This window comes from Syngnathus typhle, linkage group LG2 (genome assembly GCF_033458585.1).
Source record: "Syngnathus typhle isolate RoL2023-S1 ecotype Sweden linkage group LG2, RoL_Styp_1.0, whole genome shotgun sequence".
In the NCBI taxonomy this organism is placed as follows: domain Eukaryota; kingdom Metazoa; phylum Chordata; class Actinopteri; order Syngnathiformes; family Syngnathidae; genus Syngnathus; species Syngnathus typhle.
The window spans coordinates 25,592,298-25,880,655 of NC_083739.1; the positions used below are offsets into that span (position 1 = coordinate 25,592,298).

General features: G+C 44.3%; 3 protein-coding genes across 19 annotated transcripts in view; 2 read left to right on the forward strand and 1 right to left on the reverse strand.

Moving 5' to 3' along the window:
- Positions 1 to 8,388: 8,388 nt before the first annotated feature.
- Positions 8,389 to 42,960, reverse strand: mrgbp (MRG/MORF4L binding protein). Of its 2 annotated transcripts, none has more exons than XM_061304055.1 (6): positions 42,432 to 42,960; positions 31,561 to 31,682; positions 23,986 to 24,067; positions 23,820 to 23,894; positions 23,537 to 23,755; positions 8,389 to 8,405 (listed from the first exon to the last, which is right to left on the reverse strand). In XM_061304055.1, exons 1-5 carry the CDS (start codon positions 42,571 to 42,573, stop codon positions 23,556 to 23,558), a joined length of 621 nt encoding a protein of 206 aa, XP_061160039.1. In that variant the 5' UTR covers positions 42,574 to 42,960; the 3' UTR covers positions 8,389 to 8,405; positions 23,537 to 23,555. The 2 variants fall into 2 exon arrangements, with proteins under 2 accessions (XP_061160039.1, XP_061160030.1); XM_061304046.1 differs by lacking the exon at positions 8,389 to 8,405 and adding an exon at positions 13,953 to 19,097.
- A 63,011-nt stretch (positions 42,961 to 105,971) lies between these two features.
- LOC133168013 (SRSF protein kinase 3-like) lies at positions 105,972 to 207,297 on the forward strand. Of its 15 annotated transcripts, XM_061299249.1 has the most exons (18): positions 105,994 to 106,318; positions 107,799 to 107,895; positions 134,130 to 134,767; positions 135,083 to 135,199; positions 135,306 to 135,414; positions 135,502 to 135,589; positions 146,542 to 146,629; positions 146,722 to 146,828; positions 147,092 to 147,257; positions 147,478 to 147,503; positions 166,048 to 166,140; positions 183,637 to 183,670; positions 186,361 to 186,579; positions 201,670 to 201,767; positions 201,872 to 201,979; positions 202,056 to 202,125; positions 206,091 to 206,183; positions 206,251 to 207,297. In XM_061299249.1, the coding sequence occupies exons 1-18, from the start codon at positions 106,309 to 106,311 to the stop codon at positions 206,433 to 206,435; spliced, it is 2,346 nt and encodes a 781-aa protein (XP_061155233.1). In that variant the 5' UTR covers positions 105,994 to 106,308; the 3' UTR covers positions 206,436 to 207,297. The 15 variants fall into 15 exon arrangements, 12 of the variants coding, with proteins under 12 accessions (XP_061155233.1, XP_061155264.1, XP_061155256.1 ...); XM_061299292.1 differs by lacking the exon at positions 134,130 to 134,767 and having other exon boundaries at positions 106,005 to 106,318; XM_061299215.1 differs by having other exon boundaries at positions 106,006 to 106,318; positions 134,130 to 135,199.
- Positions 207,298 to 267,981: 60,684 nt separating this feature from the next.
- The window catches only part of itpr3 (inositol 1,4,5-trisphosphate receptor, type 3), a 534,890-nt gene continuing 514,513 nt past the window's right edge, over positions 267,982 to 288,358 (forward strand). For both annotated transcript variants that reach the window (XM_061272597.1, XM_061272598.1), the window contains exon 1: positions 267,982 to 268,222. In XM_061272597.1, the coding sequence (XP_061128581.1) occupies positions 268,131 to 268,222 (92 nt within the window). In that variant the 5' untranslated portion in view covers positions 267,982 to 268,130. The remainder of the gene's footprint in view (positions 268,223 to 288,358) is intronic.

Genomic DNA, 288,358 nt, shown 5'->3' on the forward strand with positions numbered 1-288,358 from the left:
CTGAGGACGGTGGAGTGGACATAAAGATTTTGGATGGACGGCGGGCCCTGAGCAGTGATCCCGGGGCAAATTCACTACTGAGCATTCAGTGGACTGGACTTTGCATCGACAGGCACTTACATATGCAAGGGGGGCAACACTGAGGGCGCTTCAACGTTTCAGTATGCTGTGATATTGCGTCAATATTTTATCAATCAGTACTTTATCTGATGACTACATGCGGCAATTACTTTATCTTATTCATTTAGCTTTTCACATGTTAACATTGACAATGCAGTTTGACTGTTTAGCGGTCGGTGAACTTGTCATTTATTTTCCTTCTGTTTTGTGAGCTCATACTGTTTTGTGGATTGTGATATGTGCCAAGACTCCTTGTACCTGGCTGACGCCAGGTGGAAGGAATCACTGAGGATGTTAGAAAGGGCCTCCCTCTTTTTCCGTGTCATTAGACTGGCATGGTTTTTTCTCGAGGGAGGGCCGGCAACTTTTTGAGGTTTCTAACGGACCACACCAAATTCATTGCTTCATTAATTATCGACGGTATTGAGATATTACCTAAGGGGGGTGGTTATCGTCATTTGAATAATGTGGACTTCAATTTTCTTTATTTGTGGTTCCTGAGAGGCCTCAGATTGCTGTCAGGGAGCAATTGGATACCAAAGTAGTTTGAGCTTTCCTAGTTAAAATAACCTTAAGTAGCATGCCTCGAGCGTGATATAGGCTGTGCAGGTATAGGCCAAATTGTAGACGTGATCAGAAAATTTGGTTGGGTGAAGATTTTTGGATGTTTACCGGTGTCATCTCTTTTTGGACCGTTTTCGGGACATTTATAAAGTCCCGGAGGGGGGAATGAGGTAAATTTTGGATTCTATGTGTCACTGTATGTCACCTTAAATGGCGACCTTGCAGCAGTGAGAAGACCCTAAGCTATTTTTGCGGTACAGAGAAGATCTAGTTTCAGCAATGTGTAGGTGCTTAGAATATGGAAGGGCCATTCGTCCGTGACCAGGAATACCTTTGTCCATGCACTTTTAAGGGCATCGGAAGTAACCAATAGAGTGAGACTCGGACCGCAGCTGTTGTCTTACGAGGTACAAATGATGGGGGAGAACAGATAGAGGGGGGTCAAGAACGCGAAGACGAGAGCGCGAAGAGCAAGGGGCGCGCAAGGCGCAGGGGCGCAAGGGGCAAGAGCAAGAAGCGCGCGGGCCTTTTTGGGGCGAACATCTGTGCTGTCAAGAGCTGAAACATCTTTGCTCTTGGGGCCACCCTAACTTTTGGAGAGACATCACTTTGACATCGGTTGAATAAATCTTTTCCCAATCAGCCGTGTGTCACCGAAGTGCTTCCTTACCCGGACCAGCCATCGTCCACTGAGTGTTTTTTTGGAGACCAGCGAAACAACAAAGACCATTCACCACATTTTTGACATCACTTTGACATCGGTTGAATAAATCTTTTCCCAATCAGCCGTGTGTCACCGAAGTGCTTCCTTACCCGGACCAGCCATCGTCCACTGAGTGTTTTTTTGGAGACCAGCGAAACAACAAAGACCATTCACCACAATACAAATCCTGCGACCAGAGCGAGACACAACAGGATGGGCAACTTGAGGGGCTGGAGGTGACGCAGAGGGTTTAGAAACGGAGGAGAGTAGAAGAAAAACAGACGGAGCACCCGCACGAGGAGGAGATCGAGCACTCTCAGGAACAGTCTCCACGGCAGGAGCAACAGTCAACTGTACACGGCTGTCGCGTAGGCAAACATGGCGGAGCCCCTGACAATCAAGTAAGGGGAGGAAGAGATGAAACACCAGTGTTCAGCCCAAGTGACACTTCTATTTTCTGTACCGCTTTGTCCCCATGGGGGTTACAGGGGTGCTGGAGCCTATCCCAGCCATCATTGGGCAGTAGGCGGGGGACAACCTGAACCGGTTGCCAGCCAATCGCAGGGCACACAGAGAGGAACAACCATTCACACTCACACCTAGGGACAATTTGAAGTGCTCAATCGGCCTATCATGTGTAGTGTTCTGTACTAACCCTAAGTACAAACTGTATAAGGACGACGACGTGCAAAACAAATCTTTAATGAAGATTGCAGGAGCAGGAAAATATGCTGCATTTACGAAGGCGTATGCTTCCAACATCCGGCTACGTCACTACGTGCTTTTTAATCCTAATGCTACGGACCAATCAGGACAAGACATTTGGTAGATACCCAATACGATAGGCTAACGTAACTGGACTAGCAGTCTGGACATATTCGAAGAGAATCTTACACCATGCATGTTTTTGGGATGTGGGAGGAAACTGGAGTGCTTGGAGAAAACCCACGCAGGCACGGGGAGAACATGCAAACTCCACATAGGGAGGGCCGGAGGTGGAATTGAACCTTGTTGGAATAACTAGATGGTCGGCCTGACCAAGGGCCTCATAATTTAAGAGTTGGGAGTCCCTTGCTTCAACAAAGCTCTCTGTCTAGCTCCAGAGAGTTCCTTTAACTCCCTTCCTTTCTTATCTCACCAGCTATGAGCAGAGCTCCCTCGCACCTGAAAAAGTACCGTTTTTTTCCGTGTATAGTGCGCCCCCATGTATAGTACGCACCCCTAAAAATGGCATGCTGATGCTGGAAAAAAGCTTGTACCCATGTATAATACGCACCCAATTTTTATGAATTTTTTTAAAAAAAAAATTTAATTTTTTTTTTTTTTTTTTAAGTCCCAATGATCGTCACACACGCAGGGAGGCAATGGGTCCCATTTTTATAGTCTTTGGTATGGTCTTAACTAGGCTGGATGTATTTTTTTTTTTTGGCGTTGATTTCTCCGACTGCCCGTAAACGCACCACCGCGCTCCGTGCGCACACGGGAAAGAGGCGGCTCTGTATGGGAGAGACGTTGAAGAGGAATAAAAACACCCTTGGAAACCAAAACTTGCCCCTCGTCGTGACTCGGAGCCGCAACAAATGTTTCGGATTTCTGTAGGGTACATTGTGACAGACAGCAAACGAGCAGGTGATCGAGCAAGCGTCTGATACGAGAGCATTGCGGTCGCATGGAGCGTGTTTGAAGTGAACAGCAGAGAAGAAAGGAACAAGGCAAAGTGTTATGAAATAAAATATTACCTGTAATACGGATTTAGGCAGAGAACTGAACTCTCACTCTTTATATAGCTGACGTGTCTTGCGCATCCGTTCTGCGCATCTGTAATGGCGGCCTCCGTATGATATCCGGTTTGCGTGTGTGCGCGTGTGCGTGTGTGCGCGTGTGTGCGAGAGAGAGCGAGAGAGAGAGCGCTAGAGAGAACGCTCAACCGTAGCACGCCGCCGACCGCCCAACTGCACCGCGCTGGTAGCATTATTGTGACAGAGCCGTCGCTGAAATTTAGAAGATATTTTTAAAGTCCTGATGTACTTTCTAAAATTTAAGTGGACCTCAGTGCGCACTGCGCAGGGAGCTTAATTTGGTGCGGTCGCGCAACCGCAGCGCGCCGGGCGCTCACTGTCGCATTGGTTAAAGAGCGCCTTTGTGTTTTAGGATGAACAGCAGAGACCAAAGGAACAAGGCAAAGTGTTGTGAAATAAAATTTTACCTGTAATACGCATTTTGTTATTTGCTGATTGAAACTGCTAATTAAACTGTGAATTGAAACTAATAGGAAGAAAACAACTCTCGCTCTTAATATAGCTGACGTGTCTTGCGCATCCGTTCTGCGCATCTGTAATGGCGGCCTCTGTATGACGTCCGGTCCGCGATGGAGATTAAAAACAAACAATATTTGACAATAACACACCATCAAGGATTGCACCATCGCATCAAACGATGTGTCGTCAATTATGTATTTTACTGACTAAGTGTGTTGGCCAGGATGGCTGAATGCGATGCGCGATTGACAACAAACAAGAAGAAAGGTGAGTTTTATTTCGGGGGAGATTTGTCATGTCTCGTCCCCAGTTTTGCTATGTGTCTAGGTTGCCATAGTTTCTGTTCGCGTCGCCCCTCTCTTCCTGTGTCACCTCAATCGATGTAACGTGTTTTGTATTTAAGTCCTGTCTGCCCCTCGCTCACCGTTGGATCATTGCATGTGTTACTGTCATTCTGTTCCTGTCTTTGGTAATGTCACCCTATCTTTTTGTTCCACGACTTTGTCGGTCAGTCCTGTTGTTGGTTTTGTTGTACCATGACTTTCTTTAAAAAAATAAAAAAAAAAAATTAAAAAAAAGAAAATTTTTTTTTTTTTCTTTTCTTTGTACCCATGTATAATACGCACCCCAGATTTTAGGACAATAAATTAGGTAAATTTTGCGCACTATACACGGGAAAAAAACGGTACTCTGTTTATTTCAAAGGAACGTCTTTCACTTTTAATCAATTTTGTAGCTTTTATCTATGGATTGTTGTTGATTTAGACTGTTTGTCTTTAAGTGTTACAGGAAAGACATACCTGTTTAAGTAGTTGCATAAAAATTATCCCATATTTACTCAATATTAGTATTGTGTGAAAACTAGCAAGAAAGTTGCATTGTTCCACAGGAAAACGACACTCAACACGCTTCGAGATATGTCATCAAGGACGAGTCAGCCAACCAGCAGCCAACCGGCTGAGGAGGAGCAGGATAGACTGCAACCTAACTGCTGGAGCCACGAACCGGCCAAGCCCTCGCACCACATAACATTCCTTAGCTAATCAGCGTTGCTACAGCCACAATCTCCCCTCCCTTTAGTGTAGCAACGCCTTTTGTAACCAGGGCAACACAAAATAAAAAGAGGAGATAGCGGAAGAGGAGCTCAGAATTGGTGGAGGACTGTAACTGGGCCTTCTACGTACTTCGCGAGCAAAAGAAATTCTGGTTGTCTTCTCCTCTTCTTTCAGCGTGTAAAATAATGTCTTATGGTACTTAGACCTGACATTTTATTTGGTCCTTCGATCCGGATGCAAATACACCTGAGGATTCCAGCGGGCGGCAGCGGGGATCCAGAAAGACCGCGCGCGGCAGGGCCTCCCTAGGAGGGGTCCTAAAATCCTTTTCAAGGGCTTGCTGTCTCCTCGTTAGCTGGGATCTGAAGGTTGAAGGCAGTCCGAGGTACAGAGGTGAAGAGAACCAGAGGGTGAGTTTGTTTTTGTTTAAAAGAGTGATGCGGCCGAGGCAGAGGCGTAGCCAGGAATTTTTCCAGTAGGGGCGTGCGCCCACAGGAAAAAAAAAATCGAACATCACCCATGCCGTTCGCTGATCGCTAAAACAACATCCGGGTCCGGGAGGCAAGCGGTGAATGGATAACATCGCGCACATAGAATAGCGCAAGCACATTTGCGCAAGACCGAAAGAAAAAAACGGCATGAAAATTAAGAATCGAAAAAGCTCAATTTTTTTCAACCGGGGCGTAGGGAGTCCTAACCGGGGCGCCGCCCCGGCTCGACCCGGCTTGGCTACGCCTCTGGGCCGAGGGCTCGTGCCCTATAAAAATCCTAGATAAAAGTTACAGAACGGAGAGGTCCATCTAAAAGTAACAAAACGGAGAGGTCCGTTTAAGTAAAAGGACAGAAATGTCCAAGAAAAGCTACAGAACAGAGAGGTCCGTCTAAAAGTAACAAAACGGAGAGGTCCGTTCAAATAAAAGGACAGAAGTGTCCGACGGAGAGGTCCGTCTAAAAAGGTCAGCGGAGTCCGCGTGAAGCCAAAAATTTCGTAAAACTGTGTGAATGAGAGTGTGAATGGGAATACATATCACTAGATATAGTATTCCATATTAAAGCAGTGGGGAACACATAACGTGGTTCTGTAGACGCAATAGGCAAGGATTCTCCACCAGAACGCTGGTAGAAGGGAAAATCACCACAGGATTTTTTCGTTGTCCCACTGGAAACACCTGACTTTAGAAACCCCTATGTTTTTTTTTTTACAGTTTACAAATTGATTAAAATGGCGAACTGGCAGAGCAAAAATAATATCCGGGATACACTAAAATGTAAAGATTGGAAAATAATTGAAAGAAAGGATCTTGATTGAATAAAAAATCTAGATAAACGGATCAAAAAATTAAAATTTGAGGGAGAACTCGAAGAAATACAAGAGCGGGAGGAGAAAACACAGGCTACAAATTCAAAACAAAAGATCATAGAGAAGTTGTATCCACAAATACATGAGACACACAAAAATGAGGAATCACCTCCTCCTTATGGGTCAACAGACAGAGCCACCAGACAGAAAAGACCGCTAGAAATAAATTGGTCAAAGAAAATGGGAGCAGACGAGCAATTGTCACCTAAAAACAAAATTTTGCTTTCAGCCCCATTCGCTGAAGACAAGAATATTGAAGATTCAGAATTAATTCCAAACGTGCCACTATATTCAATGATACAAGTGGCCAACCCAAATTATAATCTAGGTAATGAGCAAATTCACCCCAGGGTGATAATGGTCTACAAAACATGGAAATTGGATGAGATAAGGCAAGTGGAAGGGCTGATTAACCAGGTACGCAACAGATATAGAATGAGACCAAACTATACAGAGATAGGGAGAACAAAGCAAAATGATAATGAAACTTTTGATGAATATCGAGTGCGCATGACAGAAGTGTTTAAAATACACAGTGGACTGGTAGAAGATAATGCACCCCAAGGTGGTTATCAGCAACAATTAAAAAATGCCATCCATGTAGGGTCCAAGCCAGCAATACAAATTAGGGTGATCAAAAATTATATAAGAATGAACACAGGAACTTTGAAGGAATACATAAATCACGTCCTCCATGCAGAAAAAGTAGTAAAGGATAAACAAAAACAAATGAAAGCATCAAAAGACACTTTTCTGGTTGACCAGGATAGTGACACTTTTTACCAAAATGCAGGCAGAGGACAGAAAGGCCAGAGAGGGCGAGCAATGTCTAACAGAGAAGACTTCAGAGGCCGAGGAAGAGGAGTTGTGCAACCTAGTCAAATAGAATGCTGGAGTTGCAGAGGAAAAGGTCACATGGCACGTGACTGCACAACTGAACAAAGACAGTTATGACTAGGCCAAGATCAAATCTGATTTCCTTGTAACAAAGTGGGAACATGGCTGCCAAAATCAAACAGAAATTAGCTTAAATATAAAGGAGATATTTGCATGAGACAAAAAAGAGCCAGAGATGGAATTATGTGTGCACACTGAAGTTAAAATTTGCAAAATAGATGGAAAAGAATTACAAATAGCTTCTAAAAGTAAAATAGAGAATAATATCATAAATAAATCAGACTAGTGAGATGAGCAAAAAGGTGTGTTCTTAGTGCACTCTATGTGGTCTTATAAATTGTGCGTCATCCTTTTGTGCTGGTGTGTGTGTGTGCGCGCCGAGGATCCTCATGAGTGGGTGTGTATATGTGTGTGTGAGTGAGACGTGTGTCCTATAGAAGAAATCAGTCATGGAGAATGTTCAGGAGGCTGTTGAGCGATAATAGGGAAATTGAGAAGTAGACGGTGTGTTTAAGTTGGTTACAGAAACTAAGATGAGCAAGGTGTGTGGCAGTAAAGAAAATAAGGCGTGTGTGGCAGGAAATGGCTAGAACGGTGGCTTGATAGGATGAGAATAATAACATTTGTTGTCTAGAAGACAGTGAAAGATGTCAGGTTTATTTCGCTGACTGAATAACTATTAAGAAGAGCAACAGCAAACAAACCACAAGTGAGACAGAAATATTAAGTCTTTTCTCGCGAGGAGTGCAGTACAGATAGCTTAATACAATCTCTACACACTAGGGGTGTAAATCGCGGGTTTTGTCGCGATACGATATAATATCGATACAAAGAACTACGATACGATATTTGCCGATATCCTAAAGCCTGCTGCGATTCATTCACGATATATCGCGATATAGTGCTCTACGATCGATTTTTTTTTTTTAATAAAAAATATAGAACAATAACCTGATTTATAACAATTCATACGCAAAATCAACAAGGTACTGCAAACTCTTTATTTAGGAAATTACAAGAGTATTGTAGTATACAAAGTGCTTATTTTAACACTGAACTTTGATGTTGTGATTTTTCTTTAAATGTGCGGCGAGATTTGTGCTCCCTGAATATTTGATCACTGCATGGCAGGATTTACAAACTGCACGTGTCTTGTCCGTTGAGCCATCTTTACTTTGGAATCCAAATTGCTTCCAAACGAATGACTTGAAGCCTAAAGGGGAGCACATTTCCTCGTCTTTTTGGACACTTTGACTCACGGAATAAATGTGCAGCATTGCTCACCAAACATGGCGCAGACACCACCCTCTTTTGAGAGTAGCATGTCAAGGGCCATTCGGTTCTGGAAAGCCATGAGGGAAGTCGCGGCCAGTTGGGAGTGGACCGCCCTGAAACCCGCCTCGGTCCAATTTCCAAGCCTCTGCACGTTGTAATGGATGTAGTTGATCCTGTCAACATTTTTGTTAAGAGTACACCACCAACACAGGGTGGATTCAAAACCAGCTATCTGATTCACCAGCTTACACTTATCCGGCACTCCTCCGGGAACACCGATTGCATCAATTTCGGTCAGATCATCGTCGGCTGTCAAATTCAAAGATATTTTGGTTTTTACCAGCTTTTTTTTCTTTTCTTTTTTCAGATCTTGGGATGTTGATACATATACAATTTAGCTTGACTACATTCTCTGAAAGCAATGGCTTCTTTTTTCTTTCTTCAATGGATATTACTATATAGAATGCTCTGTCACACATTTCACAATCTAATAGACGTGATAGACTTCACACGATCTTTGATCAATGGTGACGGTACAACATAAAGCAATGGTCGCAAACCCATACATATGACATATTCAATTGTCTTTACAGCTTGTTTTGCCATTAGCAATCAATTGTTTCGTTTAGCAGTTTACTCTTATACTAGTTACCTGAAACAAATTATCCACATTCACTTTAGATATATTCATCCCATTCTTTAACATCTACAGCGGTTATTGACAAAGTACACATATAAACATCATACTCTCATGGCAGTCCACATCTGACACAGCAGATCATCCTGCAAAGGTCAAATTGATCTTTTAAATTGCTACAATGCAGCATAAAAAATTTTTTTTGGGAGTGATCAATATAAGTTGTTCACTCATCTCTCCCCTACTCATTATGACTTAGTTCCCACAAATACCATATTGCTGAAGTTAACAAAGTGGCAACAAAGATAGCCACCTTACATGCAATAACGTCATTGTTCCATTTTCTTGTTCCCGGCATTTCTCTAAGAGGTAAGGCTCCCTTTGGGTCACTTTTTCCGATTGAACGTTACCTCAAAAGAAATTACCCTTTTTTAATTTGCTAGGACCACCTCAACTGACCTTTCTGCTATTTTAATGGCAGTTGACGTAATTATCAATATTCAATGTGGCCCTTCCCCCTTGGAAGAACACCAGCGTTTTGTTTTCAATGCTCTTAATGAGAACGTGCTTTGTTCTTTTTGCCTTTAAAATATTAATTATAAATATAAAATGTAAATGCCAAATTTGAATCATCCTTAGTTTCCCACTTGGTTTTAAAACATGGTAATCTATATTGTCGCCCAAACAATTTTTCATACGGGGTTAAACCCACAGTACTTGTAATATTTATGTACAGTTTAGTTTATTGTTTAGCACATATTATTATATCAATAACTGTGCAAGGAGCGAGACGAAGCTCCGGGCTTGTAAAGAGCTCCACTCCTTCTAATCCCCAATTCCAACCCTTAATGCTGAGTGCCAAGCAGGGAGGCAATGGGTCCCATTTTTACAGTCTTTGGTATGACCCGGCCGGGGTTTGAACCCACAACCTTCCATTCCAGTCTCAGGGCGGACACTCTAACCTCTAGGCCACTGAGCTGGTCAGTTTGACCAGGTCTAAACATTTTGTCCATGATCTTCCATTTTTTCCCATGCACATTTTCACACTTTATACCAGTCCTGTTACGAGAATTAATTTTCAAAATCCCATATCTCCGTATTATTATTATTATTTTATTTTTTTTACATAACGTTTTTGCCACTGTTAAGGCATTCAGTGTTTTTGTTTAAACCAAATCAAACCGTTTTGAGAATGCATCTATTATGACCAGGCATTATAACCCTGTGGATTGTGTTTAGCACATGTTAAACACGCTCTACAATTTTTTAATTTTTTTATTTTATTTATTTATTTATTTGTTTATTTATTTATTTATTTATTTTTGAAAATGTTTTGAATATGAATCAAATCCGTATGTTGTATAAAGCTGACTGAACTGCCCCATTATCCCTCCTCTTGAGCCATGCGACACACAACCATGGCTCAATATTGCCGCCCATTCGTATAGGTTTTTTGCAGGACAGGTCAGTCTTCTGGTCATTTATAGATACCATTCTCCACTCATGCCCCACTTTTCGTCCATAATTGAGTTTCAGTCTATGGACTTTGTCGCTGCACATCTTCAAAAAAAAAAAAAAAAAGAATTCCAGTAATTCAATCCGCTTCTTGTGTGTATAAAATTCGAAGCGTCTTTTGCACTGCAGCTATGCGGTTCCGTATGCAAGCTTGTTACCTCTTGACACCTTATCAGTCTCGTGCGTGCCCTGCACACGTGCATATAGCTATTTGTCGTGGCAATTGGACTGCTTCCACAACTAGCTTAGTTGTAGTTTCTTGTAGTTTTTTTTCAATTAGTTTCTCATCGTTTATCACAAGAATCTTAGTAATTTGAACAAAAATCTAAAAGTATGTTTTGTTTTACTCAATTGTACGATTTAGAGAATCCATAAGTAGTAAAGTGTTGTATTACTACATATGATTTCATCTTCATTTAATTTGACACACCTTTCAAAATGCTTCTCAGTGTCCCAGTGCACACATGTTTTGCGTGTGTAACTGGTTGTCTCAACCCGTGTTCCACATCCTAATTTTTTCCTTCGTCAAGGTGTCAAACCAATCCACTAATTGGAAAAGATAAAAATCAACAAAATAACCCTCAGTAAATTAATATAATAGTTTATTGTTGTTGTTTCTTAACTTCAACTCGATCACTCTCTTACTCTCAAATGTAAAAACTTAAAAGTCTTGACACAACCAATTGAGTATTCCCTTTAAATTTAGCTTCGAAATGTCATTATTTTATCATTTTTCTTCATCCAATTCCAGAAAGCAAGATCTTTCCATCTCTCAAATTTTGTTTCATCAAGGCTGGGCATTAATGCAGTGTGGACCAGTTTCTGCCCACAAAAAAATTGCTTGCCTTTCTTCTCTTCTTATTCTTTCAAAATTGCTTTTGTTTTGCGGTGCAAATCAATTCTTTTGTGCACCTACATTAGCCAATTTCATCCTTTTAACACATAACACTGACAGCACACAGACAACATAAAAACTTACAGCAGAGACACAGCTCACAATACCAACACACAACGCTGCGCAAACGTCATCCTCTATTTTGACGTTTTGATTGTACCCTTTTATTTATTATTATTATTTTTTTATCTCATCAGTGCCTTTTATCCTTCATCCAAATGTCACATCTTCCTTAAGCATCACTCTCTGGGAAAATCACACTGTCCCTGCTTCGCCCGCAGCCACAGCACCCCTCGTGCGAGGGGGGCGCAGCATCAATGTTGATTGGTCATAGGCTGGCCATTTCCTGCAACAACCATGATGCCGGCCCACCGCCCACACGAGCATAGCAGTGGCCCCCGCGGACAGCCCCGCCCTGCAACAACGCGCAGCGCAGGCACGCTTATCAGTCTCACCTTCTCAAAGGGCAGGCCAACTTTGCTGTTGCCCTCCCCCATCATGTTCACCTTCAACATCTTTCAGTCTTCTACACAACATTTGCTGTCTTATTCTCGTCCTATCAAGCCACCATTCTAGTCACTGTCTGCCACACACGTCTTATTTTCTCTACTGCCACACACTGCTCATCTTAGTTTCTCCAACCAACTTAAACACACCATCATCCACTTCTCAATTTTCCCATTATTGCTCAACAGCCCCCTGAACATTCTCCATTACTGATTTCTTCCATAGGACACACATCTCACTCGCACTCATACACACACCCATTCATGAGGATCCTCTGCGCGCACATGCACACACACACCAGCACAAAAGGATGACGCACAACATATAGAACACACATCGATCCCACTAACACACCTTTTTGTTCGTCTTACTTTTCTGATTGATTCTCTATTTCACTTTTAGAAGCTATTTGTAATTCTTTTCCATTTATTTAGCAAATTTTAACTTAAGTGTTTCTTTATCTTACTTTATCCATTTAACACAAATATCTCCTGTATATTTAAGCTAATTTCTCCTTAATTTTGGCAGCCAGGTTCCCACTTCATTACATGGAAACCTGATTTGATTTGATTTTGGCCTAGTCATAGTGTTTCTGTTAACTAGCCATGTGACCGTTTTCTCCGCAATTCCAGCATTTTATTGGAGGTTGCACAACTCCTCTTCCTCGGCCTCTAAAGCCTCCTCTGTTAGACATTGCTCGCCCTCTCTGGCCTTTCTGTTCTCTGCCTGCATTTTGGTAAAAAGTGTCACTATCCTGGTCTACCAGAAAAGTGTCTTTTGAAGCTTTCATTTGTTTTCATTTTTGTTTGTCTATTACTACTTTTTCCGCATGGAGGGCATGATTTATGTATTCCTCCAAAGTTCCGGTGTTCATTCCTATATGATTATTGATCACCCTAATTTGTATTGCAGGCTTAGACCCTACATGGATGGCATTTTTTAATTGTTGCTGATAAGCACCTTGAGGCGCATTATCTTCTGTGTGTTTTAAATACTTTTGTCATGCGCACTCGATACTCAAAGGTTTCATTATCATTTTGCTTTGTTCTGCCTATTTCTGTATAATTTGCTCTGATTTCCTTTGACCAATCCATTTCTAGCGGGCTTTTCTGCCTAGTGGCTCTGTCCGTCATCCCATAAGGAGGAGGTGATTCCTCAATTTTGTGTATGTCATGCATTTGCGGATACAACTTCGCAATGATCTTTAGTTTTGAATTTGTAGCATGTGTTTTCTCTTCTTGCCCTTGTACTGCTTCTAGTTCTCCCTCATTTATATTTTTTAACCCATTTATCGAAATCTTTTTTAAGTCGGTTGGGATCCTGCCTAGAAATTATTTTCCAATCTTTGCATTTTAGTTCATGTCGGGGTAGGGACTTTCGCTTATTAAGTTTCCCATGGTTTATTTTTCTAAATTTTGGAGTTGGTAGTTTGAATGGCACCTACAGTGTCCTAAAACCAACTTTATTCACAGGACAGTGGTTAAAAATTCGATGTGTGGTAAGTCTCCTTTCACCTCCCCGAAGGGAGCGGAGAGTTCTTTGCCTCTGCATCCACACAAAGCCACTGTTTACAATCCTGTGTGTTTATATAGAGGAGCGCTCAAATGAGATCACTCTCAGTCAAACCGTACACAAGCATACCACACGCATTTTTTTTTTTAATAACAGGAGTCCGCCCCTCCTGCTGCGGAATTTAACTAGCTTGAAAGCTAGGGGGCTCCACATCCGCCCCTGCAGAATTTAACTGTTTCTAATTGTACTTGATAGGGTCTAGAATTCTCAAGGTTTTAAATGTTTAAGTGAGTAACAGAGGAGTCCGCCCCTCCTGCTGCGGAATTTAACTAGCTTGAAAGCTAGGGGGCTCCACATCCGCCCCTGCAGAATTTAACTGTTTCTATTTAGTAGAATTAATATTCCTACTCACGGTCTTCCTCGGAAGATCTCGTCAACCCTCCCGGTGTCCAGCCGGACTGATCGAGACAGTCCCGTCAAAGGGCTTTTGTTTTACCTCGGCCGAGGATTGTCACCTGCGTCGAAGAGCCCGCTGGAACCGTTCAAAGCGTGTCGAGATCCCGGAACGAGCCCCCAATTTCTGTCAGGTTTATTTCGCTGACTGAATAACTATTAAGAAGAGCAACAGCAAACGAACCACAAGTGAGACAGAAATATTAAGTCTTTTCTCGCGAGGAGTGCAGTACAGATAGCTTAATACAATCTCTACACACACTAAATATCTGTAGGCACTCCCGCTCTTTTTATTTGGATTTGCCCTACCCACAGTGTGAGACATAAGCCACTAAAGGGGAGGAGGAAAGCATGTGGGCTTTGTCTCGTAAGGAAAAATCACTAGGTGTTTACATACTGATAAGAACATCTGGGAAGAGGAGTTTGAGTGGACTGGATACAGAAGAAAAAACCTTTGACCTCTAGTTAAAACATAGCAAGGGAAGTTTTACGACATTGTGTAGGATGCAACAAGCTAAGTTATTTATTACTGGTTATATACATTCCAACCTAATCCTACGATCAAGATAGTTGGGAAACCCTGACTTTAATGGTCACTTGGAGGTTCATCTGGGGTGCAGGACAGCAATGAGGCGTTGTCTAACAAAATGGTCTTTGTTAGAAAGGAACTGTCCTTCTGTGGTACATCATAAAAACAGCAAGGCCAAACAGCAAGCATATATTGCAGTAATATTGCGGTAAGGCATTGATTGGAGAACACATGACAACATATATATACATTTTTCTAACAGATGTCGAATGTGAATATGATGAAGGGTGCAACCGCAAAGTTGGTCTGCCCTTTGAGAGGGTGAAACTGATGAGCATGCCTGCGCTCGCGCCTAGTCGCGGGTCTGGGCTGTGCGCCTGTGCTATGCTCGTGCGGGCGGTGGACCGGCATCATGATTGTTGCAGGAAATGGCCAGCCTGTGAACAGTCAACATTGACGCCACGCCCCCCCTCGTACAGGGGGTGCTATGGCTGCGGGCGGAGCAGGGACAGTGTGAGTTTCTCAGAGACTGTTTGAAGCAGAGTGAGGCTTAACAAAAGATGTGACAACATTTGCATGAAGGATAAAAGGCACTGATGAGGAAAAAAAGTATAACCAAAACGTCAAAATAGAGGATGACGTTTGCGCAGCGTTGTTTGTTGGTATTGTTTGTGAGCTGTGTCTCTGCTGTTTTCGTGTTGTCTGTGTGCTGTCAGTATTATGTGTTAAAAGGATGAAATTGGCTAATATAGGTGCGCAAAATAATTTATTAGACTGTAGTCTATCTCTTTTGCACCGCAAAAGAAAAACAGGAAGTGCAAAATAGGAAGTGAAAAAAGGCAAGCAATTTGTTTATGGGCAGAAACTGGTCCACACTGCATTAATGCCTAGCCCTGATGAAACAAAAATTGAGAGATAGAAAGAACTTTCTTTCTAGAATTGGATGAAGCACAATTATGAAATAACGACATTTCAAAGCTAAATTTAAGATTTGAGAAGAGAGCGATTGAGTTAGTTAAAGTTAAGAAACAACAACAATTACCTATTATATTAATTTACTGGCAGTTATTTTTTTTTTTTTCGATTAGTGGATTGGTTTGTCACCTCGAGAAAGGAAAAATTTCGAGACAAATGGGCGGCAATATTGAGGCATGGTGTTGTCACATGGTGTTGACAGAAGGCTCAACATGAGGGATGAAAGGGCAGTTCAGTCGGCTTTATACAACATATCTATTTGATTCATATTCAAAACATTTATAAAAAAAAATTTGTAGAGCTTGTTTAACATGTGCTAAACACAATCCACAGGGTTATAATGTCTGGCCATAATAGATGCATTCTCAAAATGGACTGAATTGGCTTCAAAATAAACACTGAATGCCTTAACAGTGCCAAAAACGTTATGTAAAGAAATGATACCGAGATATGGGATTTCAGAGATAAATTCTCATGGTAATGGGGTAAACTTTGTAAATCAAGTACCGTAAATTCAGGACTATAAGCCGCGACTTTTTTCCAAAATTTTGAACCCTGCGGCTTATAGTCAGGTGCGCCTTATATAAGGATTTTTTTCATGATTTTTGTGATGACTTAATCACTTTTATACACTGAACAAAAAAACAAACAAACAAAAAAAAAATACTATTTTGAAACACGACTATGGCTGCTGCTTATTCTGGCTGTGTTGCTTGTGACTATTCTGAGCTTTAGTAGGAATGCACGCTAGGTGACCTGCGTCAAAGGGCTCTAAACCCTTTCTCTTACTCTGCCATGTGACTCAGAGATTACACAAAGTAGTGGCGCTGTTTGGACCATCTGCATTGTATTAAAACCCAATCAATCAGCATTTAAATTCAATTCTTCTGACATTTTGATCACCAAAAACAAGTTGTAATGAACGTGAACTTTTAATGCATTTTATTCAGAAGGTTACCGTTTTTTTCGTGTATAATGCGCCCCCATGTATAATACGCACCCTAAAAATGGCATGTTGATGCTGGAAAAAAGCCTGTACCCATGTATAATACGCATATATATATATATATATATATATACACGCTCCATACGACCGCAATGCTCTCAAAATGTTTCGGATTTGTGTAGGGTACAATGTGACAGCAAACGAGCAGGTGATCGAGCAAGCGTCTGATACGAGAGCATTGCGGTCGTATGGAGCGTGTTTGAAGTGAACAGCAGAGACGAAAGGAACAAGGCAAAGTGTTGTGAAATAAAATATTACCTGTAATATGCATTTTGTTATTTGCTGATTGTATTAAACTATCACATTCATTGTCAGTCAAGAAGAGAAGAGGACTATTCGCATCGGATCCATAGTGCGCATGCGCAGTGATACTGCCTCGGTATGACGTCCGGTCTGCGATGGAGATTAAAAAACAATATTTGACAATAACACACCATCAAGGATTGCACCATCGCATCAAACGATGTTTCGTCAATTATGAATTTTACTGACTAAGTGTGTTGGGCAGGATGGCTGAATGCGATGCGCGATTGACAACAAACAAGAAGAAAGGTGATTTCAAGTTTTATTTCGAGGGAGATTTGTCATGTCTCGTCCCCAGTTTTGCTATGTGTCTAGGTTGCTATAGTTTCTGTTCGCGTCACCCTCCCTTCCTGTGTCACCTCAATCAATGTAACGTGATTTGTATTTAAGTCCTGTCTGCCCCTCGCTCACCGTCGGATCATTGCATGTGTTACTGTGTTATGTCTGTTTGGTTTCTGTTCCTGTCTTTGGTAATGTCACCCTGTCTTTTTGTTCTACGTCTTTGTCGGTCAGTCCTGTTGTTGGTTTTGTTGTACCATTATTTTCTTAAAAAAAAAAAATTAAAAAGATTTTTTTTTTTGTTTAAATTGTACCCATGTATAATGCGCACCCCATATTTTAGGACAATAAATTAGTTAAATTTCGCGCATTATACACGGAAAAAAACGGTACTTTGAACCCAGAGGCATAAATGGCGGCGCGGCGTATTTATGGATTTTTACGGCCTCCAGGGGGCGCTCTAGCAGGAAGCAAGAGCGAGACAGACGAAGAAGAGGTAATGCGCCGAAGAAGACGTGCTAGTTTGTGTTTTGAACATTTCGCGGATCATGCACACACCCTCATCATGGAAAACACACGAAGAAATGCATTTGATGCAGGTTTTAAGTTAAAAGCAATCGATTTGGCTGTCAGAGGGAAATAGAGCTTAAATGGCGGCGCGGCGCGTCGTATTTATGGATTCTTACGGCCTCCAGGGGGCGCTCCAGCAAGAGCGAGACAGACGAAGAAGAGATAATGCGCTGAAGAAGACGTCCTAGTTTGTGTTTTGTGGTTTCAGTGCACAGGAGGAAGATGAAGCTCTTTTTTTACTTTTACTGGTATGTTTTTTAACGAGCCCTGTTGGTGCTGTACTACTGTGTTGCTGCTGTGTTACCGCCGCGTCTCAGTGACTTTTACCGGGTATGTTTTTTTTACTCCAGTCCCATTAGTCTTGTGTTACTTCCGTGTTGCTGCGGTATTACTGCCGCGTCACGGGCAGTGTTTGGAAAGAAATGTTAAGGTATGTTATTAAAACTTTAAAAAAGCTTTCTGTGTCCAGTCTTTCTTTGTTAATAACTCGCGTGCACACTTCCGTGTTGCTGCGGTACTACTGCTGCGTCACAGGCAATGTTTAGAAAGACGGCTTATAGTCCGGAATTTACGGTAATAGGGAGAATAAGTACAATGTTCCATAATGACTTAAAAATCACTGTGCTCATCATCGTCAAAGTGCAGGACTAGTATAAAGTGTGTAAAAGTGCATGGAAGAAACTGGACAATCTTGGACAAGATGTTTAGACTTGGTCAAACTGTACATAAATATTACACGTATCGATTTAAAAGATCAATTTGACCTTTGCAGTGTGATCCGTTGTGTCGGATCTGGACGGCCATGGAGAAAGTATGATGTTTATTGGTGTACTTTATCAACAACCGCTGTAGATGTTAAAGAATTGAATTAATATCTCTAAAATGAATGTGGATAATTTGTTTCAGGTGACTAAGAGTAACTGGTAAAAGAAATAATTGATGATTGCTAATGGTAAAACAAGCTGCAAAGACAGAAAAAAAAAATGAATGTCATATGTATGGGTTTGCGACCGATTCTTTATGTTGTTCCGTTGCCATTGACCAAAGATTGTGTGAAATCTGTCACGTCTACTGATAGTGAAATGTGCAGAAATTGGGCAAACAGACACAAGCGGGACTTGAGGCAGTGCACGAATAGCTAGCCACGCCTTCCCTAATGTCAATCCAGAACCGCAATGCTCCTGTTATGTTGTTGTCTGAGAAAGGAAGGGTCTGCGTAATGTTCAGAGAACAATGCTGCACCTTCATCCAGAACGACAATGCCCCTGATGGGAGCCTGACGGCGATTGCAAGCCTGCAATCCCTCAACACGAGGATGAAAAAGCACTACAAGTGGATGACTGCTTTTGGGAAGTATAAAGCCCTTGTGTCCTCAATTTTACCATCAGTTGCAGTGTTTGCTGCTATGCTCTATCAGACTTGGATCAAGGAGAGGACTCGGATGCAGAGTGCCAACAAAAAAGGAATTTATTCTGACAGGTTGGAGTCAGCCAAAAACCAAAAGCGACTCAAAAGAGGGAAAACACGGTGGCAAAAAACAAAAACTGAAAAACACAGAGCTTAGGCTTGACAACAAAGGTCTCTTCACAAACTAGGTTCTCTAAAGGGTCTCTTTAACTCATGCGATCGCTGGTGCTCTGGACGGGACAAGACGCACTGGCACGAGACAAGCGGAAGTCTCTGACTAAATACACACAGAAGGGTAAGGGCACAGGTGCAGACAATTAGGGTCAAGGACACAGGTGCACACAATTGGGATCAGGGAATACAAGTACCGTTTTTTTCCGTGTATAGTGCGCAAAATTTAACTAATTTATTGTCCTAAAATCTGGGGTGCGCATTATACATGGGTACAAAAAATTTTTAATTTTTAATTTTTTTATTTTTTATTTTATTTTTTTAAGTCCCAATGATCGTCACACACGCAGGGAGGCAATGCGTCCCATTTATATAGTCTTTGGGTAGGTCTTAACTAGGCTGGATGTAATTTTTTTTGTTGGCGTTGATTTCTCCGACTGCCCGTAAACGCACCACCGCGCTCCGTGCGCGCACGGGACAGCAAACGAGCAGGTGATCGAGCAAGCGTCTGATACGAGAGCATTGCGGTCGCATGGAGCGTGTTTGAAGTGAACAGCAGAGAAGAAAGGAACAAGGCAAAGTGTTGTGAAATAAAATGCACAGAACGGATGCGCAAGACACGTCAGCTATATAAAGAGCTAGAGTTGTTTTCTTCCTATTAGTTTCAATTCACACTTTAATTAGCAGTTTCAATCAGCAAATAACAAAATGCCTATTACAGGTAATATTTTATTTCACAACACTTTGCCTTGTTCCTTTGGTCTCTGCTGTTCATCCTAAAACACAAAGGCGCTCTTTAAGCAATGCGACAGTGAGCGCCCGGCGCGCTGCGGTTGCGCGACCGCACCAAATTAAGCTCCCTGCGCAGTGCGCACTGAGGTCCACTTAAATTTTAGAAAGTACATCAGGACTTTAAAAATATCTTCTAAATTTCAGCGACGGCTCTGTCACAATAATCGACCAGCGCGGTGCAGTTGGGCGGTCGGCGGCGCGCTACGGTTGAGCGTTCTCTCTCGCGCTCTCTCGCTCTCGCACACACGCAAACCGGATATCATACGGAGGCCGCCATTACAGATGCGCAGATCGGATGCGCAAGACACGTCAGCTATATAAAGAGCGAGAGTTCAGTTCTCTACCTAAATCCGTATTACAGGTAATATTTTATTTCACAACACTTTGCCTTGTTCCTTTCTTCTCTGCTGTTCACTTCAAACACGCTCCATGCGATCGCAATGCTCTCGTATCAGACGCTTGCTCGATCACCTGCTCGTTTGCTGTCCCGTGCGCGCACGGAGCGCGGTGGTGTGTTTACGGGCAGTCGGAGAAATCAACGCCAACAAAAAAAATTACATCCAGCCTAGTTAAGACCATACCAAAGACTATAAAAATGGGACCCATTGCCTCCCTGCGTGTGTGACGATCATTGGGACTTAAAAAAAAAAAAATTCATAAAAAAAAATTCATAAAAATTGGGTGCGTATTATACATGGGTACAGGCTTTTTTCCAGCATCAGCATGCCATTTTTAGGGTGCGTATTATACATGGGGGCGCACTATACACGGAAAAAAACGGTATTTAGGATTGTTTTTATTGAGATTATCAATAGAGCCGATATATGCGGGAAATATGGCAGTTGCCGGCGGCAGTAACTCAGCGCAGTCACAGTTACGGAGTTAATATTACGGTTGCTGTAATCTTGATCTGTCTTTGACAGAGAACTAAAATTTCAAATTTCATTAAGTAGTGATCAGACATTACAGTAGTGTTTGGCAGTACTGTTATATTTGAGGTTGCCAGTCCACGGGATAATACCAGATCTAAGGTATTTCCATTCTTATGCGTTGCTGCCTGTATGGCTTGCGTAAAACCAAACGTATCAATGAAGGTGTGAAACTCCAAAGTGGCTCTGACGGTAGGTTTATGTGGACATTGAAATCCTCCATAATTATTATATTATCCGCCTTTGTCACTAGATCAGCCACGAATTCTGAAAATTCATACAGGAAACCAGAGTAAGCCCCGGGTGGATGGGAAATAACAGCAAAATAAAACAACGGTAGCACTGTTGATTGGACAATGAGAACTTCAAATGTTTTAAATACGTTAATCGAACAAGGCCTAAATCTAATATCAGAATTAGAGATAAGGGCGACACGCCCGCCCTTTTTACAAGGACGCGCCAGTTGCGAGCTCACAGAATTCGGAGGCGAGGCCTCATTAAGCGGCAGCAGTTCATTAGTTTTTAACCAGGTCTCGCAAAGACCAAAAATGTTTAGATTATGTTCTGTGATGAGGTCATTAACAAATACTGCTTTCGTGTGAAGTGATCTAATATTCATAAAACCGAGTTTGAGTCTAATCGGTAGATCAGGGTTTGTATCTATCGGAGGATTTTTAAACGAAACACGAGTAAGATTGTGTTGTCTAGCCCGACATTGCGTCTATAATGTTCATTAGCGCGGCAGGAAGATACAACCATAGGGATTTGAAAGTTAATATTCGGCAAACGTAATATTATCCGGAACTATAAACTATCCGGAACTATATATAAAATAGTCCCTGCTTCTTACAGAAACCAGCCATCCATTGATTAAAGAAGACTAATCTACTAAACCTCTCATCAGTGCCTCTCCCAGGTAGGGGGCCAGAGACAAATACTCGATGCCGACTCATCTTTCTGACGAGATCACAAGTTCTCGCTACGTTATTCTTTGTGATCTCTGATTGCCTCATCCTAACATCATTGGAGCCAACGTGTATCACTATATCCAAGTAGCTAGTGTTGTTCGACCTACGCTACGGACCTATTGCGAGCCTATTGCGAGCCAGCTCCCTAAGATTAGCTTCTATGTCGGGTGCTCTGCCGCCAGGGATACACATTACCGTGGCTGGATTTTTAAGCGTGATGTTTCGGGTAATGGAGTCACCTATGACCAAAGTGGGAGAGCCAGTAGACAGAGATGGCTTGGGACGGCTATGAGTCTTAGCTGGCTCATCGCAGTTAGCAAGCCGCTTGGGGCTAGTATTAACTGAGCTAGCGGGGTGACTACAGCCCGCATCTGTGTCCGCCACATTGACGGTTATCGCGCTATTTTGCTCTAGCTGGCGGCCACGTCCTTCTAGCAGGGACAACCTCTCTAAGAGAAGGGTGCAGTTGGTGCATGAAGCCGTACAAACCTCTTGATCCGCAGCCCTACTTGCGTGTCCAATGATTGATGGTAGACAGTAGACAAACAGCCACGAAGCCTCCGCAAACAAAAACATACATACATTGAAGTTGTAAGTGAAACATTTACCTTCCTGGCCCTATGGTTGGCTGGATTTCTTTACACCGGATGCCCTTCCTGACATAATCCTCCTCATTCATTCAGGTTTGGGACTGCCACAAAGTGTGCAGGCTGCACACGCAATTTGGCCAAGCGTTTTTATTTATCTTTTTATTCTTATGCACCACAATAGACCGAGAATGTATCCCGCGCTGCCAGCGCACAAGCCAGGCAGGTCGCGATTTGATGAGTTAAAAGTAAACAAAAGTGTCAGGTCATGGCCCGACGAGGAGGCTCGACCCGCACAGCATCACAACGTCCAGAGGTCAGCTTACTGCAAAGACAAGCAGCGCTGGACTTCCTTCAGCTGAGTGTGGCCATTTAAAGCACCTCCTTTTTGGATAAGCAGCAGGTGATACCCCATACATGGACTCCAGTGGAAGTCTAAGTCAAATGAACCCTTACCAATTTCGATTGAATGCTATATAATGACATATGAATAATTTGCTTAGATAAAGCCTCTCAGAACGCAATGTGTTTGCGTACGATGGTGACTGGTGAAAGAAAATAGACGTAACAGGGCACTTAAGCTAGAGAGGCTGCTCATTTCTCTTAAATCAGCCACAGAGAGCCTACTCCGTGTGATATGTTAAGTAGTCATAAGTGGAGATGTCCATGTAAATTTTGGTGCCAATTGATAGCTGTTTTTGTACATTGTAATGATTTTCAATGGGGAAATTCTGATCTCTTCCTTCTGAGACGTAGTCAGGCTGATGTGTCATATCAAGCGGACTCCGCCCAAAAATTGGGTATGTAACCCTAACCCTTCGGTTTCAAAATAGTTAAATCTAAAGTGGGTTTTTTTCAAAGGGGAATTGACTGACATCTTTTTTTAATACAGTTCTATCACATAAGTGCCAATGTTGGCTCGCTTTACCCTCCCTTTCAGCAGACGTTTGGGGGAAATACTGGTCGCTATACAAGTGAATATACTAATTACTGAGAAGATTATGAATGTGTTTGACATCTATTTAATAACAAGCATCATCAGCTTGTTGACAAAAAACAGCAATGTAAATAGTGAATAGTCACTCAATCCAGCTACAGAAAAGCAGGACGCCGTCAATTTAGAGACATAAATTATATACGACCGCCAAGTGTCCTTTTCCTGTGCACTCAGCGTTATGGTCTTCAACATTCTGTCAGCTAGTAAGAATTCATAGGGCAACAGAGTTCTGACCTCCAGTTGCCAAAATAAGGTCATGAAGAGAAACACACCGGTTCTTCATGTGACCAGTCATGTCCGTCTCCTCTTGGCTCCGCCGGGGCTGGCAGGATTGGACGATGACAAGAGCTTCTCTGTGGCACGACTCCTCTTCCTCTTCTCTACTTCCTTCCCACCTGATCCTCCTCCTGTACCTGCAACATCAACGCTACCCTTCTCCTTGTCACGGCTGCTGCTTGTTCGCTCTGACATTTTGAGCGAGGAGTTACTTTCTGAAAGAAGAAATCAAACGATTACCTGAATATCAATGTTTGTGTTGTTTCCGCCATATTGTACCTTCTTCGTGCATTGTAGGCTGCTCCCGCTCCAGCTCTAGCTCCTCCTTAAGCTCCTCCTCCAAGCACAGCTTGCCTGAACAGAAGCAGGTATTTAGGTTGATAGTCATGTGAAATGATAATATAACACAATCAACAAATGACCAGTCAAGCCAATCAGCTCGCACCTTCCTTCACTTCCTGGATGATGTCATCAGGCAGAAAGAAACTTTTCTCGGAGTTTGGAAAGGGCAAGATCTCTGACTCATGCTGCACAAACAAACAATACAGAGTATCACACAAGTTCACGTTTCACCGTCTAACCCGTGTACATGCATGCAATGCTGTTCATGGTAACTGCCACTACAACAGAAAAAAACAGGATCACTAGAATTAATCCACAGAAAATGAACATCCTTCTGAAAAAGGCGTTCAGTTGGCATCAGAATACAAAGTGTCAAGATCGACCATACTTTCTTTTTTCAAGGAACAGAGAGGCGATAAAAACTGCCAGTGTTGCTAAGGGGGTTACCGGCCAGGTCCCAGTGGAAAAAACAAGGAAAGGAAAACACTGACAAAATGCAGACCACATTTTTCTCATGATAGGGGATTCCCCCCCGAAAAAACAGCGCCTCAATGTCAATGTCAAGGTATGTAGATCTTAAATTTACATAACGAACTCAGCACATTTTCGCTCCGCAAATGTGGTATAAAAAAGGTAACGTTAGGGTAAAAGCATGCAGGCTGAGAACGGATTACTGTAATCCCTCGACTATCCCAGATAATTGGGTCCAAGACCACCTGCGATAGGTGAAAAGCCACGAAGTAGATCTACTATAGATGACAAAATTAAATCAATCAAATATGAAATATTAAACTCTTAAACCAGCTGTATAAACAATGTAGAAATGTTGAATTTCTTTGTTTTAAATAGTAAATAAAACACATGGACGGAAATCAATTTGAGAGTACAAACAACTCAGTAACTTCCCACTAGGAGGCAGCAACATGCATAAACCGCAAAACTGAACAAGAAGCAGTGTGTGGAGCAAGTAAAAGTTTTCCTGTATGTTTGTTGGAGTTTAAGTCAATGACTGTTGCTTCTTATAGACAAAATCCCTCCTGAAAGACACTAAGGAAGGCTGCTTGGAGGAGAGTCCTTGAGGTTTTTCCAGTAAGAGTTGTTTTGTCCTGCAAATTTTGTCCATTTCATTATCAATCGATTGGAAGCTTGGAGTTAAGTTGTAGCTTGCCTGCTAGCTTGTACTTCGTTTTCCCATAATTGGCTACATGACTAGTTGTTTTAGTTATAATAATTTGGAAGAGTAGAGCTCCTGACACAAACATTAATGGTAGCTAAAGTGAATTTGCTTCAAATTCCAAAAGGTTTCATTCATGTCGATGCATAGTGTATGTAGTGGTTTTCTTAAGTAAATAAAATCTCAAATGAATAAAATATGTTGCAAAGTTTATAACTGTATAACCCCTCCGTGAGTCGTCACCTTATCGTGGTGGAGGGGTTTGCGTGTCCCAATGGTCTTGGGAGCCATGTTGTCTGGGGCTTCATGCCCCTGGGAGGGTCACCCATGGCAATAGGGTCGTAGGTGAGGGGCCAGACAAAGCACAGCTCACAAAAAACCTTATGCCGAGAAAGAAAAATGGATTCGGTTTTCCCTCGCCTGGACGCGGGTCACCGGGGCCCCCCTCTGGAACCAGGACTGGAGTGGGGACTTGAAGGCGAGCATCCGGTGGCCGGGCATTTGCCCATGGGTCCCGGCCGGGCACGGACCAAAAAGGGAAGGTGGGTACCCCTTCCCATGGGCTCACCCCCTGTGGGAGGGGCCAAAGAGGTTGGGTACATAGTGAGATGGGGGGGGCGGCTAAGGGCGGAGACCTTGGCGGTCCAATCCCCGGCTGCAGAAGCTGGCTCTAGGGACTTTGAATGTCACCTCTCTGGCTGGAATGGAGGCCGAGCTGGTGTGCGAGGCAGAAAAGTTCCGACTAGATATAGTCGGACTTGCCTCCACACACAGTTTGGGTTCTGGTACAAGCCCTCTCGAAAGGGGATGGAATCTGGAGTGGCCTACGGTGAGAGGCGTCGAGCAAGTGTGGGTATACCCTTTGCCGCCTGGCTGGGCGCCTGCACATTGTGGTTCACCCTGGTGTAAGAGGGTAGCCTCCCTCCGCCTTGGAGTGGGGTGACAGGTCCTGACAGTTGTTTGTGCCTATGCACCAAGTGGCAGCTCAGAGTACCCACCCTTTTTGGAGTCCCTGGAAGAAGTGCTGGACAGCGCTCCTTTTGGAGACTCCATCGTTCTACTGGGTGACTTCAATGCTCACGTGGGCAATGACAGTGAGACCTGGAAGGCCGTGATTGGGAGGAATGCCGGCCCATCTGAACCCGAGCGGTGTTGGACTGTGCTCGACATGGATTGTCAATAATGAACACCGTGTTCAAACATAAGGGTGTCCATGTGTGTACTTGGCACCAGGACACCCAAGGCCGCAGATCGATGATCGACTGTAGTCGTGTCATCGGATTTGCGGCCACATGTTTTGGACACTCGGGTGAAGAGAGGGGCGGAGCTGTCAACTGACCACCACCTGGTGGTGGGTTGGCTCCGATGGTGGGGGAAGATGCCGATCCGACTTCACAGACCCAAACGTACTGTGAGGGTCTGCTGGGAACGACTGGCAGAATCTCTTGTCAGGAAGAGTTTCAACTCCCACCTCCGGCAGAGCTTTTCCCACGTCCCAGAGGAGGCAGGGGAAATTGAGTCCGAGTGGACCATGTTTCGTTCCTCCATTGTTGAGGCAGCCGACCGGAGCTGTGGCCATAAGGTGGTCGGTGCCTGTCGTGGCGGCAACCCCTAAACCCGCTGGTGGACACCGGCGGTAAGGGATGCCGTCAAGCTGAAGAAAGAGTCCTATCGGGCCGTTTTGGCCTGTAGGACTCCGGAAGCAGCCGACAGGTACCAGATGGCCAAGCGGAACGCGGCTTCAGCGGTTGCTGAAGCAAATACCCGGGTGTGAGAGGAGTTTGGCGAGGCCATGGAGAATGGCTTCTAGACGGCTTCGAGGAAATTCTGGTCCACCATCCGACATCTTAGGAGGGGCAAGCGGTGCACCGTCAACACTTTTACAGTGGAGATGGCGTGATGCTGACCTTGACTCGAGATCGTGAGTCGGTGGGCAGAATACTTTGAAGACCTCAATTCCACCGACATTCCTTCCATTGTGGAATCAGGGCCTGGAGACTCTGAGGTGGACTCTCCAACCTCTGGGGTGGAAGTCACTGAGGTAGTTAAAAAAAACCTCAGGGACAAGGCCCCAGGAGTGGATGAGATCCACCCGGAGTTTTTAAAGGCTCTGGATGTTGTGGGGCTGTCATGGCTGACAGGCCTACAGTATTGCGTGGACATCGGGTACGGTGCCTTTGGATTGGCAGACTAGGGTGGTGGTTCCCCTCTTTAAGAAGGGGGACCGGAGGGTGTGTTCCAACTACAGATGAATCACACTCCTCAGCCTACCTGGTAAGGTGTATTCAGGGGTGCTGGAGAGGAGGGTCCATCGGGAGGTCGAACCTCAGATTCGGGAGGAGCAGTGTAGTTTTCATCCTGGCTGTGGAACAGTGGACCAGCTCTATACACTCGGCAGGATCCTTGAGGGGGCATGGGAGTTCGCTCAACCAGTCCACATGTGCTTTGTGGACTTGGAGAAGGCGTTCAACCCTGTCCCTCTTCTGTCGAGGGTGCTTCGGGAGTACAGGGTGTCGAACCAACTGATAAGAGCGGTTCGGTTCCTGTATCATCGATGCCAGAGCTTGGTCCGCATTTCCGGCAGTAAGTCGGATTCGTTCCCAGTGAGGGTTAGACTCCGCCAAGGCTGCCCTCTGTCATTGATTTTGTTCATCATTTTTATGGGCAGAATTTCTAGGTGCAGCCGAGGTGTTGAGGGTGTCCGGTTTGGGGACCTCCGCCCTTGTCAGTTGGCTCGGTACCCCATACTCCCGAAGCACCCCCCACAGAACCCCCCGAGGGACACGGTCGAACGCCTTCTCCAAGTCCACAAAACACATGTGGACTGGTTGGCCGAACTCCCATGCACCCTCGAGGATCCTGCTGAGGGTGAAGAGCTGGTCCACTGTTCTACGGCCAGGACGAAAGCCACACTGTTCTTCCTGAATCCGAGGTTCGACCTCCCGACGGACCCTCCTCTCCAGCACCCCTGAATAGACCTTACCAGGGAGGCTGAGGAGTGTAATTCCCCTGTAATTGGAACACACCCTCCGGTCCCCCCTCTTAAAGAGGGGAACCACCACCCCAGTCTGCCAATCCAGAGGCACTGTCCCCGATGTCCACGCGATATTGTAGAGACGTGTCAGCCATGACAGCCACACAACATCCAGAGCCCTTAAGAAATCTGGGCGGATCTCATCCACCCCCGGGACCTTGCCACCGAGGAGTTTTTTAACTACCTCAGTGACTTCGACCCCAGAGATTGGAGAGTCCGCCTCAGAGTCCCCAGGCCCTGCTTCCTCAATGGAAGGCGTGTCGGTGGAATTGAGGAGGTCTTCGAAGTATTCTCCCTACCGACACACGACGTCCCGAGTCAAGGTCAGCAGCACGCCGTCTCCACTGTAAACAGTGTTGATGTTGCACTGCTTCCCCCTCCTGAGACGCCGGATGGTGGACCAGAATTTCCTCAAAGCTGTCCACATGTCATTCTCCATGGCCTTGCCAAACTCCTCCCATGTCCGGGTTTTTGCTTCAGCAACCGCCGAAGCCGCGTTCCGCTTGGCCACCCGGTACCTGTCAGCTGCCTCCGGAGTCCCGCAGGCCAAAACGGCCCGATAGGACTCCTTTTTCAGCTTGACAGAATCCCTTACCGCCGGTGTCCACCAGCGAGTTCAGGGATTGCCGCCACGACAGGCACCAATGACATTACGGCCACAGCTCCGGTCGTCCGCCTCAACAAAGGAGGCGCGGAACAAGGTCCACTCGGACTCAATGTCCCCCGCCTCCTCCGGGACGTTGGAAAAGCTCTGCCGGAGGTGGGAGTTGAAGCTCTTCCTGACAGGGGATTCCGCCAGACGTTCCCAGCAGACCCTCACAGAGCGTTTGGGTCTGCCAGGTCGGACCGGCATCTTCCCCCACCATCTGAGCCAACCCACCACCAGGTGGTGATCAGTTGACGGCTCCGCCCCTCTCTTCGCCCGAGTGTCCAAAACATGCGGTCGCAAATCCGATGACACGACTACAAAGTCAATCATCGAACTGCGGCCTAGGGTGTCCTGGTGCCAAGTGCACACATGGACACCCTTATGCTTGAACATGGTGTTCATTATAGAAAATCCGTGTCGAGCACAGAAGTCCAACAATAGAACACCGCTCGGGTTCAGATCGGGGGGGCCATTCCTCCCAATCACGCCCTTCCAGGTCTCACTGTCATTGCCCACGTGAGCATTGAAGTCACCCAGTAGAACGATGGAGTCCCCAGAAGGAGCGCTCTCCAGCACTTCCTCAAGGGACCCCAAGAAGGGTGGGTACTCCGAGCTGCCGTTTAGTGCATAGATACAAACAACAGTCAGGAACCGTCCCCGCCACCCGAAGGCGGAGGGAGGCTACCCTCTCGTTCACTGGGGTGAACCCCAATGTGCAGGCGCCCAGCCAGGGGGCAATAAGTATACCCACACCTGCTCGACGCCTCTCACCGTGGGCAACTCCAGAGTGGAAGAGAGTCCAGCCCCTCTCGAGAGGGCTTGTACCAGAACCCAAACTGTGCATGGAGGCAAGTCCGACTATATCTAGTCGGAACTTTTCTGCCTCGCACACCAGCTCGGGCTCTTTTCCAGCCAGAGAGGTGACATTCCTTGTCCCAAGAGCCAGCTTCTGCAGCCAGGGATCAGACCGCCAAGGTCCCTGCCTTTGGCCGCCGCCCAGCTCGCACTGCACCCGACCACTTTGGCCCCTCCCACAGGTGGTGAGCCCATGGGAAGGGGGACCCACGTTTATTTTTCGGACTGTGCCCGGCCGGGCCCCATGGGCGAAGGCCCGGCCACCAGACGCTCGCCTTCGAGCCCCGCCTCCAGGCCTGGCTCCAGAGGGGGGCCCCGGTGACCCGCGTCCGGGCGAGGGAAAACTAGATCTTCTTAATCGTCATAAGGGGTTTTGTGAGCCGTGCTTTGTCTGGCCCCTCACCTAGGACCCGTTTGTCATGGGTGACCCTACCAGGGGCATGAAGCCCCAGACAACATGCCTTCTAGGATCATAGGTGCACGCAAACCCCTCCATCACGATAAGGTGACGACTCACGGAGGGGCTCAGCATTGCATCTCTGCTTTTTGCAGACGACGTGGTGCTGTTGGCTTCTTCAAGCCGTGATCTCCAGCTCTCACTGGACCGGTTCAAAGCAGAGTGTGAAGCGGTCGGGATGAGGATCAGCACCTCCAAATCTGAATCCATGGTCCTCAGTCGGAAAAGGGTGGAATGCCCTCTCCAGATCGGGGATGAGTGGAGGACTTCAAGTATCTTGGGGTCTTGTTCACGAGCGAGGGCAGGATAGAGCGTGAGATCAACAGGCGGATCGGCACAGCTATAATGCGGACTCTGCACCAGTCTGTCGTGGTGAAGAGAGAGCTGAGCCAAAAGGCAACGCTCTCAATTTACCGGTCGATCTACGCTTCTTGCCCTCACCTATGGTCACGAGCTATGGGTCATGACTGAAAGAACAAGATCCCGGATACAAGCGGACGAAATGAGTTTTCTCCGCAGGGTGTCCGGGCTCTCCCGTTGAGATAGGGTGAGAAGCTCGGTCATCCGGGAGAGACTCGGAGTAGAGCCGCTGCTCCTCCACCTTGAGAGGAGCCAGATGAGGTGACTCGGGCATCTCACCTGGATGATTCCTGGATACCTCCCTGGGGAGGTGTTCTGGGCATGTCGCACCGGCAGGAGACCCCGTAGACGACCCAGGACGCGCTGAAGAGACTATGTCTCTCAGCTGGCCTGGGAACGCTTTGGGATTCCTTGGGATGAGCTGGACCAAGTGGCTGGGGAGAGGGAAGTCTGGGAGTCCCTACTAAAGCTTCTGCCCCGCGACCCGACCCCGGATAAGCCGAGGATGGATGGATGGATGGATAAAAGAAAGAAAGAAAACATGATCTGTTTTTGGGCACTTTGAAATAAATGTTTTGTGATATATTGCATGAATATCTTAATGACATTATAAACTGTTCAATGCATGCCTGATGTTTTTACTAAACTATTGACACTGCCAAGGGCGTCTAAAATTGCTTAATGCTTGAGAACATATCCTATGTTAACCAAAAGTCACGTTTTCATTGCTGCTACAACTTTACGGAGTGGGGACAAGGTTTTCCTTCAATCTTATGGCAGAAGTAATCATTTACTTGCATTTGTTTGAGTGGGAATTTACGTTTGTAATGGTTTGTTTGTTCCGTAGCTCTTACGGTGTTTCCATGACACGAACAAGGCATCTAGGAAATAAAATCTGCGTGGAACATCAGTACGCTTCACAATGGTTTGGGTGGATAAGTTGCTGAGAGCTCCTCAGGGGAGGCAATAAATCTTTATAAAGAGTTATTAATAAAGTAAACACATCTGGTAAAAGACGTAATGGACAGCATTCTTAGCGTAATTTGTAATTAGATCTGTACTGTAGTCCCGAACATGTAAAGCGTAACCAGACTCAGTAACTATATTAATACGGTATAACAGAAATATATTACCCCCAACACTGCTCACCAGTGCTTGCATGTCATACATGCTTCCAAGATGATCCCAGATGACAGAAGAGGAGATCTGGCGGCCAATGTTCTGACTAAACTTGTCTCGGATGCAGATCATGTGGAAGTGACGGTTTACTCCTGCGCATGCACACAAACGCAGACAAAGGCAATCAACTGAATGGAGCAACAGCCAAACAAGAAGCTTATGTTTACTGTCTTGCAGATCCAAAGTCAACAATGATGGAGACAAAAAGATTAAATTAATACCATTGTATGAATTTCAGGCTATCGCTAAGCCCTCACTCTCCGTTGAGTCTTGTCATAAATTAATAATAATAAAGGTTCATGACTGGAGAGGCACTGACGTCACCCCCCGGTAAAATATGTCCGGCACCTAACCGTGTCACAAAAAAGGTTGCAGAACGCTGCTCTAGTGTGGCTTATTCATAATTTAATTGGAACTATTTTAATTAAAATCTCATATCAGCAGTCTTCACACGTAGAAACACTCAAGGCACATTGAATCGAAAACTTGTTTTTGATCGTGCGTACCACTCTGTTCCGAAGTCCCGTTGTCCGAATCAAACCTTTTACCTCCGGAGTTGCTCTTCCTTTACTGATGACCTTCTGCTTCGACCGAAAATCCATCGTTGAAAATCATTTGGATATGGAATCCTCCATTGTAAAATGAAATGTAACAACAAAAACAAAAAAACTAATGTAAAACGAAATAAATGGACGACTGCTCTCAGTTGTTCACTGTAAATTTGAACTGGAGATCACTTATTCCACGGGTGGGCGCATGAAGCATCCCGGGATCACAAGCACCCCCTGCCATAAGGCTGGAGATCCTTTTTTTGTAGTCTACATAAGATCTCTTTTCAAAGCCGTTTTGTTCATCCAAAGAAACTCGGCGTTACAGACAAATGACAAAAAACACAAGATATTATATACACCAGCTTAACTACGGAAATTAGTTAATATAGCCACAGTGTTTGAACACTTCAACAGCGACATAAAGAGAGTGGGCAGTTCAGTCTAACTGCATAGCCTGTCAACATAGGCAGCCGTGTGATCACGCAATTCTCAGAGAAGGCTAGACAGGACGTTGGCTCCTCCGAGCGAATCGTCTTCCGTTTTAAAATAACCATAAAAATTCAGTGATTTTGGTTCAAAATGATACAAAATTATTGAAATTAAAAGGAAAATGACTTTATAATAAAAACAATTGAATTTGTTTTTTCCCTTTTCATGATGGCAGGGGAGGCGTGCCTCCTCTGACCCGCACGTCCCTGGTATCAGCCATAGGAGGACTTTAACAGGGAAGACAGGCCTGTTCAAAGCCAGCATCATACACAGCCAACAAGAACAGATGCTTTTCAGAAGTGCACAAAATACAACCCTGACTAACATGAACCGAGCAAATTAGATAGGGCATTTACTGAATCCACATGCATGGGTTTGTTTGCATGGTATGGTTTAATACTCGAAGAAAGCTACATGCTTCAACTGGTTGGTTAATAAGCACTGTATTACTTTGTTATACAGTGGAGCCTCGGTTTTCAAACGTCCCGGTTCTCGAACAAATCGGTATTCGAACAAAAAATTAAAGATTTCTTTTGCTTCGGATGTCGGACGAAATTTGGTTGTCGAACCTCACGAGATGAGCCGAGAGGACCCGCATGCCAACTGACTCCGTTCGTTAATACATTCTCGTTACTCTGAGGATTGCATCAACTCTAATCATGCCTCCAAAGAAAGCAAGTGGGAGCAGTAAAGCCATCCTAAAACACAAAGACGCTCCTAAAGCAATGCGACAGTGAGCGCCCGGCGCGCTGCGGTTGCACGATCAGACCAAATTAAACTCCCTGCGCACTGAAGTACATTTAAATTTTGGAAAGTCCATTAGGACTTTAAAAATATTTTCTAAATTTTAGTGACCGCTCTGTCACAATAATCAAAGTCAGCTTTATTGTCAATCCCTTCATATGTCAAGACACACAAAGAAACCAAAATTCCGTTTCCTCCATCCCACGGTGACGAGACACAGTACACGATAAACATACAAGTAGACGAAACAAAATAAAAAAAAGGCACAAACAATAAATACCGTTTATTTCCGTGTATAATGTGCCCCCATGTATAATACGCTAGGGTTGCAAAATTCCGGGAATTTTCAAACTTGGAAACTTTCCATGGGAATTAACGGGAATTAACGGGAATTAACGGGAATTAACGGGAATAAACGGGAATAAACGGGAATAAACCGGGAATTTACTAAACTGAAGGTATGTTCTTATTAGGGAACTTAAATATAGTTGTGTAAAATAATATTTTAGCATAATCCTGACTAAAACAACCAGATATCATGCAGCACAGTTGAATATCTTTGCTATCACATGCTCACATAGCTGCAGGGCCACTGAGACCACGCCCCCTACATGTGCTGTTCATTCCTCTATCACATGCACAGATGATTTATACAATTCTGGACCACACTTTTGAGTCCAGAGCACACAAATTGAAGCCAGACTTTTGAGCCTGTGGACTGCATGAAGTGAAGTAAGTTTTGATGACATTATATGGTAATATATTTAGAGATATTTTTATATGTAAGTGCTATATTTAGCCTTATGGTGGAAAAAATAAAACTGGTCAAAACCAAATAAACCACAATTTATACAGTAAATATCACTTTAACAGACAGGAGTGGAACTTTGATGTTGCTAGATATCATTTGCACCTAAGTAAATAACAATAACTAATAGTTTTAAAAACATCTTGTATATTTTGGATTTTATGAGTTGTATCTCCACCAGGATACATCCCCAGGGATGTGTAGCTTCACAGACACATTGTTGTATTTTTTCAGAGTTGTGGGTTAAGAATTAAGAACAATAACATTTAGTTGTTTTTTTATATTAAATTATAAACAATTTAATAATTTTAATATAACTTCAACAGCTCAGGGACATCAAAGAGAGAAAAATGCCACGTGCGCCATCCGATGTGTGGAGACATTTCACACAAGCTAATTTGCAAGGAAAGTCTTTGTATATCTGCAAATATTGTGAAAAGGCATACACAAAAAATGCCACAAAAATGCAGCAGCATATTGCAAAGTGCAACAAATTTCCTCAAGGCTCAACACGTGCAACAGATGGGAGTTCCACTACAGATGAAAATAAAGCTGCATCAGCCGCATCAGAGTCAGATACCCTCTCATCAGCTCCTGGTCCCTCTGGCATCAGAGGATTCTTTTATCATATGGATGAACAAAGCAAGAGACGTGCAGATGAGTGTATCGCTCGTGCAGTCTATGCAACTGGCTCACCCCTGATGCTAACGGCCAATGTGTACTGGAAGAGATTTTTGAATGTTCTCCGGCCAGCATACACCCCCCCAACCAGACATGCGCTATCCACTCATTTGCTGGATGAAGAGTTTGGCAGGGTGCAGACAAAAGTCAAGGAAACTATTGACAAAGCAAACTGTATTTCAGTCATCTCAGATGGATGGTCAAATATCCGTGGACAGGGTATCATCAACTACATTGTCACCACTCCTAAACCTGTATTCTTCAAGAGTGTAGACACAAAGGACAACAGACACACAGGCATCTACATTGCTGATCAGCTGAAAGTGGTCATCAATGATCTTGGACCAGAGAAGGTTTTTGCACTTGTGACTGATAATGCGGCAAATATGAAGGTTGCCTGGGAACACGTGGAGGAGACCTTCCCTCATATAACAACCATTGGCTGTGCTGCCCATGCTCTCAATCTTCTCCTTAAAGACATAATGGCACTAAAGACAATGGACACTCTATACAAGCGAGTGAAGCAAGTTGTCAAGTATGTGAAGGGCAAACAAGTAGCTTCAGCAACTTATCTGTCAAAGCAAAAGGAAAAAAACAAAAATACCACGCTGAAGCTCCCCAGCATCACACGATGGGGTGGCGTTGTCATCATGTATGACAGTCTTTTGGATGGAAAGGAGTCCCTGCAAGAGATGGCCATATCCCAGACTGCAGGCATCGAAAGTGACATAAAGAAAGTCATGTTAGATGATGTGTTTTGGGAAAGATTGTCCAGCAGTCTGGGAATCCTCAAACCAATTGCAGCAGCAATAGCCAAGATAGAGGGTGATGGTGCCATCTTATCAGATGTCCAGTGTCTTTTTGCAGACCTCAAAGAAGACATCCAGACAGTCCTGCCCACTTCCCTACTGCTTAAAGCAGAGGAAACTGCTGTTGTGAAGTTGCTAGAAAAGCGCAGGGAGTTCTGCATGAAGCCGTTGCATGCAGCAGCATACATGCTGGACCCAAAATATGACAGGGATTTACTCTCTGGGGAAGAGATGAGCAGTGCTTACACCGTTATTACAGCCTTGTCAGACCACCTGGGCCTTGATAAAGGCAAAGTACTTGGCAGTTTGGCAAAGTACAGAACAAAGCAAGGCCTTTGGGAAGGGGATGCAATCTGGCAGTCATGCCAGCATATATCTGCAGCCACCTGGTGGAAGGGACTTTGTGGATCGGAGGCTCTTGCACCTATAGCCTCCATCATACTCCAGATCCCACCATCATCAGCTGCCTCAGAGCGAAACTGGTCCATGTTTGGGAACACACACACAAAGGTGCGCAACAGGCTCACAAATCTGAGAGTGGAAAAATTGGTTGCTATTCGGGCTAACCTGAGGCTCTTTGAGCCTGACAAAGAGCCATCCTCCACAAGGCTGGACAGTGACTCTGAAGAGGAAGAGTTAGAGTCCGATGTTGAGGAAGTGGACATGCAGGATGTTGAGACCCACGAATGCCTACTGCCTGAAAGGGTTTAGCAAGAAAATGAGAAGCTTGAGAAGCTCTAGGGAAGCTGACTTTTTTTTATGTGCATGTGGATTGGGACTTTTTTGGAGAGATTTATTTAACATTTTGAATGGGACTTTGTTTGGATTTTTGGATTAGGGGGATGCATTTGTGTTCATTTTTGAGTAAAATTTAACTCCACGTTCATGTGTTTGTTCTGTTTGATTGTTCAACTTATAAATAAATCTGTTTTAATTGTATCTGCTTTAATTGTATTATTTTGCTTATAACTAAACAATTATTTTTGCTTAGATATGATACCTTTCCACTAAATTACCCTCAATTCCCATAAATTCCCATTAAATTCCCATGAATTCCCATAAATTCCCATAAATTCCCATAAATTCCCATAATTCCCATGGAAAGTTTCCAATTTGGAATATTTCCAAAATTCCCGAGCTTAACTTCCCATGGAAATTTACCGGACACTTTCCGGAAATTTACCGGAAATTTTCCACCCCTTTGCAACCCTATAATACGCACCCTAAAAATGGCATGTTGATGCTGGAAAAAAGCCTGTACCCATGTATAATACGCACCCAATTTTTAATTTTTTTTTTATTTATTTTTAAGTCCCAATGATCGTCACACACGCAGGGAGGCAAGCAATGGGTCCCATTTTTATAGTCTTTGGTATGGTCTTAACTAGGCTGGATGTAATTTTTTTTTGTTGGCATTGATTTCTCCGACTGCCCGTAAAGGCACCACCGCGATCAGTGCGGACATGTGAAAAAGCCGTGCGGACGTGACGGCTCTGTATGGGAGAGACGTTGAAGAGGAATAAAAACACCCTTGGAAACCAAAACTTGCCCCTCGTCGTGACTTGGAGCCGCAACAAATGTTTCGGATTTGTGTAGGGTACATTGTGACAGCAAACGAGCAGGTGATCGAGCAAGCGTCTGATACGAGAGCATTGCGGTCGTATGGAGCGTGTTTGAAGTGAACAGCAGAGACGAAAGGAACAAGGCAAAGTGTTGTGAAATAAAATATTCCCTGTAATACGCATTTTGTTATTTGCTGATTGTATTAGACTATCACATTCATTGTCAGTCAAGAAGGGAAGAGGACTATTTGCATCGGATCCATAGTGCGCATGCGCAGTGATACTGCCTCGGTATGACGTCCGGTCCGCGATGGAGATTAAAAAACAAACAATATTTGACAATAACACACCATCAAGGATTGCACCATCGCATCAAACGATTTTTCGTCAATTATGAATTTTACTGACTAACTGTGTTGGGCAGGATGGCTGAATGCGATGCGCGATTGACAACAAACAAGAAGAAAGGTGATTTCAAGTTTTATTTCGAGGGAGATTTGTCATGTCTCGTCCCCAGTTTTGCTATGTGTCTAGGTTGCTATAGTTTCTGTTCGCGTCACCCTCCCTTCCTGTGTCACCTCAATCAATGTAACGTGTTTTGTATTTAAGTCGTGTCTGCCCTTCGCTGACCGTCGGATCATTGCATGTGTTACTGTGTTATGTCTGTTTGGTTTCTGTTCCTGTCTTTGGTAATGTCACCCTGTCTTTTTGTTCCACGTCTTTGTCGGTCAGTCCTGTTGTTGGTTTTGTTGTACCATTATTTTCTTAAAAAAAAAAAAAATTAAAGAATTTTTTTTTTTTTTTTTTAAATTGTACCCATGTATAATGCGCACCCCAGATTTTAGGACAATAAATTAGTTAAATTTCGCGCATTATACACGGAAAAAAACGGTAATAAATAAATAAAATGAGTGATGAATAAATAATAAACAAATAACCCAATAAATAAGAGGAGCAAAACTGAGCCAGTGTGCGTACAACAGACAGTAAGCATAGCGCAAAGTACAGGACGCTACGCAGAAAAGGGGGGCGAGTTCAGGATCCTAACAGCCTGGAGTATGAAGCTGTTGGAGAGTTTGGTGGTGCGGGAGCGCAGGCTCCTGTAGGGCAGAAGCTCAAACAAAGAGTGAGCGGGGTGACTCACATCACTCACAATCGTAGTCGCCTTGCGGGTGAGATGGGAGGTGTAAATGTCCTTCAAGGAGGGGAGCGAATCACCAATAATCTTACCAGCCGTGTTCACTATGCGCTGCAGGGCCTTCAAGTTGTAGTCAGTGCAGCCGCCACCCCAAACAGCAATACAGCTGGAGAGGACGTTCTCAATGGTGCCGCGGTAAAATGTAGGCGCTGGGCTTTCTTTGCCAGTGATGCAGTGTTGGTGAGATCCTCACTGATGTGCACCCCCAGGAACTTGGCGCTGCTCACTTTCTCCACCACAGCACCGTCGATGGTCAGCGGCAGGTGTTGGGTGTGACCCTTCCGGAAGTCCACAACAATCTCCTTGGTCTTGTCGACGTTCAGCAGGAGGTTGTTGTCCCTGCACCACGTGGTCAGAAGGTCGACCTCCAGCCTGTATTGAGTCTCGTCTCCCTTGGTGATGAGACCCACCAGAGTCGTGTCGTCAGCAAACTTCACTATGCGGTTGTCACTGTAGGTTGCAGTCCAGTCATGCATCAGGAGGGTGAAGAGCAGCGGACTGAGCACGCAGCCTTGGGGGGCCCCCGTGCTCAGCGTGATGCTGGCGGAGATTTTGTCGCCAACACGTACCACTTGTGGCCTCTGACAGAGGAAGTCCAGATTCCAGTTGCAGAGGTAGGTACTGAGGCCCAGCTTGTCGAGTTTGCTGATGAGACGTTGTGGCACAATGGTGTTGAAGGCAGAACTGAAGTCCACAAACAGCAATCTCACATACGAGTCCCTTCTCTCCAGGTGGGTGAGGGCCGAGTGGAGGGCAGAGCAGATGGCATCCTCAGAGGACCGTTTGGCTCGGTACGCAAACTGGAAGGGGTCAATGGTGGGGGGGAGAACGGATCGGATGTGCTCCATGACAAGCCGCTCAAAGCACTTCATGATGATGGGCGTAAGTGCCACAGGGCGGTAGTCATTGAAGCAGGACGGAGCAGGTTTCTTCGGCACAGGTACGATGGTGGCAGCTTTGAAACACGAAGGGACGATGGCCTGCTGCAGGGAAGTGTTAAAGATGTTGGTGAAGACACCCGTCAGCTCACCAGCGCAGTCCTTCAGCGCTCGACTGGGATGTTGTCAGGGCCCACCGCCTTACGGATGTTGATGGCGGCAAGCGCCCTACTCACGCTGTCGGCGGAGAGGCACAGGGGCAGCTCGTGCGAAGGGGGAATGGCCTTCAGCGGGCAAGTGCTGTTCTGAGCGTCGAAGCGAGCAAAGAAGCGGTTAAGGTCATTGAGCAGACGGACGTCGCCTTCACAGCTCTGCGGCGCGGGCTTGTAATCCGTGATGGTCTGAATGCCCTGCCAAAGGCTCCGTGCGTCCCTGCTGTCCTTGAAGTGGGCGGTAATTTTGCACGAGAACGCCCTCTTTGCTTCTTTGATGCCCCGGGACAGGTCGGCCCTCGCAGTCCTCAAGCCAGCCTCATCCCCCGCTCTAAAGGCTTTGTCCCTGGCCCTCAGCAGCCTGAAGACAGGCAATAATGCGACCAGCGCGGTGCAGTTGCGCGGTCGGCGGCGCGCCACGGTTGCGCGTTCGGCGGTGCGCTGCAGGTGCGCGATCGGACAAAATTAAGCTCCCTGCGCACTGAAGTCCACTTAAAATTTGGAAAGTACATCAGGACTTTAAAAATATTTTCTAAATTTCAGTGAGGGCTCTGTCACAATAATGCGACCAGCACGGTGCAGTTGCGCGGTCGGCAACGCGCTACGGTTGCGCGTTCGGTGGTGCGCTGCAGTTGCGCGATCGGACAAAAACGCCCAAATGAAAAATGCTTTAAAAAGGCGTTTTTTTGCTTGGAACGGATTAATTTTTTTCCCATTATTTGTAATGGGAAAACACGATTCACTTCTCGAACAGCCTTCTGGAACGGATTGTGGTCGAAAACCGAGGCTTCACTGTACTTTAGGGGTGCAACTATTCATCAATACACATCGATTAATCCAGTGGTCCCCAACCTTTTTTGCGCCACGGACCGGTTACATGTCAGAAATATTTACGCGGACCGGCATTTATAGAAATAAATAATACATTTATTTAAATAAATAAATACATTTATAATAAATATATAGATACGAGGGCGGCTCTGTGACGCGCTGGGTAGCACGTCCGCCTCACAGTCAGGAGGGTGCGGGTTCGATTCCACCTCCGGCCCTCCCTGTGTGGAGTTTGCATGTTCTCCCCGGGCCCGCGTGGGTTTTCTCCGGGCAGTCCGGTTTCCTCCCTCATTCCAAAAACATGCTTGGTAGGCCGATTGAAGACTCCAAATTGTCCCTAGGTGTGAGTGCGAGTGCGAATGGTTGTTTGTCTCCGTGTGCCCTGCGATCGGCTGGCAACCGGTTCAGGGTGTCCCCCGCCTACTGCCCGATGATGGCTGGGATAGGCTCCAGCACTCCCGCGACCCCCGTGGGGACTAAGCGGTTCAGAAAATGGATGGATGGATATAAATACGATGAAAAAAAATGATACGACTGACATAAAAACAAGTACAAATGACAGAAATAAAACTCACCATTACGTTGAATTAGTGGGAGCACTGAGTTTGTTTCTCAGAAACGAGCCAGTCCCATCTAGACGTAATCGGAGACAATGACACCCGAAGTGATTAAGGTTTGTCTGGGGAAACATGTCACGTGACCGGGACGAGTGCCTTGACCTGAATTAATTGATCGTCGATAAAAATTTTTTTTAAAAAATCTGTGCGGCTTGGCGGCCCGGTACCAAGTGACCCACGGACCGGTACCGGTCGGCGGCCCGGTGGTTGGGGACCACTGGATTAATCGATATAATGCGCTACAATTTGTTGGCATCGATGCTAAACGTAAACATCGATCCATATCGCCCGTTTTTGACCTCTGACATTAGACGCAACTTTATTTTGAAATCCAGTTCATTGTTGCTTGCTTCCTCTTTCCGGGAGCAGTGCGCAGCGTGTTGTGTTATGAGCAGAGCAGGCACGTGAAAGGGGAGCCGACAACTACGCGGCTCCTGGGCTGGTGCTATGGCTAGTGTCCAAGAAGACGAGGAAATTCGCTCCCTTTTGGGCTTCAAGTCATTCGTTTGGAAGCACTTTTTAATTTCCTAAATCAAGAGTTTGCAGTACCTTGTTGATTTTGCGTATGAATTGTTATAAATCAGGATATTGTTCTATATCGATCGTAGAGCACTATAGCGTGATGTATCGTGAATGAATCACAGCAGGCTTTAAGATATCGGTAAATATTGTATTGCGGTTCTTTGTATCGATATGATACCGTATCGTGACAAAACCCGCGATTTACACCCCTACTGTACTTGACTGCTACATTTTACGAAGTATTCCCAGTTCTACTTTTCACATAAATAAGATCTGTGAAAATTGGGACAGATATGAAACAGCCCAAGACCTTCAAAAAAGTCTTCAGTAGACATGTGCTAAACCTAACAGTCTGCCATTTTGACTTTAAACGAAATTAAAGTCAAAATGGCAGCATTTTCTGGACTTTTATAGAGGTCATATTTCAACAAACTGCTCCTAGAGATTCTATCTGATTGTTTTCGAACTTTGGGTGTTTCTTCTAAAGATGATTAGAATGGAAAGGTATCGAAAGCTTTAAATTTTGTCGCATGCAGTTGCCAAGGCTGTTTACAAAGAAAACTGCTATTTTAGAGGGTGTGAACCTGGGCGAAATTTACGACAAGTATTGGTCTTGTAAGTACCTTAAACATGCAAGTACCCCAACGTGCAAGTACCCAAACATGGCAAAGGCTGCCAGGGCCCTTTTATGGCAGCTGAAACAAAGTTATAAGGTGAGGAGAACATAACAAATTAGACCCAATTAAACACGTTTTGGCAAATTACAAGGCGTGATACAATATAAAATATACAAAAGTAAACAACAAATGGAAAGAAAATAGAGAAGCGCTTTGGCTATTTGATCTTTTAACTTGTTAAACGGTTCTATTTGATAAAAGGAAAGTGAATAGATACGGGAGCGACCTTAATAACCCTACGCTTACTAGCATTTTCTCTCACCGACAGGCTTGTGTCCGATCATGGCGTGGAAGAGGCAGACCTCCACTTCATGACTCCACACCACCGACTCCTCGCCGGGTACAGAAGACGCGTCCGAGGGCTTCTCGTCGGCTTGGTTCTGTATCACGTCGGCCTCCCCCATCGTCAAGACAACGAAGATAAGACCGGCGAGTACGGTCGTATATTTGGTTTGAGCCCGGTCGGAAGTACAAGCTTCTTCTTGTGCTGCTGTATTCAAGTAAAGTGGCAAATCACAATTTTCCGACCATAGATATATACATAGTTTACGAGCGCTGTGAGGGAATCTGGAAAGTCATCACACGGCGGCCATCTTGGGACAGAGCTGGTTGTTCACTCGTAACAATACGGTCTTCTTCTTCGTCTTGTTCTTCTTTTGCTGCTTCTTCTTTCTTGTTTTTTGGCAGTTTACCGCGTGACAAACGGGGCATTACCGCCATCCACTCTCTACCTTCAGAATACTTTGCATTCCAAATGCCACCTGTGCTTGTTCCACTCCCGCCTTCGAAACGTTCCTCTCCACCCCATATTTAACTCACTCCATCATTACATGCTGGACCGTCTAACAATTCTGTCAATGGAGAACTGACTAAAAAATAACTGTAGATTTCTCAACACAACCAATTTTCAAACCCCTTGTTCTGTCAGGAAAAGTCAGAGATGTCCTTATTTTACTGATTACTGAGGAATAATTAAAACAATTACCAGTGGCGCACTGGTTACCATATCCGCCTCACAGTTAAGAGGGTGCAGGTTTGTCAGGTCTAAGTACCATAAGACATTATTTTACACACTGAAAGAAGTGAAGACAACCAGAATTTATTTTGCTCGTGAGGAGAATTACGTAGAAGGCCCAGTTGCAGTCCTCCACCAATTCTGAGCTCCTCTTCTGCTATCTCCTCTTTTTATTTTGGGTTGCCCAGGTTACAAAAGGCGTTGCTACACTAAAGGGAGGAGACTAAGTCTAAGTCTAAGATTGTGGCTGTAGCAACGCTGATTAGCTCACGAATGTTATGTGGTGCGAGGCCTTGGCCGGTTCGTGACTCCAGCAGTTAGGTTGCAGTCTATCCTGCTCCTCCTCAGCCGGTTGGCTGCTGGTTGGCTCACTTGTCCTTGATGAGATATCTCAAAGCATGTTGAGTGTCGTTTTCCTGTGGAACAATGCAACTTTCTTGCTAATTTTCACACCATACTAATATTGAGTAAATATGGGATAATTTACTGTACTTTACTGTAACACTTAAAGACAAACAGTCTCAACAACAATCCATAGATAAAAGCTACAGAATTGATTAAAAGAGAAAGAAGTTCCTTTGAACTAAACAGAGTACTTTTTCAAGTGCGAGGGAGCTCTGCTCAAAGCTGGTGAGATAAGAAAGGAAGGGAGTTAAAGAAACTCTCTGGAGCTAGACAGAGAGCTTTGTTGAAGCAAGGGACTCCCAACCCTTAAATTATGAGGCCCTTGGTCAGGCCGACCATCTAATTATTCCAACATTTCCCTCCTGTTTATCACATACCGTTTTTTTCCGTGTATAGTGCGCCCCCATGTATAGTACGCACCCCTAAAATGGCATGCTGATGCTGGAAAAAAGCTTGTACCCATGTATAATACGCACCCAATTTTTATGAATTTTTTAAAAAAAAAAAAAAATTTTTTTTTTTTTTTTTTTTAAGTCCCAATGATCGTCACACACGCAGGGAGGCAATGGGTCCCATTTTTATAGTCTTTGGTATGGTCTTAACTAGGCTGGATGTAATTTTTTTTGTTGGCGTTGATTTCTCCGACTGCCCGTAAACGCACCACCGCGCTCCGTGCGCATGGAGCGTGTTTGAAGTGAACAGCAGAGAAGAAAGGAACAAGGCAAAGTGTTGTGAAATAAAATATTACCTGTAATACGGATTTAGGTAGAGAACTGAACTCTCGCTCTTTATATAGCTGACGTGTCTTGCTCATCCGTTCTGCGCATCTGTAATGGCGGCCTCCGTATGATATCCGGTTTGCGTGTGTGCGAGAGCGAGAGAGAGCGAGAGAGAGAGCGCGCGAGAGAACGCTCAACCGTAGCGCGCCGCCGACCGCCCAACTGCACCGGGCTGGTTGATTATTGTGACAGAGCCGTCGCTGAAATTTAGAAGATATTTTTAAAGTCCTGATGTACTTTCTAAAATTTAAGTGGACCTCAGTGCGCACTGCGCAGGGAGCTTAATTTGGTGCGGTCGCGCAACCGCAGCGCGCCGGGCGCTCACTGTCGCATTGCTTAAAGAGCGCCTTTGTGTTTTAGGATGAACAGCAGAGACCAAAGGAACAAGGCAAAGTGTTGTGAAATAAAATATTACCTGTAATACGCATTTTGTTATTTGCTGATTGAAACTGCTAATTAAACTGTGAATTGAAACTAATAGGAAGAAAACAACTCTCGCTCTTTATATAGCTGACGTGTCTTGCGCATCCGGTCTGTGCATTTTATTTCACAACACTTTGCCCTTTCTTCTCTGCTGTTCACTTCAAACACGCTCCATGCGACCGCAATGCTCTCGTATCAGACGCTTGCTCGATCACCTGCTCGTTTGCTGTCCCGTGCGCGCGCACGAAGCGCGGTGGTGCGTTTATGGGCAGTCGGAGAAATCAACGCCAACAAAAAAAATTACATCCAGCCTAGTTAAGACCATACCAAAGACTATAAAAATGGGACCCATTGCCTCCCTGCGTGTGTGACGATCATTGGGACTTAAAAAAAAAAAAAAAAAAAAAAAATTAAAAAAAAATATATATATTTTTTTTTTTTGTACCCATGTATAATGCGCACCCCAGATTTTAGGACAATAAATTAGTTAAATTTTGCGCACTATACACGGAAAAAAACGGTACTTATTTGATACAGTGGCAAAGCTAACACTACGCCAGCCGACCTCTGATAGCTCCTTCCACTCAGCCGAAGTGTTCATGACATTTTTCGCTCGAAAGATTGAATCCATTAGGGATGAAATCAAGATGACCATCCCAATCACTCAGTCGAGACTGCTGACGATCATGCAATAACAATCTCAAATTTTAAAAGCGTGTCCCTTGAAAGGCTTACACAATTGGTTAGTGCGACTAAACAAACAACATGTTTACTCGACCCGCTTCCAGCAAAACTATTTAAAGGATTATTTCAAATTTTAGAACCGTCCGTCTTAAATATAATTAATCTGTCTGTGTCCTCTGGTATAGTGCCAACAGCCTTTAAAACCGCTATCATTAAACCGCTACTTAAGCGACCAAATCTCGACCCGGACTGTCTCTGTAATTATAGGCCTGTTTCAAATCTCCCATTCAGAGCAAAACTTCTTGAAAAAGTAGTTGCGCAGCAGCTTATTGATTACATGGTCGATCGATCTTTTCAGTCTGGTTTTAGAGCTAATCATTCCACCGAGACAGCACTTGCTAAAGTGACTAATGATCTCCTCATAGCTATGGATTCAAACACTTCATCGGCCTTATTATTACTCGATCTTAGTGCTGCCTTCGACACTGTAGACTTCGATATTTAAATAGAGCGCCTCATAAGCTCTGTTGGTATTTCAGGGTCAGCACTATGCTGGTTCTATTCCTATATATCAGACAGGAGTCCATGGCAATGTGACCTCTGAGCTCTATAATGCTACGTGTGGTGTCCCGCAGGGATCGGTACTCCGACCAATTCTATTTAATATTTAGATGATTCCGCTTTGGGACATCATACGTAAATATAACATTGGTTTTCAATGTTACGCGGGTGATACTCAATTATATATGCCGTTATCGATGACAAATCCGTGGGACTGTTGTAATCTTGACGCGTGCCTTGCGGAGATCAAACAAAAGATGTCTCTCAATTTCCTTCGTCTTAACCCAGATAAAACTGAGATGTTGATAATTGGTCCAGCTCGTTATCACCACTTATTTCAGGAAACCACTATAACTATGTATAACTGTACAGTCAAACCTCGGTTTTCGACCACAATCCGTTCCAGAAGGCGGTTCGAGAAGTGAATCAGTCAAATTCCGAATCTAATTTCCCATTACATCATCGGCATCACAGTCTCGAAAGACCATAGATTTCTTGTGTCTGGAGGTTAGGTGTTTCCCGTGTTGTGTCTCCACTGGTTAGTAGAGCTGAAGTTTCCTCTCCAGTGCGCAAGAAGCCTGGGCAAGTTTTATGGAAGCCTTGAGTTTCCCAGGCATCAGGGCTTCCCTCTCGGCCTTGCTGTTGTCATCCAAAGGAACGGTGAATCGATACATTTGGCATCAGGTTGGCTGCAGGAGTTGCCAGAACAATGCTTTTTTAAAAGCATGAGTCTGCCTAACGGAGTCCAAGCCGGGTTTCCTGTCGGGGTTTGCTCCCTTAGCCTTTTCGTTCCAGACGATACCCACAAGGCTATTTCCCCCATAGCTGGGACAGTGGTTAGCGGGCGCCAGGACATCCACGCGCCAGTGGGCCTGTACGTCACGCCTAGGGGCCCACTGTTGCTCCCCCGATCGATCCCCTGCAATTTGGCCTGGAGCCGTGAGGCACCCAGTTACCATGTGTGGCCACGAGGAGGCATGCAGAAGTCTTGACGCTGGAGAGGCTATGTACCGGCTGAGGAGACTTACGCACTCGGCTCCTCTTTTCGCCCTCGGAAACAGGGGGCTAGCCGGCGGTAGTAGCTGAAAGCAGAAGGTAGCAAGCAGGAAGAAGCATACAACATCCACTAACTACGAGCACTACTACTCCAACACCGCTGCACTTCGCACCCCCAGTACAAATACTGGAAAAAAATGTAATCTGTTACAAGACAAAAAAAACCCTGCCTTTTTTAAGCAATTTTTCATTCGCGCATTTTTGTCAGATCGCGCAACTGCAGTCAGCATTCGGGCCGCATGGTCGGGTTTTCTCGGGTCCTCCTGGCTCATCTCACGAGGTTCGACCTTCGAATTTTGTTCTACAACCGAAACAAAAAAATCTCTAATTTTTTGTTCAAATTCCGATTTGTTTGAGGACCAGGACGTTTGAAAACCGAGGTTTTAGCAATATTGCTAAGATTCGTCCAATTTTTTTCGACCGGTGATGCAGAAACTATTATAAATGCGTTCATTACGTCGCACCTAGACTACTGTAACGCATTATTCTCTGGTCTTCCTAAGTCCAGTATCAAAAGTCGACAGATAGACTACTGTAACGCATTACCGTTTTTTTCCGTGTATAGTGCGCCCCCATGTATAATACGCACCCTAAAAATGGCATGCTGATGCTGGAAAAAAGCCTGTACCCATGTATAATACGCACCCAATTTTTATGAATTCTTTTTTATGAATTTTTTTTTTTTTTAAGTCCCAATGATCGTCACACACGCAGGGAGGCAATGGGTCCCATTTTTATAGTCTTTGGTATGGTCTTAACTAGGCTGGATGTAATTTTTTTTGTTGGCGTTGATTTCTCCGACTGCCCATAAACACACCACCGAGGCGTGCGGACGTGAAAAAGGCGGCTCTGTATGGGAGAGACGTTGAAGAGGAATAAAAACACCCTTGGAAACCAAAACTTGGTGATTTCAAGTTTCATTTCGAGGGACATTTGTCACGTCTCGTCCCCAGTTTTGCTGTGTCTAGGTTGCCATAGTTTCTGTTCGCGTCGCCCCTCTCTTCCTGTGTCACCTCAATCGATGTAACGTGTTTTGTATTTAAGTCCTGTCTGCCCCTCGCTCACCGTCGGATAATTGCATGTGTTACTGTCATGATGTCTGTTTGTTTTCTGTTCCTGTCTTTGGTAATGTCACCCTGTCTTCTTGTTCCACGACTTTGTCGGTCAGTCCTGTTGTTGGTTTTGTTTTCTAAAAAAAAAAAAAAAAAAATTTTTTTTAAATTACATGTACCCATGTATAATGCGCACCCCAGATTTTAGGACAATAAATTCGTTAAATTTTGCGCACTATACACGGAAAAAAACGGTATTCTCTGGTCTTCCTAAGTCCAATATCAAAAGTCTACAGATAGTACAAAATGCCACTGCAAGGTTGCTCTCACGGGCAAGAAAATTTGATCACATTACCCCAATATTAACCAACTTACATTGGCTCCCGGTCCATTTAAGATGCGACTTCAAGGTTCTTCTATTAACCTATAAATCATTGCATGGCTTAGCGTCTTTGTATCTTGTCGACCTAGTTGTTCCTTACGTTCCGTCCCGTAACCTCCGCTCGCAAAACGGCAGTCTTTTAGTGACCCCGAGGGCCAAAAAGATGTGTGCAGGGTCAAAAGCATTTTCTATTCGGGCTCCAGAGCTTTGGAATGTTCCATTGTATTACAACTGATGGATTTGTAAATGCATTGTATGTTCGGGCTTCTCTCATTGATCACTAGACCAAGCAGATATTCATCCAAACGCATTTGACATCTGTTAGGGTTGATAGATTAGTTTGATCCTATGATTATGTTGGAATGTAACTTGTAATAATTAACCAAACGTGTCCTGTCTTAATGTTGGAATAATTTAAGTAAAGCCTTGTCATTTACAAGTTTGTCTTTCCTGGTATTTAATTTCTTCCTCTTTAGCGACAGAGATGTCTTTTGTTCCCTGTCAGCCATATGTCTCCTTACTGTCTTTTTGTTATGTGTGTCTGTTTTTGTTCCTGTAAGAGGTCTTCACCAACAGTGAGCAGAGCATATTTGCATAGGCGAAGTGTTCTGATTTGGTTCATAGATTGTTGTTGGTCAGAACTGTTTTTCCTTGTCAAGCGTTATATACAGTTTGAAGTGGTTGCGTACAAATAATCCCATATTTACTCAATGTTTGTTCAAGTGTTTAGGACAAGTCACTCATTGTTATTGCGTGTTAATTTACTAAGTAGATAAAGTCTAGCAAAGGTCTAGTTGCATTGTTCCACAGAAAAGCGGCAATTGAAGTTATCTGATCTCACTCGCGGACGACTCTGCCAACAACTGGAGAAGAACAGCTGGACAAACTCTGCGGGGGTCATGGGCCGACAATGAAGTGCTAATTCACACCACACTACATTCTTTTGCTAATCAGCGTTGCTACAGACACAATCTCCCCTCCCTTTAGTGTAGCAACGCCTCTGTAACCAGGGCAACCAAAACATTAAATAGAGGAGCACGTGGAGGGAGAACTCAGAATTGATGGAGATTGTAACTGAGTTTCCTCTCTCTATCGTTCTCCTCGCGAGTAAACCTGTTCTGGTTCTTTTCTCCTCTTCCTTCCAGCGTGTGGTTAAATGTCTGATGGTATTTAGACCTGACATTTATTTGGTCCTTCGAGCCGGATGCCAATACACCTGAGGATTCCAGCGGGCGGCAGCGGTGATCCAGAAAGACTGCGCGTGGCAGGACCTCCCTAGGTGGGGTCCTAGAATCCTTTTCAAGGGCTGGCTGTCTGCTCCGCCAGCTGGGATACAAAGGTTGAAGGCAATCCGAGGTGCAGAGGTGAAGAGAACCAGAGGGTGAGTTTGTTTTTTTTCTTTTAAGAGAATGAGCGGCCCAGGGCTCGTCGTGCCCTATAAAAGTCCTAGGACAGAACGGAAAGGTCCGTTCTAAAAGTACCAAAACGGAAAGGTTCGTTTAAATAAAAGTTACTCAACGGAGAAGTAACTAAACGGAAAGGTCCGTTTAAATAAAAGGACAGAGTTGTCCGATGGAGAAATCCGTTCAAAAGGGTTAGCGTAGTCCGCGGGAAACAGGAAGTTAAACAGAAAGTTACGCAATACTGTGTGATTGAGAGTGTGAATGGGAATACGTATCACTAGATATAGTGTTCCATATTAAAGCAGTGGGGAACACATAACGTGGTTCTGTGGACGCAATAGGCAAGGATTCTCCACCAGAACGCTGGTAGAAGTGAGAATCACCACAGGATCTTTTCGTTATCCCACTGGAAACACCAGACTTTAGAAACCCCTATGGTTTTACAGTTGGGACCAAATTGATTAAAATGGGGAACGGGAAGAGTAAAACTAATATCCGGGATACTCTAAAATGTAACGATTGGAATATAATTGAAAGGCAGGAACCCGACCAACTTAGAAATTTCGATAAATGGGTTAAAAAATATAAACTTGAGGGAGAACTAGAAGAAGTACAAGAGCGGGAAGAGAAAACACATGCTACAAATTCAAAACTAAAGATCATAGCAAAGTTGTATCCGCAAATACATGACACACACAAAATTGAGGAATCACCCCCTCCTTATTGGTTGATGGACAAAGCCACTACGCAGAAAAGCCCGCTAGGAATGGTTTGGTCAAAGGAAATCAGAGCAAATTATACAGAAATAGGGAGAACAAAGCAAAATGATAATGAAACCTTTGATGAGTATCGAGGGCGCATGACAGAAGTGTTTAAATTACAAAGTGGACTGGTAGAAGATAATGCACCCCAAGGAGCTTATCAGCAACAATTAAAAAATGCCATCCATGTAGGGTCCATGCCTGCAATACAAATTAGGGTGATCAATAATCATATAGGAATGAACACCGGAACTTTGGAGGACTACATAAAACACGCCCTCCATGCGGAAAGAGTAGTACTAGACAAACAAAAACGAAAACAAATGAAAGCTTCAAAACACACTTTTCCGGTAGACCAGGAAAGTGACACTTTTTACCGTATTTTCCGCCCTATAAGGCGCACCTAAAAACCTAAATTTTTATCAAAAGTCAACAGTGCGCCTTATAGTCCGGTGCGCCTTATATATGGATCAAGTGATGAATTTGTTGATCCATACTGGTTGTACCCAGTGCTCTGCCAAAATGTTTTAGTACGTTTTAGTACGACTAGTAAATTACAAGGTCGCATCGCTTCCCAGCACTACGGTAACTGTAGTCAGGGGGCGTCACCGAATAGCTGTTGTACCCGCGAGGCTATTTCATTTCAAAATAGGCTGCTCCGTTAATGTTTCGAGTAAATGTACGGATCGATATGGAAGGGAAACATAGGTAAGTAGTACCAATGCGTTAGATCGAACTTTAGTCAGTTCTGATCATTTTATAGGAGCTCGTTTGAGAGACGCGATTGTTTACACTTTGCTGAGGCTCATGGGAGATTGCGAGCTGAGGGTCATGGGTTTTTGCGGATGGCTAATGCTATAACGATAGCTGCTATACGCGCGAGGCTATTTAATGTAAAAATAGGCCGCTCTGTTCATGTTTCGAGTAAATCTACGGATCGATATGGAAGGGAAACATAGGTAAGTAGTACCAATGCGTTAGATCGAACTTTAGTCAGTTCTGATCATTTTATAGGAGCTCGTTTGAGAGACGCAATTGTTTACACTTTGCTGAGGCTCATGGGAGATTGCGAGCTGAGGGTCATGGGTTTTTGCGGATGGCTAATGCTATAACGATAGCTGCTATACGCGCGAGGCTATTTCATGTCAAAATAGGCTGCTCTGTTAATGTTTCGAGTAAATCTACGGATCGATATGGAAGGGAAACATAGGTAAGTAGTACCAATGCGTTAGATCGAACTTTAGTGAGTTCTGATCATTTTATAGGAGCTCGTTTGAGAGACGCGATTGTTTACACTTTGCTGAGGCTCATGGGAGATTGCGAGCTGAGGTCATGGGTTTTTGCGGATGGCTAATGCTATAACGATAGCTGCTATACGCGCTAGGCTATTTTATGTCAAAATAGGCTGCTCTGTTAATGTTTCGAGTAAATCTACGGATCGATATGGAAGGGAAACATAGGTAAGTAGTACCAATGCGTTAGATCGAACTTTAGTCAGTCCTGATCATTTTATAGGAGCTCGTTTGAGAGACGCGATTGTTTACACTTTGCTGAGGCTCATGGGAGATTGCGAGCTGAGGGTCATGGGTTTTTGCGGATGGCTAATGCTATAACGATAGCTGCTATACGCGCGAGGCTATTTCATGTCAAAATAGGCTGCTCTGTTCATGTTTCGAGTAAATCTACGGATCGATATGGAAGGGAAACATAGGTAAATAGTACCAATGCATTAGATTGAACTTTAGTCTGTTCCAATCATTTTATAGGAGATCGTTTTAGAAATGCAATTGTTTACAGAGGGCTCGTTGGTTATTGGCTAGTGGGTGCATACCGCAACCCTAGTCAACCTCAGTTTGTTGCAGTAAAGCTTCTATTTTATGCGCCTTATAGGCCGGTGCGCCTTATCAAAAGTCAAAGTCAGCTTTATTGTCAATCTCTCCACATGTCACAACACACAAAGAGACCGAAAATACGTTTTTCTCTATCCCACGGTGACGAGACACATAACACGATAGACATACAAGTACGCGACACAATATAAAAACAAGAAGGCAAAAATTCAAACAATCAATAGTAAGAGTGAATAAATAATAAATAAACAGATAACACAATAAATAAGAGGAGCAAAACGGAGCCAGCAAGCATAGCGCAAAAGTAAAAAACATAAACAAAAAGGCACAAACAATAAATAATAAGAGTAATAATAAATAATAAATAAACAGATAACACAACAAACAAGAGCCAGTGTGCATACCGACAGTACAGACAGTAAAAGTACAGGATGCTACGCAGAACGGGGGAGCGAGTTCAGGATCCTAACAGCCTGGAGTATGAAGCTGTTTGAGAGTCTGGTGGTGCGGGAGCGCAGGCTTCTGTACCTCTTCCCAGAGGGCAGAAGCTCGAACAAAGAGTGAGCGGGGTGACTCGCATCACTCACAATCGTGGTCGCCTTGCGGGTGAGATGGGAGGTGTAAATGTCCTTCAAGGAGGGGAGCGAAGCACCAGCAATCTTACCAGCAGTGTTCACTATGCGCTGCAGGGCCTTCAAGTTGTAGTCAGTGCAGCCGCCACCCCAAACAGCAATACAGCTGGAGAGGACGCTCTCAATGGTAATATTTTATTTCACAACACTTTGCCTTGTTCCTTTCTTCTCTGCTGTTCACTTCAAACACGCTCCATGCGACTGCAATGCTCTCGTATCAGACAAGGCTTGCTCGATCACCTGCTCGTTTGCTGTCTGTCACAATGTACCCTACACAAATCCGAAACATTTGTTGCGGCTCCGAGTCACGACGAGGGGCAAGTTTTGGTTTCCGAGGGTGTTTTTATTCCTCTTCAACGTCTCTCCCATACAGAGCCGCCTTTTTCCCGTGCGCGCACGGAGCGCGGTGGTGCGTTTACGGGCAGTCGGAGAAATCAACGCCAACAAAAAAAATTACATCCAGCCCAGTTAAGACCATACCAAAGACTATAAAAATGGGACCCATTGCCTCCCTGCGTGTGTGACGATCATTGGGACTTAAAAAAATAATAATAATTAAAAAAAAAATATATATATATTTTTTTGTACCCATGTATAATGCGCACCCCAGATTTTAGGACAATAAATTAGATAAATTTTGCGCACTATACACGGAAAAAAACGGTAGTTCCAGGGTAATAAATCAACTCGGTAATCAGTAATAACTTGAAATTTCTTAGAAGTACAACCTCGTTTATTGAACATAGATCAGCATAGATCAGTTTCTGAATTCAGCCAAGTCATGCTAATAAAAATCAAGCTATACCAATAACTTTTTGTAAAGGAACAGAAAACATGAAAACACCTGAACAGAATAGAACTTGCTATAAGAAAAAGTTACAAGAATACCACGAAATAAAAAACAGAATGGAACTGTAGACGAAAGCAACTGTATCATATTTAACTGTAAAGCTTAATACAACAGGAGTCGCCTGTTTCCATCATTGGCTGCAAATTTCAAAACAATTGCATTAGCATCAATAGGCAGCTGATTCTCAATGTTGATGACAGATAGAGCACGCAGCCTCTCTTCAGTCATCGAAGACCTCAAGTAGCTCTTTACTCGCTTCATAGTAGAGAAAGACCTCTCGCAAGAGGCACTGCTGCACCCAATTGTCAAAGCAAGTTAATAAAGTGAAAGAATGCAAGGAAAAATCTCGCCGAGAACAGTGCTAATAGACATCACACTGTCAATTGAAAATTCAGTCTCTGAAGCTTCATGCCATCTTTTCATGATGACTCTGCGTGCAACTCTTGCCTCAGCCAGGAAATCACTCTGGGAACAAAGCCCATAGAATTCAGTTATGGCCAAGAGATCATCTGAATTCCGAAACTGATCATTCTCAATGAGCATTCCTTTCCTCATGATCATGGGCTCTAGAGCTCCAAATCCCCTCAGGAATTGCAAGGTTTTGTTGCTGAAGTGGGACTTCATTTCTCCCACCATCAGGCTCACAACATCTGAGGAAACACGCTTAGCAAGAACTTTAGCATCAGGAGCAGACATGGCCAGTTCTCCTATCAGGCACCTTGTGGGTGACAACAGAGTCAGAGAACTTCTCAGGTAACTTGGCCTTCCTTCTCTCTCTTGACCTCAGTGACAGGGAACTCATATTTTCCAGCTAGAGTCAGACACTGCTCAAAAATTTAATCAAACCAGTCATCTTGAAATAACAACTCCAATTCTTCGATAGTTGATTCAATTAGATCAATGCTTGCCTTTGCATGCAGAGACTTGGCTTGCAAACACAATGTCAAAGATTCAGTAATGGAAAAGAGTTTGAGCATTACATGAAGCATAAAATTTTTTTCAAAATGAGCAACCTGGTGCTTGAGGGCAGTTGCCTTCAAACGACGCTCAGCATTCACCTCTTCATCAGCAAACCAATTCAATGTCTCCAGAATGAATGCATAAGTGCCATGCACAGCACGAATTGCAGAAATTCTGCAAAACCACCTTGTGTCAGGCCATGACTTAAGGTGCTTCACCTGTTCTTTTGGAGATTTCATCTGCTCCTGCACAGAAACAAACTTGGGATGGACAGCAGATGAAGTAACAAATGCATTTAAGGTTTTCAAAACACAAAAGAAACCTTCTGCTTCTTGAACAGAAGACACCGTGCCCACCAAGCACAAATTCAGCACATGGCTCTGGCAGTGCAAGTACAATGCCTTCGGATAGTCCTGGCTGATGACTGCATTTACTCCATTATTTTGTCCCTTCATCACTGCAGCACCATCATAGACCTGGGCAACGCATTTGTCCATAGGAACGACTTTGCTGACCACTTTGGTTATCTTCTCAGCCATGAATCTTGCTTTCAGCTGCTCAAAAGGATGAAATCCCACAAAGCGTTCAACCACATTGCCATCCTTTAGGTAGCGTAGTGTGACACAAAGTTGCTCCTGGTGCGATGTGTCTTTAGTCTCATCTGCTGACAGACAGAAGTATTTAACTTTGCTTAGTTCATCAGAGATTTCATCCAGGAGATGATTGCCTATCAGTGTGATGAGCTCATTCTGGATCTCAGGTGAGAGGTAGGTGGCATTGCGTCTCATTTTCTTCTTGAGCGAAGCAAACTCTGGATTGAGCTTGGAAGTGTAATCGACCAAATTCCCCCTATGAAAAGAACCTGAGCTTTCGTCAGACCCTCTCAGAGCGAGTCCTTGGCGTCCAAGAAACACAATTGTGTTTACAATGTAAGTCAATGTTTTCCTCAATCTCCTGGCGATTGTGCTTGTCCAGTACTTGGAGGATGGTGTTGTCAAATCTCCTCTTTTCCCACTCTTTGAAGGCTACTTCAGAAGAGGAGTGAGAGGCAGATTTGGTGTGTGATGGAATGATGCCACGATCCTTCTCTCCAAAGGCATGCTTCCAGTCATTGAATCCTTCTATGGCAAATGCAGTTTCTCGTAAGTTCCGACCGAAGTGCCGGCAGTGAAAGCAGTACATTTTGTTGGCTTCCACGGAGTATTCTATCCAGGGATAACACTTGTACCACGCAGGATTGAAGGCTCTGTAGTCCTTTCTCTTTGCTCCTTCTTTGGAGAAGAGTGTCCTTGGGAACTTCTGCAGTTTTGGCTGTGCTGGGCCATTCTCTGGAGCAGATGAAATATCTGATGGCGCAGCTACTGGCAAGAGAAAACAAATAACCAGATTAGTTTCTGATGTAGTTATTTCTAATCATATCTATGAAATAAAATATGAATGTGGAGTTACTTATAAAAAAATTAAAGCTGGATATGAAAATGAATATGCAAAAAAAAATGATAAAAACAAAATCTCATCTATAACCAGTCAAAAAGCACATACATTGGCAGTCAGAATGATAGTACTGGTACAGGTAGAAGTACCGTTTTTTTCCGTGTATAGTGCGCCCCCATGTATAGTACGCACCCCTAAAAATGGCATGCTGATGCTGGAAAAAAGCTTGTACCCATGTATAATACGCACCCAATTTTTATGAATTTTTTTTTTTTTTTTTTTTCTTTTTAAGTCCCAATGATCGTCACACACGCAGGGAGGCAATGGGTCCCATTTTTATAGTCTTTGGTATGGTCTTAACTAGGCTGGATGTAATTTTTTTTGTTGGCGTTGATTTCTCCGACTGCCCGTAAACGCACCACCGCGCACGGGAAAGAGGCGGCTCTGTATGGGAGAGACGTTGAAGAGGAATAAAAACACCCTTGGAAACCAAAACTTGCCCCTCGTCGTGACTCGGAGACGCAACAAATGTTTCGGATTTGTGTAGGGTACATTGTGAGACAGCAAACGAGCAGGTGATCGAGCAAGCCTTGTCTGATACGAGAGCATTGCGGTCGCATGGAGCGTGTTTGAAGTGAACAGCAGAGAAGAAAGGAACAAGGCAAAGTGTGTAATTTGATATAGGCTAATAATTGAATAATGAGGCTACTAATTATTAAATTAGTTTTATTCAACAACTAAATTAGGCCATGCTCACAGGCTATAGTATATAACCTACCCATTTTTTGCTGAGTAAGAGTTGCATGCCGATCAGGAGCAGCATCACCATCAAGAGCAGCAGGAGAACCAGCGGTCTCATCAGCAGCAGTAGCACTAGCTGTACCAGTTGGCGTTGCACTGCCACTCGTGCATGCAGAACAATTCTCGATAGTGATTGTGACACTGGCATCATCCTCTTCCTGACAATTTTTTGCTTTAGGTACACCAAAGAAATCGGTAATTCGCTTTTTATTCATTTTAATGTAGGAGAAAAAAAAACGAACATTACCCACGCCCTTCGCTGATCGCTAAAATAACATCCGGGTCCGGGAGGCAAACGGTGATTGGATAACATCGCGATTCGCGCACATAGAATAGCGCAAGCACATTCGCTTCGCGCAAGACCGAAAGAAAAAAACGGCATGAAAATAAAGAATAAAATTTTTTTTTTTTTTTTTTTTTTTTTTTTTCTTCAACCGGGGCGCAGGGAGTCCGAACCGGGGCGCCGCCCCGGCTCGCCCCGGCTTGGCTACGCCTCTGGTGGGCAGCAATATTGAGCCATGGTTGTGTGTCGCATGACTCAAGAGGAGGGATAATGGGGCAGTTCAGTCAGCTTTGTACAACATATGAATTTGATTCATATTCAAAACAGTCATAAAAATATTTTTGGTAGAGCTTGTTTAACATGTGCTTAACACAATCCACAGGGTTATAATGCCTGGTCATAATAGATGCATTCTCAAAATGGATTGAATTGGCTTCAAAATAAACACCGAATGCCTTAACAGTGGCAAAAACGTTTTGTAAAGAAAGAATACTTTGTCAACAACTGCTGTAGATGTTAAAGAATGGAATTAATATCTCTAAAATGAATGTGGATAGCTTATTTCAGGTGACTATAAGAGTAACTGGTAAAAGAAACAATTGATTGCTAATGGCAAAACAAGCTGCAAAGACAGGAAAAATATTGAATGTCATGTGTATGGGTTTACGACCGATTCTTTATGTTGTACCGTTGCCATTGACAAAAGATTGTGTGAAATATGTCACGTCTACTGATTGTAAAATGTGCGACAGTGTTCTAAATAATATCCGTTGAAAAGAAAGAAAAAAAAACAAACATTTTTTTAGAGACTGTAGTCAACCAAAATTGTATATGTACCGACATGCCAAGATCTGGGAAAAAGCTGGAAAAAACAAAAACATAATGTCTTTAAATTTGAGAGGCGACGATGATCTGACTGAAATTGATGCAATTAGAGTCCCCAGAGGAGTTCCTGATTAATAAGAATTAATTGACCAAATTGCAGCGGGATGGGAGTCCTCCATTTGCTGCTGGTGTACGATGAACAAGAACGTTGACGGGATAAATTACATCCATTGCAACATGCGGAAATTGGGCAAACGGACACAAGCGGGACTTGAGGCAGTGCTCGAACAGCTAGCCACGCCTTCCCTAATGTCAATCCAGAACCGCAATGCTCTTGTTATGTTGTCTGAGAAAGGAAAGGTCTGCACCTTCATCCAGAATGACACCATCAAGTCACTGATGGGAGCCTGACGAAGGTGATTGCAAGCTTGCAATCCCTCAACACGAGGATGAAAGCACAACAAGTGGATGACTGCTTTAGGGAAGTATAAAGCCCTTGTGTCCTCAATTACTGCTATACTCACCTTGTGTGGATGTTGTTGTGTGCTCTGTTTAACCGTCTCATCACTACAGCAATATCGCCCATGGAAGACTAATGTCTGAACGCCAGCATGTTGATGATAACAATGATGATGATGCAATTTTTGCACTTGAGTTTACAGACTTTTTCCCAGATCTGTGTGTTTCCGAATGATAATATCGCAACATTTATCCTTTTTTGGTGTAAACTTATTTGTGCCATACTTGTGATCCAACAACTAAAAATCAAGAGAAGTGGTTGTTTTTTGGTAATGTAGAAATTGAGCAAATATGGGATAAACAGGGGGGAAATGTTGGAATAATTTAAGTAAAGCCTTGTCATTTACAAGTTTATGACTTTCCTGGTATTTAAATTCTTCCTCTTTAGCGACAGAGATGTCTTTTGTTCCCTGTCAGCCATATGTCTCCTTACTGTCTTTTTGTTATGTGTGTCTGGTTTTGTTCCTGTAAGAGGTCTTCACCAACAGTGAGCAGAGCATATTTTCATAGGCGAAGTGTTCTGATTTGGTTCATAGATTGTTGTTTGTCAGAACTGTTTTTCCTTGTCAAGCGTTATGTACGGTTTGAAGTGGTTGCGTACAAGTTATCCCATATTTACTCAATGTTTGTTCAAGTGTTTAGGACAAGTCACTCATTGTTATTGCGTGTTAATTTACTAAGTAGATAAAGTCTAGCAAAGGTCTAGTTGCATTGTTCCACAGGAAAGCGGCAATTGAAGTTATCTGATCTCACTCGCAGACGACTCGGCCAACAACTGGAGAAGAACAGATGGACAAACTCTGCGGGGGTCACGGGCCGACAATGAAGTGCTAATTCACACCACACTACATTCTTTTGCTAATCAGCGTTGCTACAGACACCATCTCTCTCCCTTTAGTGTAGCAATGCCTCTGTAACCAGGGCAACCAAAACATTAAATAGAGGAGCACGTGGAGGGAGAACTCAGAATTGATGGAGATTGTAACTGAATTCCCTCTCTCTATCGTTCTCCTCGCGAGTAAACCTGTTCTGGTTCTTTTCTCCTCTTCCTTCCAGCGTGTGGTTAAATGTCTGATGGTATTTAGACCTGACACTTAACAACGTAGTATAACAAAGTTCTAAGATCCCTTGAACTGATTGACCAGCTGCAGAGGAAGCAATCAAAGTTTTTCTGTTTACACATCGTAAAACAGCCCCTGCTCTGTTTTGACCAGAGGCAAGCGGTTTACCCCCACCCTGTCCACTCTCAACCCCACCCTGCTTCTCTCAATAAATATGCTCTTGCAAGAGGCCTAAGTCAGACTTTGTTCAAACATCGCTGTATGAACAGTGACGAATGACTTCTCCACTTGCAAGTGCTTAAATTCCAGCATACCCACTGCTGACCGACTGAGAATGACCTGTTGCACACCGTCAACGGGCCAGCGTCCATTAGCCGGACCTGGTAAAGAAAGACCTGGGAAGGAAATTCTTCGCTGGGCCAACGTCTTAGGTCTGCCTTCGTCTGACAGCGGCGGATTGACGAGATCCGTCAGTGCAACGAACCAGGGGACAAGTAAGTTAAAGCCCTAAAGTCGTGTGATTGTGCTGATGTGAAACGCGTAAGAGTGAAAAGTGCATGAAATATAACTTGGGTTCAAGTTCCAGTGGAAGGAACAGGCTGAGAAAAGCAGAGCTTCTTTTTTGTTCATCGAAGAAGTGCGTAGATTCTTCTTTGTCTGTTTTTCCAAGCTATGGGATCTAGCTTGGGTCAGAAGAGCGTAGATTTTTCCGAGTCAAAGAACAGCTTGGGTTTGAGTCCCAGTGGAAGGAACGGACTCGAAAAAAACAGAGCTTCTTTTTCTTAATTGAAGAAGGGCATAGATTCTTTTTTTTGTCCGTTTTTCTAAGCTGTTTGCCTGAAAGTTGTGTGGTAGAGTGTGACTGGTAAGATAAATTGACTAAAAAACTGTTCTAGCATTAATCCATGGTAATAACACAGGCTAGTAGTTTGTTGAGAGGTCAATTTAAACCTGCATTGAGGATCATCATCATCGGTTTAAAGTCCGCTTTCCAGGCACCGCTGGGTTGGACTGGATTCTCGATATGGCTTTCTTCCACCGGGGACGGTCCATGGCCATTTCGTTGTTGAGGGTGCCTATACTGAGAACATTTTTGGAGCCAAACTTTTTACAGTCGGATGCCCTTCTTGACTTGAGACCAACCCAAGGGGAAATTGATTTTCTGTAGGGGTTGACTCCCTTAGCCCATTCCTCTCCCGAGGAGCCCACTGGGTAGTGGTACTATTTAACCCATAGTTGGGGGCTGGTTCGTGGTCACCAGGGCGTGTCCACACACCGGTGGGCCTGCGTGCCGCACGTCTAGGGGCCAAACTTCCTCCGAGTCCCTTGTAGTTTAGCCTGGGTCCGTGTTGTACCCAGTTACTGTGTGTCGCCGCGTGGAGGCACTACTTAGGGCTTGCTGTTAGAGAGGCTATGTACTGGCAGGGAGAGACTTAAGCACTCGGCTCTCCCGTCCGCATACTGCTAGCCAGCGGTGAGGGTTGACAGTGAGAAGTGACATGGACTGGGCACTCCACCAACACTCCACCAACACACGAGACGCATCATCACAACCCGACTTGGTCTTATGAAGTCAGACACACTTATGAAGTCAGGCACACAGATAGATCCTCAAAGAAAAAATATAGAACAATTTCTTTACAAACGTAAAATACTAAAATTAAGATGGGAAATGAAAGCGGAAGATGCCTGAATAAAGGGGCTCTTGAAGGAGATGAGAAGTACATGGCGAGTAGATTTCTTAATTGTATGCGATACATGCCGAAGTGGAAGAAAAATTATGGAGTAGAAGGAAAGTTGAAATGTGAAAGATAGTGGTTGAAGTTTTGGAGAGTGTGGCTAGGAAGATAAAGAGATTGAAAAAGGAAAGAATAGAGAGAGAATTGAAATGTGCTAGAATGTGGTTGAAAGCTTCACAAGAGAGAAGAGAACAAATTAAAAAGACAAAAGATAGAAAGGTGAAAAGTGATGAGGCCGCGAGTATGTTTGTCAGGCCGGAAGACAATGAGGCCACAGTGGACAGGCGCGCTGTCCCGGTCGTCGCTTAAGCCGCAGCTCAAGACGCAGTTCAAGGCGCAGCTCAGGCAGAGGAGCAAGAGGAGCCTTCCGCTCCTATACAAAACTTGTATCCAAACAGACTTGTACCCTCCCCCATATAAGAGCAAAAAAGGTCAGGGTAACAATATTAGAATTCCTGTACAAACAAGAAGTGTGACCAATGCTGCTAGATTTCCCAAAATTTAGACAATGTTGATGTGTGCCCAATGATACAGGTGCCAAACCCTATTGCAGGGGAAGGGTACCCTCCACCAACATTTCTCTGTTAATTGTTTTAGAGACAGTTTTTAGTTATCCCATATTTACTCAATGTTTGTTTAAGTAGACTTCATGCAAGTTATCTCACATCTACTTAACGTTTGTTGGAGTGTATGCACGAGAGGTATCTGATTATTTACTCATTATTATTATTGTATGAAATGTAGCAAGAAAGTCTAGAGCATTGTTTTACAGAGACACGGCATCCAGTTTTGGAGATTGCAGCCGGGAACGAGGATGCCAACCATCTAAGAACAGACTCTGCATTCCTGGGGTCACAGATCGGCCAAGGCCATGCGGCCTCGCACCACACAACATTATTAGCTAGCTGAAACAGCGTTGCTACAGACACACTCTCCCCTCCCTTTAGTGTAGCAACGCCTCTTGTAACCAGGGCAACCCAATATAAAAAGAGGAGATGACGGTAGGGCAGGTCAGAATTGGTGGAGGACTGTGAACTGGGCCTTCTACCTAATTCTCCTCGCGAGCAAAAGAATACTGGTTGTCTTCTCTTTGTTTCTAGCGTGTAAATAAATGTCTGATGGTATTTAGACCTGACATTTTATTGGTCCTTCGAGCCGGATGCCAATACACCCGAGAATTCCAGCGGGCGGCAGCGGAGATCCAGAAAGACTGCGCGCGGCAGGACCTCCCTAGGTGAGGTCCTAGAATCCTTTTCAAGGGCTGGCTGTCTGCTCCGCCGGCTGGGTTCCAGAGGTTGAAGGCAATCCGAAGTGCAGAGGTGAAGAGAACCAGAGGGTGAGTTTGTTTTTGTTTAAAAGTGTAGTACGGCCGAGGGCTTGTCGTGCCCTATAAAAGTCCTAGGACAGAACGGAAAGGTCCGTTCTAAAGGTACCAAAACGGAAAGGTCCGTTTAAATAAAAGTTACTCAACGGAGAAGTAACTAAAAACGGAAAGGTCCGTTTAAATAAAAGGACAAAGGTGTCCGACGGAGATGTCCGTTCAAAAGGGTTAGCGTAGTCCGCGGGAAACAGGAAGTTAAACCCGAAAGTCACGCAATACTGTGTGAATGAGAGTGTGAATGGGAATACATATCACTAGATATAGTATTCCATATTAAAGCAGTGGGGAACACATAACGTGGTTCTGTGGACGCAATAGGCAAGGATTCTCCACCAGAACGCTGGTAGAAGTGAGAATCACCACAGGATCTTTTCGTTATCCCACTGGAAATACCCGACTTTAGAAACCCCTATGGTTTTACAGTTGGGACCAAATTGATTAAAATGGGGAACGGGAAGAGTAAAACTCATATCCGAGATACTCTAAAATTTAACGATTGGAAAATAATTGAAAGGCAGGATCCCGACCAACTTAGAAATTTCGATAAATGGGTTAAAAAATATAAATTTGAGGGACAACCAAATTATTAGGACTTAGAGGTGCCATAAACGAAACAACATAAATAAATCTTAAAGAAATTAAAGAAGGCATCTGATGATGTAATGTTTGGGTGAGAGAGAGAGAGAAGGAGAGAAAGAGAGAGAAAAAGAGAAAAAGAGAGACAGAGAGACAGAGAGACAGAGAGCCAGAGAGACAGAGACAGAGAGAGAGAGCTCAGAAAGCACTGTATTGCAGGTAGGAAGATGATGAGACTGGGCCTAACAGTAGGCAGGCAAGAGAAAACCAAAATTTACAGAGTTAGAGAAGAAGGGAGAAGTCTAGAGAAAGTAGAGAAGCACGTAGAGAAAACACATGCTACAAATTCAAAACTAAAGATCATAGCGGGAGGAATACATAAATCACGCCCTCCATGCAGAAAGAGTAGTAATAGACAAACAAAAACGAAAACAAATGAAAGCTTCAAAAGACACTTTTTGGGTAGACCAGGATAGTGACACTTTTCACCAAAATGCAGGCAGAGGACAGAAAGGCCAGAGAGGGCGAGCAATACCCAACAGAGAAGGCTTTAGAGGCCGAGGAAGAGGAGTTGTGCAACCTCCAATAAAATGCTGGAATTGCGGAGAAAACGGTCACATGACACGTGACTGCACAAATTAACAAAGACAGTTATGACTAGGCCATAGTCAAATCAAATCAGGTTTCCATGTAATGAAGTGGGAACCTAGCTGGCAAAATTAAAGATAGAAATTAGCTTAAATATACAGGAGATATTTGTGTTAAAAGGATAAAGTAATATAAAGTAACACTGAAGTTAAAATTTGCAAAATAAATGGAAATGAATTACAAATAGTTTCTAAAAGTAAAATAGAGAATAAATCTGACAAGTAATACGAGCAAAAAGGTGTTCTTAGTGCTTTCTATGTGTTCTTATATGTTGTGCGTCATCCTTTTGTGCTGGTGTGTGTGTGTGTGTGCGTGTGCGCGCAGAGGATCCTCATGAATGGGTGTGCGTATGAGTGCGAGTGAGATGTGTGTTCTATGGAAGAAATCAGTAATGGAGAATGTTCTGGAGGCTGTTGAGCAATACTAGGGAAATTGAGAAGTGGATGATGGTGTGTTTAAGTTGGTTGGAGAAACTGAGATGAGCAAGGTGTGTGCAATAGAGAAAATAAGGCGTGTGTGGCAGAGAGTTACGAGAACGGTGGCTTGATAGGATGGGAATAAGAGACAGCAAATGTTGTGTAGAAGACTGAAAGATGTTGAAGGTGAACATGATGGGGGAGGGCAACAGCAAAGTTGGCCTGCCCTTTGAGAAGGTGAAACTGATAAGCGTGCCTGCGCTCACGCGTTGTCGCGGGGCGGGGCTGTTCGCGTGGGCCTTTGCTATGCTCGTGTGGGCGGTGGGCCGGCATCATGGTTGTTGCAGGAAATGGCCAGCCTGTGACCAATCAACATTGATGCTACGCCCCCCCTCGCACGAGGGGTGCTATGGCTGCGGGCGGGGCTGGGACAGTGTGATTTTCTCAGAGAGTGATGCTTAAGGAAGATGTGACAATATTTGCATGAAGGATAAAAGGCACTGATGAGAAAACAAAAGTATAACCAAAACGTCAAAATAGAGGATGACGTTTGCGCAGCGTTGTTTGTTTGTTTGTATTGTTTGTGAGCTGTGTCTCTGCTGTAAGTTTTTGTGTTGTCTGTGTGCTGTCAGTGTTATGTGTCAAAAGGATGAAATTGGCTAATGTAGGTGCACAAAAGAATTGATTTGCACCGCAAAACAAAAGCAATTTTGAAAAGAATAAGAAGAGAAGAAAGGCGAGCAATTTTTTGTGGGCAGAAACTGGTCCACACTGCATTAATGCCTATCCATGATGAAACAAAATTTGAGAGATGGAAAGAACTTGCTTTCTGGAATTGGATGAAGCAAAATTATTAAATAACAACATTTCAAAGCTAAATTTAAAAGAAATAGTCGATTGGGTTGTGTAAAGACTACACAAGTTTTTACATTTGAGGATAAGAGAGTGATCGAGTTAGTTAAAGTTAAGAAACAACAATTGACTATTATATTAATTTACTGGCGGTTATTTTGTTGTTTTTTTATCTTTATCTTGATTGGTTTGACACCTTGAGGGAGGAAAGATTAGGATGTGGAACACGGGTTGAGACAGCCAGTTACACACGCAAAACATGTGTGCACTGGGACACTGAGAAGCATTTTGAAAGGTGTGTCAAAATTAAATGAAGATGAAATCATATGTAGTAATACAACGCTTTACTACATATGGATTCTCTAAATCATACAATTGAGTAAAATAAAACATACTTTTTGATTTTTGTTCAAATTACTAAGATTCTTGTGATAAACGATGAGAAACTGATTGAAAAGAAACTACAAGAAACTACAACTAAGCTAGTTGTGGAAGCAGTCCAATTGCCACAAAAAATAGCTATATGCACGTGTGCAGGGCACACACACAAGAAGCTGATTAAATTCAAGAGGTAACGAGCTTGCAGACGGAACCGCATAGCTGTGGTGCAAGAGATGCTTCAAATTTTATACACACAAGAAGCAGATTAAACTCCTGAGACGTTTTTAAAGATGTGCAGCGACAAAGTCCATAGACTGAAATTCAATCATGGACAAAAAGAGGGGCAAGAGTAGAGAATGGCATCTATAAATGACCAGAAGACAGACCTATCCTACCAAAGAACCTATACCAATTGGCAGCAATATTGAGCCATAGTGCGTGTCACATGGCTCAAGAGGAGGGATAGTGGGGCAGGTCAGTCAGCTTTATACAACATACGGATTTGATTCATATTCAAAACATTTTCAAAACAAAATTGTTTTGTAGAGCTTGTTTAACATGCAATCCACAGGTCTGCCTGGTCATAAAAGATGCATTCTCAAAATGGTTTGAATTGGCTTCAACAAAAACACTGAATGCCTTAACAGTGGCAAAAATGTTATGTAAAGAAATAATACCGAGATATGGGATTTCGGAAATTAATTCTCGTGACAGAACTGGTATAAAGTGTGAAAATGTGCATGGGAAAAATGGAAGATCATGGACAAAATGTTTAGACCTGGTCAAACTGTACTAAATATTACAAGTACTGTGGGTTTAACCCCGTACGAAAAATTGTTTGGGCGACAATATAGATTACCATGTTTTAAAACCAAGTGGGAAACTAAGGATGATTCAAATTTGGCATTTACATTTTATATTTATAATTAATATTTTAAAGGCAAAAAGAACAAAGCACGTTCTCATTAGGAGCATTGAAAATGAAACACTGGTGTTCTTCCAAAGGGGAAGGGCCACATTGAATATTGATAATTACGTCAACTGCCATTAAAATAGCAGAAAGGTCAGTTGAGGTGGTCCTTGCAAATTACAAAAGGGTAATTTCTTTTGAGGTAACGTTCAATCGGAAAAAGTGACCCAAAGGGAGCCTTACCTCTTAGAGAAATGCCGGGAACAAGAAAATGGAACAATGACGTTATTGCATGTAAGGTTGCCATCTTTGTTGCCACTTTGTTAACTTCAGCAATATGGTATTTGTGGGAACTAAGTCATAATGAGTAGGGGAGAGATGAGTGAACAACTTATATTGATCACTCCTAAAAAAATATGCTGCATTGTAGCGATTTAAAAGATCAATTTGACCTTTGCAGGATGATCTGCTGTGTCAGATCTGGACTACCATGAAAGTATGATGTTTATATGTGTACTTTGTCAACAATCGCTGTAGATGTTAATGAATATATCTAAAGTGAATGTGGATAATTTGTTTCAGGTAACTAGTATAAGAGTAAACTGCTAAACGAAACAATCGATTGCTAATGGCAAAACAAGCTGTAAAGACAAACAAAAATTGAATATGTCATATGTATGGGTTTGTGACCATTGCTTTATGTTGTACCGTCACCATTGATCAAAGATTGTGTGAAATCTATCTATTGGATTGTGAAATGTGTGACAGAACATTCTATAGAGCATCCATTAAGAAAAAAAAAAAAGAAGCCATTGCTTTCAGAGAATGTAGTCAAGTGAAATTGTATATGCATCAACATGCCAAGATCAGGAAAGAAAGCTAGTAAAAACCAAAATATTTTTAAATTTGAGAGGCGACGATGATCTGACCGAAATTGATGCAATTGGAGTCCCTAGAGGAGTCCCTGATTAATAAGAATTAATTGACAAAATTGCAGCGCGACGGGAGTCCTCCATTTGCTGTTGGTGAGCGGTGAACAAGAACGTAGGCTGAATAAATTACATCCACTACAATGTGAAAAAATTGGGCAATTGGACACAAGCGGGGCTTGAGGCAGTGCATGAACAGCTAGCCACGACCTCCCTAATGACATTCCAGAACCGTATTGCTCTTGATATGTTGTTGTCTGAGAAAGGAGGGGTCTGCGCAATGTTTGGAGAACAATGCTGCACCTTCATCCCCAACAACACCGCCCCTGATGGGGGCCTGACGAGGGCGATTGCAGGCCTGCAATCCCTCAATGCGAAGAAGAAAGAGCACTCTGGTGTGGACACATCAGTGTGGGGCAAATGGATGGATGTTTTTGGGAAGTATGAAGCCTTGTGTCCTCAATTTTGATATCAGTTGCAGTATTTGCTGCTATACTCACCTTGTGTGGATGTTGTTGTGTTGCCTGCGTGCTCTGTTTAACCGTCTCATCACTACAGCAATATCGCCCATGGAGGACAAGATGGCTCGGATCTGTCTAATGTCTGAGCGACAAGATGATGATGATGATAATAATGATGTTGATGACGGGATTCGTGCACTGACGTTAGAAGACCTTTTCCCCGATCCATGCGATTCTGAGTGATGACGACGCAACATTTGTCTTTTGAGTGTAAACATATTTGTTTTCATAAATGTGATCCGACAACTGAAAATCGAGAGAAGTGGTTGTTTACAGTGATGTGAGGATTTGAGCAAATATGTGATAAACAGGAGGGAAATGTTAGAATAATTAGTTTTGCTGATGCGCTGGTCGGCCTGAAACCGAAGGTCACATATCTTCGCTCAAGTCAACATATGTGCCGGCTAGCCTTGGGGAGTCCTTGTACTCCCTACCTTGTCTTATCTGTGAGAGGCCCTCACTAGTTAAGAACAGAACATCTCTGTTCTTTGTTCTTTGTTAGTTCAAGAGAAGTCCTTTCTCTGTTAATTGTTTTAGAGACAGTTTTTAGTTATCCCATATTTACTCAATGTTTGTTTAAGTAGACTTCATCAAAGTCAAAGTCAGCTTTATTGTCAATCTCTCCACATGTCACAACACACAAAGAGACCGAAATTACGTTTTTCTCTATCCCACGGTGACGAGACACATAACACGATAGACATACATGTACGCGACACAATATAAAAACAAGAAGGCAAAAATTCTAACAATCAATAGGAAGAGTGATGAATAAATAATAAATAAACAGATAACACAATAAATAACGGAGCCAGCAAGCATAGCGCAAAAGTAAAAAACATCATAAACAAAAAGGCACAAACAATAAATAAGAGTAATAACAAATAATAAATAATAAGAGCCAGTGTGCAGTCAGACAGTCCAGACAGTAAAAGTACAGGACGCTACGCAGAACGGGGGAGCGAGTTCAGGATCCTAACAGCCTGGAGTATGAAGCTGTTTGAGAGTCTGGAGGTGCGGGAGCGCAGGCTTCTGTACCTCTTCCCAGAGGGCAGAAGCTCGAACAAAGAGTGAGCGGGGTGACTCGCATCACTCACAATCGTGGTCGCCTTGCGGGTGAGATGGGAGGTGTAAATGTCCTTCAAGGAGGGGAGCGAAGCAGCAGCAATCTTACCAGCAGTGTTCACTATGCGCTGCAGGGCCTTCAAGTTGTAGTCAGTGCAGCCGCCACCCCAAACAGCAATACAGCTGGAGAGGACGCTCTCAATGGTGCCGCGGTAAAATGCAGTCATGACGGCCGGAGGAGCGCTCGCTCGCCTAAGTTTCCGCAGGAAGTACAGGCGGCGCTGGGCTTTCTTTGCCAGTGATGCGGTGTTGGTGGACCAGGAGAGATCCTCACTGATGTGCACCCCCAGGAACTTGGCGCTGCTCACTCGCTCCACCACAGCACCGTCGATGGTCAGCGGCAGGTGTTGGGTGTGACCCTTCCGGAAGTCCACAACAATCTCCTTGGTCTTGTCGACGTTCAGCAGAAGGTTGTTGTCCCTGCACCACGTGGTCAGAAGGTCAACCTCCAGCCTGTATTGAGTCTCGTCTCCCTTGGTGATGAGACCCACCAGAGTCGTGTCGTCAGCAAACTTCACGATACGGTTGTCGCTGTAGGTTGCAGTGCAGTCATGCGTCAGGAGGGTGAAGAGCAGCGGACTGAGCACGCAGCCTTGGGGGGCCCCCGTGCTCAGCGTAATGCTGGCGGAGATTTTGTCGCCAACACGTACTACCTGTGGCCTCTGACAGAGGAAGTCCAGTAGCCAGTTGCAAGTTATCTCACATCTACTTAACGTTTGTTGGAGTGTATGCACGAGAGGTATCTGATTATTCACTCATTATTATTATTGTATGAAATGTAGCAAGAAAGTCTAGAGCATTGTTTTACAGAGACACGGCATCCAGTTTTGGAGATTGCAGCCGGGAACGAGGATGCCAACCATCTAAGAACAGACTCTGCATTCCTGGGGTCACAGATCGGCCAAGGCCATGCGGCCTCGCACCACACAACATTATTAGCTAGCTGAAACAGCGTTGCTACAGACACACTCTCCCCTCCCTTTAGTGCAGTGCTTCTCAAATAGTGGGGCGCGCCCCCCTTGGGGGGCGCGGTGCTATTCCTGGGGGGGCGCGTGTGACCCTGGGGAACAGGCCTTTTTTTTGGCAGTACTAGAATAAAGTGTAATTGCGCGTTTACTACAGCAGGGGGCAGTGGCGCTCTCATTGTTACTTCTGTCACGTTTGCGACAGTGCAACATTTTACGACTTACAAGACAAGTTAGGATAGTCACGGTGGGGAGGGGGGGCGCGAATAGGTTTCTTCTTGCTAGGGGGGGGCGTAACAGAAAATAACTGAGAAGCACTGCTTTAGTGTAGCAACGCCTCTTGTAACCAGGGCAACCCACTATAAAAAGAGGAGATGACGGTAGGGCAGGTCAGAATTGGTGGAGGACTGTGAACTTGGCCTTCTACCTAATTCTCCTCGCGAGCAAAAGAATACTGGTTGTCTTCTCCTCTTTGTTTCCAGCGTGTAAATAAATGTCTGATGGTATTTAGACCTGACAATTAAGAAAGGCAAAAGTTCTGATGTATTTCATCTAGATGATGATGATGACCTAGATTAAGATACCACAGTCTTCTTCCAAGGTTCCCAACGTGGCAGAGGTAGAGGCCAACAAGGTCGCAGGCCACCATTCAATTCAAAATCCCCATCAAATTTGGACTGTTGGAACTGTGGGAAACAAGGACACTTTGCAAGACAGTGTTGTCATGTAAAACAAAACCACTCAAGGGGTGGAGGAAGAGGCAGAGGAAAAGGCAGATTATCAGCATGACTAGATTCCTCCCCTTTGACCTCTCGTGCTCCTACAGAGGAAGAAATAGTAGATGTCCATATAGCATGGGACATTCTGAGTGCATTAAAAGAAAAACCATATGTTACCTTAAACATTGGAGTAAGTGAAGTAGAGTTTTTGTGTGATACCCGGACTTGTAAAACTGTAATGAAAACTAAAAACCCAAATCTAAAGGCCTCCCAAATAACGATTTGGGTGAAATCTGCTGAAGGGCAGGTATACAAGGAGAGTATCTCCAATCCAGTTGAAGTAAGAGATGATGAACCGGGAATCATAGCTTCAGTCTCGATTGTCCTATCCCCAAAATGCCCCATAAACCTTCTGGGACGAGATCTGATGACCAGATTGGGAATTGCAATAATTCCAGTAAAGGACGTTATGCGAGCATGTAGAGCAGGGGTGTCCAAACTACTCCAGTTTTTATTGGCCAGCAGCAAAGAAGAAGTACTGGGCAGGCAAACGGACCTCTCAAGGAAATTAAACGAACATTTGGAGCAATACTACATTGTCCTAAAGGTTAGACACACGTGATCATTCATTTCTCTTGTTAGGAGACACACTTACATCGCCAATGACTCCTGTACCACTGTAACCGACATATGTACAAGAACGTAAAAAAGGAAGTGGTATCGCCTGAAAACGGCCGTCAAAATAAATCACCCTACCTCAAATCAAAGCATGGCTGAATAACATAAATAACATGTGTTAGAGTGGTGCTCACTCTAACTTATTTTGCAAGAACCACACGGAGACAAGTTAGTCGTTTTGGGCACCTGCAGGCGGAGAGTTCACTCGTCGCTGTGCTTACAGCGATGGTCGAATGAAGTCTCGACTCTCGCTTCCCACAAGAGCATCTTTATTAAGAGAAAAAGGGTGGGGGTGACAGTGGACTGAATAAACAAGTTAAAACTCTTGACCTCTAGATTAGCAGAGCAGGGGATGTTTTACGACATTGTTTAGGATGGGACAGAGCTAGGTGGTTTATTACCGGTTACATACCAACGTAAGCATAAAACTAATCTACCTAGGTTATTTATTACCGGTTACATACATTCCAACATAATCATAGATCAAGATAGTTTGGAAAACCCTGACAACATGGAAGATTCTTAACATAAACTGTAAATATGTTTTTAGAACAACTTTTATTATTATAGATTTTTTTACAACAAGGTAGAAGTGTACATACTGTAAATATGTTCTTAGAATTATTTTATTATTATAAAAAAAATCTATAACAAGGTACAACACTGTAAATATGTTTTTAGAACTCTTGTTATAACCTTTGTTTAAAAAAAAAGGTACAAGTGTACGCACTGCAATTGTGTGGGCAAGTTTTGTGCCATAATTCCTCAATTTAGAAGTTTTATTTTGACTTTTAATTCTTTTTTTCAATTTGGGAAAAAAATCTGCGAAGTAGTGAAACCGCGATAAACCGTGATGTAGCGAGGGATTACTGTACGTCACTTAAAATCAAGGCAATTGTGTTTGTCTAATTTGTAAAGAGACAGTTGCCTTGTTTAAGGATTTCAACTTAAAGAGACACTATCAGACTAAACATGCGAAGACAAACGACCAGCTATCAGGGAGTGACCGCGCTGATAAAGTGAAGCAGCTCCAAGCTGAACTGGCATCACAACAGCAATTTCTCACACGGGACTGTGAGTCAAAAATAAATATTACTAAAGCAAGCTACGAAGTGGCCACGTTAAGACTGTTGATGTTATAGACCTGTAGACCTGACACAAACTATTATTTTCTGAAAGATAATGTAAATGACAAGAGCAAAACTCACTAGTTTTAAGTTTTAATAATAACAGACAACTTTGCATTACTTATAACTCCTGTTTAAAATATTCACGAGGCAAAAGTTTTAAACTCGTGTAAATTTAAGGTATTTCATACAGTTTGTTCAATGTTACCTGACTCTTCAGATATGAATGAAAGGCAGAATTTGTGCTTTTAGAGAAATTTGAAAAATAAAAAATGAAGACAATTGTGACAAGGAAATTTGTTTTATAACAGTGTGTATTTATTTGCATGACATTTTTGTAGTTAAAAAATGTCCGAAAAAACTATTGGCCCCGGGCCCCTTCACTTTATCAAATCTGGCCCTCCTTGCAAAAAGTTTGGACACCCCTGATGTAGAGTAAGAGATGTTGACTCATATGCTGCACAAGCAGGGGAACAGGTTTGGTGTTCCTATGACATCTCTGCTGAACAGAATCCCAAGCTACCAAGCAGTTTACAGAGTGAAGCCCGAAAACAATTGTCACGACCTGAATCAGAAATGACTTGTAATCAATTACATGTCAGCATGAATATTATCACTGATCCACAAGATGAATATATTGAAAATTTTCTCAGTGACACAGAAGTAACCTTGACAATCACTGCTCTGTACACTGATCGCAGGTCATTTGCAGCTGCTGCTGTGCTCCTGCCCGCTCCTCAGAAAGACAAATACAAGTTGTCGGCTGTCCCCCACATTTAATTGTTTAAACCTCACAGTATAACATAAGCAGATGTGGGTTGCCGAATTAAACTTGCCGGATCTGTCACTGATTATGAGGACAAAGGTGATGGGTGGAGCTACAGTACCAGTTGTGACATGTGGAAGCAAACAGTGTGTGAAGTAGCTGTTGGAAGGGCATGCATTTATGTGCTTCCCTGACTAGTGTCAAACCTGCACTTTTTATTAAAGTGACCGGCTTCCCATTAAAGGGTTCGATAAGCCAGGGTGAAGGGACTCGTCCGTCTCTGACCACCTGAGTTAAATTAATTCTAAAAGAATCAATATAATCTCTTTATGACTACAATCCCTCTCAAGTCAAACAAACCTCGTGGTGAGTAACTCAAATTTGAGGCACGTCGTCAGAAAACAGCGCCATAATGATGGCTCCCTTCAGTTGTCCCTTTTGTTATGTTACGGATATTTTTAAATGTCTTTGTCAAGACCTCAGGGATTCGTTGATCTAGCGCAGTGGTCCCCAACCACCGGGCCGCGGACCGGTACCGGTCCGTGGGTCACTTGGTACCGGGCCGCCAAGCCGCACAGAATTTTTTTTTTTTTATCGACGATCAATTAATTCAGGTCAAGACACTCGTCCCGGTCACGTGACATGTTTCCCCAGACAAACCTTAATCACTTCGGGTGTCATTGTCTCCGATTACATCTAGATGGGACCGGCTCGTTTCTGAGAAACAAACTCAGTGCTCCCACTAATTCAACGTAATGGTGAGTTATTTTTGTCATTTGTACTTGTTTTTATTCAAACTTCAAGTTCAAAGTCACTTTATTGTCAATCCCTTCATATGTCAAGACAAAAGAAACCGAAATTCCGTTTCCTCCATCCGACAGTGACGAGACACAGTACATGATAAACATACAAGTAGACGACACAAAATAAAAACAAGAAGGCACAAACAATAACTAATAAATAATAAATAAATAAAATGAGTGATGAATAAATAATACCGTTTTTTTCCGTGTATAGTGCGCAAAATTTAAAACCCCCCTTGCGTGTGCGAGCGCGTGCATTAGCAATGTCCAGTCCACCGGGGCCTCCTCGTCGAGGAGCACCGGTCGGCGCTGCCCAGGGCCCGCTGTCCATGAAATGTCCCCAAGTCCATTCCACCGTCCTTAGCATCCCCTGCGAGGCCCCGGTCAGCGTCCAAGCGTCCTGCAACGAACGAGAACTACTGCCAGCATCGAGTGATGATAATGACATAAAATGCAAGGCACACGTGCAACATTGGTAAGAGGAACACGGCAATGTCGATCACGGACCGGACGGCCTCTCCATCCCCCCACCCGGACATCGGCCGGGCAACACTGTAGGGCAAACCACATAACAATGAAGAAAAGCAAAACAAAAACACAATCATGCAATCCCATATGAAAAAATAAGCAAAGTCTAAGCTAAAACACCTGGCAAACCGGGCGACCCCATTGTATAATGGTTCATTTCTTCTTCTTTTTTTTTGTTTGTGTGTTTTCATTTCTCTAAAACCGGTACCTATCATTTACCAGCACCTCCTCCACAAAACCCCGACCCACCCCGCGTCCAACCGGGATCAACGGCATCTGGGTTTGGTCCCTCGGCATCACCACGCCGAACCACGCAACATCATGGCCTTCGCGCACGTCAATATCACTGTGCAAAAGCAAAACATTACACACAATGATATCCCCAGCGCCCCCAACAACTGAACCAGTACCGCCCCCATAGGCCCCAGCCTGTCCTGCAGCCAGCCCATAGCCGACCAGCCGGCGCCCTCAGAAGGCCCAAAAGAGTCCCGGATGGTTCTGAGCGCGTCAATGACACTGGTAATATTGTCCGTGTTATCAGGGATTAAAGTGTAACAGGCGTCATCCGACAAATTCAGGGACACGCACAACCCCCCTTGCCGGGCCAGGATATAATCCAAGGCCATGTCGTGTTTAAGCAGGGTCAAGCAATGGCTCTTCTGGGTAAGCGACAACTGCCTGAAGCCCTTGATTGTCTCGTTAGCGAAACCCTGGAGAGTATATGTAATGTTATCGATATGATCCGCCAAAAACGTAACCCCGTACCAGGGGAAAATCCCGAGGCCCCACTTCTCCCCCAGGCTAATCCTCCAGTGGTACGCCTCTGTAGTGTGAAACGCCGCCATCTCCCTTTTAGCCCGACTCGGGACATGACCGAAAACGCTACCTTGGGGCCTGTGGCCCTTCCTAATCGGCATCACCTCGAAAGGGAGTCTCAAGGTCGCCAGATAGCAGCAACCCCCCCATCCGTAAGGCAAAAACAAATAGGCCCTAGTCCCGCATACCCACCAGACGTCTCTAAGATTACCTATGGTGGCATTACCAGGTACTGTACGATTCTCCACCCTCACAGTAACGACGCGTGGCGTGTCCGGCAATGCGAAGGTCACGGGATGGACGGCCCCTCTCTCTCCCCCCTTCTGCACCGGGAATTGCATGAAGTAGGCCTCGCAGTCTGCCACCCCCATAGCCACCCCGAGTCCCCCGTGCGACACATTAGAACAAAAACAAGTGGGCACCCCTACCGATGGCACCTCTATTGACTCTGGCACCGCCACCCGGATATCATCATGCACGGCGAGCAAATCTAGATAGGGGCGTTCACTTATCCACGCACACTCTCCCGTGGACTCGAAAACCTTCCTAACCTGAGCATCGGTCTCGGGCGCTTTCCACGATTGCTCATACACCAACCAAAGCAGCAACCGGAGCTGACAGTTGTCGGACACTGGCACAGGGACGGTCTGAAAAACCGCCTGTAGTGTACTAGGCGTCTTGACCCGGACTAGACATGGCCCACTCACCGTCTTGGAGGACTTAATTGAATGCACCGTCAGTTGGTACCACATATTTTTCCTCGCCCATTCGTCGACCCCCGATAATGCCGAGGCCTCAAACCCATAAGCCCTCCATGCAGCCGCTCGTCGCGCCACACTACGCAAGTTATCTCGCCCCTCCGTCGGGGACCAATCCAACTCTGCGAACGCTGGGTCAGTTGGCCTCGCCACGTCAGGCATCGGCCCCTCGGCCTCCACTGTCGTCACAATGCCGTCCGAGACGCCCGACTGGGTTACAACGGTAGCGTCATTTGTTAACAGGGGCGCGGCGACGTTCTTGGTCGCGACCACTAACCCCTTCTCGGCAAGCCCAGCGATCGAGCTTCCTGGGTGCCATTTAGCACCCGGCTTTTTTTCTTCCAACTTCACGAAATTAATGCGTATCGCCTTGCCGCCAAGATCGATGCAGTCGAAATGTTGGCCTTCCCGGGCATTGGTTGTGTTGACCCTGGTCCCGCTAGGCACAGGAGCTGCAGACTCAACAGCATCCACATCTTGGTCATGCCTGTCGACCTCCCGATGCTGGTCCTCTGGTGATCCTTGTTCTGGTAGTCGTTCTGGGTTGTCGCAGGAGCGACTCACTCCTCGGGGTTCTTCGTCCTTGGGTACCTTGACGCAGTGTGTCAGGTGGTACCACGTTGGCGACCCTTTGACTTGCACCGCCGTCCCTGTACAGCGCACAACTTCAAATGGCCCCTGCCGTCTTTTGTTGAACCACTTTCGGCGAAACACTTTCACGTACACCTTGTCCCCTGGCTGAACTGCGTCTTTAGTGTCTTCGAGTCTCTCTTGCACTTCTTCTTGTTTTTGCCTGTCGACAACATAGGTGGAAATGTTCCTATGTACCGTGGTTAGGTGTTTGACATAGGCCTTCATTTCGTTCTCCAAAATTGACAGGCTTGGGCCTTTGCCACTGGTGCGCAGACACGGTGACGGCATGCGTCTCCCGGTCACCAACTCGTGAGGAGTCAAGTGCAAGTCGCGAAGTGCACTTGACCTGCATACCATTAGTGCCAGTGGCAGGGCAGCTATCCAATTCAAGCCCGTATGTTGGCAAGTTTTGGAAATTCTGTTTTTTAGAACGCCGTTCATTTTCTCGCAAATGCCTTGGCCTTGTGGGTGATATACGGCCCCTAGCCGCTGTTTGACTCCCAATTTTTGAAGAATTAGCCTGACCGTTTTATCCACAAACTCTTTCCCGTTGTCCGACGAAATCCTATCCGGAAGCACCCATCGGCAGATGACTTTGCGGCACAGAAACTTGGCAACAGACTGAGCATCTTTTCGTTTAGTCGGACACGCCTCCGGCCATCTGGAAAACCGGTCTACGACCACTAACATGTATCTTTTCCTTTCGACCGATTGGATCATGTCGACAAAATCCACCACCAGTTCCCTCATGGGGCCGTTTGGAGTCGGGATGTAACCCGTGGGGGTAGCTACCCCTCGCCTCACGTTGTTTTTTAAGTAGATTACACATTTCCCGATGACATGATCCATTTGTTCGAGCAAATATGGCGCCCAAAAGCCATATTCTGCTGTTATTTTTCACTTCACCTCCCCCCTTGACACGTGGGCTAGCCCATGTGCCTCTTGTATTAGCAGGCCTAACAAATCTGGCGGGGCCACCACCGAGCCCTCGTGGTTTCTCCACACCCCGTCTGAGTCCCGGCACGCCCCCCTTGACACCCACAAATGTTTGTCGACCGGACTAACTGCCTCTTGCATCAGGGTCACATCACGGAGCGTGACCTTGTCCTCAAGGTCAACCTCGCGCGTGACCAGCAAGGTTTTGACGGTCCGGTCACCCTTTGTTATAGCCCTGGCCGCTTCATCTGCCAGTCTATTACCTTGTGTGACTCTAGACGCATCTGACTTGTGGGCAGCACACTTTGCGATGGCTATCTCGCTAGGCCTCATCATCGCATCTAGCAGCTTCAATATCTGAGCATGATGTTGTATGGGAGAACCGTCTGTCTTTTTAAACCGCCGATTTCTCCACACCGCACCGAACAAGTGGCACACACTATGCGCGTATGCTGAGTCTGTGTAGATTGTGACTCTTTTTCCCTCCGCGAGCAAGCACGCCTCCGTTAACCCCACCAATTCAGCAAGTTGCGCTGATGCCGGCTGTGGTATGACTTCGGCCTTAATTGTCACAAATTCTGCTCCGTGCGCTTGGATAACCGCGTAGCCCGCACACAAAGCCTCCCCGACTCGATAACAAGAGACGTCCGTCCAGAGTTCTAAATCCGCCTCCCCCAGGGGGATGTCTTGTAAATCTGACCGCAATCTGGAAAACCTTTCCGCCTCATGTACGCAATCATGGGGCTCACCGTCCTCTGAAGTTGGCAAAAAGTCAGCTGGGTTTACTGTAGTACACCTTGCCAGAGTGACATCCTCTTGCTCCAAGAGCCTGTAATAGTCTCTGAGTCGGGACTCTGTCAAGGTGTACTTCCCATGATTCAGAAGAGTCCGAAGGCTATGATGAGTGAGAATGGTCACAGGATAGCCCATCGTGACGGAGGAGGCTTTATCATACATTAAATAGACTCCCACCATCGTTCGATAACAAGATGGCAGTCCCATCTCCACCTCGGAATAAGATGTTGAGTAGTAGGCTACAGGTTGGGGTCCGGACCCGGTCCCTGTAGGCTGGCAGAGGACTGCACACGCAAACCTACCCCCCGCCGAGGTGGACGTGAATAAGACAAAATTCTTTGAGTAATCCGGTAAAGCCAAAGCCTCCTGCAATCTCGCTTTGATGGTTTCAAATGCTATGTGGCCATCCTGTGTCCAATCTAGCACAGCGTGGAGTTCATTATTGCCTGTGTCTTTGATCATGGCCCTCAGAGGCCCCACTTATTTAGCGTATTCCTCCACCCAGGAGCCTGAATAACCCGCGATGCCCAGAAACGTTAACATCTGCCCGACAGTTCTGGGCTTCGGGGCCGTTCTTATAGCCTCCAAATGGCCATCCGAAATACGTCTCAATCCGCGCGATATTTTCTGGCCCAAATAGTCCACCTGCAATTGGCAGTATTGGAGTTTTTTCTGTGACACCTTGTGGCCCTACTCCGCGAGAATTTGCAACAATTTGATTGAATCTTTGTGACACGTCTCGACGTCTGATGCACAGACAATAATGTCATCCACATATTGAATGACGGTGCTCTGCACCTGTCGTTCCAAGCCTTCAAGATCATCTCTTAGCACTTTGTTGAACACATGGGAGCTATGTTTATAGCCCATCGGAAGTCTCTGGTACTGATAGAACTGACCCTTGAATGTAAAACCAAAAAGTCCTTGCGATTTGCGGCTGAGTGGGACGCTGAAAAATGCGCCACACAAGTCCACCACCGTGAAGCATTCCGCGTCAGGTGGAATTTGTGTCAACAAGGTGTGTGGGTCTGGTACATCGGCCACCCTATCAACCACCACCTCGTAAACCACCCGGAGATCATGTACCAGCCAGTGGGAATTGTCTGGCTTTTTCAGCGGCAATATTGGCGTGTTGCTAAGAGGCGTTTGTGTAATTGTCAACACGTTTGCCACAAGCAGTCCTTCAATCTGTGTCTCAATCCCCCGCACTGCTTCCTCCTTCAGTGGGTACTGTGTTTTCCACGGAGGCTTGCAGCCAGGTCGAAAATCCACTCTCACTGGTTGCGCTGACTTTACAAGTCCAATGTCCGTACTATGGCGTGACCACACATGCTCGGGCATGTGTTGTAGCATCTCCTCTTGTAAACGGTCCGCTGCCACACTGAGGACGGATTCGTGCGACAGCTGCACCGTTTGAGATTGCCCGTATCCTTGTGCTGAAATCATGATCTTCATAAATTGTCTATCATCACTCGCCCACAGAGCATTGTTCTCCTTTAGTGGGACAAATTTGAGTGTCTCCGCCTCCAACATCATCTCTCCCACATTTTGCTGCTCACAGTCCTCCGACACCATCAAGGTCACGTGGGGGACGCTGTCCTCGACTTTGAATTCCTTGTTGAGGTATCCGTCATTGTGCATCTTCATGGCCACTCCCTGTGGTCCCAGGATGATGCAAGCTCCGTTTAGTTGCACTTCGCGGGGTTGTAGCTGCAACCACTCTTCCGCTTGGGCCTGTGTTGAGTCTTTGGAGTACTGGAGCGTGCAGTGATACGGATATTCGGGGACCCTTGCTCCGTAGGTGTTGGCATAAATGAACCTTTCCCATTTCCTGAAAGGTTTCAACAGGTCATTGCTGATGTCACCGATCCAGAACACTGTAGGCGTACTTTCTCTGAGTTTTGACTGCATCAGCACCTTATGCCATGTCTCGTGTGAGGCCTCGACCACACAACCATCAGGAGAACACTTTATGGTGCAGTTCAATCTGCACAGGGCGTCTCTGCCCAGGAGGGCAATGGGGGTACGGTCCGATACCAAAACTGGTATGTTTATTGTTTGATCTTTCCAGCAGAGCTTTACTGGTCTCGTGGAAGGGATCAGCTGTTTTATACCCTCGAACACTATTGTCCTTACGAAATGACCGGACATGGGGAGATGAATAGCGTCTTCGGGCCGGACGCAAGTGAAAGCCGCTCCGCTGTCAACCATTGCTGTCAACGGTTGATTGTTTACTTTCACTGTTATTGCTGGCTCTCGTTCCGGACTTCACACTACCAGCTGACATCCCCCCCTCTGGGCCCACCGGGCACCTCTAGAATCCAGGTCCTGGGGTTTCGGGGGATGGCGGCTGAACTCTCCTCCAAAGCCTCCTCTTGTGGGCATGCTGCAGTCGCGAGTGTCCTACTTAGCCACAATTATAGCAAGCGTCAGACCTCTGTCCCGGGCCCCCTGTGGGTTTTGACTTTCCTGCCTTTCCCCTGGCTACACGCCCCCTGGTGCCCCAGGACTACATTTGGTTGTGTCCCCATTGGGGTGCTAGACTGACGGGCACTGCCATGGCCACCTGCGGTGCTTGGCCAGCGGGCTGCGGGGGCTGCAATGAGATCTGTTGGGGTGGGGCTTGTCCCATGACCATCTGCTTTTTCTCCTTTTTACTGTCCGCGAGTTGCACCTGGTTCAATCTTCTCACCACCTCCTGATCCTGTTCTTTTTGAGCCAGCTCTTTCCTCCTGAACCATTCAACTTGATGCGCAATGTGATCGGTGAACACATTAATGGCCATGCTCCCCAGCCCCACAACTTCGGACAATTTGCTCCTCACCGGCAGGGGCAGACCCATGTGGATCTTCCCTCGCAAGATAGATTTCTCCATTTGGGTCGTGTCGGGGTCAGTCTGATAAGCTCTTGCCACGTACGAGCGGGGGTTCTCTGTAGGTCCCAGGGGCTCGAGTACAATATTGTCCGGATTCACATTGGTCGGGTACGCTGCCTTCAGTGCTCCCCACATCTGGCCCCGGACTGCCGCAAACAGTTCAGAGTCATCCGCTGCCGTTGTGGCAAAGCGTTTAAGTCCTGCCTTCCCCAAGACGTCCCTCATGGCATGAACTCCTACGACATTGGCCAATAGCCTCTTAATGTCTCCTACTGCAAACTGAATTCCCACCATACATTCCTCCAACTTGGAGATCCCCGGGTGCGCTCCGTCTTGGATGGTAGGCAACTTCTCGAGGACAGCTGACATATCCGAGCTTTGCCATGGCTTGTATTCCAGTTGTTGTCCCCTCACCGTCACTGGCAGAATTGTGGTTGCTCGGGGCGATCCTTGTTCCCGGCCAAACGGTGTCCCTGGCATTTTGGACGGCACTTTTTTCAACTCAAGCTTGGCCACCTCTAACTTTTGCAACTGTTTCTCTAGATCCTCCTGCTCTCTTGGTTCTATGCTCCATTCTAACTCCTCCAAGCATTGTTCTTTTCTGGCTTCAATGCTCCTTAAAGCGGTCCTTCTCCAGTCCTCCATGGCAACTGGGGTGGAGCGTAAAGTAGGCACAGGGCATTCATCTCCCCAGCTGTCCTCGCAGCTTCCGCTCTCCGTGCCGCTTACATCTGTCATTGCTCTTGTCTTTTTCCCTGGGGTGCGTCCTTTTTTCTCCGCTCTTTTCAACATGCTTTTGATTACGGGGTCGTAGCCCCCCTCTGCTCCTTCTGTGTCACTCTGGCTATCATCCTGTAGCTCCCTCTTGGTGGGCCCTTGTCTCCCCTCTGTCGCATGTCGAGTTTTATTCCTCTTATGGGTCAAACTAGGACGCATAACAATGGTGGTCCTAGCTCTTCCGGTTTCGACGATGCCCTTGTCTTCGGTCTCCAACTGATAGCTACCTTCTTGGTTAACTATCGGGAGTTGCGGATAGACATTACATTTATCACTCACATCGTACGGCGGGGGACTCTTAACCGGGGCCACATGTGAGAAAGGTGTATTAACTTTTTCCATTAGCTTCCTAGCTTCTTCCACATTCTTCAGTACATCAGCTGTGATTCCCTCTTTTTTCTGTTTAAGCTCCTGATCCAATTTTTGTCCCTGTTCGTCAAATATTTTCAACAATCGCAATCCCAATTCCCTTTTTCCCTTTCTCTTTTCCCCTTTTTTCCCTTTTTTGACTCCTGCTTTGTATGTCAATACGAGTACACGTATAATCTCAATTACTTCCCGGTTAAAAGTCCCTTCCACCGGCCAAGGCCTCTCAATGTCAGGCCATCTCTTGCTCCATTTGTTCGAAATTTCTTTAACCCCTTTGATAAGCGGGTTATTTTTCAACACAACCTCTATGGGGGTCACTGTTGGACTGGTAAGGCTCCTGTCCCCCATGTTTTTTTTTTCTTTTTTCCAGAAAACAATCAAGCACCAGAGGTCACAAAACACACAAGACAATGCAATCAGATTTTGCCAACTTCAGATGTTTCTCACGACCGTTATACAAGAATGTTGGTCCGATATGTGTTTGGTTCCGTATAGTTATGACCCCCCCAATCCCCTGTGCTAAGATTAAGATTCGAGATGTCACCTGTTTGAAAACAACCATACATCAGTTTATGTCGATCAGTCTGTTGTCAAGCCCGCTATGTAATACTTTGTTCCCGAGTGAGAGTAACACACAAGAGTTTGTGGACAAAATCACACTGGCCTTAAGAATTTGGGGGCGGGGCTCCACGAAGCTTTTCCTCAGACGACCTGGGAGTTCCGTCCGTGTCTCTTTGTCCTCTGGGAGGAGACGTGTGCGTCCACCGTCTCGTATTCGTTATGCAAACAGGAGAAATAGAAATCTTATTCAAGTTAACGTTATCACTCACTTTCTCATCAGTTGCCAGATGGACTAGGGGCGCTAGCCGCCCTCAACAGGCTCCCTCTTAATTTACGAGCGAACCCCCCTTTCCTCACTTTCTCCCCCCACGCACGGACGCCCGCTCAATACACACAGCGCGCACGCAGAGCTCACACACTCACACGCATCCGCACGCACGCGCGCGCGCGCCATACACCAAGCGCGCACACAGCTCAGACGAACGACGACAACTGACAGAAACTTTACAGACATTACGCACGAACATAGAACACAGACAAAGGGATTCGAATCCATCTCTCATGTAGCTTCTCACTAACCGCTTCCATGCGGTTTGGCCATTCTGTCTTCTTACCGTGCGCAGGTGCACTTACAAACATGCCCTTTGCACTTCTTGTCTTTGTTTCCTCTAAGGGCGCTTTGCATTTCCCCTTATACTGCAGATTTTTAACTTCAGTGTGCACACCAATTACTTTGCTTACATGGTATACCAAAATTAAACCTCCTGGGGCCTCTTTTTCCACGTTTTCCAATTTCTATCGGCTGCGCACTCCTCCGCTCTGCCAATTGCGGTCTGCTGCAAGCAGTAAATTTTATCGGACTTTGACAGGAGTGTGTGCTATTACAGTGCGCCTCGCCAATCGGAATCGAACCGTGACGACTTGGGTACGACCGCAGCGCACCAGTTCGCCCCGGTAAGTTGCCCGAAGAGTATCTCTCTAAGAGGCTAACGCACCAGCTGTCAGCCGGGGGAACCTCGCAACCCGCACAAACTCCTAATCTGATCAGTGCTCAAATAACGTGGTCTGCGCGCATCATTGTTTTCGGCACCCTGGTCCCAGACCCAGCCGGTAATTTTCCCACATTCGTTCACACAGTTACGGATGCCAAGGCTGCGCACTCCTCCGCTCTGCCAATCGCGGTCTGCAGCAAGCCTCCCTTTTTCGTGCGACCCTTATAGAGACAAATGCCCCCATCGGACATCTCAACGACCACATTGGGTGTGATGTCAACGTCCCAGCACGACCCCGGGAATTGTGCCTCCGGTGGCTTGGTGGTGCCCGTCTCTTGTCGCACACAGTGTTCAATCGTACCTGTGTTTTCGCCTCAATCACACAGCTACAATTTCCATCCTCCATCGGATCTGTCGCCAAAATAAAGTCCACGTTTTATGGGACTTTCTATTATTCTTCTCTCGTGACAGCCGATCAGTGATGTCCCAGATATCCTGTCCTGTTACACGTGCCCTCTCTCGGGGCATTTTCTTTCTCATTCATCATTCACACCAGACATGTCACTCACACTGTTGTGCACATTCCCCATTAAGTTTTATGCTATTTTTTCCATTTTTATTTGCCTTTTTCCTTTTTCTATTTTTATTGAACATTTTAATTTTTCTATTGGGGCTACTCCCCCCTTTCAAAATCCACATCTCGTCGACATCCAGCTAGGGGAGACAAATCCCCCCCCCCTTTTTGCCAGCCACTGGCACACCAGGCCCGTTAACTGTCCCGCTTAGGAGCCACTCCATCCCCCCCCACACCAGGCACGAGCACATTGCGATACTGTGAGTGAAAGCTTCTCACCTCAAACTCAGCCTGCCGGCCTGACGCTCGAGGCTCGCACCCAGGCGGGCGAGGGCTCCCCGAAGGACAAGAGAACTGTTCGTGACGCCAAAATTGTGGTGAATTCTCTTCGATGGTGTTAGGATACGGATTTTAGCTATTGATCTGACTCCAAATTGTGATCAACACTTAACACAAGAATTGCTATGTTCTAATCCACACACTGGCGCACCTAACAATTTTGCGAGTTCGTTCTGTCAAAGAGAAGACCAGTAGATCAATCAGACCGAATTTACCAATTGTTTAATCCTGACAAAGCAAGCTAATACAGGCGCCTGGGTCTTGGGTCCTTAACACAAAAACTCGTGTGCCTTCGTGACCAGGAAAGACGACACATTCTTCCGGGTTGCCCAGTTTTAAAGAAACACAATATGAATATTCAAACATGCAAAAGATTGTGTGGTGATTGGTCGATGGTCAATGGTCATCTCCTCCTCGTTTGGGTTTTCCCCTGCTCAGCACAGGTGCCTGGACCACAAAGACGAGTTGTTTTCCGCGTTCCCCATCGGCCTTGAGATATCCTCCCTTTCTGGACATCCTGTTCTACAATACTTTGAAGAAAACAAATTCATGTCGCCTGCACATTCCTTTCCACTTATTAAGCGACCACACTACTACTAGAAATTATATTGATATGATTATATGTGTCTAACGGAGCCTTAATCAAATGTGTTTGCAAACTGCCGAAAGTACATTTCCCTTTATTCCCTCTCCTGACCTCATTTATGAGGTCATCACCAGTTACTTTAGCAAGCAGCAACCAGCACACTGTCGGTCCTTTCTTCCCCCCGCGGCTCATGCTGAGTCAGCAGGGTATATTGGCCATTCGGTGACAGCGGGCCAACGGTTTTCTCGATCAACCGAACAGTGACTGATCTAATACATGGAATACAGCAACAACCGCATAAAATCATTATTGTAGTAAAATTAGCCACAGCAACAAGCACAGACATGATGAGGCCTTTCCAGTTTCCGAACGTTTTCATCCAATCGTACCAAATATCGGTGCGTACACCTGAATGATCTTTCATCTTTTTATTCAGTGTCCTTAGTCCTTCCAACGCCTGGGTCAGTCGGCCCCCTGGTGCTGTGTTGTTGGGGATGAAAGTACAACATGCATCACCAAACATTCCGCACACACCATGTTCCTTAGCCAATAGCATGTCCAACGCAATTCTATTTTGGAACGACATCAATGCCAATTGTTCATGGACCGCTGCAAATGATACATTTTTATTGGGGGTGATCCATAGGAAAATGCTTTTGAATCCCGAGGACACTTGATTAACGAGTTCATACTTATCTGGCACACCTATGGCGTCAATATATGTTGGATCGTTGTCGCTCAACCATGGGGGCAAAACGTCTCTTTTGGCTCACTTCAGGAGCCCTGCCAGTGGGGACTCCATGTTCCAATTGAGATTCTGTGTTTCAATGGGGACAACCACTACAGGCATTATCAAAAACACGAGGGCACAGATACCCTATGCATCCTTTGGCAAGCGATGCTATAATTTGTTGTCACCACACCACAACCAGATGTCACTGGTCTTCCTCTGCTCCTTCCATCACTGCTAGTTGAATTCTGGCATGTCCTGTTAAAGCTTAAAAACAAGTGGATTTGGAAAAGAACTTTGGATATCAAAATTACAAATTGAAACCTACTCACCCATTTCTATTTTACAACCTACTCACCCAATTCTATTTTACCACATACTCACCCATTTCTATTTTACCACTCCCCCTTTTGACACATTCACCCAATGTGTCATTATGTATCAAAAGGAACCTGCTAAGCATCCCCTCTCATCACCACACTCATTGTAGCCAGGCCTGCGGAACCTCTAGCTCGTCCACCACACGCTCGGCAACACAAACAAAAATCATCGCACTCCTGTCAGTGAGCTTATAGCCCTGCTGATAGCGGACATTTGTACACACAAAACCAGACATCAAGTATCAAAATAAAAACAGTCATAAAATGAATCCTGGCGCCCGCGGATCATGTCCTGAAAACCATGTCATCAACAAGTTCATCATAAAAACCAAAAGGGCAAAGGTTAACATATTCTTGTAAATTCAATACAAATTTTCCACGAACGCAATTGACAACCTGCAAGAACGAAAACAAGTTACGCAAGCAGCGCGCAATCCGCTCCTTGGCTGGTGGCTGTTGCTGCTGCAAAAAAAAATAAGTCACACAGAAAAACAAAGCAGAGCGTGCACTTGTCGCAAGCAAGCTCAAGCGTCAAACATTTGGTCACTGTCCACCTAGTCCGTCACCCCGTCGGGTGAGCTCAAAGTCGTCACACGTCAAATCGTCCAAATTCTTAATGTTCGATACCAGTTCTGTCTTGTCTAACCATATTACTGAAATGGGCCTTCTCCATCGCACTGTTTTGTTGTCGACGGTGCCCCTGAGTAATCCTAAACCCATATTTAGTCCAAAATTAGTCCTGATCAATCGTGCTTTTTCAAATCTGTAGTATCTTTATATTTTTCAGGTGAGAGGAATGTTATCCTCTGCTGTGATCACATCACCCCAACTTTGAATCATGTCAACCATTCACAATACACAAACACCACACCACAAGCACAGACTTGACATTCATACACCATTACAAACAAACTGTCATCCCACAACACACACATAAAACATACAATATTAAATTGTAAAAAGGAACCGTCCGTACGCAAAATTTTCTCCCCAATTAAAATTTCCCTTTTTTTTTATTTTAAATCCAAAATTAATATCTAATTGTCTGGTCTCCTGTCATCTCATCGTTTGCCAATATGCATAATGCTGGAACATGATTTAACTCCCCATTTAGTTTGCTCACATCTCACACTTAGACTATTTGACACTTTGTGATGAGCTGTAACTTCAATATTTCCACATTCCCATATTTCTTCCACTAAACAGTTCCATTTGGCTTTCAGTTTAAATTCATCCCTCCAAATAACTACCTCTGGCAAAGAACCAACAATTTATAGAGCACTCCCTTTTACTGTTACCTTGTTCCCTCAGTCATCTTCTCACAAGCATAACTGACCCTCCTAAAAAATAATGATACCAAAAATAATGTTTAAAAACAATATACACAGCTTCCTCCTGCCACTTACGCTATCACCTTGAAGATTATCGTTCTCTCTTTGCTGATGCCATTTCTTAAAATTAAATGCTTACTTTTGATAATGGAGTCACGCTATATCACAAAGTGTGAAAACCTTCCACGCTCCCCCTTTCTACCTATCAAAACCAATTAGGAATATTTTTTGCTGTCATGATCATCATTGTGCCCCTCTTATTTATTGTTCCTGTACTTTAAATGGTCAATTTTTGTACATTTGAAGCCCTTTGAGACTTGCTTGTGGGCTATATAAATAAACTTGCCTTGCCTTGACTTTATCATTATTCAACTTCTTCTGCATTCTTCTGCCTCTTTTTTATTTATTAATGTTTTAACTTAACTACTTCTACGAATTCATCTGATTCACTTCATTCCACTCTTAACACATTCCAAATATTCATGCCAAATATTCTAAATATTTACGATTTTTGAGAAATCTACAAATTTTAAGCCAATATTTCACCATTCATTCTTCATGGCACATTCAATATTTCTCATTTTCTTCCACATATTTCCTCCAATTAACCTTCTTTCACTTTCCAATTCACCTTCTCTCACTTTCTAATTCACTTTCTCTCACTTTCTAGCTTAAAATTTCACATTTTCACTATCAACATTGCGGTAACATTTTGCATTATTTTTTCACTGACTCAACCCGTTTCAATTTTTTTTTTAACTATTCATCTTATGCCTACCTATTCCAAAACTTCCCACTTGTGAAAAATTTCAAATTTTCAACTTTAAAATTCACACCCAATTTTACAAAATTCTTTCGATATTTTCATCGATTTTCTGACCAATTCAACACGTTCTAAATTTAAACATAATCTTGTAGCATTTCCCGAATAATGTAATGGATGGATGGATGGATGGATGGATTGTTAACCCTAACCATAAATGCCTATCATAAAGTGTCATTTAAATCAATTGTCGCAAGGGTCATGTTACTGTATTTATTTAAAACCCAACTGTATCCTTTTTAGTTAAGCAGTGCCCTGTATTACTATTTTGCTGACTATCCAAAATTCCAACTTTCTTATGGCCCCTCACCCCTTCAAGCAAAAATATGCATCCCATAAATCAGTCGCAATTGATGTATAATTCAATTCTGTAGTTTTGATAAATTTAATTTCTATCGATCATTATCCACTTTGCAAAGTTTCTGATCACGCTGTCGTATGATTTGTTATTATTAGTGCATCTTCGCTGTCCATTTCTATGTACCGTTTTTTTCCGTGTATAGTGCGCCCCCATGTATAATACGCACCCTAAAAATGGCATGCTGATGCTGGAAAAAAGCCTGTACCCATGTATAATACGCACCCAATTTTTATGAATTTTGTTTATGAAATATTTTTTTTTTTTTTTTTTTTAAGTCCCAATGATCATAGGGAGGCAATGGGTCCCATTTTTATAGTCTTTGGTATGGTCTTAACTAGGCTGGACGTAATTTTTTTGTTGGCGTTGATTTCTCCGACTGCCCATAAACGCACCACCGCGTTTATGCGCGCACGGGAAAGAGGCGTGCGGACGTGAAAAAGGCGGCTCTGTATGGGAGAGACGTTGAAGAGGAATAAAAACACCCTTGGAAACCAAAACTTGGTGATTTCAAGTTTCATTTCGAGGGACATTTGTCACGTCTCGTCCCCAGTTTTGCTATGTGTCTAGGTTGCCATAGTTTCTGTTCGCGTCGCCCCTCTCTTCCTGTGTCACCTCAATCGATGTAACGTGTTTTGTATTTAAGTCCTCTTCCGCGATGGAGATTAAAAAACAAACAATATTTGACAATAACACACCATCAAGGATTGCACCATCGCATCAAACCATGTGTTGTCAATTATGAATTTTACTGACTAAATGTGTTGGGCAGGATGGCTGAATGCGATGCGCGATTGACAACAAACAAGAAGGTGATTTCAAGTTTTATTTCGAGGGAGATTTGTCATGTCTCGTCCCCAGTTTTGCTATGTGTCTAGGTTGCCATAGTTTCCGTTCGCGTCGCCCCTCCCTTCCTGTGTCACCTCAATCGATGTAACGTGTTTTGTATTTAAGTCCTGTCTGCTCCTCGCTCACCGTCGGATCATTGCATGTGTTACTGTCATGATGTCTGTTTGCTTTCTGTTCCTGTCTTTGGTAATGTCACCCTGTCTTTTTGTTCCACGACTTTGTCTGTCAGTCCTGTTGTTGGTTTTGTTTTCTAAAAAAAAAAAAAAAAAATTAAAAAAAAATTAAAATAATTTTTGTACCCATGTATAATGCGCACCCCAGATTTTAGGACAATAAATTCGTTAAATTTTGCGCACTATACACGGAAAAAAACGGTATTTTGTTGTTATCCTCGTTTCAGTGTCAATAAGCAGCCTTATTATTCCCTCTTTTATTAAAACTCCTCAGATATGTCCGCCCCAGCACCCAAACACACTTCCATCCCTTTTGTCCCACACTCCACCAACTTTGTAATGCTTCAGCAGTCTTTAGCAATGTGTCCAGTTTGACTTCATGTGACTCATGCAAGTCTTTAGCAGCCTCTCCTTTTAGATTCTCATGATGATGATTCAGGGCTGGATCGTCCGCCACTCTCAAATGCGTCCATCTTGTCTTTGTTCTTTCAGTCCATTTTCTTTTTGATCTGCAACTGTGTGTATTCCACCAACTGTATGGTTCTTGTCCTGTGAAAAGCTGTGCTTGCCCCCTTCAAGCATGATAGCAGTTTCTGTTGTTCTCCCAAAGGTCAAAGGTGTCTCATGACCAGGGACAGTCCTCTGTTGATTTTGAGACAGCCAGTGGAGTAAGAGGACTCAGTTCAGGAATCGTGCCACGCGCTAGGGAAGAGCACACTGGGACACAAATTTAACAAGACTATCTTTGTGTTATCAGTCTTCCTGTGTAGTATTTGTTCCTTACACCCCAAATCTTCCTATTAACATTTTGTATCCTATCAGTTGCGCACACTCATCATCCTACTATCAAGCCGCCCTTATCAAATGCTTTTTTTCTTCTGAGCAAGCCATCCACCCTACCCATTAACACGGCTAAAATCCTCGTTCCAGTGTTTATCATCAAATAAAGTTCCGAAATCTTTTGTAATAAACTGTAATATAATTTAACAATCTACCAACATATGCAATGAATGTTATTGTTCAATCTATAGGTCATACAGCGCCTGTGACGCTCCTCCTTGATTTACCATCTCATAAATTATTGTTGTCAGCAGCGCTAAATGATAGTGCTTGAAAGTGAATGTCTTATCGCCCAATTTAAAACACATGCCACATTTGAGCTAGTATTTATTCATTTATTTACCGTTTTTTTCCGTGTATAGTGCGCAAAATTTTATTAATTTATTGTCCTAAAATCCGGGGTGCGCATTATACATGGGTACAAAGAAAAAAAAAAAAAAAAAAATTTTTTTTAATTTTTTTTTTTTTTTTTTTAAGTCCCAATGATCGTCACACACGCAGGGAGGCAATGGGTCCCATTTTTATAGTCTTTGGTATGGTCTTAACTAGGCTGGATGTAATTTTTTTTGTTGGCGTTGATTTCTCCGACTGCCCTTAAACGCACCACCGTGCTTCGTGCGCGCACGGGACAGCAAACGAGCAGGTGATCGAGCAAGCGTCTGATACGAGAGCATTGCGGTCGCATGGAGCGTGTTTGAAGTGAACAGCAGAGAAGAAAGGCAAAGTGTTGTGAAATAAAATGCACAGAACGGATGCGCAAGACACGTCAGCTATATAAAGAGCGAGAGTTGTTTTCTTCCTATTAGTTTCAATTCACAGTTTAATTAGCAGTTTCAATCAGCAAATAACAAAATGCGTATTACAGGTAATATTTTATTTCACAACACTTTGCCTTGTTCCTTTGGTCTCTGCTGTTCATCCTAAAACACAAAGGCGCTCTTTAAGCAATGCGACAGTGAGCGCCCGGCGCGCTGCACCAAATTAAGCTCCCTGCGCAGTGCGCACTGAGGTCCACTTAAATTTTAGAAAGTACATCAGGACTTTAAAAATATCTTCTAAATTTCAGCGACGGCTCTGTCACAATAATCGACCAGCCCGGTGCAGTTGGGCGGTCGGCGGCGCGCTACGGTTGAGCGTTCTCTCGCGCGCTCTCTCTCTCTCGCTCTCGCACACACGCAAACCGGATATCATACGGAGGCCGCCATTACAGATGCGCAGAACGGATGAGCAAGACACGTCAGCTATATAAAGAGCGAGAGTTCAGTTCTCTACCTAAATCCGTATTACAGGTAATATTTTATTTCACAACACTTTGCCTTGTTCCTTTCTTCTCTGCTGTTCACTTCAAACACGCTCCATGCGCACGGAGCGCGGTGGTGCGTTTACGGGCAGTCGGAGAAATCAACGCCAACAAAAAAAATGACATCCAGCCTAGTTAAGACCATACCAAAGACTATAAAAATGGGACCCATTGCCTCCCTGCGTGTGTGACTGTCATTGGGACTTAAAAAAAAAAAAAAAAAAAAAATTTTTTTTTAAAAAAAATTCATAAAAATTGGGTGCGTATTATACATGGGTACAAGCTTTTTTCCAGCATCAGCATGCCATTTTTAGGGGTGCGTACTATACATGGGGGCGCACTATACACGGAAAAAAACGGTATTTGCCATCCTCATGTTAGCTGGCATATGTCAGAATTAAAATGTAATTTTGCTTTTAATTTTGCCTTACTGCACCGAAATAAACTGTTAAATATATCTTTAAAAACAACCAAAAACAATCTATGCTCCTACACAGACTCTTAAAAACGCCACCCAAATGCCAGATTACAAATCACTCTTCCTCCTTCACTCTCACATTTTTTTTCACATTTGTCTACTTATCTAAACACTGTCATCACCTACTAAATTAATGGCCTGCAAATACAATGTTGTTGCTGTGGTCCCTCAAAACATGTGACTAAAATTTGGATAATTATTAACCCCCAATTTGGTTGCACATTTTGGATATTTTAGCGGTCTGGTCTCTCACAGGAGGAACTGTTACCACCGGATACTTTTTGAGGAGGCCTCACTTCTCCTCGGGGATCTCACAAGCACCCCAGCTATTTGAATACGATCGTCACCGCACCCTTGTCCGCCACGACGAAGCAAAACAGAGGAGTCCGCCCTCCCACCACGGAATTTAACTGTTTTTTTTTAAAAAACAGAGGAGCCCGCCCTCCCTGCGGAATTTAACTGTTTAAAAAAACAGAGGAGCCCGCCCTCCCTGCGGAATTTACCTGTTTCTAATTGCCTTAACTTCTTTCACACCTTATTTGATCTGAACGACAGTCTCCTCTTAAATTTCCTCTTTCAATTTGCAGAATTTCGACATATAGTAACAGGTATTCTGCTTACCTTATCATTGATGAGCTCAGGGTTTAGGAGACGTCGTACCAGCTCAACGTTGTGCGCTTATTCCTTATTCCCAAACGGTACGCCGACCGGGAGACAGCTGTCCCAGACTAACTGTCCGATGACTTGGACACAGACCACGAGTTAGTCAATTACCCTTCTCTTGACATCACGTCAGGGTCACCAAGAAACTGTTAGGATACGAATTTTAGCTATTGATCTGACTCCAAATTGTGATCAACACTTAACACAAGAATTGCTATGTTCTAATCCACACACTGGCGCACCTAACAATTTTGCGAGTTCGTTCTGTCAAAGAGAAGACCAGTAGATCAATCAGACCGAATTTACCAATTGTTTAATCCTGACAAAGCAAGCTAATACAGGCGCCTGGGTCTTGGGTCCTTAACACAAAAACTCGTGTGCCTTCGTGACCAGGAAAGACGACACATTCTTCCGGGTTGCCCAGTTTTAAAGAAACACAATATGAATATTCAAACATGCAAAAGATTGTGTGGTGATTGGTCGATGGTCGATGGTCATCTCCTCCTCGTTTGGGTTTTCCCCTGCTCAGCACAGGTGCCTGGACCACAAAGACGAGTTGTTTTCCGCGTTCCCCATCGGCCTTGAGATATCCTCCCTTTCTGGACATCCTGTTCCACAATACTTTGAAGAAAACAAATTCATGTCGCCTGCACATTCCTTTCCACTTATTAAGCGACCACACTACTACTAGAAATTATATTGATATGATTATATGTGTCTTAATCAAATGTGTTTGCAAACTGCCGAAAGTACCGTTTTTTTTCCGTGTATAGTGCGCCCCCATGTATAGTACGCACCCTAAGAATGGCATGCTGATGCTGGAAAAAAGCTTGTACCCATGTATAATACGCACCCAATTTTTATGAATTTTTTTAAAAAATTTTTAAATTTATTTATTTATTTATTTTTTTTAACTCCCAATGATCGTCACACACGCAGGGAGGCAATGGGTCCCATTTTTATAGTCTTTGGTATGGTCTTAACTAGGCTGGATGTAATTTTTTTTGTTGCCGTTGATTTCTCCGACTGCCCATAAACGCACCACCGCGCTCCGTGCGCGCACGGGAAAGAGGCGGCTCTGTATGGGAGAGACGTTGAAGAGGAATAAAAACACCCTTGGAAACCAAAACTTGCCCCTCGTCGTGACTCGGAGCCGCAACAAATGTTTCGGATTTGTGTAGGGTACATTGTGACAGACAGCAAAGTAGCAGGTGATCGAGCGAGCGTCTGATACAAGAGCATTGCGGTCGTATGGAGCGTGTTTGAAATGAACAGCAGAGACGAAAGGAACAAGGCAAAGTGTTGTGAAATAAAATATTACCTGTAATATGCATTTTGTTATTTGCTGATTGAAACTGCTAATTAAACTGTGAATTGAAACTAATAGGAAGAAAACATATCTCGCTCTTAATATAGCTGACGTGTCTTGCGCATACGTTCTGCGCATCTGTAATGGCGGCCTCCGTATGACGTCCGGTCCGCGATGGAGATTAAAAACAAACAATATTTGACAATAACACACCATCAAGGATTGCACCATCGCATCAAACGATGTGTCGTCAATTATGGATTTTTTTGACTAAGTGTGTTGGGCACGATGGCTGAATGCGATGCGCGATTGACAACAAACAAGAAGAAAGGTGAGTTTTATTTCGAGGGATATTTGTCATGTCTCGTCCCCAGTTTTGCTATGTGTCTAGGTTGCCATAGTTTCTGTTCGCGTCGCCCCTCTCTTCCTGTGTCACCTCAATCGATGTAACGTGTTTTGTATTTAAGTCCTGTCTACCCCTCGCTCACCGTTGGATCATTGCATGTGTTACTGTCATTCTGTTCCTGTCTTTGGTACTGTCACCCTGTCTTTTTGTTCCACGACTTTGTCGGTCAGTCCTGTTGTTGGTTTTGTTGTACCATGACTTTCTTTTACAAAAAAAAAAATTAAAAATATTTTTTTTGTACCCATGTATAATACGCACCCCAGATTTTAGGACAATAAATTAGTTACATTTTGCGCACTATACAGGGAAAAAAACGGTACATTTCCCTTTAATGGTCAGCTGGTCTTCCAAACAAAATGGTGAAAAAGTGGCTGGCTTGGGGAAGGAAAACTTCAGTCACACATGGCTGATTGGGGCAAGATTTTATTCAACCGATGTCAGAGAGAAGTGTCTCGCGCCCTAGCCAAGATGTCGAGTCCCTTTGTCTACTCTCGCCCTAAACCTTATACTCTTGCGCTTCCCTCCACGCGGGAGCGCGCACATGGGGCTGTTGGCTGACCTATGACCCCGCAGCCTGTCTCCCTATCTCTACATCGTGTGTATCTTAGCAGTTGTTAATGGAAGCCAGATGTGTCTGGCGCCAATGAGTCTACCTTCCTGGACCAAGCCCCAAACAATCCCACACGAACCTGACCCGAACATGACCCGGTCACACTTAGGCGTACTAGTACCAGAATAAAAATACACCACATTCTCAAATGGGGGTACGTGGAGGTACTCCAGGGGGTACGTGAGATTTTACAAAAATATATACCGGCAGGGCTGTAGACTCGGTCGGATTTTTGCACCGAGTCCGAGTCCGGCCTCTTGACCATGAGTCCGAGTCAGAGTCCGGCTGTCAATTTTTTCTGTTAATTCATGTGACTGCTGAGTCTTTATTCAAGGCTAATTTAGATCAAAATCGAAATAATTACAACAGTTTTGTGATGGGTTTGTCTTTATTAAACATATAAACGAATACAATAAACAGATACTTTCAAGTTTTAATCATTAATTACACCATTATAGCTCAGACATTTATCTAAACACAAATAATTAGTGACGACCCCACAACTATCGAAACACATCAATGATATAAGCTGGGTTACATAATCGTCCTTGACATTGGTACATAATGTAAACATTAGCCCAAGTGCAACTCAACGTGGCCGCATTGATCGTAACTTACGCTCTGTTTCCCCCCCAAATCTAGAGGCAAGACATTGTTCTCTTGCTGCTCCAGGGTTCTTCCATCTTGGTTGCGCGCGGGGTATTGTGGGTCTTGTACGTGCACGCACGCAGGCAGGCAGGCAGGCGCGGGCGCGCACGCAACAACAAAATTTGTCTTCATAACAAGCAAGCAGGGCTGTGGACAGTATTCCTACGCGCATTCTCAGCAGCATGATGAAAATAAAATTCAATAACGTCACTGAGGCATATTTTAACGAACTCCACTTCATTGTATGGCATTTTAGCCCGTGCAATGTTCCAAGCCAGTTAAAACAATGCAAGTGTGACAGTCTCTGAGTGCTTCGTAATTTTTTTGAAAAACTGTACTTATATAGTCTCCAAACTTGTGCTTGCGAAATTCAGTCCCTTTTGCAAAGTCCTTATCGATGTTTGACATGAAGTGAGCTGAAGTGGCGCTGACCATTTGAAGCTTTTAAATGCGCCAATGACGTCCGACATATCAGGCAGAATGGCTTGCCATAGCGTTCAACAAAAAACAACTTTAACTCTGTTAAAAACGTCCTGTGTTCATCGTCATATATTCGTTTAGCTGTGCATTTTTTCCTTGCCATTTCGGCAAGCGTCTTGTCAGCTTTTCTGGACCTAATGGGCCCCCGTAGTCACAGTCGCCATTCATTAAAAAGCCAGCAAAACCAATCGCTCTGTTTGTCCCTCCTCCTTTGCGGGATTTCCCCTCACGCGCATGCGCGTTTGACCAAAAAACATATTGAACTCAAGCGAAGCAAATACGCACGAAAAATAAACACAAATGTTTTTTTTTTTTATTGTCAGACTCGGTGGACTCTGTCAAAATCAGCACCGGGTCCGAGTCCCGCAAAAATGACCGAGTTCGACCGAGTCCCCGAGTCCGAGTCCACAGCCCTGTAACCGGTATTAAAAAACAAACAAACAGATTGTCTTGAGAATGAATTATAAAAGGTTTGATGAAATACAAACGTATGTTTTATATTCAGTATTCAATTTTAATGCTTAATAAACGGACTCTCCGGAAACCAATAGCAGTCACCTGTGGTTGCCTTGATGTCGCACTGTAACATGGAGATGTGGCTGAAGCGTCGCAGTGATGCTGCTGTTGAAAACACGTAGAAACAAGTAAAAATGGAGGCAAAACCAGAGCCGACGAAGTACCGACAGTACATGGAAGACTATTGTTTGATGGGATTTAAGTCCACAAGTTGTAACCCAACCTGTCATGTCTCGTCCCCAGTTTTGCTGTAGACCTCCCTCCATCATCAGCTTCCACTGCGACGCCCGATCCACGTCCATCGTCCGAGGAGGTTCCAGCGCGACCGGCTCCGCTGTCGCCATCGGACTTCGCTGCCGCGACGCCGTCGGAGCGCTTCTGGCGACAGCAGCTTCGCGTCCGCGATCGGACTCTGCTGCCGCGACGCCGGACCCGCGGCCGCCATCGGAGTGCCTCCCGGCGTCATCAGACTCGCGGTCGTCATCGGAGTGCTTCTGGCGACAGCAGCTTCGCGGCCGCGATCGGACTCCACTGCTGCAACGCCGGACCCGCGGCCGGCATCGGAGTGCCTCCCGGCATCATCAGACTCGCGGTCGCCATCGGGCTCCACCCCAGCGTCGCAGGGCCCTTTCACGTCGCCCGACTTCAAGCCAGCTGCGCCGGACCCGCTATCGTCCCTGGCCCCACTCCCACTGCTGCGGCGCGTGGTGGCTCTTGCTGCCGCCACAGCTCCGCCTTGCGGGTGCCGCTGAGCGCGGTCCGGACTTTCGAGTGCCGCTGATTGCAGCGAGGACTTTTTTTTTTTGCCGCCCGAGTGCGGGTTTGTGTGAGTGGCCCCCCGAGTGCGGTTTGGTTCCCCAAGTGGCCGCCCGAATGCGGTTCAGTTCCCCTTGTCGCCGCCCGAGTGCGGTTCAGTTCCCCTCGCCGCCGCCCGAGTGCGGTTCGGTTCCCCTCGTCGCCGCCCGAGTGCGGTTCGGTTCCCCTCGTCGCCGCCCGAGTGCGGTTCGGTTCCCCTCGTCGCCGCCAGAGTGCGGTGCGGTTTGGTTCCCCAAGTCGCCACCCGAGTGCGGTGCGGTTTGGTTCCCCAAGTCGCCGCCCGAGTGCGGTGCGGTTCGGTTCCCCAAGTCACCGCCCGAGTGCGGTGCAGTTCGGTTCCCCAAGTCGCCGCCCGAGTGCGGTTCGGTTCCCCTAGTCGCCGCCCGAGTGCGGTTCTGTGTCCCAAGTCGCCGCCTGAGTGCGGTTCTCTGACCCAAGTCGCCGCCCGAGTGCGGTTCTGTGCCCCAAGTCGCCGACCGAGTGCAGTTCTGTGCCCCAAGTCGTCGCCCGAGTGCGGTTCTGTGCCCCAAGTCGCCGGCGAGTGCGGTTCTGTGCCTCAAGTCGCCGTCGTGCGCGGTTCAGGCTATTTCAGAGACCAGTAGGGTCGTCTGGACTGGTGCGCTTTCTGACTTCAAGTCATCCCAAGACACAATGCGAAAAGCCTCCACTACATCAGCCAAAGCCCCGAAGGCTCCTTATGCGGTTTCTTTACTCGTAGCTAAAGCCAAAAAACGTTCACCATAGCTGAAGAGCTGCTGCTCCCCGCCGCCATTGTATTGGCCGAAACTATGCTAGACAAAAAATCTGGGGATACATTAAAAACTGTGCCTTTGTCTAATAACACCGTTTGCCGCAGAATAGACAGAATGGGTGCAGACATAGTCGAACAATTTGTGGGAAAACTTGGCGACTCTTTCACTCCAGCTGGATGAATCCACAGATGTCAGTGGAAATGCACAGCTTGTTGCTTTAGTGAGATACATTGAGACTGACGTCATTTGTGAACACATACTTTTCTGCAAAAGTCTGGAGGTGAGAACAACCGGAGAGGGCATTTTTAATGTCGTTAACGCATTTCTCTCTGAAAATGGTATCAGCTGGAAATCCTGCAGCAGCGCGTGTACAGATGCGGCCGCATCAATGACGGGCAGTACGAAAGGTCTCATTGCGCGGATTAACAGGATTCACAGGGAAGCGTTAGCGTCCAAGAAAATGAGCCCCGTGTTGCATGATGTTTTGAACGACAGCATCAAAATGATCAACTTCATCAAGTCAAAGCCACTTCATGCACGTTTGTTCCGCCACCTCTGTGAAAACTTGGGAGCTGAACACACGCAACTCCTCCTGCATGCAGAAGTCCGCTGGCTCTCTCGAGGGAAGATACTCAACAGGCTGTTGGAGTTACAAGCTGAAGTGCACACCTTTCTGACAGCACAGATCTCCCCATGCCACCTTGTTCGAGAACACTGACTGGCTTGCAAAGCGTTGCCATCTGGCAGATATATTCAGCAAACTGAACGAATTGATTACCGTTTTTTCCGTGTATAATGCGCCCCCATGTATAATACGCACCCTAAAAATGGCATGTTGATGCTAGAAAAAAGCCTGTACCCATGTATAATACGCACCCAATTTAAAAAAAAAAATTAAAATTAATTTTTTATTTATTTTTTTAAGTCCCAATGATCGTCACACGCAGGGAGGCAATTGGTCCCATTTTTATAGTCTTTGGTATGGTCTTAACTAGGCTGGATGTAATTTTTTTTGTTGGCGTTGATTTCTCCGACTGCCCATAAAGGCACCACCGCGATCAGTGCGGACGTGAAAAAGGCGGCTCTGGATGGGAGAGACGTTGAAGAGGAATAAAAACACCCTTGGAAACCAAAACTTGCTCCTCGTCGTGACTCGGAGCCGCAACAAATGTTTCGGATTTGTGTAGGGTACATTGTGACAGCAAACGAGCAGGTGATCGAGCAAGCGTCTGATACGAGAGCATTGCGGTCGTATGGAGCGTGTTTGAAGTGAACAGCAGAGACGAAAGGAACAAGGCAAAGTGTTGTGAAATAAAACATTACCTGTAATACGCATTTTGTTATTTGCTGATTGAAACTGCTAATTAAACTGTGAATTGAAACTAATAGGAAGAAAACAACTCTCGCTCTTTATATAGCTGACGTGTCTTGCGCATCCGTTCTGCGCATCTGTAATGGCGGCCTCCGTATGACATCCGGTCCGCGATGGAGACTAAAAAACAAACAATATTTGACAATAACGCACCATCAAGGATTGCACCATCGCATCAAACGATGTGTCGTCAATTATGAATTTTACTGACTGTGTTGGGCAGGATGGCTGAATGCGATGCGCGATTGACAACAAACAAGAAGAAAGGTGATTTCAAGTTTTATTTCGAGGGAGATTTGTCATGTCTCATCCCCAGTTTTGCTACGTGTCTAGGTTGCCATAGTTTCTGTTCGCGTCGCCCCTCCCTTCCTGTGTCACCTCAATCAATGTAACGTGTTTTGTATTTAAGTCCTGTCTGCGCCTCGCTCACCGTCGGATCATTGCATGTGTTACTGTCATGATGTCTGTTTGGTTTCTGTTCCTGTCTTTGCTAATGTCACCCTGTCTTTTTGTTCCACGTCTTTGTCGGTCAGTCCTGTTGTTGGTTTTGTTGTACCATGATTTTCTTTAAAAAAAAATAAATAAAATTGTACCCATGTATAATGCGCAACCCAGATTTTAGGACAATAAATTAGTTAAATTTCGCGCATTATACACAGAAAAAAACGGTATGTCTCTGGAGGGCAAGGACACCAGCATCCTGAACCTGTATGACAAGGTGGGTGGTTTCCTGAAGTCAACAGAGCTGTGGAACAGGGCATGTGGTCACGAGGATTTCACCTGCTTTCTTCAGGTGGATGTTTTTCTCTCCAATGAAGATGTGGAGACAGCTCCAGTGAAGTTAGTCATAGTGGGACATTTGGCTAACTTGATAAAGGGCTTTCATTGCTACTTTGCTGACATGGAGGAGAAATCTGCACAGCTGGATTGGGTGAGAAACCCATTTCTCTTGTCTGAAGCAAAAAGAAGCAAGCTTCCTGTCACTCACCAGGAAAAACTGATGGAAGTGGCATCTGACCGTGGCCTGCAGATGAAGTTTGGCGCATCCACTCTCACACAGTTTTGGGTGTGTGTGAGGCAGGAGCACCCTGAGCTGGGACAGAAAGCTTTGCAGCAGCTGCTGCCCTTTGCCTCCACATATTTATGTGAGACATCCTTCTCTTCAATGACTGTGATCAAAACAAAGCAAAGAAACAGACTTAGCCTGGAGAAAACTTGATCACAGCATTTGCCTCCCTGCCACCAAGGATGACAAAGCGAGGTACATGTTAGGGTTTACAGAATATCTTTATTGTATGATTATGTTGGAATGTAACCTGTAATCATTTACCTAGCTTGTCCCGTCTTAACAAAAGTAGTAGACCAAAGTGCTAAGATCTTTTCAGCTGATTGAATAGCTGCAGAGGAAGCAATCAAAGTTGCTTTGTTTACACAACGTCGTAAAAGGCCCCCTGCTATGCTTTGATCAGCAGAGAAGCGGCTTCACCCCATCCTGTGTTCCCACACCCCCACTTTCAACCCCACTCTGTTTCTCTCAATAAATATGCACCTGATGAGGCCTGAGTCAGACCTCCATTCGACCATCGCTGTAAGCACAGCTATGAATGGACTCTCCACTTGCAGGTGTTTAAAATGACTTGCTTGTCTCCGGTGTGGTTCTTGCAAAATAAGTTAGAGTCAGCACCACCCTAACAGTACAAGCCAATGTTTCTCACTAAAATGTAGTATGAGTGCAAAAGACTCATTCAAGCTTCAAGACTGTTCAATGCTTGTTCAATGCTTGTCAAATCAAAATCAAAGGTTCAATGCAACAATTCAATTTTAAGAGAAAAAAAGTTTCTTTTTTTATCCCAAAAAAAGGGTTAAAGGTTAAGAGGTAAAGTTGATCATTTTTTAATGAGCAAATCTTTATTTATTATTAAGATATTATTTATTTATAAGTAACTTAATTTATTTTTGTGAACACATTTTTAGTTATGTATATTTTTATTTCCTTGCAAGAAATTATTACAAGAAAGATTAATATAAATTAGCAGTGTTCTGCATACAGTATTTGAGTTCTGAAAGGTTTATGCCTTCTTGGTGGTCACTGTTTACTGTTTATCTTTTTTGTTTCATATGCATTGTTTGAAACATAAATGTGTCTGTCAGGTCCATTGCTACAAGTTGTTTAACTTTAATAAATCGAACACTGATGGCACAATCCTGTACCGCTTTCTTTTTGACCAGAAATGTGTTGCGCTGGTCCATAGCTGAAAAAATATTTCAAAGGGGGTACATCACTGAAAAAGGTTTGAGAACCACTGGCATACTACATAAAGAAACTATACATATTATCGCCCATTTCGGTGCCCCTTGGCAATCGGACAAAAAGGGTTCTCTATTAATCGCCCGCCCCCCCTGTTGGACATAAACCTTCTCTAATTATCGCTCTGGGCGATAATAAGAATAAATACGGTATTTTTGATATAGCAGGCAAAGCAGAAATAGGCCTATAATGATTGAAAAGGGCTGGGTCATCATCTTTATGAATTGGGATACTTTTGGCTATTTTTAGTTCAGAAGGAACTGTTCCTTGGTCTAATGAAAGGTTGAAGTTATGAGTTAAAGGCTGTACAATATGGTCCTGGATGGTTTTCAATAATTTACTGTCAATATTGTCACAACCTGGAGAAGAATCTTTCAGACTCTCTAGTGTCTTCCGAACCTCATCTCCAGAAACAGCTGAGAAGTTCATATGATCTAAGATGGAGAATTTGTAAATTCGAGGGGATTATGGTTACTATGTGGGATCTTTGAGGCCAGAGTAGGACCAACTTCTGAGAAATATTCATTGAAATTGTTTGCAATTTCCTGAGGGTCAGAAATGAGCCCTCCTTTCGCGTTGAATTCTGTCACGGATACGGAGTGGAAATGGAGCAGGGCGACCAAGTGCAGCTTGGGCCAGGGTTTATCGAGGCAAACTCAAAAGACTCGGCAAACTGACATGACTTACTAACAAAACCAACAACAGGACTGACCGAATAAGACGTGGAACAAAAAGACAGGGGGACATTACCAAAGACAGGAACCAAAAAGACATGACAGTACACATCAATGCTCCGACAGGGAGTGACACACAGACAGGACTTAAAATACAAGACGGGTAACAAGAGGCAGGTGAGAATGATCGCACTGATCATGGGCACACAGGAGGGGAGGGGCGAGCACACAGACACACTGACAGAAAATATGGACATGATCAGGGACGAGTCATGACAGAACCCTTTAGATAGTTTCTTGCATGTTTTGTTTTTGTTGAGGATACAGTAAATTGTTTTCCACAACATAGTCATGTCATTTTTATGTTTAGAAAGCTCTTCGTTGTAATAATGTTTTTTAGCTCCTCTAATAATATGATGCAATTTTTTTATATAGTTTACCAGGGACAACAACCTCCTGCTGAACGTCGACAAGACCAAGGAGATTGTTGTGGACTTCCGGAAGGGTCACACCCAACACCTGCCGCTGACCATCGACGGTGCTGTGGTGGAGCGACTGAGCAGCGCCAAGTTCCTGGGGGTGCACATCAGTGAGGATCTCTCCTGGTCCACCAACACCGCATCACTGGCAAAGAAAGCCCAGCGCCGCCTGTACTTCCAGCGGAAACTCAGGCGAGCGAGCGCTCCTCCGGCCGTCATGACTGCATTTTACCGCGGCACCATTGAGAGCGTCCTCTCCAGCTGTATTGCTGTTTGGGGTGGCGGCTGCACTGACTACAACTTGAAGGCCCTGCAGCGCATAGTGAACACTGCTGGTAAGATTGCTGGTGCTTCGCTCCCCTCCTTGAAGGACATTTACACCTCCCATCTCACCCGCAAGGCGACCACGATTGTGAGTGATGCGAGTCACCCCGCTCACTCTTTGTTCGAGCTTCTGCCCTCTGGGAAGAGGTACAGAAGCCTGCGCTCCCGCACCTCCAGACTCTCAAACAGCTTCATACTCCAGGCTGTTAGGATCCTGAACTCGCTCCCCCGTTCTGCGTAGCGTCCTGTACTTTCACTGTCTGAATTGTCTGAATGCACACTGGCTCTTATTATTTATTATTTGTTATTACTCTTATTTATTGTTTGTGCCTTTTTTGTTTATGATGTTTTTTACTTTTGCCCTATGCTTGCTGGCTCCGTTATTTATTGTGTTATCTGTTTATTTATTATTTATTCATCACTCTTACTATTGATTGTTTGAATTTTTGCCTTCTTGTTTTTATATTGTGTCGCGTACATGTATGTCTATCGTGTTATGTGTCTCGTGTCACCGTGGGATAGAGAATAACGTAATTTCGGTCTCTTTGTGTGTTGTGACATGTGGAGAGATTGACAATAAAGCTGACTTTGACTTTGAATTGAGCAAGATTAAATGGTGTTGGACTAAGAAAATATTTCTTGGACAATGTTTGTTATTTACAGATTTGATGATGGCTGACGTTATCCATGGTTTGAATGGGTTATGATGAGGTTTGGAAGACACCAATCTAAGGGGAAAACACAGGTCATAAGCTTGAGAGATACAGTGTGAAAACAGAGTGTAAGATTCGTGTGGGTCTACAGAATGGTTGCTGATCACTGACTTAAATTTAGCTGTGTTTTTTAAATTAACTGTTCTCTCATATTTAGAAGATTTTGACGTTAGCTTAATGTGTTTCTTGAATATTATTAACATTGGACAGTGATCAGCAACCTCCATGCACAGAACCCCTAATTTACATACTTGAATGTTCTGAAAATATTGGCTACATTATTTGGATGCTTTTAAAACTAAGAATTGCTCTTTAGCATGCTCATTCCTGTGTGTTGGGCTTTTTGAGGGCTGTCTGTTGTCTCAAACTTGTGGTTTTTATTTTGTCTTGTTTTACTTGGTCCATCAATAAAGATGAAGTATAAAGGCTAAACTGTTTTGAGGTCAAATTACACTAACGTGCATGTATTACCTGTCTACTTATTCTTCTCTCTCTCTCTATCTCTCTCTGTCTCTCACTCTCTCTCTTTCTCTCTGTCTCTCTCTCTGTCTCTCTCTCTGTCTCTCTCTCTCTCTCTGTCTCTCTCTCTCTGTCTCTCTCTGTCTCTCTCTCGCTCTCTCTCTCACTCCGTGGCCAGTGCTCATGCCAGTGTTGTGCCAAAGTGTTTGGTGTCAGCAGCTGTTCTCAGCTGTGATCAATCTCTTCAAGAGCAGCCCACCAAGAATAACCCAAGAAGTTATGGAACAAACCAACCACTGAGCCGGTGTGGAAAGATGCTCTGTTCACCACGGCATGCCGTGAGTTAAAGAGGGGAAGGTCTGACAGGCTAAGAATAGAGCGTCAGCTGCTCCGACAGCGCACCCCACTCACCAGCTCAGACCGTGACCCAGTTCTTACCCGGTGCCACTCGGAACCACCAGAGAAGTTGGACTGTCTCTCAAGTCTGTTGAGCTTACAAAGGTAGAGGATAACTGTCAGCCCCGCTTGGGATCCACAATGCTCATAGGTAAAGTATAATGGATTGGGTGCTGGTTACAGAAGTCAATGTTCATTCACTCGTGCATTTAATGTGGTCATGAGCAGGTCAACATGCTAAGTGCTTAAGAGCTGCACAACCACAAAAATACACGTTCATTTGACACTCATTGATGTCACTTCCACTTGTACAGCGTTCCCTTGGTATATCGTGGTTCACCTTTCACGGCGTTGCTGTTTAGCTGATTTTTTTGGGGGGCTATCAGTGTAGTAAAGAGTGAACATTTTCGATCCAGGGGAGGGGAGTGTTTAGTCGTCGACTGCAGGATAAGGATGGTGAAACATCAGCAAATAACTATGCTATTGTTTTTATTTTACCTGAACTGTAACCTGACATCTTTAGCCAAAGGTACAATCCTAGTGGTTTAGGGTGTTCCTCATTGATGTTATTCTTCAAAGTAGGTTGCCATGGGTACTTCCGTCTGATTCATCTTCGTGCTCTTATAAACAGAGTAGTAGATGATGACACAACAAAGTAGATGACAACAAAGACGATGACGAAGAAGATAACAAAGAAACAACAAAGTCGAGGCCACCAACCTTTGTTTTTCAGAACAAAAACAAAGAGTTTAAACTCACACAAATCCACCATGGGATTCTAATTAAAGGAAGCCATTTTAAGATAAAGAATGTAGTACTTGTCCACTGCTGTGGGGCAGAGCACACCCCTTTGTACAGCCTACAGCTCGCAATCTTTTCTTAATTTTGCGTTTTAGAATTTTCATTTATTGTCTTTATTTGTGTGTGTGTGTGTGTGTGGGGGGGGGGGGGGTCGTAACTGTGTAATAGAGGCGTACATAATAATAATGGAAATAATAATAAATCCAGGGCGACATGGTGGATGCGACTGTGATTGGTTGTTCATCTATGTGCGCCCTACGATTGGCAACTACAATGTCATTTTCAGTCAACAGCAAGTGGCAAAATGGCTGCCCCCTGAGTTGGATAAAAAATTGGCGAATTTTGCTGTTCAACCCATACTCCACAAACACAATATTTATAGGTATATAGTACATGATATTTTCCGGACTATGAGTCCCATTTTTTTTTCATAGTTTGACTGGGGCTGCAACTTATACTCAGGAGCGATTTATATGTGAAATTATCAACACATTAGCATATCACTACAAATGTTCTTTTCACACTTAACCGCATGAGAGCGCTCTGGGCCAGTGGAATAATTTGAACTGCAACTGAGGATGAGTCTGATAAGCCACGTAGAAGACAAAGCAGTGGATCTTGTACTTCCGTGGTTAGCAGAGTCATTTATAAGTGATACAGAGGATGAAATTTAGTTGGATTTAAGGATTTGGAGTTACGCGGATGGTTCAATAAACTTGTTAGCATGTTTTTTTTTGCTATAGTTATTTGAATAACTCATAATATGGAATGTTGAAGCCGTGTGTTCATGGCTTTTTGATGACAACTAATGTTGTTTTTCTGTCTGTCAGCATCAACCGGGATTGCACGTGAAACCCCTGTCTGCATAAACAAGAAGCACAGGCGGCGGGGCAAAAAGCACCGCAGGGTCCACACTGAGGAGACCTGGTGAGACAGATGCATGTGGACTCTTAATTTATAGATGGATGCATGCTCCCTGCACTCATTGCACATGTGACATGCACAGCTCACCACTCCATGGACATGAACTGCGCTAAGCTTAGCCAGGTTGTCCAGACTCCAGCCTCCGTTTTTCTAGCCTATGCTAGCTGGTGTCCAGTTTATTCAGAGAGGATTATTTGACAGGCCAGCCATTAATAGAAGCACACACACACACACACACGCACGCACACACACACACACACACACACTACCCCTTCCGCTCTCTCACACTCCCTCCTCCGTTGTTTTGTTTGCAGTGACATTTCACTGGCTAAACGAATGGCTAGTCAGCTGATGGTTCTCAACTACTACAACTTTCGAAACAACAGTAAAACATTGACAACAAAACACCCTTTCTTCTCTCACACTTTCTCCCCTGTTGATTCAATTGCACAGACTTAGGTTGCACAGGCTAAACAAAACACTTGTCAGCTGGTGGTTCTCAAAACAAGAGTAAAACATTAACAATGAACCCCAGTTTACAACGCATTTGCGTACTGACTGTATCGAAGACCTGGGCATGTTTTAACTCGGCATTTTGCAAGATTTTCCCTCATGTTCCATACAATATTAACCACAGAACAAAGACAATGGGCAGCCTATCCATCTAAAGAAAGGGGTAATGTTTCCTTCCTTACCTGACTGCTGTTGTCTTTGTTCATTGTCATAAACACCTTTCTTTTTTCATTCCCCGATTTAAAATGCTGCAACATCTTTGCGGCTACGAGTCTACGACACACTGCTGCAAGCCATGCAGCAGACTAGTCTACAACACACGACAGAATCAATAATGACGTCACACGCGTCGCACGAGGCCTAACACTTATACGCTGATACAAGACGGTTCTCCATGCCTTTCTCTCCTTTGAACTGGTGGTAAGTTGAAGTACAAATAAAAATTGTTTTATGTGCGAGTCAGCAAAATAGACAGAAAACATAAATCGCCATCTGGGCTAAGCCCCTGATCTCCTCGAATCTTAGATCCGCCCATGCTCGGCACGTTAGCAGTGTCAAAACAGTATGTCTCTTAAGACTATAAAATATAAAACTGGAAATCATAAAGGCAAAGGTATGCAGATCGTAGAGCTCGCGACGGTGTATAGCCAGTGGTGTTCCAAAGTATACCCCTGTGAACATCCCCTGCTGCAGGATCGCACACGCATTGACTGAAAGGAGGGAGCCGTTGCCGTGTGGCAGACAGTACCAGCTTGTTCCTTGTTCCTGCCTGTTCCTTCCGTGACAAAATTTAAATACGTTTTACGGAACTGAGATTAATTTTAGATGGTGTCGAAGTTTTGGTCCACAATTTAGGGAGCGCGCTATCAGCGCCTGACAGCAAAAGCCATTGCCAATCACCTGTTATCCAATTTACTCACTGCGTGCTCATTTTATTTCTTCAGATTTAGAAAAATGCTAAGACACTGAAGCAGAAATTAGGTTGGTTGAGTTCAATCACAATTCTTGTTAAGAAAGCTCCTCTATTCTTGCACATACACTGTCGCACCTCATCCATTCATCATTCTTTCAATTTTGCACAAAAATCGGAGTATTCTGACGATTTACAAGTGTAACGTGATGTAATTTTTTTGAATGTTCAGAGATAGTTGTGTTTTACACGTAACAGCTGTCTGCAACATGAAAGGGACCATTTCCACAATTTTCAATGGGCATGCATGTGCAACGGCAGCCGTCATCCCTAGGGTATGGGGACCAGCTGTAAGAAAATGCAGAAGTCTCTATGAACACAAGTGGCTTTCATAGCCGTATTTATTTGCAACAAACTTTCAACAACAAACTTTCAAACTTGCGGTACCATAAACGCAGATATAAACTGTAACTCAGCAGTGATGATGTTCAGCCTTGCGCCGCCACTTCCGGTCAGAAAACGGATCACGCGACCAGTGCTTCTCACACATTTTGTTTTGGCTGGTGGTAAGCAGGGAAACACTTCATGCACAGTGCCACGCGGCACTTGGAGCACGCACTGGACGGACGCGAAGTCGGCAGTGCGCACTTTCGGCCTTGCTCCGCCACTTCCGGCCAGTGCTCCATGGTGTCGAAGCAGGAGTCATCGGCAACTGCGCACACGCGCGGTCTGTCCGATCTCCGAGCTCGAGTGGCGCCTGGTGCTGCAAGCAGAGTTCGGGCCACCTCGCGTCGGAACTCCAGCAGACATTCCGCCGTGCTCATCCAGCCGGTGAAGCACCCATGCATTGAAGACGGCCGCGTCCAGCATCCAGTTGAATATCGGCCACCACCACTTTTTCCAGCGCATGTTGATGCGGTAGAGCCCGATGCTCGGGTCGGCGCGGTTCGTGCCGCCCATGCTGCGGTTGTACAGCTGGACAACAAATGGCTGGTCCACTGCCACCTTCTTCTTTTCCTTCCTTGACCAGCGTGACACCTTCTGCAGAGGATGCTCGGCGGCGAGGGTGGAGGCGATGGTGACCACGGCGTTATCCTTCCACCGAGTGAGCGCAATCTTGTTTGCCGTGTCGTACACGACAGACACGGCACCACGCGGCTTCCTCTTCATAGCCTTCTGATCTGTGATCGGGCAAGAGCGCGGGATGTGGTTTTCTCGGATTGTCCCTGTGCAAGCGTAGCCCCGCCTCCGCAGCTCTGCAACTAGCGGGAGGCCGGTGAAGTAGTTGTCTATGTAGATGCGTAGCGGAAGTGCACGCACAGCATCGGGGAGGTTGTCCAGAAGTCGAAGGAGCGTGCCACTGCCCTTGCCGAACTTGCGTTCCACTTCAGAGGCATCTACACTCGCCCCCTGGTAGATGTTGAAGTGGAGCAGGAAGCCGTTGGTCCCACTGTTCAGGCACCAGGCCTTGAAGCCGAACCGCACCGGCTTGTTTCGGATTGCTTGCTTGCATCCGTGTCTTCCAAAGTATTCAATCATTGCCTTGTCCAGATCAAGATTGCAGTCCATTGGATACGCCTCCCCGAATCGAGCGTTGAGGATGTCCATCATGGGACGCAGCTTTGTCATCCGGTCGCTGAGGTTTAGGTGCGCGTTGTCGGCGCAGTGAATGTAGCGGATGATCTCCTCGAACCTGTTGCGTGACATGGCCCCAGCAACGAGGGCGCAATGGAGATCTTCATCTGTGTTCCAGTAGTGTCGGCGACTGGGGAACTGGTGGTAACCCGAGAGCAGCAAGATCCCCAACACGCGCAATTCTCCGATGGTGAGCTGGAAGTTGGAGTCAGTCACCGCCGCATACTTGATGGTCTCTCGAACAAGGTGAGGATATACATCAGAAAGGAAGAAGTCCAGCTTCTGAACTGCGCTCTTTCCAACCAAAATTGTGGGGACGGCGAGAGGCCTGGCATCCGGGAATTCTGTCAGACGCGTTTTACTGTTGGTCCAATTGTAGTCCAACGCATCTTTCTGCGAGCGTTTCTTTGAGGTGGAGGCCTGTTGGGGCTCCTCTTCTTCCTCAGTGTCGCCATCATCATCTCCGATCACACGTCCGTTGGCGAGGACCACCACGGCGGGAGCGCTAAACTGCCGTCCCGAGAGATTATCGAGCGTTCCTCCGCCGTCTACCATTTGTCAAACATCAGATATAATCAAATACTGAACATTTGGCAGTGTCCGTGATTTAGAAAATCATCAGGCATGCATTAAACAGTTCCTTAAGGGTCATTTAAGCCAGTGGTCCCCAACCACCCGGCCGCGGACCGGTACCGGTCCGTGGGTCACTTGGTACCGGGCCGCCAAGCCACACAGAATTTCTTTTTTTTTATCGACGATCAATTAATTCAGGTCAAGACACTCGTCCCGGTCACGTTTCCCCAGTTGAGCCCGCAAAGCTAATATGTGGCGACAGGCTAACTAACCAGGCAATGAAACATTCAAAACTGCTTCAACACATGGAGACCAAGCATCCTGCAATAAAAGACAAACCTTAATCACTTCGGGTGTCATTGTCTCCGATTACGTCTAGATGGGACCGGCTCGTTTCTGAGAAACAAACTCAGTGCTCCCACTAATTCAACGTAATGGTGAGTTTTATTTTTGTCATTTGTACTTGTTTTTACGTCAGTCGTATCGTTTTATTTCATCGTATTGATATATGTATTATAAATGTATTCTTTATTTAATTTATTTATTTAAATGTATTATTTATTTATATAAATGCCGGTCCGCGAAAATATTTCTGACATGTAACCGGTCCGTGGCGCAAAAAAGGTTGGGGACCACTGATTTAAGCTATTCAGGCAATATATAAAAAAACATTTGTTATTTCAAAGTGCTCAGAAATACATATTAGATCATAAAGTTATAAAAACCTTTGTCATTACCCGCTATCAAAAATGTCTAGTTATTAGGGGTGTAAATCGCGGGTTTTGTCACGATACGATATAATATCGATACAAAGAACTACGATACGATATTTGCCGATATCTTAAAGCCTGCTGCGATTCATTCACGATATATCGCGATATAGTGCTCTACGATCGATTTTTTTTTTTTTAATAAAAAATATAGAACAATATCCTGATTTATAACAATTCATACGCAAAATCAACAAGGTACTGCAAACTCTTTATTTAGGAAATTACAAGAGTATTGCAGTATACAAAGTGCTTATTTTAACACTGAACTTTGATGTCGTATTTTTTCTTTAAATATGCGGCAAGATTTGTGCTCCCTGAATATTTGATCACCGCATGGCAGGATTTACAAACTGCACGTGTCTTGTCCGTTGAGCCATATTTTCTTTGGAATCCAAAGTGCTTCCAAACGAATGACTTGAAGCCTATAGGGGAGCAAATTTCTTCGTCTTTTTGGACACTAGCCATAGCACCAGCCCAGGAGCCGCGTACTAGCTGTCGACTCCCCTTTCACGTGCCTGCTCTGCTCACAACACAACGCTGCGCACTGCTCCCTGCTCCTGGAAAGAGGAAGCAAGCAACAATGAACTGGATTTCAAAATAAAGTCGCGTCTAATGTCCGAGGTCAAACACGGCGATATAAATCGATGTTTACGTTTAGCATCGATGCCAATAAATCGTAGAGCATTATATCGATTAATCGATGTGTATCGATGTATCGTTACATCCCTACTAGTTATGTCTTCTTTATTGATTTGGTGTGTATTAGGGGTGTAAATCGCGGGTTTTGTCACGATACGATATCATATCGATACACAGAACTACGATACGATATTTGCCGATATCTTAAAGCCTGCTGCGATTCATTCACGATATATCACGATATAGCTCTACGATCGCTATATATATTTTTTTAAATAAAAAATATAGAACAATATCCTGATTTATAACAATTCATACGCAAAATCAACAAGGTACTGCAAACTCTTTATTTAGGAAATTACAAGAGTATTGTAGTATACAAAGTGCTTATTTTAACACTGAACTTTGATGTCGTGTTTTTTCTTTAAATGTGCGGCGAGATTTGTGGTCCCTGAATATTTGATCATCGCATGGCAGGATTTACAAACTGTTCGTGTCTTGTCCGTTGAGCCATCTTTTCTTTGGAATCCAAAGTGCTTCCAAACGAATGACTTGAAGCCTAAAGGGGAGCAGATTTCCTCGTCTTTTTGGACACTAGCCATAGCACCAGCCCAGGAGCCGCGTACTAGTTGTCGACTCCCCTTTCACGTGCCTGCTCTGCTCACAACACAACAACGCCGCGCACTGCTCCCTGCTCCCGGAAAGAGGAAGCAAGCAACAATGAACTGGATTTCAAAATAAAGTCGCGTCTAATGTCCGAGGTCAAACACGGCGATATAAATCGATGTTTACGTTTAGCATCGATGACAATAAATCGTAGAGCATTACCGTTTTTTTCCGTGTATAGTGCGCAAAATTTACCTAATTTATTGTCCTAAAATCTGGGGTGCGTATTATACATGGGTACAAAGAAAATTTTTTTTATTTATTTTTTTTTTTTAATTTTTTTTTTTTTTTTTTTTTTAAAGAAAGTCATGGTACAACAAAACCAACAACAGGACTGACCGACAAAGTCGTGGAACAAAAAGACAGGGTGACATTACCAAAGACAGGAACAGAATGACAGTAACACATGCAATGATCCAACGGTGAGCGAGGGGCAGACAGGACTTAAATACAAAACACGTTACATCGATTGAGGTGACACAGGAAGAGAGGGGCGACGCGAACAGAAACTATGGCAACCTAGACACATAGCAAAACTGGGGACGAGACATGTCAAATCTCCCCCGAAATAAAACTCACCTTTCTTCTTGTTTGTTGTCAATCGCGCATCTCATTCAGCCATCCTGGCCAACACACTTAGTCAGTAAAATACATAATTGACGACACATCGTTTGATGCAATGGTGCAATCCTTGATGGTGTGTTATTGTCAAATATTGTTTGTTTTTAATCTCCATCGCGGACCGGACGTCATACAGAGGCCGCCATTACAGATGCGCAGAACGGATGCGCAAGACACGTCAGCTATATTAAGAGCGAGAGTTGTTTTCTTCCTATTAGTTTCAATTCACAGTTTAATTAGCAGTTTCAATCAGCAAATAACAAAATGCGTATTACAGGTAAAATTTTATTTCACAACACTTTGCCTTGTTCCTTTGGTCTCTGCTGTTCATCCTAAAACACAAAGGCGCTCTTTAAGCAATGCGACAGTGAGCGCCCGGCGCGCTGCGGTTGCGCGACCGCACCAAATTAAGCTCCCTGCGCAGTGCGCACTGAGGTCCACTTAAATTTTAGAAAGTACATCAGGACTTTAAAAATATCTTCTAAATTTCAGCGACGGCTCTGTCACAATAATGCTACCAGTGCGGTGCAGTTGGGCGGTCGGCGGCGTGCTACGGTTGAGCGTTCTCTCTCGCACTCTCTCTCTCTCGCACTCTCTCTCTCGCTCTCTCTCTCTCGCTCTCTCTCGCTCTCGCACACACGCGCACACACGCACACGCGCACACACGCAAACCGGATATCATACGGAGGCCGCCATTACAGATGCGCAGAACGGATGCGCGACACGTCAGCTATATAAAGAGTGAGAGTTCAGTTCTCTACCTAAATCCGTATTACAGGTAATATTTTATTTCACAACACTTTGCCTTGTTCCTTTCTTCTCTGCTGTTCACTTCAAACACGCTCCATGCGACCGCAATGCTCTCGTATCAGACGCTTGCTCGATCACCTGCTCGTTTGCTGTCTGTCACAATGTACCCTACACAAATCCGAAACATTTGTTGCGGCTCCGAGTCACGACGAGGGGCAAGTTTTGGTTTCCAAGGGTGTTTCCTCTTCAACGTCTCTCCCATACAGAGCCGCCTCTTTCCCGTGTGCGCACGGAGCGCGGTGGTGCGTTTACGGGCAGTCGGAGAAATCAACGCCAACAAAAAAAATTACATCCAGCCTAGTTAAGACCATACCAGAGACTATAAAAATGGGACCCATTGCCTCCCTGCGTGTGTGACGATCATTGGGACTTAAAAAAAAAAAAGAAAAAAAAAAAGAAATTTTTTTTTTTAAAAAATTCATAAAAATTGGGTGCGTAGTATACATGGGTACAAGCTTTTTTCCAGCATAAGCATGCCATTTTTAGGGGTGCGTACTATACATGGGGGCGCACTATACACGGAAAAAAACGGTATATCGATTAATCGATGTGTATCGATGAATCGTTACACCCCTAGTGTGTATGTATAGTTTATATGCTTAAAATGTTACTTTTATTGATTTCATATGTGAATATACTTGTATGCTTATGTACTTTATTCAATGAGGTTTGAGCATATCTGTTTTTGTAGCTAGGCAGGACTTTTTGTATCTCGACCCCATTCCTTCAATGGTTCAACAGAGCTCTGCTTAATTTTAAAACAGTATTAACTAATTTTAAACATGGTTTTGCTCATCTCTGATTAGCATATATGTAAATGTATCATTGTTGGTATAACCTAGCCTTTTTGTGTGGCGTTTGCACGTTCTCCCTGTGCCAGCGTGGGTTTCCTCCCACATCCCAAAAACATGCTTGGCAGGCCGATTGAGCGCTCCAAATTGCCCCTAGGTGTGAGTGCCTTTCGTCTCTGCTTTTCACCTCAAACACGCTCCATACGAACGCAATGCTCTCGTATCAGACGCTTGCTCGATCACCTGCTCGTTTGCTGTCACAATGTACCCTACACGAATCCGAAACATTTGTTGCGGCTCCGAGTCACGACGAGGGGCAAGTTTTGGTTTCCAAGGGTGTTTTTATTCCTCTTTAACTTCTCTCCCATACAGAGCCGCCTTTTTCACATGTTCGCATGCCTTTTTCACATGTCCGCACTTTTCATTTTAACCTAACTGATCGCGGTGGTGCCTTTATGGGCAGTCGGAGAAATCAACGCCAACAAAAAAAATACATCCAGCCTAGTTAAGACCATACCAAACTCCGTGTTTAAAATGTTCATGAGGCAAATATAATTTTAAACTCGTGTAAATTTAAGGTATTTCATACAGTTTGTCTAATGTTATCTGACTCTTCAGATATAAATGAAAGGCAGAATTTGTGTTTTTAGAGTTGTTCACATCTGCCTGAGTGGCTTATATTTGGTTATTTTGTCATTAAAAAAATAAAGACAATTGGGACAATGAAATTTGTTTTATAACAGTGTGTATTTGCATGAAATTATTGCAGTTAAAAAATGTCCTGAAAAAACTATTGGCCCCCGGGCCCCTTCACTTGATCAAATCTGGCCCTCCTTGCAAAAGGTTTGGACACCCCTGTCGTGTTTGGACACTTGCGTAGATGCTGCTACTGAGTACGAGGTGGAGCAACAGATTATTTAAAACTGAGTAATTGTCAATTCTTTTCACATTAAATTTAATTTGAGTCAGTCAAATTTTGTTTCTCTGGTCTTCAGGGAGATGACTTTAGTTAAGGGGGCCCCTTGACATATTTTTGCCTAGGGCCCTAAGGAGGTGTACCATGAACATGTGCCTCACCGTCCACTGAAAGAAAGGGGTAGCTGGTTCGTCAATTCGGAAGTCGAAAATTGGTTCATAAGTAGACGCAAGAAAATTGAGAGGCCCTGGTTCCTACGTATCGGCGTACCCTCCATGAATTATAATTTTAAATGTATGACTTTACATGCTATGTCATTATTGTAAATATAATAATGTATAAAATAATTGAATGCATAATAATAATAAATAATAATGTAATAAATCAGATTTTAGTTAGGTTGTCCTCAGACGAGCTTCCATAGTAGATGCTTTTTATTTGGATTTGCCCTACCCACAGTGTGAGACATAAGCCACTAAAGGGGAGGAGGAAAGCATGTGGGCTTTGTCTCGTAAGGAAAAATCACTAGGTGTTTACATACTAATAAAAACATCTGGGAAGAAGGAGTTTGAGTGGACTGGATACAGAAGAGAAAACCTTTGACCTCAAGTAAAAACATAGCAAGGGAAGTTTTACGACATTGTGTAGGATGCAACAAACTAAGTTATTTATTACTGGGTATATACATTCCAACTAGGGGTGTAACGATACAGCGATACACATCGATTAATCGATATAATGCTCTACGATTTATTGGCATCGATGCTAAACGTAAACATCGATTTATATCGCCGTGTTTGACTTCGGACATTAGACGCGACTTTATTTTGAAATCCAGTTCATTGTTGCTTGCTTCCTCTTTCCGGAAGCAGGGAGCAGTGCGCGGCGTTGTGTTGTGAGCAGAGCAGGCACGTGAAAGGGGAGTCGACAACTAGTACGCGGCTCCTGGGCTGGTGCTATGGCTAGTGTCTAAAAGGACGAGGAAATTTGCTCCCCTTTAGGCTTCAAGTCATTCGTTTGGAAGCACTTTGGATTCCAAAGAAAAGATGGCTCAACCGACAAGACACGTGCAGTTTGTAAATCCTGCCATGCGGTGATCAAATATTCAGAGAGCACAAATCTCGCCGCACATTTAAAGAAAAAACGTTCAGTGTTAAATTAAGCACTTTGTATACTGCAATACTCTTGTAATTTCCTAAATAAAGAGTTTGCAGTACCTTGTTGATTTTGCGTATGAATTGTTATAAATCAGGATATTGTTCTATATTTTTTATTAAAAAAGTATATATATCGATCGTAGAGCACTATATCGCGATATATCGTGAATGAATCGCAGCAGGCTTTAAGATATCGGCAAATATCGTATCGTAGTTCTTTGTATCGATATTATATCGTATCGTGACAAAACCCGCGATTTACACCCTTAATTCCAACCTAATCCTACGATCAAGATAGTTAGGAAAAACCCTGACTTTAATGGTCACTTGGAGGTTCATCTGGGGTGCAAGACAGCAATGAAGCAATGAGGCACGTTGTCTAACAAAGTGATCTTTGTTAGAAAGAAACTGTCCTTCTGTGGTACATCATAAAAACAGCAAGGCCAAACAGCAAGCATATATTGCAGTAATATTGCGGTAAAGCATTGATTAGAGAACGCATGATAACATATATACATTTTTCTAACAATTCCCTCCTGTTTATCATAAGTTCTCAGAGACCGTCTCATCACCTAAAAGCGGCCATTTCAAAAAGATTTTCAGCCGTAGGATCACAATTCACAAGAACAAATTTACTCCCGGGAGGAGATCGAGCCTTAATTAATCAATGTCAGAGTCGGGAAACAAATCGGACAGGTTTACCACAGGAGCTTCAAAGATGGAGCCATCGCTAGAGCGACAACCCTCGTCAGTCGCAAAGTCGTCCCCTTGAAGCAACGGAAAAGTCTCAGCTGCTGGGGAGATAGCAGTTGTAATTAAACTGTTAAATAGAGACCGGAGACACGGAATACAACATCCACACAAGGTCAAAACAGCAGAAAAAACGGCAAGGGAGACTAGGACCGACGAAACCAGGGTACGGTACTTTCCGAACACGTTTAGCCAGTCGTTCCAAACCTCCGTGTTCACTCCACTGTGTTCCTTCATTTTCCCATTCAAGGTCCTCAGGCCCTCAAGGGCCTGGTACAGGCTTCCATCAGCGGCAGTATTATTTGGAATAAATGTGCAGCATTGCTCACCAAACATGGCGCAGACACCACCCTCTTTTGAGAGTAGCATGTCAAGGGCCATTCGGTTCTGGAAAGCCATGAGGGAAGTCGCGGCCAGTTGGGAGTGGACCGCCCTGAAACCCGCCTCGGTCCAATTTCCAAGCCTCTGCATGTTGCAATGGATGTAGTTGATCCTGTCGACATTTTTGTTAAGAGTACACCACCAACACAGCGCGGATTCAAACCCAGCTGCTATCTGATTCACCAGCCTACACTTACTCCTCTGGGAACACCAATTGCATCAATTTCGGTCAGATCATCGTCGGCTCTCAAATTCAAAGATATTTTGTTTTTTACCAGCTTTTTTTTTTTTCAGGTCTTGGGATGTTGATACATATACAAATTTAGCTTGACTACATTCTCTGAAAGCAATGGCTTCTTTTTTCTTTCTTCAATGGATATTACTATATAGAATGCTCTGTCACACATTTCACAATCCAATAGACGTGACAGATTTCACACAATCTTTGATCAATGGTGACGGTACAACATAAAGCAATGGTCCCAAATCCATATATACGACATCTTCAATTTTTGTTTGTCTTTACAGCTTGTTTTGCCATTAGCAATCAATTGTTTCGTTTAGCAGTTTACTCTTATACTAGTTACCTGAAACAAATTATCCACATTCACTTTAGATATATTCATCCCATTCTTTAACATCTACAGCGGTTGTTGACAAAGTAAACATATAAACATCATACTTTCTTGGCAGTCCAGATCTGACACAGCAGATCATCCTGCAAAGGTCAAATTGATCTTTTAAATCGCTACAATGCAGCATTTTATTTTTTTGGGAGTGATCAATATAAGTTGTTCACTCATCTCTCCCCTACTCATTATGACTTAGTTCCCACAAATACCATATTGCTGAAGTTAACAAAGTGGCAACAAAGATGGCCACCTTACATGCAATAACGTCATTGTTCCATTTTCTTGTTCCCGGCATTTCTCTAAGAGGTAAGGCTCCCTTTGGGTCACTTTTTCCCGATTGAACGTTACCTCAAAAGAAATTACCCTTTTGTAATTTGCTAGTACCTCCTCAACTGACCTTTCTGCTATTTTAATGGCAGTTGATGTAATTATCAATATTCAATGTGGCCCTTCCCCCTTGGAAGAACACCAGTGTTTTGTTTTCAATGCTCTTAATGAGAACGTGCTTTGTTCTTTTTGCCTTTAAAATATTAATTATAAATATAAAATGTAAATGCCAAATTTAAATCATCCTTAGTTTCCCACTTGGTTTTAAAACATGGTAATCTATATTGTCGCCCAAACAATTTTTCATACGGGGTTAAACCCACAGTACTTGTCATATTTATGTACAGTTTGACCAGGTCTAAACATTTTGTCCATGATCTTCCATTTTTTCCATGCACATTTTCACACTGTATACCAGTTCTGTCACTAGAATTAATTTCCGAAATCCCATATCTCTGTATTATTTCTTTACATAACGTTTTTGCCACTGTTAAGGCATTCAGTGTTTTTGTTGAAGCCAATTCAAACCATTTTGAGAATGCATCTATTATGACCAGGCATTATAACCCTGTGGATTGTGTTTAGCACATGTTAAACAACCTCTACATTTTTTTTTTTCTTTTTTGTTTTGAAAATGTTTTGAATATGAATCCGTATGTTGTATAAAGCTGACTGACCTGCCCCACTATCCCTCCTCTTGAGCCATGTGACACACAACCATGGCTCAATATTGCCGCCCATTTGTATAGGTTTTTTGTAGGATAGGTCAGTCTTCTGGTCATTTATAGATACCATTCTTCACTCTTGTCCCTCTTTTTGTCCATAATTGAATTTCAGTCTACGGACTGTGTCGCTGCACATCTTTAAAAAAAGTTTCAGTAATTTAATCTGCTTCTTGTGTATAAAATGTGAAGCGTCTTTTGCACTACAGCTATGCGGTTCCGTCTGCAAGCTTGTTACCTCTTGAATTTAATCAGCTTCTTGTGTGTGTGCCCTGCACACATGCATATAACTATTTTTCGTGGCAATTGGACTGCTTCCACAACTACCTTAGTTGTAGTTTCTTGTAGTTTCTTTAGTTACTTTTCAATCATTTTCTCATCGTTTATCACAAGAATCTTAGCAATTTGAATAAAAATCAAAATGTATGTTTTATTTTACTCAATTGTATGATTTAGAGAATCCATATGTAGTAAAGTGTTGTATTACTACATATGATTTCATCTTCATTTAATTTGACACAGTGTCCCAGTGCACACATGCTTTGCGTGTGTAACTGGTTGTCTCAACCCGTGTTCCACATCCTAGTCTTTCCTCCCTCTTGGTGTCAAACCAATCAAGATAAAAGATAAAAAACAACAAAATAACCACCAGTAAATTAATATAATAGTCAATTGTTGTTGTTTCTTAACTTTAACTAACTCAATCACTCTCTTATTCCCAAATGCAAAAACTTGTGTAGTCTTGACACAACCAATCGACTATTTCTTTTCAATTTAGCTTTGAAATGTTTTTTAATAATTTTGCTTCATCCAATTCCAGAAAGCAAGTTCTTTCCATCTTTCAAATTTTGTTTCATCAGGGCTAGGCATTAATGCAGTGTGGACCAGTTTCTGCCCACAAAGAAAATTGCTTGCCTTTCTTTTCTTCTTATTTTCACAAAATTGCTTTTGTTTTGCGGTGCAAATCACATAGACTACAATCTAGCAAATTTATTTGTGCACCTACATTAGCCAATTTTAACATTTTCGGTTTTTGTCCGAAAGACCTAAATCACCGAAACAACACGGCCAAAACCTGTGATGACGTGAGCAAACAGCGCAGCCAGCACGTGGGAAAACGGGATAAGGGCCAGCATGTCTGCGGTGTGGACTGATTTCACTATCTCAGAGAAAGACCCACGGATAGCAATTTGCAAAACATGCAATGCTGAAAATAAATGCTATATAAATAAAATATAAATATATAAATAATATAATATAAGATAATAATATTAATATTATAAAGATAATATTAATATAATATAATATAATATAAATCCATAAATGCTGTGGTTCTAATAACTGACAATCATTTCTTTCGGTGTTTCGGTTTTCGGTTTTCGGCCTTGGTTTCCTCATTTTTGGTTTTCGGTTTCGGCCAAGAATTTTTATTTCGGTGCATCCCTAATTTTGACGTTTTGGTTATACTTTTGTTTTCTCATCAGTGCCTTTTATCCTTCATGCAAATATTGTCACATCTTCCTCAAGCATCACCCTGCTTCAAATATTCAAACATTCTCTGAGAAACTCACACTTTCCCTGCTTCGCTCGCAGCCATAGCACCCCTCGTGCGAGGGGGGAGCGCAGCATCAATGTTGATTGGTCACAGGCTGGCCATTTCCTGCAACAACCATGATGCCGGCCCACCGCCCACACGAGCATAGCAATGGCCCCGCGACAACGTGCGAGCGCAGGCACGCTTATCAGTTTCACCTTCTCAAAGGGCAGGCCAACTTTGTCGTTGCCCCCTTCATCATGTTCACCTTCAACATCTTTCAGTCTTCTACACAACATTTGCTGTCTCTTATTCTCATCCTATCAAGCCACCATTCTAGTCACTTCCTGCCACGCACGTCTCATTTTCTCTACTTCCACACACTGCTCATCTTAGTTTCTCCAACCAACTTAAACACACCATCATCCACTTCTCAATTTCCCTATTATTGCTCAACAGCCTCCAGAACATTCTCCATTACTGATTTCTTCCATAGGACACACATCTCACTCGCACTCATACACACACCCATTCATGAGGATCCTCTGCGCGCACACGCACACACACACCAGCACAAAAGAATGACGCACAACAAATAGAACACACATCGATCCCACTAACACACCTTTTTGTTTGTCTTACTTTTCTGATTCATTCTCTATTTCACTTTTAGAAGCTATTTGTAATTATTTTCTATTTATCTAGCAAATTTTAACTCCAGTGTTTCTTTATCTTACTTTATCTTTTTAACATAAATATCTCCTGTATATTCTCCCCGGGCCCGCGTGGGTTTTCTCCGGGCACTCCGGTTTCCTCCCACGTCCCAAAAACATGCTTGGTAGGCCGATTGACCACTCCAAATTGACCCTAGGTGTGAGTGCGAGTGCAAATGGTTGTTTGTCTCTGTGTGCCCTGCGATTGGCTGGCAACCGGTTCAGGGTGTCCCCCGCCTACTGCCCGATGACGGCTGGGATAGGCTCCAGCACGCCTGCGACCCCCGTGGGGACTAAACGGTACAGAAAATGGGTGGATGGATATTTAAGCTAATTTCTCCTTAATTTTGGCAGCCAGGTTCCCACTTCATTACATGGAAACCTGATTTGATTTGATTTTGGCCTAGTCATTTCCAATCTTTGCATTTTAGTTCATGTCGGGGTAGGGACTTTTGCTTACTATTTAAGAGGAGCGCTCAAATGAGATCACTCTCAGTCAAACCGTACACAACCATACCACGCGCGTTTTTTAATAACACAAGAGTCCGCCCCTCCTGCTGCGGAATTTAACTAACATAAAACGTTAGGGGGCTCCACATCCGCCCCTGCGGAATTTAACTGTTTCTAATTGCACTTGATAGGGTCTAGAATTCTCAAGGTTTTAAGTGTATTAAGTGACCTCTTGTCACAGCTCATTCATTCCTTTTTAGTAGAATTAATATTCCTACTCACGGTCTGCTGATTCTCTTCCTCGGAAGATCTCGTCAACCCTCCCGGTGTCCAGCCGGACTGATCGTTAACCTCGGCCGAGGATTTTCGCCTGCGTCGAAGAGTCCGCTGGACCCGCCAGGTGTGTCGAGACCCCGGAACGAGCCCCCAATTTCTGTCAGGTTTATTTCGATGACTGAATAACTATTAAGAGAAGAGCAACAGCAAACAAACCACAAGTGAGACAGAATATTAAGTCTTTTCTCGCGAGGAGTGCAGTACAGATAGTTTACAACAATCTCTACACACACTAAATCTCTGTACGCACTCCCGCTCTTTTTATTTGGATTTGCCCTACCCACAGTGTGAGACATAAGCCACTAAAGGGGAGGAGGAAAGCATGTGGGCTTTGTCTCGTAAGGAAAAATCACTAGGTGTTTACATACTAATAAAAACATCTGGGAAGAAGGAGTTTGAGTGGACTGGATACAGAAGAGAAAACCTTTGACCTCAAGTCAAAACATAGCAAGGGAAGTTTTACGACATTGTGTAGGATGCAACAAACTAAGTTATTTATTACTGGTTATATACATTCCAACCTAATCCTACGATCAAGATAGTTAGGAAAAACCCTGACTTTAATGGTCACTTGGAGGTTCATCTGGGGTGCAAGACAGCAATGAGGCACGTTGTCTAACAAAGTGGTCTTTGTTAGAAAGGAACTGTCCTTCTGTGGTACATCATAAAAACAGCAAGGCCAAACAGCAAGCATATATTGCAGTAATATTGCGGTGAAGCATTGATTAGAGAACGCATGATAACATATATATACATTTTTCTAACAATGATTGTGGGGCGCAGCTCCTCACAGCATTCTCAATCCAACCCTTAATGCTGAGTGTCAAACAGGGAGGCATCGGGTTCCATTTTATAGTCTTTTGGTATGACTGGCCGGGGATCGGACCCACGACCTCCCAGTCTCCGGGCAGACACTCATACCACAAGGCATCTGAGCTGGTCATAAAGGACATTAAGTTGGCTTTCAAGAAAGGAACGGATAGCTCCTAATATACCCCAAATTCTATGCTTGGCACACTTTCAGTTATGACACAAAATACAGTTGTCATGAAATACAGTTGCACTATCAAATGGCAAATGATCGTCTATGAAACTAGCTTGAGATATGGACATTCTATTAGCTAATTACGGCCCAACGTTAACCCAAGAGAAATAAGTAGACCTAATAACTTAACTTGTAAGAGTCTTTTTGCACTGCACAATCTTATAATCTTAAAATAATATCTCATGTTTGTCGAGTTCAGACAGAATTATACATTGCAGCCTATAAGCAAAGCAAGCACAAGGGAAGGCAGAAAGGTAAACTATACCACAAATTATTAATAGCCCTTAGATTACAGTGTTGGGAACTCACTAATTGAAAAAAATAAGATTTATTAACTCAATTACTGAATAAAAGTAACTTACCAGGGAAAGGGTGACAGTTCCCGTGCCACATGCTACCCAGCTGGCAACTTTCCCTCAGCCGCGCCTCCGTAATCACTGTAATGAATGTCACCTGCTTGCTCTTGTTAATGTTTGTATTTAAACCCTGCCCGCGGCTTTCTCCCTGTTGATGTCTACTGTTAATTCCAGTCTGTGTTTGCCCCTACTGCGCTCTTGCACTCCCACTGGTCTCGTGTGTAGGCTCATGATTAGTGCCCACTACCTGTCTCTGTTCTTGGTTCGAGTGGACTTCTGTTTCTTGCCCGCTGATCGTGAGCCTCTGTCCCGCTTGTGTCTCTGTTATCCACTATCCCCTTCCCTTCAATAAACTCTGATCCAAGCTGCACAAGTTCGCCCTGCTCCATTCATGGCATGAATCTTTGACAGGCAGACATCACCCAGAATACAATGCTGGTCTCTGTTTTTTTCACCCTGTACACCTCAAACAATTCTGAGCTGTGTCACTTACAGAAGTATGCGGATGAAACAGCCATTGTGGGGTGTATGAAGGATGACAATGAGGAGTACAGGAGTCTGGTGGGGCCTTTGTCGCCTGGTGCTGCACCAACCATCTGGAGCTCAACTTCTACAAGACAAAGGAGCTGGCCATAGACTTTGGAAAGTCTGAATCAAAGGCTAGGCCAGTACTACTGGAGGGTAGTGCGTTAGAGGCGGTGGACTTGTATACGTGTCTTGGGGTGTGGCTGGAAGGTAAACTGGGCACACACTAGCCACCTGCACAGGAAGATGCAGACTAGGATGTAGTTCTTTAGTCCAAGTTAGATGTAGTTCAACATCTGAAACAAGCTTTTGATCAGTATCAGAATCAGCTTTATTTTATTGACCACATTTGTGCATACCAAACATGGAATATAACTGCGGTTGTTGAACTCAGCCTCTGTACAACATTTAAGTGACTGACAACATTCAGGTAACTAACAACATTTAAGTGTGATGTTATTGCACAGTGATGTCTCTGAATCTATGTGAGTTCATCAGAGCAACAGCCTAGGGGAAGACGTCTGTGTCTGCTGGTTATGGCATACAGTGCTCTGTGACGCCATCCGGACCGGAGTAGTTTGAACAGACTGTGACCTGGGCGAGAAGGGTGTGCAGAGATGTTACTTGCACGTTTCCTGGTCCTGGACAGGTACAAGTCTTGGATAGATGGGAGGTTGGTCCAGATTATTATTTCCGCAGACCTGATTGTCCGTTGCAGTCTGTGCTTGTCTTGTTTGGTGGCCGATCCAAACCAGACAGTGATAGAGGTGCAGAGGATAGACTTGATGATGCCAGTGTAGAAGGTCTTCAGCAGCTCCTATGGCAGGTTGAACTTCCTGAGCTGTCTCAGAAAGTACAACCTCTGCCGGGCCTTCTTCTGGACAGAGTCTATGTGGCCGGTCCATTTCAGATCTCGGGAGATTGTGGATCCCAGGAACTTGAAGGTGTCTGTGGTGGGAATAGCATTACTGAGGATGGTGAGGGGTGGAAGTGGCGAAGGATTTCTCCTGATGTCCACTGTCATCTCCATGGTCTTGAGTGGGTTCAGATCCAGGTGGTTTTGGCTGGACCAGTGCACCAGCCACTCCAATTGCTGTCTGTACGCATTCTCGTCACCGTCCCGGATCAGTCCGATGAGAGTAGTGTCGTCCGCATACTTCGGGAGCTTCACAGAAGAGTCGCCTAGGAGCATTCGTTGGTGTAGTGAGAGAAGAGGAATGGGGACAGTAAGCACCCGTGGGGGGCGCCAGTGCTGGTGGTCCGGGTGTCGGATGTGATGCTCCCCAGCCTCACATGCTGTCTCCTATTGATCAGGAAGTTGGTGATCCACTGACAGGTGGAGGCAGGCACCGTGAGCTCGATGAGCTTCTGGTGGAGGATATCGGGAGCGATGGAGTTCAATAGTGAGCTGAAGTCCACAAACAGGATCCTGCCGTACATCCCTGGGGTGTCTAGGTGGCGCACGATGTAGTGCAGTGACATGTTGACCGCATCGTCCACTGACCTGTTTGCCCGGGAGGCAAACTGCAGGGGGTTGAGCAGGGGGCCTCTGTCCTTCAGGTGGCTCAACACTAGCCTCTAAAAGGATGTCATGACCACAGATGTTAGGGCGACGGGTCTGTAATCATTCAGTCCTGTGATGGCGGGCTTCTTGGTACGGTGGTGGAGCTTTTGAAGCACGAGTGCACATCACACAGGTCCAGGGAACGGTTGAAGATAGTACGTGCAAAGGTGGGTGTCAGCTGTTCAGTACAGACTTTCAGTCAGGAGGGGGACACACCATCTGGGCCTGGTGCCTTCCTGACCTTCTGTCTCCGGAACATCTGACACACCTTCTCCTCACGGATCTGAAGTGCGGGCGCGGCTGATGTTTGAGTCTGTGGTTGCTAGTGGCCTCTTCTACACCGTGGTGTGGTGGGGAAGTAGCACATCTAAGAAGGACGCTTCCAGATTAGACAAACGGGTCAGGCTCTGTGATCGTCAAGGAGCTGGGCTTTCTGGTGGCGATGGCTGAGTTGAGGAACTGAACAAACTGCGGGACATTATAGACAATGTCAGCCACCTTTTCCACACCGTCATCATTGCTCAGAGGAGCTCGTTCAGTCAAAGACTGCTTCTTTCCAAGTGTCGGACCAACAGACTGCAGAACTCCTTTGTTCCTCATGCCATCAAACTGTATAACTCTTCGATTGGGGGAAGGAGCTGATAGGAACGGTGACAAAAAAGGGACGTCACTTGATTGGCATACCTAAGTTACCTTAAATACTTTATTTATTACCGGAAAATTATTTATAATCATTGTTATTTATTTCTTACTCAGGCGGTACGGTGCCGCACTGGTCTGCCTCGCAGTTAGGAGGGTGCGGTTGCGATTCTACCTCCGGGCCCTCCCTATTTGGAGTTTGCATGTTCTCCCCGTGTCAGCGTGGGTTTTTTAATGGCACTCGTGATTCCTCCCACATCCCCAAAACATGCTTGGTAGGCCGATTGAGAACTCCGAATTGCCCCTAGGTGTGAGTCCGGATGGTTGTTTGTCTCTGTGAGCCCTGCGATTGGCTGGTAACTGGTTCAGGGTGTCCCTCGCCTACTGCCCGATGATGGCTGGGATTGGCTCCAGCACGCCCCGACCCCCGTGGGGACAAGCGGTATATAAAATGGATGGATGGATTTCTTACTCAATGCTTTATTTGTTGCTATGTGTCTTATTATCCTCCTCTTTTTTTACGCTTTAACCTGGATAAAACCAAGATGTTGGTCCTGCTCGTTATCACCACCTATTTAAGGTAACCACTGTAACTATGGATAAATGTACTATCACCCAAAGTGATACTGTAACCAATCTCTGTGTTATATTTGACCAAACCCTCTCCTTTCGAAAACACATTAAGAACATAACTAGAACTGCGTATTTCACCTTATTTCTAAGATTTGTCCGATTCTTTCAACTCGTGATGCGGAAATTATTATACAAGTGTTTGTTACGTTGCGCCTTGATTACTGTAACATATTGTTCTCTGGTCTTCCTAAGTCTAGCATTAAAAGCCTACAGTTGGTATAAAATGCTGCGGCAAGACTGCTCACAAGTACGAGAAAGTTTGATCACATTACCCCGTTACTAGCCAACTTGCATTGGCTCCCAGTCCATTTAATATGGAACTTCAACGTTCTTTTATCAACCTATAAAACATCGCATGGCTTAGCGCCTTTGATAGAGTTTTGCCCTCTTTACCTTCCATGCAAGAACCACACGTGAGACAGCTGCCCCTTCCACGCTTGCAAGCGGAGAAAGCCATCATCACCCCTGTGTGGTACAGAGGTGCTTGAAAGCAGTGTCACTTATGCCTCTAGCAAGAGAATATTTATTGAGAGTAAGCAGGGTGGGGGTGAGAGTGAACAGGTTTTGTGGGTCACCTCTACAACCTGGTTAATCAGTGCAGAGGGTCTTAGCGCTTTGTTTTACAAGGTTGTGGAAACAGATACTAGTGGAGCATTTTAGATAACTAACGAAGCAAGAATGTTTCCACATCATTTGGAAAGTTTTGAGGTGGATCGTGTCAACGAGCCACGGAGCGGTGGAAGGTTTTAACAAAGTTAATGATTTTAGTCGACATTCCAACATAATCATACAATCAAAATAATTTGTCAACCCTAACAGCCTTCGTATCTCGTCGACCTCGTACCTAACATTCCGTCCCAAAACCTTCGTTTGCAAAATGCTGGTCTTTTAGTGACCCCCGAGGGCCAAAAAGAAGACCGCGGCATCTAGAGCAGAAGTCAAATACACGAGGGCTAAAAAAACCCCAAATTTGCTACAAGCTGAGGGCTGGACTTGTTAAATGTTTATTAGAAAATATTGAAATGAACAAGAACCTATTGAACCAAGACCTAACACAGTGTATATTATGTAATAATTAAATGAATAAAACAATATTTTTTATGGATCTGACAGTAAGTAAAACCATTTTTCAACAGGGAAACAGATAAAAAAAGACTTCCTTCAAAGAAAAATCACATGTTCTGTACATTAAAAGAATCAAGCAATATTTCGTTATGGCTCTGATCGTAACCTTGTTAGTAACAAAATTCACAAATGTTTGGCAAATTATTCCCCATTCAATCTTATTGACACATTCAACATTTCACATTTGCGTCATTCCAGTGTGGTGAATTCTCTTCGATGGTCAGCTGGTCTTCCAAACAAAATGGTGAAAAAGTGGCTGGCTTGGGGAAGGAAAACTTCAGTCACACATGGCTGATTGGGGAAAGATTTTATTCAACCGATGTCAGAGAGAAGTGTCTCGCGCCCTAGCCAAGATGTCGACTTCCTTTGTCCACTCTCGCCCTAAACCTTATACTCTTGCGCTTCCCTCCACGCGGGAGCGCGCACATGGGGCTGTTGGCTGACCTATGACCCCGCAGCCTGTCTCCCTATCTCTACATCGTGTGTATCTTAGCAGTTGTTAATGGAAGCCAGATGTGTCTGGCGCCAATGAGTCTACCTTCCTGGACCAAGCCCCAAACAATCCCACACGAACCTGACCCGAACATGACCCGGTCACACTTAGGCTTACTAGTGAGATAAACATTGCATGATACCAGAATAAAAATACACCACACCAGTTTGAAATCCACATCATTCAGCACATTCAAATCACATTGGAGACATTCCCGAAATTGACAAATTAAAAAAAATCACGTTTTCACATTTAAAGTTTGTGCAAAATTTCACAAAATTTCCCTTTTCACTTCTCATTTCTTCATTTTTCAAACGATTCAACCCATTCCAACTCCTTTACATCCTTCCTGTTTGAAATTCACATCATTCAGCACAATCAAATCACATTAGGGACATTCCCAAAATTGCCAAATTCAAAATTTTCACGTTTTCACTTTGAAAATTTGCGCAAAATTTCACAACATTTCCTTTTTCACTTTTCATTTCTACATTTTTCAACCGATTCAACCCATTCCAACTCATTTACATCCTTCCTGTTTGAAATTCACATCATTCAGCCCATTCAAATCACATTGGGGACATTCCCAAATATGCCAAATTAAAAGAAATTCACGTTTTCACGTTCGAAATTTGCGTAAAATTTCGCAAAGTTTTCTATTTCACTTCTCATTTCTACATTTTTCAACCGATTCAACCCATTCCAACTCATTTACATCCTTCCTATTTGAAATTCATATCATTCAGCACATTCAAATCACATTGGGGACAACTCCCATACAGAGCCGCCTCTTTCCCGTGCGCGCACGGAGCGCGGTGGTGCGTTTACGGGCAGTCGGAGAAATCAACGCCAACAGAAAAAATTACATCCAGCCTAGTTAAGACCATACCAAAGACTATAAAAATGGGACCCATTGCCTCCTTGCGTGTGTGACGATCATTGGGACTTAAAAAATTTTTTAAATAAAAATAAAAAATTTAAAAAAAAATTAAAAAGTTTTTGTACCCATGTATAATGCGCACCCCAGATTTTAGGACAATAAATTAGTTAAATTTTGCGCACTATACACGGAAAAAAACGGTATTCCAAATATTAATGACACCGTTGCTTACATTCTTTTCGTTCCAAAAAATTTCAGTTTTTACGAAATTCACAAATTTTCAACATTTCACATGTATGTCGTTCCAGTTTGAAATTCCCATCATTCAACACATTAAAATCACATTGGGGACATTCCAAATCTTGCCAAATTCAAGAATTTCACATTTTCACATTTAAAACTTGTGCAAAATTTGATAAGATTTCCTATTACAATTATTTTATCTACATTTTTCAACCGATTCAACCTATTCCAAAGCATATACATCCTTCCAGTTCGAAATTCACATCATTCAGCACATTCAAATCACATTGGGGACATTCCCAAAATTGCTAAATTAAAAAAAATCACGTTTTTACATTTAAAGTTTGCAAAAGATTTTGCAAAATTTCACAAAATTTCATTTTACACTTCTAATTTCTACATTTTTCAACCGATTCAACTTGTTCGAATTTCAACTGTTCATCGTTAGCACAACTTTCAACTTACCAAAAATTAAAAATTTCCAATTTTGAAATTTACGCCAAATTCTCAAAAATTTCGTTTTTCACTCAGAATTTCTAAATTTGTTAACCGATTAAACCCGTTCCAACTTTTAACTGTTCATCTTCTGCCTACCTAGTCAACAAATTCACACTTACCAAAAAATCCACATTTTCATTTTTGAAATTCACACCAAATTTTCCAAAATTTCATCTTTCCCTACTAATTTCTACAATTTTCAACCAATTCAACCCGTTCCAACTTTAAACATCATTCTGCAGCATTCCCCAGGTATTTATTCAACTTCTTCACCTTCACACGCAATTTCTACAGGAATTGCATTTTCTAGTTGTGCTTTATTATTGTGTGAAGGTGAACGCCTTCACACATATGTTATTGTGCTTTATTATTATTGTGTGAAGGCAAATTATTATTGTGTGAAGGCAAAAGCCTTCACACTATTGTTATTGTACAGCTTTATTATTGTGTGAAGGCGAATATTAATGACACCGTTGCTTACATTTTTTTCGTTCCAAAATTTTCCGTTTTCACAAAATTCACAAATTTCCGGCAAATCTTTCCCCATTCATTCTTAATGGCAGTTTCAAGATTTCACATTTATGTCGTTCCAGTTTGAAATTCACATCATTCAGCACATTCAAATCACATTGGGGACATTCCCAAATTCAAGTACTTCATATTTTCATGTTTAAAATTTGCGCAAAATTTCACAAAATTTACTTTTACAATTCTTATTTTTACATATTTCAACCGATTCAACCCATTCCAAAGCATTTAAATCGTTCCAGTTTGAAATTCACATCATTCAGAACATTCAAATCACATTGGAGCCATTCTCAAAATTGCCAAATTCAAAAAATTCATTTTAAAATTTGCAAGAAATTCGCAAAACTTTACATAATTTTGTTTTTCACTTCTAATTTCTACATTTTTCAACCGATTCAACTCATTCCAACTGTCAACCCGTTCATCTTTTGCCTACCTATTCCACACCTTCTCAATTAACAAAAAATCCAAATTTTCAATTTTGAAATTGTTTCCAAAGTCTCCAAAAGTTTGTTTTTCAACTCTAATTTCTACATTTTTCGACCGATTCAACTCGTTCCAACTTTCAACTGTTCATCTTTTGCTTACCTATTCCACAACTTCCCACTTAGCGAAAATTCCAAATTTTCAGTTTTGAAATTTACGCCAAATTCTCCAAAATTTCATTTTTTCCGTCTATTTTCTACATTTTTCAACCAATTCAACCCGTTCCAACTGGAAACATAATTTTGCAGCATTCCCCAAGTATTTATTCAACCTCTTCGCCTTCACACGCAATTTCTCCAGCAATTGCATTTTCTAGTTCTTCTATTTTATCCTCCTCACTTTTTTGTCTTGCTTCCACATATCATCTGATTCATCCATCCATCCATTTTCTGAACCGCTTAGTCCCCACAGGGGTCGCGGGAGTGCTGGAGCCTATCCCAGCCGTCATCAGGCAGTAGGCGAGGGACACCTTGAACCGGTTGCCAGCCAATCGCAGGGCACACAGAGACAAACAACCATTTGCACTCGCACCTAGGGACAATTTGGAGTCTTCAATTGGCCTACTAAGCTTTTTTTTGGGATGTGGGAGGAAACCGTAGTGCCTGGAGAAAACGCGGGCCCGGGGAGAACATGTAAACTCCACACGGCCGGAGGTGGAATTGAACCCGCACCCTTCTAACTGTGAGGCGGACGTGCTACCCAGTGCTCCACCGAGCCGCCTTATCCGATTCACTCAACTCCAATTTCGACATATTCCAAAAATTCACGCGAGGGGTGCTTGCATTTTTTGCAAGTTTTTCCCCATTCATTTTTAATGGCACATTCAACATTTCACATTTATGTTGTTCCAGTTTGAAATTCACATCATTCAGCACATTCAATTTACATTGCGGAAGATTTCCGACAATCACAAAATTGCCAATTTCAAAAATTTCACATTTTCTCGTTTAAATTTTGTGTAAATTTAAAAAAAATATTCATTTTTCACTTCTAATTTCTACATTTTTTAACCAACTCAATCCATTCCATTTTAAAACTGTTCATCTTTTGTCTACCTATTCCACAACTTCCCACTTACCAAAAATTCCAAAGTTTCCATTTTGAAATTCACGCCAAATTTTCCAAAATTTCGTTTTTCCTACATTTTCTACATTTAACAACTAATTCAACCCGTTCCAACTTTAAACATCATTCTGCAGCATTCCCCAAGTATTTATTCAGCTTCTTCGCCATCATTTTCTAGTTTGGGATGATATTTTACTTGCACTGCTGCTCAAGATGGTAATCATTAATCAAAAGTCATTAATATGTTAGTGAAACCTTGCCTCTTTTCATTACTGAGAGTATTTAGTCATTGTCTCTGTCTCTTCTAGTGGTGATGACCATTGTGACAGACCACAGCACTGGATGCAGAAAGATCTCTCAATCCCACCCTTAACTACCAAAACAGTCCCACCTCTCGAAAGTACTCATAGTGACACCACAGTTGAAGTCCAAGAAGTTACCCCCCACTCTATGGATACAAGATCCCCCCACCTGGGCCCACCCACCACAGATTTAACACATACCCCTTTAGATTGCCTGCACTGTCCTAAAGATGTTCCTGACAGTGTCATACTCCTACCTCTTGACACTATAGCATTGCTGCCTACTGAGACACACCTCAGCCAACTGTTTTCTGTCGCACATCACAGGCCCATCCAGTCACCTCCTATTTCACACGAGTACCCTGCCAACAGCCAGCTACTTCTTGTTCCATCCCAGAGTCCCACCCACTGCACATCATTTCCTGTTTCACCTCAGACCAGGCATTTACTTTCTGTCGCATGTCAGAGCCCCTTCCACTCTCAGGCTCTTTCTGATCCAGGTCAAAGCCCCACCTACAGCCATTCACTTCCTTCCCATAGCCAGTTACCCCCTGTCACGAGTCTCCCGGAACTCTCTCAGAACGCCACTGACAGCCAGTCACATGCTGTCCCAGCCATGAGCCCCAGCCAAAAGCATTTATTTGGTATGCCATCTCAAAACCCTGCACACAACCATGCACATCCTGTCACATTTCAGATTCCTGCCCACAGCCAGTCATTTCCTGTCCCTTCTCAGAGTCCCACTCATAGCACTAGCCAATCACCATCAAGTGTCAAGAAGGAAATACCATATGATTTCAGCACATGGACCTATTTAACATTTGAAAACTCTTGTCTGACAGCAGCCAAAACCAACACCCTGTGCCCAGCTGAAGCCTTTAGTCCTCCATTAAGCCCGTCCCACACAAATCCATCACTGCTCACAAATGCTAACCATTTATGTTCTGTGATATCATCAGTGCCAATGTGCAAAGCCATGGCATCACCGGCCCCACCTGCGACGTTTAGACTGCCCCATGATCAGCTTCTGGGCTCTGATGATGAAGAGCAAGAAGACCCATCAGATTATTACAAAGGTAACATTTTCAAAATAAAACCTTATCTGGACATCCTAGGAATCTTTTTACATGACCATTAGCTGGATTAAGTATATTTGAGACTCTTATGATCTTTGTACTCCAGGTGGTTACTACCCAGTCACTATTGGGGACCTATTTAACGGGAGGTACCATGTGGTCCGCAAACTTGGTTGGGGACATTTCTCGACTGTCTGGCTCTGCTGGGACCTGCAGTGTGTTTCTGTGCAGTTTGTATGGTTTCTCTACCTTTGCCTGCAGTCATGTCCCTTACCATGTGCCTTCTCTTTGTTTGTTGTCAGGAAGAAGCGCTTTGTGGCATTGAAGGTGGTGAAAAGTGCACCCCATTACACAGAGACTGCACTGGATGAGATCAAACTGCTTAGATGTGTGAGTGTCAAGCCTCTGACATTTACATCCTTTACCCTTCTACGTGTCCTGCATGAAGACCTAAAGCTTGTCTTACACCTCGCCCTGTTCATAGTGTTGCACCTACTCTTGTACAAAGTCCTGCACATGGTAGTCATGCACTTTGGCCTGGACCTATCCCTAAACGTAGTCTGACACTTTTTTCTGGACATACATTACTGGACGATTAGAGTAGAAAAACGAAATTTTGGAGAATTTGGTTGAATTTCAAATGTGAAAGTTTGGAATTTTTGGTAAGTGGGAAGTTGTGGATTAGGTAAGCAAAAGATGAACAGTTGAAAGTTGGAATGGGTTGAATCGGTTGAACAATGTAGACATTAGAGTAGAAAAACGGAATTTTAAAGAAGTTTGGTTGAATTTCAAATTTGAAAATGTGGAATTTTTGGTAAGTGGGAATTTGTGTAATAGGTAGGCAAAAGATGAACGGTTGAAAGTTGGAATGAGTTGAATCGGTTGAAAAATGTAGAAATTAGAGTAGAAAAACAGAATTTTAGAGAATTTTGGTTGAATTTCAAATTTGAAATTTTTGGTAAGTGGGAAAATTGGAATAGGTAGGCAAAAGATGAACAGTTGAAAGTTGGAATGGGTTGAATCGGTTGAATGAAAAATGTAGAAATTATAAGGGAAAAACTAAATTTTTGGGAAAATTGGTGGGAATTTCAAAATAGAAAATTTTGGTAAGTGGGAATGTGTGGAATAGGCAAAAGATGAACAGTGCAAAGTTGGAACGATGTGGAAAAATGTAGAAATTAGAAGTGAAAAACGAAATTTTGAGAAATTTTGAAAATTATGTGCAAAGTTGTATGAAAATTTTAAAAGTGAAAACGTGAAATTTTTTAATTTGGCAAGTTTGGGAATGTCCCCAATGTAATTTGAATGTGTTGAATAATGTGAAATTCAAACTGGAACAACGTAAATGTGAAATGTTGAATCTGCCATTAAGAATGAATGGGGAAAAATTGCCGGAAATTTGTGAATTATGCGAAAACGGAAAGTTCTTAGAACGAAAAAAATGTAAGCACCCATGTCATGAATATTTGGAATAAGTGAAAAGTGGAACAGAGTGAATCGGTTGAAGTATGTGGAACTAGTTAAGCGTCAAAAAAGTGAGCAGAAGATGTGGAATAATAACTAGAATTTGCAATTCCTGAAGGAATTGCGTGTGAAGGTGAAGAAGTTGAATAAATATTTAAGGAATGCTGCAGAATGATGTTGAAATGAGTTGAATCGGTTGAAAAATGTAGAAATGAGAAGGGAAAAAGCAATTGGGTGTGAATTTCAAAATAAAAGATGTGAATTTTTTGGTAAGTTGTAGAATAGGTAGAAAAATGATGAACAGTTGAAAGTTGAAATGGGTTGAATCGGTTAAAAAATGTAGAAATGAGAAGGGGAAAAGGAATTGGGTGTGAATTTCAAAATAAAAGATGTGAAGTTTTTGGTAAGTGGGAAGTTGTGGAATAGGTAGAAAAATGATGAACAGTTGAAAGTTGGAATGGGTTGAATCGGTTGGAAAATGTAGAAATGAGAAGGGAAAAAGGAATTGGGTGTGAATTTCAAAATAAAAGATGTGAAGTTTTTGGTAAGTGGGAAGTTGTGGAATAGGTAGAAAAATGATGAACAGTTGAAAGTTGGAATGGGTTGAATCGGTTGAAAAATGTAGAAATGAGAAAGGGAAAAAGGAAATATTGGAGAATTGGGTGTGAATTTCAAAATAAAAGATGTGAAGTATTTGGTAAGTTGTGGAATAGGTAGAAAAATGATGAACAGTTGAAAGTTGGAATGGGTTGAATCGGTTGAAAAATGTAGGAATTAGAATAGAAAAACGAGATTTTAGAGAATTTTGGTTGAATTTCAAAATAAAAGATGTGAAGTTTTTGGTAAGTGGGAAGTTGTGGAATAGGTAGGCAAAAGATGAATAGTTGAAAGTTGGAACGAGTTGAATCGGTGGAAAAATGTAGAAGTTAGAAGTGGAAAACGAAATTTTATGAAATTTTGCAAAATTGTATGCAAATTTTAAAAGTGAAAACTTGAAAATTTTGAATTTGGCAAGTTTGGGAATGTCCTCCATGTGATTTGAATGTGTTGAATTACGTGAATTTCAAACTGGAACAACTTAAATGTCAAGTGTTGAATCTGCCATTAAGAATGAATGGGGAAAAATTCGCCATAAATCTGTGAATTTTGCGAAAACAGAAAATTTTTGGAACGTAAAAATGTAAGCAGTTGTGCCATGAATATTTGGAATAAGTGAAAAGTGGAACGGAGTGAATCGGTTAAAGTATGTGGAACTAGTTAAGCGTTAAAAAAGTGAGCGGTGTTTCCCACGAGCTAATCGGGTCCCTTACTTCATAGTGGTTGGATTTGGTTAATGTAATGAATGTGATTGTTGAATGCGAATACGTAATCAAAGTGGTGGAAATCCATCCATCCATCTTCTTCCGCTTATCCGGGGTCGGGTCGCAGGGGCAGCAGCTTCAGGAGGGACTCCCAGACTTCCCTCTCCCCAGCCACTTCATCTAGCTCATCCCGGGGGATCCCAAGGCGTTCCCAGGCCAGCTGAGAGACATAGTCTCTCCAGCGCGTCCTGGGTCGTCCCCGGGTTCTCCTACCGGTGGGACATGCCCGGAACACCTCCCCAGGGAGGCGTCCAGGAGGCATCCTGATGAGATGCCCGAGCCACCTCATCTGGCTCCTCTCAACGTGGAGGAACAGCGACTCTACTCCGAGTCTCTCCCGGATGACCGAACTTCTGACCCTATCTCTAAGGGAGAGCCCGGACATCCTGCGGAGAAAACTCATTTCGGCCGCTTGTATCCGGGATCTCGTTCTTTCAGTCACGACCCATAGCTCGTGACCATAGGTGAGGGTAGAGGCGTAGATCGACCGGTAAATTGAGAGCTTTGCCCTTTGGCTCAGCTCTGTCTTTACCACGACGGACCGGTACAAAGTCCGCATTACTGCCGACGCTGCACCGATCCACCTGTCGATCTCGCGCTCCATCCTCCCCTCACTCGTGAACAAGACCCCAAGATACTTAAACTCCTCCACTTAGGGCAGGATCTCATCCCCGATCCGGAGAGGGCATTCCACGCTTTTCCGATTGAGGACCATGGACTCGGATTTGGAGGTGCTGACCCTCATCCCAACCGCTTCACACTCGGCTGCGAACCGCTCCAGTGAGAGCTGGAGATCACGGCCCGAAGAAGCCAACAGCACCACGTCGTCTGCAAAAAGCAGAGACGCAATGCTGAGGTCCCCAAACCGGACACCCTCAACGCCTTGGCTGCGTCTAGAAATTCTGTCCATAAAAACTATGAACAGAATCGGTGACAAAGGGCAGCCTTGGCGGAGTCCAACCCTCACTGAGAACGAATCCGACTTACTGCAGAAAATGCGGACCAAACTCTGGCATCGGTGATACAGGGACCGAACCGCCCTTATCAGTTGGCTCGGTACCCCGTACTCCCAAAGCACCCCCCACAGAACCTCCCGAGGGACACGGTCGAACGCCTTCTCCAAGTCCACAAAACACATGTGGACTGGTTGGGCGAATTCCCATGCACCCTCGAGGATCCTGCCGAGGGTGAAGAGCTGGTCCACTGTTCCACGGCCACAACGAAAGCCACACTGTTCCTCCTGAATCCGAGGTTCGACCTCCCAACGGACCCTCCTCTCCAGCACCCCTGAATAGACCTTACCAGGGAGGAGTGTAATTCCCCTGTAATTGGAACACACCCTCCGGTCTCCCTTCTTAAAGAGGGGAACCACCACTCCAATCTGCCAATCCAGAGGCACTGTCCCCGATGTCCACGCGATGTTGCAGAGACGTGTCAGCCATGACAGCCCCACAACATCCAGAGCCCTTAAGAAATCTGGGTGGATCTCATCCACCCCCGGGGCCTTGCCACCGAGTTTTTTAACTACCTCAGTGAATTAGACCCCAAATATTGGAGAGTCCGCCTCAGAGTCCCCAGGCCCTGCTTCCGCAATGGAAGGCGTGTAGGTGGAATTGAGGAGGTCTTCGAAGTATTCTCCCCACCGACACACGACGTTCCGAATCGAGGTCAGCAACACGCCATCTCCACTGTAAACAGTGTTGACGTTGCACTGCTTCCCCCTCCTGAGGCGCCGGATGGGAGACCAGAATTTCCTCGAAGCCGTCCGGAAGTCATTCTCCATGGCCTCGCCAAACTCCTCCCACGTCCGGGTTTTTGCCTCAGCAACCGCCGAAGTCGCGTTCCGCTTGGCCACCCGGTACCTGTCAGCTGCCTCCGGAGTCCCGCAGGCCAAAACGGCCCGATAGGACTCCTTCTTCAGCTTGACGGCATCCCTTACCGCCGGTGTCCACCAGCGGGTTCGGGGATTTCCGCCACGACAGGCACCAATGACCTTACGGCCACAGCTCCGGTCGGCCGCCTCAACAATGGAGGCGCGGAACAAGGTCCACTCGGACTCAATGTCCCCCGCCTCCTCCGGGACGTGGGTAAAGCTCTGCCGGAGGTGGGAGTTGAAGCTCTCCCTGACAGGGGATTCCGCCAGACGTTCCCAGCAGACCCTCACAAAGCGTTTGGGTCTGCCAGGTCGGACCGGCATCTTCCCCCACCATCGGAGCCAACTCCCCACCAGGTGGTGATCAGTTGACAGCTCCGCCCCTCTCTTTGCCCGAGTATCCAAAACATGCGGCCGCAAATCCGATGACACGACTACAAAGTTGATCATCGAACTGCGGCCTAGGGTGTCCTGGTGCCAAGTGCACACATGGACACCCTTATGTTTTAACATGGTGTTCATTATGGAAAATCCATGTCGAGCACACAAGTCCAATAATAGAACACCGCTCGGATCGGGGGGGCCGTTCCTCCCAATCACACCCTTCCAGGTCTCACTGTCATTGCAGACGTGAGCATTGAAGTCACCTAGTAGAACGATGGAGTCCTCAAAAGGAGCGCTCTCCAGCACTTCCTCCAGGGACTCCAAGAAGGGTGGGTACTCTGAGGTGCCGTTTAGTGCAGAGACACAAACAACAGTCAGGACCCGTCCCCCCACCCGAAGGTGGAGGGAGGCTACCCTCTCGTTCACCAGGGTGAACCCCAATGTGCAGGCGCCCAGCCGGGGGGCAATAAGTATACCCACACCTGCTCGACGCCTCTCACCGTGGGCAACTCCAGAGTGGAAGAGAGTCCCTCTCGAGAGGGCTCGTACCGGAACTCAAACTGTGCGTGGAGGCAAGTCCGACTATATCTAGTCGGAACATTTCTGCCTCGCACACCAGCTCGGGCTCCTTTCCAGCCACAGAGGTGATATTCCATGTCCCAAGAGGCAGCTTTTGCAGCCGGGGATCAGACCGCCAAGGTCCCTGCCTTTGGCCGCCGCCCACCTCACACTGCACCCGACCCTTTTGGCCCCTCCCACAGGTGGTGAGCCCATGGGAAGGGGGACCCACGTTTCCTTTTCGGGCTGTGCCCGGCCGGGCCCCATGGGCGAAGGCCCGGCCACCAGACGCTCGCCTTCGAGCCCCGCCTCCAGGCCTGGCTCCAGAGGGGGGCCCCGGTGAACCGCGTCCGGGCGAGGGAAATCTCAGTCCATATATACTTTTCATCATAAGTTTTTTTTTTTAGCCCTGCTTTGTCTGGCCCCTCACCTAGGACCCGTTTGCCATGGGTGACCCTACCAGGGGCATGAAGCCCCAGACAACATGGCTCCGAGGATCATAAGGGCACGCAAACCCCTCCACCACGATAAGGTGACGACTCACGGAGGGGAAAAAGGAAAATAATTTGTTAAAATAAATGGGAAAATGACGAGAGTTACAAATGATAAGCGTTAAAAATGATAAGCGGGAAGAACAAAAAGTTTAATAATTTATGTTAAAATGACAAAAGTTACAAATGATAAGCGTGGGTTTCAAATTTCCATTTCCACGTTTCGATACCACACACGAAAACGGCTCGTATTTGTAAACACTTGTGCTCCCGACTGAGCTAATCAGGTTCCTTCTGTCACAGTGGTGGGATCTCCTTAATATAATGAATGTTTATGTTGAATGCGAATGTGCGTAATAAAAGTGGTGGAATCTGCTTAATGTAATGAATGTTTATGTTGAATCCGAATGAATGCGTAATGAAAGAGTCTGGTGGTGCGGGAGCGCAGGCTTCTGTACCTCTTCCCAGAGGGCAGTAGATCAAACAAAGTGTGAGTGGGGTGACTCACATCACTCACAATCGTGGTTGCCTTCCGGGTGAGGTGGGAGGTGTAAATGTCCTTCAGGGAGGCGAGTGAAGCACCAATAATCCTACCAGCTGTGTTCACTATGCGCTGCAGGGCCTTCCTGTTGTACTCAGTGCAGCTTCCACCCCACACAACGATATAGCTCGAGAAGATGCTCTCAATGGTGCCTCGGTAGAATGTGGTCATGATGGCTGGTGGAGCTTGCTCGCCTGAGTTTCCCCAGGAAGTACAGGCGGCGCTGAGCTTTCTTCGCCAGTGATGCATTGTTGGTGGTCCGGGAGAGGCCTTCACTGATGTGCACCCCCAGGAATCTGGTGCTGCTCTCTCTCCACCACAGCACCGTCGATGGTCAGTGGCAGGTGTTGGGTGTGACCCTTCCGGGAGTCAACAACAATCTCCTTAGTCTTGCTGACGTTCAGCAGGTTGTTGTCCCTGCACCACGTGGTCAGAAGGTCGACCTCCAACCTGTATTGAGTCTCGTCGCCCTTGATGATGAGTCCTACCAGAGTCGTGTCGTCAGCAAATTTCACTGTGCGGTTGTTGCTGTAGGTTGCAGTGCAGTGATGCGTCAGCAGGGTTAAGAGCAGCGGACAGCGCACGCAGTCTTGGGGGGCCCCCGAGCTCAGCGTGATGCTGCTTGAGATATTGTCGACAACTATTTGACGCTGAGGCTACGTACTTTTTGAGGCCTCTGACAGAGGAAGTCCAGTAGCCAGTTGCAGAAGTAGGTACTGAGTCCCAGTTTTTTGAGTATGCAGATGAGTCGTTGTGTCACAATGGTATTCAATGCAGAACTGAGGTCCACAAACCACAATCTCACATACGAGTCTCTTTTTTTCCAGGTGGGTGAGGGCTGAGTGGAGGGCAGAGCAGATTGCATCCTCAGAGGACCGTTTGGCTCGGTATGCAAAGGGGTCAAGGGTGTGCGGGAGAATGGATCTGATGTGTGTCATGACAAGCCGCTCAAAGCACTTCATTATGATGGGTGTCAGTGCCGCGGGGCGGTAGTCATTGAAGCAGGATGGAGCAGTTTTCTTCGGTGGCAGCCTTGAAACATGATGGGACGATGGCTTGCTGCAGGGAAGTGTTAAAGATGTCTTTGAAGACACCCTTAAACTCCGCAGCACAGTCCTTCAGCGCTCGACCTGGGATGTTGTCTGAGCCTGCTGCCTTATGGGTGTTGATAGCAGCAAGTATCCTCCTTAGCTATCGGCAGAGAGGCACAGGGGCTGCTCGTGTGGAGGGGGAGGGGTCTTCAGCGGGCAAGTGCTGTTCTGAGCCTCAAAGCGAGCAAAGAAGCGGTTCAGATCGTTGAGCAGAGGGATGTTGTTCTCACAGCTCTGCAGCGCGGGCCCTGCCATAAGCTTCGTGCGTTCCTGCTAACTTTGAAGTGGGCAGTAATCTTGCAAGTGAACGCCTTTTTCGCTTCCTTGATGCTACGGGACAGGTTGGCCCTCGCTGTTCTCATGCCAGCTTCATCCCCAGCTCTGTAGGCTTTGTCTCTGGCCCTCAGCAGCCTGAGGGCATCCTCTATCAGCCATGGCTTCCGGTTAGCCCGAGTGATGATGTATTTTGTGTGGGTCACATCATCAATGCACTTTGTGATGTAAGAGGTTACAGAGTCCGTATACTCCTCTATGTCTGTCTGATTGTTGTAAGTGGCTACCTGCTTAAACATTTCCCAGTCTGTTGTGTCAATGTCACGACTCGTCCCCGGTCACATTGTCATAGTTTTGTCCGTCTGTCTGTGTGCTCGCCCCACCCCTCCTGTGTGCCCATGATCAGTGTGATCATATTCACCTGCCTCTTGTTACCTGTCTTGTATTTAAGTCCTGTTTGTGTGTCACTCCCTGTCGGAGCATTGATGATGCTGAAGTTCACTGTCATGAGGTTTGTTTGGTTCCTGTCTGGTTTCACGTCTTTGTCGGTCAGTCCTGTTGGTTTTGTTGTTAAGTCACATCAGTTTGCCGAGTCTGTCTTTTTGAGTTCCTTCAATAAACCCTTGTCCAAGCTGTATTTGGTCACCCTGCTCCATTTCCACACTCCGTACCGTGACAGTCATAGCAGTCTCGAAGAGCATCAGAGCCTCCCTCAGGCCACACTTTTACCTGCTTGTGAACCGGCCTGTATGCTTTCACTCTTTGTCTGTATGCGAGCATTAGCATAACAGTGATATGGTCAGAAAGTCCAATGTGGGGGAGGGGGGTGGCTTTGAAAGCTCCTTTATGTGTAGTGTAGACCAGGTCCAGGATGCTGTCTCCTCGTGTTGGAAAATCAACATGCTGGTTGAGCTTTGGAAAAACAGTCTTCAGGTCTGCATGATTAAAATCCTCAGCGAAGATGGTGAAACCATCAGGGTGCACCGTCTGTTGTTCCCTGACAGCCTGGTACAGTTCATTAAGAGCCGTGATCTTGACGCTTTCAATGTTGGAAGGCGGGATGTATACCGCGACTAGCAGAATCGCAGTAATTTCCATTGGCAGGTAAAAAGGATGGCACTTTAAGATCACTCCGCCAGTGGCGAGCAGTGTTTGCATATAACCACCGTGTCCCAGCACCATTCGTCACGGATGTAAACACAGATTCCTCTTCCTCGTAATTTTCCACCCTTTACAATGGCCCGGTCTACTTGATAGCATGCTAGCTGCCCCAGTTGTACAGCATAGTCCAGAATGTTGACATTTAACCAAGTCTCAGTGAACACGAACACACAGCATTTTGTTGTCCAGTGATCGAACATTCGCCAGAAGAATGGAAGGTATGGCCGGGCGAGTTGGGTTGGCCGCTAGCCTGGCATGGAGACCTCCGCGCTCGCCTCTCTTCTGCCTCCTCGCACACCACTTCCAACACTTCCTATCCGGGGGAGGAGTAGCAGGCGAGTCCGGTGTTGTTTCAGGCCGGAGTAGTCCGAGTTCCTTTAATGTCTCTGTTTCAGAGTTCAGAACGCTGCAAAACACATAAAACTGTCGGACAAACACTTCTTAAATGAACAACACATCGCTCGGTTGGGACAGAGAGAGGTCGCTACGTGTGCACGCGCCGCCATCTTGAATAAATAAACCAGAAGTTACCTAAATTAAAGCGAAATAGGCCCAAATCAAACCAGAAGTGACCTAAATTAAACCAAAAGTGCCCCAAATAATCTGGAAGTGACCTCAAATAAACCAGAAGTGACCTTAAATAAACCGGAAGTGACCCCATTTTAACCAGAAGTGACTCCAAACAAACTGGAAGTGCCCCAAATAAACTGGAAGTGACTTAAATTAAACCAGAAGTGCCCCAAATAAACAGGAAGTAACCTCAACTAAACCGGAAGTGATTCAAAACAAACTGAAAGTGCCCCAAATAAACCGGAAGTGGCCTCATTTAAACCGGAAGTGCCCCCAAACAAACCTGCAGTGACCCAATAAAACCAGAAGTGCCCTCATTTGATCAGGAAGTGCCTGCAAACAAACTGGAAGTGCCATAAATTTCGTTTTTCCCTTCTAATTTCTCCATTTTGCCGCTGACTCAACCCGTTTATACGTTTAAACCTGCTGCGAGAGCTGTGTAAACCTGCCGCTGGAGCTGCTGAAGACACTGCCATCATCCAGTCTGCCCTCTGCACGTCCATCACTGTCTGGTTTGGATCGGCCTCCAAACAAGACAAGCACAGACTGCAATGGACAATCAGGACTGCAGAAAAGATAATTGGACTGAACCTCCCATCTATCCAAGACTTGCACCTGTTCAGGACCAGGAAACGTGCAAGTAACATCTCTACAGACCCTTCTCACCCAGGTTGCAGTCTGTTTGAACTACTCTCCTCCGGACGGCATTATAGAGCTCTGTACGCCAAAACCAGCAGACACAGAGACAGCTTCGTCCCCCAGGCTGTCGCTCTGATGGACTCACACCACTCTTAGAGTCTCAGAGTCATTGCCGTGCAATAACATCCTGCTCTCCACACTTTTTTTGAATTTTACTATGTGTCCTCTCTGCATCCATTGCAACCTGGTCATCCTAGAAGAGGGATCCTCCCATCTGTGGTCTCTTCCCAAGGTTTCTCATTTCCCCTAGTTGGAGTTTTGAGTTTTTCCTTGCACTCCTGGGAGTTTAAGATCAGGGGATGTTTGAGAATATTTGTCATTTTTCACGCATCCTGATTGTTGTTAGTCACATAAATGTTGAACTGAGCTGTGATGTATTTCTAAAATTTCTAAATTTTCAACTTTAAAATTCACGTCAAATTATATAAAATGCTGTTTTTCCCTTCTAATTCCTACATTACTTGACCGATTCAACCCGTTCCAACTTTCAACATCATTCTGTAGCATTCCCCAAAAATTTATATTTATTTATAATTTTTTTGCGCTTAACGCGAAAAGCATTCCCCAACAAATTTTCAGCTTCTTTTTTCTCCAGGAATTGCATTTTCTAGTTATTAGTTGTCATTTCTAGTTCACATGTAAGTGTGATTTAAACAACAATAGCAAAAATAAAATAAATAGATGCAGCTCAATGATAAGTGCCGCTATTTAAGCTAATTTTAGAACAGCCCTTCGGGCGACTCACGCGGTCCTCACGGGTGACCTGGTGCCCGCGGGCACCGTGTTGGTGATCCCTGGTTTAGTCAATACATATTCCTTCATTTTGCGTGGTCATGTGCCCATGGAATAGGCAACACAGTTCCTCTCTGTGTCCAGGTGAGGGACAGTGACCCCTCTGACCCCCACAGGCAGAAGATTGTCCAATTAATCGATGATTTCAAGATTTCTGGAGTCAATGGAGTTCGTATCCTTCATCCAGTCCCACCTGACTGACTCGATCTGCCTGTCTGTCTGACCATGTCCACTTGGGTCTTTGTTCTCCTCAGCCATTGTTAGATGTGTGTATGGTTCTCGAGGTTCTTGGTCATCAGCTGTTAAAGTGGATCATCAAGTCAAACTACATGGGCCTACCTCTTGTATGCGTCAAGAGCATCATCAGACAGGTAACAAACACGCCAATGCTCTCTCTCACGCTCTCGCGCTCTCGCGCTCTCTCGCGCTCTCTCGCGCTCTCTCGCACTCTCTCGCGCTCTCTCGCTCTCGCGCTCTCTCGCTCTCTCGCTCTCTCGCTCTCTCGCTCTCTCGCTCTCTCTCTCTCTCTCTCTCTCTCTCACACACACACACACATACGCACACTCGCACGCACACACACACAAACTCTGATTTTGTGTCACGTGTTGTTCTATATGTTTGTGTTGACATGCAGGTGCTACAGGGTCTGGATTACCTGCACACAAAGTGTAAGATCATCCACACAGACATCAAACCAGAGAATATCTTACTGGATGTGGATGAGGTCTACATCAGGAGGCTGGCTGCCGAAGCCACCATCTGGCAGAAAGCGGGAGCCCCGCCTCCATCTGGCTCAATAGGTGAAAGTCACTGATTTTTCAGACTCTTCTTTAAGGCTGACGAATCTGTCACACTCGATGCTAGTATGCATACTCGCACACTCTTTGCCTGACTGGTCTGCTGATGTCTTTTAAAAGCCAGTTCCAGATGTTTTATGCACTTCCTGCTCCCTGTTCTCATTTTCTCCTCTCTTTATCTCTTCATCTTTCATTCCATCTTTCTCTGAATATGTCTCGCCAGTCAGCACAGCTCCCATTGACGTTCAGGTAACAGATTCACTGTACCAGATGCTGTGTTGTGATTGGTTGTTTTGCTTATCTTGACTTCTAACTGATTGAACAAAACTCAATACAACAGCCAAATAGATATGTCATCATCAACTCCATACCACTCACCCAGTCACACACAAATAGGCAAAGACTTTTGGACTTGCTCCTCCCCTTGCGATCACTTGTTGTAATGCTCCTTTGATCTCAGCGTTCGTTTAGTATGGGAATACTGCTTCTTTATTTGGCCTCACTTTCATGTCAATCTTTGTGACACAGCAGTTAGGCTCAACAGCACACATACAAGCTATCACACACACTTCCACCCAACTTTGCAGCTCCACCACATCCATCCATCCATCCATCCATCCATCCATCCATCCATCCATCTTCTTCCGCTTATCCAGGGTCAGGTCACGGGGTCAGCAGCTTTAGGAGGGACTCCCAGACTTCTCTCTCCCCAGCCACTTCATCCAGCTCATCCCGGGGGATCCCAAGGCGTTCCCAGGCCAGCTGAGATACATAGTCTCTCCAGCGGATCCTGGGTCGTCCACGGGGTCTCCTACCGGTGGGACATGCCCGGAACACCTCCCCAGGGAGTCGTCCAGGAGGCATGCTGATGAGATGCCCGAGACACCTCATCTGGCTCCTCTCAACGTGGAGGAGCAGCGGCTCTACTCCGAGTCTCTCCCGGATGACCGAGCTTCTCACCTTATCTCTAAGGGAGAGCCCGGACACCGTGCGGAGGAAACTCATTTCGGCCGCTTGTATCCGGGCTCTTGTTCTTTCGGTCACAACTCATAGCTCGTGACCATAAGTGAGGGTAGGAGCGTAAATTGACCGGTAAATTGAGAGCTTTGCCTTTTGGCTCAGCTCTCACTTCACCACGACGGACCGGTACAGAGTCCGCATTACTGCCGACGCTGCACTGATCCGCCTGTCGATCTCACGCTCCATCCTGCCCTCACTCGTTAACAAGACACCAAGATACTTGAAGTCCTCCACTTGGGGCAGGATCTCATCCCCGATCCAGAGAGGGCATTCCACCCTTTTCCGACCGATGACCATGAACTCGGATTTGGAGGTGCTGACCCTCATCCCGACCGCTTCACACTCGGCTGCGAACCGCTGCCGTGAGAGCTGAAGATCACGGCTTTAAGAAGCCAACAGCACCACGTCGTCTGCAAAAAGCAGAGACGCAATGCTGAGGTCCCCAACCCGGAGACCCTCAACGCCTCAGCTGCGCCTAAAAATTCTGTCCATAAAAGTTATGAACAGAATCGGTATAAAGGGCAGCCTTGGCGGAGTCCAACCCTCACTGGGAACAAATCCGACTTACTGCCGGAAATGCAGACCAAACTCTGACATCGGTGATGCAGGGACCGAACCGTTGGCTCGGCACCCCGTACTCCCGAAGCACCCTCCACAGAACTTCCCGAGGGACACGGTCGAACGCCTTCTCCAAGTCCACAAAACACATGTGGACTGGTTGAGCGAACTCGCATGCCCCCTCGAGGATCCTGCCGAGGGTGTAGAGCTGGTCCACTGTTCCACAGCCAGGACGAAAGCCAGACTGCTCCACCTGAATCTGAGGTTAGACCTCCCGATGGACCCTCCTCTCCAGCACCCCTGAATAGACCTTACCAAGAAGTGTGATTCCCTTGTAATTGGAACACACCCTCCGGTCCCCCTCCTCAAAGAGGGGAACCACCACCCCAGTCTGCCAATCCAGAGGCACCGTCCTCGATGTCCACGCAGTGTTTCAGAGGCATGTCAGCCATGACAGCCCCTCAACATCCAGAGCCTTTAAAAACTGGGTGGATCTCATCCACCCCTGGGGCCTTGCCCCTGAGGAGTTTTTTAACTACCTCAGTGATTTCGACCCCAGAGATGGGAGAGTCCGCCTCAGAGTCTCCAGGTCCTGCTTTCACAATTGAAGGTGTGTCGGTGGAATTGTGGAGGTCTTCGAAGTATTCTCCCCACCAACTCACGACGTCCCAAGTTGAGGTCAGCAGCACGTCATCTCCACTGTAAACAGTGCACTGCTTCCCCTTCCTGAGATGTCGGATGGTGGACCAGAATTTCCTCGAAGCCGTCCGGAAGTCGTTCTCCATGGCCTCACCAAACTCTTCACATGCCCGGGCTTTTGCCTCAGCAACCGCCGAAGCCGCGTTCCGCTTGGCCATCCGGTACCTGTCAGCTGACCTCCAGAGTCCCGCAGGCCAAAACGGCCCAGTAGGACTCCTTCTTCAGCTTCCCGAACCCGCCACGACAGGCACCAACCACCTTACGGCCAGAGCGCCGGTTGCCTCAACAATGGAGGCATGGAACATGGTCCACTCAGACTCAATGTCCCCCGCCTCCTCCGAGTCGTGGGAAAAGCTCTGCCAAAGGTGGGAGTTGAAGCTCTTCCTGACAGGGGATACTGCCAGACGTTCCCAGCAGACCCTCACAGTATGTTTGGGCCTGCCAGGTCGGACCGGCATCTTACCCCACCATCGTAGTCATGCTAACCTGAAGTATGTTTTTCCGAGGCTTCACCAGCATGTTAATTTTCCAACACGTGGCAACAACTTCTTGGACCTGGTCTACTCTTCACATAAAGGAGCTTTCAAAGCCGCCCCCCTCCCCCATCTTGGACTTTCTGACCATATCACTGTTATGCTTTTGCCCGCATACAGACAAGTGGTGAAAGCCTCCAGGACGGTTCGCAAGCAGGTTATAGTGTGGCCTGAGGGTGTCCTGTGGCCTCTGATGCGCTTCGTGACTGCTTTGGCACTACTGACTGGGAGATGTTTAGGCGGGCAGCCACTTGCGACGATCGGCCAGACATGGAGGAGTATACTGACTCTGTTTCCTCTTACATCACGAAGTGCATTGATGATGTGACTCACTCGAAATCCATCGTCACTCGGGCTAACCGGAAGCCATGGCTGCCAGGGGCTGTCCTCAGGCTGCTGAGGGCCAGGGACAAAGCCTTTAGAGCGGGGGATGAGGCTGGCTTGAGGACAGCGAGGGCTGACCTGTCCCGGGGCATCAAGGAAGCGAAGAGGGCGTTCTCGTGCAAAATTACCGCCCACTTCAAGGACATCAGGGACGCATGGAGCCTTTGGCAGGGCATTCAGACCATCACGGATTACAAGCCCGCGCCGCAGAGCTGTGATGGCGACGTCCGTCTGCTCAATGACCTCAACCGCTTCTTTGCTCGCTTCGACGCTCAGAACAGCACTTGCCCGCTGAAGGCCACCCCCTTCACACGAGCTGCCCCTGTGCCTCTCCGCCGACAGCGTGAGGAGGGCGCTTGCCGCTATCAACATCCGTAAGGCGGCGGGCCCTGACAACATCCCGGATCGAGCGCTGAAGGACTGCGCTGGGGAGCTGACAGGTGTCTTCACGGACATCTTTAACATTTCCCTGCAGCAGGCCATCGTCCCGTCGTTTTTCAAGGCTGCCACCATCGTACCTGTGCCGAAGAAACCTGCTCCGTCCAGCTTCAATGACTACCGCCCCGTGGCACTTAAGCCCATCATCATGAAGTGCTTTGAGCGGCTTGTCATGGAGCACATCCGATCCATTCTCCCCCCCCCCCCACCATAGACCCCTTCCAGTTTGCGTACCGAGCCAAACGGTCCTCTGAGGATGTCATCTGCTCTGCCCTCCACTCGGCCCTCACCCACCTGGAGAGGTTGCTGTTTGTGGACTTCAGTTCTGCCTTCAACACCATTGTGCCGCAACGACTCACAACTTCCTCTGTCAGAGGCCACAGGTGGTACGTGTTGGCGACAAAATCTCCGCCAGCATCACGCTGAGCACAGGCCCCCCCCAAGGCTGTGTGCTCAGTCCGCTGCTCTTCACCCTGCTGACGCATGACTGCACTGCAACCTACAGCGACAACCGCATAGTGAAGTTTGCTGACGACACGATACTGGTGAGTCTCATCACCAAGGGTGACGAGACTCAATACAGGTGGGAGGTTGACCTTCTGACCACGTGGCGCAGGGACAACAACCTCCTGCTGAACATCAACAAGACCAAGGAGATTGTTGTTGACTTCCGGAAGGGTCACACCCAACACCTGCCGCTGACCATCGACGGTGCTGTGGTGGAGAGAGTGAGCAGCGCCAGGTTCCTGGGGGTGCACATCAGTGAGGATCTCTCCTGGTCCACCAACACCGCATCACTGGCAAAGAAAGCCCAGCGCCGCCTGTACTTCCTGCGGAAACTCAGGCGAGCGAGCGCTCCTCCGGCCGTCATGACTACATTTTACCGTGGCACCATTGAGAGCGTCCTCTCTAGTTGTATTGCTGTTTGGGGTGGTAGCTGCACTGACTACAACATGAGGGCCTTGCAGCGCATAGTGAACACGGCTGGTAAGATTATTGGCGCTTCACTCCCCTCCTTGAAGGACATTTAGTTTAGTTTAGTTTATTGTTTAGCACATATTATTATATCAATAACTGTGCAAGGAGGGAGACGAAGCCTAGGGCTTGTAAAAAGCTCCACTCCTTGCCTTCACACACAGTTTGGGTTCCGGTACAAAGGGTGGGTATCCTTATTGTCCCCCAGCTGGGCACCTACACATTGGGGTTCACCCCGGTGAACAAGAGGGTAGCTTCCCTCCGCCTTCGGGTGGGGGGACGGGTCCTGACTGTTGTTTGTGCCTATGCACCAAACAGCAGCTCAGAGTACCCACCCTTTTTGGAGTCCGTGGAAGAAAAAAAAAGTCAAAGTCTGCTTTATTGTCAATTTCTTCACATGCCAAGACACACAAAGAAATGGAAATTACGTTTCCACTATCCCACGGTGACAAGACATAGTACACGATATACATACAAGTAAACACAAAATAAAAACAAGAAGGCACAAACAATGAATAATAAGAGTGATGAATAAATGATAAATAAACAAATAACACAATAAATAAGAGGAGAAAAACGGAGCAAGTGCGCATACAGCAGACAGTCAGAACATAGCGCAAAAGTACAGGACGCTACGTAGAAGGGGGGGAGAGAGTTAGGATCCTAACAGCCTGGAGTATGAAGCTGTTGGTGAGTCTGGTGGTGCGGGAGCGCAGGCTCCCGTACCTCTTCCCAGAGGGCAGAAGATCAAACAAAGAGTGAGCGGGGTGACTTACATCACTCATAATCGTGTTCGCCTTGCGGGTGAGATGGGAGGTGTAAATGTGGGGGTGCCCAGCTGGGGGACAATAAGGATACCCACCGCTGCCTTTCACCGTGAGCAACTCCAGAGTGGAATAAAATCCAGCCCCTCTCGAGGGCTTGTACCGGAACCCAAACTGTGTGTGGAGGCAAGTCTGACTATGTCTTGTCAGAACGTTTCTGCCTCGCACACCAGCTCGGGAGGTGACATTCCATGTCCCAAGAGCCAGCTTCTACAGTTGGGGATCAGACCGCCAAGGTCCCTGCCTTTGGCCGCCGCCCAGCTTACATTGCACCCGACCCCTTTGGCCCCTCCCACAGGTGGTGAGCCCATGGGAAGGGGTACCCACGTTTCCTTTTCGGGCTGTGGCCCGTCGGGCCCCATGGGCGAAGGCCCGGCCACCAGATGCTCGCCTTCGAGCCCCACCTCCAGGCCTGGCTCCAGAGGGGAGCCCCGGTGAACCGCAACCGGGCGAGGGAAATCTGAGTCCATATATACTTTTCATCATAAGGTTTTTTTTTTAGCCCTGCTTTGTCTGGCCCCTCATCTAGGACCCTTTTGCCATGGGTGACCCTACTAGGGGCATGAAGCCCCAGACAACATGGCTCCTAGGATCATTGGGACACCTCCATCCGTAAGGTGACGACCCACGGATGGGCGCTCCACCACAATTTAACCAAGTTAAATTTAAGATTAGGACAGCACAGTAGAACACTGGTTTGCACATCCGCCTCACAGTTCAGAGATGCAGGATTCCATTAACCAAGCCTTTTTGTCTGGAGTTTACATGTTCTCCTCATGCTTGTGTGGGTTTTCTCTGGGGACTCCGGTTTCCCCCTAGATTAAAAAAAAACACATGTGGTAAGCCAATTGACCCCTCCAAATTGTCCATAGGCTTGAGTGTGAATGGTTGGTTTTTCATATGTTCTCTGCAAATGGCTGACAACCAGTATCTAACCATTCATCCGTCCATTCAAAAACAAAACACACACCCTTCCGTCCATTTGTCTGTCTATCAATTCCGCCAACTCACTGGGTGTTCCCAAACTGACTCCTGTTGCCGACCTTGCCTGCCTGCCTGTTTGAACGTCCGTCCTCAAACTCTGCCTGGCCTGAACTATTGCGTGTACCTGACCATGTCTTGCCTGCCTGTTTGACTGTCGGTTCCTGAACTCTGCCCATCTTGACCTATTGCCTGTCCTTGACCATGTATTCGCCTTGCCCCTGCCTGGTTTGACAACGCATGCTGCTATGACATCTGCTTGTTTGCCACCCATCTGCCGACCTGCCTGTTCCTTCTCTGCAAGTAACCAGCCACATCCAAGCACATGTCATCTCTCTCCATCGGCACTGCTTCCCTGCTGCAGCTGCTCTCCTGGCATTCCAGTCTTCCACTTCCCCTTTAGTCAATAAACAAAGTTCGTGCTACAAATGGTTGCCCTGTCTGGTTCGTCACACAATGTGCTAAAAACGTGACTTCTCCCATAATGCTTCTCTTATAATTTATTCTTTTTTCGAAAACTAAAAGTTGTTAGGTGTGATTTACCTTTATTTTATTTTTGTTTGTTTTTCTTAGAAACAAAACATTTTATTAAGCTTGCACCACAGCTGAAATTGATTGATGAGTTGATTGATAATGAGTTGGCTAAAGTTCGTTCTATGCTGCACTCTGGTGGGTGATGCCTAACCTAAACTGTGTTGAGGAATACGTTTATCAATACATCAACGTACGAGGCAGTGAGTCTACCTGTTTATGGTGTAAATATAAACGTGAGAGAATTGTGGAGATGCCGAGTGATTTAATTGCTCGTGATTAACAGTGTAGAAAAAAGTATCACCACCGCAGCTTACTGGATGGGCCAAATCTTAAATGCTTGTGCACTTGACACTCACAATAATTGCATTTATTTTTACAGCACGTTAATTTTCTGCGTAATTAATTAATCTTATTAACGCATTAAATTCTTCTGGCGAATGTTTGATCGCTGGACAACAAAATGGATTACATTCGCTTGCTGCGATCTACAAACCGGACAGTGCGGGACTGCTGTGTGCTCGTGTTCACTGAGACTTGGTTGACTGTCAACATTCCGGACTCTGCCGTACATCTGGAGCGGCTAGCGTGCTATCGAGCGGACCGGGCCATTGTACAAGGGGGGAAATCTCGTGGAGGTGGAATATGCGTCTACATCCATGACGAATGGTGCCGGGACTCTGTAGTGGTATGCAAGCACTGCTCGCCACTGGCGGAGTTCGTGATCATTAAGTGCCGTCCTTTTTACCTGCCAAGGGAATTTACCGCGATTCTGCTAGTCGCGGTTTACATCCCGCCTTCCAACATCGAAGGCGACAGGATCGCGGCTCTTAGTGAACTGTACCAGGCTGTCAGTGAACAACAGACAGCGCACCCTGACGGTTTCACCATCTTCGCTGGGGATTTTAATCATGCTAACCTGAAGTCTGTTTTTCCGAGGCTTCACCAGCATGTTAATTTTCCTACGCGTGGCGACAGCTTCCTGGACCTGGTCTACTCTTCGCATAAAGGAACTTTCAAAGCCGCCACCCTCCCCCATCTTGGACTTTCTGACCATATCACTGTTATGCTTTTGCCCGCATACAGACAAATGGTGAGCAGGTACGGGTGTGGCCTGAGGGTGCCTCTGATGCACTGCGTGACTGCTTTGGCTCTACTGACTGGGACATGTTTAGGAGGGCTGCCACTTGCGACGATCGGACAGACATTGAGGAGTATACTGACTCTGTTTCCTCCTACATCAGGAAGTGCATTGATGATGTGACTCACTCAAAATCCATCGTCACTCGGGCTAACCGGAAGCCATGGCTGACAGGTGCTGTCTTCAGGCTGCTGAGGGCCAAGGACAAAGCCTTTAGAGCGGGGGATGAGGCTGGCTTGAGGACTGCGAGGGCTGACCTGTCGCGGGGCATCAAAGATGCAAGGAAGGCGTTCTCGTGCAAAATTACCGCCCACTTCAAGGACATCAGGGACGCACGGAGCCTTTGGCAGGGCATTCAGACCATCACGGATTACAAGCCCGCGCCGCAGAGCTGTGATGGCGACGTCCGTCTGCTCAATGACCTCAACCGCTTCTTTGCTCGCTTCGACGCTCAGAACAGCACTTGCCCGCTGAAGGCCACCCCCTTCACACGAGCTGCCCCTGTGCCTCTCCGCCGACAGCGTGAGGAGGGCGCTTGCCGCTATCGACATCCGTAAGGCGGCGGGCCCTGACAACATCCTGGGTCGAGCGCTGAAGGACTGCGCTGGTGAGCTGACGGATGTCTTCACAGACATCTTTAACACTTCCCTGCAGCAGGCCATCGTCCCGTCCTGTTTCAAAGCTGCCACCATCGTACCTGTGCCGAAGAAACCTGCTCCGTCCTGCTTCAATGACTACCGCCCCGTGGCACTTACGCCCATCATCATAAAATGCTTTGAGCGGCTTGTCATGGAGCACATCCGATCCGTTCTCCCCCCCACCATTGACCCCTTCCAGTTTGCATACCGAGCCAAACGGTCCTCTGAGGATGCCATCTGCTCTGCCCTCCACTCGGCCCTCACCCACATGGAGAGAAGGGACTCGTATGTGAGATTGCTGTTTGTGGACTTCAGTTCTGCCTTCAACACCATTGTGCCACAACGCCTCATCAGCAAACTTGACACGCTGGGCCTCAGTACCTACCTCTGCAACTGGCTACTGGACTTCCTCTGTCAGAGGCCACAGGTAGTACGTGTTGGCGACAAAATCTCCGCCAGCATCACGCTGAGCACGGGGGCCCCCCAAGGCTGCGTGCTCAGTCCGCTGCTCTTCCACCTCCTGACGCATGACTGCACTGCAACCTACAGCGACAACCGTATAGTGAAGTTTGCTGACGACACGACTCTGGTGGGTCTCATCACCAAGGGAGAGGAGACTCAATACAGGCTGGAGGTTGACCTTCTGACCACAAGGTGCAGGGACAACAACCTCCTGCTGAACGTCGACAAGACCAAGGAGATTGTTGTGGACCTCCGGAAGAGTCACACCCAACACCTGCCGCTGACCATCGACGGTGCTGTGGTGGAGAGAGTGAGCAGCGCCAAGTTCCTGGGGGTGCACATCAGTGAGGATCTCTCCTGGTCTACCAACACCGCTTCACTGGCAAAGAAAGCCCAGCGCCGCCTGTACTTCCTGCGGAAACTCAGCCGAGCGAGCGCTCCTCCGGCCGTCATGACTACATTTTACCGCGGCACCTTTGAGAGCGTCCTCTCCAGCTGTATTGCTGTTTGGGGTGGCGGCTGCACTGACTACAACTTGAAGGCCCTGCAGCGCATAGTGAACACGGCTGGTAAGATTATTGGTGCTTCGCTCCCCTCCTTGAAGGACATTTACACCTCCCATCTCACCCCCAAGGCGACCACGATTGTGAGTGATGTGAGTCACCCCGCTCACTCTTTGTTCGAGCTTCTGCCCTCTGGGAAGAGGTACAGAAGCCTGCGCTTCCGCACCACCAGACTCTCAAACAGCTTCATACTCCAGGCTGTTAGGATCCTGAACTCGCTTCCCCGTTCTGCGTAGCGTCCTGTACTTTTACTGTCTGTATGCACACTGGCTCTTATTTGTTGTGTTATCTGTTTATTTATTATTTATTATTACTCTTATTATTTATTGTTTGTGCCTTCTTGTTTTTTATATTGCGTCGTTTACTTGTATGTCTATCGTGTAATATGTCTTGTCACCGTGGGATAGAGAAAACGTAATTTCGATCTCTTTGTGTGTCTCGGCATGTGAAGACGTTGACAATAAAGCAGACTTTGACTTTGACCACATGTGTTTTGTGGACTTGGAGAAGGCATTCAACCGTGTCCCTCGGGAGGTTCTGTGGGGGGTGCTTCGGGAGTACATGGTACTGAGCTTACTGATAAGGGCGGTTCGGTCGCTGTATCACCGATGCCAGAGTTTGGTCCGCATTTCCGGCAGCAAGTCGGATTTGTTCCCAGTGAGGGTTGGACTCCGCCAAGACTGCCCTTTGTCACCGATTCTGTTCATAATTTTTATGGACAGAATTTCTAGGCGCAGCCGAGGCGTTGAGGGTGTCCGGTTTGGGGACCTCAGCATCGCGTCTCTGCTTTTTGCAGACGACGTGGTGCTGTTGGCTTCTTCAGGCCGTGATCTCCAGCTCTCACTGGATCGGTTCGCAGCCGAGTGTGAAGCGGTCGGGATGAGGGTCAGCACCTCGAAATCCGAGTCCATGGTCCTCGATCGGAAAAGGGTGGAATGCCCTCTCCGGATCGGGGATGAGATCCTGCCCCAAGTGGAGGAGTTTAAGTATCTTGGGGTCTTGTTCACGAGTGAGGGGAGGATGGAGCGCGAGATCGACAGGTGGATCGGTGCAGCATCGGCAGTAATGCGGACTCTGTACCGGTCCGTCGTGGTAAAGACAGAGCTGAGCCAAAAGGCAAAGCTCTCAATTTACCGGTCGATCTACGCTCCTACCCTCACCTATGGTCACGAGCTATGGGTCGTGACCGAAAGAACGAGATCCCGGATACAAGCGGCCAAAATGAGTTTTCTCCGCTGGATGTCCGGGCTCTCCCTTAGAGATAGAGTGAGAAGTTCGGTCATCCGGGAGGGACTCGGAGTAGAGTCGCTATTCCTCCACGTTGAGAGGAGCCAGATGAGGTGGCTCGGGCATCTCATCAGGATGCCTCCTGGACGCCTCCCTGGGGAGGTGTTCCGGGCATGTCCCACCGGTAGGAGACCCCGGGGACGACCCAGGACGCGCTGGAGAGACTATGATGAGTTAGATGAATTGGCTGGGGAGAGGGAAGTCTGGGAGTCCCTCCTGAAGCTGCTGCCCCTGCGACCCGACCCCGGATAAGCGGAAGAAAATGGATGGATAGATGGATGGAAGATTAGTTTTATGCTTACCGTTTTTTTCCATGTATAATGCGCAAAATTTAACTAATTTATTGTCCTAAAATCTGGGGTGCGCATTATACATGGGTACAATTTTTTTTTTTTTTAATCCGGATATGATACGGAGGCCGCCATTACAGATGCGCTTTCTTCTCTGCTGTTCACTTCAAACACGCTCCATACGAATACATTGCTCTCGTATCAGACGCTCGCTCGATCAACTGATCGTTTGCTGTCACAATGTACCCTACACAAATCCGAAACATTTCTTCGCTATCGAGTTTGCTAGCGCATGCGCAGTGGTACTGACTGGCAGAATAACATCCGGTTGTTCCCAAAGATGATCTTTTTTCTGAAATCATTTCACATTTACAGACTTAAGTAGGAGTCAAAATTTGGGTGCGTATTATACATGGGTAGAGGCTTTTTTCCAGCATCGACATGCCATTTTAGGGTGCGTATTATACATGGGGGCGCATTATACATGGTAAAAACGGTATGTTGGAATGTAACCTGTAATAAATAACCTAGCTTGTCCCATCCTACACAACGTCGTAAAACACCCCCTGCTATGCTTTGACTAGAGGTCAAGGGCTTTCTCTCCATCTAGTCCACTTTCCCCCCACCCTGTTTCTCTTAATAAAAATGCTCTTGCAAGAGGTCAGAGTCAGACCTCATTCGATCATCGCTGTATGCACAGCGACAAATGACTCTCCACCTGTAGGTGTTTAAACGGGCATACTGTCTCCCGTGTGGTTCTTGCAAAATAAGTTAGAGTGAGCACCACTCTAACAGCTGTGTCTGTATCTGCTGGTTTTGGCGTACAGCGCTCTGTAATGAGGGGAGTAGTTAGAACAGACTGTGACCTGGGTGAGAAGGGTCTGTAGAGATGTTACTTGCACATTTCCTGGTCCTGGACAGATACAGGTCTTGGGTAGATAGGAGGTTGGTCCCAATTATCTTTTCCGCAGTCCTGATTGTCCGTTGCAGTCTGTGCTTGTCTTGTTTGATGGCCGATCCAAACCAGACAGTGATGGTGGTGCAGAGGATGGACTGGATGCCAGTGTAGAAGGTCTTCAGCAGCTCCTGTGGCAGGTAATAGCATTACTGAGGATGGTGAGGGGTGGAAGTGGCGAAGGGTCTCTCTTGATGTCCACTGTCATCTCCATGGTCTTGAGCGAGTTCAGATCCAGGTGGTTTTGGCTGGACCAGTGGACCAGCCGCTCCACTTCCTGTCTGTACGCATTCTCGTCACCGTCCCGGATCAGTCCGATGAGAGTAGTGTCGTCCGCATACTTCGGGAGCTTCACAGAAGAGTCGCCTAGGAGCATTCGTTGGTGTAGTGAGAGAAGAGGAATGGGGACAGTAAGCACCCGTGGGGGGCGCCAGTGCTGGTGGTCCGGGTGTCGGATGTGATGCTCCCCAGCCTCACATGCTGTCTCCTATTGATCAGGAAGTTGGTGATCCACTGACAGGTGGAGGCAGGCACCGTGAGCTCGATGAGCTTCTGGTGGAGGATATCGGGAGTGATGGAGTTCAATAGTGAGCTGAAGTCCACAAACAGGATCCTGGCGTGATTGTGAATCCCAGGAACTTGACGATGTCTCTGGTGGGAATAGCATTACTGAGGATGGTGAGGGGTGGAAGTGGCGAAGGGTCTCTCCTGATGTCCACTGTCATCTCCATGGTCTTGAGCGGGTTCAGATCTAGGTGGTTTTGGCTGGACCAGTGGACCAGCCGCTCCACTTCCTGTCTGTACGCATTCTCGTCACCGTCCCGGATCAGTCCGATGAGAGTAGTGTCGTCCGCATACTTCGGGAGCTTCACAGAAGAGTCGCCTAGGAGCATTTGTTGGTGTAGTGAGAGAAGAGCAATGGGGACAGTAAGCACCCGTGGGGGGCGCCAGTGCTGGTGGTCCGGGTGTCGGATGTGATGGTCCCCAGCCTCACATGCTGTCTCCTATTGATCAGGAAGCTGGTGATCCACTGACAGGTGGAGGCAGGCACCGTGAGCTCGATGAGCTTCTGGTGGAGGATATCGGGAGCGATGGAGTTGAATAGTGAGCAGAAGTCCACAAACAGGATCCTGGCGTGATTGTGGATCCCAGGAACTTGACGGTGTCTGTGGTGGGAATAGCATTACTGAGGATGGTGAGGGGTGGAAGTGGCAAAGGGTCTCTACTGATGTCCACTGTCATCTCCATGGTCTTGAGCAGGTGCAAATCCAGGTGGTTTTGGCTGGACCAGTGAACCAGCCTCTCCCCCTCCTGTCTGTACGCAGTCTCGTCACCGTCCCGGATCAGTCCGATGAAAGTGGTGTGGTCCGCATACTTCAGGAGCTTCACAGAAGAGTCCCCTGAGGAGCAATCGTTGGTGTAGAGAGAAGAGCAGTGGGGAGAGGACGCACCCCTGGGGGGCGCCAGTGCTGGTGGTCCGGGTCTCGGATGTGATGGTCCCCAGCCTCACATGCTGTCTCCTGTTGGTCAGGAAGCTGGTGAGCCACTGACAGGTGGAGGCAGGCACTGCGAGCTGGATGTGCTTCTGGTGAAGGATGTCGGGTGTGATGGTGTTGAATGCCGAACTGAAGTCCACAAACAGGATCCTGCCGTACATCCCTGGGGTGTCTAGGTGGCGCAGGATGTAGTCCCATGTTGAAATCATAAGTAACCATTAGCAATGAAAATGTAGTAGTCATGTTGGAGTCTACTTTGGGCGTCCTTATATAACTGCATTTTTATACATGATACAGCTTTTTATTATATTTTTTATTTTTTTTAAAACGTTTATTTCGAACATTAAAAATACAGGAAAAAATAAAAATACAGAAAAATGATAACTCCATAGTACAATAGAACATATAAGAAAGAGAAAAGATATTGCATTATAATTTTCCTTTATCGTAAAATCATATTTGTTCAAAAAGGGAGTAGAAGGAAGCCTAAGCTTATCTGACTCTACCCCATGTAACTACATGTTTGTTTGATTCTGTCAAGAATTTGTCCATAGTCAATATATTAAAGAAAAAAAAATATATATATATATATATACTATATATTTTCTTTAGATAAATACAAAAGCAACTTAAACAACTTCACAACATGTTACGGTATCCCGTCGATATTTTGTCCTTCTACATTTTTTTAAACTTAGGTAAGGTACTACAGTTCTTTAATTCTTCACTGCTGGTGTTCCATAATTCCACACCTCTAACTGTTATACAATGTAACTTCAAGTTTGTTCTCACCAAATCTCTTTTAAACATACGTGTTCCTCTTAAATAATACCGTTTTTTTCCATGTATAGTGCGCAAAATTTAACTCATTTATTGTCCTAAAATCTGGGGTGCGCATTATACATGGGTACAATTTTTTTTTATTTTTTTAAAAAAAGTTTTTTATTTATTTTTTTTTTTTTTTTTAAGTCCCAATGATCGTCACACACGCAGGGAGGCAATGGGTCCCATTTTTATAGTCTTTGGTATGGTCTTAACTAGGCTGGATGTCATTTTTTTTGTTGCCGTTGATTTCTCCGACTGCCCATAAACGCACCACCGCGCTCCGTGTGCGCACGGGAAAGAGGCGGCTCTGTATGGGAGAGACGTTGAAGAGGAATAAAAACACCCTTGGAAACCAAAACTTGCCCCTCGTCGTGACTCGGAGCCGCAACAAATGTTTCGGATTTGTGTAGGGTACATTGTGACAGACAGCAAACGAGCAGGTGATCGAGCAAGCCTTGTCTGATACGAGAGCATTGCGGTCGCATGGAGCGTGTTTGAAGTGAACAGCAGAGAAGAAAGGAACAAGGCAAAGTGTTGTGAAATAAAATATTACCTGTAATACGGATTTAGGTAGAGAACTGAACTCTCGCTCTTTATATAGCTGACGTGTCTTGCGCATCTGTAATGGCGGCCTCCGTATAATATCCGGTTTGCGTGTGTGCGCGTGTGCGTGTGTGCGCGTGTGTGCGAGAGCGAGAGAGAGCGAGAGAGAGAGTGCGAGAGAGAACGCTCAACCGTAGCGCGCCGCCGACCGCCCAACTGCACCGCGCTGGTCGATTATTGTGACAGAGCCGTCGCTGAAATTTAGAAGATATTTTTAAAGTCCTGATGAACTTTCTAAAATTTAAGTGGACCTCAGTGCGCACTGCGCAGGGAGCTTAATTTGGTGCAGCGCGCCGGGCGCTCACTGTCGCATTGCTTAAAGAGCGCCTTTGTGTTTTAGGATGAACAGCAGAGACCAAAGGAACAAGGCAAAGTGTTGTGAAATAAAATATTACCTGTAATACGCATTTTGTTATTTGCTGATTGAAACTGCTAATTAAACTGTGAATTGAAACTAATAGGAAGAAAACAACTCTCGCTCTTTATATAGCTGACGTGTCTTGCGCATCCGTTCTGTGCATTTTATTTCACAACACTTTGCCTTGTTCCTTTCTTCTCTGCTGTTCACTTCAAACACGCTCCATGCGACCGCAATGCTCTCGTATCAGACAAGGCTTGCTCGATCACCTGCTCGTTTGCTGTCTGTCACAATGTACCCTACACAAATCCGAAACATTTGTTGCAGCTCCGAGTCATGACGAGGGGCAAGTTTTGGTTTCCAAGGGTGTTTTTATTCCTCTTCAACGTCTCTCCCATACAGAGCCGCCTCTTTTCCGTGCGCGCACGGAGCGCGGTGGTGCGTTTACGGGCAGTCGGAGAAATCAACGCCAACAAAAAAAATTACATCCAGCCTAGTTAAGACCATACCAAAGACTATAAAAATGGGACCCATTGCCTCCCTGTGTGTGTGACGATCATTGGGACTTAAAAAAAAAAAAAAAAATTAAAAAAAATTCATAAAAATTGGGTGCGTATTATACATGGGTACAAGCTTTTTTCCAGCATCAGCATGCCATTTTTAGGGTGCGTATTATACATGGGGGCGCACTATACACGGAAAAAAACGGTAGGTACTTTCCCTCCACTCAAACAACCTCTGGATACTGTGTGGTAATTGATTATTTTTTATTTTGTACATGAGTTGGATGGTTTTAAAGTCGACTAGGTCATTATATTTCAGTGAGTTCAATTTAATTATTAGACGGTTAGTTGGTTCTCTATAATCAGCATTATTTACAAGTCTTATTGCTTTTTTTTGAAGAATGAAGATTGGATCTCTGTTTGTTTTGTATGTATTGCCCCACACCTCCACACAGTACATAATGTATGGGAGTATGAAGGAGCAGTACAAGGAATATAATGATGACTGATTTATAAGGTCTTTTATTTTATATAATACTGCTAGTGATTTTGAAATTTTTGATTTGATATACATTATATGTGGTTTCCAACTTAATTTATTATCTATAAGCACTCCAAGAAATTTTACTTCATTTACTCTTTCTATTGCCTAATATTGAGCCCTGAGGAACACCACACTTTACCTGTTTTAGTTTTGATTTACAGTCCATAAGTTGCACATATTGAGTCCTGCTTGATAAATAACTGTTTAACCAAGTGAGTGACATACCTTGTATCCCATATCTTTCAAGTTTTGTTAACAGTATTTCATAATTTACAGTATCAAAAGCTTTCTTAAGATCCAAGAAAACACCTACAACATATCGTCTATTTTCAATAGCTGTTATTTCAGCTACGAAATCTAACAAAGCTAGTGTGGTGGTCCTATTTTTCCGAAATCCATACTGTTGGTCACACAGAATATTTTGTTTTGTAATAAAATCATCAAGCCTTTTATAAAATATTTTTTCTAATATTTTAGAGAATTGTGGGAGTAGAGATATTGACCTATAATTTGAGAATGTGTGTTTGTCCCCAGCTTTATATATCGGGATAATTTTAGCAGTTTTCATTTCACTTGGAAAAACACCATTTGTCAGAGATTGGTTGCAGATATGTGTAAGGGGTTTCACCACACATTCAATGATATTTTTAACAAGTGACATATCTATCCCGTTACAGTCGGTTGACTTTTTACCTTTAAATTCTCTAACAATTTCTATTATTTCCTTCTCATTCGTTCCCATTAGAACCATACTTTCGGCTATGGGTACATCCTTAAGTAGGTCACTTGTACTCCCTTTTTTTGCTACTTCCTCTGCCAAAGTAGGCCCAATACCAACATAGTAATCATTGAACTCCTCTGCAATCATAGTAAGATCATTCATAGTTATGTTATTACTGTTTACAAAGTAAGAAGGATATCCTGGCTTTCCAGTACTGTTTTTAATAACCTCATTTAACACTTTTCATGTTATTATTGTATTACTCTTGTTTTCCTCCAGTATCTTGCTATAGTAGTCCCTTTTACTGATTCTCATTATTTTAATTAATTTGTTTTTATAGATCTTATATTTTAATTCAGCTTCCTATGTTCTTATCTTTAAGAAATCTTTGTATAATAGTTTTTTCTTCTTGCAAGTTAAGATTCCCTTTGTCAGCCATGGTTTTTCCATTGAATTTAGTTTAACTGCTTTCTTTACAAGAGGACAGTTTTTATCATAAAGTTCGGATATAATGGCCATGAATGTGTTGTAGGCTTCATTTACATCACCCATATATACCTTTTTCCAGTCTTGTTTTAAAAGGTCATTTTTGAATGAGTTAAATGAATTACCAGAGTTCATTCTACACATTTTAAAAGTTATAGCATCCTTTTTTTTCTTTGTACAGTCCTGGATCACTGCAAACACTGGCAGGTGGTCGCTTGAATCATTTATTATCAGTCCAGTTTTTACTTTCTTTTCAATTACATTTGTAAATATATTATCAATTATTGTGGCACTGTGAGATGTAATTCTAGTCGGACGGGTTATTGCAGGGTAGAGACTCATACTGTACATTAAGTTAATAAATTCTGTTACTGGAGTCAGCTGAAGTGGGTTCAATAGATCTATATTATAATCGCCACAGACATACACCATTTTCGTATTGATTTTCCTTTCATACATTCCTGATAATAGTTCACTAAATGTCTCGATACATGAACCTGGACATCTGTATACACAGCTTACCAGAATGTTTTAGACGATTCCATTTCTATTTCGACTGTAATACATTCCATAATATTATCTATTGCTTGAGACATACTTCTTACTATCTTACCCTTATAGTTTTTATCTACGAATAGAGCAACTCCTCCACATCTTTTTACCTTTTTACCTATTTAATGTATAACTCTCATACCCCTCTATGTCAATATTTTCAGACTGATCTTCCTTTAACCAGGTTTCAGATATTGCAATTACAGTAAACGGATTATTCATGTGAGCCCAAACAAAAACAATTCCTGAACCATAGTAAAACAACTTAAAGATACATTAGACTATAGTTTGTGTGAGTATAGCGCTGGCCTTCTGGAGGGCCATAATTGGGTGTGATGCCTATGCTCACAGTTATAGTATGTGATTGAACTGAATTTACAATTTTGTTGTGTCTTAATTTATTCTTTTATGTACGTGTGTTTGTAGGTTGGTAAAATTTCAAAAAACAAGAAGAAAAAATTGAAGCGAAAAGCTAAGCGGCAAGAAAAACTGTTACAGGAGAGACTGATGGATATTCAGGTACTGCAATCACACTTATTTGTACGCATACTTGTACCACGGTACTATTACCAATTCTAGTAGTGTCTCTATTGACTAATCCTGAATTACATAATTCCATTTGTCTTTCATATTATAAAATCAACCTAGAGTATAAATAACACAAGTCAAAAAATGCGTCAAGAAAAAAAACAGCATTTTTTGGATCAAGAAAAAAAACGGCATTTTTTGGACTATAGTCTCACTTTGTTTCATAGTTTGGCTGGTCCTACAATTGGTGCAACTTATATTTATTAAAATTAGAGCTCAGAAGTCTCCATTCTCTAATCAGGTTTGCTTTCTTTTTGCAGTTGAGAAATAGTTTTAATGTGTTACTGCAGGTGGGCAGAACGTGCTGGTAATGGACCAAAAATATTTGCTAGCCGCCAAAAGAAATAAGAAGCACGTGTCAAGTCAAGTGTATTTTACAGCCATGTATCAAAGAAACATCTTTAAGAGCTTCACATTCCCACAATTAACAAGTATTAATGACATCCCCAGATCTTAACACCCAGGAGGGCAAGGAAAAACTCAAAACTCATTCAGGGCAAAATTAGAACGCTTGTGAAGAGGCCACCAATGGGAGAATACCCAATTTTAGGACGACCAGGCTGCATTGGATAGTGTGCAAAATTTAACACATAATGTGATACAAAACAATACAAGATAAAATAGAGTGAAAGTCTATTCAATCAGGAGAAGCACCACAGGAAGATGTTCAGTGAAGTGTTGCTCAATACAGAAATCTCAACGAAAGTGACTGCAATGTGGTGGTTCACCTCAGATCATTTCCCGGTCAGTCGGAGCGGAATCAAGACAGCAACTTTCAGTTTGGAGAGTAGAATCAGTTGTCAAATAGGCCAATATTTATCTTAACAAAAGTTCAGACGATACAAATACGTTGTTAATCAGGTTTTGAATATTTCTACAAATAACTAAGTAGTGCTTTCCAGAGCTCTGGTACTCAAATAGAGAATGTGCCAGAACCTGGGGACATCTTTTTGGCTCTCGGGGTCATTACAAGAACCATGTTTTGTGAAAGAAGGTTTCATGATGAAAGATGTAGTACCAATAAGTCAATGACATAGGAAGATGTTAATCTGTGTAATATTTTATAGGTAAGTAACAAAGCCTTGAAATCCCATCGCAAGTGGATCGGGAACCAATGCAAGATGACTATCACAGTAATAAAATCCAATGTTTTAGCTGCAGCATTTTGTACTAACTGCAGACTTTGTCTAGGTATGGCAAGACCAGAGACCAGAATACATTGCAATAATTGAGACCAGACGTAACAAACGCATGAATTATGTGTGATAATGTGTGTTTGAAACAAGAGAGTGAGTCACGTATAATTTCATATGATTTTCTGTTGAATCATTTTGGGTTGTATTACTTGTATCAAGACTTAAATAGGTGATGATGACAAGCAGGGCAAATGATCAACATCTCGATTTTATCACGGTTAAGAAGCAAAGAATCAAAATACGTGTCAAGATTACAGCAATTACACGGATTTGTTATTTCCAACAGTAAATATAATTGGGTATTAACCACATAACAGTGAAAACTAATTTACATACTAGAGCTGCCCTGGGAATGTTAGGGTACTGGCACATTGGGATACTAGCACATTAAAATTAGATTTTTTTTTAAAAAAAAAGAACATCAGACTAAAAGCTCCTTTGATAAAATATGACCTCAATCAAAAGCAGAAAATCAGGCAAATTATGAAAGGAAGTAGAAAATGGCTGTTCTCCTGTTCGGTTTAGAATAGAGCTTGGAGCTCCAGAGACTTTTTGATGTTCCTCTGTGCGACATTGCGGGATGGAAGGAGACTTTTTCCAGCCTATCAGCACCATCTTCCTCATTTGCATGAAAAGTTGGGCGATCCAAGTGCAAATTCGAGTCCGCCGTGCCTGGCATTGCGTAAAAAAATATTCACCCAACTTGGGAATCGCACTCACGGCACCGGTGACCCCGTGTTGGAAGCGCAAAGCCCTAGCCGCGGAGTTAAATCTTGGGGCTACCGATCCACATAATTGACTTATGACCACGATGGAAAGTACATCTGAGGATCGCATGACGTGCATCTGTTAAACATTTTCATATTTGGGGCCTTTTGCCCCCTCTGACCCAGCAAGATGCCCTTCAACGTGCACATTAATTGTTGATGAGCCAATGAACGTACTAATAATTAATTGACAATGGGGGACTTGGGCGCGGCGCTCATGAGAAAGACGATTTAATAGTTAATAATCAATTACATTGATTAACAATACGGAATTGTCCCACGATGGTGTTATATTTTTGAATGAAATAGCCTACATGACGTCGTCCATCATTCACACCCGTGAGGCGGTCTGTGCTTTGGTCAAATAAACCAAAATTGTGTTCTACAGCTTGCGCATCAAAGTGGAGAGGCTTTTTTTCAGTCTTGCATTTATTCTACTTTTTACACCAAAACAGCATGTGTGCATGTGAGACGTAGCGTGTCCACCAAATTTAAAACCATGCCAAATTAAACCTTTGTCCCTGAGTTTCAACATGCTCTAAGGAAATTTTGTGCTATATGTAACAGCCCAAGAAAAAGTCTTTTGGAGCCATATGTTAAAATGAAAAAGAAGGCAGCCATTTTGAGTTCACTTTAAATTCGGGATAGCTTTGACTTAAAAAGCTGCTGTAACATTACCCATGATCTTAATTCTCAAAAGTTTGCAAATTTGATGACAGTCTGGGCCTAAGGTCATCTACAAGCTTAATTTTCATTGTAGTGGCAGCGCCACCTACTGGCAACAGAAAAAAAAGGGTTTTGTTATTATGTTTTTCTTCTAGCGGGTCAACCAAATCTCCTTAATATTTGCTTGTCAAGTCTAGTTTATTTATATAGCCCTAAATCACAGGCAAGTCTCAAAGGGCTTCACATATACAAAAAATTTACAATTATTCTCAAACATCCCCTGATCTTAAACTCCCAGGAGGGCAAGGAAAAACTCAAAAACCCCTACTGGGGGAAACATGAGAAACGTTGAGAAGGGACCACAGATGGGAGGATCCACCTTCCAGGATGACCAGGAAGCAATGGATGCAGAGAGGGCACATGGAATACATACTATAAAATAATCCAAAGAAAAATGTAGAAATGTAGATCGTCTCTCTAGTGACGCTGAGGCGCTCTACGTTACTTCCGGGAGTAAATGCGCAGGCGGGTGCTTCCCCATCTATTGGGGAAACATAGTAATTGCAGGGAAAATGAGCAAAAAAAAAAAAAAGTCTGATAATACAATTTATTCAGGTTTGGCGGGCCGGATTAAACGGACCCGTGGGCCGGTTGTGGCCCGCGGGCCATAGTTTGGCCATCTCTGGGGTAGATGGTAGTATGTCATCAGTCGGTGAATGAGGAACCTGTGTGAAGCAGGTAGAAAGGTGCCATACAAGTACAGCCCATTTCGAGATGCTGATTTTCATCCCAACCACTTCAAACTCGGTTGAGAGCTGCCCCAATGAGGGTTTGAGTTCATGGCTAAAGAAGCTAACAAATAAGAAAAATAAAAGAAATAAAACAAAAAAAAGTACATTTGTATCAAAGACAGTAACAGGTTATCTTACTTGGAGGCTTAGTCTTGGCTTCCAGAAAAGGGCAAAAAAAAAGACATTAAGTGATGGTAAAAAAAAGCACCACCATATACAAATAGCAGAGATGTGAAACTGATGTCACCAAACCAGACCCCCAATGCCTCGGCTGCATCTAGAAATTTTGTCCATTGAATTTATAAACAAAGGGCAACCTTGGCGGAGTCCAACCTTACACCGAAAAAGAATCTGACTTACTCAGTGATCTGTAGGTTTGGTAGAATAGGATGATTTTATTGTCATTGTACAACCGATACACAATGAATTTAAGATATTTTACCAGCGGGTGGCTGCTGCCATGCAGGGCGCTTCCAGGTGCCAAATTCAGGGTTAAGTGTCTTGCTCAAGGACACTTGGGCATGGTCACCATGGAAATGGAATGAGGATTGAACCCATAACCTGCAAGTTGGGAGACAAACACTGTACCACTGAGCTACAGCGGCCAGATCCTGCACCCTCCACACGATGAATCTGAAATTCGACGGCCTAATGAACCCTCTTCAGCACTCCTGAGTAAACCTTTTCAGGGAGGCAGAGGAGTGTGATTACTCTGGAGTTGGACCATCATCCCAGTTTGTCAACCCAGATGAGTTAACTCCTACATCTGATTAAGATGCTGCCTTGATGCCTCCCCAGTGGAAGTCCCAGGAGGAAGGGTTAGGGTTAACCCTAACCCAGGACACATAGGAGAGACTATGTCTCTCGGCTGGCCTGAGAGCGTTTTGGCATCCCTCAGGACGAACTGGACAGAATGGCTGGGGAGAGGAAAGTCTGGGTTTCTCTACTCGAAACTGTGGATGCTAAAGCATCTAAAGATGTTCATGATTGAACAAATCCAACCAAAGCTTTTTATTTTGTCCACTACTGTTGTCGTGGGAACACATTGTTAGCTAAAAAACACAAAACAAAAAACACACATTTTTATGGTCTTAGCAATGGTGAAAATATATTTAAAATATAGGGCTCAACAGTAGGACATGTCCGGAAAAAAGAGGACGGCTGGTCACCCTACATTGTATTAGTTCTACTATATCAGGGGTGCACGCACACACACATACACACACCCCTCTGCTCAGCCAAATTGATTGTGTGACATTATTATGTCACGCACCAACATGATAATGACAAATTGACTCCTACAGTACTAAAACCACAGACCACATTTTCAACAATGAACATTGTGTGCATTGTCTCACACAGACAAACTCTCAGTTCAACAAATTCCACAAACAAAAACATAATAAGTTTTTGTTTGTTTGTTTGTTTGTTTATTTAAAGGAAAGGTCGACATGTAACATCAAAGTTTCATGGACTGGCCTGACTCAGTTCAAGAACTGTTTTACAGCAGGTTCCTATAACATTACATACATTTCAATACTATATATATATATATATATATAAAAAAAATTCCCCTCTCACCCTCCGCGGGTGGTCTCCCACTCCAAGCTCGGGTCCTCTACCAGAGGCCTGGGAGCTTGAGGGTTCTGCGCAGTATTTTGGCTGTTCCTAGCACTGCACTCTTCTGGACTGAGATGTCTGATGTTGTTCCTGGAATCTGCTGTAGCCACTCCTCCAGTTTGGGGGTCACTGCCCCAAGTGCCCCAATGACCACGGGCACCACCGAGGCCTTCACTTTCCAGGCCTTCTCAAGCTCTTCTTTGAGGCCCTGGTATTTCTCTAGCTTCTCAAGTTCTTTTTTCCTGATGTTGCCATCGCTTGGTATTGCTACATCCACTACAACGGCCTTCTTCTGTTGTTTATCCACCACCACAATGTCCGGTTGGTTCGCCATCACCTTCTTGTCAGTCTGGATCTGGAAGTCCCACAGGATCTTGGCTCGCCCATTCTCTGTCACCTTAGGGGGTGCTTCCCACTTTGAACTTGGGGCTTCCAGTCCATACTCTGCACAGATGTTCCTGTATACTATGCCAGCCACTTGGTTATGACGTTCCATGTATGCTTTCCCTGCTAGCATCTTACACCCTGCTGTTATGTGCTGGACTGTCTCAGGGGCCTCTTTGCACAGCCTGCACCTTGGGTCTTGTCTGGTGTGGTAGATCTTGACCTCTATTGCTCTGGTGTTCAGAGCCTGTTCCTGTGCAGCCATGATGAGTGCCTCTGTGCTGTCCTTCAGTCCAGCTTTTTCCAGCCATTGGTAGGATTTCTTGATGTCAGCCACTTCACTTATCTGTCGATGGTACATCCCATGTAGGGGTTTGTCCTCCCATGATGGTGTCTCTAGCCACTCCTCCTCTGTTTGCCATTGTCTGAGACATTCACTGAGCACGACATCCGTTCGGGCCTTTTCCTTGATGTACTCATGGATCTTGGCTGTTTCATCCCGAACAGTGGCTCTCACACTCAGTAGTCCTCGGCCTCCTTCTTTGCGGCTAGTGTACAGTCTCAGGGTGCTGGACTTAGGGTGGAACCCTCCGTGCATGGTTAGGAGCTTCCGTGTCTTGACATCTGTGGTCTGAGTCTCTTCCTTTGGCCATCTTATTATTCCTGCAGGGTATCTGATGACTGGCAGGGCGTAGCTGTTTATTGCCCGGATCTTGTTCTTGCCATTTAGCTGACTTCTGAGGACTTGCCTTACTCGTTGTAGGTATTTGGCTGTGGCTCCTCTCCTTGTGGCTTCATCGAGGTTGCCATTTGCTTGTTGGATACCAAGGTACTTGTAGCTGTCCTCAATGTCTGTTATTGTTCCTTCTGGGAGTGAGACCCCATCTGTATGGACTACCTTCCCTCTCTTTGTCACCATGCGACCGCACTTCTCTAGTCCGAATGACATTCCAATGTCTGTGCTGTAGATCCTGGTTGTGTGGATCAGTGAATCACTATATATATATATATATATATATATAGTATTGAAATGTATGTAATGTTATAGGAACCTATATATATTGGCGAACCAATCGGACATTGTGGTGGTGGACAAACAGCAGAAGAAGGCCGTTATAGTGGATGTAGCAATACCAAGCGATGGCAACATCAGGAAAAAAGAACTTGAGAAGCTAGAGAAATACCAGGGCCTCAAAGAAGAGCTTGAGAAGGCCTGGAAAGTGAAGGCCTCGGTGGTGCCCGTGGTCATTGGGGCACTTGGGGCAGTGACCCCCAAACTGGAGGAGTGGCTACAGCAGATTCCAGGAACAACATCAGACATCTCAGTCCAGAAGAGTGCAGTGCTAGGAACAGCCAAAATACTGCGCAGAACCCTCAAGCTCCCAGGCCTCTGGTAGAGGACCCGAGCTTGGAGTGGAAAAAAAAAAACACCCGCGGAGGGTGAGAGGGGGATTTTTATATATATATATATATATATATATATATATATATATATATATATATATATATATATATATATATATATATATGAAGGATCCCACAAAGGGTACAGTCCCATCCAACTATCGGCCAATAACCTGTCTCCCTACAACATGGAAGATCATGTCAGGCATCATAGCGGCTAAGATAAGTGTACACATGGCTCAATACATGAGCACAACACAGAAAGGCATAGGCAGCAATACCAGAGGAGCCAAACACCAGCTGCTGGTTGACGGAACAGTCGCCCGAGACTGCAAGACTCGACACACCAACCTGTGCACTGCCTGGATTGATTACAAGAAAGCCTACGACTCCATGCCACAGTCATGGATCACTGAATGCTTGGAACTGTACAACATCAACAGGAACCTGAGAGCCTTCATTGCAAACTCGATGGGACTGTGGAAAACAACCCTTGAGGCCAATTACAAGCCAATTGCACAAGTCTCCATCAAATGTGGCATATACCAAAGATATGCTCTGTCCCCACTGCTGTTCTGCATAGGTCTGAACCCCCTCAGCCAAATAATCAACAAGACTGGCTACGGATACCGACTCAAAAATGGGGCCACCATCAGTCACCTCCTATAGATGGATGACATAAAGTTGTATCCCAAGAGCGAGCGAGACATCGATTCACTGATCCACACAACCAGGATCTACAGCATAGACATTGGAATGTCATTCGGACTAGAGAAGTGCGGTCGCATGGTGACAAAGAGAGGGAAGGTTGTCCATACAGAAGGGGTCTCACTCCCAGAAGGAACAATAACAGACATTGAGGACAGCTACAAGTACCTTGGTATCCAACAAGCAAATGGCAACCTCGATGAAGCCACAAGGAGAGGAGCCACAGCCAAATACCTACAACGAGTAAGGCAAGTCCTCAGAAGTCAGCTAAATGGCAAGAACAAGATCCGGGCAATAAACAGCTACGCCCTGCCAGTCATCAGATACCCTGCAGGAATAATAAGCTGGCCAAAGGAAGAGACGCAGACCACAGATGTCAAGACACGGAAGCTCCTAACCATGCACGGAGGGTTCCACCCTAAGTCCAGCACCCTGAGACTGTACACTAGCCGTAAAGAAGGAGGCCGAGGACTACTGAGTGTGAGAGCCACTGTTCGGGATGAAACAGCCAAGATCCATGAGTACATCAAGGAAAAGGCCCGAACGGATGACGTGCTCAGTGAATGTCTCAGACAATGGCAAACAGAGGAAGAGTGGCTAGAGACACCATCATGGGAGGACAAACCCCTACATGGGATGTACCATCGGCAGATAAGTGAAGTGGCTGACATCAAGAAATCCTACCAATGGCTGGAAAAAGCTGGACTGAAGGACAGCACAGAGGCACTCATCATGGCTGCACAGGAACAGGCTCTGAACACCAGAGCAATAGAGGCCAAGATCTACCACACCAGACAAGACCCAAGGTGTAGGCTGTGCAAAGAGGCCCCTGAGACAGTCCAGCACATAACAGCAGGGTGTAAGATGCTAGCAGGGAAAGCATACATGGAACGTCATAACCAAGTGGCTGGCATAGTGTACAGGAACATCTGTGCAGAGTATGGACTGGAAGCCCCAAGTTCAAAGTGGGAAGCACCCCCTAAGGTGGCAGAGAACGGGCGAGCCAAGATCCTGTGGGACTTCCAGATCCAGACTGACAAGATGGTGATGGCGAACCAACCGGACATTGTGGTGGTGGACAAACAGCAGAAGAAGGCCGTTGTAGTGGATGTAGCAATACCAAGCGATGGCAACATCAGGAAAAAAGAACTTGAGAAGCTAGAGAAATACCAGGGCCTCAAAGAAGAGCTTGAGAAGGCCTGGAAAGTGAAGGCCTGGAAAGTGAAGGCCTCGGTGGTGCCCGTGGTCATTGGGGCACTTGGGGCAGTGACCCCCAAACTGGAAGAGTGGCTACAGCAGATTCCAGGAACAACATCAGACATCTCAGTCCAGAAGAGTGCAGTGCTAGGAACAGCCAAAATACTGCGCAGAACCCTCAAGCTCCCAGGCCTCTGGTAGAGGACCCAAGCTTGGAGTGGGAGACCACCCGCGGAGGGTGAGAGGGGAATTTTTAATTTTTATATATGTATATATATATCTTATTGTTAATGGGTGCAAGTTTGGTTTGTTATTAAAAAATATGTGTATAGCCGTTTAAATTGCATACTAGAGGTGGCGGATCTGATTTGAAGGGGTATCTCATTCCAGATTAAAATAGATGTGCGGATAAATGAGTTATGACCAAAATTGTTTTGGTATGCTGGGATTCGGATGAGGTCCTGTGTAACTGAGCGGGTGATGCGGGCCTGTCTTTCATTACGGCCTGGGATGAGTGAATTAACTATAGGTGGGAAAGAATTTCTATGTAGTTGATGGAAGAGTTTTATTGCCATGAGAATTGTGTAATTCTGAAAGGTTAGTGCATTGGAGCGTGCAAGTGACTTGCAGTGATGGGTCCAGATTGATAGTCTGCCATGTATTTTGTATGTTCTATTGTATAGTCTGGCTAAAGGATCCAGTTTCTTTTGTGGTGAGAGACCAAATGGGAAGACAGTATGATAGGTTAGACAGTATGATAGAATGTACATAAATATTTGAGACATTATGGGTGAGATATGGCCTGATCTTGTTATAGACATACATTTTCTGTTTGAACTTATTAGTGAGAGTGTTAACATGTTTTTTGTAGGTGAGGTGGGAGTCTAAGTGCACTCCAAGATATTTATATGTGTTTGTGACTAGGGTTGCAAAGGGGTGGAAAATTTCCGGTAAATTTCCGGAAAGTTTCCGGTAAATTTCCATGGGAAGTTAAGCTCGGGAATTTTGGAAATATTCCAAATTGGAAACTTTCCATGGGAATTATGGGAATTTATGGGAATTTATGGGAATTTATGGGAATTTATGGGAATTCATGGGAATTTAATGGGAATTTATGGGAATTGAGGGTAATTTAGTGGAAAGGTATCATATCTAAGCAAAAATAATTGTTTAGTTATAAGCAAAATAATACAATTAAAGCAGATACAATTAAAACAGATTTATTTATAAGTTGAACAATCAAACAGAACAAACACATGAACGTGGAGTTAAATTTTACTCAAAAATGAACACAAATGCATCCCCCTAATCCAAAAATCCAAACAAAGTCCCATTCAAAATGTTAAATAAATCTCTCCAAAAAAGTCCCAATCCACATGCACATAAAAAAAAGTCAGCTTCCCTAGAGCTTCTCAAGCTTCTCATTTTCTTGCTAAACCCTTTCAGGCAGTAGGCATTCGTGGGTCTCAACATCCTGCATGTCCACTTCCTCAACATCGGACTCTAACTCTTCCTCTTCAGAGTCACTGTCCAGCCTTGTGGAGGATGGCTCTTTGTCAGGCTCAAAGAGCCTCAGGTTAGCCCGAATAGCAACCAATTTTTCCACTCTCAGATTTGTGAGCCTGTTGCGCACCTTTGTGTGTGTGTTCCCAAACATGGACCAGTTTCGCTCTGAGGCAGCTGATGATGGTGGGATCTGGAGTATGATGGAGGCTATAGGTGCAAGAGCCTCCGATCCACAAAGTCCCTTCCACCAGGTGGCTGCAGATATATGCTGGCATGACTGCCAGATTGCATCCCCTTCCCAAAGGCCTTGCTTTGTTCTGTACTTTGCCAAACTGCCAAGTACTTTGCCTTTATCAAGGCCCAGGTGGTCTGACAAGGCTGTAATAACGGTGTAAGCACTGCTCATCTCTTCCCCAGAGAGTAAATCCCTGTCATATTTTGGGTCCAGCATGTATGCTGCTGCATGCAACGGCTTCATGCAGAACTCCCTGCGCTTTTCTAGCAACTTCACAACAGCAGTTTCCTCTGCTTTAAGCAGTAGGGAAGTGGGCAGGACTGTCTGGATGTCTTCTTTGAGGTCTGCAAAAAGACACTGGACATCTGATAAGATGGCACCATCACCCTCTATCTTGGCTATTGCTGCTGCAATTGGTTTGAGGATTCCCAGACTGCTGGACAATCTTTCCCAAAACACATCATCTAACATGACTTTCTTTATGTCACTTTCGATGCCTGCAGTCTGGGATATGGCCATCTCTTGCAGGGACTCCTTTCCATCCAAAAGACTGTCATACATGATGACAACGCCACCCCATCGTGTGATGCTGGGGAGCTTCAGCGTGGTATTTTTGTTTTTTTCCTTTTGCTTTGACAGATAAGTTGCTGAAGCTACTTGTTTGCCCTTCACATACTTGACAACTTGCTTCACTCGCTTGTATAGAGTGTCCATTGTCTTTAGTGCCATTATGTCTTTAAGGAGAAGATTGAGAGCATGGGCAGCACAGCCAATGGTTGTTATATGAGGGAAGGTCTCCTCCACGTGTTCCCAGGCAACCTTCATATTTGCCGCATTATCAGTCACAAGTGCAAAAACCTTCTCTGGTCCAAGATCATTGATGACCACTTTCAGCTGATCAGCAATGTAGATGCCTGTGTGTCTGTTGTCCTTTGTGTCTACACTCTTGAAGAATACAGGTTTAGGAGTGGTGACAATGTAGTTGATGATACCCTGTCCACGGATATTTGACCATCCATCTGAGATGACTGAAATACAGTTTGCTTTGTCAATAGTTTCCTTGACTTTTGTCTGCACCCTGCCAAACTCTTCATCCAGCAAATGAGTGGATAGCGCATGTCTGGTTGGGGGGGTGTATGCTGGCCGGAGAACATTCAAAAATCTCTTCCAGTACACATTGGCCGTTAGCATCAGGGGTGAGCCAGTTGCATAGACTGCACGAGCGATACACTCATCTGCACGTCTCTTGCTTTGTTCATCCATATGATAAAAGAATCCTCTGATGCCAGAGGGACCAGGAGCTGATGAGAGGGTATCTGACTCTGATGCGGCTGATGCAGCTTTATTTTCATCTGTAGTGGAACTCCCATCTGTTGCACGTGTTGAGCCTTGAGGAAATTTGTTGCACTTTGCAATATGCTGCTGCATTTTTGTGGCATTTTTTGTGTATGCCTTTTCACAATATTTGCAGATATACAAAGACTTTCCTTGCAAATTAGCTTGTGTGAAATGTCTCCACACATCGGATGGCGCACGTGGCATTTTTCTCTCTTTGATGTCCCTGAGCTGTTGAAGTTATATTAAAATTATTAAATTGTTTATAATTTAATATAAAAAAACAACTAAATGTTATTGTTCTTAATTCTTAACCCACAACTCTGAAAAAATACAACAATGTGTCTGTGAAGCTACACATCCCTGGGGATGTATCCTGGTGGAGATACAACTCATAAAATCCAAAATATACAAGATGTTTTTAAAACTATTAGTTATTGTTATTTACTTAGGTGCAAATGATATCTAGCAACATCAAAGTTCCACTCCTGTCTGTTAAAGTGATATTTACTGTATAAATTGTGGTTTATTTGGTTTTGACCAGTTTTATTTTTTCCACCATAAGGCTAAATATAGCACTTACATATAAAAATATCTCTAAATATATTACCATATAATGTCATCAAAACTTACTTCACTTCATGCAGTCCACAGGCTCAAAAGTCTGGCTTCAATTTGTGTGCTCTGGACTCAAAAGTGTGGTCCAGAATTGTATAAATCATCTGTGCATGTGATAGAGGAATGAACAGCACATGTAGGGGGCGTGGTCTCAGTGGCCCTGCAGCTATGTGAGCATGTGATAGCAAAGATATTCAACTGTGCTGCATGATATCTGGTTGTTTTAGTCAGGATTATGCTAAAATATTATTTTACACAACTATATTTAAGTTCCCTAATAAGAACATACCTTCAGTTTAGTAAATTCCCGGTTTATTCCCGTTTATTCCCGTTTATTCCCGTTTATTCCCGTTAATTCCCGTTAATTCCCGTTAATTCCCATGGAAAGTTTCCAAGTTTGAAAATTCCCGGAATTTTGCAACCCTATTTGTGACTACTAGAGTTTGATCGGATAGAGTAATGGGGACAGTTATGGAGATGTTTTTCCTAGGGGAGTGGAAATACATTATTTCAGTTTTTTTTATATTGATCGTCAGATGGTTTACTTTTAGCCAGTCATGTAGGAGCTGGAGATCAGAAGTAAGTTTGGAGTTTATGGTTTCGATGTTCGAATCTGAGGTGAAAATAACTGTGTCGTCAGCATATAATATGATTTGAGTTTGTTTGCATATGTTAGGCATGTCATTGATGTACATAATGAATAATAATGGGCCCAGTATGCTGCCCTGGGGGACACCCGTGGGAGATGGTAACGGAGTAGATGTGGCCTGACCAATATTAACAACCTCGATTCTATCCGAGAGGTATGATGAGAGTATAGTTAGCGCTGAGGGGGAAAGATGAAAGGAAGCTAGTTTGTTATGGAGTATTTGGTGATTAACTGTGTCAAAGGCTTAATGGAAATCGACAAAGACTGCTCCTGTGATGTGGCCTTTATTAAGAGAAGTGCGTATATATTCTGTGAGTAGTAGCTGTGCAGATAGTGTAGAACGAGCTGATCGGAAGCCAAATTGTGAGTTGTTGAGAAGGTTGTTTGTTTCAAGATGTTCTATAAGTTGTTTTGACAGGGTTTTTTCTAAAAGTTTTGATATAGGTGGGAGGATTGATATGGGACGGTAGTTGGATAAGGTTGTCCGGTCGTCTGATTTAAATATGGGGGTAATTTTTGCAGGAAAAATAGTGTACAGGAACATCTGTGCAGAGTATGGACTGGAAGCCCCAAATTCAAAGTGGGAAGCACCCCCTAAGGTGGCAGAGAACGGGCGAGCCAAGATCCTGTGGGACTTCCAGATCCAGACTGACAAGATGGTGATGGCGAACCAACCGGACATTGTGGTGGTGGACAAACAGCAGAAGAAGGCCGTTGTAGTGGATGTAGCAATACCAAGCGATGGCAACATCAGGAAAAAAGAACTTGAGAAGCTAGAGAAGTAATTTTTACTTTTTTCCACGCAGTCGGAAATATGGAATGTCTTATGCAGAGATTGATTAAATGGAGGATTAGGGGTAGGAAGCTACTGGCATGGGTTTTGTAGAAGTCTGTGTTTAGTTCATATATGTCTTTGGCCTTTGAGTTATTGAGTGAGCTGAGAATACTGGATAACTCTGAGAGCGTAATCTCAGAAAAGGTTAGCTTGTCTGATGAGGGAGTTATAGGTGTGGGTGGAAACGGAGGATCAAAGTGTTCTGTTAGTTCTTTAATAGAGGTGATGAAGGTGTGGGTGGAAACGGAGGATCAAAGTGTTCTGTTAGTTCTTTAATAGAGGTGATGAAGTAATTATTAAATGCATTTGCAATCTGTTCCTGATCAGTAGTGAGTGTATTTTGTAAAGATATTTGTATGTTGTTGTTTGTATTTTCATAAATTTGCCCAGTGATGGATTTTAGTGTCTGCCAGAGGATTTTGGGGTTCGTGGCGGCCTGAGTGATTTGCTTCTGGAAGTAAGTGGTTTTAGCCTTACATATCTCTAAGGTGCATTTATTTCTAAGATGTGTGAGAGCTGTTTTATTTTCAATAGTTTTTATTGACCTATACAATTTCTGTGCAGTGGTTTTCTGTGCGATTAGATTGAGAATATCTGAGTCTATCCATGGTAATTTATTCTGTCGTAGACTGAGTTTTCTGGTAGTAGTGTATTTTTTCCGTATGGCTTCTATAAGATTCTGGAAATCTGCTAAGATTTGTTCTGGGTCGGTGAGTGCTAGTTGATTGCTCCAATCAATATTCTTTATTTCGGTTTCATACTGTGGTATCTTAGATCTTGGTATATTTGAAATAGTGCACTGTTGATGATTTTTCCGAGGTTTCCTATATGAGACAATGGTCTGATACAGCTACGTAGATGACTCCTGATATGCTATATTTTGCGGGTTGATTAGTGAAGATGAGATCAAGAATAGAGCTGCGAGTGTGACATATTTTAGTTGATTTTTTCATCAGTTGGTGGAGTCCTAATTTTTCTGCCATGCTTTTTAGAGGTTTGGATGATTTGTCTTTGTAGTCTAAGTTCAAGTCGACGATTATGATATATTCCTTTGTTTTTATATTTTTTATAATATTGGATAGATTTTTAATATAATCTGTGGGGTTTGTGTTTGGCGGCCTGTAACTGGCAATAACTGTGATTCCATGTTGGTTGGTAAAGCTGACCAGTTGCATTGTTTCAGTTTCTGTTGTGATTGGGGTTACTGTGTGTGCGTATAATTTGTATACTAGTAATAGAATACCACCACCAGGTTTATTTGGCCGGTCTTTTCTGTGTAGTTGATAATTGTCTATGGAGATAAACGAGTCTGGTGTGATAGGAGAAAGCCACGATTCTGTAATGAGGAGAAGATGTGGTTTGCCTTGTTCAGTGAGTATTTTTATTTCATCAAGCTTTGATGTGATGCTTCTTGCATTGAGATGGCATATTTTAAAACCTTTAATATTGCTTAATTGGGATATGGTTTGAATTTGTTTTATGTGATACTTATTTTTCCGTTTTGTCATTTGTACGTTATTATGGGTGCTAGATTGTAAGTTTTTTCACTTACTATGTGTGGCGGGACAGACCATTCGTTTTAGTTTGTCGTTTTCAGGAGATAAGATTTCAATAACGTCACTGAGGCATTTTGTAACGAACTCCACTTCATTGTATGGCTTTTTAGCCCGTGCAATGTTCCAAGCCAGTTGAAACAATGTCAGTGTGACAGTCTCTGAGTGCTTCGTAATTTTTTTGAAAAACTGTACCTACTTTTCTGCCTGACTTTTCAAAATGTCCAAATGTGCTTGCAAATTTCAGTCCCTTTTGCAAAGTCCTTATCGATATTGGCATGAAGTGACCTGAAATGGTGCTGACCATTTGAAGCTTTTAAATGCGCTAATGACGTCCGACATATCAGGCAGAATGGCTTTAACTCTGTTAAAAACGTCCTGTGTTCATCGTCATATATTCGTTTAGCTGTGCATTTTTTCCTTGGCATTTTGGCCTGGTTGACCACCCCTGGTCTTGTCAGCTTTTCTGGGCCTAATGGGCCCCCGTAGTCACAGTCGTTATTTATTAAAAAGCCAGCAAAAACAATTGCTCTGCCCTGTGTTCATCATCATATATTCCTTTAGCTGTGCATTTTTTCCTTGCCATTTTGAGAGCGAAATTGACACTCTTCAAATGGGTTTGTCCCTCCTACTTTGCGGGATTTCACTTCACGCGCAAAATACCACATTGAACTCAAGCGAAGCAAATACGCACGAAAAATAAACACAAATGTTGATATGAACGTAAAAGAGCCGCATGCAACCCGGCCGGCAAAGAGCCGCGGGTTGGCCACCCCTGTACTATATCTTTATTCATCTTCTCTCAGCTAGAAAAGAAGTACATTGTTATTTAGTCCTTATTATTTAGTATGTGCAAATGGAGGGGTGGCAAAGAGGAAATCTGCCCACACTTTCCCACACAAACACAACGTAGACACTCATCCATGTTACAGTTGGCTCAACACTCACTGTCATGTACTTTATTTACAATAAAATGCATATTTTTTCTTCTTTAGAACAGGCCTAAGTTAAAACACAAACATTTTGCAAAGCGCTGTTGCCGTGGTTCCCAAGTAAATAGCACTTACTTTGATTGTCTAAACGTGCACCAAAACTTTTAAAACTTTGCGCACACACAAGGGGTTGGCTTAATCATCAATGTTCTATTAGTTATTGTGTGATATCTTTTTTATGGTTCAATGAAGCACCCTACAAAAGTTTAAAAAAGCAGCCCCGGATGTAAATTCCTCCTAGCTCTTTGAAAAATATCAATACATTTACTAGCTCATTGACAAATGTATGTCCGTTTCTTTAAATGACAACAAGTAATGTTGCACCTCTGTCACTCAATTCGTGTCCGCTTCCGCAGGGGAACTATATATTGGCACAACAACTGTTGAGATGCCTCAACAAATGTTGTGTTCCCATTAGATTTCATTGGGCATTTGCAAAGGCTGTGCACGGAAAGTGTCTTGTCAAGTTGATATCCTTTCTTGCAAAATCCCAATTGTTCCCACAGAAGACACTGCATTCCGCTGTCTCGTCTACTCTTTCGCATCGCTGTTATTATCTCGATTGCGTGCTTGATCTATATTTGCGGCGCCAGCGATGTATACAAGCGGAAAATGAATTAAAATTGATTGAAAATAACATTCAAACTTGAATATAAAAAGCATTTGAGAGATTTTGAATCTAAGATGACGTCATTAACTCTATCAATTGAATTGCTCAATAATTTAGTACAATTATGTTTTGTAGATGTGTGGCCAGCTCCAATGTAAACAACTCCAGCTCCCATGGTTGTAACTCTAATGCAAGGCAGACACATTGATTCATTGGGGAATGGGAATCTTGGTTGCAAATCTGAACTCTAATTTGACTACATACAAGTCACACCTGCAACTATTACAAAAAGTGCTACTAAAAATACTGCACTATTAATTAACAATCAATTACATGAAATATGTCTTCTGTTTGTATTCAGAAAATGGATGAGGAAGACGACACACACTCGAACTGTGAGTACACACATACAGTAATTCTATGATATTGTAAACTAGGGCTGGGCAATATTTTGTCAGAGGTGGTCATCGTCCTCCATTGTGTCCTTGACCCATGTGGGCCCAGCCTGCCCCTCGTTGGTGAGAGCCAATTGGCATTTAGACCATAACTTCTACGTCACAAGCAGGCACAACGCAAGCAGACACAGCCAAATAACAACAACAAAAGAAACGCACGCGTAGCGTGGTGATCGGTGGTACAAAAACAATACGAGATGCATCACTGCAGTCTGTGAGACCAAAAGGTATACACTTCTGTTTTATTTTACTTGTTGTTTATTTGGCTGCATGTTAAGTGTGCAGCATCTGGCTGTGATGAAGTACTGGTAAGTCCGTTCTCTATGGCATTCGGCTGACTCGAACCGACTGGGCGAGGCTGTAATGGGGACTGAAAAGACAGGGACAATGCCCACCTCTAGTTCCATCCATCATTTTCTATACCGCTTGTCCCCACTGGGGTCGTAGATGTGCTGGAGCCTATCCCAGCAGTCATCGGGCAGTATGCGGGGGACACCCTGAACCGGTTGCCATCCAATTCCAGGGCACAAAGAGACGAACAACGATCCGCACTCACACTCACACCTGGGGGCAATTTGGAGTGCTCAATCGGCATACCAAGCATGTTTTTGGGATGTGGAAAGAAACCGGGAATGCCCGGAGAAAACCCACGCGGGCACGGGGAGAACATGCAAACGCCACAGAGGAGGTGGAATCGAACCCACACCCTCGTAACTGCGAGGCGGACGTGCTGACCAAGCCACCCCCACCTCTAGAAATCGTATCAAATTTCAAGATATGAACATTAAAGATATTAACATAGAAATTAGGCCAATATCAGTCATGTGACATTGCCACACTTGAGTTGCATGTTTAGCTCAGTTCAGCTAACCACATTGCTCCATTCAAATTTGACATGGAAAAAAAATTAAAAAATAAGCCAGCCAATGATGGTCATCTTGTGGAGGATGCAGGGTTGGAGAGCAGAGCCATGTAGAGCCGCAGCATACAGTAGAACCCTGGATCTTGACGCTAATTTCTACTAAAAGAAACATTGACAAGCAAAGCCGTAGCGTTCCGTGACATGTCGGACATTTAAAAGAAAATTATGAGCTGAAAATAAATTAATCATGACAAAATAACACTACTTAAACACAAATCATACTTACCATGGTAAAAGAGCCAAAGTCTTGGAAATAATGTCCCAATACGAATCAATGTGAACAAAAGAATAGCTATTGTTTCCAAATAGTGTGATGCAGAAAAATGATTCTTTCACCAAGGCCCCTACTATTCGCTTCTATTACAATACCTACCGTGTCATTGTCCAGTATGGAGGTTGAGCTGAGTTGCATCTCACGAATATGTTCATTACTTAAAAGGCCCCGCATGAAAGATTGCGCTGAAAAAGATCCGCTGTCCAGCTTCCTTAAAATAACATACTTTAGCTCTCTTTTTGAATGGTTGTTATCGCGTGAACTTAACTCTTCAACTTGAACCCCTGTGATCTTGTGGGCTCGCCGGTGCAGCTTTCCAGCTATGTACAATAGCTGTTTTTACCTGGTTGTTATTACGTGAGCTCAACTCTCAGCGTGAACCCCCGTGATCTTGCATTCTTGCGGGGGCAGCTTTCTGGAAGTGTGCCACGCACGACTGCACCCGTGTGAGTCAACGGTTTAAAACCCGCTAAACAACAATGCCAAATAATCTTAGTTTCTGAAGCTTTATCCGACAATCGAGACAAAGATTTCCGGAAATTCTGCGGCAAAAAACGAACATGTCAACTACCGAGGCGGTCAACTTCAGGGGTTCAACTGTACTTAATATTTGCGGAAAATTGTAAAATATACACGGTATACATGTATTGAGCTTCAGAACATTATGCTGTGGCAAAAAGAAGAAGCACACCCGGTTGACTGAGAAAACACGTCTTTCTTCCAAAACTGCCAACAAGTGAATAATGGCGAGGACAATATTGTGCCAAAAAAATTAAACACTGCCCCTAAAGTCCACCACAACATGAACATATTTTTGATTTCCCCATTGCCCATGGATGAAACAGCAGCGCTTGTTGGGAAAATATACAAGCTACTCGTCCTCGCCTGTCTATTCACATGAATGGCCAAGACCATCAACTTTCTGTGGCTTTTATCAAGTTGCGTCTTTCTTGACTCTCGGTATGTTTTTGTTGATAATAAAAAGTCATACAATGCAACATGTTGTATGGGAACCTAGGGGTAAACTTTTTATTTTCAAATTGGATAAATCATTACATATAATGCAGTTAAGCGTGCACAAACATGCACAACACACACGCACGCAGACACACACTTCTTCCTATTATTATCAAGATATCTAGCAAAAATATAGAGATAGGACGTTTTGGCCATATCGCACAGCCCAAATGAACCCGCACATACACACACACACACGCGCACACACACACACACACACACACACACACACACACACACACACACACACACACCTCTTCCTATTATTATCAAGATATCTAGCAAAAATATAGAGATAGGAAGTTTTGGGCATAGCGCAAAGCCCTAATGAACACACACACACATGCACACACACACACACACACACACAAACGCACTTTCTTGTGGATTTAATTAAAACATATATTGCTTCCGCAGGCCCACCATTCATCAACGGCAACACCTCCTGCAATGCAACCTATGACGAAGTGAGCCCATTGTCATCCTATTGTTTGTTGGCGGACTGTTGTAATGGCCACGATCATGGGCGGTTCTCCAGCCCTGCCTCCGGTGTGTCAGGGCTCTCCAGTTCCGTGATCTCAGCCACATCTGAATCAACGCTTTCCACAAAATCAGGATATTCTGGTAGACAAGATAGTGAGAATACCCTCCCAATTGGAGAAATGATTGACCTTTCGCCGAGGCCCCTACCGTTCACTTCTCTCAAATATACTGTAGTCATTGCGGTTATATGACCGGCAGGGTGATTGAAGCGTTCAAAGCGGAACTTTTGCTCCTTTGTACATTCCTCCCGCATGGACTGAAGTGAAATTTGGGCATTGCATCGACAGCCAATTGGCATCCAAAACGTATCTCACGCATGCACATGAACAAGCACATACTGCAACCAAATATAGTTAAAAAACACAAACACCTGAACACAACGTGTGTTGTGAAATAGCAATGAGCGAATACAATATTGTTGTGTGCTGTGGAAGAGACTTTCAAGAAAAATCGTGGATTGAGGATTTTCTGGCAGATTTCGTGATTTTGATTCGATTTGTGATTTTATTTAAATGAAGCTTTTCACATGTGCAGTAACACAAACATGACGGGAAATGACATCATAACATGAAAAACATTCAAATCTAGAACCAGACTGCTTCAAACAGAAACCGTTGCTGAATGAAAGTTTAGCGACATGGCCTAAACTTCAGACCATAGTATTAATTGAATCTTTTGTCCCTATTAGCAATGGTTAATGTATAAGTGTAGAAGTCATAATGAAAGTTGCTGATTGTGTTATTTAAATGGGAATAGGTTAATATGGAGTCAGAAAGTTCATTCTTCAATCCGCTTCTTTTTACATTTTTCATTTTCATGTGTGGGTTTTGAAATCTAATGTTATGTAATGCAATCTATTTAACAAATAGCAAGAACAGCATAGTCCTTGGGCAAAGCTGATGTCACAGTTGATGCAGTATTTGGACCCAGAAGCAGACAGGATACGAGAGGCAAGGTATAACTCTAGTATATACAAAATTTCAAAGTAACAGTAGCGAGCAAGGCTGGATGCAGAAGACATGGAAGGATAAACATTCTGAGTAACTCAAGCTTATTTAGTAAAAAAAGGGTGCGCCCAACCTTGTGTGACCAAATAAAGGACCCACGCTATGTAACCAAATAAAATAAGTATAGCAACGTGAAGGACCAACTGTCACAACAGCTAAATTTAATGCAAATAATGTTGAGACTTATTAATGTGTAGCTCTCAAAACCCAGTACTCTGCGGTGCAAAATTGTGTAAATAAAAGCAGAACAAATAGATGATATTATTAAAAAATTTTTACATCAACCTCTTAGTCGTGGCCGCTACCTTAGGGCCTAGCATTAGAAGAATGCTTTTATTGTCATTGTACAACTGGTACGTCAACATTCTGGACTCTGCTGTACATCTGGAGCGGCTAGCGTGCTATCGGGCGGACCGGGCCATTGTACAAGGGGGAAAATCGCGATGAGGTGGAATATGCGTCTACATCCGTGACGAATGGTGCCGGGACTCTGTAGTGGTATGCAAGCACTGCTTGCCACTGGCGGAGTTTGTGATAATTAAGTGCCGTCCTTTTTACCTGCCAAGGGAATTTACCGCGATTCTGCTAGTCGCGGTTTACATCCCGCCTTCCAACATCGAAGGCGACAGGATCGCGGCTCTTAGTGAACTGTGCCAGGCTCTCAGTGAACAACAGACAGCGCACCCTGACGGTTTCACCATCTTCGCTGGGGATTTTAATCATGCTAACCTGAAGTCTGTTTTTCCGAGGCTTCACCAGCATGTTAATTTTCCTACGCGTGGCGACAGCTTCCTGGACCTGGTCTACTCTTCACATAAAGGAGCTTTCAAAGCCGCCCCCCTCCCCCATCATGGACTTTCTGACCATATCTCTGTTATGCTTTTGCCCGCATACAGACAAGTGGTAAAAGTGTGGCCTGAAGGTGCCTCTGATGCGCTTCGAGACTGCTTTGGCTCTTCTGACTGGGAAATGTTTAAGCAGGCGGCCACTTGCAACGATCGGACGGACATAGGAGTATGCTGACTCTGTTTCCTCTTACATCGCGGAATGCATTGATGATGTGACCCACTCGAAATTCATCGTCACTCGGGCTTACTGGAAGCCATGGCTGACAGGGGCTGTCCTCAGGCTGCTAAGGGCCAGGGACAAAGCCTTCAGAGTTTGAGGACAGCGAGGGCCGACCTGTCCCGGAACATCAAGGAGGCGAAAAGGGCGTTCTCTTGCAAGATCACGGCCCACTTCAAGGATAGCAAGGACGCACGGAGCCTTTGGCAGGGCATTCAGACCATCACGGACTACAAGCCCGCGCCGCAGTGCTGTGAGGGCGACATCCGTCTGCTCAACGATCTCAACCGCTTCTTTGCTCGCTTCGACGCTCAAAACAGCACTTGCCCGCTGAAGACCCCTCCCCCTCCACAAGAGCAGCCCCTGTGCCTCTCTGCCGATAGCGTGAGGAGGGCGCTTGTCGCTATCAACACCCGTAAGGCGGCGGGCCCTGACAACATCCCGGGTCAAACGCTGAAGGACTGCGCTGGGGAGCTGACGGGTGTCTTCACGGACATCTTTAACATTTCCCTGCAGCAGGCCATCGTCCCTTCGTGTTTCAAGGCTGCCACCATCGTACCTGTGCCGAAGAAACCTGCTCCGTCTTGCTTCAATGACTACCGTCCCGTGGCACTGACGCCCATCTTCATGAAGTGCTTTGAGTGGCTTGTCATGGAGCACATCAGATCCATTCTACCCCCTACCATAGACCCCTTCCAGTTTGCGTACCAAGCCAAACGGTCCTCTGAGGATGCCATCTGCTCTGCCCTCCACTCGACCCTCACCCACCTGGAGAGAAGGGACTCGTATGTGAGATTGCTGTTTGTGGACTTCAGTTCTGCCTTCAACACCATTGTGCCACAACGACTCACAACTTCCCCTGCTCTTCACCCTACTGATGCATGACTGCACTGCAACCTACAGCGACAACCGCATGGTGAAGTTTGCTGACGACACGACTCTGGTGGGTCTCATCACCAAGGGCGACGAGACTCAGTACAGGTTGGAGGTTGACCTTCTGACCGCGTGGTGCAGGGACAACAACCTCCTGCTGAACGTCAACAAGACCAAGGAGATTGTTGTTTACTTCCGGAAGGGTCACACCCAACACCTGCCGCTGACCATCGACGGTGCTGTGGTGGAGAGAGTGAGCAGCACCAGATTCCTAGGGGTGCACATCAGTGAGGATCTCTCCTGGTCCATCAACATCGCATCACTGGCGAAGAAGGCCCAGCGCCGCCTGTACTTCCTGCGGAAACTCAGGCGAGCAAGTGCTCCTCCGGCCATCATGACTACATTTCATCGTGGCACTATTGAGAGCGTCCTCTCCAGTTGTATTGCTGTTTGGGGTGGTAGCTGGACTGACTACAACATGAAGGCCCTGCAGCGCATAGTGAACACGGCTGGTAAGATTATTGGTGCTTCGCTCCCCTCCTTGAAGGACATTTACACCTCCCATCTCACCCGCAAGGCGACCACGATTGTGAGTGATGTGAGTCACCCCGCTCACTCTTTGTTCGTTTTTCTGCCCTCTGGGAAGAGGTACAGGAGCCTGCGCTCCCGCATCACCAGACTCACCAACAGCTTCATACTCCAGGCTGTTAGGATCCTGAACTCTCTCCCCCCTTCTGCGTAGCGTCCTGTACTTTTGCACTATGTTCTGACTGTCTGCACACTTGCTCCCTTTTGCTATTCTTATTTATTGTGTTATTTGTTTATTTATTATTTATTCATCACTCTTATCATTCATTGTTTGTGCCTTCTTGTTTTTATTTTGTGTTGTTTACTTGTATATATATCGTGTACTATGTCTTGTCACCGTGGGATAGTGGAAACATAATTTCGATTTCTTTGTGTTTCTTGGCATGTGAAGAGTTTGACAACAAAGCAGACTTTGACTTTTGACACAACAAAATTAAGATATTCCACCATTGTGAGAATGCTGCCATGCAAGGCCCTGCATTTTCTGATTAGATTTTGTGTTTAGTAAACAAGCAGTTTTTAAAAAGATTGTAAACATAATAATAATAATAATAACAATTAATTATTATTAATTACATTGTTGTTGTTATTTAACTTTATTACAAACAGCAACACTATGTAGAACACACATATAATAAGACAAGATAATCGTGCTGCTGGATGCTTCTTTTGTGTCAGAGCAGGGAAATATACATAATATTGTTATCTGACATTGAAAAGACAACTTGTGTTTTGAACTTTGGTACCCAGTACTTTTTCACGAAGCAGAATTAAAAGTAATACATAGTTAAAAGTAATTACAATTAAAGCAGGCCTGTGGACTCGGGGACTCGGACTCGGTCGGACCCGGTCATTTCGGTGCTGATTTTGACCGAGTCCACCGAGTCCGAGAATAAAAAAAATACGTTCAATTTTATTTTCATCATGCTGCTGAGAATGCGCGTAGGAATACTATCCACAGCCCTGCTTGCTTGTTATGAAGACAAATTTAGTTGTTGCGTGCGCGCCCGCGCCTGCCTGCCTGCCTGCCTGCGTGCACGTACAAGACCCACAATGCCCCGCGCGCAGCCAAGATGGAAGAACCCGGGAGCAGCGAGAGAACAATGTTTTGCCTCTAGATTTGGGGGGGAAAGTTACTATCAATGCGGCCACGTTGAGTTGCACTTAGGCTAATGTTTACATTATGTACCAATGTCAAGGACGATTATGTCACCCAGCTTATATCATTGATGTGTTTCGATAGTTGTGGGGTCGTCACTAATTATTTGTGTTTAGATAAATGTCTGAGCTGTAATGGTGTAATTAATGATTAAAACTTGAACGTATCTGTTTATTGTATTCGTTTATATGTTTAATAAAGACAAAGCCATCACAAAACTGTTGTAATTATTTAGATTTTGATCTAAATTAGCCTTGAATAAAGACTCAGCAGTCACACGAATTAACAGAAAAAAATGGACAGCCGGACTCGGACTCTTGGTCAAGAGGCCGGACTCGGTGCAAAAATCCGACCGAGTCCACAGCCCTGAATTAAAGTATTTATTAACTAAAATACAGAAACAGCGAACCTTGTGACCTAAATACTGTTTCAAATAGAAAAATCCTCACAGGAACCTGAAAAAATTATTATTATTATTAGCCCCCCGACCGGCCGGCCGTCCGTCCGTCCACCATCCATCCATCCATCCAGGAAACATCCTAATGAGATGCCCGAGCTACCTTATCTGGCTCCTCTCAACATGGATGAGCAGCTGCCCGACCCCGAGTCCTTTCCGGATGCCCAAGCTTCTTACCCTATCTCTAAGGGATAGCCTGAACACTGGGGAGGAAACTCATCTGGGCCGCTTGTATCCAGGATCATGTATCTTTCGCTAATGACCCATAGCTCGTGACCATAGATGAGGCAGGAACTTAGATTGATCGGTAAATCCCTTTTTACCACAATGGACCAGTACGGAGTCCGCATCACAGCAGCAGACGCTGCGCTGATCCGACTGTCGATCTCACGGTCCATCCTGCCGTTGCTCGTGAACAAGTCCCCAAGATTCTTGAACACCTCTAATTGGGGCAGGATCTCATCCCCATGCCACCCTTTTCCAACAGAGGTTCATGGTCTCAATTTGGAAGTGCTGATTTTTATCCCGACCGTTTCACACTCTGCTGCGATCCGCTCCAGAGAGAGTTGGAGATCACGGCTTGAAGAAGCCAACAGTACCAGATCATCTGCAAACCGCAGAGATGCAATCCTGAGGTCGCCAATCCAGACCCTCGATGTTTTTGCTACGCCTACAATTTCTGTCTGCAAAAGTTATGAACGGAATCGTGACAAAGGGCAGCCTTGGCAGCATCCAACCCTCACTGGAAACGAATTACTTACTGCTGGAAATGCGGCCCAAACTCATTACATTATCTTGTCGTACTTACTGGTTTCCTTTTATGATGCCATTGTCAGTGGCAGCCTTTTCTTGGAGCTCTTTTTTTTAAAGATAAGACTCCCAACCACCTCTCCACTTAAAATCAAGTCTATAGAACATTGTAGTGGTTAACTCCGACCACTTGATGGCAGAGTTGCTCTTGCTGGCTCATAGAGAGGTGACGTAAACTGTTTAAGCCCAGCCCACATAGAAAAACAATGGAGAATGTTGTTTAGTTTATAAAGGAGCCTATCCCAGCAGTCAGAGAGTGAGAGAAAATGGCGAAACGTAAGCGATCGGCTTTCAAGTGGCTTACAACTGAGCAAACCATTGCTCTTCGTAATCTAGAAAATGGTTGTGAGGAAGGGCAAGACACGGAAGTCCGCTTCAAAAGCCATCACCGGCGAGTGAGTGGCAATTGGAGTTTTGGAATATGAAGAAACGGAAGCTTTCAAGCGGCTGACAATCGAGCAAATTATTGCTTGTCATGAGTGCAGTACAGCAAAACTAAGTGAATTTAGAGGAGGTGGCTGTGAGTAAGCGACAGACACCAAAGTCCTCATCAAAAGCCATCGCTGACTCGGGCATACACCTTGTCCAATGTCCAAGCGATGGTGTAGAGGCGCGTCAGCCAGGACAGCGCCGCAACATTTAGAGCCTTGAAGAACTCCAGGCATACGCCCTACTTCCATACAGAGGCGGTTACGGCCACAGGACTGCGCCCGCTCTGTACGACCTCTATCCGCCACTGAGGATATTTGTGTGTGTTTGTGTGTGTGTGTGTGTGTGCGCGTGCGTGCGTGCGTGTCCTACCGTACTCATGTTTGCCAAAGAAGAGTTGATATTTTACGCACTGTGGAGCGCGGGGTACTCCACTAGTACCGTATTGGCCCGAATATAAGACGACCCCGATTATAAGATGACCCCTCTCTTTAAAGACTGAAGTTTGAAAAAATACTTTTTGAACACCAAATTAAATTTTTGTACAGAAAATAATTACATCTGAAACAAATTATAACAATATATTCGAAAGAGAAAACATGTTATTTTGCCTCATTCAAATCATGCAAAAACTGTCCATCACATCTTAAGATCTGAACATTTAAATATGGTAACTAAAGTGCAATCACATTTGTAAATGAATGGCTGCTGGTTTTTGAAATGTAAATACCGTTTTTTTCCATGTATAATGCGCAAAATTTAACTAATTTGTCCTAAAATCTGGGGTGCGCATTATACATGGGTACAATTTGTTTTTCTTTTTTTTTTATAGAAGAAAATCTCCCTCGAAATTATAATTGACCACACATCGTTTGATGCGATGGTGCAATCCTTGATGGATATTGTTTGTTTTTTAATCTCCATTGCAAACCGGATATCATACGGAGGCCGCCATTACAGATGCGCAGAACGGATACACAAGACACATCAGCTGTATAAAGAGCGAGAGTTCAGTTCTCTACCTAAATGCGTATTACAGGTAATATTTTATTTCACAACACTTGTTCCTTTCTTCTCTGCTGTTCACTTCAAACACGCTCCGTACGAACACAATGTCAGACGCTTGCTCGATCACCTGCTCGTTTGCTGTCACAATGTACCCTACACAAATCCAAAACATTTCTTCGCTATCGAGTTTGCTAGCGCACGCGCAGTGATACTGACCGGCAGAATAACATCCGGTTGTTCCCAAAGATGCTCTTTTTTCTGAAATAATTTTACGTTTACGTACATACTTAAGTAGGAGTCAAAATTTGGGTGCGTATTATACATGGGTGCAGGCTTTTTTCCAGCATCGACATGCCATTTTTAGGGTGCGGATTATACATGGGGGCGCATTATACATGGAAAAAAACGGTAAACCTATCTACTGTGATAAAACAATAAAACTGCAATAACTGCATTAACCATCAAAGCGAAGTCTAACTAGTCTTGAAACAAATCTGAATAAGGAAAAACATTGCAATAAAATAATGCAAACTGCTACCGCTATTGTTGGGGAGCCTGAGGACTGTAGCGGGGGTTGGCTCAGATGGATATGCTCTTTTCACCCCCAGGTGTCGGTCAGAACGCAGGAAGGAAGACGTGGTTCAGTTTTGATTGCTTTACTGAATTATTGGTAAATAATAATAATAAATAACCATAAATGAGATACTCTCGGCAACACACCAAACATAAGTCATCGATTGAGACAACAAAATACATTTGCTGGGGACCGTTAGTCGCCGTGCAGCTGCGTAACGGCTACTCGTACGATGCGAGGCAAACTTAAAGGAGCGCGCCGGAGCTGTCAATCAAACGGCGCACACACGAAGCAAAGCGCGATCGGACAAACGGCACAACAGTGGACAGTATTAACAATGAAATGTATATACCGAGTTTTTCCATGCATAGTGCGCCCCCGTGCATAATACGCACCCTAAAAATGGCATGTCGATGCTGGAAAAAAGCCTGTACCCATGTATAATGCGCACCCAAATTTTGACAAGTCCGTAAACGTAAAATTATTTCAGAAAAAAGATCATCTTTGGGAACATCCAGATGTTATTCTGCCGGTCAGTATCACTGCGCATGCACTAGCAAACTCGATAGCGAAGAAATGTTTCGGATTTGTGTAGGGTACATTGTGACAGCAAACGAGCAGGTGATCGAGCAAGCGTCTGATACGAGAGCATTGTGTTCGTATGGAGCGTAATTGAAGTGAACAGCAGAGAATAAAGGAACAAGCCAAAGTGTTGTGAAATAAAATATTACCTGTAATACGCATTTAGGTAGAGAACTGAACTCTCGCTCTTTATACAGCTGACGTGTCTTGCGCATCCGTTCTGCGCATCTGCAATGGCGGCCTCCGTATGATATCCGGTTTGCGATGGAGATTAAAAAACAAACAATATTTGACAATAACACACAATCAAGGATTGCACCATTGCATCAAACGATGTGTCGTCAATTATGAATTTTACTGACTAAGTGTGTTGGGCAGGATGGCTGAATGCAATGCGCGATTGACAACAAACAAGAAGAAAGGTGTGATTTCAAGTTTTATTTCGAGGGAGATTTTCTTCAAAAATTGTTGTATCCATGCATAATGCGCACCCCAGATTTTAGGACAATAAATTAGTTACATTTTGCGCTTTATGCTTGGAAAACACAGTACTCACTTTGTGTCAAAGACGCACGCGATAACAGCAACATACTCAGTCGATACCAGCAACCTTTAACTTACCGCTGCACACAAGTGAAAATGTGTATAATGTCTAGACCCCGAATATAAGACGACCCCCACTTTTTCAGTCTTATTTCAATGCAAAAACCATCGTCTTATATTCGGGCCAATACGGCACATTAGTAGTTCATGCAAAATCAGGGTGGTGCAAACATATAAAAGCATTCGTGGCAGTCCTCTATCTAAATCATTCCTCATTGAGTATACTGCTATCTGCCTGTCTCTGAAAATGTCGTCTAGAAAAATGTTTACTGTCAAAGAGGTTATGAACAGGCTCTTTGACGGTGAAAGTGACAAAGAGCAAGTGTCTCTGGGACAGGATTGTCTTGAGGAGGATCCTGATTTTGAGGAATCCTCATCTATCCTTAAACACCAGCAGACACTATCTCTTCCAGAAATGGAAAGATAATATGGTCCGTTTCCCTCTGAATCAGCAGGGTAGACTAAGTGCTCCCAACGTTATCAAAATGGTTCTAGGACGCACCAGATATACAGCCAGCCATGTTGACGACATCAAGTCATCATTCGAGCTCTCCGTGACACCATCAACAGAAATATTGTTTTGGGATGCCAAATTTACAGGGGAAGCAAGTGTTTGGGGACAGTTGGAAAGACTTGGATTTAGTTGACTTGGAAGCCTACATTGGCTTGCTAATTTTGACAGGGGTTTACAAATCAAAAGGTGAAGCAACATCAAGCCCTTGGATAGAATCGAAGAGCAATACTTCCAGCCTCCATGTCTCTGAAGACATTCCATGTTTTATCCCATGTTTTATCCATATGATTTGATGACAAACGAACAAGGCAGGGCCGACAAGAATGTGACGAACTTGCGGCAATAAGGGACAAGTGGAGGCTGCACGTACCCCTGTTTATAATCCAGGCCCCAAAGTGACTGTAGAGTGCTTAGATGCGTTTTGTGGGCACTTTCCTTTTGACCATATTTGCCTAGTAAACCAGCCAAATATGGGTTCGAAATATGGGCAGCATGTCATGCACACTCTAGCTTTGCCTGAAATATGCAGGTGTACATGCACAATTTGCCAACAAACCACCTGAATAAAACCCCAGCCACAAGGGTTGTGCTTGATATGGCTGAAGGACTGCATGGGCATAACATTACATGTGATATTTTTTTCACATCTTATGCAGTGTCTGAGGAACTGCTCAAAAGGAAGGTTAGAATGTTAGGAAAGGTGAGACAGAATAAACCAGAGCGTCCCAAGCCCGGATAATGAAAGAAGAGTGGTGAATAATATGTTACAGTAACTTACCATGAATATAATTAAAAAATTAGATAAAATAATAAAACATATGCATAGGTTATATTCCATCATCACCAAAACCAGACAGTTGAGGAATAAATTTGACAAGATTTGTATTACCGTTTTTTTCCGTGTATAGTGCGCAAAATTTAACTAATTTATTGTCCTAAAATCTGGGGTGCGCATTATACATGGGTACAAAAAAATTTTTAATTTTTATTTTAATTTTTTTTTTTTTTAAGTCCCAATGATCGTCACACACGCAGGGAGGCAATGGGTCCCATTTTTATAGTCTTTGGTATGGTCTTAACTAGGCTGGATGTAATTTTTTTTGTTGGCGTTGATTTCTCCGACTGCCCGTAAACGCACCACCGCGCTCCGTGCGCGCACGGGAAAGAGGCGGCTCTGTATGGGAGAGACGTTGAAGAGGAATAAAAACACCCTTGGAAACCAAAACTTGCCCCTCGTCGTGACTCGGAGCCGCAACAAATGTTTCGGATTTGTGTAGGGTACATTGTGAGACAGCAAACGAGCAGGTGATCGAGCAAGCCTTGTCTGATACGAGAGCATTGCGGTCGCATGGAGCGTGTTTGAAGTGAACAGCAGAGAAGAAAGGAACAAGGCAAAGTGTTGTGAAATAAAATGCACAGAACGGATGCGCAAGACACGTCAGCTATATAAAGAGCGAGAGTTGTTTTCTTCCTATTAGTTTCAATTCACAGTTTAATTAGCAGTTTCAATCAGCAAATAACAAAATGCGTATTACAGGTAATATTTTATTTCACAAAACTTTCCCTTGTTCCTTTGGTCTCTGCTGTTCATCCTAAAACACAAAGGCGCTCTTTAAACAATGCGACAGTGAGCGCCCGGCGCGCTGCGGTTGCGCGACCGCACCAAATTAAGCTCCCTGCGCAGTGCGCACTGAGGTCCACTTAAATTTTAGAAAGTACATCAGGACTTTTGAAATATCTTCTAAATTTCAGCGACGGCTCTGTCACAATAATCGTCCAGCGCGGTGCAGTTGGGCGGTCGGCGGCGCGCTACGATTGAGCGTTCTCTCTCGCACTCTCTCTCTCGCTCTCTCTCGCTCTCGCACACACGCGCACACACGCAAACCGGATATTATACGGAGGCCGCCATTACAGATGCGCAAGACACGTCAGCTATATAAAGAGCGAGAGTTCAGTTCTCTACCTAAATCCGTATTACAGGTAATATTTTATTTCACAACACTTTGCCTTGTTCTTTTCTTCTCTGCTGTTCACTTCAAACACGCTCCATGCGACCGCAATGCTCTCGTATCAGACAAGGCTTGCTCGATCACCTGCTCGTTTGCTGTCTGTCACAATGTACCCTACACAAATCCGAAACATTTGTTGCGGCTCCGAGTCACGACGAGGGGCAAGTTTTGGTTTCCAAGGGTGTTTTTATTCCTCTTCAACGTCTCTCCCATACAGAGCCGCCTCTTTCCCGTGCGCGGTGGTGCGTTTATGGGCAGTCGGAGAAATCAACGCCAACAAAAAAATTACATCCAGCCTAGTTAAGACCATACCAAAGACTATAAAAATGGGACCCATTGCCTCCCTGCGTGTGTGACGATCATTGGGACTTAAAAAATAAAAAAAAATTAAAAATTTTTTTTTAAAAAATTCATAAAAATTGGGTGCTTTTTTCCAGCATCAGCATGCCATTTTTAGGGGTGCGTACTATACATGGGGGCGCACTATACACGGAAAAAACGGTAAATCAAATTAATTCTAATATAAAGATTCGCCCCTCTGTAAGTTGTCACCATGTCATGGTGGAGGGGGTTTGCGTGTCCCAATGATCCTAGGAGCCATGTTGTTTGGGGCTTCATGCCCCTGGTAGGGTCACCCATGGCAAAAGGTTCCGAGGTGAGGGGCCAGACAAAGCACGGCTGAAAAGACCCCTTATGGAGACTGAGGTGGACTCTCCAATCTCTGGGGTCGAAGTCACTGTGGCAGTTAAAAAACTCCTCGAGGGCAAGGCCCCAGGGGTGGATGAGATCCGCCCGGATTTCTTAAAGGCTCTTGATGTTGTGTGGCTGACGCGCCTCTATAGCATTGTGTGGACATCGGGTTAGGGAGGGCAGAAAATAAACAAGATTCTCGTATAAAAAACACAAAATCGTTTAGCTCTGCAGAGAGGTATACAACACAGCCACCTTCCTTTACAGACCAATACAAAATTATGATTCAGAGCAAAGAAGTCGGAATATCTTGTTAGTAGATCTAATTGTTTAAAATTTTTAAACAAAGATACCTTTTTACAGCCAGCTCAATCATCAGATTGACTGACAATGTGTAACTTTTTTTTTTCCCCCCGAAAGAGGAGTGCCCCTCTGCTTGTCTTGTTAAAGCAACCTGCAGTGAAGTCACCTCCTCGTTAAAACACATGAAGCAAACAACACATTACGGTATTTCACATTTGGTCTGAATGTGGCGTAAGCATTAAACCGTCTGCACTCCCTTTGGTTTGGTAAGGCCTTGGTTTCAAATCAGTTTTAAATTTCAACCAAAGTAGACGGTGTGCAGCAAATCCACTCAAGCTAACCAAATTTAAATGCTAGGCAAACACATCATTCACATTATAGCGCAACTTTGTCAGTTCTCTCTTTACTTTTACAATGCTTATTGACTTTTAGCAATTCGCTACTTGCAAATGTACCTACTTATCTTTTCATTTTTTGTATAGCCTTTGTTTGCCACTGAAAAATGTGCTGTTTAAGCAAAGATGGCACAAGATCCCAGTGTGATGAACTACAGTATGTTGAAATGACAAATCTCGACTAAGAGACAATTAAAAACGATTTTTGGAACACATTTTTATTGGTATTCGAGGCATCGTTTGGAATGTGCAGTCATTCAACTGCAAAAAACTATAGGTCCATGAGAATATTACAACCAAAAGCATGTACTACGTTGGCATTTTTGAGAGAACAGCAGATCATTTTACAGATAAGGTACCGTATTTTCCGCACTATTAGGCGCACCTAAAAACTTACATTTTACTAAAAAAAACACAGTGCGCCCTATAATGCAGAGCGCCTTATATATGGATCAATTGATGAATTTGTTGATCCATACTGGTTGTACACAGTGCTCTGCCAAAATGTTTCAGTACGTTTTAGTACGACTAGTAAATTACAAGTTCGCATCGCTTCCCAACATTACGGCAACTGCAGTCAGGGGGCGTCACTGAATAGCTGTTGTACCCGCGAGGCTATTTCATTTCAAAATAGGCTGCTCTGTTAATGTTTTGAGTAAATCTACGGATCGATATGGAAGGGAAACATAGGTAAGCAGTACCAATGCGTTAGATCGAACTTTAGTCAGTTCCGATCATTTTATAGTAGATCGTTTGAGAAACGCGATTGTTTGCACTTTGCTGAGGCTCATGGGAGATTGCGAGCTGAGGCTCATGGGACTTTGCGGATGGCTAATGCTATAACGATAGCTGCTATACGTACCAGGCTATTTCATGTCAAAATAGGCTGCTCTGTTGATGTTTTGAGTAAATCTACGGATCGATATGGAAGGGAAACATAGGTAAGTAGTACCAATGGGTTAGATCGAACTTTAGTCAGTTCCGATCATTTTATAGGAGATTGATTGAGAAACGCGATTGTTTACACTTTGCTGAGGCTCATGGGAGATTGCGAGCTGAGCCTCATGGGATTTTGCGGATGGCTAATGCTATAACGATAGCTGCTATACGCACAAAGCTATTTCATGTCAAAATAGGCTGCTCTGTTAATGTTTCGAGTAAATCTACGGATCGATATGGAAGGGAAACATAGGTAAGTAGTACCAATGCGTTAGATAAAACTTTAGTCAGTTCCGATCATTTTATAGGAGATCGTTTGAGAAACGCGATTGTTTACACTTTGCTGAGGCTCATGGGAGATTGCGAGCTGAGGCTCATGGGACTTTGCGGATGGCTAATGCTATAACGATAGCTGCTATACGTACCAGGCTATTTCATGTCAAAATAGGCTACTCTGTTAATGTTTCGAGTAAATCTACGGATCGATATGGAAGGGAAACATAGGTAAGTAGTACCAATGCGTTAGATCGAACTTTAGTCAGTTCCGATCATTTTATAGGAGATCGTTTGAGAAACGCGATTGTTTACAGAGGGCTCGTTGGTTATTGGCTAGTGGATGTATACCGCAACCCTAGTCAACCTCAGTTTGTTGCAGTATAGCTTCTATTTTATGCGCCTTATAATCCGGTGCGCCTTATATATGGACAAAGTTTTAAAATGGCCCGTTCATTGAAGGTACGCCTTATAATCCGGTGCGACTAATAGTGCGGAAAATACGGTAATCATTTTTAAGTAATTGTTTACCCTGTGAGAGATTCAAATGACTATGCGTGATTCAAATGTCAATGCGGATAACCAGAGTTTACATTTATCTGGCTTACACTGGGGTAATACAAAGGAAATGAAAAACATTTCCCTTCAACGTATCACTTATATTCACTTATATTCTTGTGCAGCTGCCCCAAGCACATCTTTTAATCACAAAACAAAAAATTAAAACCCTGGTGAATTTAACAGCGCTTCTAGGAATGTCAGGTCTTTGTTTTATTCTGCTGCGATTGGCCAGTCTGTTTGGGTGTGGCTAAGCGAAAGGTCAATTGAACAGTACACATTACAACAATCTAATTTTGACAAAAAGGATACTACTTGTCAATGTGTGTCTCGGTGTGTGGTAACAGTGTTAAGCGCATCAGACTTTGTCCTCAGTCCTCTTGACCCTCAAAACGCCAACAAGCTGCGAGTGAAGATTGCTGATCTAGGAAATGCTTGCTGGGTGGTGAGACTCTTAATGTGCTAACATTCTGTACTTTCAGCATCACAACATCTTTATGCAAAATGACCACTCACACTGCTTATCCCCACTCTGTCTCCGCCACACAGCACAAGCATTTTACCGAAGACATTCAGACAAGACAGTATCGTGCCCTGGAGGTTCTGATTGGAGCTGAGTATGGACCTCCAGCTGACATCTGGAGCGTCGCCTGCATGGTACACACACGATCAGATACACAATGAACAGCGCATACACATTCAAAGAGTCATGTTTGTGTTTTGAATATTTCAGGCGTTCGAATTGGCTACTGGTGATTATTTATTTGAACCTCATTCTGGCGAAGATTACACAAGAGATGAAGGTAAGGTTACATGTGCCCAAACACTAGGGGCCGTCAGAGATAAAATTCAGGATTACGTCTCACGCTCATACTAGTTAAATACTCTCATTCACACATCAAACAACAATTAGACCACATTTCTCCAAAACTGCAGTCCAGTTGTTTCGCAACCAAGTTGTTTTAAACTTTGGGGCGTTGTAGTAAGTATCATAACAGCTTGTGACTGAGCATAAAGAAGCGTGCTTAGAGGAGGAATGCAGGCGCGAGAGTGACTGACAGTATGATACAGGAAAGTTATCGGGACGTCCCCACGTTAGTTAGCTATGAATCGTTTGAAAAGCAGTGACAGCTGATACAGGAGTTATCAATAACTCCCCACCCTGTGTTGCTGTGAATCACTTGAGAAACACAAGTACAAATTCTGCACAATTGTGTATGCTGCCTGCCTCGTAGCACATAGTAGCGAGCAATCGTCGCAAAGCAATTACTTAACCCTGCGTGTCACAGGTTCATATCTTGCTCTCAAGCCACCCACACTATAGTTAATGTTATTTTCACTATGTTAACATTATGAACGTCCCTGGGCGCTCATTGTTGAGGCCGCTCTTGGCACCCGTCTCGTCACACGAGACTTCTCAAATCTCCCGCTGATCAGATGGGATGTTCTCTCACAATTCCCTCACAATTCACCGGTATCCAGACATCCCATCAAATCACAATTCCCCGGTATCCACACGTATTTACAATCAGAATTTCTGAACATGGAGATTCTAACAACTTGTCAGTAGTTTCGGCCGTGCTCCCACTCCACAATATTACGAAGCAGCTAGGAGATTTATTGAAAAAGGGTCCCCCTTACCTTTATATGTCCCAAACGGGCTTGTAATATTGTGGAGTGCAGAGCAAGTCACAAAATCCCCAAAGGATCACGTCGAGGTCACCATTTATATGTGGCACCAATGAACAGAATAAAGCAACACAGCAATATATACAGGGTCCGGCAAAATGATCTGACACATTTGTAGGTTCAATAAAAGAGCCTCAGATGAGGCTAGACAGGAATTTGGCTCCTCCGAACAAATCGTCTTCGGTTTTAAAATAACTATAAAAATTCTGCGATTTTGGTTCAAAATGATACTAAACTATTAAAATGACTCTATAATAAAAACAATTGAATTTGTTTTTCCCCTTTCATGATGGCAGGGGAGGCGTAACCCTTGCCTCCTCTGACCGCACGCCCCTGATACACACGCGCACACGCTCTGAACCTTTTGATGATATTACGGACCGTAGATGTTGAAATCCCTAAATTCCTTACAATTTTGCTTTGAGAAATGTTCTTAAACTGTTCAACTATTTTCTCACACAGTTGTGGCCAAAGTGGTGAACCTCGCCCCATCCTTGCTTGTGAATGACTGAGCATGTTTGGGGCGGCTCCTTTTATACCCAGTCATAGTACCCGCCTGTTCCCAATTAACCTGATCATGTGGGATGTTCCAAATAGGTGTTTGATGAACTTTTCTCAGCTTTGGCAGTATTTTTTGCCACCTTTTCCAACTTCTACTGGACGTGATGCAGCCATGAAATTCTAAGTCAATTATTATTTGGCAAAAAACAATTAAGTTAATCAGTTTGAACATTAAATATGTTGTCTTTGTAGTGTATTCAATTGAATATGGGTTGAGAAGGATTTTCAAATCGTTGTATTTTGTTTTTATTTACATTTTACACATTTTCAACCGAATCTGGTTTATAAATAAATAAATATATACTATATATATATACGGTTTTCCATGTATAATGCGCAAAATTTAACTCATTTATTGTCATAAAATCTGGGGTGCGCATTATACATGGGTACAATTTAAAAAAATAAATAAATTAAAAAAAAAATTTTGTTTTGAAGAAAATCATGATACAACAATTTTTGAAGAAAACCTTGTCACGGATGGAATGTGAAAAGGAGCAGGGCGACCAAGTGCAGCTTGGACTAGGGTTCATTGGAGGAACTCAAAACACAGACTTGGTCAACTAACATAACTCTCTAACAAAACCAACAACAGGACTGACCGACAAAGACGTGGAAAAAAAAGACAGGGTGACATTACCAAAGACAGGAACAGAAACCTGTGTTATTGTCAAATATTGTTTGTTTTTTAATCTCTATCGCGGACTGGACGTCATACGGAGGCAGTATCACTGCGCATGCGCACTATGGATCCGATGCGAATAGTCCTCTTCTCTTCTTGACTGACAATGAATGTGATAGTTTAATACAATCAGCAAATAACAAAATGCGTATTACAGGTAATATTTTATTTCACAAGACTTTGCCTTGTTCCTTTCGTCTCTGCTGTTCACTTCAAACACGCTCCATACAAACGCAATTCTCTCGTATCAGACGCTTGCTCGATCACCTGCTCGTTTGCTGTCACAATGTACCCTACACAAATCCGAAACATTTGTTGCGGCTCCGAGTCACAACGAGGGGCAAGTTTTGGTTTCCAAGTTTTTTTTTTATTCCTCTTCAACTTCTCTCCCATACAGAGCCGCCTTTTTCACATGTCCGCACTTTTCATTTGAACCTAACGGTGGTGCCTTTACCGGCAGTCGGAGAAATCAACGCCAACAAAAAAAATACATCCAGCCTAGTTAAGACCATACCAAAGACTATAAAAATGGGACCCATTGCCTCCCTGCTTGGCACTCAGCATTAAGGGTTGGAATTGGGGGGTTAGATCACCAAATGATTCCCAAGCGCCGGGCCGCTGCTGCTCACTGCTCCCCTCTCCCCCAGGGAATGGATCAAAATCACACGGGGATGGGTCAAATGCAGGGGACAAATTTCACCACACCCAGATGCGTGTGTGACGATCATTGGGACTAAAAAAAAAAAAAATTGGGGTGCGTATTATACATGGGTACAGGCCTTTTTCCCAGCATTGACATGCCATTTTTAGGGTGCGTATTATACATGGGGGCGCATTATACATGGAAAAAAACGGTATATATATATTTACTAGGGATGCACCGAAAATTCGGCCACCGAAAATTTTCGGCTGAAAATGACCCAAAAGTGCATTTTCGGTTTTTGGCCGAAAGACCTAAATCATCGAAACAACACGGCCGAAACTTGTGATGACGTGAGCAAACAGCGCAGCCAGCACGCGGGAAAACGGGATAAGAGCCAGCATGTCTGCGGTGTGGACTGATGTCACTATCTCAGAGAAAGACCCACGGATAGCGATTTGCAAAACATGCAATGCTGAAATTTCAAGAGGGGGTGCATCTGCAAAACGTTTCTCCACGTCGGGTTTAATTCATCACCTGAAATCCAAACATCCCGATCGCCATTCTGAATATGAGAAGAAGGCGACACAGAAAAGGAAACTGACACCGAGCACTCCCACTCCGTCTGTGGGGGACATTTTTGAAAAGGCAAGAAAAGTTCTCTTTGTGTTTTTATAAGAGAACATATTTAATTTTACAGTCTTTCAGCAGGCCAGTCAGTTATAAGCCTGTAGATTATTATTTAATGTACACGTGAGTTGGGTCAAGTTAAACATTTTATTTTATTTTATTTTTGAATTTTAATTTATATTGTGCATTGTTGTAATGTCAGTGCTAAATAAATATTTTCATACTTTTGTAACTGGTTTATTGCAATGCCTTGATTTTAGTGAGGTTAGTACACATGTAGCCATAAATGCTGTGGTTCTAATAACTGACATTTCTTTCGGTGCTTCGGTTTTCGGTTTTCGGCCTTGGTTTCCTCATTTTTGGTTTTCGGTTTCGGCAAAGACTTTTTATTTCGGTGCATCCCTAATATTTACTGATCTTTTTCACAAACATCGGCCAATGATGATCGGTCACCGATCAATCTGAGCATCAATAGTCTCGTCAACAAGCCTCTAATTTTCATTGACGACAGCACCATTGCACAAACACAGGGAGTGCAGGGAGTAACGTTGATGGTTTTTGTTCAGATCACATCGCTCATATCATCGAGTTGTTGGGCTCCATCCCTTTGCCGTTTGCCTTGTCTGGCAGATACTCTAGAGAATACTTCAACAGACAAGGTGAGCCCCCACGTAAGTCCTTGGTGTGTGTGCACATTATATTATGTGATCCATATGTGGCCGTCAGGTGACCTCCGCCACATCGCCAGCTTGAAGCGATGGGCTCTCTTTGAGATTCTTCTAGAAAAGTACGAGTGGCCGCTGGAACAGGCTGCTCAGTTCAGCGGTTTCCTGTCTGGCATGTTAGAGCTGGAGCCAGAACACAGAGCAACCGCTGCTGAATGTCTGCAACACGCCTGGCTTCGGCCATGAGCGCACATTGTGTGTGTGTGTGTGTGTGTGTGTGTGTGTGTGTGTGTGTGTGTGTGTGTGTGTGTGTGTGTGTGTGTGTGTGTGTGTGTGTGTGCGTGGGTGTGTGTTTGTAAATGAGAGAGAGCTGTCATGATATTGCAAATAACCATGACCCTGATTTTTTTCTCTCACTGGTACCGTAACCTTGCATTTAGGTGATGCCAGCTCCTTAAAAATGTCACAAGATGCTGTCTGGCTTAGGTCTTCAAACTTGGTGCCTTGTGTCTGTCATCATACCTCCTGCAAAGGCCATTTGAGACACGAGTACATGTTTGAAAAGTACCTGAAGTGGACTGCGCTGCCTCTTTTTTTACTTTTGTTTTGGGACTCTGCTGAATTGTATTGATTGAGCTTGTGTTCTTCGTGACCACAAAAAAACAACTTCCTACCATGGAGACAAGGTTCCTCTCTTGAAAAACAAGTGCCTTTAAAATAGCCCTGATCCTTGACCGCCTGCCTCCCAGTCTCTTTTTTTCCTGCCCATCTGCCTTTTGTGTGAATTATTTATTCTGTTCAAAATAAACACAAAAGCAATCCTGACATGTTGGCTTCGCTTTGACCTCAGGGGTTGCACCCAATAGAGTGACTTTATATCAGTGGTTCCCAAAGTGGGCAGTACCGCCCCCCTGGGGCCGGTGGAAAGATCTGGGGGGGCGGTGAGGAAGAAAGGGGCGGCAGCCGATTTGTACACAACACGCCGCTCTGGCCCAGTCAGATCCGACAGCATAGACTAAAAAAGCAAAAGCTCAGGTTTGTAATTTCAAGCTTGTAATGTTCCGAATTTTATCTTATAATAAAAACCGCATTCTGACAGTCAACATCATCTTAAGTTCAAGTCAACATGAAATTGGGGACTCGCCAGAACGCGCCGTGTTGTGTTGAGCTGGTTAGGGTGGTGCATTCACTGATATATATTGTTACGAATGTATATGACTTTGTACCTGTGTGTGCATGTGTGTGCGTGTGTGTGCATATATGCGTGTGTCATTGTGTGGGTGGCGAGGGTGGCGTGCCTTAGATCAGTGGTCCCCAACCACCGGGCCGCGGACCGGTACCGGTCCGTGGGTCACTTGGTACCGGGCCGCCAAGCCGCACAGAATAATTTTTTTTTATCGACGATCAATTAATTCAGGTCAAGACACTCGTCCCAGTCACGTGACATGTTTCCCCAGTCGAGCCCGCAAAGCTAATATGTGGCGACAGGCTAACTAACCAGGCAATGAAACATTCAAAACTGCTTCAACACATGGAGACCAAGCATCCTGCAATAAAAGACAAACCTTAATCACTTTGGGTGTCATTGTCTCCGATTACGTCTAGATGGGACCGGCTCGTTTCTGAGAAACAAACTCAGTGCTCTACTAATTCAACGTAATGGTGAGTTTTATTTTTGTCATTTGTACTTGTTTTTATGTCAGTCGTATTGTTTTATTTCATCGTATTGATATATTTATTATAAATGTATTCTTTATTTAATTTATTTATTTAAATGTATTATTTATTTATATAAATGCCGGTCCGCGAAAATATTTCTGACATTTAACCGGTTTGTGGCGCAAAAAAGGTTGGGGACCACTGCCTTAGATCACGTCCGCCACCATTTCTGTGAGTAAATGGAAGAAAATGAATACATGAGAGGGTAAACTTGCTTTTCATACCTTCAATGTTGTCATTTTTGTCTTTAAGTAGGCCTATTTATGAAATGCGATAAAATGCTGTATTTTACATGGTTTTATTTTTTGTTCCAGAATAAAGTATGGCCTTGGTACAGCAAACAAAAAAGAAGTGTCGGCAATATAGTGTGGAATATCTTAAATATGGATTTGTTGCAGCACCACACAACCAACAGCAACCAATGTGTCTACTGTGTGATAGAGTGTTTTCAAATGAAGCTATGAAACCTTTGAGGCTTTTGGAACATTTGAAGAAAATGCACTCTGATAAAGCAGACAAAAACTTGGCATATTTTCAGTCACTCCGAGACAACGTTCAGAAACGGAAAACCATCGGAAATATGTTTGACAGTTTTTCACAACAATCTACTGACGGTTTGCGAGCGTCATACAACATCTCTTTGCTGATTGCTAGATCCGGTAAGCCTCATCCAATTGGAGGAGCTTATTCTACCAGCAGTAAGAGAGGTTCTACACACAGTTCTACACAAGTCACCTGACCAAATTATAAAGGCTATTCCTCTCAGTGATAACTCTGTTCAGAGAAGAATAGATCAAATGGCTGAAAATATTGAAGAAACATTGTGTAACATGCTTAGGACAACAGAATTTAGTTTACAGTTAGATGAGTCCACTCTGCCAGGCAATGAATCTTTGCTTCTTGCTTATGTTCGTTTCGTCAAAGATGAAAGCTTGGTTCAAGAGCTGTTATTTGCAAGACAGCTTGAAACAGACACAAAAGGGGAGTCAGTCTTTCGTGTCGTTGATGATTTTTTCAAAGAGAAAGACATCCCACTTTCTAACATTCTTGCTTGTGCAACAGATGGGGCACCATCAATGGTAGGTCGTCATCGTGGCTTCATTAGTTTCTTGAAAAAAACTGTACCTGGAGTACTTACAGGGCACTGTGTAATCCACAGGCAACATCTGGTCGCAAAAAAACTGAGTGGTAGACTACACAAATCAATGAGTACTGTTATCAAAAGTTAAAGTCAGCTTTATTGTCAATCTCTCCACATGTCACAACACACAAAGAGACCGAAATTACGTTTTCTCTATCCCACGGTGACGAGACATATTACACGATAGACATACAAGTAAGCGACACAATATAAAAACAAGAAGGCAAAAATTCAAACAATAAATAGTAAGAGTGATGAATAAATAATAAATAAACAGGTAACACAATAAATAAGAGGAGCAAAACGGAGCCAGCAAGCATAGCGCAAAAGTACAGGACGCTACGCAGAACAGGGAAGCGAGTTCAGGATCCTAACAGCCTGGAGTATGAAGCTGTTGTTGAGTCTGGCTGTGCGGGAGCGCAGGCTCCTGTACCTCTTCCCAGAGGGCAGAAGATCGAACAAAGAGCACAGCAATAAATAAAATCAAGGCACATGCCCTCAATTCCCGACTGTTTCGACAGCTGTGCACTGATAATGATGAAGAGTTTGAACGTTTAGTGTTGCACACAGAAGTTAGATGGCTGTCAAAGGGAAACTGCCTGGGACGTTTCTATTCACTGTTTGATACAGTTGTTGAATTCTTCCAAGACTCCAATTCTGTTCTGTGTGATGAACTAAGAAACATGAAGCATGACATTGCTTATTTGACAGATATATTCACAAAGTTCAATGAAGTTAATTTGCAGCTGCAGGGAAATGAGGCTAACCTAATTAAAGTCAAATCAGCTATCTCCACCTTCCTGGCCAAGTTACAGTTATTCAAACGAAACATAGCTCGCCATGCACTCTACCAGTTCCCAAGCCTCACTGAATTGGATAAGGAAAAAGGCATACCAGACGATGACCTTCAAGTGTATTGTACACACCTGGATGAACTGCACAGAGACATGTCTGAGAGATTTGAGGACATTTTATTGCTTGAAATACCAGACTGGGTGATCAATCCATTCCTAAATGTAGACGGTGAAGAAACTGGAGTGGCAGAGGAAGAACTGATTTCAATTCAAAATGACATTGAGCTAAGGCCAAAGTTCAAAAAGGCATATCGAGATTTTTGGTTACAAAAAAAAATCTCTGACTGCTATCAAGTGCTGTGGAACAAGGTCAAGATGTACTTTATTGCCTTCCCAACATCATATTTAGTAGAACGGGGCTTCAGTGCAGTCACCTTGCTTCTTTCCAAGCAAAGAAACCGACTGAAAATTACTGACCGCGGGGATCTACGACTTCTTCTTAGTGAGTTCCAGCCTGATGTTGAGAAGCTTATGTCCCTGCACCAAGCACATCCATCCCATTAATATTACGTGTGAGACAATGAAGGTTACTGGTGGGATGTTTATTTACGATTCTATGTTGCTGAAACAGTTAAAACTGCTAAAAAATAAATTGGTTTACTAAATTGGGTTTTATTTGTGAAATACACATTTGTGTTTAACCTTTCTCTTTTCAAATTGCAGCAAACCAAATATCAAGAAAGAGGTGTTTGTTTCCATATGTGCCTTGGGGGGCTAGGAATTCACTGGGGAGCCAAGGGGGCGCCAGCCTGCAAAGGTTTGGGAACCACTGGTTTATATGCTGCCCTCTGCTGGTGATGCTCTACGCTTACAATATATACAGTGCTGTGAAAAGTTTTGTAAAATGTGACCTCTATAAATGGGACAAATTTAAAAAGAAAGATAGACATCCTATTATATTAGCATATGATTCCAAGAAACGTTTTATAGATCTTGTACTGTAACATAAACCTCCAATATGTCATAGATTTAGATGAAAGTTGACATTTATGAAAAATGTATTTGAATCACACAATAACCTAATGAAATAATGCTTTGTCCAGGCCTGATGTGTTAACAAAGTTTCAAATTTATGTTAATGTTTAGACCCTTTGACCAGTTCTTTATCTTTAATGCTTGGTAAGCTAATAGTAATCACCAGAAGACTGCCTTTAACTATTTAATTCTAGGGGCTCAAACTTAATTTACCATTTTTTTTCACTGGAGGTAGAACCAGGGGTGAGGCTGGGCTGCATTGGATATTTTTAGGCTCGGATAAAAACTTTTAATGTCATCAAATGTAATAAAAATAATTATCAAACAGTAATCAATAAATAAAATGATAATAATGAAAACAATAATAATACACCAGATATAGAAACCTGAAGAAACCACATATAGTTGCTGACTAGAAAAAATTGTTATTCATATTCACATATCTGTATTAACAGTTCCGCCTGTTAATACAGACTGTTAATACATGTCTGTATTAACAGTTCTTTAAATTTGGAAGGAACATTGTTCTGAACATGGCTTCTGCCAACGTCTTGCTGCTAGAGACCTGGCAGCACTTCCTTTCTCATAGCTGAGTCACATTTGGCGTGAGGGAGGAAGCATTTGAGACTCTGTCGGGATTGAAAGTGTGCATCAATAAGTCTGGCCCTGTACTTGGGGCATATTGAAGTTCAAGGTAGAAAAGACATTTTCGCACAAGTACATGTGCTCCCAAAAAACCCCACATTCGAATCAGCACCCAACCATTAATATCAAGATTGCAGGCCACACTAACATTAAACTTTCATATTAAGCCGAGGGCCACAACCTATCGTCCAGTGGCCGCAATTCGCCAGTGGATCAAGAGTTTGAGACCACTGATTTAATATATGCCAGAAAGATCAAGACACACCTGTGGAGCCTTCTCTGCGAAATTGCGTCAGAAGGCCTACCCCATTTGAGCATTTATTCCATATCCTTGATATCGAACATCAGTGTTCTTATCAAAATAGTGCGTCTGCATTGTTTTTTACTTGTTTACTAGTCATGCCTCAAATATACACTACTGCTGAATTTTGACTTAACTAGTTCTACTAGTGAGGTAAAAAAATGTTCACTAGTAGAACTAATGGATGCCGACCTGCTCACGAGTGAACTAGTTTAACAAAAAATTAATGAGCAGGTGGGACAGATGTGTAAATCCAAGGTTCCTATTGGCTATACAGTTGAAATACATCAATCAGGATTCAGATTTTGTCATCATCCCACCCACTTTATTTGCATGTTTTACACTAGCTGACGTGTTGTCATGAGGGATTGCAGCTAGTGAACTAGAAGCTGCATGTTATGGGTTACATGTTTACTTGTGAATGCACAAACACAGACTAGTTCAGTAGTTGGTCCCAATTTAACCTCTCTTGTCTACTAGTGAAACACATATTTTCTTTCTAGTGAACTAGTTCGAGCCATAGTGAGTCACAAGTTAACTAGTGACATTGATTTACCTCTTGAATGAGTGTTTCCCATGGGCTCACCACCTGTGAGAGAGGCCAAAGGGGTCGGGTGCCAAGTGAGCTGGGCGGCGGCCAAAGGCGGCGGCCAAGGGCGGCGGCCGAAGGCGGCGGCCGAAGGCGGCGGCCAAAGGCAGGGACCTTGGCGGTCCGATCCCTAGCTGCAGAAGCTGTCTCTTGGGACATGGAATGTCACCTCTCTTGCTGGAAAGGAGCCCGAGCTGGTGTGCGAGGAGGAACATTTCTGACTAGACGTAGTCGGACTTGCCTTCACACAGAGTTTGGGTTCTGGTACAAGCCCTCTGAGAAAGGGGCTGAACTTTCTTCCACTCTGGAGTTGCCCACGACGAGAGGCGTCGAGCAGGAGTGGGTATATTTATTGCCCCCCCGGCTGGGCACCTGCCTATTGGGGTTCACCCTGGTGAACGAGAGGGCAGCCTCCTTTTGCCTTCGGGTGGGGGGGACGGTTCCCGACTGTTGTTTGTGTCTATGCACCAAACGGCAGCTCAGAATACCCACCCTTTTTGGAGTCCTTGGAAGAAGTGCTGGGGAGCGCTCCTTCTAGGGACTCCATCATTCTACTGGGTGACTGGGTGAGCAATGACAGTGAGACCTGGAAGGGCGTGATTGGGAGGAACGGCCTCCCCGATCTGAACCCGAGCGGTGTTCTATTGTTGGACTTCTGTGCTCGACACGGATTGTAAATAATGAACACCAAGTGTGCACTTGGCACCAGGACACCCTAGGCCGCAGTTCGATGATCGACTTTCTAGTCTTGTCATCGGATGTACGGCCGCATGTTTTGGACGATGGTGAAGAGAGGGACGGAACTGTCAACTGATCACCACCTGGTGGTGGGTCGGCTCCGAAGGTGGGGGAAGATGCCGGTCTGACCTGGCATACGCAAATGTACTGTGAGGGTCTGCTGGGAACGTTTGGCAGAATCCCCTGTCAGGAAGAGCTTAAACTCCCACCTCTCACAGAGCTTTTCCCACGTCCCGGAGGCGGCGGGGGACATTGAGTCAGAGTGGACCATGTTCCGTGCCTCCATTGTTGAGGCAGGCGACCAGAGCTGTGGCCGTAAGGTGGTCGGTGCCTGTCGGGGCGGCAATCCCCGAACCCGCTGGTAGACACCGGCAGGAAGGGATGCCATCAAGTAAAAGGAGTCCTGTTGGGCCGTTTTTGCCTGTGGGGGTCTGGAGGCAGCCGACGGGTGCCGGATGGCCAAGTGGAACACGGCGTCAGCGGTTGCTGAGGTGTGGGAGGAGTTTGGCGAAGGCATGGAGAATGACTTTCGGACGGCTTTGAGGAAATTCTGGTCCACCATCCGGCGTCTCAGGAAGGGGAAGCAGTGCACCGTCAACACTGTTTATGGAGATGGCGTGCTGCTGACCTCAACTCGGGATGTCCTGAGTCGGTGGGGAGAATACTTCGAAGACCTCCTCAATTCCATCGACACGCCTTCCATTGTGGAAGCAGGGCATGGGGACTCTGAGGTGGACTCTCCAATTTCTGGGGTCAAAGTCATTGAGGTAGTTAAAAAACTCCTCGGGGGCAAGGCCCCAGGGGTGGATGAGATGAGTTGTTAAAGGCTCTGGATGTTGTGGGGCTGTCCTGGCTGACACGCCTCTACAGTATTGCGTGGACATCGCGGACGGTGCCTCTGGATTGGCAGACTGGGGTGGTGGTTCCCCTCTTTAAGAAGGGGGACCGGAGGGTGTGTTCCAACTGCAGAGGAATCACACTCCTCAGCCTCTCTGGTAAGGTCTATTTTGGGGTGCTGGAGAGGAAGGTCTGTCGGGAGGTCAAACCAGGAGGAGCAGTGTGGTTTTCGTCCTGGCCGTGGAACAGTGGACCAGCTCTATACCCTCGGCAGGAACCTCAAGGGTGCATGGGAGTTTGCTCAACCAATCCACGTGTTTTGTGGACTCGAAGAAGGCGTTCGATCGTGTTCCTCGGGAAGTTCTGTGGAGGGTGCTTCGGGAGTACGGGGTGCCGAACCAGCTGATAGGGGCGGTTCGGTCCCTGTATCATCGATGCCAGAGTTTGGTTCGCATTTCCGGCAGTAAGTTGGATTCGTTCCCAGTGATGGTTGGACTCCGCCAATGTCACCGATTCTCTTTATAACTTTTATGGACAGAATTTCTAGGCACAGCTGATGTGTTGAGGGTGTCCGGTTTGGGGACCTCAGCATTGCATCTCTGCTTTTTGCAGACGATGTGGTGCTGTTGGCTTCTTCAAGCCGTGATCTACAGCTCTCAATGGAGCGGTTCGCAGCTGAGTGTGAAGCGGTCGGGATGAGGATTAGCACCTCCAAATCTGAGTCCATGGTCCTCAGTCGGAAAAGAGTGGAATGCCCTCTCCGGATCGGGGATGAGATCCTGCCCCAAGTGGAGGAGTTCAAGTATCTTGCGGTCTTGTTCACGAGCGAAGGCAGGATGGAGTGTGAGATCGACAGGCGGATCGGTTCAGTTGCGGCTGTAATGCGGACTCTGTACCGGTCCATCGTGATGAGGTGAGAGCTGAGCCAAAAGGCAAAGCTCTCAATTTACCGGTCAATCTATGCTCCTACCCTCACCTATGGTCATGAGCTATGAGTCATGACCAAAGAACAAGAGCCCGGATACAAGCGGCCGAAATGAGTTTCTTCCGCAGGGTGTCTGGACTCTCTCTTAGAGATAAGGTGAGAAGCTCGGTCATCCGGGAGAGACTCGTAGTAGACCCGCTGCTCCTCCATGTTGAGAGGAGCCAGATGCGGTGGCTCGGGCATCTCACCAGGATGCCTCCCTGGGGAGGTGTTCCGGTCATGTCCCACCTGCAGGAGACCCCATGGATGACCCAGGACGCGCTGGAGAGACTATGTCAGCTGGCCTTGGAACACCTTGGGATCCCCCGGGATGAGCTGGACGAAGTGGCTGAGGAGAGGGCAGTCTGGGAGTCCCTCCTATAGCTGCTGCCTCTCCGACCTGACCCCGGACAAGCGGAAGAAGATGGATGGATGGATGGATGGATGGATGGGTGGATGGATGAGGATGAGACTAAGGGTCTCTCATCTACATGACATCTTGGCATCAAAACCTCTGCTTTAGAACCAGATCAGGTCAATATACTAGAGTCGAGATCTCAGTATCACCCTTCACATTAGAGCAGGCAAGGTATTTGTTTTGTGGTGATCAAAACCAGTTTTGAACTAGAATTTGCAATTCCTGAAGAAATTGCGTGTGAAGGTGAAAAAGTTGAATAAACACTTCGGGAATGCTGCAGAATGATGTTGAAACGAGTTGAATCGGTTGAAAAATGTAGAAATTAGAGTAGAAGAACGAAATTTTAGCGAATTTTGGTTGAATTTCAAATTTGAAAATTATGAATTTTTGGTAAGTGGGAAGTTGTGGAATAGGTAGGCAAAAGATGAACAGTTGAAAGTTGGAACGAGTTGAATCGGTGGGAAAATGTAGAAATTAGAAGTGAAAACCGAAATTTTGTGAAATTTTGCGAAGTTTTGTGCAAATTTTTAAAGTGAAAACGTGATTTTTTTTAATTTGGCAAGTTTGGGAATGTCCCCAAATTGATTTGAATGTGTTGAATTATGTGGACTTCAAACTGGAACAACGTAAATGTGAAATGTTGAATCTGCCTTTAAGAATGAATGGGGAAAAATCTGCCATAGATTTGTGAATTTTGCGAAAACGGAAAAGTTTTGGAACGAAAAAAATGTAAGCAGCCGTGCTATGAATATTTGGAATAAGTGAAAAGTGGAACGGAGTGAATCGGTTGAAGTATGTGGAAGTAGTTAAGCTTCAAATAGTGAGCGGAAGATGTAGAATAATAACTAGAATTTGCAATTCCTGAAGGAATTGCGTGTGAAGGTGAAGAAATTGAATAAATATTTAAGGAATGCTGCAGAATGATGTTGAAACGAGTTGAATCAGTTGAAAAATGTAGAAATGAGAAGGGAAAAAGGAATTGGGTGTGAATTTCAAAATACCGTTTTTTTCCGTGTATAGTGCGCAATATTTTACTAATTTATTGTCCTAAAATCTGGGGTGCGTATTATACATGGGTACAAAGAAAAACATTTTTAATTTTTTTTTTTTTAAATTTTTTTTTTTTTTTTTTTTTAAATAAAGTCATGGTACAACAAAACCAACAACAGGACTGACCGACAAAGTCGTGGAACAAAAAGACAGGGTGACATTACCAAAGACAGGAACAGAATGACAGTAACACATGCAATGATCCAACGGTGAGCGAGGGGCAGACAGGACTTAAATACAAAACACGTTACATCGATTGAGGTGACACAGGAAGAGCGGGGTGACACGAACAGAAACTATGGCAACCTAGACACATAGCAAAACTGGGGACGAGACATGACAAATCTCCCCCGAAATAAAACTCACCTTTCTTCTTGTTTGTTGTCAATCGCGCATCGCATTCAGCCATCCTGCCCAACACACTTAGTAAAATTCATAATTGCCGACACATCGTTTGATGCGATGGTGCAATCCTCGATGGTGTGTTATTGTCAAATATTGTTTGTTTTTTAATCTCCATCACGGACCGGACGTCATACGGAGGCCGCCATTACAGATGCGCAGAACGGTTGCGCAAGACACGTCAGCTATATAAAGAGCGAGAGTTCAGTTCTCCACCTATTAGTTTCAATTCACAGTTTAATTAGCAGTTTCAATCAGCAAATAACAAAATGCGTATTACAGGTAATATTTTATTTCACAACACTTTGCCTTGTTCCTTTCGTCTCTGCTGTTCATTTCAAACACGCTCCATACGACCGCAATGCTCTTGTATCAGACGCTCGCTCGATCACCTGCTAGTTTGCCGTCTGTCACAATGTACCCTACACAAATCCGAAACATTTGTTGCGGCTCCGAGTCACGACGAGGGGCAAGTTTTGGTTTCCAAGGGTGTTTTTATTCCTCTTCAACGTCTCTCCCATACAGAGCCGCCGTGTGCGCACGGAGCGCGGTGGTGCGTTTAGGGGCAGTCGGAGAAATCAACGCCAACAAAAAAAATGACATCCAGCCTAGTTAAGACCATACCAAAGACTTTAAAAATATGACCCATTGCCTCCCTGCGTGTGTGACGATCTTTGGGACTTAAAAAAAAAAAAAAAAAAAAAAAATTTAAAAAAAAATTAAAAAAAATTCATAAAAATTGGGTGCGTATTATACATGGGTACAAGCTTTTTTCCAGCATCAGCATGCCATTGTTAGGGGTGCGTACTATACATGGGGGCGCACTATACACGGAAAAAAACGGTAAAAGATGTGAATTTTTTGGTAAGTTGTGGAATAGGTAGAAAAATGATTAACAGTTTAAAGTTGAAATGGGTTGAATTGGTTGAAAAATGTAGAAATGAGAAGGGAAAAAGGAATTGGGTGTGAATTTCAAAATAAAAGATGTGGAGTTTTTGGTAAGTGGGAAGTTGTGGAATAGGTAGAAAAATGATGAACAGTTGAAAGTTGGAATGGGTTGAATCGGTTGAAAAATGTAGAAATGAGAAGGGAAAAGGGAATTGGGTGTGAATTTTAAAATAAAAGATGTGAAGTTTTTGGGAAGTTGTGGAATAGGTAGAAAAATGATGAACAGTTGAAAGTTGGAATGGGTTGAATCGGTTGAAAAATGTAGAAATGAGGAGGGAAAAAGGAAATATTGGAGAATTCGGTTGAATTTCAAATTAGAAATGTTCGGTCAGTGGGAAGTTGTGGAATAGGTAGGAAAATGATGAGCAGTTGAAAGTTGGAACGGGTTTAATCGGTTGAAAAATGTATAAGTTAGAGTTGAAAAACAAAATTTCGGAGCAAATGGCAATTTAGAAAATGTCCCTAATATGATTTGAATGTGCTGAATGATGTAAATGTCAAACTGGAAGGATGTAAATGCTTTGGAATTAGTTGAATCGATTGAAAAATGTAGAAATAATAAGTGAAATGTAGGCGCACCTAGTAGATTTAGTGCTGGTGCACCTAAATGAAAAGGGTTTAGAGTATGCATTGCCAAAAGTTAATCTGGTGCTTTGATGATGATATTTAGGGTCATCATGGTGAGATTAAAAGTCTTCATGATGGGATAAAAAATCATCATGCCTAACTCATGATTTAAAGTCAAAATTGACAAAAATTGAGAAGTGAAAGTTAATACCAGTAGTCTAAATGCAATTGCATTTTAAGTGTTATTGATTTATGAATATTATATGTACAAATTTAAAGTAACCAGTTTGATATCATATTGTTTGCTCATTTGTACTGTGTTAATTGAGTCAAATAAGAGCTCTCTCAAAGCTAAACTATATCCACTAACCTTCCCAAATGGAATCTGAAACATGAAAATAGAAGCTCACAAACAAATCCACAAACGCATCACGGGTGTCAAACTCCTTTCCTCGGGGGCCGGATCCCTACATGTTTTCCAAGTTTCCCTTGTTAAACACACCTGATTCAAATGTCCAGTTCGTCCTCACTTTCAGCAGGAGCCTGATTAATTGAATCAGGTGTGTTTAACGAGGGAAACTTGGAAAACATGTAGGGATTCGGCCCCCGGGGACTGGATTCTGACACCCCTGAAAGAGATACTCAGTGTTAACAAATCAATAAAAACGAACACATCAGTGTCCTTTGTTGTTAGAAAAGTGAACATGTAACATTTATTCAATCACACAGTCAATTAATTTCAACCATTCAATAAATTTCAACAATTCATTCAATTCATTCGTTCATTCATTCAGCCATTCAGTCTTTCATTCATTCATATATTCATTCATGCATGCATTCATTCACACATTCAATCTTAGTCACGTCACCCTGCACACGAGTGACAGTAATGGGCATCCCATCTTGTGGGATATGGGGGGGCAATGCGCACTGAGGTACACTTCAATTTTGGAAAGTACATCAGGACGTTACAAATAATTTCTAAATTCCAGCGACGGCTCTGTCACAATAATGCAACCAGCGCGGAGCAGTTGCGCGGTCGGCAGCGCGCTACGGTTGCGCGCTGGGCGGAACGCTGCAATTGCGCGATCGGAAAAAAATCACCAAATAGATAAAAAAAATCTTAAAAAAGGGATTTTTTTTAGCCTTGGAACGGATTAATTTGTTTTCCATTGTTTGTAATACGAAAAATAGATTGGGAACCTGATCCCTGTGGGGGGGGGGGGGGGTTGGTGGGGGGGGGGGTCGGTGGGTGGGTGGTTGGCTTTGCATACGCATGCATGCATGTACATTATTGCACATGCATCATGTCTTCACAGGTGTACACAAATACATGTGTGTATATGTGCATTTGTGGGTGCAGGTGACTTACATCGGTAATTATGCCATCCAGTGACACCATCTCCTCAGGTAGTTTTTTCACTACTTCCTGAGGAGATGATGCCACTGAGTTGGGGTAGACCAGGGCCCTGGCCTCTTCCTCCAACTGTGGGCTGGTCTGCACTTCCGCCCCGATGAAGATTTTGGAGCCGGGTTTAGTGAGGAGCAAAAGGCCCCTTTCGTCGACACCAAAGTTTAAAAAAATGTAACTTTTGCCCTCTGTGACAAGGGCTGCCAAGTGTTCAAACAGAACTACTTGATAGGCTTTCTTGCCGTCACAGAGGGCAACAGTTACATTATTATGCTGTCCTTGCATGGACAAGGTGCCATCCGCACCACAAATCCAGTTCCGCGCTCGAACAACACTCCTGATTGCAACGACTTTAGCACCAATCATTTTTGTCGCCATTCTGAAAGAGAAGAAAAAGAGAGAAATTGACTTGTTTAGTTAGTAGATGACAATTGGCAAATTATTCATTTAATAATTACTATTATAATACATCTGACTGACTTTGAGATTATTTTATTAGCGACACAAGATATCCTTGCCATATTAAAATAGGATAAAAATAAATGAATGCCACGTACAATAAAAAAACACACAATCATTTAAATGTTATACTGAAAAGAAAGAGTTTCCCAGCAATGATTTTTAACATCCACCAGATGTCAGTGCAGAGTGACAAAGTCAATAGTTCATGGGTGTGTAGCATATCAAGACTGCTACAAATTAACACTGGGCAATGATTCAATACTACTGATCTTACTCGGTCAGTACATATCAGTGCTTACAGTTACAATGTCATCTGCTATATAAATTTGGAACCACATTTCATAATGGCGCCTGTGCATTTTTTTTGGGGCTAACCTAAATCAAAGATTTTAATAAAAGAACACTGTAAAACATTTTTATCCATTTACGTGTGGCGACTACGAGGTGTCGTCTGAAATAAATGAATTACGCGTCGTGTATCTTTCCATAAATGTCCTTACTCTGTAACGCAAAGTGCATGCATATGGGTGTGGCGCGTCCATCTTGTTAGATGGCGGCAAATGCACACGGCGGACGATAGTGTATAATACTTAAACGCAAGAGCAATAAAATGGGGAATCCTCCGTCATAAATAGGAACGCAAAACAAACATGTATTTTCAACTGACTAATTAATTATTAATTACAAGTTCATTTGCTATATGCGCATTTTGTAATGGCGGCCTTTTTTCTTTTTTTTTTTGCTCAACGCAAACCAAAGATGTGAATGCCTCGGTCACTGAAAATACAATACTTGTGCCGCAAATAATGTTCACGTTCATCAACCGATGGAATTAATCCATACTAAATTCACCGAGAAACAACTCCGCAAAAGTCCGTCGTGAGAACAGGAGACTATTTTTTTCTATATGTACAGTTAATGAGTAATAACTAGGGGTGTAAATCGCGGGTTTTGTCACGATACGATATAATATCGATACGAAGAACTACGATACGATATTTGCCGATATCTTAAAGCCTGCTGCGATTCCTTCACGATATATCGCGATATAGTGCTCTACGATCGATTTTCTATTTTTATTTTTTTAAATAAAAAATATAGATCAATATCCTGATTTATAACAATTCATACGCAAAATCAACAAGGTACTGCAAACTCTTTATTTAGGAAATTACAAGAGTATTGTAGTATACAAATTGCTTACTTTAACACTGAACTTTGATGTTGTGTTTTTTCTTTAAATGTGCAGCGAGATTTGTGCTCCCTGAATATTTGATCACCGCATGGCAGGATTTACAAACTGCACGTGTCTTGTCCGTTGAGCCATCTTTTCTTTGGAATCCAAAGTGCTTCCAAACGAATGACTTGAAGCCTAAAGGGGAGCAAATTTCCTCGTCTTTTTGGACACTAGCCATAGCACCAGCCCAGGAGCCGCGTACTAGTTGTCGACTCCCCTTTCACGTGCGTGCTGTGTTCACAACACAACAGCGCCGGGCGCACTGCTCCCGGAAAGAGGAAGCAAGCAACAATGAACTGGATTTCAAAATAAAGTCGCGTCTAATGTCCGAGGTCAAACACGGCGATATAAATCGATGTTTACCTTTAGCATCGATGCCAATAAATCGTAGAGCATTATATCGATTAATCGATGTGTATCGATGTATCGTTACACCCCTAGTAATAACATCTAATAGTACAATAATAGAACTGTGACGATCGAAATTAACTTCAGTTAGAAGTGAGGAAGTGCTACTTTCCCCACTAACACAACAATCCTGGTTAAAATGTAAGCATATACTTGGGTTTTTTAATAAAGTTGTGAGAAAATCTCGGGTTGCCACTTACCTATCTCGTCTTCAAGCTGATAATGAGACCGTGTGAAACAATTATTCCCCACCCACTTTTCGGTGGCGCGAAAGGTCGGCGCGAAAGGTCTGTGCGAAGTCTGAAAAGGGAGGGTAACTTTTAGTCGTAGCGTCAAAACTTTAGTACACACAGAAGAAAAACACTGAGAGCAGAACACATCGCTCTAAATTCGTGTGAAATATGATTACACAATTGAGTGAACATGTGCATGTTTATATTTACGTGAACTCAACGCTTTTAGATCCCCCCCCCCCCTTAAAACGTGAAAAATGGTAGCGTCCACTTTAAGTCAAGACGGAAAAAGACGTCCCTGTAAAATCACGCGATACGTGACGATACGATTGATTGAGTGGCGATGTTTCAGCATCTTTAGAATATAATCATGATAGTAATAAAATAGTTGTACAGTAATGGTAATGACTATAATCGCTACGGTTTATGAGCTTTCCAATTTGTTTTCAAAGTATTTCAATGCAATGTCATCAGTACAATCGGGAAGATAAAATAAGATACACTATATCAAATTATAGAATGTACATACAAGACAACATAACAATAAACTATGATCACAAGACAATATAATAGTAAACTTTCAATAATTTCCCCAAGAACAACCCACTTCAGCCAAATGGTGAGAGTGTCCAGGCCAGTTCACAAGCAGGTACGGGTGTGGCCTGAGGGTGCCTCTGATGCACTGCGTGACTGCTTTGGCTCTACTGACTGGGACATGTTTAGGAGGGCTGACACTTGCGACGATCGGACAGACATTGAGGAGTATACTGACTGTTTCCTTCTACATCAGGAAGTGCATTGATGATGTGACTCACTCAAAATCCATCGTTACTCGGGCTAACCGGAAGCCATGGCTGACGGGGGCTCTCTTCAGGCTGCTGAGGGCTAGGGAAAAAGCCTTTAGAGCGGGGGATGAGGCTGGCTTGAGGACTGCGAGGGCTGACCTGTCACGGGGCATCAAAGATGCAAAAAGGGCGTTCTCGTGCAAAATTACCGCCCACTTCAAGGACAGCAGGGACGCACGGAGCCTTTGGCAGGGCATTCAGACCATCACGGATTACAAGCCCGCATCGCAGAGCTGTGAAGGCGACGTCCGTCTGCTCAATGACCTCAAACGCTTCTTTGCTCGCTTCGACGCTCAGAACAGCACTTGCCCGCTGAAGGCCACTCCCCCTTCACACGAGCTGCCCCTGTGCCTCTCCGCCGACAGCGTGAGGAGGGCGCTTGCCGCTAATCAACATCCGTAAGGCGGCGGGCCCCGACAACATCCCGGGTCGAGCGCTGAAGGACTGCGCTGGTGAGTTGACGGATGTCTTCACAGACATCTTTAACACTTCCCTGCAGCAGGCCATCGTCCCGTCGTGTTTCAAAGCTGCCACCATCGAACCTGTGCTGAAGAAACCCGCTCTGTCCTGCTTCAATGACTACCGGCCCGTGGCAGTTACGCCCATCATCATGAAGTGCTTTGAGCGGCTTGTCATGGAGCACATCCGATCCGTTCTCCCCCCCCACCATTGACCCCTGCAAGTTTGCGTCCCGAGCCAAACGGTCTTCTGAGAATGCCATCTGCTCTGCCCTCCACTCGGCCCTCACCCACCTGGAGAGAAGGGACTCGTATGTAAGATTGCTGTTTGTGGACTTCAGTTCTGCCTACAACACCATTGTGCCACAACGCCTCATCAGCAAACTTGACACGCTGGGCCTCAGTACCTACCTCTGCAACTGGCTACTGGACTTCCTCTGTCAGAGGCCACAGGTAGTACGTGTTGGCGACAAAATCTCCGCCAGCATCACGCTGAGCACGGGGGCCCCCCAAGGCTGCGTGCTCAGTCCGCTGCTCTTCACCCTCCTGACGCATGACTGCAGTGCAACCTACAGCGACAACCGTATAGTGAAGTTTGCTGACGACACGGCTCTGGTGGGTCTCATCACCAAGGGAGACGAGACTCAATACAGACTGGAGGTTGACCTTCTGACCACATGGTGCAGGGACAACAACCTCCTGCTGAACGTCGACAAGACCAAGGAGATTGTTGTGGACTTCCGGAAGGGTCACACCCAACACCTGCCGCTGACCATCGACGGTGCTGTGGTGGAGAGAGTGAGCAGCACCAGATTCCTAGGGGTGCACATCAGTGACGATCTCTCCGGGTCCACCAACACCGCATCACTGACAAAGAAAGCCCAGCGCCGCCTGTACTTCCTGCGGAAACTCAGGCGAGCGAGCGCTCCTCCGGCCGTCATGACTACATTTTACCGCGGCACCATTGAGAGCGTCCTCTCCAGCTGTATTGCTGTTTGGGGTGGCGGCTGCACTGACTACAACTTGAAGGCCCTGCAGCGCATAGTAAACACGGCTGGTAAGATTATTGGTGCTTCGCTCCCCTCCTTGAAGGACATTTACACCTCCCATCTCACCCGCAAGGCGACCACGATTGTGAGTGATGTGAGTCACCCCGCTCACTCTTTGTTCGAGCTTCTGCCCTCTGGGAAGAGGTACAGAAGCCTGCGCTCCCGCACCACCAGACTCTCAAACAGCTTCATACTCCAGGCTGTCAGGATCCTGAACTCGCTTCCCCGTTCTGCGTAGCATCCTGTACCTTTACTGTCTGTATGCACACTGGCTCTTATTTGTTGTGTTATCTGTTTATTTATTATTTATTATTACTCTTATTATTTATTGTTTGTGCCTTCTTGTTTTTTATATTGCGTCGTTTACTTGTATGTCTATCGTGTAATATGTCTTGTCACCGTGGGATAGAGAAAACGTAATTTCGATCTCTTTGTGTGTCTCGGCATGTGAAGACGTTGACAATAAAGCAGACTTTGACTTTTGAGGAGAAGGGGTCAAATTAAAGAGTGCTTCCTGACAATTTTACTTGTTAGCTACTCACAGAAGAATCAGGAGAAGTCATGATGTCCCCATTTGGCGAGAGTGACATTTGCACGTCCAACACCAGATCTTAGTCTATTTAGGCATTTCCACGTTGCATAGTTGGTGTCTGCGCCTGGGGGCATAGCCTCGCTTGCCTTAAGCTCCATTGTAGTTTCTGGTGGAAGATTGTCAAGTCTTTCTTCCCACCGAGTGACTCTTTCACTGCCTATGCTCGGCATTCTGAGGGGTGGGACACTTTTCAGAAAACTTTTCCTGGACTTAAGGCGGCTTTTGGCTGGTACATGGCCGAAGAGAGGATGCCTTTGGTGAGTGGACTGTGGATGAGCTGCTTTCGCCAGATAAAAGAAACTGTTAAAATACAGAAGTGTCACGACTCGCCCCAATCATGTCCATATTCATATTGTGATAGTGTCTGTCCGTGTGTCTGTGTGCTCGCCCCTCCCCTCCTGTGTTCTAATGATCAGTGTGATCATTCTCACCTGCCTCTCATTTCCAGTCTTGTATTTAAGTCCTGTCTCCGTGTCATTCGCCTGTTGGTTCATTGCTTATGTCACCCGGTCCCTTTGTCTCACATCTCGTTCAGTTTCTGTTGTTGGTTTGGTCCGTCCCTGTCCGCGCCCAGTGTTCCTGTTCCTGTCGTTTGGTTTTCCTCGGTCTGTCTGGAGGCTCACGGTCAGATTTTATCCTTGCCCAAGTATCCAAGTGTCCAAGTGGACTTCTGTCTGTTTGCTGGCCGTGAGTCTCTAACCCGTCTGTGTCTTCGTTTCCCCACCGGACTCCCTTCCAACTCCCTTTCCCTTCAATAAACCCTGGTCCAAGCTGCACTTGGTCGCCCTGCTCCATCTTTCACTCCCGATCCTGACAGAATGAACCGACACACACAGCGACCAGCGCTTGGACCCCCCTCCACCACCAGCTTCCGTTGTCCAAACCAAGCCGAAGCCAAGAAGCCAAAGCCAAGAAGCCAAAGCCAAGAAGCCAAAGCCAAGAAGCCAAAGCCAAGAAGCCAAAGCCAAGAAGCCAAAGCCAAGCGAAACCAAAGCCAAGCCAAGCGAAACCAAAGCCAAGCCAAGCGAAACCAGAGCCAAGCCAAGCGAAACCAAAGCCAAGCCAAGCGAAACCAAAGCCAAGCCAAGCGAAACCAAAGCCAAGCCAAGCGAAACCAAAGCCAAGCCAAGCGAAACCAAAGCCAAGCCAAGCAAAACCAAACCGAAGCCAAGCGAAACCAAAGCCAAGCGAAACCAAAGCCAAGCGAAACCAAAGCCAAGCGAAACCAAAGCCAACCCAAGAAACCGAGCCACGGCAAGCAACCGAGCCACGGCAAGCAACCGAGCCACGGCAAGCAACCGAGCCACGGCAAGCAACCGAGCCACGGCAAGCAACCGAGCCACGGCAAGCAACCGAGCCACGGCAAGCAACCGAGCCACGGCAAGCAACCGAGCCACGGCAAGCAACCCAAGAAACCAAGCCAAGAAACCAAGCCAAGAAACCAAGCCAAGAAACCAAGCCAAGAAACCAAGCCAAGAAACCAAGCCAAGAAGCCAAGCCAAGCCGCCTTCAGCTACGCATGACCAGCGGCCGACCCCCGACCCAGTCCCGACGGCGCGGATGCTGCGGCCGCCACCAGTCCAGGTGGCGTGGATCCAGCGGCCGTCACCCCGTCGGTCTTCGGAGGCGTGTGCAGTGCGGCTGCCTCCCCGTTCCCTCCCGCCCCTTCTTGGACAGTTTTGGGTTGTGTTTTTTTTCTCTTTTTTGGGACGTCAGGGGTCGTCCCTTGTGGGGGGGGTTCTGTCACGACTCGCCCCAATCATGTCCATATTGTGATAATGTCTGTCCGTGTGTCTGTGTGCTCGCCCCTCCCCTCCTGTGTTCCAATGATCAGTGTGATCATTCTCACCTGCCTCTCATTTCCAGTCTTGTATTTAAGTCCTGTCTCCGTGTCACTCGCCTGTCGGTTCATTGCTAATGTCACCCGGTCCCTTTGTCTCACATCTCGTTCAGTTTCTGTTGTTGGTTTGGTCCGTCCCTGTCCGCGCCCAGTGTTCCCGTTCCTGTCGTTTGGTTTTCCTCGGTCTGTCTGGAGGCTCACGGGCAGATTTTATCCTTGCCCAAGTGTCCAAGTGGACTTCTGTCTGTTTGCTGGCCGTGAGTCTCTATCCCGTCTGTGTCTTCGTTTCCCCACCGGACTCCCTTCCAACTCCCTTTCCCTTCAATAAACCCTGGTCCAAGCTGCACTTGGTCACCCTGCTCCATTTCTCTACTCCGCACCGTGACACAGAAGAGTGAAATAGCAGCATTTGGTGTCTTTTGAAAGATAAAACATGTCTAATGATGAGAAACTTACCTCGTCTGTTTTCTGTTCTCGCCTCATGATTATGACGTAGGAAAAATATAATACATAAAAAAAATAATTAAATAATATGAAAAACAATTAAAAATAAAGTTTGAAAGGCTCTTGAACTCATCTTTAAAATGTGATTGTAAAAACAGAAATCAAAACATGTAAAACGTTAAAAAGTCTCCCCTTAACTCGTCTAAGATAGTTTAAAAAATGTAAAATTTTCAAGTTAAAAATTTAGAAAGTTAAACATTTTAAGTTAAAACTTTAAAAAGTTAAAAATGTTACAAGTTAGAAAGTTAAATCAATTTGAGTTAAGGGAAGGCTTTTTGAAAGCTAATTAAAAAATGTAAAAAGTTTAAAATTCTAAAAAGTTACATCAAGTTAAGGGAAAGCTGGTAAATATGTTCAAATGCCTTGTCCTTCCCTTAACTGAACTTGAGTCCACACCAACCCCCATTCCATCTCAACATGCAGGCCCATCCTCAACTTATCACCACAGACATGAGTTCAGCTACATCAACTGTCCTTGTCTTTACATTTATGACCACCTTTACTCATGATACTTTTTAATCACAGTTTCATGTAAGGCTTTACTCACAGTTTGTTTCCATTTATCACTCTTATATAATTTGCCTGGGACCATTTAAAAATGATAAAAGTAAATCCAAGTTAAAAAGGCCACTCCTCTCCGTCTCCCCTTCACTCACTCTGAAGCATGCTTCTCGTGTCAAGCAAACCTTTGCCATCGATAACTATTTTCCAATTCGATGTTTTATCAATTTGTAATGCCAGCCAGGCAACAAGTTTATTGCTAGCATCATGCAGAAACCTCAGTGTCCAAAATAGGGGAGGATTTCATTATGTTTGCCATCAATTCATATTATCAGTATAAAGCTGCTTTTGCAGCTATCGCTATCCACATGGGTCGGTAGTTATTTTCTATGTGGAAATTGTGAGGTTTCTGCCTAATGCCAACATTACATTTACCATTCTGAGCCCCAGATCCCATTTCATCTCAAGTCAACAAATCACCCACCACATCCCACCACTAATATTATTATTATATTAATAACCCCTGTTTGGGGTGGCGGCTGCACTGACTACAACTTGAAGGTCCTGCAGCGCATAGTGAACACGGCTGGTAAGATTATTGGTGCTTCGCTCCCCTCCTTGAAGGACATTTACGCCTCCCATGTCACCCGCAAGGCGACCATGATTGTGAGTGATGTGAGTCACCCCGCTCACTCTTTGTTCGAGCTTCTGCCCTCTGGGAAGAGGTACAGAAGCCTGCGCTCCCGCACCACCAGACTCTCAAACAGCTTCATACTCCAGGCTGTCAGGATCCTGAACTCGCTTCCCCGTTCTGCGTAGCGTCCTGTACTTTTACTGTCTGTATGCACACTGGCTTTTATTCGTTGTGTTATCTATTTATTTATTATTTATTTTTACTCTTATTATTTATTGTTTGTGCCTTCTTGTTTTTTATATTGCGTCGTTTACTTGTATGTCTATCGTGTAATATGTCTTGTCACCGTGGGATAGGGAAAACGTATTTTCGACCTCTTTGTGTGTCTCGGCATGTGAAGATGTTGACAATAAAGCAGACTTTGACTATTGACTTGGATACACTTACGCCATTCGATGTCTGTCCTTGTTGTTTTTCCAACTACTGAAAAACATGATTTGGATTTGACTTACCTTTCACTGGTCAAAACACAGAAAACAGGATTGTGATAGCTGTTGTATGTTCGCACGAAACCTGAATAAAGAGCACAGAGGTCGAAAGAAAGAAAGAGGTCAAGTAATGAGCACTTCCACTCCGGATCCCATCTCTCCTCAAGTAAACCAATCACCCACCGCATCCCACCACTATTATTATACACTTACGACACCATTCACGTTTCGATTTCCATCCTTGTTGTTTTTGAAAATGCTGAACCGCATGATGTAGCTGTGACTTACCTTTCACTGGTCAAAACACAGAAAACAGGATTGTGATAGCTGTAGTACGTTTGCAGGACACCTGAATGAAGAGCACACTGAGGTCGAGAGACAAAAATGAGGTCAAGCAATGTGTTTTTGTCAGTGGTAGCAGTGGTCATGAGTTGCGTGTAACCTTTTGAGCGAAACAAATCAAGAATGGGCTTGAATGAGGCAGATAGCATACCGTTTTTTTCCGTGTATAGTGCGCCCCCATGTATAATACGCACCCTAAAAATGGCATGCTGATGCTGGAAAAAAGCCTGTAACCATGTATAATACGCACCCAATTTTTATGAATTTTATTTTAAATTTTTTATTTATTTTTTTTAAGTCCCAATGATCGTCACACACGCAGGGAGGCAATGGGTCCCATTTTTATAGTCTGGATGTAATTTTTTTTGTTGGCGTTGATTTCTCCGACTGCCCATAAACGCACCACCGCGCTCCGTGCGCGCACGGGAAAGACGCGTGCGGACGTGAAAAAGGCGGCTCTGTATGGGAGAGACGTTGAAGAGGAATAAAAACACCCTTGGAAACCAAAACTTGCCCCTCGTCGTGACTCGGAGCCGCAACAAATGTTTCGGATTTGTGTAGGGTACATTGTGACAGACAGCAAACGAGCAGGTGATCGAGCAAGCGTCTGATACGAGAGCATTGCGGTCGCATGGAGCGAGTTTGAAGTGAACAGCAGAGAAGAAAGGAACAAGGCAAAGTGTTTAAAAAAAAAAAAAAATTTTTTTTGTACCCATGTATAATGCGCACCCCAGATTTTAGGACAATAAATTAGTTAAATTTTGCGCACTATACACGGAAAAAAACGGTATCTTCATTAAAATCTCCACATACCAACATCTGATGATGGTCCATTACTTCAAGGTACCGCAAGAGATTTCCCAAGCTTGGCAGAAAAGTGCGCAGACTGTTTCCTAGAGGCCTGTAAACGGCAGCATCAACAAATTGAGGGGAGCTTCAAGTTTCACCACAACAAATTCAATGTCGGTCACACCCTGAATATATTTCTTTTCCTGGGCTGCGATGTGACTTTTGACACAAATACCTACGCCGCCACCAAGTTTTGTTGCCAAGTCAGGACAGTTTGTGTAAGAATCACTTCGGTTCCTGCGAAACATCGTGTAGCCTTCCAAGCAAGCACGTGCATCGGCCACTGATCCTTGGAGGTGTGTCTCTGTGAAGCACAAAACATCAGCAAAAAGCAGTTCGTGATGAGACACGATATCTTGCACGTGACAAGACAGCCCTTCGGTGTTATGATGGATGACAACCAGGTGATTTGCCCGATTTACCGACGGCATCACGTGAAGGAGGGGCATGACGCTCTCCAAAGAATCCTCTGCCATCTCAGCAAGAGCAGCAGTGATTTGTGGATTTGCATGAAGTCTTCTCTCATCCATATGCAGAATATGCAGACCACTGAGCGAAGTCACTCTACTCAGAAGTACGTACCCCATGCCGTGTTCGAAAACACCTTTCAGCGAAACTGCAGCCTCTGATGTTGTCATGCCTTGCACCTTATGGATCGTGCAGGCAAAAGCAAGCTTAATGGGAAACTGTCGCCGCAACACTCCAGCCTTGTTCAGCTTCTCCTCCTGTCTGTCAATGTACACAGGGTTAGCAGCACGTGCTGTCTTACTCACATGATCAAGTTCCAACCAAAGTTTCTGGACACGTGCTTCATTTGGATAGTTCACCAATTTGACAACTTTTGCAAACATCCCATTGCACAGACCTGATTGAACATCGACGTTCCGTGTGATCGTAACACGAGCACCCAAGGCAACTTTGATTGAGTCCGGGAGCTCATTCTTTGCGCCTTGCACAGGGGAAGCTTGCCTTGCCATTCTGCCAGTTCCTTTGTCTTTCTTGTAGTCATCTGCGTCAATTTGCACAATGTCCTTATGAAGCAGATCCAGCATCGCAGAGTTATGGCCATCCATCTGTTTATTGGTGGCAAAAACATGCAGAATATGCTTTGGACACATTTCTGGGAAGTGGACCTCGTCGCAAGGAGAGCTCTGTCCAGTTCCGAAAGTTCATCATACTTTTCTTTGACGCAGAGTCGGTTCAGCAAAGGTGACATCGTCTTTCTGCCTCATGGTGAGCGTGATTTTTTTGAAGATCAGTGGATCAGCCAGTGGTCCAGCCGCGTGGGATCGTACACGCACAGAGACTGTCTCACAGGAGGGAGCTGAAAGAAATCTCCAATAGCAAGAACAGACATGCCACCGAAAGGTAAATTAATTCCTTTGATTTGTTTCAACCTGGCATTCACGTAGGCAAAGAGGTCTTTTGACACCATGGAAATCTCATCGATGATGAGTATTTCGGCGATCGACAGCTCGGCTCTGACTTCGTCCAGTTTATTGCCCAGGCCGTGGTACGGGGGTTTGAGACTTCTCGGCAGTTTGAGTAGACAATGCAACGTTGCCCCGGAAATGTTGAATGCCGCCGTGCCAGTGAAAGCTGCGAGAGCAACCGTTTGCTTGGAAATGTCGGCCTCCTCAGCCAGTCGTGGTAGTCTCTGCAGTATTTTGGTAGCCTCTGCGTGGATACACTTGATCAGATGCGATTTGCCGGTCCCAGCGCCACCGTTGATGTGGTAGAAGAACTGCTCAATCGGCGTTGAGCTATGTGGTGAATTCTCTTCGATGGTCAGCTGGTCTTCCAAACAAAATGGTGAAAAAGTGGCTGGCTTGGGGAAGGAAAACTTCAGTCACACATGGCTGATTGGGGAAAGATTTTATTCAACCGATGTCAGAAAGAAGTGTCTCGCGTCCTAGCCAAGATGTCGAGTCCCCTTGTCCACTCTCGCCCTAAAGCTTATACTCTTGCGCTTCCCTCCACGCGGGAGCGCGCACATGGGGCTGTTGGCTGACCTATGACCCCGCAGCCTGTCTCCCTATCTCTACATCGTGTGTATCTTAGCAGTTGTTAATGGAAGCCAGATGTGTCTGGTGCCAATGAGTCTACCTTCCTGGACCAAGCCCCAAACAATCCCACACGAACCTGACCCGAACATGACCCGGTCACACTTAGGCTTACTAGTGAGATAAACATTGCATGATACCAGAATAAAAATACACCACATCAGGAAGATCCCGGTGTTGTGCTTGATTTGGTTCCCCCGTGAGATTTTGTTCCCCCTGCCGCGGGAGCGCGCACCCCTTTTTGGAAAGCAAAAACCGATGTCGTACGGCGTCAGCACTACGTTGTTTTCAATAAAACATGAAGAACTCACGTTTGCGCCAGTCAATTTTAATTTTTATAAAGGATTATTCTCATTTGATGTCTTTAAATTCATCCGCGTTCTGCCATTGAAGCGGGGGGCATTCAAAGACCAGTCGTACAGGCGGAATACTCATTCACTTCACCAAAACGCAACAATATAATTACGTGAGCTCTTTGCATAAACCTCGATGCAAAGAAACTCCTCTTTTTGGGTACAGGCTACAAGGAGTATATATTACAAAGGAGACTTTATACTTAATTGTGATCATCATTCATCCATCCATCCATTTTATTTTATTACTCAGGTATTTTCAAAGCAAATTAATATTGTTGCATTTATTAATTTGCTTTAACATGACAGCGCAATATAATTAAATGCTGACACTACAGCAATGTCAAACGTGTTCATTTAAGAAAAAGCCACACACGTTTTGTGATCAAATCTTTCATAACGAGAATGATTTGAGTGAATTGATTTGAATGAATAATTGAGAAGAAATTTCAGTTCTGAAGGCTCCTTTTGTCCCAAGCAAAGTGACAGATGGTGGGGAGGGGGGATAAAAATTGTAACAAGAACTCTATAAAAAATGTCAAGCCGTGAGGATATGTTTACCCCCCCCCCCCCTTTTATTTTGAGAACGGTGAGTGCTGGACTCCAGCTGTTTGTTCTGTCTTCCTGGGGGTCTGTTCAGGTTGTGTGCCAAATTTGAACAGGTTCCCTCATTCCTAGGCCAAATTAAAGGGGTGGGGGAAACAAATCCTCACAGCTGCCCCGTGAGAATTGTTCCCCCCCCCCCTTATTTTGAGAACGGTGAGTGCTGGACTCCAGCAGTTTTTTTTCTGTCTTCCTGGGGGTCCTTTCAGGTTGTGTGCCAAATTTGAACAGGTTCCTTCATTCCTAGGCCAAATTACAGGGGGGAACAAATCCTCACAGCTGCCCCGTGAGAATATGTTCCCCCCCCCTTATTTTGAGAACGGTGAGTGCTGGACTCCAGCCGTTTTTTTTCTGTCTCCCTGGGGTTCTGTTCAGGTTGTGTGCCAAATCTGAACAGGTTCCCTCATTCCTAGGCCAAATTACAGGGGGGGAACAAATCCTCACAGCTGCCCCGTGAGAATATGTCCCCCCCCCCCCTTATTTTGAGAACGGTGAGTGCTAGACTCCAGCTAATTTTTTTCTGTCTTCCTGGGGGTCCTTTCAGGTTGTGTGGAAAATTTAAACAGTGTTAGGGTTTGCAGAATATCTTCATCGTATGATTATGTTGGAATATAACCTGTAATAATTTAACTAGTTTGTCCTGTCTAGACAAAATTAGTTTACCAAAGTGCTCAGATCTTTTCAACTTATTGACTAGCTGCAGAGGAAGCAATTAAAGTTGCTTTGTTTACAGAACGTCGTAAAAGGTCCCCTGCGATGCTTTGATCAGCAGGGGACCGTCTTCACCTTATCCTGTGTGTTCCAACACCCCCACTTTCAACCCCACTCTGTTTCTCTCAATAAATAAGCACCTGACGACGCCTGAGTCAGACTTCATTCGACCATCGCTGTAAGCACAGCGACGAGTGAACTCTCCGCCTGCAGGTGTCTAAAATGACTTGCTTGACTCCTGTGTGGTTCTTGCAAAATAAATTAGAGTGAGCACCACCCTAACATTTTGGTGCCGAAACCCGGGACCCTCATACCCGCCATCTGGCTGACGGAGGAGGACGTGCTGCATTGTCGACAAGCAAACGTCCTTTAGGGGGACCTGGAAAAGAAAGTCCTGGGAAGAGAATTTCCTCGCTGGGCCAGCATCTTAGGTCTGCCTTCGTCTGCCAGAGGTGGATTGACGGGTTCCCGCAATGCAACGGACCAGGGGTCAGGTAAGTTAAAAAATTGTGTGGTTGTGAAACGCGTAAAAGGTGCACGGGAGACAGCTTGGGTTCAAGTCCCAGGGGAAGAAACAGGCTAAGAAAAGCAGAGCTTCTTTTTTGTTCATCGAAGGAGTGCGTAGATTCTTCTTTGTCTGTTTTTCCAAGCTGAGGGATCTGGCTTGGGTTAGAGTCCCAGTGGAAGGAACGTGCTAAGAAACACGGAGCTTCTTTTTTGTTAGTCAAAGAAGAGTTTGTACGTTTTTCCGGCCAAAGAACAGCTTGGGTTCAAGTCCCAGTGGAAGGAACGGGCTAAGAAAAAGAACAGAGCTTCTTTTTCTTAAGTGAAGAAGGGCGTAGATTCTTTTTTTTGTCCGTTGTTCCAAGCTGTTTGCATGAATGTTGTGTGGTTGAGAGAGTGCGACTGGTAGGATAAATTGACTGCGGAGAGAATTTGGTGAGAGGTCAATTTAAACCTGCATTGAGGATCCTCAAAGAAAAGAAAAGAAAAGAAAAAAAAAAGAAATAAAAAAATTGTATAAACCAAAAATACCAAATTAAGATGGGAAATAAGAACGGTAGATCTCTAGCTCTTGAAGAAGATGAGAAGTTCATGGCGAGTAAATGTCTTAATTGTATGCAATACATGCCGAAGTGGAAGAAAAAGTATGGAGTAGAAGGGAAGTTTAAAGTTGAAGTGTGGAAGATAGTGGTTGATGTTTTGGAATAGAGTGTAGATAGGATGACAAAGGGACAGAAAAAGAAAAGGAAAGAGAGAGGGTTGAATTGTGCTAGAATGTGGTTGAAAGCTTCGCAAGAGAGAAGAGAACTAATTCAAGAGACAAAAAATGGAAAGATAAAAAGTGGTGAGACCACCATTCAATTAAGATTTGGAAAAGAATTCTGGATGCACAGTGGCATCCCATTCGATGATGCAGCTGGGAGTGCTTATCTTCAACATCTTGGAAATGCGCTCCTCACTGTTTCTCCCCCCACCCCACCCCCCCCCGACTTGGGCAACTGGGTGAGGAAACACTTGGTGGAAGCAGACACTGCTTGTGTTGTAACCATTGAGAAAGGCAAATGTTCTGATGTATTTCATCTAGATGATGATAATGATCTAAATGGAGATGCAACGATCTTCTTCCGAAGCTCCCAAAGGGGCAGAGGAAGAGTTAGAGACCAACATGGTCGCAAGCCGCCATATAATTCAAAACCCCCATCAGGTTCTGACAACTGTTGGAACTGTGGGAAATGTGGACACTGGTCAAAAGAGTGTCGTCGTGCAAAACAGTACCAATCAAAGGGTGGAAGAAGAGGCAGAGGAAAAGCCAAATTTTCAACATGTCAAGCTTCCCCCCCCCCCCTTTTTTGACCGCTCATGCTAGTACAGAGACATTGTATGCTACATTTAATGGAAATTATTGATTGGTTGTGTTGTAAGATTATACGATCTTCTATATGCAAGCTGAATCTGAGAGATTGAGTTCTTTAAATTTGAAAACAAAGAAAAAACTTAATTTAATTAATTTGCCAGCCGTTTTTTTTGTGTTGAGTTTTTTTTTGGATTGGTGGCTTGTTCTATCGGGAACCTTGAGTTGGAAATGGTATATGAATGTTGTGTGGAGTGCTTGGATGAATTGGGACCAATGTGATAGAAAGACTCCTTTTTGGAGACTGTGTGTGAGATGCAAATGAGCATTGATGACTGAATGCCCGACTGAAGGGAAAATACAGGTTGAATGGTTGAAGTTGTTGGAGAATACTATGGAAAATGAGTTGAGCGACTTTGAGTAAGTTAGATGCTAGAAAGGAAAGAAGGGGAAAAAAACCAAAAAACAAATACAAACAAAAGAAAAATAAAGGTTGCTTTTGACAAGAGTTGCAAAGAACAGACGAAGAACAGTCCTTGACCCGGCATTTGCGTTTGGCAATCGTCAATGTGGTTCCAAGACCTGCGTCTTGTGGTTTGTCATTTGTAACGTTTGGCTGTTGTGATCCTCCCAAACAGACATAAGTGATTTGTGCTTTTGTTGTTTGTTGTAATTGGTTAGTGGGAGGACTGCTGGAGCTTGCTCCTACGGTGTCTCACCTGTGCCTTCCTGCCTTCCATTGTCTCCACTTAGACTGGACTGTGGAGGGGGGAGTGTGGTATTGTGGTGTGAAAAGGGTGTAGGAGCCGGCTCCTGTGGTGATTGTAATTTGATTGTGAGGGAGATTGATGTAGGTGTGGGGCTCTGGACTCTGCGGGTAGCTGTTTGCTGGGTTGGCGGGGGATGGGGGACGACGACATTGGTTGTCCCAGTACTGGCCAGACTGGGATAAATCAGTATGAAAATGCCGCCCCCCCCCTCTTGCTTCCCTTGCTGTGGCTGCGCGCGGAGTAGGGTCGTACCCACTCCAGGGGTGTGCTGAGTGCGTGGTGGCAAGTGATATTGATGCAGGGTGATACTTAGGGAAGGTGTGGCAATAGTTGCACGAAGGATAAAAGTACTACCAAAACGTCAAAAAAGGGGATGGCGTTTGCGCAGCGTTGTTTGTTGGTATTGTTTGTGAGCTGTGTCTCTGCTGTTTTTGTGTTGTCTGTGTGTTGTGTTATGTGTTAAAAGGATGAAATTCGCTAATATAGGTGCACTAAAGAATTTATTTATCTGTAGTCTATCTGATTTGCACCGCAAAACAAAACCGATTTTGTTAAGATAGGATGGAAAAATAAAAAAAGCGAGCAATTTGTTTATGGGCGGAAACTGGTCCACGCTCCTTTAGTGCCTAGCCTTGGTTAGACAAAATTTGAGAGATGGAAAGAACTTGCTTTCTGGAATTAGATGATGTACAATTATGAAATACCGACATTTCAAAGCTAAATTTAAAATTTGAGAATAAGAGAGCGATTGAGTTAGTTAAAGTTATGAAACTACAACAGTTAACTATTATATTACTTTACCAGCAGTTATTTTGTTTATTTTATTTATTTATTTATTTATTTATTTATTTATTTATTTATTTATTTATTTATTTATTTATTTATTTATTTATTTATTTATTTATTTATTTATTTATTTATTTATTTATTTATTTATTTATTTATTTATTTATTATTCGATTGGTGGATTGGGTTGTTACGTTGAGAAATGAAAGGAAACGATACAAATGGGCAGCTGTATTGAGCCATGGTGTTGTCACGTGCCGTTGACACCTGGCTCAACAGGGGGGATGGAAGGGCAGTTCAGTCAGCTTTATATAACATATGAATTTGATTCATATTCAAAACGTTTATAAATTTTTTTTGTAGAGCTTGTTTAACATGTGCTTAACACAATCCACAGGGTTATGATGCCTGGTCATAATAGATGCATTCTAAAAATGGATTGAATTGGCTTCAAAATAAACACTGAAAGCCTTAACAGTGGCAAAAACGTTATGTAAAGAAATAATTGTTTGTCAACAACTGCTGTAGATGTTAAAGAATGGGATCAATATCTCGAAAATGAATGTGGATAGTTTGTTTACTGATTGTGAAATGTGCGACAAAGTGTTCTATATAATATCCGTTGAATGGAAGAAAAAGAAAAGAAACCATTGCTTTTAGAGACTGTAGTCAACCAAAATTATATATGTACCGACATGCCAAGATCTGGGAAAAAGCTGGAAAAAACAAAAACATAATGTCTTTAAATTTGAGAGGCGACGATGATCTGACTGAAATTGATGCAATTAGAGTCCCCAGAGGAGTTCCTGATTAATAAGAATTAATTGACCAAATTGAAGCGGGATGGGAGTCCTCCATTTGCTGCTGGTGGACGATGAACAAGAACGTTGACAGGATAAATTACATCCATTGCAACATGCAGAAATTGGGCAAACGGACACAAGCGGGACTTGAGGCAGTGCACGAACAGCTAGCCATGCCTTCCCTAATGTCAATCCAGAACCGCAATGCTCTTGTTATGTTGTTGTCTGGGAAAGGAAGGGTCTGCGCAATGTTCAGGGAACAATGCTGCACCTTCATCCGGAATGACACCGCCCCTGATGGGAGCCTGACGAAGGTGATTGCAAGCTTGCAATCCCTCAACACGAGGATGAAAGAGCACAACAAGTGGATGACTGCTTTTGAGAAGTATAAAGCCCTTGTGTCCTCAATTACTGCTATACTCACCTTGTGTGGATGTTGTTGTATTCCATGTCTCCGTGCTCTGTTTAATCGTCTTATCACTACAGCAATCTCGCCCATGGACGACTAATGTCTGAACGGCAGCATGTTGATGATAACGATGATGATGATGCAATTTTTGCACTTGAGTTTGCAGACTTTTTCCCAGATCTGTGTGTTTCCGAATAATGATGTCGCAACATTTATCCTCTTTGGTGGAAATATTTGTGCGCATACTTGTGATCCGACAACTGAAAATCAAGAGAAGTGGTTGTTTTTGGTAATGTAAAAATTTAGCAAATGTGTGATACACAGGAGGGAAATGTTGGAATAATTTAAGTGAAGCCTTGGCCTGCCAGACCTGTAGGCCTTGTCTTTACGAGTTTATGGCTTTCCTTTTATCTACGTTCTTCCTCTTTAGTGACAGGGATGTCTTTTGATCCCTGTCAGCCATATGTATCCTTCCTGTCCTTATGTTAGCTGTGTGTTTTTGTTCCTGTAAGAGGCCTTCACTAACAATGAGCAGAGCTTATTTGCATAGGCAAAATGTTCTTATTTGGTTGAAAGAAACTCCATTCCTTTTAGTTAACTGTAGGTTTGGTTCATAGATTGTTGTTGATCAGAACTGTTTTTCTTTGTTAAGTGTTAAACACACTTTGAAGTCACCCTGTCTTTTTGTTCCACGACTTTGTCGGTCAGTTCTGTTGTTGGTTTTGTTGTACCATGACTTTCTTTGAAAAAAAAAAAAAAAAGTTTAAATTTTTTTTTTGTACCCATGTATAATACGCACCCCAGATTTTAGGACAATAAATTAGTTAAATTTTGCGCACTATACACGGAAAAAAACGGTAATTTTTTTTTTTTTTTTTAAAGAAAGTCATGGTACAACAAAACCAACAACAGGACTGACCGACAAAGTCGTGGAACAAAAAGACAGGGTGACATTACCAAAGACAGGAACAGAATGACAGTAACACATGCAATGATCCAACGGTGAGCGAGGGGCAGACAGGACTTAGATACAAAACACGTGACATCGATTGCGGTGACACAGGAAGAGAGGGGCGACGCGAACAGAAACTATGGCAACCTAGACACATAGCAAAACTGGGGACGAGACATGACAAATCTCCCCCGAAATAAAACTCACCTTTCTTCTTGTTTGTTGTCAATCGCGCATCGCATTCAGCCATCCTGGCCAACACACTTAGTCAGTAAAATACATAATTGACGACACATCGTTTGATGCGATGGTGCAATCCTTGAGGGTGTGTTATTGTCAAATATTGTTTGTTTTTAATCTCCATCGCGGACCGGACGTCATACGGAGGCCGCCATTACAGATGCGCAGAACAGATGCGCAAGACACGTCAGCTATATTAAGAGCGAGAGTTGTTTTCTTCCTATTAGTTTCAATTCACAGTTTAATTAGCAGTTTCAATCAGCAAATAACAAAATGCGTATTACAGGTAAAATTTTATTTCACAACACTTTGCCTTGTTCCTTCGGTCTCTGCTGTTCATCCTAAAACACAAAGGCGCTCTTTAAGCAATGCGACAGTGAGCGCCAGGCGCGCTGCGGTTGCGCGACCGCACCAAATTAAGCTCCCTGCGCAGTGCGCACTGAGGTCCACTTAAATTTTAGAAAGTACATCAGGACTTTAAAAATATCTTCTAAATTTCAGCGACGGCTCTGTCACAATAATGCTACCAGCGCGGTGCAGTTGGGCGGTCGGCGGCGTGCTACGGTTGAGAGTTCTCTCTTGCGCTCTCGCTCTCTCTCGCTCTCGCACACACGCGCACACGCGCACACACGCACACGCGCACACACGCAAACCGGATATCATACGGAGGCCGCCATTACAGATGCGCAGAACGGATGCGCAAGACACGTCAGCTATATAAAGAGTGAGAGTTCAGTTCTCTACCTAAATCCGTATTACAGGTAATATTTTATTTCACAACACTTTGCCTTGTTCCTTTCGTCTCTGCTGTTCACTTCAAACACGCTCCATGCGACCGCAATGCTCTCGTATCAGACGCTTGCTCGATCACCTGCTCGTTTGCTGTCCCGTGCGCGCACGGAGCGCGGTGGTGCGTTTACGGGCAGTCGGAGAAATCAACGCCAACAAAAAAAATTACATCCAGCCTAGTTAAGACCATACCAAAGACTATAAAAATGGGACCCATTGCCTCCCTGCGTGTGTGACGATCATTGGGACTTAAAAAAAAAAAAAAAATTAATTTTTTTTTTTTTAAAAATTCATAAAAATTGGGTGCGTATTATACATGGGTACAAGCTTTTTTCCAGCATCAGCATGCCATTTTTAGGGGTGCGTACTATACATGGGGGCGCACTATACACGGAAAAAAACGGTAAAATTTTTTTTTCTTTGTACCCATGTATAATACGCACCCCAGATTTTAGGACAATAAATTAGGTAAATTTCGCGCACTATACACGGAAAAAAACGGTAGTTAAGAAAAAACACCAGAACGATCACTATGACAATTGCGAACACACAGAAAGAAAATAAATAACTGGAACATCACTCAAACACCGGTGATCCCCTCGAGAGTCCCACATGTAGGTTCGATGCCGGCTCTGGCCTTCCTGTGTGGAGTCTGCATGTTCTCCTCATGCCCGTGTTGGTTTTCTCCGGATACAGTTCAAGGTGTCCTCTGTCTACTGTCCGAAGTCAGCTGGGATAGGCTCCAGCATGCCCACAATCCTCGTCAGGATAAGCGGTTCAGATAATGCATGGATGGATTTAGTTACCTTTTTCCACTAGCAATTGTAACTAACAGTATATTGTGAGACTGTGAAATTGTTCTATACGTATATGATCTGTATGTGCTGTAAGTACTGACAAACAGCTGAGATGAGACGTTTGTATAATTTTCTGCTCTGCAACAAAATTTGACAATGTGTGAAATATGGGTGTAAGAGAAAAATATGCACCCCTTTGGCACTATTTTGTTAGGGAACCCAAACGACCATATAAGTACTGAAGCTTTGCATGCATGCATGCATGCATACACGCGCGCACGCACTCACTCACTCACTCACTCACTCACTCACTCACTCACTCACTCACTCACTCACTCACTCACTCACTCACTCACTCACTCACTCACTCACTCACTCACACCTTATATGGAATGGAAGATGAATGGAAAAAGTTGGAGCATGAAGGGTCCATATTTGTGTCAAATCCTGCCTAAATTTGTTCATCCTATCTAGGTTTGCACATTTATAGCTTCAATTGACTTGTCTTTCAACTGTCAACACCCCTGGATTGTGGCAAGTTCTGAAATAAGTAGGCAAAAGATAATAATAATACATTTAATTTAGAAGCGCCTTTCAGGTCACTCAAGGTCAGTTTACAAGAGTTAAAAACAAATTAAAACAATATCATACAGTAACGAAGATTGTGAAAACATGTTAAAAACAACAGTAAGGCCAGTAGAGATGAAATGCTGTCCTAAATAGGTGGGTCTTGAGAGTGGATTTAAACTGTGCGAGGGAGTCAATATTGTGGATGTCAGGCGGAAGTGTGTTCCAAGGTTTGGGAGCAGAGAGCATGATTCGAGCAGCTGAATTCTGGACCAGTTGGAGCTTATGGATACATTTCTGGGGGAGACTGAAGAGGAGAGAGGTACAATAATCAAGACTGGAGGTGACGAGGCTATGAACAAGAATAGAGGTGGAGTGGGGGGTGAGAGAGGGGTGGAGGCGATTGATATTGCGGAGATGAAAGTAAGCATTGCAGGTAGTGGTGCTGATATGGGAAGAGAAGGAGAGTGCGCCATCGAGGATGACACCCAGACTCTTAACCTGGGGAGAGAAGGAAACTAAGGAGCTCTCAAGGCAAGGTGAGAAGTCACGGGTGAGGGGGAGAGCAGCATTGTCCATATGGATGTTGAAATCGCCCAGCAGAATCGCGTTAGGTGAGAGTGTGGAAAGATGGGCAAGAAAAGCAGCAATGTCATTTAAAAACTCTGGGTGGGGCTTAGGTGGACGGTAAACAGTGGCGATAATGGTAGGAATGCGACCGGACAATTTGCATGCAATACACTTGAATGACCTGAATGGAGGGACAGAGAGAGCAGTGACTTTCCACTTCACACGGTGAATTATTGTGAGACCACCCCCGCAATCGGAGCCACGACAATGCGAGATGTAAACAAATCCCGGAGATGAAGCATCATTTATTTGAGAAAACTCATTGAGCTGCTGCCATGTCTCTGTCAGACAGAAAGTCGAATTTGCGTTCGGTGATGGAGTCCTGGACGAGATGGCCTTTGCTCGTGAGTGAGCGGATGTTGAGGAGCCCGAAGTTGATGGTGGAGTTGTCATTCTTGAAAGTAGCGTTAGCCAATTATTCTTTCATTCATAAGCTCACAAAGACAATAAAGCCAAAAGATGAACAGTTTAATATTGGAATGGGTTGAATCAGTTGGAAAATGTAGAAATTTGAAGTGAAAACCCAAATTATGCGAAGTTTTGCGCAAATTTTAAATGTGAAAATGTGAAATTTTTTAACTTGGCAATTTTGGGAATGTTGCCCCCCTGCTTAAGCCAGTACATGTACATTTGACATTCCATATGACCTTCTCCCAATCCTCTTCTGGATCATCCAAATGCTCTCTATCAAACTTCAGACGGGCCTGGACATGTACTGGCTTAAACAGGGGGACACGTCTGGCCCTCCAGGATTTGAGTCCCTGGCGGCGTAGTGTGTTACTGATGGTAGTATTTGTTACTTTGGTCCCAGCTCTCTGCAAGTCATTCACTAGGTAGACGGGGTGAGATCTTGCGTCGAGCCCCAGATCGAGGCCATGTTTGATCAAATACTTGTTTTCCACCATAATTTACAAATAAATCCTTTAAAAATCAAACAATGTGATTTTCTGGATTTTTTTTTATAATGTTGTCTCTCATAGTTGAAGTATACCTATGATGAAAATTACAGGCATCTCTCATCTTTCAAGTGGGAGAACTTGCACAATTGGTGGCTGACTAAATACTTCTTTGCCCCACTGTAAATCACCAAACAAAACTCGCAAAGTCTGGCCACCGTCTCTCCTTTCTCTTCTGCCTTTTCTCTCCCTCTACATATGACGCAGCTCGGGCTCTAAATTCGGACCCTTTAAAGGGGTCAGTCTTACAGTCCTCTGGCAGCCTTTTCTACACTAATCGATATATGAAAGTAGTCATAAGTACAGATGTCCATGTACATTTTGGTGCCAATTGATAGCTGTTTTGGGACATATTAAGCGACTGTACAATCATTTCCTGTGGGAAAATTGTGATTGTTTCCTTCCATGACGTCATCAACCAAGACATGGAGGGGAGGGGTGTGTGGCCCTATTCCTCAATAAAAGTGGGTGTTTTTAAAGGCATTTGTTGTTTCATTATTCTTCCAAGATGAATGGACAAAATAGAAAATGCTAACCTCTTCATTTTCCTGATGAAAAAAATACATATACTGGGCCAGTTCATGAAAATGAACCATCCTCGGTTTACCGTCCCTTAAACTTACAAATAATTATTTGATGGTTCTCTATGAATTTACATCGTTAGAATCCTTACAGATATCTTTTCTAAAATGAAAATAACTTTAGTATGAGTGGGATACGCATTCCCCCATATTTCTAGACCATATGTTATATACGATACAATCAACAATGAATAATACAAAACATATGCATTTAGTTTGAAATCCTCTTTCACTTTATATGTATTGTAGCTATTTATTTTTCTGTTTTTGATTTAACAAATGTTATTTGCATTTTCCAATTCAATTTATGGTCCAAAAAATACCTAAGGATTTAGTATTACAAACTATTTCAATTACATCGATGAATTAATTTTACAGTTCCCAATCATGAATTTTGTTTTACTTATGTTCAAAGATAAAAGTTTCACATCAAACCATTTTAACCAATTTCACTTCACATTCCACAGTGGTGATCAAATCACTTAAATTCACGTTCGTGTACATATGTCGGTTGCAATGGTACAGGGGTCATTGACGATGTAAGTGGGTAGGACAGTGGTGTCCAAACTACGGCCCGCGGGCCAACTGCGGCCCGCGGTCCAGCTTTTATTGGCACGCAGCAAAGAAGTACTGGGCAGTCAAACGAGTTAGCGAAAAGATGCTAATTCGCGATCGTGCTAACACGCGCAAACGGACCTCTAAAGGAAATTAAACGAAGATTTAGAGCAATACTACATTGTCCTAAAGCCAGGGGTCGGCAAACTACGGCCCGCGGGCCACATCCGGCCCACAGGACCGTTTAATCCGGCCCACCAACCCTGAATAAATTGTATTATTAAACATTTCTTTTGGTCATTTTTCATGCAATGACTCGGTGATGCACTGGGTAGCACGTCCGCCTCACAGTTAGGAGGGTGCGGGTTCGATTCCACCTCCGGCCCTCCCTGTGTGGAGTTTGCATGTTCTCCCCGGGCCCGCGTGGGTTTTCTCCGGGCACTCCGGTTTCCTCCCACATCCCAAAAACATGCTTGAAGACTCCAAATTGTCCCTAGGTATGAGTGCGAGTGCAAATGGTTGTTTGTCTCTGTGTGCCCTGCGATTGGCTGGCAACCGGTTCAGGGTGTCCCCCGCCTACTGCCCGATGACGGCTGGGATAGGCTCCAGCACGCCCGCGACCCCCGTGGGGACTAAGCGGTTCAGAAAATGGATGGATGGATGGATGACTGCGTTTCCCCAGTAGATGGGGAACCGCTCGCCTGCGCATTTACTACCGGAAGCCGTGTCAGAAAGCTCGGTGCACACTCACAAGTGCGTGTACGTACTCAGTAGTACGGACATAGCGCACTCGTGCTCTATTTGTATCAGTCCCGAATTTGGAGCGTGAGCTGTGACGACAGCATTCTTGTAATTCGCGCGCTGAGCTTTCAGATACAGTTTTACGCTAAAGCCACCCACAAACCGTCCTCTGGAATACTTCTATTAAAATGAGTCGCCCAAGGAAAAGCAAGGTGGACACAGTGGCGAGTGTTTAAAAAAGAGTGGCCAATTTGGCTCGACGTACGCGACGTGACGTTCAGCCACATGAACGTCAACATCAACCCGTCACAGATCGAGGTAAACGGACCAACACCTCGGATCTCTCCTAAGAATTGCCACAACAAATTTTACTCCAGGCTATGATGCACTAGCAAAAAAGGGAGACCAACAACACCGTTCCCACTGAAAATGAAGGGGAGTTTGTTGTAAAAAACAAATGCATTTTGAATATGATTTGTACACATATAGCAGGGATTGAAACTAGAGACCATTCTCATTTTCAAACAATGCAGGATGCTCAAGGACATTGATGCACCACCTGTTTGCGACTAATCTTAACCTGTAAAGTTCTTAAGGCTTACTTTAAGGAAGTGTTTCCCGTTTCCTCACCTCTGTTACCAGGTGTTTGTGAGTTAAAACTCTGCTCTGATCTTCAGATACCCCTCACCGTGTTGCCGTTTTGATTACTTTATTTGGACGTATGCTTGCACCGATTCTACAAGATGATATATTTGGTCAGAATGTTTGCCGTTTGATGTGATCTCATGAGATAAACATCTTTCATTAATCTGACCTGCAGGCACTGAAGTGATGGAGACTGTTATTCATAATAACAGTGTCGTATTTTATGAGAATCACTGGTAGCAGTTCTTTAGTGAATTATTATTATTTTTTTAATGCTGTTAATAAATGCATTTGTTTTCAAAAAACTTGTTTGGAATATCCATGCTTTACTACCTACTAAAGGCCAAAATCTTTTATGCAATGACCTTTACAGGTCGCTTATATTACTTCACACAAACACGACGTCCATCTGCTCCTGGTTCGGCCCTCCGGTCCAAATTTAGAACCCGGTTCGACATGACAAATCTCGCTCGAAATAAAACTTGAAATCACCTTTCTTCTTGTTTGTTGTCAATCGCGCATCGCATTCAGCCATCCTGCCCAACACACTTAGTCAGTAAAATTCATAATTGACGACACATCGTTTGATGCGATGGTGCAATCCTTGATGGTGTGTTATTGTCAAATATTGTTTGTTTGTTAATCTTCATTGCGGACGTCATACGGAGGCAGTATCACTGCACATGCGCGCTATGGATCCGATGCGCAGAACGGATGCGCAAGACACGTCAGCTATATAAAGAGCGAGAGTTCAGTTTTCTTCCTATTAGTTTCAATTCACAGTTTAATTAGCAGTTTCAATCAGCAAATAACAAAATGCGTATTACAGGTATTTTATTTCACAACACTTTGCCTTGTTCCTTTCGTCTCTGCTGTTTACTTCAAACACGCTCCATACGAACGCAATGCTCTCGTATCAGACGCTCGATCACCTGCTTGTTTGCTGTCACAATGTACCCTACACAAATCCGAAACATTTGTTGCGGCTCCGAGTCACGACGAGGGGCAAGTTTTGGTTTCCAAGGGTGTTTTTATTCCTCTTCAACTTCTCTCCCATACAGACACGCCTTTTTCACATGTCCGCACTGATCGCGGTGGTGCCTTTACGGGCAGTCGGAGAAATCAATGCCAACAAAAAAAAATACATCCAGCCTAGTTAAGACCATACCAAAGACTATAAAAATGGGACCCATTGCCTCCCTGCGTGTGTGACGATCATTGGGACTTAAAAAAAATAAAATAAAAATTTGGGGTGCGTATTATACATGGGCACAGGCTTTTTTCCAGCATCAACATGCCATTTTTAGGGTGCGTATTATACATGGGGGCGCATTATACACGGAAAAAAACTGTAGTTTTTCTTGTCCCATTTGGCACTTTTCCTTACTTCCTTATTTGCTTCCTCGTAGTCCTTGTGGGCTGCGGCCTTTCTCGCTTGTGTCTTGCATTTGTTTAGTGTGTCCTTTTTAGCCCTTAACTATTTTTTTCCAGGTTTCTGTTGACAGCCAAGGTTTATGGTTTGTTGTCCTTTTCCCTAAAACTTCCAGATAGGTCTTTTTCCATACACTTTTCAGGCTTTTCCAGTATTCCTTCACTTCTTGCAGGGCTTGAAACCTGTTCTGGAGGGTGGTTTTATACAGCTCAGTTGTTCCAATGTCTTGTCTGTTCTGTTCCCAGAAGGGGTATTCCGGCGCTTTAGCTTGAGTTGGAGTTTTGCAGCCAGTAGGTGGTGGTCTGATCCAGCGTCTGCCCCCCTCTTTACTCTCACATCCAAGAGAGACCGTCTGAACTTCCACCATATTAATAATAATAATATTACAATTGAATTTGTCCTTGACAGCAACAAGCCTGTATTGTATTGGCTTGTAACAATTAAGACAATGTTTATGATGAAAATAGTATTGCAATTGATAATTGTTTTCACAACAGACATACATTGTACATTTTACCGTGCTGGATTTTAAATGTGCCTAAGGTATTGTGAATTCACATTGTGCTATCACTGCAACATGCAATACAAAAACAAATAGGAACTAAGAGTTTGGGCTCTGGTACAATCCCTCTCGAGAGGGGCTGGATTCTCTTCCACTCTGGAGTTGCCCACAGTGAGAGGCGTCGAGCAGGTGTGGGCATACGCATTGCCCCCCGGCTGGGCGCCTGCACATTGGGGTTCACCCCGGTGAACGAGAGGGTGGGGGGACAGGTCCTGACTGTTGTTTGTGTCTATGCACCAAACGGCTCAGAGTACCCACCCTTCTTGGAGTCCCTGGAGGAAGTGCTCCTTCTGGGGACTCCATCGTTCTCCTTTTTGACTTCAATGTGCACGTGGGCAATGACAGTGAGACTTGGAAGGGCGTGATTGGGAGGAACGGCACCCTCGATCTGAACCCAAGCAGTGTTCTATTATTGGACTTCAGTGCTCGACACGGATTTTCTATAATGAACACCATGTTCAAGCATGAGGGTTTCAATGTGTGCACTTGGCACCAGGACACCCTAGGCCGCAGTTCAATGATCGACTTTGTGGTCATGTCATCGGATGGGTGCCACCTAACCACCTCCCCGGCCGGGGAGGGGGGAGGGAGGGGGTGGAGAGGGAGAGAAAACTAACTCCAGCCGAATCGGCCACTACAGGTTAGTTAAAGGCCATGTCATAGAAATGTGTCTTTAAACGTGTCTTAAATGTTTCTACTGAGGTAGCAGTCCTAATATCCATTGGTAGGGCATTCCAAAGCTCTGGAGCCCGAATAGAAAATGCTCTAGAGCCTGCAGACATTTTCTTGGCCCTCGGTGTCGCTAAAATGGTAGCGTTTTACGAACGAAGGTTACGAGATGGAACATAAGGAACAACTAGGTCGACGAGATATGAAGGCGCTAAGCCATGCAGTGATTTATAGGTTAATAGAAGAACCTTGAAGTCACATCTTAAATGGATCGGGAGCCAATGTAAGTTGGCTAGTATTGGGGTAATGTGATCAAATTTTCTTAGACGGAGAGAGCAGCCTTGCAGCAGCATTTTGTACTAACTGCAGACTTTTGATGCGGGACTTAGGAAGACCCGAAAATAGTACATTACAGTAGTCCAGGCGCGACGTGACGAACGCATGTATAATAGTTTCCGCATCACCGGTCGAGAGAATCGGACGAATCTTTGCAATATTACGAAGGTGAAAAAACGCAATTCTGGTTATATTTTTAATGTGCTTTTGAAAGGAGAGAGTTTGGTCAAATATTACCCCGAGATTAGTTACAGTATCGCTTTGAGTGATAGTACGGTTATCTATAGTTATAGCGGTTTCCTTGAATAAGTGTTGAGAACGAGTTAGACCAATTATCAACATCTCAGTTTTATCTGGGTTAAGACGAAGGAAGTTGAGAGACATCCATTGCTTGATCTCCGCAAGGCACGCCTCAAGATTACAACAATCCCGCGGATCTGTCATCGATAACGGCATATATAATTGGGTGTCATCCGCATAGCATTGAAAACTAATATTATATTTACGTATTATGTCCCCAAGCGGAATCATATAAATATTAAAAATAATTGGTCCGAGAACCGATCCCTGTGGGACACCACACGTAACATTATAGAGCTCCGAGGACGCATTGCCATGGACCACTCGGTGCGTCTGGTTTGATAGATAGGAATAGAACCAGCCTAGTGCTGACCCTGAAATACCAACACAACTTTTAAGACGCCCTAATAAAATATCGAAGTCTACAGTGTCGAAGGCAGCACTAAGATCGAGTAGTAACAGTACAGACGAAGTGTTTGAATCCATAGCTATGAGGAGATCGACTCATCTCATAAAGTTAGTCACTTTAGCAAGTGCTATCTCAGTGGAATGATTAGCTCTAAAACCAGACTGAAAAGTGTCATATTGATTATTGGCGACCATGTAATCAATAAGCTGCTGCGCTACTACTTTTTCAAGAAGTTTTGCTATGAATGGGAGGTTTGAGACTGGCCTATAATTACTGAGACAGTCCGGGTCAAGATTTGGTCGCTTAAGTAACGGTTTAATGATAGCGGTTTTAAAGGCTGTTGGCACTATCCCAGAGGAGACAGACAGATTGATTATATTTAAGACGGACGGTCCTAAAATTTGAAATAATTCTAAGTAGTTTGGCTGGAAGAGGGTCAAGTAAACATGTTGTTTGTTTAGCCGCACTAACCAATTGTGTAAGCCTTTCAAGAGACACGCTTTTAAAAGTTGAGAGGGTTGTTGCATGATCATCAGCGTTGGTAAACGGCGGGCTCGGCCGAGCAATTGGAATGGTATTCTTGATCTCATCCCTAATGGATTTAATCTTTTGAGCAAAAGAATTCATGAACTCGTCAGCTGAGTGGAAGGAACTATCGGGGGTCGGCTGGCGCAGAGTCAGCTTTGCCACTGTATCAAATAGGTGTTTCGGATTGTTTTTATTGAGATTAATAACTTGCGAAAAATACAGAGGTTTTGCTAAGATAAGCGCATCTTTATATTTCACGAGGCTATCCTGCCATGCCTGATGGAAAACCTCAAGTTTGGTTAGACGCCATCCGCGCTCATGCTTTCTACTTAATTGCTTAAGCGTACGCGTTTCATCTGTGAACCACGGAGTAGGCACTCTACGGCGAGTTTTCAGACGTAACGGCGCCACAGAGTCAATGGCATTTAACAATGTCGCATTGAATTCATTTGTAAGATTATCAATAGAGCCGGCGTATGTGAGAAATATAGTGGTTGCCGGCGACAGTATCTTAGATAGCGCAGTTGCAGTCATGGAGTTGAAATGACGACTCCTATAATGCTGAATACTCTCTTGTCTTTGACAAGGAACTAGAATTTCAAACTTTATTAAGTAATGATCAGACAAAACAGTAGTGTATGGCAGTACTGCTATATTTGAGGTTGCAAGTCCTCGGGATAATACGAGATCTATGGTATTTCCATTCTTATGCGTTGCTGCCTGTACGACTTGCGTAAAACCAAACGTATTAGTTAAAGTCTGAAACGCCGAAGTAAGTGGCTCTGACGGTAAATTCATGTGGATGTTGAAATCGCCCATGATAATTATATTATCCGCATTGGTTACTAGATCAGCCACAAATTCTGAAAATTCATCCAGGAAGCCAGAGTAAGCCCCGGGTGGACGGTAAATAACAGCAAGATAAAATGACGGTAAAGCGGTGGATTGGACAGTGAGAACCTCAAATGTTTTAAATACGTTGATCGAACGAGGCCTAAGACTAAGCTCGGAATTCGAGATGAGGGCAACACCCCCACCCTTTGTTCGAGGACGCGTCCCTGGGGAGGCGGGGAACATTGAGTCTGAGTGGACCATATTCTGCGCCTCCATTGTTGAGGCACCCCACCAGAGCTGTGGCCGTAAGGTCGTTGGTGCCTGTGTGGCGGCAATCCACCGAACCCGCTGGTGGACACTGGCGGTAAGGGATACCGTCAAGCTGAAGAAGGAGTCTCCAGAGGCAGCTGACAGGTACTGGATGGCCAAGCGGAACGCGGTTTCTGCAGTTGCTGAGGCAAAAACCCGGGCGTGTGAGGAGTTTGGCGAGGCCATGGAGAATGACTTCCGGACGGCTTCGAGGAAATTCTGGTCCACCATCTGGTGTTTCAGTAGGGGAAGCGGTGCACCGTCAACACTGTTTACAGTGGAGATGGCATGCTGCTGGCCTCGACTCGGGGCGTCGTGAGTCGGTGGGGAGAATACTTCGAAGACTTCCTCAATTCCCCCAACACGCCTTCCATTGTGGAAGCAGGGCTTGGAGACTCTGAGGTGGACTCTCCAATCTCTGGGGTCAAAGTCACTGAGGTAGTTAAAAAAACTCCTCGGTGGCAAGGCCCCGGGGATAGATGATATCCGCCCGGAGTTCTTAAGGGCTCTGGATGTTGTGGGGCAGTCATGGCTGACACGCCTCTACAACATTGCGTGGACGTCAGGGACGGTGCCTCTGGATTGGCAGACTGGGGTGTTGGTTCCCCTCTTTAAGAAGGGGGACCGGAGGGTGTGTTCCGATTACAGGACAGTCAGAAACTGTCACACCCCTCACCCACCTGGCGAGAAGGGACTCATATGTGAGATTGCTGTTTGTGGACTTCAGTTCTGCCTTCAACACCATTGTGCCACAACGACTCATCTGCAAACTTGACAAGCTGGGCCTCAGTACCTACCTCTGCAACTGACTCTGTCAGAGGCCTCAGGTGGTACGTGTTGGCGACAAAATCTCTGACAGCATCACGCTGAGCACGGGGGCCCCCCAAGGCTGCGTGCTCAGTCCGCTGCTCTTCACCCGGCTGACGTATGACTGCGCTGCATCCTACAACAACAACCGGATGGTGAAATTTGCTGACGACACAACTCTGGTGGGTCTCATCACAAAGGGCGACGAGACTCAATACAGGTTGGAGGTTGATCTTCTGACCATGTGGTGCAGGGACAACAACCTCCTGCTGAACCTCAACAAGACCAAGAAGATTGTTGTTGACTTCCGGAAGGGTCACACCCAACACCTGCCACTGACCATCGACGGTGCTGTGGTGGAGAGAGTGAGCAGCACCAGATTCCTGGGGGTGCACATCAGTGAGGAGCTCTCCTGGTCCACCAACACCGCATCACTGGCGAAGAAGGCCCAGCGTCACCTGTACTTCCTGCGGAAACTCAGGTGAGCAAGTGCTCTTCCGGCCGTCATGACTACATTCTACCGTGGTACCATTGAGAGCGTCCTCTCCAGTTGTATCGCTGTTTGGGGTGGTAGCTGCACTGAATTCAACATGAAGGCCTTGCAGCGCATAATGAACACGGCTGGTAAGATTATTGGTGCTTCACTCCCCTCCCTGAAGGACATTTACACCTCCCATGTCACCCGCAAGGCGACCACGATTGTGAGTGATGTGAGTCACCCCGCTCACTCTTTGTTTGATCTTCTGCCCTCTGGGAAGAGGTACAGGAGCCTGCGCTCCCGCACCAACAGCTTCATACTCCAGGCTGTTAGAATCCTGAACTCTCTCCTTCTGCGTAGCGTCCTGTACTTTTGCGCTATTTCTGACTGTCTGCTGTTTGCACACTTGCTCCTCTTATTTATTATGTTATTTGTTTATTTATTATTTATTCATCACTCTTATTTATTCTTTGTTTGTGCCTTCTTATTTTTATTTTTTCTGTTTACTTGTATGTATATTGTGTACTATGTCTTGTCACCGTGGGATAGTGGGAACGTAATTTCGATTTCTATGTGTCTTGGCATGTGAAGAAATTGACAATAAAGCAGACTTTGACTTTGGTAAGCTCTATTCAGAGCTGGAGAGGAGGGTCCGTCAGGAGGTCGAACCTCTGATTCAGGAGGAGCGGTGTGGCTTTCGTCCTGGCCGTGGAACAGTGGACCAGCACGGCAGGATCCTCGAGGAGGCATGGGAGTTTGCCCAACCAGTCCACATGTGTTTTGTGGACTTGGAGAAGGCGTTCGACCGTGTCCCTTGGGAGGTTCTGTGGAGGGTACTTCAGGAGTACGGGGTGCCGAGCCAACTGATAAGGGCGGCTCGGTACCTGTATCACCGATGCCAGAGTTTGGTCCGCATTTCCGAGCCCGGCACCGCTGCTGCTCACTGCTCCCCTCTCCCCCAGGGGATGGATTAAAATCACACGGGGATGGGTTAAATGCAGAGGACAAATTTCACCACACCCAGATGTGTGTGTGACGATCATTGGGACTTTAACTTTAACTTTAGTAAGTCGGATTCGTTCCCAGTGAGGGTTAGACTCCCCAAGGCTGCCCTTTGTCACCGATTCTGTTCATAATTTTTATGGACAGGATTTCTAGGCGCAGCTATGGTGTTGAGGGTGTCCTGTTTGGGGACCTCAGCATCGCGTCTCTGCTTTTTGCAGACGATGTGGTTCTGTTGGCTTCTTCAAGCCATGATCTCCGGGATTCATTGAAGCGGTTAGCAGCCGAATGTGAAGCGGTCGAGATGAGGGTCAGCACCTCCAAATCCTAGTCCATGGTCCTCTGTCGGAAAAGGGTGGAATGCCCTCTCCGGATTGGGGATGAGATTCTGCCCCAAGTGGAGGAGTTCAAGTATCTTGCGGTCTTGTTCACGAGTGAGGGCAGGTTGGAGCGCGAGATTGACAGGCGGGTTGGTGCAGCGTCGGCAGTAATGCGGACTCTGTACCGGTCTGTCGTGGTGAAGAGAGAGTTGAGCCAAAAGGCAAAGTTCTTGATTTACTGGTCGATTTACCCTGCTCCTACCCTCACCTATGGTCACGAGCTATCGGTCGTGACCGAAAGATTGACATCCAGGATACAAACAGCCGAAATGAGTTTCCTCCGCAGGGTGTCTCTCCCTTAGAGATAAGGTGAGAAGCTTGGTCATTCGGGAGAGACTCGGATTAGAGCCGCTGCTCCTCCATGTTGAGAGCAGCCAGATGAGGTGGCTTGGGCATCTCATCAGGATACCTCCTGGACGCCTCCCTGGCGAGGTGTTCTGGGCATGTCCTGCCGGTAGGAGACCCCGGGGACGACCCAGGACGCGCTGGAGAGACTATGTCTCTCAGCTGGCGTGGGAACGCCTTGGGATCCCCCGGGATGAGCTGGATGAAGTGGCTTGGTAGGCCGATTGAGCACTCCAAAGTGCCCCTAGGTGTGAGTGTGAGTGCACTCTTACATAAGCCGCGCCTGCACTTCAGATCCGCGAGGAAGGGTGTGTCAGATGTTCCAGAGACAAAAGGTCAGGAAGGCACCAGGCCCAGACAGTGTGTCCCCCTCCTGCATGAAAGTCTGTGCTGAACAACTGGCACCCACCTTTGCACGTATCTTTAACCGTTCCTTGGAGCTGTGTGAGGTGCCTCATGGTTCAAGAGCTCCATCATCGTACCAGTGGGCAAGAAGCCCGCCATCACAGGTTTGAATGACTATAGAACTGTCGCCCTGACATCTTTGGTCATGAAATCCTTCGAGAGATTAGCGTTGAACCACCTGAAAGACATCACGAGCCCCCTGCTCGACCCCCTGCAGTTTGCCTACCGGGCAAACAGGTTGGTGGACGATGCGGTCAACATGGGACTGCACTACATCCTGCACCACCTGGACACCCCAGGGACGTACGCCAGGATCCTGTTTATGGACTTCAGCTCGGCGTTCAATACCATCGCTACTGATATCTTCCACCAGAAACTAACCTAGCTCGTGGTGGCTGCCTCCACTTGTCAGTGGATCACCAGCTTCCTGACCAACGAGACAGCATGTGAGGCTGGGGATCATCACATCCGACACCCGGACCACCAATACTGGCGCCCCCCCCAGGGCTGCGTCCTCTTCCCACTGCTCTTCTCTCTCGACACTAACGATTGCTCCTCAGGCGACTCTTCTGTGAAGCTCCTGAAGTATGCGGACGACGGCACTCTCATCGGACTGATCCGGGACGGTGACAAGACTGCGTACAGACAGGAGGTGGAGCGGCTGGTCCACTGGTGCAGCCAAAACAACCTGGAGCTGAACCCGCTCAAGACCGTGGAGATGACAGTGGACTTCAGGAGAGACACTTCACGACTTCCACCGCTCACTATCCACAGTAATGCTATTCTCTCCACAGACACCTTCAAGTTCCTGGAATCGACAATCTCTCGGGACCTGAAATAGACCAGCCACATAGACTCTGTCCGGAAGAAAGCCAAGCAGAGGCTGTACTTTCTGAGACAGCACAGGAAGTTCAAACTGCCACAGGAGCTGCTGAACACCTTCTATACTGCCCTCATCCAGTCTATCCTCTGCACCTCCATCACTGTCTGTTTTGGATTGGCCACCAAACAAAACAAGACTGCAGAAAAGATAATCGGGACCAACCTCCCATCTATCCAGGACTTGTACCTGTCCAGGACCAGTAAACATGCAAGTAACATCTCTACAGACCCTTCTCACCCAGGTCACTGTCTGTTCGAATTAATCCTCTCCGGACGGCATTACAGAGCGCTGTACGCCAAAACCAGCAGACACAGACACAGCTTCTTCCCCCAGGCTGTCGCTCTGATGAACTCACACCACTCATAGAGTCTCAGAGACATTACTGTGCAATAACATCCTAAACTCGCTTTACCTTCGGATTGTCCATATTATGTGTACTATGTGTCCTCTCTGCATCCATTGCAGCCTGGTCATCCTGGAAGGGGGATCCTCCCATCTGTGGTCGCTTCTGATGGTTTCTCATTTCCCCTAGTAGTTTTTCTTTGCCCTCCTGGGAATTTAAGATCAGGGGATGTTTGACAATAATTGTCAATTTTTGCACATGTCATCCTGAATGTTGTGAGCTACCTAACTGTTGCACAGAGGCTGAGATCTACCGGAGTCAAATTCCTTGTTTGGCATGCTCACACTTGGCAAATAAAAGACTGATTGATTGATTGATTGATTGATTGATTGATTGATTGATTGATTGATTGATTGATTGAAATAAAAGTGAATGGTTGTTCGTCTCTGTGTGCCCTGTGATTGGCTGGAAACCAGTTCAACTGCTCGATGACTGCTGGGATATGCTCCAGCACGCCCGCTGCCCTCGTGGGGACAAGTGGTATCGAAAATCAATGGATGGCTGATATTGTCCATAAAACGCATGATAAAGAAGAAAAAAACATACCGTATTTTCTGCACTATAAGGCTCACTTAAAAGCCTTTAATTACTCAAAAAAACGCAGTGTACCTTATAATCCGGGGCGCCTTATATCTGGATCAATTGGTGAATTTGTTGATCCATACTGGTCGTATACAGCGCTCCACCAAAATGTTTGAGTACAACTAGTAAATTACAAGGTTGCATCGCTTTCAGCATTATAGCAATCATAGTAAGGGGTGTCACCGAAGTGATAGCGGTAAACACCTACCGTTTTTTTCCATGTATAATGCGCCCCCATGTATAATACGCACCCTAAAAATGGCATGTTGATGCTGGAAAAAAGCCTGTACCCATGTATAATACGCACCCAAATTTTGACTCCTACTTAAGTCCGTAAACGTAAAATTATTTCAGAAAAAAGATCATCTTTGGGAACAACCGGATGTTATTCTGCCGGTCAGTATCACTGTGCATGCGCTAGCAAACTCGATAGCGAAGAAATGTTTCGGATTTGTGTAGGGTACATTGTGACAGGAAACGAGTAGGTGATCGAGCAAGCGTCTGATACGAGAGGATTGTGTTCGTATGGAGCGTGTTTGAAGTGAACAGCAGAGTAATGGCGACCTCCATATCATATCCGGATGAAAAAGAAAAAAAGAAAAAAATGTTTTGTACCCATGTATACACGTAATGCGCACCCCAGATTTTAGGACAATAAATTAGTTAAATTTTGCGCATTATACATGGAAAAAAACGGTATACCGTGCTTACTCCTAGACCAACACCACTGCCAATGGATTGTGGATGCCTGGGCTGATATACCAGTCTCAACTGTGGTTCGAGCCTTTGCGAAGGCAGGAATAATAACTGAACTGCCAGGGAATAGCAGCGACACTGACACGGATCATGACGAGAAGAAGCTGGACATAATGAATGCCGCACTCGCCCCAACTGTTCAATTCGGACATGGAAGAGGAAGAATTTGATGGATTTGTAAGTTAAGTTAAGTTAAAAAGCTCAGTGACCTAGTGGTTAGAGTGTCCGCCCTGAGACTGGAAGGTTGTGGGTTCAAACCGCGGCCGGGTCATACCAAAGACTGTAAAAATGGGACCCATTGCCTCCCTGCTTGGCACTCAGCATTAAGGGTTGGAATTGGGGGTTACAAGGAGTGGAGCTCTTTACAAGCCCTAGGCTTCGTCTCCCTCCTTGCACAGTTATTGATATAATAATATGTGCTAAACAATAAACTAAACTAAAAAGTTAAAAGTCCCAATGATCGTCACACACACATCTGGGTGTGGTGAAATTTGTCCTCTGCATTTAACCCATCCCCGTGTGATTTTGATCCATCCCCTGGGGGAGAGGGGAGCAGTGAGCAGCAGCAATGCCGCGCTCCGGAATCATTTGGTGATCTAACCCCCCAATTCCATCCCTTCATGCTGAGTGCCAAGCAGGGAGGAAATGGGTCCCATTTTTATAGTCTTTGGTATGACCCGGCCGGGGTTTGAACCCACAGCCTTCCAGTCTCAGGGCGGACACTCTACCACTAGGCCTGAGCTGGTCCGCCACTGAAGTGGTATACGGGGATATGTAAATATTTACATTAACATTTGAACATTGTGCAATGTTTGTTCAAAAAAACTCTTCAATTCAGACACGAAAGAGGAAGAATTTGACAGATTTGTGGACAGGGATATGCAAATATGTACATTAACATTTGAACAACGTTGTGTTATTGTGCAATGTTTAGTTTAGTTTAGTTTAGTTTATTGTTTAGCACATATTATTATAGCAATAACAGTGCAAGGAGGGAGACGAAGCCTAGGGCTTGTAAAGAGCTCCACTCCGGTACAAACAAAATGCAAAAACAAACAAAGCAAACAAAGTGCTGTGTCGTCAAATGTCATTCAAGTGTTTAAAAAAAATACATATATACATATATATATATATATATATATATATATACATATATATATATATATATATATATATATATATATATATATATATATATATATATACCCACATACCCACATATATACATACATACCCATATACACATATACACACACACATACACCTACATACATATATACACACATACACACACACACACCTACATATATATACATATACATACACACATACACCTACATATACATGCATACACACACACAAGTAACCAATTAAAAGCATAACAAGCTATATATTAATTCGTCATATTTATACATGTATACATACTACGAATGTGTATGCATATATACATAAACAAATACACTATACGAAATGAGAAACAAGAGAACAAAATAGTCACATAGCGATGTTGAAACAATCAAAGAGACACCAGGTAGGAGTAGCTTAGAGGGGACAGAAGAAACTGCAAGCAGAAAATAACAAAAACAAGGAAGAATCTGAGTATAAATTGTGGTTTAAGTTAATGTTCTTAGTATGAATCAGCTTAGTGCGGTGGAGTAATTATGGAACTGGTAGGATCATGAGTAGAGAAGGTGGTATTTCAGCTGTTTTCTAAAAGCAGCCTGTGAAGATATGGATCTGATGTGGATTGGTAGCTCATTCCAGAGTGAGGGCCCTCTAAAGGAGATATTATATTGATGGCGTGATGTTCGACAGGAAGGTGGGTGGAGATTGTCCCTCTGTCTTGTTGGATAAGAATGAAGATCAGATACAAATGTGAAGAAATTATAAAAGGTGGCTGGAAGACAGTGTTTCCTATATATATATCTATGGATGAGTAGACAGGTTTGATGAATGTTTACTTTACCAATTGGCAATAGTGAATAATTTTTAAACAGCGGTGCCGTTGGTTCATATCTATTCGAGAAAGAGATCATTCTTAGGAACTTCTTTTGTATGATGAGTAATTTGTTGAGGTATGTTGGATATGTGGCTGCCCAGACTGTGTTGCAGTAATTGAGAAAAGGAAACAGGAAGCTATAATACAGAGTGAGATGAGCAGAAGGATGGACCAAGGGACAAACTTTTCGTAAAATACCTAGCATTTTCATAGATCTTTTGCAAACCAAATCAATGTGTTCAGACCAGTGTGGTGAATGGTCTTTGTTGTTTCGCTGGTCTCCAAAAAAACCACTCAGTGGACGATGGCTGGTCCGGGTAAGGAAGCACTTCGGTGACACACGGCTGATTGGGAAAAGATTTATTCAACCGATGTCAAAGTGATGTCTCTCCAAAAGTTAGAGTGGCCCCAAGAGCAAAGATGTTTCAGCTCTTGACAGCACAGATGTTCGCCCCAAAAAGGCCCTCGCGCTTCTTGCTCTTGCCCCTTGCGCCCCTGCTCTTGTCCTTCGCGCCCCTGCGCGCTCCTTGCTCTTCGCGCTCTCTTCCCTCCTTTCTATCTGTTCTCCCCCATCATTTGTACCTCGTAAGACAACAGCTGCGGTCCGAGTCTTACTCTACTGGTTACTTCCGATGCCCTTAAAAGGGCATGGACAAAGGTCTTCCTGGTCACGGACGAATGGCCCTTCCATATTCTAAGTACCTACACATTGCTGAAACTAGATCTTCTCTGCACCGCAAAAATAGCTTAGGGTCTTCTCACTGCTGCAAGGTCGCCATTTAAGGTGACGTACAGTGACGCATAGAATCCAAAATTTACCTCACCAGTTTAATTGTTTGTCTACTATAACTCCTAAGAATTTGGTGCTAGCAACTTGATGGATTTCGTTATTGTTTATGTAAATTTTGGTCTGTTCTTTGGGGTAAGATTTATTTATATTGCAGAAGATCATGAAGTTACATTTTTTTTATATTGAGTGACAACTTATTTATTTTGAACCATTTTGTAACAGCGTGCAATTCAGTATTTACACTTGCAATGAGGAAATTAAAATCATCGTGGGTGGCAATAAGATTAGTATCGTCCGCAAATAACAAAGGGAGAAAATTTGAACAAGACATGGAGAAATCATTTATGTACACCAAAAATAATAGAGGACCCAATATTGAGCCCTGCGGGACCCCAGATAGTATTTTCGATCTGTTCGAAGAACAACCATTTATATATACATATTGTTCTCTGTTAGCGAGATAGTTTGTGAACCATTTCAGGGCAGAATTGTTCACGGCATATCTCTCTAGCTTAGCGATAAGGATCTTATGGTCGACGGTATCAAATGCTTTACTTAAATCTAGGAAGACACCAAGAGCGAAATTCTTATTGTCAAGAGCTGTTGAGATATGGTTGACAAGCTGAAGCAGTGCATGCTCAGTAGAGAATTTTTTTGCGGAAACCATATTGATGTTTATAGAGAATATTGTTTGTTCCTAGGTGCTTTGCCAATCTTGAATAAACCATTTTTTCTAGAATCTTGGAAAAGCATGGAAGAATGGATATAGGTCGATAATTACCATATTCATTTGTCTCACCAGCTTTGAAAATAGGAATGACTTTCGCAATTTTTAGTTCTTGGGGTACAATGCCAAACTTTAATGATAAGGAGAAAATGTGTGTCAGTGGAATTTTTATTGAATGAATGATTTTCTTAATAAGTATGCTTCTGATCTCGTCATGGCCAGGGGCCGTGTTTTTCAAGCTCATGACGATGCTGTAAACTTCCTCAACACTAGGGGGGTCAAGAATAGAGAGTGAAGGAAACTGCCCTGTAATTAGGCAACAGGGGCTTGTATCATAGGTTGAGAAGCTAGATGCTAAAGTAGCGCCAACATTTACAAAGAAATCATTGAAGCCATTAGAAATATCAATTGGGTTAGAATGGGCTCCATTCTTCCCCAACATCTCACTTGGGGTAGATGTTTTAGGTTTTTTGCGATGTAATAAATGGTTGATAAGATTCCATGTTGTTTTGATGTCACCAGAGGCTTGTGTAAATTTATCAGCATAGTAAGTTTGTTTGGTTTTCCTTAATAATACTGTAAAATTATTTTTATATTTCTTGTATGTTTCAATATTTATAGGGGTGGGATTTGCAATAGATTTTCTATATAGTTTATTCTTTTTACGTGAGGATTTTTTAAGTTCATTCGTTATCCAAGGTTTCCCCTTAGAGTTATTTTTACGACTAGAAATTAAAGGAAAAGAGGACTCTAATGCATTTGTGAGTATTGTTTGAAAGGAGTGATAGGCTTTGTTGACATCTTGCAACAGAATAACCTCATTCCATGATACAGAACTGATGATAGATACAAAGGATACCATGTTTTCCTCAGTAAATTTACGGAATTTCATTTGATCACCAATATGACCTTTGATTTTTGGACCACTATCACTGTGGATGAAATGGAAGACAGGAAGATGATCAGATACATCACAGATCAACAGGCCAGATGTTATCTTGTAGTCTAGAGAATTAAATAAAATGTTGTCAATGAGAGTGGCCGTTGAGCTTGTGATCCTGGAGGGTTTGTTAATAAGAGGGAAAAGGTTACTGGAATATAATATATTGAGGAAGTCTGCTGTATGTGACTGCTTAGTTTCAAGCAAATTAATATTATAGTCACCAAGTAGGACACATAATTTGTTTTCTTTGTTTATGATTTCTAGAGTAGAGTCGAGGGCTTCATTGAAGGCAATTTTATCAGAATCTGGTGGTCTATATATACATCCAATTATCACGGTTTTGTTATGTTTGAAATGTATATTGTATTGTATATTGTGTATTGCAGACACAGAGACAGCTTCTTCCCCCAGGCTGTTGCTCTGATGAACTCACACCACTCTTAGAGTCTCAGAGTCATTACTGTGCAATAACATCCTGCTCTCCACACTTTTTTTTGAATTTGTCTACACTGTTTGTACTATGTGTCCTCTCTGCATCCATTGCAGCCTGGTCATCCTGGAAGAGGGACCCTCCCATCTGTGGTCTCTTCTCAAGGTTTCTCATTTCCCCTAGCTGGAGTTTTGAGTTTTTCCTTGCCCTTTTGGGAGTTTAAGATCAGGGGATGTAGAAGAATATTTGCCATTTTTCACATGTCCTGAGTGTTGTTAGTCACCTAAATGTTGAACAGACGGGTGTGATTTACCGAAGTCAAATTCCTTGTTTGGCACGTTCAAACATGGCGAATAAAAACTCTTGAATCTTGAATATAAAGTTTGCTGTATATAAAGTTCGAAGGATTTATGTACGGGGATATGTAAATATGCACATTATCGTTTTAACAACGTTGTGTTATAGTGCAATTTTTGTATGGAACAAAAAGACACCAAACAGACATCATGACAGTAACACATGCAATGATCCGACGGTGAGCGAGGGGCAGACAGGACTTAAATACAAAACACGTTACATCGATTGAGGTGACACAGGAAGAGAGGGGCGACGCGAACAGAAACTATGGCAACCTAGACACATAGCAAAACTGGGGACGAGACATGACAAATCTCCCCCGAAATAAAACTTGTAATCACCTTTCTTCTTGTTTGTTGTCAATCGCGCATCGCATTCAGCCATCCTGCCCAACACACTTAGTAAAATTCATAATTGACGACACATCGTTTGATGCGATGGTGCAATCCTTGATGGTGTGTTATTGTCAAATATTGTTTGTTTTTTAATCTCCATCGCGGACCGGACGTCATACGGAGGCCTCCATTACAGATGCGCAGAACGGTTGCGCAAGACACGTCAGCTATATAAAGAGTGAGAGTTCAGTTCTCCACCTATTAGTTTCAATTCACAGTTTAATTAGCAGTTTCAATCAGCAAATAACAAAATGCGTATTACAGGTAATATTTTATTTCACAACACTTTGCCTTGTTCCTTTCTTCTCTGCTGTTCACTTCAAACACGCTCCATACGAACGCAATGCTCTCGTATCAGACGCTTGCTCGATCACCTTCTCGTTTGCTGTCACAATGTACCCTACACAAATCCGAAACATTTGTTGTGGCTCCGAGTCACGACAAGGGGCAAGTTTTGGTTTCCAAGGGTGTTTTTATTCCTCTTCAACGTCTCTCGCCTTTTTCACATGTTCGCACGTCACTTTCCTCTCTTTTCATCTGATCGCATTGGGGCCTTTACGGGCAGTCGGAGAAATCAACGCCAACAAAAAAAAAATACATCCAGCCTAGTTAAGACCATACCAAAGACTATAAAAATGGCACCCATTGCCTCCCTGCGTGCGTGACGATAAAAAAAAATAATAATTTGGGTGCGTATTATACATGGGTACAGGCTTTTTTTCAGCATCAACATGCCATTTTTAGGGTGCGTATCATACATGGGGGCGCATTATACTCGGAAAAAAACGGTAGTTTGACAATCCCTTTAGCACAGCTCCATCTAGTGGATACATAACGCAACCCCAATCAGCCCTAGTTTGTTGGGGTGGGCAAACTTTTTGACTCGCGGGCCGAACTGGGTTCTAAATTTGGACCGGAGGGCCGAACCAGGAGCAGATGGACGTAGTGTTTGTGTGAAGTAATATAAGCGACCTGTAAAGGTCATTGCATAAAAGATTTTGGCCTTTAGTAGGTAGTAAAGCATGGATATTCCAAACAAGTTTTTTGAAAACAAATGCATTTATTAACATTATTAAAAAAATAAAAATAATTCACTAAAAAACTGCTACCAGTGATTCTCATAAAATACGACATTGTTATTATGAATAACAGTCTCCATCACTTCAGTGCCTGCAGGTCAGATTAATGAAAGATGTTTATCTTATGAGATCACATCAAACGGCAAACATTCTGACCAAATATATCATCTTGTAGAATCGGTGAAAGCATACGTCCAAATAAGGTAATCAAAACGGCAACACGGTGAGGGGTATCTGAAAATCAGAGCAGAGTTTTAACTCACAAACACCTGGTAACAGAGGTGAGGAAACGGGAAACACTTTCTTAAAGTAAGCCTTAAGAACTTTACAGGTTAAGATTAGTCGCAAACAGGCGGTGCATCAATGTCCTTGAGCATCCTGCATTGTTTGAAAATGAGAATGGTCGCTAGTGGTGACCACGTGGTGCAGGGACAACAACCTCCTGCTGAACGTCGACAAGACCAAGGAGATTGTTGTTGACTTCCGGAAGGGTCACACCCAACACCTGCCCACCTGCTCTGTTCGCCCAAGTCGCCGCCCGAGTGCGGTGCGATTCGGTTTCCCCAAGTCACCGCCCGAGTGCGGTGCGATTCGGTTCCCCAAGACGCCGCCCGAGTGCGGTTCTTTGCCCCTAGCTGGCGCCCGAGTGCGGCTCTCTGGCCCTAGTCGCCGCCAGAGTGCGGCTCTCTGCGCCTAGTCGCCGCCCGAGTGTAATCGTCCTTGACATTGGTACATAATGTAAACATAAGCCTAAGTGCAACTCAACGTGGCCGCATTGATCGTAACTCACGCTCCGTTTCCCCCCCAAATCTAGAGGCAAAACATTGTTCTCTCGCTGCTCCCGGTGTTGTGCTTGATTTGGTTCCCCCGTGAGATCTTGTTCTCCCTGCCGCTGTAGCGCGCACGCCTTATTTGGAAAGCGAAAAACCGATGTCGTACGGCGTCAGCACGATGTTGTTTTCAATAAAAACATGAAGAACTCACGTTTGCATCAGTCAATTTTAATTTTTATAAAGGATTATTCTCATTTGATGTCTTTAAATTCCTCCGCGTTCTGCCATTGAAGCGGGGTGCATTCAAAGACCAGTCGTACAGACGGAACACTCATTCACTTCACCAAAACGCAACACTATAATTACGTGAGCTCTTTGCATAAACCTCGATGCAAAGAAACTCCTCTTTTTGGGTACAGGCTACAAGGAGTATATATTACAAAGGAGACTTTATACTTAATTGTGATCATCATTCATCCATCCATCCATTTTATTTTATTACTCAGGTATTTTCAAACCAAATTAATATTGTTGCATTAATTAATTTGCTTTAACATGACAGCGCAATATAATTAAAAGCTGACACTATAGCAATGTCAAACGTGTTCATTTAAGAAAAAGCCACACACGTTTTGTGATCAAATCTTTCATAACGAGAATGATTTGAGTAAATTGATTTTACAATTTTTATCCCCCCTCCCCACAATCTGTCACTTTGCTTGGGACAAAAGCAGCCTTCAGAACTGAAATTTCTTCTCAATTATTCATTCAAATCAATTCACTCAAATCATTCTCGTTATGAAAGATTTGATCACAAAACGTTTCCGTCTGTACGACTGGCCTGTGAATGCACCCCGCTTCAATGGCAGAACGCGGATGAATTTAAAGACATCAAATGAGAATAATCCCTTATAAAAAATTAAAATTGACTGACGCAAACGGGAGTTCTTCATGTTTTTATTGAAAACAACATAGTGCTGACGCCGTACGACATCGGTTTTTCGCTTTCCAAATAAGGCTTGCGCGGTCCCGCGGCAGGGGAGAACTGCAGCTGGTTCTTTCAGCTTGGCTGCGCGGGGGGCATTGTGGGTCTTGTACGTGCGCGCACGCAACAACTAAATTTGCCTTCAGAACAAGCAAGCAGGGCTGTGGACAGTATTTCTACGCGCATTCTCTGCAGCATGATGAAAGTAAAATGGAACGTATTTTTTTTATTGTCAGACTCGGTGGACTCGATCAAAATCAGCACCGAGTCCGAGTCCGGCAAAAAAGACAGAGTCCGACCTAGTCCGAGTCCAAGTCCGAGTCCACAGCCCTGGTTTCAATCCCTGCTACGTGTACAAATCATATTCAAAATGCCTCCCCTTCGTTTTCAGTGAGAACAGTGTTGTTGGTCTCCCTTTTTTGCTAGTGCGTCATAGTCTGGAGTAAAATTTGTTGTGGCAATTCTTAGGAGAGATCCGAGGTGTTGGTCCGTTTACCTCGATCTGTGACGGGTTGATGTTGACGTTCATGTGGCTGAACGTCACGTCGCGTACGTCGAGCCAAATTGGCCACTCTCTTTTAAACACTCGGCACTGTGTCCACCTTGCTTTTCCTTGGGCGACTCATTTTAATGGAAGGATTCCAGGGGATGGTTTGTGTGTGGCTTTAGCGCAAAACTGCATCTGAAAGCTCAGCGCGCGAATTACAAGAATGCTGTCGTCACAGCCCACGCTCTAAAGTCGGGACTGATACAAATAGAGCGCGAGTGTGCCATGTCCGTACTACTGAGTACGTACACGCACTTGTGAGTGTGCACCGAGCTTTCTGACACGGCTTCCGGTAGTAAATGCGCAGGCGAGCGCTTCCCCATCTACTGGGGAAACACAGTCATTGCAGGCAAAATGACCAAAAAAAAAAAAAGTTTAATAATACAATTTGTTCAGGGTTGGCGGGACGGATTAAACGGTCCCGTGGGCCGGATGTGGCCCGCGGGCCGTAGTTTGCCCACCCCTGATCTAGATGTTGTTTTCAAGAATGGAATCAAATTCACAGTGGAAGTATGGGAAATGGTTATAGCTGTCAGACAGCTTCAACAGTTTCCCACCTGCACTATGGGAAGGATGGGTCTTCTAGTGACACGTCAGCACTGTGAATTAAACAGAGAGACTGAGAAATCAGAGCCTGTGCAGTAGTACTTCAAAAACCGTCCAAGCTTTTCTTGACTAAGTTCTTGTATGTACCCCTTTAGGTACTGGGCTACATCTCCTTTCTTTGAAGTCACCACTCGAGGGAATTTTAACAGACCTACCACTTTCTTTGACGTTGGTTGTCCTCCTTTGGTTGGTCTTAGTTGCTATCTGGCTCTATCGAACTTACTGTAGACGTGAATACAAAGCATCAGACTTTTCTCTCTTTCCTCTAGTAATGACAACTATATTAATCATAATCACAATCACAGTGATAGATTTAGGTCACTAGGTCTCACTGTTTCTATATTTTGTATTAATGAATAGGTAAAGTTCAATTATAATAACGTTTGATTATTGTTATGTGCTTTACAGTAAGTACCGAGCACTGAAGTTAAATATCTATCTATCTATCTATCTATCTATCTATCTATCTATCTATCTATCTATCTATCTATCTATCTATCTATCTATCTATCTATCTCTCTATCTCTCTATCTCTCTATCAGGATAACTGCACGCCTTGGTCAGGACTGGCATGTACCAGCCGCTCTGATTATCCTGTCAGCACCACCTTGGACCCACCGAGCCGAGAAGGACAAACTTAGATTCAACATTATAAACATTGACCTTTCAAACGTTTTAAACCAGACAAGATACAACATAGATTATTCAGTGGTGTCTTTTGAACACAAACTTCAACAGTGACAAATGTTGAATCAACTATGAATGACCGACCCATCTTCAACCATAACCAAAAATTAACCTTCTCAACCCTAGTTCTACGTTGATTTAATATCTTTTGCTCTCTGGGGAGTCAGATCACGTGCTGTTTGAAGCAGGGGGCGTGTCCCTCGAAACACATTGGTCACACGCCTCACACCTTCACTCATTTCCTGCTTTGTAGGAGGGGACTGGCAGATGTGTCGCTAAGTACAGCGACCTCCAGCTATTACCAAGTGAAGCATAAGCGAGGTGGTGGTCTGAGGAAGCGGGGGCACCGGCGAATTTGTGCTCACTCCAACTTCGTGATTCAACTGCATAGCTAACATGTCGGACCCAGCGTCCAGTTTCTTACACATTGGAGACCTGGTGTCCCTGTACGCCGAGGGCACCGTTAATGGCTTCATCAGCACCCTTGGGTGAGCACACACACACACACACGCGCGCACGCGCACGCGCGCGCACGCACGCACGCAACAATACACACTTATGTTGTCTTATGGTCATGAATAAAAACAGCTAACGAAGACACGTTAGACCAGTGGTCCCCAACCTTTTTTCGCCACGGACCAGTTACATGTCAGAAATATTTTCGCGGACCGGCATTTATATAAATAAATAATACATTTATATAAATAAATGAATAATACATTTACAATAAATACATAAATACGAGGAAATAAAATGATACGACTGACATAAAAACAAGTACAAATGACAAAAATAAAACTCACCATTACGTTGAATGAGTGGGAGCACTGAGTTTGTTTCTCAGAAACGACCCGGTCCCATCTAGACGTAATCGGAGACAATGACACCCGAAGTGATTAAGGTTTGTCTTTTATTGCAGGATGCTTGGTCTCCATGTGTTGAAGCAGTTTTGAATGCTTCACTGCCTGGTTAGTTAGCCTGTCGCCACATATTAGCTTTGCGGGCTCGACTGGGGAAATATGTCACGTGACCGGGACGAGTGTCTTGACCTGAATTAATTGATCGTCGATAAAAAAAAAAATTCTGTGCGGCTTGGCGGCCCGGTACCAAGTGACCCACGGACCGGCCGGTCCGCGGCCCGGTGGTTGGGGACCACTGCGTTAGACTACAGTCAGAGTAGAATGACACTCATGTTTGCGTTTGTGTTTGTTTGCATATGCGTGTGTATAAATGTATCTTTATAAATGTAAGCTCTATGTATGTATGTATGTATGTATGTATGTATGTATGTATGTATGTATGTATGTATGTATGTATGTATGTATGTATGTATGTATGTATGTATGTATGTATGTATGTATGTATGTATGTATGTATGTATGTATGTATGTATGTATGTATGTATGTATGTATGTATGTATGTATGTATGTATGTATATTAGGGGTGTAACGATTCATCGATACACATCGATTAATCGATATAATGCTCTACGATTTATTGGCATCGATGCTGAACGTAAACATCGATTTATATCGCCGTGTTTGACCTCGGACATTAGACGCGACTTTATTTTGAAATCCAGTTCATTGTTGCTTGCTTCCTCTTTCCGGGAGCAGTGCGGGGGCGTGTTGTGTTGTGAGCAGAGCAGGCACGTGAAAGGGGAGTCGACAACTACTACGCGGCTCCTGGGCTGGTGCTATGGCTCGTGTCCAAAAAGACGAGGAAATTTGCTCCCCTTTAGGCTTCAAGTCATTTGTTTGGAAGCACTTTGGATTCCAAAGGAAAGATGGCTCAACGGGCAGGACACGTGCAGTTTGCAAATCCTACCATGCGGTGATCAAATATTCAGGGAGCACAAATCTCGCCGCACATTTAAAGAAAAAACACGACATCAAAGTTCAGTGTTAAAATAAGCACTTTGTATACTACAATACTCTTGTAATTTCCTAAATAAAGAGTTTGCAGTACCTTGTTGATTTTGCGTATGAATTGTTATAAATCAGGATATTGTTCTATATTTTTCATTAAAAAAAAAAAAATCGATCGTAGAGCACTATATCGCGATATATCGTGAATGAATCGCAGCAGGCTTTAAGATATCGGCAAATATCGTATCGTAGTTCTTTGTATCGATATGATATCGTATCGTGACAAAACCCGCGATTTACACCCCTAGTATATACGTACATAGATTCATCGTACATGTTATGGAAAAAGTTTGTTTCTAGGTGAAAATCATACTCTCTTTCATTTGTCCTTTTACCAAAATATTAAAATGTTTATTATTGAAATCAAGATATGAAATTATGGAGGTAGCATTTTCAGTTCCTCCAGTCATTAAATAGAATAATCGCTTTCATGTTCCAACATTAGTCAATAATAATAATAATACTACTACTACCAGTATTAATAAAAACAACAACAATAATACATAAGATTATTTACTAGGGGTGTAAATCGCGGGTTTTGTCACGATACGATATAATATCGATACAAAGAACTACGATACGATATTTGCCGATATCTTAAAGCCTGCTGCGATTCATTCACGATATATCGCGATATAGTGCTCTACGATCGATTTTTTTTTTTAAATAAAAAATATAGAACAATAACCTGATTTATAACAATTCATATGTAAAATCAACAAGGTACTGCAAACTCTATTTAGGAAATTACAAGAGTATTGTAGTATACAAAGTGCTTATTTTAACACTAAACTTTGACGTTGTGTTTTTTCTTTAAATGTGCGGCGAGATTTGTGCTCCCTGAATATTTGATCACCGCATGGCAGGATTTACAAACTGCACGTGTCTTGTCCGTTGAGCCATCTTTTCTTTGGAATCCAAAGTGCTTCCAAACGAATGACTTGAAGCCTAAAGGGGAGCAAATTTCCTCGTCTTTTTGGACACTAGCCATAGCACCAGCCCAGGAGCCGCGTACTAGTTGTCAACTCCCCTTTCACGTGCGTGCTCTGCTCACAACACAACACGCGCAGTGCGCTCCCGGAAAGAGGAAGCAAGCAACAATGAACTGGATTTCAAAATAAAGTCGCGTCTGAACTTGAACTTCTATCGGTTTGATCGTATCTCCACTAAAGTCAATGTACTCATAGAAATTGTTCCAGTTCCTCTCTCTCTCAAATAGGAACTGATTTCTAAACGGCTCGGTGGAGCACTGGGTAGCACGTCCGCCCCACAGTTAGGAGAGTGCGGGTTCGATTCCACCTCCGGCCCTCCCTGTGTGGAGTTTGCATGTTCTCCCCGGGCCGGGTTTTCTCCGGGCACTCCGGTTTCCTCCCACATCCCAAAAACATGCTTGGTAGGCTGATCGAGCACTCCAAATTGTCCCTAGGTGTGAGTGCGAGTGCGAATGGTTGTTTTTCTCTGTGTGCCCTGCGATTGGCTAGCAACCGGTTCAGGGTGTCCCCCGCTTCTGCCCGATGATGCTGGGATAGGCTCCAGCACACCCGCAAGCCCCGTGGGGACGAAGCGGTACAGAAAATAGATGGATGGATGGATGGACAGATCTTACAATCTGACACTTTGGGTTTGGAAATTTTCATCTTTAGGTTTATTTTATTCCATATTATTTTTTTTATTTCCTACTCTCGTTCTGCAGGAGACCTCGCGTGCATTCAATGACCACTCACTCAGTCGGAAAACTTATTAAAGGGAGAGTAAAAAGAGGATGGTTCATCTTTCACTAACTAGCTATTTTTTTTAATCAGGAAAATGAAAAAAGTTAGCATTTTCTATTTTATCCATTCATTTTGGAGAAATAATGAAACGTCTTGGTTGACAATGTCATGGAAGGAAGCAATCACAATTTCCCCATTGGAAATAATTGTACGGATTGTCGCTTAAAATGTCCCAAAACAGCTATCAGTTAGCACCAAAATTTGCATGGACATCTCTACCGCATTTTTCGGACTATAAGTCGCGTTTTTGTCATAGTTTGGGTGGGGTGGGCGACTTGTACGTGAATTTTTTCACAAATGTCCAAAATTAAAAAGGAAAAAGTGAAACCGCGATAAATGAACCGCGATGTAGCAAGGGATTACTGTAATTTGAATTTGCGGCGCGGCGGTTGTTTACATAAAGGACAAAGATTCAATCACGGGATGACGAAGATGACGAAGGGCCCCACGTACTACCGGCATCATTAGCGGCTTTGTTTGCCAGTGACACGGAGGACGAAGAGTTTGAAGCATTTAATGATTTGGAGTGACCCAGAAGGTTTGAAAAACAATTATGGCTACTCTACGGAGCTCTCTTTCACCTCCGTGGATGGAAGTCGAGGGTCAGCGCTCGGCCGGGTGGCTGACCGGGGACGGTGGATGGGGCTCGGACAAGGCTTTTACGCACGCCCGGTCCTAGTCTACGGAGCTCTCTTTCACCTACGTGGATGGAAGTCGGGAGCCGGCGTTCGGCCGGGTGGCTGTCTGGGGACGGTGGATGGGGCTCGGACATGGCTATTACGCACGCGCGGTCCTATTTTATGGAGCTCTCTTCCACCTCCTTGGCTGGAAGTGCCACCTCTGGGGATGGAAGTCCACACCGCCACAGGCCTGGAAGTCGACGCCGGTGCTTGGGGCCGTGTGGCGGTGAACTATTTATGTTATAGTTATTTGATATATTTCATTTCGTGTAGCAACTTGTATATGTTTTTATCATTACAGTTCAGTAGTTGTTGGCTCGTTGAACTCTTGTTTTGGTAAATAAAGAGCTGTTCACCAAACCCACGTCTTTCCTTGTACTTTGTTAACGCTACAATATAGTTATATACTAGATCTGTGGAATAACGAAAAGGCTGACGTCGGGGCGTACGTTGTTGACAAAGGACGAGGAATTTGATCGATGGATTTAATGATTTGGAGTGACACAGATGGTTTGATAATATTATTGCTTATATAATAGTTATTTGATATATAATTTATATATCGTTTTATGGGCCTGTGGACATTTTTGAAGTGCAAGCACCGTCAGAGGCGCGCACCCAGCCGGCATTGTTGACATAAAGGACAATAGATGGCTTTAATGATTTGGAGTGACACAGATAGTTAGATTGTTGTCAATCGCCCATTATTTGATATATAATTTATATATCGTTATATGGTCCTGTGGAATATTTTGAAGTGCAACCGCCATCAGCGGCGCGCACCCGGCCTGCATTGTTGACATAAAGGACTGACTTTGAGACTGCTTGTGGTTTAGGGCTATACAAATAAACTTGACTTGATCAATGGATTTAATGAATTGTAGTGACACAGATGGTTTTAGAAATGTGTTATTTATGTAATAGTTATCTGAATAACTCTGAATGTTATGTCAGGCCCATTCTCAGCTCTTCGTTTGTGTTTATGTCACGTTAGCATACCTATCGTTTAGCCTGTTGATGCTCGTTCACGTCTGTTCTCCCACGGTGACGAGACACAGTACACGAGTAACATACAAGTAAACAACGGGGAAGAGAGTTCAGGACCCCAAAAGCCTGGAGATCACAAACTTCGCCAGAGGCGAGCAGTGCTTGCATCCCACCACAGAGTCCCGGCACCATTCGTCACGGATGTAGACGCGCATTCCACCTCCTCGCGATGTTCCCCCTCGTACAATGGCCCGGTCCGCCCGATAGCACACTAGCCGCTCCAGATGCACAGCAGTTACGCACTGTCCGGTTTGTAGATCTCAGCAGGCATGTTGATGCCCAGTGATCGAACGTTCGCCAGAAGAAAGGAAGGCACGGCCGGGCGAGCTGGGTTGGCCGCCAGCCTGGCCCGGACGCCCCCGCTCTCGCCCCTCTTCAGCCTCCTCGCACACCGCTTCCGACGCTTCAGGACGGAGCAGACCGAGCGCCTTTAATGTCCCCGCTTCAAAGTCCAGATCGCCACAAAACTCGCTTTCGCCGATGTCGAGCAGAACCAGCCCGCTGTACTTGTAGCACAACCCGGTGCGACGAGACGAACACACAAAACTGTCGGACAAAACCCACATTAAACGACAAAACAAAACACCGTTTGGGACAGAGAGAGGCCGCTGCGTGTGCACGCGCCGCCATCTTACTTCCGGGCCATAATGGCCATTTCCCCCAAAATTTGACTTATACTCCGGAACGAATTACGTATATGTTTTTTTCATGTTATTGTGCATTTTATGGCTAATGCGACCTATATTTCGAAGCGACCTTTAGTCTGAAAAATACGGTACTTACGACAATATCACAAGGATGAGCCTCTCCACGGCTGATTTACCGTGTTTTTCCGTGCATAATGCGCACAATTTAATTTATTGTCCTAAAATCTGGGGTGCCCATTATGCATGGGTACAACAATTTTTGAAGAGAATCTCCCTCGAAATAAAACTTGAAATCACACCATTCTTCTTGTTTGTTGTCAATCGCGCCATCCTGGAAACACACTTAGTCAGTAAAATTCATAATTGACGACAAATCGTCTGATGCGATGATTCAATCCTTGATGGTGTGTTATTGTCAAATATTGTTTGTTTTTTAATCTCCATTGCAGACCGGATATCATATGGAGGCCGCCATGAGAGTATGCGCAGAACAGATGCGCAAGACACGTCAGCTATCAGGGCTCGAAGCTTATTTTTTGCCCAAGTTGCCCTCGGGCAAGTTGGAGAAAATTTTACTTGCCCGAAACAAAATTTTACTTGCCCGAATTTTTTTGGAGTGGATTTTTACTTGCCCGACACGGAAACAAGCTCTGCTGGTGCGCAGGCGCAGAAGAGCCAGGGACGAGGGAGCATGCATTTAATTACGAAGCGCTTTGCCGTTATCAATGTATTGCAGACTTACACGAGAAACTAACCGCTCCCTAGAAAACAAAATGTCGGACCAGAAGCGGCAGAAGTTGCGAGAAATTATGCACAAAATCGTCTTTTTACAGCTTGAAAACATGGTATTATGGCAGGGCAAGTTCGGGCAAGTGAGGAAAAATTCTACTTGCCCGTCTGCCATCGCTACTTGCCCCGGGCAATCGGGCAATCGTTAGTTTCGAGCCCTGGCTATATAAAGAGCGAGAGTTCAGTTCTCTACCTATTAGTTTCAATTCACAGTTTAATTAGCAGTTTCAATTAGCAAATAACAAAATGCGTATTACAGGTAATATTTTATTTCACAACACTTTGCCTTATTCCTTTCTTCTCTGCTGTTCACTTCAAACGCTTGCTTGATCACCTGCTCGTTTGCTGTCACAATGTACCCTGCACAAATCCGAAACATTTCTTCACTATCGAGTTTGCTAGCGCACGCGCAGTGATACTGACCGGCGGAATAACATCCGGTTGTTCCCAAAGATGATCTTTTTTCTGAAATAATTTTACGTTTACGGACTTAAGTAAGAGTAAAAATTTGGGTGTGTATTATACATGGGTACAGGCTTTTTTCCAGCATCGACATGCCATTTTTAGGGTGCGTATTATGCACGGGGGCACATTATGCACGGAAAAAAACGGTAAGATAAATGAGCAGTCTCTCTGCAGCTGAAGTGCCCTGTCACGTTTGTCTTATTCCTTTCATCAGTCACGAACATTGGCGAACACGACGTGTTCCGAGAGACTTTATGTAAGCTAAATTGTTCAACATATGCAAACACGACGCATTCTGAGATCTTTATGAAAGCTGAATTATTCATACGTCGTTATATATTCAATTAAAATCTGTAAGGGTTCATTTGATCTTCATTTCTCCTGAAGTCCACGTATGGGGGGGGTACCACCTCCACCCCCTTTCTGAAAAGAAGATGCTCTAAACATCCACACTCAGATGAAGGGTTGGCCTCCTTGTTGGACCTGTTCCGGGGAAGTATGGAAATAGTGGTCAAACCACATCTTTATTTATTTTTTTGACACCCTTCTTTTTCCTCTGAGAACAACACGAGAACCAAGGTAATGTACAGTATTTTGGAAAATCTTGTTTATAACCCAAATTGTTAGTAAAGGTGGACATTTGTGAATCGAGGTTGCATTACTATCTAGTATTTTCAGTAAAATAATGCTTCACTACCATTCTTTAAACAAAACGTTATGCTACTACCTGAGATGTTGTAACTTAGCATGAACTCTGCTGATCTGATGGAAGAAAACAAACTGACAAGTGAAGGACATAAAAACAAGCTTGCTTACATTTAAAAACCTTTTAGGTACGTGTGTGTTGATCAAAGGTGTGAACAAGTCAAACCTGTGAGACAGGGTGCTGAAGCAATCTGAGTCAAGAAAGTTCTAGATTATTGTGGAATTGACTTCTCAAATACACATTGTTTACTTTTTAGTCAGTCCTCATTCACTGACAGTCGTCAAACGCACATGCAAATGCACACATGCGTACGCACACACAAACACGCACTCACGCACGTACGTATGCACGCACACAGGCATACACGCACACGCACTCACACACGCACACACACGCACACACACACACACACTGTGCAAATCTCTTAAAACTCATTACCACATCCTGTTCCTGCTTTACAGTGTGTGTTCCGTGTGTGTGAGCGCATGAAGGTGCTGACACGTATATGTTTGACTACTGTCAGTAAATGAGGGCTGATTCTAAAAAGCAAACAATGTGTATTCCAAAAGTCAAAGCAGCAATATTATGAAAGTTTCTCGACTCTTGGTATGTGTTGGTCCATGTGTGTGTGCTTTGTTCTATAATTTGTATGCATTAGCATCAGTCTTAACGCGGTTGAGCCAAGGTAGAGCTGAGAGAGATGGGAGTTAGCTGGCATGGAGCAGGAAGGAGCGCCAGTGACCAGAGCAAATAGAGAGAACTCATCGTGCAATATTCCAATAGGAAAGGGAGGAACTAACTAACTAACTAACTAACTAACTAACTAACTAACTAACTAACTAACTAACTAACTAACTAACTAACTAACTAACGCGGTTGATAATCAGGGATGGCCGATATAACATTTTTAGGAGGATTAAGTGAAATGAAAAAAATAATGCATCTTCAGACAAGGGTTTTGTATAAATGGCAATTAAAGCAAAAATAGAAAACATTACTTAAACCAATGTCAATGACTGGATGTAATTATCCACTCCATAAAAAATATCGTATCTTGAATTGGATCGTAATCATAATTATTAAGTAGGGATGTTTCGATCAGCATTTTGTGCTACCGATCCCGATACCAATCCTCCATGAATGTGAACAGCTGATACCGATCTGATACCGATCGCATAGGTTCGGTGTGAAATTTAAAATGAAAGCACCTGTTTGTAAATGTCTGATATGGAATTACATTTGGGTTCAAAGGGTTAGCATATTCCTGTTACAACTATAATAAAAAGTTGTAGAAGGGAAATAAGTGTTTCAAATAACATTTTTAACATTCGTAGCTATGTATTTAACCCTTTTTCAACTGTAGTTTACCTATTTGAACACTGGGCGTGAGTGCAGAGCAGCGCGGATGAGTTTGAAGTGTGGGACATGGGACCAAGCAAGGCCTCTTCGTTGGATTTAAAGTGAAGTTAGCGTTTTTGTCAGCTTTGGGAACGCACCACGTGACACATTGTGTAGTGTACCGGCGGAGTGTGTGGAGAAAGAGAGAACCAAATGCAGTAAAACAGTGCAGGAAAAGATGATCATCCCGAGAACTGCAATACCGCGACAAAATTAAACAGGAGCAGGCGTGGAGAACTGTGAGCAAGAAACTTGAGATTTACTTGGGATGTTTTTATTTGTTTGTTTTTTTATCAGCTGTTAAAGTCTACCACAATGGCACAATTTTTTACATAACAGTATTATTTTAGTTTTTTTTTATTGCCGTCAGAGGACTTTTGCCCTAAAAAGTGGATTAGTCTGAAGGACATATACAGTGATCCCTTGTCGCTTTGCGCTTCACCTATTGTGGATTCGCTACTTAGCGGTTTTTTAAGTGATGAGAGGACTGCATTTAAATACACACTGATAGCGTTGGACGTTCCTCTGAGCAATGTGCGTCTCTGTTGACAAGTACGGGAAGCGCGATAGCCAGCCTGTCACGAATGAGGCAGGACAACCATGTACAACACAGACTCTTTATTTAGAGAACGAGAAAAGAGGAAAAGGGAGGCTGGGACGCCAGCAGAGCAAGTGCAGGAGGTGGTAGACAGGTGCAAAGCAAGCTTGTATTTGGGGACAGGCATAAGGTCGGGCCAAACAGAGTCCAAGCATCTTGCTACACACCAGATCAGGCAAACAGGAATGAGGTGGCAGACATGCGTGTGTCAAGGGAGACGAACAAGCCAGGCGTACTGCTTCACAGCGGATTAGGGTAACAGAAATCAGGTGGCAAGCGTACATGTGTCAAAACAGACGAAAAGGAGGGGTCTGACCGGCGGATGGCACCTATATACACGCCCTAATCAGCGGGTAACACCGGACCCGTGGAAGCGATCAGTGCTCATTAGCATGTGCAGTTCCGCATTGGCGATGCATGCCACCAAGGTCTAGCGCAGAGGGCGCATCAGCAGGGCAAGAGCGGAGATGTGACACATCTGCGCACGAAGAACCCCCATGCTAAAGGAGTCAGTACAACGGCAATGAGCGCCGATAGCGTGGGCCGTGCCTCTGAGCAATGAGTTCAAGTGCAGGAGGCGGCAGCTGGCCACGCGAGAGGAAACCGCACCAACCGGTGCAGAAGGAATCTGGACACGTGACAATATTACGTGTTTTTTTTTTTTATTTAAGATTCAAGAGTTTCTATTTGGCATATTTGAGCGTGCCAAACAAGGAATTTGACTTCGGTAAAACAAATTCAAGATTCTTGAATCTTGAATCTTATTTACAGCACAGATACAATAAATGCATAGTATAGTGTGGGAATGGGAAAGGTTGATATAGCGTATAAAGTTTAAATAGCACAATTTCCAAAGAATAGATATACGTACCGTTTCTACTTCGTGGATTTTTGCTTTTTGTGAATGGTTCTGGAACACATCTCCCTCGATAAATGAGGGACCACTGTACTTAAAGTGTACCTCGGAGCTTGCATATTGAGATCTTGCTGGAGAAAGGGAGTAATAATGTGAATATCTCGAGTCACCATTTATTTACTAGTCCTGCATTTGATAAAACAGTTAGCCCAAAATTCTCCTAGTTCTAATGCACAGCGCCATGTTGGGACTGGTGTAGGTACGCCATCTACTCAGGTGTTCAGATTCGTTTGAGGGCCTAAAACATTCAAAAGCGTTTTTCAAATTACAGATGCATTCTCTCCAGTGTATCGTTTTTTTTCCATGTATAATGCGCCCCCATGTATAATACGCACCCTAAAAATGGCATGTTGATGATGGAGAAAAGCCTGTACCCATGTATAATACGCACCCAAATTTTGACTCCTACCTAAGTCCCTAAACGTAAAATTATTCCAGAAAAAAGATCATCTTTGGGAACAACCGGATGTTACTTTGCCGGTCAGTTTCACTGCGCACGCGCTAGCAAACTCGATAGCGAAGAAATGTTTCGGATTTGTGTAGGGTACATTGTGACAGCAAACGAGCAGGTGATCGAGCAATACGCACAATGGCCTGTATTAGACGTTTGCGGAATGGGTGGAAGGGTTCGTCTCTCGAATTGTATTTTTACTCCCCAGTTGAACCTTAATGTGTTCCAGTTACAGTACGTGTAACAGCTCTGATACGAGAGCATTGTGTTCGTATGGAGCGTGTTTGAAGTGAACAGCAGAGAAGAAAGCGCATCTGTAATGGCGGCCTCCGTATCATATCCGGATTTAAAAAAAAAAAAAAATGTTTTTTTTTTGTACCCATGTATAATGCGCACCCCAGATTTTAGGAAAATAAATTAGTTAAATTTTGCGCATTATACATGGAAAAAAACGGTAATTCTAATTCTCAGGAGAAATGGAGGATTTTTATGGAGAGATCAAACATTATCTCTGAAAAGGAACTTACTCCAGCTGGACTAATAGCTTCAAACAGCTAAAAGCTGAAAGGCCACTATTCGGGGGGCATCTAAGTTACATAATTAAAGGTAAGTTACTGTTTGGCTTCACCTTTCAGTGATTCATTTTCGAGTGTCTTTGCAACACATAATTGAAATTGTGTTGGTGGTGCTAAATGAACCTTTTTTTTTCTGCAACATGAGATGGGCAGTTGTATTACAACTAAGTCTAAGTCTAAGTAGCAGGGCAATCTCCAGTTGAACACATCGTACAATGGAAAAAGTGCTGACGTCTTACCATTTGAAAACCGTACGGGACGATGTTAAGAAATGGGTGAGTTTTTTTTTACTTTTGTAGCTCTTTTTTTATTCAGAAGTAAAATTATACTACTGTATGTTTACTGTAACTGATTAACGTTAATTGTCATGCATGTCACAGTGTAGTCCCTACATTCGTTTAAACTTTTACTTTGTCTCTAAACTAAAACTAGACATGGACATAGGTTTGCATACTGGACTAATGAAGCTGCATTGCTCTAAGGCAGACATGGGCAAACTACGGCCCGCGGGCCACATCCGGCCCACGGGGCCGTTTAATCCGGCCCGCCAAACCTGAATAAAGTGTATTATAAATGTTTGGGGGGGTCATTTTCCCTACAATTACTATGTTTCCCCAGTAGATGGGAAAGCGCCCGCCCGCCCGCGCATTTACTCCCGGGAGCCGTCAGAAAGCTCGGTGCACACTCTCAAGTACATGTGCGTACTCAGTAGTACGTAGTCATTTCATCTATCAGTGCCGAATTTTGAGTGTAGGCTGTGACGTCAATATTCTCGTAATTCGCGTGCTGTTTTCAGATACAGTTTTACGCTAAAGCCACCCACAAACCTTCCCCTGGAATCCTTCTATTAAAATGAGTCGCCCAAGAAAAAGCAAGGTGGACACAGTGCCGAGTGTTTAAAAGAGAGTGGCCAATTTGGCTCGACGTACGCGACGTGACGTTCAGCCACATGAACGTCAACAAAGCCAGTCACAGATCTAGGTTAACGGACCGACACCTCGGCTCTATCCTAAGAATTACCACAACAAATTTTACTCCAGACTATGATGCACTGGCAAAAAAGGGAAACCAACAATACTATTGATTTCTTTATTTAGATGTATTCTTTCACTGATTCTTCAAGATGATGTATTTGGTCAGAATGTTTGCCGTTGGATGTGATGTTGCCTCATTAGATAAACATATTTCATAAATCTGACCTGCAGGCGCTGAAGTGATGGAAAATGTTATACATCATAACAATGTCGTATTTAATAAGAATCACTGATAGTAGTTTTTTGGTGAAATATTTTTTTAATGCTGTTAATAAATGCATTTGTTTTCAAAAAATCCATGCTAAAAGTAAAAAGCTTTTATGCAATGACCTTTACATGTCATTTATATGACCTTTACACACAAACACTACATCCATCTGCTCCTGGTTCGGCCCCCCGGTCAAAATTTAGAACCCAATTCGGCCCGCAAGTCAAAAAGTTTGCCCGCCCCTGCTCTAAGGATTATTGTAGTCAGTATGCAGAATCCCAAAGAACAGAGAGAAAGAGAATACGAAGTGAGCTATGAAACGGCATCATTTGTTATGGTCTCATGTCAGTTTGAGTATCTTTTTCATACAAGCATCTATCTTCTGGGTCTCTTGCTTGCTTACTTACTAGCTCAATGAATTGAATTTTAATCATGGTTATGAGTTTGGCTCCAGACAATCTCAAAATTAATATAATCAAGGAAAAACAATTATTTGGTGTTTACGTTCTGAGAGTGTGTGGAGAGTTGAGATCCAGGCCAGGCCAATATTTAACAGACAGTATTGTACCTGAAAGCATTAAATTAACAAAAGTTCATAAACTCGTTCATATTTTGGCGAACACAAATGAACGTAGCACATTTTTGCTCCGTGAAAGTTTTTTGGGAACGCCCTAATTTTGGAGCCATTGTATGGTGTTTTTTTTTTTTTTTTTCTCAAAGTGAAAGTCTGCTTTATTGTCAACATCTTCACATGCCGAGACACACAAAGACATCGAAATTACGTTTTCCCTATCCCACGGTGACAAGACATATTACACGATAGACACACAAGTAAACAACGCAATATAAAAAACAAGAAGGCACAAACAATAAATAAGAGTAACAATAAATAATAAATAAATAGATAACACAACGAATAAAAGCCAGTGTGCATACAGACAGTAAAAGTACAGGACGCTACGCAGAACGGGGAAGCAAGTTCAGGATCCTGACTGCCTGGAGTATGAAGCTGTTTGAGAGTCTGGTGGTGCGGGAGCACAGGCTTCTGTACCTCTTCCCAGAGGTTTTGTACGGCAGTTCATTTTCACTCAAGGATGTCAGGTTTTCTCTTCTTAGACTTCAAAATGCAACCCCACTAATCACACTGTAAAGAAGGCGGAGAAAGGGGATTTGGCAACCCTGGCCACAAACATTCACACGACATGTACGTTATCAAAATGCAACAAAAGCGCGACAACAGACACTCGATTTGATGAAAACTCATGTCGCGTGACGAGCAGCCCCATTCGCCCTTTCTGGTCAAACAGCAACGATAAGGTATGATCCCGTGAGAGCATTCAGGAATTTGGTGTTGAACTTCAAATTACTCTTAATGAGATTGTTTCTGTTGTTTTAATAATTTATTTGGGCTATGCACCTTTACGTTTGCAGTTTTATGTCCCAAATTCTAAAAGAATTCTAGTTCTTTGAGTAAACAAGAAATAATCCATTCACTAAAAATGAAAAGTTAGTGAAAGAACTATAATTTTTGTTTTACACATTGAATACTTCATTTGTTCATGGTTCGTTTGCAACCTTAGTCTGGCATCTACAGCAGATTGGTTTTGTTTGCACATTCTGGACCACAGTCATGTTTATGTTTCAATTCATTAAAGAAAAATCAAGCAATTTTCTCTTGTATTTAAGATTGTACGGTGATAGCACCTGGATACTAGTGTGAATGGAATGGGTGTAAACAATGAAAAAATGCCAAAATGTCAGAGGCTAACAGCTCAAAGGAACTTTTTGGGGGGGGGGAGAAAATAACTATAACCTTCTAACTTGTAACTATAAAGTTCATGAAATTTAAATTATGTACTATGAACTGAACAACTTAATTTTGAAATTTGTGAACTGAACTTTGAACGAGTTGGTGTAGAAAATGAACTTTCCCACCACTGTTAATAGGAGTGTGTTTCTTTAAACATGTTTAATAAATACAGTTCCAAACATGTTTCATAAATGCTGCTCCAATTTCATAAACATAATTGTGTAAATCGCTCGCTCACTCACTCGCTCACACGCTCGCTCACTCGCTCACTCACTCACTCACTCACTCACTCACTCACTCACTCACTCACTCACTCACTCACTCACTCACTCACTCACTCACTCACTCACTCACTCACTCACTCACTCACTCACTCACTCAAGCACTCACTCAAGCACTCACTCAAGCACTCAAGCACTCACTCAAGCACTCACTCAAGCACTCACTCAAGCACTCACTCAAGCACTTACCGTATTTTCCGGACTATAAATCGCTCCGGGGTAAAAGTCACACCAGCAGTAAAATGCATAATAAAGAAATATAAAACATCCATCCTTCCATCCATCTTCTTCCGCTTATCCGGGAACGGGTCGCGGGGGCAGCAGCTTCAGGAGGGACTCCCAGACTTCCCTCTCCCCAGCCACTTCATCTAGCTCATCCCGGGGATCCCAAGGCGTTCCCAGGCCAGCTGAGAGACAGTCTCTCCAGCGCGTCCTGGGTCGTCCCCGGGGTCTCCTACCGGTGGGACGTGCCCGGAACACCTCCCCAGGGAGGCGTCCAGGAGGCATCCTGACGAGATGCCCGAGCCACCTCATCTGGCTCCTCTCAATGTGGAGGAGTAGCGACTCTACTCCGAGTCTCTCCCGGATGACCGAACTTCTCACCTTATCTCTAAGGGAGAGCCCGGACATCCTGCGGAGAAAACTCATTTCGGCCGCTTTTATCCGGGATTTCGTTCTTTCGGTCATGACCCATAGCTCGTGACCATAGGTGAGGGTAGGAGCGTAAATCGACCGGTAAATTGAGAGCTTTGCCTTTTGGCTCAGCTCTCTCTTTACCACGACGGACCGGTACAGAGTCCGCGATACTGCCGACGCTGCACCGATCCGCCTGTTGATCTCGCACTCTATCCTCCCCTCACTCGTGAACAAGACCCCAAGTTACTTAAACTCCTCCACTTGGGGCAGGATCTCATCCCCGATCTGAAGAGGGCATTCCACCCTTTTCCGATCGAGGACCATGGACTCGGATTTGGAGGTGCTGACCCTCATCCCAACCGCTTCACACTCGGCTGCGAACCGCTCCAGTGCGAGCTGGAGATCACGGCCTGAAGAAGCCAACAGCACGAACAGAACATCCAGAGCCCTTAAGAAATCCGGGCGGATCTCATCCACCCCTGGGGCCTTGCCACCGAGGAGTTTTTTAACTACCTCAGTGACTTCAACCCCAGAGATTGGAGAGTCCGCCTCAGAGTCCCCAGGCCCTGCCTCCACAATGGAAGGCGTGTCTGTGGAATTGAGGTCTTCGAAGTATTCTCCCCACCAACACACGACGTCACGAGTCGAGGTCAGCAGCACGCCATCTTCACTGTAAACAGTGTTTACGTTGCACTGCTTCCCCCTCCTGAGATGCCGGACGGTGGACCAGAATTTCCTCGAAGCCGTCCGGAAGTCATTCTCCATGGCCTTGCCAACTCTTCCCACGCCCGGGTTTTTGCCTCAGCAACCGCCGAAGCCGCGTTCCGCTTGGCCATTCGGTACCTGTCAGCTGCCTCCGGACTTCCCATGGGCTCACGACCTGTGGGAGGGGCCAAAGAGGTCGGGTGCAGTGCAAGCTGGGCGGCGGCCAAAGGCAGGGACCTTGGCGGTCTAATCCCCGGCTGCAGAAGCTGGCTCTTGGGACATGGAATGTCACCTCTCTGGCTGGAAAGGAGCTGGTGTGCGAGGCAGAAAAGTTCCGACTAGATATAGTCGGACTTGCCTCCACGCACAGTTTGGGTTCTGGTACAAGCCCTCTCGAAATATAAAACATATACATATAACCATATATAAGTCGCACTGGAGTACCGTATTTTCCGCCCTATAAGGCGCACCTAAAAACCTAAATTTTTATCAAAAGTCGACAGTGCACCTTATAGTCCAGTGCGCCTTATATATGGCTCAATTGATGAATTTGTTGATCCATACTGGTTGTACACTGTGCTCTGCCAAAATGTTTTAGTACGTTTTAGTACGACTAGTAAATTACAAGGTCGCATCGCTTCCCAACATTACGGTAACTGTAGTCAGGGGGCATCACCGAATAGCTGTTGTACCCACGAGGCTATTTCATTTCAAAATAGGCTGCTCCGTTAATGTTTTGAGTAAATCTACGGATCGATATGGAAGGGAAACATAGGTAAGTAGTACCAATGCGTTAGACCGAACTTTAGTCAGTTCTGATCATTTTATAGGAGATCGTTTGAGAAACGCGATTGTTTACACTTTGCAGAGGCTCATGGGAGATTGCGAGCTGAGGCTCATGGGAAATTGCGAATGGCTAATGCTATAACGATAGCTGCTATACGCGCGAGGCTATTTCATGTCAAAACAGGCTGCTCTGTTAATGTTTCGAGTAAATCTACGGATCGATATGGAAGGGAAACATAGGTAAGTAGTACCAATGCGTTAGATCGAACTTTAGTCAGTTCCAATCATTATATAGGAGATCGTTTGAGAAACGCGATTGTTTACAGAGGGCTCGTTGGTTATAGAGGCTTTGCAGCTGACGTCATCAAGCTACCCACATTAGCTTGGCGGCCATCTTGGCGGTCAACTTTTCAGTGCCGGTGTTGTGCTTGATTTGGTCCCCCCGTGAGATTTTGTTCCCCCTGCCGCGGGAGCGCGCACACCTTATTTGGAAAGCAAAAACCGATGTCGTACGGCGTCGTACGGCGTCAGCACTACGTTGTTTTCAATAAAAACATGAAGACCGCACGTTTGCGTCAGTCAATTTAAATTTTTATAAAGGATTATTCTCATTTGATGTCTTTAAATTCATCCGCGTTCTGCCATTGAAGCGGGGTGCATTCAAAGACCAGTCGTACAGACGGAACACTCACTCACTTCACCAAAACGCAACAATATAATTACGTGAGCTCTTTGCATAAACCTCAATGCAAAGAAACTCCTCTTTTTGGGTACAGGCTACAAGGAGTATATATTACAAAGGAGACTTTATACTTAATTGTGATTATCACTCTTTCATCCATCCATTTTATTTTATTACTCAGGTATTTTCAAAGCAAATTAATATTGTTGCATTTATTAATTTGCTTTAACATGACAGCGCAATATAATTAAAAGCTGACACTATAGCAATGTCAAACGTGTTCATTTAAGAAAAAGCCACACACGTTTTGTGATCAAATCTTTCATAACGAGAACGATTTGAGTGAATTGATTTGAATGAATAGTTGAAATTTCAGTTCTGAAGGCTCCTTTTGTCCCAAGCAAAGTGACAGATGGTGGGGAGGGGGGATCGAGCTGACGAGTTGACCGCCAAGATGGCGGCATAACACAAAATCACGTGATAAAACCACGTGACTGCAAAGCCTCTATTGGCTAGTGGGTGCATACCTCAACCCTAGTCAACCTCAGTTTGTTGCAGTAAAGCTTCTATTTTATGCACCTTATAGTCCGGTGCGCCTTATATATGGACAAAGTTTTAAAATGGGCCGTTCATTGAAGGTGCGCCTTATAACCCGGTGCGCCTAATAGGGCGCAAAATACGGTATAAGTCGCATTTTTCGGGGAAATTTATTTGACAAAATCCAAAACCAAGTACAGACATGAATAGGCAACAACAGGCTGAATGGTACGGTATGCTAATGTTACATTAACACATAAACGAGGAACTGAGAACGTGCCTGACGTAAGATATCAAGAGTTATTCAAATAACTATAGCATAAATAACATGATAACAAGTTTATCAAACCATTCGTGTCACTCTAAATCATTAAATCCAACAAAATCTTCGTCTTCAGTGTCACTCATAAACAACCCCGCTAACCCCAGAAGTACAAGATGCATTTCACTTTGTTTTCTACGTGGCTTATGTCAGATTCATCGTCAATTGCAGTTCCAATTATTCCGCAGGTGTAGAGCGCTCTCATTGGATTTAGTGTGGAAAATAACATATGAAGTGATATAATAATGTGTTAATAATTTCACATATAAGTCGCTCCTGAGTATAGGTCGCACCCCCGGCCAAATTATGTAAAAGAAAAACTGTGCGTTATAGTCCGGAAAATACTGTAGTTGCTGAATCTGTTACTTACCCATGCAGTCACTCACACAGCAAATTACAGCTTTTTTCCTTCAAGCTTGACATTACTTAGACTTTGACATTTTTTTTCCTCAAAGGTTGAGTTTGAAGAGGGTGGAAAATGCTTCATCTTGGAGGTACCGTTTTTTTCCGTGTATAGTGCGCAAAATTTAACTAATTTATTGTCCTAAAATCTGGGGTGCGCATTATACATGGGTACAAAAAATTTTTAAATTTTTTTTTTTTAAATTTTTTTTTTTTTTTTTTTTTTAAGTCCCAATGATCGTCACACACGTAGGGAGGCAATGGGTCCCATTTTTATAGTCTTTGGTATGGTCTTAACTAGGCTGGATGTAATTTTTTTTGTTGGCGTTGATTTCTCCGACTGCCCGTAAACGCACCACCGCGCTTCGTGCGCGCACGGGACAGCAAACGAGCAGGTGATCGAGCAAGCGTCTGATACGAGAGCATTGCGGTCGCATGGAGCGTGTTTGAAGTGAACAGCAGAGAAGAAAGGCAAAGTGTTGTGAAATAAAATGCACAGAACGGATGCGCAAGACACGTCAGCTATATAAAGAGCGAGAGTTGTTTTCTTCCTATTAGTTTCAATTCACAGTTTAATTAGCAGTTTCAATCAGCAAATAACAAAATGCGTATTACAGGTAATATTTTATTTCACAACACTTTGCCTTGTTCCTTTGGTCTCTGCTGTTCATCCTAAAACACAAAGGCGCTCTTTAAGCAATGCGACAGTGAGCGCCCGGCGCGCTGCGGTTGCGCGACCGCACCAAATTAAGCTCCCTGCGCAGTGCGCACTGAGGTCCACTTAAATTTTAGAAAGTACATCAGGACTTTAAAAATATCTTCTAAATTTCAGCGACGGCTCTGTCACAATAATCGACCAGCCCGGTGCAGTTGGGCGGTCGGCGGCGCGCTACGGTTGAGCGTTCTCTCGCACGCTCTCTCTCTCGCTCTCTCTCGCTCTCGCACACACGCAAACCGGATATCATACGGAGGCCGCCATTACAGATGCGCAGAACGGATGCGCAAGACACGTCAGCTATATAAAGAGCGAGAGTTCAGTTCTCTACCTAAATCCGTATTACAGGTAATATTTTATTTCACAACACTTTGCCTTGTTCCTTTCTTCTCTGCTGTTCACTTCAAACACGCTCCATGCGCACGGAGCGCGGTGGTGCGTTTACGGGCAGTCGGAGAAATCAACGCCAACAAAAAAAATTACATCCAGCCTAGTTAAGACCATACCAAAGACTAGAAAAATGGGACCCATTG

Bases quoted from the DNA above. Each gene is read 5' to 3' on its own strand.
- mrgbp (XM_061304055.1), bottom strand. From the start codon at position 42,573: ATGGGGGAGGCCGACGTGATACAGAACCAAGCCGACGAGAAGCCCTCG. The intron at 24,068-31,560 runs GTGAGCAGTGTT...TTGTTTGTGCAG, and splicing joins TGTATGACATGCAAGCACTG to CATGAGTCAGAGATCTTGCC. The intron at 23,756-23,819 runs GTACAATATGGC...TTCTTCTTTCAG, and splicing joins GCCTACAATGCACGAAGAAG to AAAGTAACTCCTCGCTCAAA.
- LOC133168013 (XM_061299215.1), top strand. The intron at 135,415-135,501 runs GTGTGTTTCTGT...GTTTGTTGTCAG, and splicing joins TGGCTCTGCTGGGACCTGCA to GAAGAAGCGCTTTGTGGCAT. The intron at 146,630-146,721 runs GTATCCTTCATC...AGCCATTGTTAG, and splicing joins TTCTGGAGTCAATGGAGTTC to ATGTGTGTATGGTTCTCGAG.